Source organism: Nannobrachium achirus (genome assembly GCF_963921795.1).
Source record: "Nannobrachium achirus genome assembly, chromosome: 12".
Classification (NCBI taxonomy): domain Eukaryota; kingdom Metazoa; phylum Chordata; class Actinopteri; order Myctophiformes; family Myctophidae; genus Nannobrachium; species Nannobrachium achirus.
Genome location: NC_137832.1, coordinates 53,503,545 through 53,791,902, shown reverse-complemented (window position 1 = coordinate 53,791,902; position 288,358 = coordinate 53,503,545). Strand labels below are relative to the sequence as shown.

Below are 288,358 nucleotides of genomic sequence, written 5' to 3'. Positions count from 1 at the left end.
CAAGAGTAATTGCTTTTAAAAATAATTTAAAAAAGGTATTCAAAAGTATGATAAAAAAAACTATGTACTTTTATTTTATTTTATATAATTTGCAAATACCTTCGTACTCTCATATGCCTCTGTCTCCATAGACTTCCATGTAATTCATAGTGCACTGATAATGTCATGTCCATGCCTAGATCATGCACCACGTGCATGTGTGTACATTGCTCACAGCTTTCAAACAAAAGAATCTGAATGGAAATCCGTTCAGGCATTCATGAAATAGTAGCCATTATGTTTTCCTAAAATGTAAACAAAGATGGCTGCCATGTTTGAAAGATGGGGTTGCTATGGGGGTTAAACATGCAATTTCACGATTGCTATCATGCCTACTACATTTTTTGGAGTCCAAAAACAAAAACAAATTTTTTCAAAAAAGGGAAATTCTCTGGACTATCGGGCCTGGCGGGGAGAGACATTAGCATATTCTCGGGACTATCGGGCCTAGCAGGGAATGAGTTAAATATTATTGCTGTATTCAAATGTAGACATTTTCCAAAAAGATAGTATTTTACAGAACTTTAAAAAGTATATATAAATAATAGTGAACATAGCAGATCAAAACAAAGCTCACATTGTGTTGCGGTGCAATATGTTAGACAGAGCTTGTAGAAGTGGTATTCGCTATTTGTCACTGATTGAAAGTGCTTATGTAAAAAAAAAAAAAAATCTCAGTAAGACAGATTGTGCAAGGGAGAATTAATTATCACCATAGATCTGTGTGTTCGCGTGCGTGTTGTGTGCGTGCGTGTTGTGTGCGTGCACGTGCGTGCGCGCCTGACACACGTGCACGCTCCTCCTTGCTCTTCACAGATCACTAGCAGAGTCCTCCAGCCCCTGGCCCTCCTGTCCTGATGATGTAATTATTTCCCAGAGGCACCTGGGAGCCGGGGCCTCGGCGCGCTCTGCTCGCAAGGCATCACTCACGGCCAAGTATGCAGATGTTTCTAATTGCTTTCCATTACCAAGAATAACAGCTGTTTATATCTATCAGCAAATAATTCACAAGAGTTCCAGACTGTTAGGATAACATCTCCCACCTGGTCACCATCAATGGCTGTCCGTGACGTGCAGAGGACAGTGCAGCCCCATGTCAGCCTGGCCTCTTGTTTAGCCAGTCCCTGGGTGTAGTGAGCTCAGTGGTGTCAGTAAAGCAAAAGCTAGGGTATGGCAAAGACGGGAGTCCTCCGGGCATGCACGAAAAATCTGGTTTTGGCCGTTTTCCCCCCGGGTTTCTTGTTTTTTTTGGGCTGGATATGGCAGCCTGGAACGGTTGTTCAAGTGCAGCTAAACTTGGCATGTTAGTAAACGTGCCACAATTAACAATAATTCAGTCAAGTAACTATATTGAACAATGTTTATGTTTATTATTAATGAGTATACAAGTGTGTATGTCACATTTAATTTGAGCTGACTGATTTTATGCCCACTTCTTCCCTCTCTGGCTGTCAGAGGGGAAAAGGGGGGGAAAATGTCATAATATCGAGACATATATAAGTCCCACGAGAGGGTCTACGCCCATAGCCAATCAGATGGGCATAAACGGGCATATGTCCGAAAGTCTTTAGTATTGGTGGATTGGTGAGCCTCACGTGATATTTCAGCCAACCAGACTATAAATGGTCCAATCTCCATGATTGGTCAAGTCATCATAATATCTTACTATAAAACGGGAGGGGTGGGAAGAGCGGGCGATTTATTCATGGTTGCTAGTTCCCACATGATGTCGTGTGGGAGTTCAGACTGATCCAGAGCATACTGAGTGACTGCTAGCTTGCATAATGTCTTCAGACTAGGATTTAAGTCTAAGATGGACAGCTCATCTGATTCGGATCCTCCAAGGAGGATGACACGATCTCCCACCATGCAGCAGCAGCCATTGTACATCTTTAGCGGGTTTCCCTTGGGCTTAATCTCCTTCCAGGAGAAGGTCTCTGGGTTGAATTTCCACAGATCATTGAAGTGAGTCTGACGAAAGCCACCAAAATATGTACAGCTCTCCAATGTAGGTAAAGGATGAATGACCATAACGTCTTTCTGGAAGAAGCTGTGCAGAAGGTGTGATCAGCCAGCAGTTGTTCTCTGTGTCAAACAATCTGATGTTGTTGTCCTCTTCCGAATCGCTCCCAAATACAAACATCTGTGTCCCAATGATGGGGACAGAGTGATAACATGAAGGAGGTGGAGGTGTTCCTCTGGTGTTAATTAAAGACCAGACCATTGGGGTGGTGTCCAACTTGTAGATGCCATTTCTATATCCAGTCAGCTTGGTACATCCTCCATGGATAAACATTACCTTCCCCAAGACACAGGCTGAGTGGCCGAAGCCTCGCAACAGCCAGACTCTCCCAGGGGAGAGTCTGGGAGTTGTCCATAGACAACGCATTACGTGATGACGTAGTTACTTACTTTGACTGACAGGTCCAGTCAGTAGCCACCAGCGCATCAAAACATCATCGGCAGAACAGCAAATACGTCTTTTCCAGACAGAAATTCCAAAGGTGCAAACTGTTGTTCGTTTTTAAGTTATGAGATGCCGTTGATTTCAGATAAAACTTCGCTTAATGCGATTTTGCGATTATTTGCGATTTGTGAATTCGCAAACCTCCTTAAGAGGTTCACTAGAGCAGTGTTGTACCCGAACGCGTTCAATGAACGATCGTTCATGAACACGTTCATATTTTGGGCGAACGTGAACTGAACGTACGCTCTTCAGAAGGTGACTGGATGGTCAGAAAAAAATATTGTGAAATATCTGCGTTGCATATGCTGCCATTTGTCTGCACAGTCAAATCTGTGGTTTTATTTCTTTACTCAGAGAGTACAAATGGAACAAAATGGGCCCTTATGGGTCCATTTGGTTCCATTTGTACACTATCAGAGTTATCAAAGGTGCTATTAGACCAGTGGTTCTCAAACCTTTTCATGTCAAAGACCCCCAAATTAATAAATTAATATGTATTTGACTGCAGACCCCATCAGAAAATAAAATCTGTTGTGCCAGAGACACCTATTCAATTATATGTATTTTCACGGTCAAATACATATCATTCTAGGGGGTCCTTGACATGAAAAAGGTTTGAGAACCACTGATAAAGAGACATACGTTTTTCAGAAAACCATTAGGATTTAGGACCACTAGGACCACTCTGCGCTCTCTCTCTCTCTCTCTCTCTCTCTCTCTCTCTCTCAGGGGCAGGGGCTGAAGTTTCTAAAAGGGCCTTTTGGTGAAAATATTGAAAATAGCCGACCTCCAAGCTCACAACGCACCGCGCTGCGAGGAGAGTTTGGACATGCATGGCCATTCTCTTGAATGCTGCCTTGAGGTACGGTGTGGCATGGAAAGGGGAGCATTTACATTTCTTTCACCATAGTAAAAACTGCATTCATGGTCTGGAGAGGGCACTTTTTACAGACGGATAAAAGGGCAGGGGCTCGAGACCCCTTTGATGTCTATGTGCTGCTGTGCACGTGCCTGCTCATCAGCACCAGGTTTCTATAGCTCTTTACGTCTCCCCCCTCCTGCAGGAGAGGCCAGCCAGCTCCAGTATGGTGGATGTACGTCTGAGACACTGTGGGGCTGTTGGGACGGAGCCATGTGACGGCGGAGGGAGGGAGGGTGGGAGGGGGGGAGGGAGGGAGCGCTGCCAACAAGAGCAGAATGTCATTATGAGTGGAGGCTGCTGTGGGCCCCGCCGCCATCACAGGGAATTCATCACCGCAAGTGATGATGATAATGGACTTTGCTGCAAATGACTTTGGAAGAGCAGGCTTTTTGGCAAGCAGGCGCCGGGGCGGCTCTGACTGGAATTTCCGACCCCTTATACTTCAGAAAAGCTGGAGGAGGAGAGAAAAAAAAGTGGGTCTGGTGGGGGGAGGGGGGTGGGAGGGGGTTCTGGTGGTCCAGCTGGACCCCAAAGATGACAGACCCTGTGGTGGTCATCATGGAAGTGACAATGTGTGAGCCAGTGTAATCATCTTCCACATTATGTCCGGCATTACTGCTCTAGAGTGGTGTTAGTCAACCTTTTTATTTATTTATTTCAAGGACCCCCAGTTTGACATGCACCAGGCCCCCATTTGATTAAAAAGCCCCATTTGATTAAAAGAAAAGGGGTCTGGTACCTCAATCTGCACTGCAAAGTCCTCAGTGTTAATTTAACTCTGAGAGTGCAAAAAATACAACATTTTGTTGTTGCTAAAATGGTGGTCTAAGTTAAATATCTACTGTTTGCCCCCCCCTCTCTCATACACATTCATTGTCTACCTCTCTCCATCTTTCTCTCAGACTTCTACCATTCAAATGGCTCTCTAATCTGCAAAGTCTGATCGTTAATTCCTTGTGTCAGTTACGTTTGTCTCAGCAGTCAATCAAAGGTTGCATTTCGAATTATGAGTGTCGGGGTTTCCTCTGGTGAAAGGATGTAAGATCTGTACTGTTATTGACATTAGGTCTACACAAGTTAACAGTCAGTTGTATGTATGACTGACAAGCAGAATGAGATGTATATTTACAGTATATCTGAAAGGTGGCATGTGGCAGCATAGGAAAAAAAATCATTTAGTTTGTGTCATATTTTAGTCTTCTGAATGTCTAGTTTTAGTTAGTGTTAGTCGACTAAATTTACAGTTGAATTTGTCAACAAAAATGTATTTGGGCGTAGCCGTGATGGCAGATTTTACACTTGGTTGCTTACTGAAAATAGCCAATCTACTGTACAAGCTAACAACACGTCACAGAGTGTGAGTGTGGTCTCTAAAGGATTAGTTTTTTGGCTTTTCTGCCTTCATTGATAGTTCAAGTGAAGATTGACAGGAAAGAGGGAGAGAGAAATGGGGAGAGACACACAGCAAAGGTTGTCGGGAACTGGACTCAAACCCACGACACACTGTCATGCATTAGAGCCTATGTATGCACCTGGATCGCTAGTCCAGCGGGGGCCCCATATTGGTCTCTCAAGCGATTCACACATCACATAATCTAACATTTAACTCAGTAGGGATGTCCACGAGGGATGTCCGCATCAAATCAGTCAAAACATGTTATTATCAGCAACTCTAATTTCTAATGTTCATGTAACAAGTCAAATGGGGCCCTTATCATACTGAAACCATGCTCAAATTTGGAGTCATACGTCATAGATACGTCAGAGATTGACTGACGTCACATGCGATGCGATCAGTCACATGCTGGCCACATGCAGTCCGACATCCACAGTTTAGTTTTTTGGCCAAACAAGAACGATCGTGGCGAAGCAGACCAAAGCGGCATCACCAGAGATTCCCGGTGCTCGTCGGGAACTCGAAGAACTGGTGAGGAGGAAGCGAGAACTGACTGAGACACTGGTGAACTTGGAAAGACAGATCTATGCATTAGAGGGCAGCTACTTGGAAGACACCCAGACACACGGGAACATCATCAGAGGATGGGACAAATACCTCACCACCACCAACCGAAACAACTCCCACAGCAAGACGATGGACAGAAGAAATGGAACGGTCAAGGAAGCGGAGCGTTTGTTCAGCAACTCTTCCGTCACGTCAGCAGTTTGTGCACTTGGCAGTGTACCAGATCATATGAAGTGTGATGTGAGCCCAGTGGTGGGACAGAGCAGCGACGTCTCTCCAGACCTCCAGAACCAAGACCACCGGTCAGGAGGATCCAGTAGATGGACATGGAACCCTGCAGGACCAGAAGCCACTGACAGCTCCCTCATCCTCCTCAAGCGGCCTCCACAAGAAGAGGAAGAACAACAAATAGACTTGGCTTGAAAGTGAACAAGAAACCTATAGAGCCAGGGGGGGTACCGTCATTAATTTGGCTGTTCGGTGCTGCCAAGATTCTGTGACTACCCGAACTTGGGATAAAAGTACTTGAGTACTTTATTTTCAAAATATTTAATAAGGTGTCGGGGTGCCAACTTGCGTCTTGCCTACTTGTGCGTCAGCAGAGCACGCCATGAGGTGCGCTCAGCTTCCACCATTGGCTTTTAATGATGACATTACCAGGAATGCTCTTATATACCAAACTCCGCTGACATCACCACTGGCAACACCAGGAATGCTGGTCCCTCATTGGCTGTTAACACATGGGCGGCCAAGGTTTATAACATTTATAGCTGTTGCTGGTGCCACCATTGACTTACGTTATGTTTTGATGAGCCCCGCAAGCTTCGTGCGTGTGCACGTGCGTGTCCAGAGAAGATTGAGGAGGTACTCCATTTGTTTACAAACGCTCGCGAAACTCGCGGTAAAAAAATCGCGGTAAATTCGCGGTAAAGTGTCGCCGTGAAAACAATCAGCTCTCTGCCTCCATGGGGCTGTTTTTACCTCATTCTCAGATAAAGCCGTTCTTATGTTTCAAAGTAGAATCTAAAGCCATGTAAAATCCTTCCGTGTGGGGAGAGACAGGGGGCTTCCTGCCCTGGCTGGGTGACGTAATGGATTCAGGGCATGCAAAGGGAAGCTGCGGTCTCGAAAAGTTAACTATTTGTTGACTCGTCCCTCGACGATATAACTTCCTGTGGCAGGGTGACATCTAGTGGCCATAACTCGTCCCTGAACGAGTTTGGCTCCCCAAGTGTTAATGATGACGTTGCCATCATTAACAGCTGGGCTCAAACACAGCTACCTACATACACAACCGAACGCAGTATACTTGCTCGCTCTGCTGGCGCAAGTAATTAAAGACTATACAGATTGATCAGGCTGAAATCCTGCCCAAATCTGTAGTCATCCAGTGGTCCTCAAACATTTTCATGTCAAGGACCCCCAAACTGCATTTGGCCCCCGGATGGCCAGATGCACTTTTGAAAGGATTTTAAGTGGAGATAAGATTTTTCCAACATTAATATCAAACACATAGCCATCCCTCATCTTGCTCTGGGACCCCCTGGATCCGCCCCAAGGACACCTGGGGGTCCCCCGACCCCACTTTGAGAACCAGCGGAACGTAAAATGCCTCATTAAAAACGATAATACTTGAAAGCTTGCACTTTCTGTCATTAGATCAAATGCAGGTTGTGGTCATGAAGAGGTGGTTTAATGTGCAAATGACTTTAGACTGCAGCAGCATCGGTAGACTGTTCACCGCGTCATTAGCCATTTTACCCACTTTCTTCATAATGCAACATTCTGTCATGCATATTCAAATATGCGATCTTTATTTTTTTTACTTTTCCATGCCAAGAACGCTTAAATGGTCATACTGTAATAGCCTCTGGCTGCAGCCCACCTAAATGCAAATGGTTTAGAAAAATAAAATAATGAAATAAAGAAAAGAGCTGATCTACATTAATTAAGTTATTTTAGCAATATAAATTTGTCAAAATAGCAGGTCCATAAGCTCTTATAGATCGGCTATTCTCGAATTGACAATGTATAGATTATACATGTTTGGCAATATTAATCTAAATCCACAAATTAACATGCAAGTATTGATTAATTATAGTAGAGTAAAAAGTACAACATAACGTGCTGAACAATGGACACACTAAGAAACGCAAATGTACCTCTGTGTTGCATAGCCTACAGAGATGGAAAAGGTGTCTTACTTGAGTAAAGATATTGCAATATAGAAAAAAAGGTACTGCAATATAGAAATACTGTTACAAGTAAAAGTCCGGAAGTCTTGTAAACTCTGTTACAAGTAAAAGTCCGGAATTCAAAAGTAAAAGTAAAAAAGTATTGGCATCAAAATATACTTAAGAGTACCAAAAGTAAAAGTACAAAATGTTTGAAAATGGCAGATGTGACACGTTGTGAGCTTGTAGATCGGCTATTTTCAAATAGCCTAGGTATAAAATAGGGCTAAAGTGGATTAATTTTATTTATAATATAATCATTATATCTGCAGTAACTAGTTAATCAAGTTTTCAAATAACTGTAGTGGAGTAAAAGTACAATATTTAGATCCGAGATGAGGTGGAGAAGAAGTAAAAGTACTGAAAACTGGAAATACTCCAGTAAAGTACAAATATCTCAAATGTGTACTTAAGTACAGTAGTTCTTTGTTACTTTACACCACTGGTTGTGTACTTAAAAGTAAAAGTAAAAGTGCTTTCCACCACTGACTGTATATGTGGGGAATGTCTGAGGGTTGCTTCAGCACAGCGAGTGCTCTCTTCTCCAGCTGCTAGTAATGTGACAGTTGTGTTTGGGCTTTGCAGTTCAGTGGACAGTGTTGTTCCGGGGAGAAGGCAGGAGGATGGTACCCAACTTATCTGATTACCCATCACGTACATCAGCCATTCATCCTGCACGCCGGCCAACTTTTACAATAAGACAGCCGTCTGCCTGGGAGACTGCAGCGAAGCAAGAGAGGAGAGGAGAGGAGAGGAGAGGAGAGGATGCTGGCATGGATGCGGTTGTAAACAAAGCTTGAGTGACGTGGCTGCAGACACTTTGTGAGACCCAGCTGAAGGTTCACCACATGCATCAGCGGCTCTCTGTGATGGATGAGGTGTGCTGCTACAATGTGGAGCACCGTGCTGTCCTAAAGAAACTGCTCAGCCCCTCCCTGCCATGCTTCTTTTGTACGTTGTCTATTGGTTATCCATCTTAGTTCATGCAGAATCTTCTGAAGTTCTTGTATTCTATGACAATTGCTAGTCTGGCCAATTCAAATACTCATATCTTGAAATTATAACTGCTTTTTAGTTTGGAGATCACTTGACTAGCGTTTTGACGACTTTGTCGTTCACGACGTGGCCATTGCTACTCCTCACCCTTATTTTAATTTGATTTACAGATCTGCACTGATCTCATAAATAGCCCCTATGGAATCCTCAAGACTAAAATCAGTCCCCGGGAGTGAGAACTTTAACCCCTGTGCACCTCTAATGGCTCTGTCTAGTACACAGGGACAGACTCAAGGATCCCCCCACCACCCCCACCCAGAAGGACCACTGGGTGGGCAGTTAGTTGTAAGGCATGGACCACTGGGTGGGCAGTTAGTTGTAAGGCATGTCTGGGTCTCTTTAGTTACTCGCGCCAGCAGAGCACGCAAGTACTGCGTTCGGTGGCGAATCTGTCGCGCATCTGTTTGTGTTTACGCCCGTAGCCAATCAGGGATCAGCATTGGTGACATCACCATCAACAGCCAATGAGGGACCAGCATTCTTGATGATGTCACCAACATAAATGCAACCAAATGCGATATAAATAACACGGCGCAAGTTGGCGCCTCGGCAGAGTGCCTACTGCCCAGGGGCCCCATGCATGCAGGGACCCCTGGCTGGCAAGGGGTCCCATTGGCCTGGTCCATAATCCAGCCATGCAACTAGTATCCGTTTGACGCATATGTTCTCATCGATGCAGTTTGTCAAGCTGTAGACGTATGACATCTTGATAGTGAAACCATATGGGAATGGGGATACAACATAAGTGCCCTATATACAGCATTCAACATGCAATCACCACCGCCACCTGATGTTCAGGTAATATACTGTAGAAGCCCAACACAGACGTAAACACTTTCTGCTCGCTTGGGCTCAAATCATAATGCTGGGTGTATTCTCATATTGCCGGAGCATATGCTCACCTCTACGTTAACTCCTGCTGTAATTAAAATTCATCCCTCAGTGTCGCACCCTTAGTTTTTTGTTACGGCTAAATAATGCCACAGGGGGACACTGCGTGTGCGTGTGCGCGTGTGTGTGTGTGTGTGTGTGTGCGTGTGTGTGTGTGTGTGTGTGTGTGTGTGTGTGTGTGCGCGCGTGCGTGTGCGTGTATGTGTGTGTGTGTGTGTGTGTGTGTGTGTGTGTGTGTGCGTTGGTTGCAAGCAGCCACAATCTCAATTTGCAATGCATATGTTTGTGGAAAAAAAGCGCCCTCAGTTAATTCATGAAAAACAAAACGAGTGCTATAAGGCGACATCTCCTGTGGCGGCGGCCCATTAATATGCATGGTTTTGCTAAAAGCTCCAAAGTGACCTACATGGCAAGGTTCAGTATGCACTCCAACTGTGAGTTCTCCACTCCAGGGTCTCCAACGCCTGTTTTCCCTTAAGCTTAATTATAATCCTTTGCATAAGGGTTCCCTCTTGCCAAAAAAAAAGATACGATTCACAAGCGAACAACGTGCCGTGGTGCGACGCGTCGTTAGCTTGTAAATCTCGTCTTCTCTTTTTTTGGCAAGCGGCACCGTCGTACTAGAGTCGTCTTGCCAAGGACAGCTTTTTAGTTTTGTTTGGAGAGGCTGTTGAACTTGACCCCCACACTTCACATGCTGCGGCCATAAAAATACCCAGCCCTCAACAGCCTGGGCGCCCCTCCATTCCCCCACAAAATGGCTGCCATTAGCGTGCCGAGGAGGACCTAATAGTCCCTATTATCATGCACTTTAAACTCCCTGGTGTCGGCTGATGACACTCGAGCCCCATCCAGGTGATCCCATAAACCCCTTCACCCACAGGATGTATCAATTAACACATTTTGTTTGCCTTCCTCTCCTCCGACCTCATTTGCATATAGCAAGGGCTAAAGTTCGAGATCATGTCGTCGACGACTTGGACTGTTTTTCCCCCTCTCACAACAACTACTACCACAGTAAGTCTCTTTGAACTAGGCTACGTATGTCTTGTAAAATTTACCCTGTAGTTTGTTGTCTGATAGGGTTCATGCTTTTTACTCTGACGGCATTTAAGTCCTTCTGGATACGAGTAACCTGCGGACAAAAATAAAGAAGAAAATAAAAAAAGGAGGGAAAAAAAGAAAGAATAACATAACACTACTCATTATAACTCAGCTGCTGCAGCGAAAGTGGGTTCGGCGTGCGGAAAGTTTCAAGATGTTAAGCGACCGCTGGAAGCCAGAGTATTGTTGACACTCCATATTCCCTCTCGGTCTTTGTCAAAGAGGAAGTTAGCATTTCCAACGCTAAAGGACAGCTGTTGCTGGCAGGCGCCTTTCTCACTGGCGAAGGCAAGGCGGTTTAGGGCAGTAATCTGTCATGGCTGAGGCCCCAGCCAGTCGTTCTCTAGCTGTACCCCTAGGTAGAAGCGCAGACTTGTGGCCCTAAGGCTCCGTGCATAGCAATGAGGCCAGACAGATGTAAAAGTCTTACTGCAGATCCGTGTATGCAGAGCCGCTGCTGTGCCGTTGAGTTTTGGCTTCGCCTTCGGATCCTGCCTCGGCCCGTTGGATACGTCCGTCTCCATGATGCAACGCGGTTGCAAGAGCACAATTATGCTGTGTGAATAGAGACCTTCAATGCAGTGACCCACAGGATCCACATGTACAGTATATCCCCCTTCAAACGTCTCTAGATCATTCCTATGGAAACAACTTACGCTAAAGACAGCCTTATAATAAGTCTTAATACTAAATGCAATATAATCTACACAAATGACAGACAGCAATGACACTTGATTTTTGTATTCCGTGGCTGCTTAAAAACACATTTTCTCCATCACACGTCATGTCCTAATCATGCCTGATATAATTGTTTGAAAGATTGCCATTACAAATATTCTCTGTTTATAAAGAAAAAAACACAAATATTTAAAGGGTTTATCCTGAACCAATTTAAACAAGACCAAGGCCACCATAATATACAATTCATCACACAACAAAAACACAATGGTTCAGAGTTACCACTGACAATTCTACTCTGCGGTGTCTGCACCCATCCCCACACGTACTGTGTAGACTAATAGGCTAGCCTGGCTTTGCACGGCTCTCCCCAGTAGACCAGACAACAAGAGATAGAAGCGACCCCAACAACACTAAACATCACGTTAGTGCCTTTGTTTCATGGCGGCCACAGTAAGTCCCCCAGGCAACGAGCAGAGAATATGCGTCAGGACAGATGAACCTGCAGGCCGTGATGAAGCATGGCTTGTTGTGCTTGGATATGTTGATGCTGGCTGGCGTTACCTGTCACAGAAAAGCTGCGAGCGCGCTTCAAAACGAGGTGGCTGGTGTCACATGGCTCCGCCGCGCGGGCCAATGACGAGCATATACTGTATGCACAGCGGGGCGAGGCCGGGACAACGCTAGCGTGGATTGTCTTCGTCAGCAAAATTATTGTTTATTTGTTCAGTTTGAGTAGCTTTTGTACTTCTGCGATGGTCGACACAACATTGCTATAACCATGCAATGAGAGATTCCTTGTGAAGCGAACATTTTCAAAATGTTTCAAAATTAGGAAAAATTGTAGATCTGGCAACAACGTCATGATGCGACGGGCTAGAGCCGAATCCACAGAGCTGCAATCATAACCGTGGCGTCAAGCAACACCGCTTGGCACCACGACACCGCAACTACAGTCAGCACTCTGTAGATTTGTCTATAGTTCGGCATCCGAACTTCGGCTATTTAAAACTAGAAAGATGCGATTGGAAATTGCAAGTGTGGTTGCCGTGACTCGAGTCACACGTGCAAATATCTCCGTATCTGTCAGTCCAGTCCTTCTTGCCCTATTTGAGCGGTGCTAACTGTCGAGTAGTTTATACTTAGTTGTAATAACGGAGTGTCCACACAGTGTTGTTGTAGGTCTCGTGTCCGTTTATCAACTCACTCCCCCGGAGCCCCAGTGCCCACACACAAAAGTTCCTACCAACAGTAAGTAACCTAATACTACACTAACCATTCCATCCATGTCCCTTTTATGCCCATACAGTACATGATTTCCCTGATGTCATGAATATTGAGCCCATATCTTGGAATGCCCATATTTGGACATACTGTGTCAGTTATTAAAGTCAATGGAGAACATTAATTCACGAATACATTTATATAAATTAAACGGCGTAATCTCTTAGCAAAATGCAAGGAATCGATTACAGACGAAGCCGGTCGATTTGATATTATGGCCCAAGTGCCTGACACCAACACTGTGGGAGGAGAAGCTCGGCAAAATAACGTTAATCTAGGAAGGGAAAGATGGATGGATGGAATAAAGTCGGACAAGTACTATACCGTCGTTGTCGGTTTTTATCATTTAAAAAATTAACTAAACTATTGAAAACAGCCGATCAACAAGCACACTTTGTGTGACGACCTTGTCTGATGAGGCAGGGCTTTACTTCACGAAAAAACATATACATACATTTGAAAATACGAGGTTTCTGCCCGACAGCGACGATATGATTTGTGCTTCTTTCTGTCATTCTATTTATAGACGCTGGGCACAGATCAGAAGTATTTGATACTTTTCATACAGACTGACCAGGTGGTCGATGAGAAAAAAAACAATAATAATAATTGGTATACAAGGCTATAATGCCGTGGGATGAAATCGATGTACTTTTATCCCAGATGGTGCGTTCCGCTTTTTTAATAATGAAATCTGCTTTCGCGTTATTATTTAAAAAAAAAATGACAATAACCTTTTGTGCTAATCCCTCGATTTACAACCCTGTACACCTGGATTTATGCGCTGTATGAATGCCTAGAATCCCCCGCTCCTGATAACATATTAGGATTATATCAGGGATATGTTTTTATCTTTTTTTTTAATAAAGAGTTTAGATAAGCATATCTGTTTAATTTGATTCCTCTCCTGGAATGTGGGATTACGTTGACCGAGCTGGCTTTGTACAGCACATGTACAGACAGACCACTATAGTATGCAAATATGTACCACAATTCATTACGTGGAATTATGTATGTATGGCAGGCCAGAGGCTCCAAAGCTCTGTGTGTGTGTGTGTGTGTGTGTGTGTGTGTGTGTGTGTGTGTGTGTGTGTGTGTGTGTGTGTGTGTGTGTGTGTGTGTGTGTGTGTGTGTGTGTGTGTGTGCAATTCCGTGGAGTATTATAAAAGACTGAGATGGATAAAGAAAATAATAATAATAGATGCTAAGTTAATAGGTTTATGCTATATGAGCATGTGCTGCAGTATATTGATGGCATACTGTCAGTGTAGTATTGCACAACCGTAGGCTGGGCGCAGTATTGCACTGTGGCGTCTGCTGTTGAAACTATAGACTATTGTAGCTCAAAACCTTCTCAACCAGTCGGGATCCACAGGGGGGGGGGGGGGGGGGGGGGGGGTCCCCACATCTGGGGGGGTCCCCAGATGACGGTTAACGATAATTTAATTACTTTTAATCCCTAAAACAAATCATTTTTCCAGTTCACACCCATATCTATTTTAAGGGTCAAATGCAAATGCAATACTACAATACCAAATGATAAGAAAAGGGTTGGTTATTAGGATAGACTACATCCCACAGCTGAGCCGACAGCCATGGAACGTCATCAGGCATTTGTGTTCCTATGGGCCTGCTGTTACTCTCCAAAAGAAAAGAAAAAAATACAACTTTTCTACTGCAGACATTTCAATCAGATCATTATTGCGATTGTCAGGGCGCAGTTAGTATCGAAACTTCCACCTAATGTCCGTCAGTGAGTGAGTGAGTGAGTGCGTCACGCTAATACACTAACATTTCGTTACCTATTGACTTCAGTCCCTCCCTCCTCCCATAGTTCCTCCCTCCCATTCCATCCATGAAGGCAGGTCACAAAAAGTTGTAAGTAACACATTTCGCGTGACACTCACTCACATGGCTCTGTGGCGCGTCACTGATTGGCTCTCACATGAAATGCTACATCTGTTTGTGTGTGCGTCTGTTTGTCTGTCTACGTGCGGTGCCAGAAGCTCTGTTGTTTCAGTGCGAGCTGACAGTCGCTTCTCGCCGCTAGGGCGCGTTACTTGTATATCATTATCGTTAGAGAAACAATGCATAAAGTGTTTTAAAAACCTTTGCCGTGTTGCCGAGCAGCTGTAATGCCCATAACAATGGTTTAGTCTGGAACACTCACGTCAAAGTATATTTAACCATTTATTGCAACAAATGGAATACAGTTAAACTTGGCGTTAAAGGGCTCCACGTTCGGAGATGTTCCCTGAATATATGCCTGCTATGCAAAATCAAAACCCCCCATAGGGATACAATAGTAGTACAATAGCAATACATTTGACATATTAGCTTGAATTAGCAGACATAAAATCACAAGTATTTGAGCCTATGCCAGACTCATCAAAAGGTGGAGGCTGGGGTGGAGGAGGGAGCTAAGCAGCAGCGGATCTGAGGCTTCAGATCAAGACAAGCAGGGTCATAGTGAATGCAAGCTGTATTTAAAGGAACCTCCCTTACTGAGTATGAACTCTGATTGGATTGTGACAGTGTGATGTAATGATCGGCGGGCGAGACTCTCGTGTCCTGCATAAACTAACGCTAAGCTTCATTTAGGATAGCCTACAGTATAGGTCTTAACTCATTGACTGCCAACATTAAAAAAGGAACAAAATGTATTCAACTGCAGAATTCTCCAGGGACAGGATGTTGCCTTGAAGCTGTCATTCCTGAACTTAAGTGGGTCGCAAGATGTTTGCTTTGACATGGCTGCAGTGTGGACAAAACCTCGTTTGATACACTCTTCAAATATGCATGAAGAGTCCTACAGCAGCATGCATGCTTGACCAGACCACCAGGCGTGCATTTTTTAGGTCAAGCGGCACGTTGCAAACACCTCGCTCTCTGCGGGCTCGAACCCCCCGTCCCGGCTCAACCCGTTTTCTTGGCAGTGGTGTAAATTAAATGTTTTTTACTCAAGTACTGCAGTTTTGTAAAATTTTAGGTATTTTTTTTACTTTATTGGAGTATTTCCAATTTTCAGGACTTTACTTCTACTCCACTACATCTCAGAGGCTAATACTGTACTTTTGAAAACTTGAGTTACTAGATACTGTAGATTTTAATTATTGCTACAAAACATACATTAAACCTATATAGTACATTTTGGCCATTTGAAAATAGCCAATCTACGAGTAGATTGGCTATTTTCAAAATATTTTTAAGACACTTTATACGTTTGAAACGAGACATTCTGCATAATCAGTATACTGTACTTTCCACTTCTGATACATTTTGATGCCAATACTTTAGTACTTTTACTCAAGCACATTTTGAGTTCCGGACTTTTAATTGTAGGGCACAGTCACACCGCACTATTATACTACATATGAGGACGGATTGACGGATTCTGCCAATGCATTTCAATGGAAATAGAGCGTTTATTTTTTTTTATTTAATTTATTTTTTTCAGAAATCCGTGAATGGCAGCAAACCGCTCCATTCCCATTGAAATGCATTGGCTGAAACCGCCCTCATAGGTAGTGTTGCATTGGTCATGTCACGCGCGTTTACACGCCGTCCTGAATCTTTTCCAGCAGGAGCACACGCACGGACATGCATCGAAGTAAAACAACCCCCAAATTCACACCTCGACAACGTTTACAGGCGCTGTATAGTGTCACAGTATGGGTGATTTAACAAAGGCACGACGAGCCTGTATGCATATCAATAGACCCGTTAACTCCCTTAAGAGTAGTTGTTCAGCGACATGCGCGTGACGTCAGTAAATGACCGTCAAGTCGTCCACCCAAACATTGAATCAACGTGGAAGGTGGAATAAAAGTGCAGTGTGACTGTACCCTAACAGAGTATTTCTACATTGTAGCAATTCAGGGACGTGCAGAGAATGTTAGAGATGCAGGGGCTGACATTTCTAAAAGGGCCTTTTGGTGAAAATATTGAAAATAGCAGACCTCCAAGCTCACAACGCGTCGCAGCGCGACGCATTGTGAGCTTGGAGGTCGGCTATTTTCATACTTGATACCACACTAAACTAAGCATAAAAAGGCAATACTGGAGATGTGGCGTACGGCATGAATTTCTACACAGAGCGGGCAATTCTTTCAACATAAGATGCTGCATTCAAGTTCAGGAGAGTTTGGGCAAGGCAATTCTCTTGAATGCTGCCTTCAGGTATGGCATGGAAAGAGTGCATTTGCATTTCTTTCATAGTGTACTAATACTGCATTCATGGTCAGGAGAGGGCACTTTTTACATCCTGTTAATAGGGCAGGGGCTCAAGCCCCCTTTCATGTCTATGTGTGCACGTGCCTGCAGCAATTGATACTTTTACTCAAGTAAAACATGCGAGTGCTTTTTTTACACCACTGCTTCTTGGTTGTCCACCTTTGCGTGCTGGAGTAAATAGCTCCGCACCTGCATGTTGCACTGATTGGGTCCGACCCCGACAGATGGTCCTCTCCCTTCACTGCACACAGAGCCGGCCGCACCTGGGCCAGTGGGGAAATCCTCCCGTGCTTCTACCGCCACTCTGTTATAGCATGCATATGCACACAAACACAGATGGATTGGCATGTGTGTGCGTGCACGCGTGTACACAACAAAAAATGCGCCGCAAACGCAATAAAGACACGTTGGGGGGGAAGGGGGAGGGGCGGGGGGAGGGAGGAGCACGAGGCGACAACACGAGGTTAGGGATTTTTAATGATCTCCAGGCAAACTTGGACCAGACCGGCAGCTGACACATGAAAGGAAAAGGCCATATTTTAAATTGACCTCTAAATTACTTTTGTTCCGACATGAAACAAGTAGGCTAAAGGTTATAAAATCATGCTGTTCGTATACCTCAGATCAGGAGCTCCCCAACTTCCTCAGCTCCAGACGCCAACTTGATGCATCTCCAAGAGATTCAAGCGTACAAATAATACACGATCAATTACCCAACCTTTTCTGAAGCAGGGCCCACGTGAAAATCGTCAGCCAGTCAAATGGTTGTAGTATTCAGCATGTTTATTCTAATGATTACTTCATTGATCTTGTTCCGGTTTCAAAGAAAAAAATACCATGATTTCTTCCTGCCCATAAACTTTTGAGAAAAATGTTTTGTCAGCCAATCCCAATCACAAAATTGTGAGCTTGGAGATCTGCTATTCTTTGCCAAATGTTCGCCCCGGAATAGGGACATGACGAGGGTTAAGCCCTTGTTTGAAATATCAACAACATTGTAGATCTGCTACTTTCACACATTTCCCATAACCCACACACTGCACATCATTTTGGAGCTCATATCTTTGAACGGGTAAGGGCTAGTATATATAATTTTGGAAAATATGTTGAACACTATTAGTAGGCTACATGTTTTGCAAAAGAAATGACGCCACAATTTACTGACAGAACGTACAAAAAGGTTGTGACCCTGCGCGTGTGTTGTGGAGAAACAATGCCTCAGAGAATCATCAGCCCAGTGCGCAGAGATGTGCAGATCTGTTCTGATGAGGAGGAGCTGTTCTTTTCCTGCAGCTTGACGTCAGAATATGCCCCGTAAGCACGCACACTGTACTGCAACAACCCACCCCCACTCCCACCATGACTGTAGGCTAAACATATAGCAGAATAAAGCCCTTATGGCTACTGTTGCTTCCGCTTCCCCTGATTTAATTAAAGGAAGCCTTCTGTGCTAGCGTTGCGATGTGCGCCGCGACGACGTGCTAATGATGGAATTAATGGATTGTGTTGGAGCTAGTTGGACTTCTGTACCAGTGACATGCACAACCACTGTCGCCAGATTGTTGCGAGAGAAACAAGTGGCCGGGTCTACGAAAACAAGCCAAAAAGAAGGGACTAAAGCCATGTAATCGCACATGCGCGCAAACACATACACATGCACGCACACGCGCATGCACACACACACACAAGCGATCAACAAACTTGAGCTTGTAGACCAGCTATTTCCCCCCCAAATATTGAAAGAAATGTGAAAATATTTTGAACATTTTCCCTGGAACAAATTCTTTTTGGAAGAGGGTCGGCGTAAAAATACATAATAATTTGGGGAGTGTCCTTGACAGGAAAATGTTTGGGAATTTAAACAACATCAGGAGAAGCAAGACGACCCAAATAAGCAACTACATTGCAACCCACAGCTACGTACCAATATATTTGCAAGCAATTTTACAGGAAAAATCAAAAAGTTGCTTATAATAAGCAGACTTGGCAACACTGTGCACAACAAGTAACCCTGAACCCAGTGACTTGCTAGGATGATCCTGTTTAATGTGGACATGAGCGTCAACTATCATCTCCCATCTCTGGACTGTCAGAGCAAGGAGCAGGGAATGCCTTCTGCTTTATAGCCTTAATTAACATCACAGCTATTGCTGTGGATGGTTTTGACCATCCGAGTCGCAATGCTAAAAATGTTACTCCATAATGTTGAGAATAAATCGCTGCTGTCAAACTGGGGCCTATGTAGTGGAGGGTAGTCTTCATCGCGGTTGGAGGCTATATGCTATGCCTTATTTACCACATGCCAAGTGAAATACTGAGCCAGTCGGGAGGGAGAGGGCTGACACACAATGATGGCATCATATGTACAGTGTTTTAGTGCTCCGGTCACGCGGGTAGTCGCCGTCCCGTTTCGTTTCTGAGCAGGGTCATGCCTCTCACGTGCACGGACATGCAAACAACCACAAGATCACACTTTGAAAATATTTACAAATGCTTAGTGTCACAACTGGGTGTTTTAACAAAGGAACGAGTCCGTATGCATATGAATACCATTGTCTGACCCTTAACTCCTGTATAGTAGGTGATAAGTTAAGTGCGCGTGACGTCATTAAATTGAGCGTCTACCCAAACATTGAATCACCAATACAACACTGATCATATACTGTACTAGACGCATTCAAACATGCATGACGATGCTGTGGTTCAAATGGTCTATTCATCTGGAGTAGGGCAAGAGTATGTTAACAACAGGCGCCTTTAAAACAAACAGACACTGGGCCCGATACATCAATCACTTTACGGCCATATTACGCCCATATTTTGATTGTACCGGCAATGTTATTTTGTCTGGGATTTATGTGGGAAATACACCAGCTCCGAAGCTGACTTACCAGGGTTCAAAGCTTACATATTGGAATAATGCTTTATTCTTCATGCAAAATCAATTTCAATTGTAACAAACATCAAATAAAATAATATTTGCCCATTCTGCCCAACATTTGCCAATTCATGTATTTAAAAAATAAAATAATAAAAGAATGACATATTAGTGTGGACAAGCTGTCACTGAGTTGTCAACCAAATGGACCCTTAAAGATCTGCTTGTGCAGCCTATGCATAATATAGACATGGTGCAAATTCCACCGATTTGTATTCAGCAGAGAGCTCCAAACGTCCCTCTCCTAAGCGACATTATCCGCTTCCTCCTGGGGTATCCCCAGGCGTTCCCAGGCCAGTGTGGAGATGTAATCCCCCCAGTCATCAGAACAGTTTTAGTTTTAGTCTAGTTTTAGTCGACTAAATATCATACGATTTTAGTTGACTTAAATGTACAGTTGATTTTGGGCCTCGGTGGTGTCGTAATGGCTGATTTTATGTTTGGTTACATGCTGAAAATGGCCGATCTACAAGGCTCGCAACGCGTTGTGCTGCGACACCTTATGAACTTGTAGATCGGCTATTTTCAGAAGTTGCTAAAAAAGTTCATAGTTGTCAACACTGTGCAGAAGTTCCCAGCTTGGGTACCCTTTTTTGCTCAATGTTAGGGACTACTGAAGTTCACAAATTGTTTATTCAAGAACTTAAATGATTTACAATCGGTAAATCACACCTTCAGTGCGTATATCAGTCTCCAGGCCACAGTCAAGGGGAACTGAGTTATTCATCATCCAATAGAAAAGGTAATGTGGCCTTACCTCAAACATTAATCGTCGCGCAAAGGATCACTCTCTCTTCGCCAGCACGCTTTAAGGGCCAGACCTTCACTTTTGTGCGCCATCAATCACGTTAGGGGCGTTTTTAATTTTGTGACCGTCGATCTGGCCGGTGCTAAAGATATTGAGGGTCAAGTTATTTTTAATCTTTTTTGGGGCATTTGCATGATGCTTAGTAAAGCAGCTGTCGAAACGGGGGACTCACGAGTGCTGCAGCAGGCAGCGTTGACTGCACGGCAAATGCTGAGTGATAATGTAACCACTTTCAACATGTGTCCCTATTTTGGGCAAAATTCAGAAACGTTCAAAATTTCGCATGTCGCATCGTGATGTGTTGCAGCCAGGCTTGTAGATCTTTAAATGTTGACATTTTGAATAGAGCTTGTGGTTAACTCTGAAAGCATTGAAAAAATAACCCTTTGGGTCTATTCTTTCACCCTACCAGTCTATGTTTGCAGCTGCAAGATATTTGAATCACAATTATACAATTGACCTAAGGAATGCTGAACAGAGAAATGCCTCCTTAAGTAAAAAATTAAAGTGTGGAAAGCTCATTTCCCAATTCCCAGTCACTTTCTAGTTCCATGTGTACTCTCTCAAAGTTAAATTAACACTGAGGATTTTGCTGCAGCTCAATTGGATCACGGTGCAGTGTTGCCACATCACCATACTGTACTTGGCTTTTATTATCCACCCCTCCCCTCCCTCCACCTCTACACCCTAAAGATTACCAGCGGACCAGGACATCTGTTCTGGGGGGGGTCCCCTGGTTTCTGATGGTGCAGTTTTTTGGGGGGGTACTCACTCATGCATGGATTAAAACTGGAAGCAGTTGACCCATAACTAAAGCGACGTTTTGAGCTGATAATCTTAATCTCAGTTGGAGTGGTAACTGAGACGCGCTTTAGCGGATTTCAGCTGTCAGCAGACAATAGGTCGACATGGCTTTAACAGGACACCATGCTGAGCAGGTGGACGGGAGGGCTTTTGGATACATGACATTTGACACGATCTAAATGTCTCAATAGAAGAGCAGGGAGCCTAAATAGAACTACGCAATTATATACGTTATATTATATTGACATACTCTACCATGGACAATATTACATTTTATCAGTGGTGGAAAGTACTTAAGTACAATTTTGACTGCTTCTTAGAGGCAAATATGCTTTACTTGAATTGAGTTAGGGCACACCGACATGGGACATTCTGCAAAATTAGTTATTCTTTTGGTACTTTAAGTACATGTTGATACCAATTGTTTGTACTTTGTGAAATTTTAATTCCAGAATTTTACTTGTATCAGAGTACTTCTACATTGCAGTATTGATACTTTTACTTACCAGTACCACCAGCCTTCAAGCACCAATTGAATGTTGGTCAAGTGGTTTGTCAAGGTTGGTAGGCTATTGCAGCTGTACTGATATGGACAGACATACAGACATATTGACCAACAGACAGACATACACACGGTCAGTTGTTGGAGCGTTTATCACTTTTTACATACGGGTAAAAGGGCAGGGGCTCAAGCCCCCTGTTGATGTCTATGTGTGCACGTGTCTGATACCTAGCTACCCTGCACCTCTGCATTGTGGCCGGGCCGGGGCATGGCCACATTGTTCCAATACAGTGGGTCAGAAAGACGCACTAGGGGAGGATGCAGGAGATTTCATTACCCTGCGTCAAGCTGTTTCACTTCAGCGTCCAGACCGGGCCTCTGTGCTGCTGGCTGCCACACAGACAACATCATGTGTTCGAGGAACTTTGTCCCGTGCCGCCGCTATCCCTCCATCTGCTGTGAGCAGTGTTGCACGTCGCCATGGTTGACCACGTCCCCCAATTCTTCTGTCCCCGCCGGTGTCCCCCTCAGCTAGTGGTGGATAAAGTATGCTCACATGTTCTAAGGAAAGACGTGGTGGTGCCATAGTTTTGTACTTTTTCTATGTGTCTATGGAGTTAACGTTACGCTAATAGAGCCCCAGGTATATGCAAAATATGTCTTCCCTGTGTATTTTTGGTTACTTCCTGAAAGCTTGAAAGCCTTTGAGTCAAAAGGCCCAATTGAAATACACAGATTTAATGACATCATAAAATCATCCCCTCCCCTTGTTACCATTACTTTATGTATAAACTCGCATTAGCAGACTTTCCACCTCGGAGGAAATACTGCAAAATACAGCTCCCGCAGGATCTTTGTGCAACATTGTTTTTTTGCAGATCTCGGTTCTATAGGGTCCAAACTATCAGAACATGATTTCAGTTTTGGCCCTTTTTATACATATTTTTTTCTGTGCACTGTGTAGAAATAGCCTACTCAAGTGACTCTAGTGAAAGTCCGGATTTCATTTTTACAAAAAGTCCACCACAGGCCAGCGTGGAGATGAGTCCTGCTTTGCTGGCCTATACTGTCTGGCCGATAAATGCAACAGTAGACGAGGCAACGCTAGACCTGTACAACACTGTGTGTGGTGGCGTCTTACAGGGTCAAGTGATGGCATCTCTCAGAAGATAAGCTCATATTGAGACATATTGAGAAGGGAGCGAAGAAACGGTTTTCATCTCGCAGATTATTCTCGGAACATGTGTGTGCGTGTGCGTGTGTGTGCATGTGTGTGCGTGCGTGCGTGTGGGGGGAGGGGAGGGGTTGTGTCTTGGGTAGACAGATGTTTGTATGTTTGTAGGCCGGTGATATGTTTTTGAAATATAAATAAACAAGCAAACACATGGTGCCCCCTGCCTAACAATGGGGAGGGGGAAGGGGGACATTTCTCAAGGGCCACCACCCACCATTGCAGTTATCTCTGGGAAAAGCTGATTATGCAAAAGTAGGGAGGTTTCAACTAGACAAATTTATGTCTGTATTAATCAAGGCAGAATAATATGAGGGTCTGTGACATGCAGCCTGCTCTGTTAATAACTTGCCGTATAATCAGATAAGGTGCATGTGTCTTAGGGGGAAAGCATTATCTATGGCGGCATATGGTGACGGGTTGGAATGGGGGATGATGTCCTGGCTGCATGCGTGTGCCATTAAACACAATGATAGAAACACTGTCCTGTTTTATGATTTTACTCACTGGTGTAAAGTAACCAAGTAGATTTACTCAAGCACTGTACACATTTTGAGGAATTCTTTACTTTACTGGAGTATTTTAAATTTGCTGTACTTTACTTTACTCCACTACATCTCAGAGGCAAAATGTTTTACTTTTTAATCCCCTAAAACAATTTGAAATCTTTATTTACTAGTTACTGTGTAGATTTTGATTATTACAAAACATACATTATACCACTTTGTCCCTTTAAACCATTTGAAAATAAACAATCTACAAGCTCAAATCTGCCATTTTCAAAAGATTTAATGCATTTTGAACACTTGTGAAATGGAACATTTTGCACAATGAGTGCTTTTACTTTTGGTGCTTTAAGTACAGTTTGACGTCAGTACTTCTAAACTTTTACTTCTACTTAAGTAAAAAGTACACAACACCAGTATACTTGAGTCAAAGTACAAATACCCATGGTCAAATACAAGTTAGTGAAAGTTGCTCACTCAGATTTGTACTCTAAAGTGCTGGAGAGCTCGCTTAGATATGTATTAAAAAGTGCATGCTTAAAGAAACACTTTCAATATCATTGCAATGACATTTTTTGAAGTGGAGCAATATTTGACCAAATTGCGGAAAGTGTGGCAGTGCGAGGCGTTGTGAGCTTGTAGATCGGCTATTTTCGGCAACAAGGTTTGGTGTAGAGGGGAAAAAGAGCAGACTAACTCAGAGTGAAAGTTCAAGATTATTATGTGTTGAAGGTCCAAGTGGTAATATCTGATAACACAAAATTGACATGAATCCAAAATAAACTGATGATTGTGCAGTCAAAAAAGTTGTGGGGGTCCCTGCTTCATCTCTCTCTCAACTAAGGGGTCCTCGGCCTGAAAACGTTGAAGGCCCCTGGTGTAGAGGGAATTACTAGCAGACCTACTGTAAGACAGAGCCCTGGGTGATCCCGGTCAACTAAGTATAGGGGTTTAAGTGCATGGTCAAACTGACACTGAGGATTTTAGTGTCAGCTCAGCAGAAAGCTGCCACCATATAGCTGACCACCCCCCACCCCCACCCCACTCACTGTCGGCCAATCACCACTGGCGCTTTCCCCCGGTCAACTTTGACTCTCCTGTAGCTCACAATGTCATCGACCAATGAAGCTCATTTGTATTTTATGTTAGGAGTAAAGCGAGAGAGAGAATATGAGACAGAGAGAGAGAGGGAGAGAGAGAGAATATGAGCGACACACAGAGAGAGGGAGAGAGAGAGAGAGAGGGAGAGAGGTAATGACATAAACATCAATCTGTCTGAACCGCTGCTTAAATGACTGTGTAACCTTTACAGCACTGTTAAGGAAAGATGTATAATTTCCGCATTAACCGATTTAGGCCTAGAATTATTGAATGCTTTAACTATTGAAAAATAGCAGATATACAAGCTCACAGCGCGGCACCGAGTGCCGCGCTGCGAGCTTGTAGATCTGCTATTTTTGAAAAGTCGTGAAAATGTGTGCACATTTTTCAATATATATTTTTCAAAGCAAACTTTTGTAACTCAAATCTCTGCTTCTGGGGGGTCCCTGGAACAACATACTTTGAGATGGGTGTCTGCAGACAAAAAAATATAATTTTGGGGGTCTTTGACATGAAAAAGTTTGAGAACAGAGCTGATTTAGAGGAAGGATTTAGAAGTCGGGTCAAAGATCGGGTCAAAGATATTCAAAGACTTGCACACATTTTCACGATTTTTCAAAAATAGCAGATCTACGAGCTCGCAGCGCGGCACTCGGTGCCGCGCTGCGAGCTTGTATATCTGCTATTTTTCAATAGTTAAAGCATAAGATAATGGTTAAAGTGGTTAAAATCTAACGTGACTCGGGCGCCGGTATTTGAGGGTTAAAAAAAGAAAGGAAGACAGAAAGAGGAGCAGAGGTAATAAAAGAGTCTCCGTGAGGCTGATACACTTTCACTTTACTGGTCCTGCGGTGGGGCTTTTTATGTCCAGTCAAAAGGTGTCCCGCTTCCCCAGGAGTCACTTTGGCGAAAGACTCGCGGAGATTTCCCCCCTGCTTTTAAAAAGCACATTAAGATATTCCGTGAAATTTAACTGATTCAAAAATTGCTCGGAACAACAACAGATTGAGAGCCGTAAAAAGTGGCGTAAAAGCTTTATTAGCTGGTGACATTCCCCACATAATGGAAATATTTTACAATGCCTCCCATTTATGGACCTCTGCCTGCCATCAATTATATTACGCAAGGAACGTCGTCATCATCATCACCGCTGGCTGGCGTTAACTGTCTTATATTAAAACAGGTTCCCTGTGTAACACGGAGGCCGAATCCACTGGCTTTATATGTAGCCTGGAACTAAATTCAAGGCGCCGCCATATTTAACGTCACATTTTCTTTATTATTACCTGGCAAGCATATGTTAGAATGGCTACAGATGATGAAGCTGGCTTCTGGGCAAACTGATAACCAGACCTTTCTTTTTGCTCTTTTATTAACAGGATCCGGGCAAAAAAATACTGTTTCTTTGACCTTTGTCAAGGGCTCGTTGGAAACACATGCAGGTCCTGGCGGTGACGGTTACTATAGCCTGCAGTGTGCTGTGAATATGCAAAGCTTGCTTTGTTTTCTCTCTCCCTCTCTCTCTCTCTCTCTCTCTCTCTCTCTCTCTCTCTCTCTCTCTCTCACTCTCTCTACAAGGCTTCAACGGGGAAAATGTGAAACTGTTTGGAGACCTTTTGGCTCCCGGGGTCTTCACGGGGGTGAAAAAGCCAAGCAGAGCTGAGGTCTGCAAGAACGTTGGATGGTGCTGTGTTAGTTTGAGCATATGCCAGATTCAGAACTACATTGCATCACTGCAACGACTGCTCCGTCGACTCTGTCTGAAGCCACACACAACACAACACCCACCCAAATAATGTATCACCTTTAAAGATATAGTAGCAGCCAATGAAGGGGGACGGGCCTCCATTCCGAAACGCCACCATTCGGAATGGAGGCCCGTTCCGAAACCCCAACATTCTGAAACCCTGCCATTCAGAAATGTATTTTTCGAAATAGTGGGGTTTTTGCATGCGCGCAGGGGGTAGGGGGGGACGGGGGGGATTAACACCTCCACTTTTTTTGGGTGGGGGGGATATCCCCTCCAGTGTTCAGGACCTCTTTAAATTTTTAAAATCGCTTCATAATTGCCCGATCTATGAGGAATCAATCTGCAGTTTTGCTTTGCTTCATATAGATGCGTGATCGCTGATCGCGATGCGTCATGCCAATTTAGCCAAATAAGAAAAGAAAAAAAGCTCTCGAAGCACTATAGGCTATACATGGCATGTTGACAGCTTTTAGGTCTAAATATGTTTTTTTCGGACACACACATGTACAGTAGGCCTATGTGCTACAGTTCTGGCTACGTCTGGCTGCCATTACCTAGGCGCTGAATTAAGTAATTAAACAGCCCTATTCTTTTACATCTCTGTCATTTTTGGTCTAATTTTACAAATGTAAATTTCTAAATAATAAATGAAATGTATTTATTATTACTGTACTCAATATCAAACTAAATCAGGTGGGATATGTTTTATTTCGTTTAATTAGGCTACTGGTTCCATCAGATTCCCTTTTTTTTGGCAGGAGGCCGCCGTTCCGTAGCCTATTAATTAATAGGCCACTATGCGTCCATTGTTCACTCAACAAGGCCAGCCTATGTCACACTGACACGCTGGCATGAGATGAGAGAGACAAATAGATATGTGGACGTGACAAAAAAAAGTATTATATTAATATAGCCTTCTCTCTCTCTCTCTCTCTCTCTCTTTCTCGCCTTTTTTTCTCTATACGCAAACAATGTCGGTTCTAATAAAACAGACCTTATTGAGTGTGAGATATTTACAAGCATGATATCACTGTGATATGTGAATAAGCATTAGCCCCCCATCCTCTGGTTTTATGCCAGTTAAATGGAATGACGGACAAGCTTCTGATTGGTGAATGTACCTACAGCGGTCATGCCATCGGTTTCCTCACACGTTTCCATGAAAACACACCCATGAATAATTTTTCACGTGGTGAGCGCACAATTACGATCATCGTAAATCACATAATCAGCTGCTGAGCGTTATTCATGCGTCAAACGCGATCGTCGGCAGTCGGTATCTCCTTAGCACGGGCGTTAATTACCGCCTTCTTAATTGGGCCCTGAGTAGTTCTCATTTCAAGGCGTATTACTGCCCTCTAGAGGCACAGTCCCACCAGTGCAGTGCAGTCAGCTCAGCTCAGCTGTTCTGAATGAGTTTAATTAATGCAACGCGATAGTGACAAGCAGGCAGGCAGTGGCAGAAGGAGACCGTCATTGCAGGTGCTGGACCTGCTGCTGGTGTGTGTAGGCTAGTCTCACATCATTCTCAGTCAAAAAAACAAAAAACGATAACGTCGTTCTTTAAATCAAGCAACAATGTAAGTACCTTTGAACAGATGCATAATGGAAATGCAATTTTGTTTGTCAACACATTTTAAGTTACGTTTCCTCTTGTTACTGTGGGGGGGATACAGTAACAAGAAAAAAAATGCCTTGAAATCTGCGTAAAACAACTGTGTAATTCAGCTCAAGTGGAGGGGATATGTCCCCCCCTCCTCGGGGCAAAAGTGGGGGGGATATCACCAAAAGTGGGGGGGATACCCCAAAGATGTTCGCGCGCGCTATGCGCGCGCACATACCTCCCAGATGTGTCCCCTTCACTTTTAAAATGCCTCCTGCGCCTCTGGGTTTTTGAATGGAGGTGTGTACCCCCAATGAAGCACCTTATTGGTGAAACGAGGAGTTGCTGGGTGGGGCCAAAGATTTTTAAAATAAAAAGATATGGCATCCTGGTTGGAGCCACTAGACTAGAGTGTGACATGGTACACAAAGACTACACATAGCCTCCTAGTGGGTGCTGGTGTCTGACGGCAAATCTCGCAAACGTCCTGTTTACTGGTGCTAGATGATCCCGCGAGAGTGTGTTGCTGGGACAGAGAAATGTCGATAATAACGTAGATTTTCTCCTAAATGTGTCTCTGAAAAAAGCCATATATGAATATTTTGGCAATATTGTGTGGCTTGTTACGATCGTGTCCAGTATTTAGTTCAGTGACCATGGAGCTAAGGAATGGCTCAGTAGCTGTGTTCACATTTACTCTTCCATTAGAAATGAATACGTAGACTCCAACCCGCTTCCAGTCTCCTAAAAAGGTGTCCACCTACGTCACGCGGATACGTGAAGTAAACCGGAGATGGCACGTCTTGCTATTTCCGTCTTGGGTGGGGCTCTTTACAGAGGAAGTAACAATAAGGCAGAAAGGCAGGAGGGGACAGGGACAGGGGCAGGCGGTGTGTGTGTGTGTGTGTGTGTGTGTGTGTGTGTGTGTGCGTGCGTGCGTGCGTGCATGAGTGCGTGCGTGCGTGCATGCGTGCGTGCGTGCGTGTGTTAGAGATGGGACGATTATCGTTTATCGATAAACGATATTATCGTTTATCGCGATAAAAAACACTCACAATAATCGGATTGTGGAGATTACATTTATCATGATATCGTCCTCCTTCGTGCACTGGGATCAATTCAACTTTTATTTGCCGAGCTGCATATCCGGTACCATTTAAACCCTCTATAATTGGTAAAAAGTACTTATAATATACATACTTGATGCAGTCTTTTTTTCACAAATGTCTTTGCCAAAAAATTGCAGATCTACAAGCTCACAACGCGGCGCGTTGCGACGCGTTGTGAGCTTGTAGATCGGCTATTTTTTGGCAAATGTTCTGCCCCAGGATAATGGATTTTGATTATCGTGATAACATCGTAAATCGTGATTTCTTTTGTTTTACAATAATCGTGATATGACATTTTCATATCGTCCCATCCCTAGTGTGTGTGTGCGTTGGGGGGGGGGCTCAGTCGGTGCATGTGTACCCGCGGCGGAGGTGTATTGACGGACATATTTCCCACGGCTCGGTGTGGCATCAGGATCATGGCACATGATTACAGGGGGATCAGCATGATCGGCTGTCGCTGCTTTGGCTGACATCTGTCGGGTGAGGTGACACAAGCTGTGACACCAGGTCGCCACCAGACATGAAGTCTGGCCAACACACATTTCCAAAAGCACTCTTAAAAGACACTGAGAAAATTAAGCTACAGTATAAGGTAAGGTCCTATAGTACCTAAAAACAACAATAGTAAATGTCAATTTATACTCTGTAGCACGCCGGTGTCGCATGCCGAAAATTGCTGATCTACAAGCACACACCCCTGTGGGATCATCAGTTCTTGTTTTTTTTATATATATATAATTTTTATCCCATGATTTTGTAACCCATTTTCACCCAGTGCCAGTTGCCTATGTAATCCTGGGCTCTGCTTTCCCTCTGCCGCGCCTGGGGAGACAACGGACTGACCTCATGCTTCCTTCTATGCATGAGGACTCCAAGTTGCTTCTTTTCACCTGACAGTGGGGATTTTCCCGGTTTGGATGTAGTGCGTGGAAGGAACACGTTATTCCAAACAGTTCCTTTCCCTCCATCAGGCATGCAGGGGGAGGCATTATAGAGACCAGGATTACTGCATGTTTTTGTGAAGTGTATCTACCCTAGGAGACACGGGGAGAACATGCAAACTCCACACAGAAAGGCCCTATCGCCGACTCCACCTATAGGGTGTGGGAGCTGATGACACGGAGGAGGGAACACGCCCACAGCGTCCCCTGGCGGGAATCGAACCCAGGACCTTCTAGCTGTGGGGCGAAGCGCTAACCACTGCACCACCGTGCCCCCAGTGCTTGCTTTTAAATCGGCTTTCTTCGGCATATAACAGTGTAGGGGCATTTTAGGCGGCGACCTTTGAAATCGAGGTGTCATGGTTTTAGAAACAAGAGGTATGATTATGTGTCAACGCTGAGCGTCACCCTGAACCAACAGTCACCAAGCGATACATGACAGAGAAAGCAATTCTGACCCATAATCCACTGATCAAGCAGCATGCCCTTCACTAAAACCCATATCTGTCCATCTTCAGAAGATTATTTTCCCCCAGGAGAAAGTAATTGCGCAGTTCATAACACTGGAGATGTGGATTAAAGGAATTCATTACGGGGTTTTTCAGCAGAGCACAGCTTGTGTACCAATTACCTTTAAATCCAGCCAAGAGATATAAAAAGAAAGGAGGGGGGGGAAATCATTTCCTCAATATGGAACGCTAGTCTGCTTTGAAGTGACCCTCCCTTTGCCAAGATACAGAAAATGATCTCCCCGAGCTAAATCCGCTCTTCATTTTCATCTCTGAGATTTCGAGATGGGGGAAATACTCAAACATATGGCCTAAATTGTTGGTAATGTCAAGTCATCAGGGATGTGAGCCGTGATTAAAATGTCAGACGTTCACCGTTACATATGCTGGGAGGAAATCCTCTTCTCCTTGGAGGACTGCCTGCCGTTGTGCTGTTACCGACATGTTAACCGCTGACCGCACGATGTGGAACACACCAGCACGCTAACGCAGGGGTCTTTAACGTTTTCAGGCCAAGGACCCCTTAGTTGAGAGAGAGAGATGACCCCCACAACCTTTTCATAGATTCCATATAGTTTCATCGTTTGACAGCACAATCTTCAGTGTATTTTGGATTCATGTCAATTTGTGTTTTCAGATATTTAACCACTTGAACTGTCAATACTTAATAAACTTGACCTTTCACTCTGTACTTAGTCTGCTTTTTTCCCCCTCTAAGATCTTTGCCAAAAAATAGCCCCTTACTCTTATCTCCGGCACCGCCCCTATCCATGCCAAACTTTGCACACACTCTCCTTGGCTGGCAAACGACCACCTCCGCCCCTGATTTCTCACATGCCCCTCTTCTAGCGCCGCCATGAGGTTGCTAAGGCCAATTTGTGTATACTTGCGACCTGACGGTCTCTTATCTCCCAATTAGGGAGTCTTACTGGTCTAACTCTATTTCTGAGTATAATCTTTCAATAACTAATTCATGCACTTCCAAGTGCTCTTCTTCCCTGATCAAATCACACAAATCTCTGGATCCATGTGGGAAAGGTGTGATTGCAATGCTGATCTCAGACTAAACGTGACCAGCCTGTGATTATGTTTGACTCCAAATGTGCTGATAAACACATACTGTAGGAAACATACAGTACTGTGTGAGAGGTCAGTTGTGACAGTTAATAACTGGAAAGAACAAAATCAATAGCAATTCATATTAGCTTGAATCAGCAGACATAAAATCACAAGTGTTTGAGCCTATGCCAGAAAACGTGGAGGCTGGGGTTAGGACCGTTCACATACTAAACTGGGGACAATTTAGTATGTGAAAGGTCACAGCTTGTCCGTGTGTACAGTATCTCTGTCTATAACGCCTGACACTGTGGTTCTATATGGGTTTGACATCATGCTCTGACATCACTGTGATGTCAGGGGAATCACTCTTACCAGAATGGGTTTGCCGCTCTGACATCAAGCTCTGGCTTCACTGTGATGTCACACTAACATAATCCCTTTTATGCCCATATATGGAGTTCCCTGCATGTCATCAATATTAAGCCCATATCTAACATGACTTAATACGGGAATGCCCATATATGGAGGCCACATTGGCCACATACAACACTAACGGCTGGTTCTACAGACAGGGATCTCCATGTATGGGCATAAAATGGTATGATGTCACATGTCATAGACATCATAGGACTTTCACACGATTAACTGAGTAAGCATGTTTGGGCTCTCAGAGCATATCTCCATATACAGTACATGGATCTCCATATATGGGTACCAGGGGTCTCCATATAATGGTTAACTGTCCGATATACATCACTGGCAGATGGCCAAGAATTGGTGCCGGGGAGGTCGCACCAATTCTTCGTATGTCGCCCTGAGGCGTCTTACTGGTACTATAGTTTGTTGATTACTTTTGGTGCAGTAATGGTCTTTTCTCCTTTCCTTTCTTCTTTTTAAAAGGTATTTAAAAGGTCTTAAAATCCTTAAATTGTCACTTCACTGTCATTTGGGGAACCCCCCAAATCACGTGGGGACCCCAGGGGAGTCCCGACCCACAGGTTGAGAACCATTGACTTAAACCATCTATACCGTACTTATAGTAAACTGATACATAGTTGACCAGGGTGGGCTCTATATTCATCACGCTCTTTTCCCTTCTATACCAAATCCCTTCTTTATCTTTAAGCTGAGCTTAAAGATCAGTTATTTTTGCAGAATGTTCAATGTTGGCCCCCCAGAATAGGGAATGCTGTAGGGCAGGGTTCCCCAATTAGTTTTCCACAAGGGCCGAATTATGTCTAGGGTACCAAGCCGAGGGCCACAACATTGCAGGGGGCGACAGTGGCGTTCCCACTACTCCAGTGACAGTTCAGATATCGTCGTTGACGGGTGGAAAACTTGTATGTCCAAAACCGTTCGTTTTGCATTTATCATTTTAAAAATGATTTAAACTAGTGAAAACAGCCGATCTACAAGCACACAACGCGTGGATCTGCTGTTTTCACTACTTTTGTGTGACGGCCTTGCATGATGAAGCAGGGCTTTACTTTGCGAAAGAACGTACAAATTTGGAGATACAAGGTTTCCACCCGACAACGACGATATACTAGTGTTGTTGCTGCTCTTATACCACCATTATTACTGGGATTGGTGGGGGCCAGACAGTAGTCCCCGCGGGGCGCAAATGGCCCGCAGGCCGCCTATTGGGGAACCCTGCTGTAGAGTTACAGTATAAAAAAGTGGGCGTTGCTCCAACACCGCACATTCATCGCGGGGACATTCATTAATTGCAAAGTTAGCGCCGGTGAAACGGGGCAGGCCTGTTTGGCTGTTGTTTATGGCATATCAAGAAGACGGTCATTTACATGAGTAATGTGAGCGCGCGGGTTTTACCGCCACTGCTGTTTATGACGGATCAGGCGTCCAACTGCATTTTCATTCCAGTTATTTTTGCTTTAATGCAAAGTGTGAATCAATTAATTCTGTCATAAAAAGGGCCACCGTAAACTGTGTGCCCAAGTTAATGAGAGCTGCATTACCACATCATTACACCAGCTGGCATAATGAAGCATGTGTTGTTTGTCATAATATATGCTGCCACGCTTAACGGACATAAATTGTTTGGATTGGTTGGGTTTGTGTGGTTCGGTCGTTCCTGACAGAGAGGAGAGACTGGCACCAGTGTTATCGTCGGCTATAACACTATGACGAAAAGAAGTTTTACGACTACCTATTTTCACTGACGAAAACTAAATCTAAACTAAGCTACAGTATAATGACTAAAACTAAGACTGAATATAATGACAATTTCGTCAACAAATAAAAACTAGACCAAAATGTTAGGGAGGGACCAATGGAGAAGAGAACCAGTCATGGTTGCGCGTTGCACATTGGGGGCTTGTAAATAGCAGCTCTACAAGCTCACAATGCTGTGAGCATGGAGATCGGCTATTTTCATTAAGTGTAAAATCAGGCATTATTTATATTGTAGATCGCCCATTTTTAAATGGTCGAAATGTAAGTGGTTAATGTATGTTTTGTAATAATAATCAAAATCTACAACATAACTAAAGTTTACTTACTTAAGCAAATCAACTTAGTTACTTTGCACACTGACTGCTACTTCTCAGGATTCAAATTCAAAAGCATTAAAAGTAACAGATCGAGGCCTGCATGGGCACCGAGGCTGCTAATGAAGAATGAAGAGTGAAATAGTGGTTAGTAATTTAGTAATCTCCCAAGACAGATTCAGAGCTCAGCAGATGAATCTGTCTGCACGACAGCTCTTGTTACAACGTGTAGAGTTAGGGACGTAATGTAAACACGTGGACCGGAAGTGGAGGGCTGGGGGCGGGACCAAACAGGCCAACATCCTGTCATCCACATTCTATTGGACGGTTTCCCCCTTTCTTTTGCAGATGGGTTCCCAGATTGGCAAATTTAGTAACTAGTAACTAACATTTTTTTTAAATTACAGTGGAGTATAAGAAAATTAAACAATTACATGAGAGGGTGTGTATTACCATGGTTATCGACACGCCAGCGTTGCTGCAGGAATGAGGCGACAGCCACGTTCCGTAGGCAGGGCTGAAGTTCGATAGAAAATTGTACATTTTTAATGCGAGATTTCACTTCCAATGAAAACTGCTACAGCTAGCGTAGCCGCTTAGCTTAGTGCTGGGACAGCTCCAGCACAGCTGATGTTTACATTTGAGTAGACGCGTGTGGTAATGCTCATCATTGCGCACGGATAGATAGGTATTTGAACCAATCGGATTGCTTCGTCAGAATTACCTATTGTATAAGGTACAATATTTGTCTCCCAGATGTAGTGGAGCAGAAAAATGGTATACTCATAATACTCAAAAGTCAAAATTCATTAATTCACTCACTCACTCACTCATTCAGCTGCAGGCAGTGGGTGGGTCCTCATCCATCCATCCTGCGCTATAAGCTGTCATCAGCGCAGCAAGGTGTGTGTGTGTGTGTGTGTGTGTGTGTGTGTGTGTGCGTGTGCGTGTGCGTGTGTGTGTGTGTGTGTGTGATGTGTGTGTGCCCCATCTCAAGGTCAGCGGGCCCTTCAACCACCGTGGGATGATGGGTTGCTCTCACCCTGTGCCAGCCAGCCAGCCAGCCTGGGCCTGCCCGGCCCCTGTTACCTTGACTGAGGGGAGGGGAGGGCAGGGTGCCCTCCTGCCGCTCTGTAACTGGTACCAAATGGTGCCTCCCCTCTGGAGCCCTGACCCGCGAGCAGGCGCCGTCCCAGGGCAGCTCAGTGCCGGGGCTGGAGGATGGGCAGGCAGCTGTCTCCTGTCAGCAGGCCTGCCCATCGCAAAGATCATCCTACACGCACGCACGCACGCACGCACGCACGCGAAGCCTACGTCTTCGGCAGGACGAGGAGGTGTAGACCCTGAGGCCAATTCTACAAATGTCTTCTAAAGATCAGTAGTTCTCACTTACAAGATTATTCAAACTAATTAGAAAATTGCAGATGTACAAGCGCACAGCACGGCATTAAGTGTCGTGCTGTGAGCTTGTAGATCTGCTATTTTCGAATGACCAATACAAAAAAACGAAACAAAAAATCTTTCAAACATCTAGTGAGTGTGCTGAGGTATATAGGACCAATGTGGGTCTGATGGTCGCTCGTTACGAAAGGCCTCTGTGGAAATGACGCCAAATTAACACGAGTGCACTCTACTGCACTATAACCTCGTTAATTTTGAGAGAAATGAAAGTGAAGCCCTGCCCATGCACCACACCGCCCCCACCTGAACTCTCCCTTTCGGGTGGTGGTGGTGGTGTCGTCGCTGCGGCCGGCCTGCGGGGGCTCCTCTGAGTCGAGCCTCGTTATACGGTTCTTGATGGAGAGAAGCCGCATAATTAATTTGTATATTCTAACATGACAGATGTTTGATTTTGGCTGTAAAAGTAATTAATAAGAAGAGAGGAGGGGGGGGGGCAGAGAGGCAGATTGCCGGGAGATTATTTACGAAGACTCCTTGCCGAGCATGTGGGGGAGGGGGGGGGGGGGGGGGGGTTGAGTCAGGGTGGCAGCGTCGAGGGAGGGTTGGGGGGTGATGGGGTCTCACTCATGCCCTGGACGTCACCTGCTCCCACAAACACAGCTGTGCCAAGCCACCGTCAACGGCAAACATTTGTTTAATGTCCTTCGAATCCCCCCCTCCGGGAGTTCACGTGTGCATGTATGCACGCGACACACACACACACACGCACAAACACACAAACACACACACTCGCACACGCACACAACAACGACTGCTCCTGTGTTCTCAGCAATGAAATGGAGTTGTGGAGTCTGAAGAGTACAATCCACAGTGTTCATTTAAAGGTGATATCTGTGTACTGTAAAAAAGGAAACTTTAAGTAACAGTATATAATAGATTAGATCCGTGGGGTGTTTTTGTCACATTACAGCATGTATACGGTATATATTATACACATATACCCAATACCCAAACTAAAACTACTAGGAGCAGTGCAGCAGCCATTAGATTCTACGGCGCTCGGGGAGCAGTTAGGGGTTAAGAGTCTTGCTCAGGGACACACATCGTCACATTGCTGGCCTGGCCGGGAATCGTACCTGCGTCACAACCAGGGATTCTGGCTCCCCAGGCGGGTTCACAAATCACTCAGCTATGGCCCTATTCGTCACTGCGTCAACCACTGGATATTGTGCTTCTGCTACATACAGTACATACTGTATCGAGCAGGGACGTGCTGGGCCCCTGATTCAGCCCGGGAAAAAGAGTTGGAGAGGCCCTGGAAACCTTGTATGTCCAAAACCGTTTGTTTTGTATTTATCATTTTAAAAATGATTTAAACTAGTGAAAACAGCCGATCTACAAGCAGACGCCTCGCACCGCGAGGCGTTGTGTGCTTGTAGATCTGCTGTTTTCACTACTTTTGTGCAACAGCCTTATATGATGAAGCAGGGCTTTGCTTTGCGAAAAAAATTATAAATCTGAAACTTGGAGATACGAGGTTTCTGCCCGACAGTGACGATTTACTTTGTTGGCCGCCCAGCCCCCAAAATGGAACGAAGGCCGACATTTTATTTTTAATATTTTTTCCTAATGGCCAGCCTGGACCGGCCGGGAATGAACCGGCCGTTCGGGAGTTTTCCCGCTTTTCCCAATGGCCAGCACGTCCCTGGTATCGAGTGGATCTGCATACGTCAGTTTCAGGAGCCAGAGAGCGACTTTGGACCAAAAGGCATTCAGGAAGATGAACACAGAGGAAAAGGCTGGGGAAGGGTTGGGGGGTTGGGGGGGGGGGGGGGGGGGGGTTGCTGACAAAGAAGAAATAATCAGACGCGAGTCTGTGTTTTGCAACAGCAGGGACGAGACAATTTATGCTTCAATCTAGGGACAAACTTCTGCTTTTCTTTTTTCCTTTTTTTTCCAACCTCCCCCCTCCCCCCTCCCGGTTTTATTACCGAGCTGTACGGCTTGAGAAGATAATAATGAAGTGTAATGGATGCCAAACACTGCGGACAGCGAGTGAATGTAATTTCCTCAATGAGTCCATAAATCTCACGCCGGGGCCCTTTTTTACTGGAAAGTCTTGCCGCGTGTATTCAGATCCCTCTCACCTCTTGATTGAAGCAATCACAGCACATCGCAGAGCCTCGTAATTGGACAGAAGGTTAGCGCAGGTGACCTGCCACCGTGTCATGTTGTTTATAGAAGGAATCGGAGGCCACCGTGTTCCTCAGGGAGGGGCGGCGGGGGTTCCTATTAGTACAGCGTGATTAATCCATTTAGAACGGGTACACCTTATTGTGTATCATTATTTTATGCTTTAACTATTGAAAAATAGCAGATATACAGATCTGCTATTTTAAATCGTGAAAATTTGAATTTTGACCCGATTCTGTGTCTTTTGAATCCTTCTAAGATTTTTAGAAAAACCTATGTTTCTATGTCAGCAATCTGGCCAGCCATCGTCAAAGAAAAGGTCCTTTTCACTTAAATGGAGCTCAGTTAGTCTGTTCTTGAGAGACTACTATGTCAGTGCTTCTCAAACTTTTTCACGTGAAGGACCCCCAATTTATTTGGCCACGGACCCCCATCTCAAAATATTTAGTTCCAGGGACCCCCCCCCCCCCCCCCCCCCCAGAAGCAAAATTTGAATTACAAAAGTTTGCTTTAAAAATACATATATTCAAAGATTTGCACACATTTTCACGATTTTTTCAAAAATAGCAGATCTACAAGCTCGCAGCGCGGCACTCGGTGCCGCGCTGTGAGCTTGTATATCTGCTATTTTTCTATAGCTAAAGCATTCAATAATTCTAGGCCCCAAATGGGTTAAAAACAAAGCGTTGATATCGAGTGCGCTGAGTGGGAGTGATTTATTCTCTCCCTCTCCCGTTTTATTGTCTATATTGTTATGACAAGATCAGGGTCTTGTTTCATTTAGTCTAGGCTCACATTGATTCAGACCAATAGCTCAGGCGACTGTGACAGTAAACGGGTGACAAGTCAGGAAGGATTTGACCGTCTGTTAAGAGGTTTGACAGGACGTCCCCGCAGCGGACAGGTTGGCGAGGACGCCGAACCTCAACTGACCCTTCCCCCACCTCTAACCGTGTAACCTCGTCCGTCCCTGCCCTAAGCCATAACATGGAACCGAAAAGTAACCATCCCCTTTGTTTTAGGTGTTCTAGCGCAGTGGTTCTCAACCTGGGGGGTCCCCAAATTATTTTGGGGGGGTCCCCAGATGATCAACTTAATGTGCAACATTGTTTTCTCACTCAACAGTAAACAAACCAACATAAAGTTTAAGTGTATAGAGGGTATAGGCCTAAGCACATTTCTAAAGTGACAATGACTTTGTAATACCTCTAAAATGACAAATGAAAACCCGAACCCTAACCCGAGGCAGAAATTGTGAAAATAGCAGATCAACATGCTCACGCCTTGCAACGCGAGGTGTTGTGAGCATTTAGATCTTGACAATAGAACCGTGTTATACAAAAGGTAATGCCTCAGTTAAAATATGATTCTTTTGAGGGTTGCGGCCTGAAAAGGTTGAGAACCACTAGCGCATTGGTTCCCAAACATTTTAGCCCGAGACCCAAAGACACTGAAGACGGCCTCCGCTTTCAGCTTTCCACCTGCAAACATGGCCAACTGATGTGTTGCATGGAGACACTCGTGGAAGAATCTAAGTCTTCATTGTGGTGGGCAGGTACTCTACCCCTGCACCAACTAGATGGCCCTACCAGATATTGGTTGTTGGTCATTAGTTGACTGTGTTCTTATGCGCTTTATACTTATAAGACCATATTATTATGGGCCCAATAGCCTACTTATGTTACATACGTATTTATTAAAAAAAAATGTATTGGCCCTGCAGTTGACTGTATTCCTATGGGCTGCACTAAATCATTTTAGAAATGGCCATACAGTAGTGCGGACATTAAAAAGCCCAAAGGCTTTTCGTATCTCTTTACCTGTCTTAGATGAACTCGTCCTTGACAGTAAATGACCAAGATTACAAAATGGACACCTCCTGTTCAGAGTCACCGCTAAGCGAATTCACTTCTATGGACATAATAGAGTGGATTTGTTTGATTAATGTTTAATGCATTTGAAATTAATTACGGAGCAATAAATTACAGCCCCTTTGCACTGATGAAGGGAAGTGAGTGTGACTCTTACTTGCAGAATAAATACAAAGATGAAATATAATGAAGAAAGAGGGAACGGGCTCATAAAAGATCTACATTTGCATACTAATTAAAAATGGTGTAATAATCTTCCCAATACTCTTCAAACCAGTGTACTACATAGAAGTCGTTGGCATAACTCATTGAGTTAGTGTTCTCGTGTTTAACCACATTAACCCTGGTGTCCCTATTTTCGTCAAATAGACTCTTTTCCAAGTTTTTTTTTTTTTTTTCAATTATTTATTTTCTTTAAGTTTACAGAAATCAAGAAATATTTACAACAAAATTCCTACAAAAATAGCAGATCTACAACCTCAAAAGTTGCAGTGAGGTTGTTGATAGGCTTAGTTACTGACCCATAAGAGGTGAGTGCTAGGGGGTGAGGTGGAGTCTGAAGAGGTGAGTGCTAGGGTGTCAGGTGGAGTCTGAAGAGGTGAGTGCTAGGGGGTCAGGTGGAGTCTGAAGAGGTGAGTGCTAGGGGGTCAGGTGGAGTCTGAAGAACCAGGAAGGAGAATGAGATGTGGAGCCTTGAACCTTGAACACAGTGCCTGGTTTCCAGGCACTGACCAATAGACATTTTTATTTGGCTCTGCACAAGTATTATTATTATTATTTTCTTTTTTTTTCTTAAGTATTATTACTTATGTTTGACATAACGGTGAGATACTTATGTAGCACTGACTGGCGTTGACTGTTAAGGTCTATTATGGACTCAACAAGGCTGTCTATTGGTCCCGAGATAGAAGTGGTATCAACTGGGCGTTAGTGGCCTAATGCATATCAACCTGGGGGTGCTTGAAAAAGTTGGAGAACCACTTGACTTCAAGTCCTAAGATATCTGCACCATCATTCCATCAATTCCTGGCACTGCTTTGTTGCACCTACTGCACATTACATTGACTTCAAGTATTGTACCCAAGAATGTCCTCATGGGTTAAACAGAACTTCAGCGTCAGCCATTACTATTCCCAGCACAGCCTCAAAAGAGGCCGGGTTCGGCGTCCTTTCAATCTGTTAATTGCAGCGCTATAATAAAAACAGAAAAAGGATCCAAGGCCTGCCATAAAAATCAAATACCTTCCCACAAGGTTTTTAATGGATTCCTCCCCCGTGACATTGCAGGTAGAATTCTGGAGCTTAACAGTCGTCAAAAAGCAAAACAACAAAAATAGAAAACTAATGACAAGAATGTTGCAAAAAGCAACATAGCTCAGGGTTTATTCATACACAACGCTTGATAAAAATAACGGATTTTCAACTCAAAATTATTATTCTTTCTTAACCACTTAAACCCTGTCACCCCCACCTTTTCTCCATGTACAACAATTCTTTTTGTCGAACTACAAAATAATTTTCGCAGAATGCTATCTGATTTCCTCTGAATGTGGTTAAGAAGATATCTGAAAGTATGTTGAAAAACCTTGTCAGACTCAAGACAAACTTGTTATAGAAACTTGTCAGCATACGCACACACATTGTAAACCGCTTTGGATAAAAGCGTATATATAAATGCTATATAAATGCGCACGCACACACGCACGCGCACACACACACACACACACACACACACACACACACACACACACACACACACACACTCCGAAGTGGCGGAACACACAGGGTACTCGGGCGCTTTGTGAGCAGTATCTGAGGAGTACCGATACCGCAAAATAGGCCGGTATCGGGGCGAGTACCGATACCACAAGTACCGATACCGCATCCCTAATTATAATCAAAGGATTTACTTAGGAATGCAACATTTTTTTCCTCTCCATGGGGTGAGTAATCGATTGATAAAAAGGTTATTGTAGGGGTGATCTATCCCTTTAATGGGTTAAGTTGCCACTGAGTGTGTATAGTAATGCTGAAGCAACTGTGTGTCTGTGTGAACACAAGAGCTGTCTTAGGACATAACATTATGTGCTTGGAGGTTTGGCCCCTACACTGCTATGCTCAGTGGTGGCTGCTGATCTCCCAGAGCAGGGAAACCAATAGGCCGTCTTAATCATCTCATTTATAAACCAAAGAGGGCTTCACACACCAGCAAACATTAAACTCATCATCACCTCAAACAAGCAAGTAAATTAATGTGATTTGTGCAGTAAGACACTCATCTTCGGATGAACCTGGTGATCATCACACATACGCGGGCAAATTATATCAATGCTAACTGCTGCTGTGTCTTTAAAGGGGAGAACCACCATAGAGTATATAGAGAACGGATAGCCCCGCTTAGCGCAATGCAAGCGCTAAGTGGCGTTTTGAAGCATGCGGAAGTAGCAGAATCCAGGTGCATTGTGGGGGAAACTGGCACATGTGGATGTGCCAAAATGTGTTACGTCGAGATGTAATTACGTCACAAACGTCACTCGACATCCATTGAACCCTATTGTAGACCCCAGCAGCATTTTGCTTGTGCATGTATTTTTCACCCCGCCTGCAGTTCCAGCTTTGGAACTGCAGATTCTAACTTCATGAAGTTAGATTCTAACTTCATGTCACATGGCGCACCGCGGCCTCACTCCATCGCCAGTGCGCTAAATAAATCCTGGCAGGGCATGTGACAAAATGGCCGCCTGACCAAAGCCACGAATGCACAAAGCCGCGCTTAATTTGAAGCCTTGAAGCAGGCTCACTTCTGGTCGATTATTTCAAAACAAGTGTCCGGGAAACCATGTGCCGTGGCTAAATTATTAACTGTGTATTTCATAACGTTAGTGACAATATGTTAACGTGTTTTTTTCGCCCCCTCCCCTACCCCCCCGCTGTGAACAGATGGGTCGTTTTACTTTATTTTCCACATCAAGTATGATTATTTCTTTGTGCCAAAAGCCACCTGCCGTTCCTCGGTCTCCGTTGTAATTATTTATGTTGGTAGCGCACAGCGGGACTTGTTATCCGTTGGATGGCGTCTTAATAAAGGAAGGCACATCAACATATTGACGTCGTGTTCAAGGGGAAAATTTATCATGGCGGAAATGTGGGCAAGCACGCTGGGGGGGGGGGGGGGGGGGGGGGGGGGGGGGGGGGGGGGGGGGGGGGGGGGGGGGGGGGGGGGGGGGGCGGGGGTGGGAGCACGGCGGAGCGACGCGGGCCACATGCCAACACCCTTCCAAATCTGACCTCCTTTCTACCCCCCCCCCCCCCCCCCCAACCAGATCATGATCTTCAGAACCATGCAATGACAATTAGTCCATTAAAAAGTCAAATAAGAGTGAATATAATTATCATTGAGGCAACTGGAACCAGATGATTTCTAGTCCCATATGAGACAGAAAAGGACAAGGCAACCGTAGACCATGCAGTGGTGGCAAAAAGTACCCTCCAATGCTGCAATGTAGAAATACTCTTTTACAAGTAAAAGTTATACCACCGTAATCCTTAACTTAATTCTATACTAAAAGAAGTAAGGAGTCCGTGCTGGAGAACTGGAGATTTAACAAAAAAACATATATATTCCACAGAAATCACGTGAACAGCCAGGGTTCTATCTTCAGTATCATCCGTAAACAAAAAGTATCACTGAATTATGTGTGGCCACACTTCTCTCTACCTGAACATGAAGTCAACACCGCACCAAGCGCATTCCATAATACCCCTCTGCAGCCTGTCAACTCTTAAAGGCATACTTAAAGGCACATACCCCTGGCCCTGTGTATATAGCATAAGGTTACAAAGTCCAGAATTGAAAATGTACTTGAATAAAAGCACAAAGGTATTGGTATGAAAATGTACTTAAAGTTATACCATGTAACCTTTTTTATAAAACTGTGATGTGCAAGCGCCCTAGTCGTCATGTGGCCCCTAAAACCCCCATGCTGCCAGAAGAGCCCCAGCAGTCTTCTTCCTGTTAGTAACCGCCTCCTGACCAGCCATGAATCTATGGTGCCCCGCACAGATCGAACCGTCCCGCTCCACAAAGCCAGCAGGGCCGCAAATACAAGGCCCTGTAGAAATGCTGAAAATATATTCCTCTGCTGCCAGACTATATCTCTGCTATGCATTTCTCACTTGTGTTACAGTATGTCACTAATAACGGTTTCTAGGGATGGTATCTTTCTGTGACGGGACTGGGGTCAGAGGGCACTGAGAATATATTCTCACATGACGTGTTGGACTAAACTATATAAGATACAATCTATCTGTGTATTGTTCTGTACTGAACTATAATGCATTCTCTCTGTCTGCACATGTGCGGTGCAATGTTGATGCTGTTCAATGCATTCTGTGTGCTCATTTGTGACGTAGCTCGGAAGCTGCTGAAGACAACGCATGGCAGGCTGGGTAAAAGTCTCATATTACAGTGTGTAATATGACGCGACGGACGGCACTATATTATCTGTGGTAGCCGCCATTTCAGGTCTCTTGCGCTCTTGGACTTGGGTGCGGCCGACTCTCCTCCTCTCCCCGTGAGGAACTGCGTATTGCGCTATGAAGTTATTGTCTTTCTTTTCCTGGAGAAGCTGTTCTCTGCTTCTCTACGCTGTTTTGATAGCTAGCTGCAGCCGAGCGCGGCATTTTTTAGATAACCTCTCACTCCCTAAGTATGTAACTCATTTTGTAATAAATCCTTTTTATTGTACCACGTCGTGGTCCGTCGTCTGCCTCCCATGTCTCGTTAGCGGACAAAGGTATTTCTGTTGGTGTCTGGTAAGCTAGGCTATGTTGCGGTGAGTTGAAATAGACATATTTAGTTATCGCTAATGGCCGATAGATGTGATAAAGGGTTGTTTAGCTACAGTGCTTGGTTCACGGTCATTCATAAACATGGTGCATGTCTCTAAGTCGTTGAGCGGTTATTTATTAATCTTTTAGATTAATGTAAAGATATCTATTATATAGATTTTAAAATGCTTGGGACTTCTGACTAATTATCATAATAATTAGCGGTTGATACTTGAAACTGAGAGACACAGTTTTGCCAACAGATATGAGACAGAAGTGGTGGTGGTGGTGTGAGTAATTACCCGTAACCGGAAAGCCTGTAGCGGGGCTGAAGGGCATCGGGGGAGGTTCCCGGAGCTTTAAGAGTTAACAGGTTAGCATTTCGGGCTCCGATTCCTCTAACATCATCTGAAGGTGTGATAGAGTGACCCACAAACCTGAGACTTGGTAGCGCGAGCCTTGGGGAGTTTGGGGGAGGGAGCTGGGGGTTTTGGGGTTGACAGGTTAATCACATAACCTCCGAGACGGCGTTCCTCTTACAAAAACAAATCTTAAAATTGATACACTACCGGCCAATCACAGCGGATCTGCCGTGTCTTCAGGAAGTAGCCTCGCTCAGCTACAGTGTTTACCATGGTGAAGGATTCTTAACCTCTTAATCCCCAAATCCTGGCCAGAAAATTACGTTCTACCCATGTTTCTACCCCTCCACGGATTCGTATCGGTCGCGGTGGTTTGCGGCACCGCTCCGGTGGTCCGCGGCGGTGGTCCGCGACGACTCCGGGCGAAAAACGGCCGAAAAAAGCAATACCGCTACTGACCACTAGTTTAGCAACTTACACAGTATAGCTTTAAAGTACCGAAAGTAAAAAAGTAGCCTGCTCATTATGCAGAATGTCTCATTGCACAAGATGTCAAATGTATAAAATCTGTTTTGAAAATAGCAGATCTACAAGCTGACAATGCGTAGCTTGTAGATCGGCTATTTTCAAATGGCTAAAATGTATATGGGGCTGAAGTGGTTAGTATATGTTTTGTAGCCTAATAATCAAAATCTATAAAGTCTAGTACCTAAAGTTTTCAAATAGGCTAATTGTTGTGGAGTAAAAGTCAGAAAATTTAAAATAAAATAAAAATACAAAACAATTGTACTTAATTACAGTACTTGAGTGGCCTAAATGTAGGCTACTTGGTTACTTTACACCACTTAGACCCTGATTTATGCTCTGCTGTCCGATCGAGTGTTCGGGTGGCAAAAAAAATGCACGCCATGACTGCAGTTTCAACACTACGTACAACCAGGGAAACCAATACAAAACACGCATGGCTTCACGAGGCTGCATGCTAACATTAGGAATGAGGTGCTAACTAAACGTTTCCAAAACCTACATTGCTGTTCTTGGTGTTAACAAAGTCCTTTTGGTTGATTTTTTTTTTTCGCCCTCGACAGGGGAGTGGAAAATGGTTGCGAAACCTTGTGGGATTGTAGATCACACTGTAGTTTTCACCGCACAGCACCGACACATACAGTATATGGTTGGAGTATTAACTTTAAAGCATAAAGCAGTCATTGGTTCCAAAAAGCCACAAGCTTTGTTTTGAACCTCACCTCAGGACGATATTTCGCCGTATAGGGACAGAGACACAAAAGGGGAGGGGGAATGTTACAAATTAAAGAAGCAATTAAGTTAAGTATCCATGGCATTTGAAAGCCTTCCACTTTGGGGATAGGTCACTTTTTCTTTTTTAATCAGGACTCTAGTGTTCTAAAATGTAGAACACTTACAATTAAACATACTCAATACTTTAATCCCCTGAGAACTGGGAAAAAATGAATACGGCATAATTACATTTTCACGTGTGCGTGTGTGCCACAGGCATGCCATCACGCTGCAAGCCCTCAGGTCCGGTTTAGGTTTCCCGACGTGGGCTGGTAAAGAATGGATTCAGAAATATGTCATTAATGATGATAGATGCATTATAATTACAGCCTTTTCTAAGCTTTCTGTTCCTATCCATTCCAGACCAAATACACAAAACCCCCTGACGTATGACCCCGTGAGTGCTGTTAAGCCCTTTGTGGCACTGCCATTATAGAGGCAGATTTAAAAGAGTCAGAAAGCCCTTTATCTACCCATTTAAGAACATATACGCTGCACCGTTGAGTGCAGCGAGCGAAGAGCCATTGTCGAAGCTCAGACAATGTACTGACCATAAATCTATAATAGCCTTTAGGATTAAAGAATATGCTCTCCGAGTTTAATTACATATTGCTTCTGAGAGGTTTACCCCCCCACTCCACCCCACCCCAGCCCACCCTCCCAGGGGTGGGAAGGCACACACCACCACCACCACCACACTTGGCTCGTCTACGAGGGACAGACGGAGGGGAAATTAACAGAAGGATTTGTTTAATCTCAACTAGTGAAAGTTTGGTGTTTTTAATGCACCCGGATTCCCTGCAGTTCAGTGCAGATCGACGTCCGTTTGCCGTGCCCGTTCGAACTCAAAAGGCGTTCGTCCCCGCAGACTTTCGATGGCCGACGCCTCTCCTTGGAATTTATAATTATGAATTGAGTACCTGAGACGAATAACAGTATTTTAAAATTTTGGATAAAGATATTTTTTTGATTTACCAGACTGTAAACCACAAACTAGAAGTTTTTAATCTCTTAAAGTCTTAATGTACTCCCCTCTCATTTTGTTGAATTAGATTTTTTTTTACTTAACTCATATATATATTAGGAATTATAAGACATAATACTTATAGAAAGTGGAAAAACAGTATATCTCCAGCAGTTTGTGGAACAACAGTCTAAGTCCGTACAAGCAATATTCAGCAGACAAAGGGAGCAGATAACATTAAAACCGACAATTAAACAAAATTAGGGGGGATTGCATTAACAATTTAACAGATTAAAATTGACTAGTTTGTGGTTTACAGTCTGGTAAATCCAAAAATACATATATTCAAAAAAATTCAAATATGGACTTATACTGTTATTCGTCTCAGGTACTCAATTCATAATCCATCTTTCCATTTCCTGCGCATTTTTTGTTGTTGTTTTTTTAGCTCCTTAATTCCACAAATAAGGAGCTGAGCTGGCATGTAGGCTACTTGTCATATGTTGGTCTATATCAGTGATTTGATTTTCATACTTTTTTGGCTCACCCCTGTAACGAACCATTTCATCCATGCTACGCCCCTGAATTACATTGGGATGTTTGACACCTTTCATTTATGTCATGTTACGGATCACAGTAAATCTCCCCCCCCCCCCCCCCCAAGCCGCATACCACATAATAGGCTATGATGCCTGCTGGCGTCGCTGGTTCGATTCCCGATTCCGGACAACCTTTGCCACGTCATTCCCCATCTCTCTCCTCATTTCCTGTCAGTCTACTGTCCCATCGAATAAAGGCATAAAAAGCCCAAAAACAAATCTTAAAAAAAAAAAAAAATCTTTTCCCCCAATAATGTATGTCACGAGGAAAGAGAATATCAGTTTCTGTTAGGACATATTGAAAATAACGTTTCACAACTTGAACCCCAGTATCCCTATTTCGGAGGGAACGTTCACCAAAAATAGCAGATCTACATGCTCACACGTTGTGAGCTTTTAGATCGGCTATTTTTGGCAAAGAGATTTGGTGTAGATAAAAAAAAGAACCCAACAAGCACAGTGCAACTCAGGCCCGTGAAGAGGTTAAACTGAAGTGATAAAATCCAAATATTATCAATGTATTCTGCAGCACCCATGGGACTTGTGCCCGGCAGCCTAGGGTTTTCCCCAACGAGTTTAAGCACAACGGTGGGGTGCATCTTCTTGACTTGTGGAAAGCTAGACCACCGATTACCGATGTTTTGTCCGATATTTTGCCTTAATGTCTGACAGTAGCATGTACGGTTACATTTTTGTCAAATCAATTATTCAAACTAACCAAACAATCAATCAATCGATCAATCAATCAATCAATCAATCAATCAATCAATCAATCAATCAATCAATCGCTGTTTCAATGTGCTATAGTCTTGGGAGATGGATTGCTGATAGGGAGACCTAAAGTACTACCAGTGCAGAACTTATAATATACTGTATACTCTTTAGCTGAGTTGGAGGAGCATGGAATCCAACCCAGAACTTTTGAAAAATGCAAGGGCTCTACTGACTGAGAATCCCGGACACTGAGTCACTATCAGAATATAGAGCAATTTAACACTTGTTTTAACAAAAAGAATATCACTTACGCCACCTCCAAGTGGTTTACATGTTACTCACCTATACTAAAATGATCAGTAACTCATAATCAGGTTTCGAGCAAGCATTGCGGTTGATTGGGGCGATAATGTTCGATTGTTACCCATCACCCTAAAAAACAACCCCGCTGTCATTTTCTTGCAGCAGAACAGCACAGTCGCGTACCTTTATCAATCCAGGCCTAAAGAACTAAGAAAAATCCATAATAGTCTTAATGACAGTCCCCCGCAGACCTGTCAACGAAACGTGCAACTCTCTTTCCAATCATGTTTCAATTAAGAGGGACATGTTTCCCACAAGATGCTGAGGTATATGTCGACCGACCACTCCCCCCCACACACACACACACGCACGTCTCCTCCAAAATGGCTGCTCATGTATCCCTCGCGGGGAAACATTATTCCTAATAAAACTCTTATAAATACTTCAGCTCCTCGGAGAGCTCCCTGAACCTGAAAGGAAACACTCGCCGTGCCCGCCGCGAGGCGAAGAAGACGAGAGGGAGAGAGAGAGAGAGAGAGAGAGAGGCCATTACAGCTTCCGAGTGCAAGATTTAATAGGTGTCATAATTTATCATGTAAACCGAAAAGTGTTTCTTAATTAAGTGCGTGCGTTAATGAATTTTTTAATTTGATCCCTGTAAGTACTTTGCCATGCTAATTGCAATATTCCACACATTAGTTATCAGCTATTGCCCTTGGCTATTTGCTGTCGTATAGGGAGGCAGGGGGAGACCCCCCCACCCCCAGCTCAAGTTCATTAACTCATCCCAGCCTCTAACCTAAAATATATAGGCAGATCCGTGTGCTCGGCTTGGCTGCCATGTCCCAGGTCACCGGTGGACGATTAATATTAATTCCAACTTTGCAGATTTCTTAAACTTATTCAAACAGAAATGACAGCTGGTGACACACCGGTTGAAATAAAGTGACATAACCACGAGTAATATATTTTCATTAATCACTTTTTAAGCCCCGCTTTATACTTTACGGCATGACAGACTGCTTGGGGACGGAAGCAGGTGACCTTAAAGCTCACAACGCGACGTGGCTGGGTTTGTGTGCTCGTAGATCGCCTATTTGAAATCTTTCTGAAGATCCTTGAAATTGGTTAATGAATGTATGAGTTTTAACACCACATATAACCTATCATCTCCATTCAGCATGTCATAATAGGCAAGCAACAAACGAAAATAGCTGATTTACAATCTCAAAAAGCGATGCATTGTGAGCTATTTTGAGCAAAGCTATTTGGCATAGAGGACTGGGAAAGGAGGGGACAGTGGACAAGTGGACAAGTAGGACAGTGGTTCTCAAACTTTTCAGGCCATGACCATCCAAATTCATAATCATATTTGAACTGCCAAGCACTCGTAGGAGTTGAAGCATTGACTTGTCAGTTCAACAGATACATATTGTAAAACTAGTGGATCTTCAAGCTCGCAAAATCGAAATTTGCTGTCAAAATCACCTCTGGACTAAAGGTGACACACGTGTGCCGTGGATCAGATTGACTCGCTACACGCGGGGTCTGCATGGTGACCAAGTGAGCTATTTAAGAAATGACAGATAACCGACTCGCGCTCAGTGTCTTGATGACAGCCCTTTGTAGTCCAAGGCCTCCCTATCACTGCTGGCAGACCGGTGTTAGAGGGGGACAATTAATCTGTTTGAGAAGAATAATAATGAAGATGCCACCGCGCTGCCAGGGCTAGTGTTTTATTAATCAAACGCAATTAGGCAGCGTTTGGCTCCGTCCTTAGGATGACTTTTCATTCACTTTCACCGGGGAATTAAAGGCGTTGTGTCCTAACGAAATAGCACATTCTGAGGTATACTGTTGTTTGAGTCTTATGATTATCAAGTGGAATTCGGAGGCAGGGGTCGTCGCCATGTTGGCTTGTGGTGGAATTTTTTGTCAAAATTCCATCTTTCCAAGTCTTCAAATGGAACCAAATTGACCTACAACTCTGCGTGCAAAAAAGAAAAATGCACCCAAACGGAAACACAGGGGCGTCACAAGGGGAGGGGAAGTGGGACTGAGTTACTAGGGCCCAAGGTGGAGGGGCTTTCATAATTTTATACTTTAGCTATTGAAAAATAGCAGATATACAAGCTCACAGCGCGGCTATTTTTCAATAGTTAAAGCAAAAAATAACACATCAATCCTTGTACCCATGCAGGGCCCAGAATTTGGTGCGCCACCCCTTCCGGAAACGTGTTGGTCCGTTTGGTTGCATTTGTACACTCTCCGAGTTTAAAGGAACACTCAGGATTTTCACTGCTGTTTCATGTCATGACATTTAGAGCGTAATGGAAGCCTTTAGCCAAGGGCTTTTCCCCTTTTCCCCCTTCAGTAAACGTTTCATGAAGTAATTCCATCCATATGAAGAAAGTCAGAAAAAAATCTGTTGACATTATCCCGTTCCCGCTGACTGACGCGCACAAAGCATCTGCGGAGGAAATGTATTTAATATTCACCGACATGTCTTAAACTCTGACATTAGCAGAGGAAAATAATCCCTCAAAAGATTAAATTAAATGTAGGCCGGAGTATTTAGCCGCCGCTATTGTTTTCATTACTGCAAAAGGAATGGTCCTATAGCCTACTATGCATGCACATGATATTACATCTGACCGCCGCTGTCATCCATACCCTCTCACATGAAACATAATGTTATTCAGCCTCGTTAATCTGCAAACAGCCGGTTAGCATTATAGTTTTTTAACTACACTTAGCAGCAGTGGTTGGACAGTAACGAAAGTACATTTACTTGAGTACTACTATACTTTAGTAGATTTTTTGAGTTTTTGTATTTATTTTAGTGACCATCACTCCACTTGAATGTCACAAGGTTTTTAATATAGAAATGCATTGATATAACAATGAAATGAATGGGGGAAAAGCATGCACCTTTGAATACTTAAAACTAAAAGCAAATGCAATACTTTAACGCACAAATTTGACTGAGCAACTTTCACCTTGTAGTCAAGTAATATTTGAACAGGAGTATCTATACTGTACTCAAGTACTGGGATTGAATACCAGTGGTGGTGCTTTTTACTTAAGTAAAAGTATCAATACTGCAATGTAGAAATACTCTGTTAGTCCGGAGTTCAACATTTACTTGAGTAAGAGTACAAAAGTATTGGTATCAATTAACCCTTCTTAAAGTACCAAAAGTAGAAAGTACTCATTATGCAGAATGTCTCATTTCACAAGATACTTACTTGAGTCAATGTACTCAAGTACTGGGGTTGAATACTTGGTCCCCCACTGCTTAGCAGAAGAAAAAAGAAAAAGCATTTATGGAATTAAATCAGATCCTCTATTAGGATATGAAGCAGAAGGTGCATTAGTAGACGTGGGCTGCTTCAGAGGGGTTAGTGGGCGGGCGGTCCTGCATGCGTGATGATGACAATAGTGGCAAACGGAAGCTTTTATTATGATTTAAACAGTAAATCCTTTTGTTTCATTGCAAATTGCTTCTGGATGAAAGTCAACAGGTTGTCGGAAAAAGTAACATCTGGTAAATGTTGATTAATTATGACTTGACAGATGTTATGTCTGGATTGTGGTGCAGTGAGCATAGATAAAATGCTGGACAACCCAGCATTAGTTTCCCGACTTTTACTGTGAGCGGCCCAGACAGGTTGCTGACAGCGTTGGTTCTCAATGTGGGGTTCACGGACTCCCAGGGTTCCTTGAGGGGGTTCCAGAGGGGTCCCAGACTAAATGACTGACAGTTACATTTAGGAACCAAATGAACTTGTATGGGACTTTAAATGAACACTACACATTTATAGTTTATATTGGGGGTTCCAAGAACTTCCTTTTTTATAATTTGTATCCCACAATTTTGTAACAATTTTTTTTCACCCAGTGCCAATTGCCTAAGCTTTGATCCTGGGGTCTGCTCTCCCACTGCTGCGCCTGGGGAGACAACGGACTGACCTCATGCTTCCTCCTATGCAGTAGTCCAAGTTGAAACATTCCCCATGTATTTTGTATTTTGTTTCTGTTCCAATGTTTATGTTGACATTCATCCATTGGAGGGACATTTTTGTCAGGGGGAGCTGGCCAGAGCTCGGGTCCCAGTTCAAATATGATTATTTTGGGCGTTCCCAGTTCAAATATTATTCTTAGATTGATTTAAGAATGACAGACAGACACCTCATTTCAGAGGGTCTCAAACATCACCCCTCTCTCTCTCTCTCTCTCCCTCTCTCCCCCAGCCTGCAGAGAGGCCGATCAAGCTGTTCCAACAACTGGAAGACATCACAAGTTAAACACTCATTATTTTAATTTGATGCTAATCATGTGTTAATGAGACTAATCCTCGCAATGATTCAGGTAATTTGCTTAATGGCTGCCTAGAGTCCAGATTACAGCAATCAGTCACGTTTGATAAGACGTCTGTTGCGGAGGGTAACGGGGTGGTGGTGGTGGTGGTGAGGGGGGGGGGTCTCACAGGTACTAAAGGTGGGGAAGAGAGAGGAAGGCGGAGGGAACAGGTGAAGTCGAGAGTCAGATCAGTGACTCTCAACTCTTTTTAAATTTGAGGACCCCAAGTTAGGAGCAAACTCCTGCATCTTTCTTGAGTACATCCACGTATGTTAAAGGGATAATTCACCCCCAAAATGACTTTGTTCTATCGATTACCCCATGGAGATTTTTTTGTTTTTGCCGCATTCCTAAGACACTAATTTTTAGGAGACTCTTTGTGTCTTCATATAGGGAACCACTGCTGGTCATCACATTATTTGCTTACAGGAATGCGACAAAAACTAAATATCAAAAAAGAAATATCCATTTAGCTGCACAAGGACCCCCTGGAAAGTCCTCAAGCCAAGACCCCACATTGAGAACCCAAGTGGTCTAGATGTTAAAGCCTTGGGGTTATGTACCTAGAGCAGTGTGTGTGTGTGTGTGTGTGTGTGTGTGTGTGTGTGTGTGTGTGTGTGTGTGTGTGTGTGTGTGTGTGTGTGTGTGTGTGTGTGTGTGTGTGTGTTTACTGTATGAGCTCTCTCTCTCTCTCTCTCTCTCTCTCTCTCTCTCTCTCTCTCTCTCTAGAGATGGAGCAAAAGGGGAGATGCATGCAACGCCCTGACAAATGGCTGCAGCATAATGACCTGTGAGCGCTAACAAATACAAATCGCTTTGCCTTGCATTTTTACTGTCGTCAAAACAAATGCTCATTAGCCTTTTATGAGGGATTGTGTGAATAATAAATATATCCTAATTACCCGCCAGCGCGCATGCAAATGTGGGGGGAATTAAAGAAACAACGCATAGTAAAACAATAGAGGCATTGTCATGGTGCAATAATTATTATAATGCACAATGCAGAGTTATTAAGCATTTAATGGTTTATATTGGTTTTTACACGGCCAGTTGCTTAACCTGATATTAAGACATCGATTTGATTGATCTGTGAAAATAAAAAATTATGTTATGCCACGGTACTGATATACAATATAATTCCAATTCCAGTTTCTTTTCTCTTGAAACTGCATTTTTGTCTTTCTTTTTTTTGGAAGACAATTGACCTACAGTACCAATCATAAAATAAAACATTTGCATATTCACCATCAAAGAAACACGATCCCATTATCTAAAGTAGTCAGGAGCGAGACTACTACGACACAATCATATCATCCGTGTCAATTCATCCATTTGTAACGAGCAGTTACAAAAAAGTGGTCCACGGGTCCATGTGGTTTATACGGTACATTTCTATACTCTCCCCCTCTAGTTTAAATTAACACAGAGGATTAGGTTCGGTGTTTGACACACTAAAACAATGGCACTTAGGTAAATCACTGTCAGTACACCATCTCCAATGTAGATCTACCACCATAAAGCAGAGGATAACCTATATTTTGCCCTGGTAATCTGGAGCTAAAGCATGTCAGATGTCAATAGAGCGGCCCCAGCCTATTGTCCGGGGCTGGGTATTAAGCATGTTTCACATTGTGAGTGACAATAGACTTATAGAGCAGACCGCTGGGCTCCGGACACAGATTGTCGCCGGGCTCCAAGTGTCAATGTCCATATAGCAACGCATGCCAAAAAGAGAACAGATCTACAAGCCAACCAAGTCTCGTAGATATCTTGTTTCTTTTGTGGTATTTGACGCCTTATAAGGCAGTGGTTCTCAACCTGTGGGTTGGGACCCCCAGGGGGGTCCCCAAATTATTTTGGGGGGGTCCCCAGATTATGATTAACTTAATGTGCAACATTGTTTTCTCACTCAACAGTAAACAAACCATTTCAAGTGACAATATAAGGACTTTTTAATACATCTAAAATGACAAATTTAACATTGGCCAAATTGTCAAATATTAGAGGCAGAAATTGAATGAATTGAATTGAATGAATAGCAGATCTACATGCTCACAACGCCTTGCAAAGCGAGGCATTGTCAGCATGTAGATCTGCTATTTTCACAATAGAACCGTGTTGTACAAAATGTGTTATACAAAAAATACCTCAACTCTAAGTGCTCGTCAGGGTGGGGGGCCCCCAGTTAAAATATGATTATTCTGGGGGTCGCGGCCCGAAAAGGTTGAGAACCACTGTTATAAGGCACGATGTGGGTATAAATTAAGTTGAACAATCATGCACACGCGCGTACCCACACCACACACAAACACACACGCGCACGCTCTCTCTATCCTGACCCAGGGGTCAAGTCCCCACAGAGATGACGGGTGGTGCACTGAAACACACACACACACACACACACACACACACACACACACACACACACACACACACACACACACACACACACACACACACACACACACACACACACACACACACACACACACACACACACACACACACACACACACACACACACACACACACACACACACACACACACACACACACACACACACACACACACACACACACACACACACACACACATCATTATCCCCCAGGCCAACAAACAACACATAAAGCTCTTCCACTCACTCACTCTCTCACCCATAATGGAGATTACAAAGGTGGCTCGCCCACATCAACTTTCATTTCTATTATTGTTTGACAGGCAGCTGGACTCAGAAGACCCCCCCACCCCCCCAGTGAACTGCAGCTATGTGTGGATTATACTTGTGGAGGATCCATTAGATGGATTATTGCCGTGTCCCAATATAATTTCACTTGTCACCCACCCTTCCCCTCTCGCACAGGGCTTACATATGGGTACACGGTTTATATAATGGATCCATTGTGCAATGCTATTGATACAGTGTAGGCCGTTGTGTATGACAGTGATTCTGAAAGCTTTTTTTAATTTCGAGGACCCCCTCCCTTCCCCCTCCGCCCCCCTCCCATAGTTTGATATTATTGCAGGGCAGGAACCTCTTATCTCCATATTTTGTACTTATAATTTTTGTCAGTGTTATTTTATTTTATTTTATTTATACAAAAGCATCAAAAGTAGCAGATCTACAAGCTCGATGTGCTGCTTTTGAATTTCAATCCTGAAAATTATTATTATTATTTTTCCCACGGTTTTTGTAACCCACTTTTTCACCCAGTGTCATATAATCTTGGGTGCTACACTCCCTCTGCTAACCTGGGGAAAGCAACAGACTGACCTCGTGCTTCCTTCTATGCATGAGGAGTCCAAGTTACTTCTTATAACCTGACAGGGGGGGAGTTTCCCCGGTTGGCGTAGCGCATGGAAGGAACACGTTATTCCAACTAGTTCCTTTCCCCTCCATCAGGCGCCCCTGGCTGGCCAGGGGGGAGGCAGTATAGAGACTAGAGATGTTACCGATCAATCGGCAATGGATCGGATCGGGCCGATCAAAGTGTGATCGGCGATAATCGGTGGTTTAGATCAAAAGGTAAATTCACCGATCCGATCCGATCGGTGCATCCGATCAACCAGCCGTTCAGTATGCCCACTTGGGGCCATTTCGGGGTATTGATTTCCACAGTGCTGAAGGAATAATTAGTTACTGCTATGATAATAAATACATAGTAATGCTGGTAAATAACTATAAGGCAAATATATAAATGAATTCATGAGTGAATTAATTAAAGTTAAAACATTGACATTTAGAAAATATAATTAATATATAAATAATAACTTGATCGGATCGGTGATTGATCGGTATCGGGTGATCAAACTTTTGTGCTCGGTGATCGGTTCCAAAAAACCTGATCGGACCATCCCTAATAGAGACCAGGATTACTGCATGTTTTTTTTGTGAGGGTACTTACCCTAGGAGACACAGGAAAGGCCCTTTTTGCCAACCCCACCTAGGGTATGGGGACTGATGACGCGGAGGAGAAAACACACCCACAGCGCCCACAGCGTCCCAAGCGGGAATTGAACCCAGCATCTTCTAGCTGTGAGGCGACAGCACTACCGACTGCTCCACCGTGCCCCTGAAAAGTAACAATTTTGGACATATGAGGTTTACACCCAACAGAGACAATATGCATATACGATATAATAATATACGTTATTTTATTCAATTTTTTTTCTCTTTTTATCTCTAAGACCTCAATCTAAACTGTAAAATCCTCAGTGTTCATTTAACTCTGTGGGTGTACAAATGGAACCAGATTGACCTGTAAGGTTCTGTTTGTTATTTTAATTTAAAATGAGTTATTCCTCAGTGTTAGGTTACCAGCTACATTCCTTATAGAGTATGTTAATACAATTTAACTACATCTGTATGGATAGAGTATCAGTATCATCGCGCTGTATTCTTTGGATCGGCCATTTTCAACAGTATACAGTATATATATAGGGGTAAAGTGGTTAAACTCGTAACTGTAACTGTATTAAAACATTTTGCTGGGGACCCTCTGTTCCCCAAAGACCCCCCGGGTCCCCACTTTGAGCACCTACTGCCATCGCTGCTGCTGCTGCTCTACCCCCCCCCCCCTCCCCTCCCGATGATCACTGGCCTGATTAATAGGGCTCGGATTGGAAATTTAATTGAACGTGGTCACAATTATACAAAGGCATGCACTTCCCTGGAGCAGACACTGTGTCCTGTCGGATTGGACTGCCGACGGGGGGAAACAAGATATCAGCGGGGGAAACATGGCCTGTCACAGTGTCACACGTACCACCCCCGCATCACTCCACACAGGCGGACAGGGACGTGAGGTGTGTCGGATCAGAGCACGGCCCGGCCACCGTGCAGGCTATTAAACAGCCGTAGCGCCGTAACCTTACAGCAGCCATTGACCTCCTTGCATGCGCCATGGCCTCCGTTTTGGATACGAGCAATTTGCCATAAAAACGGCCAGTGGCCCAGGGGTGTTGGATTTCAAATGGCTTCCGTCGTGATTCCGTGATTTAAAATGCTTGTAGAGGCAGCCGATGTTACTGTAGCACGACGAAGCGCTTTCTTTAAGGATGGAGGCAAGCTGAAATAATGGCATTGGTTTATCATGATGATTTGTTCTTCTTCTCCTCACAGCCTACACACAAAATACTGTTAATTCAACTCTAAATGGTGCATTTATATAGCGCTTTTTATCCAAAAAGCTTTACATAAATTGTGCAGCACATTCACCTATTCACACACGCACATTCATACAGCGATGGCGGAGGGAACCATGCAAGGCACCAACCTGCACATCTGGAGCAATTAGGGGTTTAGCGTCTTGCTCAAGGACACTTCAACACTATCTCTGGGGGAGCCCGGGATCGAACTAGGAACCTTGTGGAACTGTGTGGTTCCCATTCCGGATGCTCTACCACTTTACCCCTGAGCCTTCACTGCTGCCCCAGTTTGTACAAATGTAACTGTAAATGTGACAACTGAATTTCCCCTCTGGGCTCAATAAAAAAGCCGGTCTGTCTGTCTATCCTGTCTATCACTACAATAAAGCAATTATAATCCGACAACAAAAACATGTTAAGAGCCAAAATAAAACTAAAACACAGAATAAATAATTAATCGAATACATCCTCATTTTAATAACTAATAATAAGAATTTAAAAAGCATTAAAAGCGGGGCCCTGAGCCAATCAGTGTGGGCTGAGTTGTTAATGAGCGAAGCGACTCACGCGAGGAAAGGGATTCGGGGGAACCTTCAATGATTTGATCGCGTTGATGGGATTAAAAGCTTGCGTTTTTGATAGATTTCTTTATCTCCACTGTTGTTTCCCCACCTACTATTGTAGAATTCTGTACTAAATCTGATCCATCAAATCTGATCCATCAACGACTTATCTTAGGTGGCTCCCTGCAGGGACCTAATCTTTTCAGATTGGAGAAAAAAAAACAACTCTGAGAGTGTACAAATGGGACCAAATGGACCCTTACATTTGGTTCCTCCATGTGTACCCTCTCTGAGTCACACACACCCATAAAGGGGCCAGCTGGAAACCCCGGCTCAAGGAACCATGAGGGTCCCTTTATCCCACTTTGAGACCCAATGGTGTATCAGAGTGTTTCCAGTGAGCCAACATGTATTGTTGGGTAACACCTTTATTTCCAATATGGCTGCCAGCCATGCTTAGACCAGTATGTGGGGGTACTTGACATGAAAGTGTTTGAGAAACCAAAACCACTACCAAAACAAAAATAGTCCTTAGTCCTGTCTATTCATGTTGTAGCCTACATGTCTATTGTTGGTGCGATTACACATGCACACATGTTCAGTATATTTACCCTTCTTAGTAAATAGTTTTTTTTTTCTGATGATATCTACTGCATAGTACTGTGTTCTATCTGTTTGTCATATGAGTTAAAGAGAAGGATCTCAATGGAAATAAGGCAAGGCTTACCTGAGTTTCCTTTTAGTTGACCTTGTACAAGTGAACTGTAGGCCTACTGTCATGTACTGTACCTTTCCCTATGCAAACTTCTAATAAATAGGCTACTTCAATCAATCAAAACGTCAATCAATTGTGTATTATTTGCGGTGAACTGCACAGAGATCATTTAGGGTGCACATTGCATGAAATACATTTGGCACAAAGAAAAAGATTTTCTTTTGTGGGGGTCTCTCTCTCTCTGGCATAAAATCCTTTGTGAAATATACATTTTCACCTCAAAGTCTCTAACTGTCTCTAGATCCCCACCTTCACTAACTTTTCAACTCTGTTTAGAATTAACAACTATTTTTTCCCATCACCCCTTTCTCTTGCTCACTGTCACTCTCTCTCAGTGACAGCTGGCTTCAACACCTTCAGAGGTTGAGGGAGCCCTCTGCTGACTGGAGTTGGTACAACACACACAGTTGAGTGCAGCTCAATCAAGTCAGCAGTATGATGCTGGCCTGGATCAGATAGCTCCACCCTGAACCGGGAACCCTTCCACCCATTTCAACACACCCAGTAGTCTGCCAGCCATACATTCATCTGCAACATACTGTATACATATAGGCTGCACTTCATTATGTATTCTCCACCCACAACACAAGCACGGAAACCTAACATAGTTTAATTTGTTGAGACATCCCCTTTTGTACAAGGTACAATCCTCTTTTTTAAGGTATCCAAGGGTCCATGTGGTTCTATTTGTGCACTCTCGGAATTCAATGAACACCAAGGATTTTACTGTGTATCTATCTACTCAGTAACTAAGGATTTAGGTGTAGGCCTATGGCGCAATTACAGTACTTCTACCCTCATTTGATAATGAAATATACTGTAGGCCTATATCCTATCTGTTGGGTATGCATATATGATCATTTAGCTGGGGACCCCCTGGAACAAGGACCTCTGGGGTCCCTGGACCTCACTCTGACCTGCTGGGAAGTCTGGGTTTGATTGATTGATTGAAGACTTTATTAGAAGTTTGCATAGGAAAAGGTACAGTTTCATGACGGTACAGTTCACTGGTACAAGGTCTACTAAAAGGAGATCCATGAAAAGACTAAGCTTATTTCCACTGGAAACCATTGAAGTATCTCATATAACATTGAATGACAGACAAATAGAACACAGTACTATGCAGTAGATATGTAAAGAAAAACAAAAAAGAAGACAGTAAGTCACCGTGCGGTGACTTACTGTCACCGTGATGCACCGTGATGATGCCCAGTACCACATTAGAATGCCAATATTCATAAACAAAAAAGACTTAAAGTGTTCACTCATTTTGTGTCAGGCTGCTACATATTTTGCTGCCAACCTTGAACATTCGGCTTTCTCACCTAATAAGCAGGGGATTGCCTGGATAACCTGGAAAGAGTCAAACAGCATCTTTTGTTCCTGTTATTTTTGTTGTGGTAGTCTTCTTTGATGTGTTTATATTTGTCACATGCGGTCAAGAATGCTCTGTCTCCACTCCTCCTCCTCCTCCCCCCCCCCCTCTCTCTCTCTCTCTCTAAGTTGATAAAGAGAGCGCTTCATTTCATGCAACATGCTTTGTGCAATGGCCGCTCTGCTTGAGCAGGCTGTCCGCTCGCTGCATGACAAGCGAGAGAGGACCTAATCTGGCTCGGCACCGCCGCGCGCACACAGCGAGACGCAAAACACAAGCAAGACAGAGAGAGAGAGAGAGAGAGAGAGAGAGAGAGAGAGAGAGAGAGAGAGAGAGAGAGAGAGAGAGAGCGAGCGAGCGAGAGAGCTGAGCACCGGCCAAACATATGCGCGCGTCACAAAGTCTTGTCCCCATTTAAGTGACTATTATTAGCGCAGGTCACCATCTGTAAGCCTCGACGAGGAATGCAGGGTGACCCAGGGAGATTGTTATTACGCTCAAAACAAGCAAAACGTATTAGCACGCGTGCTAACGCTAGCATGCTGGCGGACAGCAGGCCTTGCGCACACGTAGGCAGGCTACAGCATCGGGAATGTCTACAGCCTATGGCAGTGGTTCTCAAATGAGCACCCAAACAAAACAGATGTTAGGTGTGTCAGTAGGTCATGTAGAAGCTGCAAGGCCCTCATCAAACTGCTTCCTAATTATATCACCAGAAACAGACTTACCCATGTCCACTAGTGAGGCCTGTTCAATTCCCTCTGCTATTCACGATATTCCTGGCCATTCTATGGAGGCTGCCATTTTCCTTTTACAGAGGGCGCTGGAGCATTTTTAAACATCTTTTCACTTCCTCCCAAGTCGAAAAACAAGAGATCCCAAGGAAGTGACAGGGAATTGTCTGTTGCCAGATATTGCCAGAGACAAGCGGCCAGGTCTATGAATAATAAGCCCAATAGAATTAACTAGGTTCAGTTTTACTACTTTACATTTACATTTGAAAATAGCAGATCAGCAAGCTCACAATGTGTCTCATTGTGACACATTGTGAGCTTGTATATTTGCTATTTAAAAAATATAGAGGAAAGAAAAAACGAAAATAATTTGAATATTTTTGAAACACAAATCTGTGTGGCGGTCCCTGGCACCACATATTTTCAGATGGGGGTCTGCGACTGTGGACAAATCTGTTAATCTGGGGTCCTTGATATGAAAAGATTTGGGAACCACTGGTTTAAAAAATATTAGAAAGTAAGCCCAATAAACAACGACACCAATTGCTTATTATAAGCAGACATGGCAACACCGGTTCATTCAGAGCCAAGAGCCCAGAGCGCCTCTACTGACACTTTAATGCAAGGACACAGGAAACCAAATGATGTTTTTTATTTTCTTTCAGGATATGAACAGGAAGCCGGGGGCGGGGCCAGGAATATCGTGAATAGAGCTGGATCATGGCCAGGACGAAGGTCAACTGGACATCCTGACCTGCACATCTTCTGTTCATTAAACAGCTGAGGACAGACGATGGATGGGTCATATGGACTAGATCTAATATCACAATATTTTCTAGATCAAATACCTTGATATTGATATTGTGGCGATAATATGACATTGTGACAATAACAATTTCAAATAGAATTGTAGCATCTACAAGCTTTTTTTTTGTTTTGTTTTTGGAAAGTATAAAATAGGTGCATGTTTAAGTGATTACAAGACAACAAGTCATAGCACAATATTACGATATCTAGTCTTGTAGCATCACAATATTTATATCGTCTCGGGTGGAAACCTCATATGATCTGGTGCCTTTGATGCTTTTGTGTGTGATGCTGCAGTACGAAAAGAGAAAAAGTTAGAATAGAGGGTATGCGCATGCATAAAGTGAATGGCAAATCGAGTGGCAAAGTGAGTCGTTTAATGCAATCAGATCTCAACTTTTATGTTTGGATGTATGGGCTCATTGGGCTGTCAAGGCCAGAAATCAGTTTTTGCCACTCAGTAGGCGTTCACACATAACTTCCGGGTATGATGATGATGTCACGCACATACCCTCTATTGGGACACAGGTTTTTCTGAACCGACAGCAAAGATATAACATCCATACGTCCCAGCCCTATAGCAGGCCTACAGACGGCAATGGAGAAGATAGCCCAAAAGAGGCAGGGGGTAATAAACCCGCCCCGGGGGGCTTTCCTTTCCTTTCCAGCCAGTGGGTTTTGTCAGAGTAACAGGCACGTGCACACATAAGCCCCTTTTCGACTGCAGCTTTAGCACCACACCACACTACACCACACCACGCCACACCACATAAAAATATCTACATTTTCCATAACACAAAAGTACCCCTATTGGTAAGAAGCAAACTGACCCTTTTAACTGTGATTATAATACAATATAAATTAGTATTACAACTATCCTAAATTATAATACACTATAATGGATTATAACTGTGATTATAATACACTATAACGTATTAATGTATTACTATGATAATTATAATACACTATAATAGATTATAATAGTGGTTATAACACAATAGAATCTATTATCATGTATTACAACTATATCCTGGTGGTCTAAATGAAAAGTCAGTGAGTGATCAGTCATTATGAAGTGTTTGGCCCTGTTTGGCCTAGCTCAGACCTACTCTAGAGTGGATACTTTTTAGTACCACGTTTAGTACCAACTTCACACCACTCTACCCAGGTCCTTGTAGTGGAAAACCTGACACAAGTGGGCGGTGTGGTGTGGAGTGGTGTGGAGTTGGGCCTGTGGAAAACCGGCTATAGACATTTTATCTGTCTGTAAAAAAGTGCCCTCTCCAGACCATGAATGTAGTTTTACTGTGGTGAAAGAAATGCAAATGCCCTCTTTCCATGCCATAACTGAAGGCAGCATTCACTCTCCTGAACTTGAACGCAGCGTCTTATGTTGAAAGAATTGGCCTCTCTGTGTAGAAATCCCTGCCTTTATGCCACATATTTAGTATTGACTTGATTAAGCTTAGTTTCATTGTGGTATCAAGCACCGAAAATAGCCGACCTCCAAGCACCTTGGAGGTCTGCTATTTTTCGATATTTTCACCAAAAAGCCCTTTTAGAAATTTCTGCCCCTGCCTCTCTAACATTCTCTGCACGTCCCTGCAGAGTAAAGTCATCCATCGGCCACCAGGGAACCAACCTGTGTCAGTTTGTGTTTTCCTGGTCGGCTGTGTACCGCAACATGCTAACCCCCCACCACACCCACCCACCCACCGTCCCCCCCTCCAAACCCTATTACGCCTGGAGACATAGAGAGATAGCTACAGACGACGCTGGCCTGGTAACAGCATGCAGGTCTTGACGAGTGATTGAGTCCCTCCTAATTCCCTCAAATAAGACGTTATCGGGATGAGTAAAGGGGGGAGGGGGCATGGGGTGGGGGTGGACAGCGGTTAGGAGGTGGTGGTGATGTATAAGGGGTGGAGGAGGTGGAGGGGCGAGGAGGGGACACATAAGTAGGCCACCCTGTGTCAGGTAAAACTTTGGGTCTTGTGTGGCTAACTGGACGTGTCAGGCCCATTAAGCATTGTTGAGCTGTCAGAGCGGAACAATGGGGTTAAAGACACCGACGGAAAATGTTCCTCCTCTTGACTGTTGGTTAGAGAGAGAGAAGGAGAGAGAGAGGGAGAGAGAGAGAGAGAGAGAGACTACGACAGTTGGTTACAGAGAGAGAGACTGCTACTGTTGGTTACAGAAAGAGAGAGAGAGAGAGAGAGAGAGAAAGAGAGAGGTCTGTGACACATCATACTAATTGGCTCCATTTTCACTGTGCTGGGACTTGCATTACGTCTGGTGTCGAAGGCTTTTTTTAATATTTCATGTAACTATTCATGTCACATGACGCAAATGAATTAGTACGGACAAGTTGTTTAATATTTCAGTTAAATACAATATTTCTTAAGTGATTAATATTTGTTAATTGGTTGAAATGGTTACGTTATTTTTTTTTCATGAGGAAAATAAATCACATTTACCATGCCAGTGTGACTATACTGTACCCATCAGCAAAATGTGAATATGAGATGTGTGCAGCTACAGTCATCTCAATTAAGCAGTGCCATCTCTACTAATCGTTTACTAAATACTCATCAATTAAACTATTTATTTGCATATTAATTGTTTAGGAAAATGCGTTTTCGTTCTGTGAAAAGACTACTTTTGACCCAGGCAGTTAGCAGTCACAGCTCACCATCATCTTCTTGAAGTCTTGTTGGCTGGACTGGTACGCTGGTAGCCAAGTGGTTAGGGTGCAGGGTGCTTTACCACCTAGGCTTTGATGCCTGACAGCCTGTCCCGTGGTGGATTCCCGAGCCCAGTGGCGGATTTGCTGCCTGCATGTCATTCCCTATCGAATGAGGGCAGAAAAGCCCCAAATATATATTTCAATATATATTTAGCTGGACTCAAGCAAGCATACTTTTCATTCAACAAAGTTAACCATGGTTTTCACGAGAGTTCCTAATTGTCTGAAATGCATACATTTTGCAGAATCAACAATAGATGTCTTTGCATGCATTTTGTGTTAAGAATGATCAGGGCAGGATTAACCCTTCATGGTGCCCTGTGCTTGGACCTGGTTTAGCTTAGCTCATGTGAATATTTTGTGGTTACAGTGAGAAAACACAACAAACGCTAATAATGTAATTTCCTCTTCAAAGCACATGAAACAGTGTGTATAGGGCAATAGCATGAAACATAATGGGATAACGTTTCTCCACATATTTACCTGAAACAGGGGAGAAGTATGAACACACAGACGCCTTCTCTCATTCAAAGGTGTGTTTGTATCATAGCAGACTCAACTGGAAGGCATGAGCAATCGATCTCAGAGTAGGTCATTACAGGCATTACTAGCCGATTCTCATCACTAGAAATACTATGACACACACACACACACACACACACACACACACACACACACACACACACACACACACACACACACACACATCTTTAACTCTTGAGAGTGTAAAATGAAACCAAATGGACCCGTAATTATTGTTAAAATCTACATAACTTAATTTACAAGAAGTCTACACTACACAATTACAGAATGTAGTTTTGATCAGCGTTTGCCGGTTATCTCTCCTATCAATACAGCATGGAATTGTGTACAAAATCCTTTCCAACGACAACAACATATTCTAGGTTATGGATGTAAGAGGCTAAATCTCATCAAATGGTGGTCCATGGCTCAAATGGCCAATAAATAATGGACCTTGATGTGAAAAGGGTTGAAACCCGCTGATTTAAGAGAATAGCATGCAGTTTAACATTGAGGTACAGTATGTTTAGCTGCCCACTCTTCCTAGTGTCCCTCTCGGCCGGCCTGTGGCTGCAAGACGTGGTGTAAATGTATTGAGACAGAGCGGTGAACCCCAGGCCCTGTGCACAGAATGGCCATCTGCCTTCCTTAATCAATTTCCCCACACTTAATACGAATTGGAATAATGAGTCAATTAATGTGCTAAAACGGCAGCGAGAGATGGAGGAGGGGGGAGGGAGGAAGAGACAGAGAGCTATAGTATGTGGGGGTGGGAGAGGAGTGAGAGAGGGGGAGAAGGATATACTGTACATATTAAGGGTGCAACGGTCAAAATGTACGGTTCGGTCCGGTTCGATATTTTGGTGTCACGGTTCGATACTTTTTCGATACAAAAATAAACAGAAATGTCCTTGATTTATAAATGATTTTTTTTTTTTACTTCGAACAATATGGTACCCAACCTCTAGGGTAGTGGTTCCATACCTCTAGAGGGGGTTCCAGGGGAATGTGGATGTGGAGTGGCACTGTATTGTTCGGTACAGGGTCATTCGGTTCGGTACAGGGTCTTTCGGTTCTGTATTCGGTTCGATATGTTGCACCCCTAATATATATATATATATATATATATATATATATATATATATATATATAAGTATATAATTTAGTTCAGTTTTGTCTCCTTTCCATTTGCCCCCCACTTTGACACACACACACAGACCCTTACAAGACCATTCGGTTCCATTTGTAAACTCTCAGAGTTCGTTAACACCATTTTATTGGGGCCCCAGAGATGAAATAAATCATGTCAAATGAGGGTCCGTGGATTGAGGCCTATACTGTATCAAAGTATGGGGGTCCTTGAAAGCTGAAATGTGAAAGGTTTAGAGTCAGTATGCTAAGCTACATGGCGCAGCGGGGTGTCGTATGAATATGATGATGTTGGTCAGTGGTTGTTTGCGGTGCAGAGCAGAGCGATGTCTCTTCTCGGGGTTTAAGAACAATCACAACGGCAGGCGTGCAGGCCAGGGCCATCCATGCATGACTGATGGCCGCCCGTGACACCCGCCTCCCTCGGCCTGTCTGCTTTAAGTGAGGAGCCTGCAGGTTTAATTGCAAAGGGCACATTGTAAATGAATCACAGGGGAGAGAGAGAGAGAGAGAGAGAGAGAGAGAGAGAGAGAGAGAGAGAGAGATGAGACATAGAGAGAGAGGGGGGGTAGACAGAGAGATAGAGCAGGAACTAAATAAAGGGAGGCTGGAGTAGAGAGTGAAGAGTGTCCTTAGACTGAAGATGAATAAATATATAATGAGCCTAAACTATAGTGATTTAAGATTGTCGAACAACTCCATCTCGAACGACCCGCTATAGCGACCATGTAGAGTTACAGTAGGCCTATAGCAAATCCAACAGATGTACAGTGTTCTTTGCCTGAGTTGTACACTCACACTTGTACACTAAAGGTCCATACAATAATTTGTTTTAAACTTACAGTTTAAAGGATGCAGACGCATGCACACACACACGCACGCATGCACATATACACACACTCTCTCTCTATCTCTCTCTCTCTCTCTCTCTCTCTCTCTCTCTCTCTCTCTCTCTCTAAAAAAACAGTTACAGATAGAGTTTTGAGTAGAGAAAGACAATTGAACACCAGATAACAGGAAGGCACAGTCAAATGAAATCAATTATGCAAAGTGTGTTTGTTGTGTGTGTGTGTGTGTGTGTGTGTGTGTGTGTGTGTGTGTGTGTGTGTGTGTGTGTGTGTGTGTGTGTGTGTGTGTGTGTGTGTCCGGACCAAAGGTTGGGAAACAAATAAGAAGCAGCCCTCTGTGTACCAAAGGGAAGCAGTATTGAGATGAGCAGCCTTATCAATGTCAGGCCAGTAGCTGAACCTCCTGTCCTTGTCCTACAGTATACGTACATACTGTATCACAACACACACCTTTGAATATAAACACCAGTCATGGCCACGACAACCAGTCCCAACAACCATAATCCTACCTGGAATGGGAGTACTACAGCACAACAGGAAAAGGCCTACATAGAGCAAACTCAAACTATTTTGACTCAGTTCACCCCTGAATTACACTGTTACTTTACAGCACCTTACATGTATGCCAAATGTGTAACTCTATCCCCCTAAGATACAGTTTATGTCAGGAGGAAAATATCTATTTCCATTCACTGAAAATACCAAATCTACAACCGTCACAGACATACAAAATGACGACAATACTCATCTAGTGCTGATCCTGCGTTTGCACGCGATATATTCACAGATGTCCTGAGTGCTGATCCCGAGTATATGCGTGATGTATACTGTACATACAGTAAAGTTGGCAGGGCTTACCTTGCGGTCCGGGCTATCCATCTGGCATCGGTAATGTCCGCGATTTGTTAACAGCACATGTATGTTGGCGTGCACGCAAAGTGAAGCGATTCCATAGCAAACCATTGATCTTTAGACTTCATTTTGAGAAAAGACATTTTGATCCCAAGGCTGGCATGTTTACTTGCTAAACTAGCACTCGCATGGAGGCATCCATCTTCTTCATCGTTTACACACTGCCCCGGAACTAGTTCCGGGTGAAAGTTGAAGAAAGTAAAGTGACGAAAAATCTGAGCAATCTATTTCCGGCCCTTCAAAATAAGAGTGGCGTCCTATGGAAGAAAATGCCGGCACTCTGTGCCTATTAACCCTTTCATGTAAGTGGCACTAAATGGGTTTTAATACCAGAAACCAGATACCAAAAAGAATCACCATATCAGTCTGAATTGAAAAACTTTGCGACAGACAAGGCCAAGTCTGTGCCACGGACACATTAATCCATGTAAGGAAATATTGATGACCCCTGCTGAAATACTATACATTGCCTTTATGGGCCTTAGGCAATAATGGACACATGTTGCGTCAGCATTACAATCAAACACAGCTCAATAGAAAAACAAAATTCACTTCACGCAGCACACAACAGTGCTATATCCTGACTAGATCCTCACCAACAGTGACATTAGCAGCTAACTAGGGATGGGACGATAATCGTTATTATCGTTTATCGTGATAATAAAAACACAGCAATAATCATATCGTGGAGATTTAAATTTATCCTGAAATTATCCTCTGTCATGCACTGGGATCAATTCACCTTTTATTTGCCAAGCTGCATATCCGGTACCATTTAAACCAGGGATGTCAAAGATACGGCCCGCGGGCCGGATCCGGCCCGCAAGATGATTCAATCCGGCCCCAGCCTTGTAGAGCAGACATTTCTGAGCATTTAGAAAACAAAAGTAAGTCTCTAGCCCATTCCTGTCAAGAGTTATGATTTTTTTAAAGAATTAACCAAATAATGCTCTCTGCAGTCTAGCTTTCTCTCCCCTCAATCAGCCACCAGGTGCAGACAATCGACTTGATTGATTGGAATGTTAAGTGATCAGCATTCAGCACTCTCTCTCTGAATATGACAGCATTGCTAGGAATGGGGGAGGGTGGGTCTGGCTATGAATATATCTGAACATACCTTCAATATCCGAACTGTACTCAAAGATTACACATATTAGGCATGAAAATTAATGTTGTTACGAAAATAACGTATTTTTCAAAACTTTGAAAAATAATGATAAAAGTTTTATTATTCACTGATATTTTCTGAATATTCCATTGTTGTTCATTACTCAAAATAAAATAAAATAAAAATAATTATTGTCCTGCACCAAACAAAATCTTTTGTAGCCATTTACAAATTATAACAGGGACTGTATCAGGAATTATTCTATTATAAAAAGATTAATTTTTATTGGCAATTAAACAAATAGCATTTTTTGTAGCAAATTTCTTGTAGGCTGCAACTGTAATACCAATAATGAAAGTAGTTATTTTACTTAATAAGGAACACAATTTATAAAATGATACATGATAAAATGAGCTATACTGCTAGCTATAGCCGTGACTGAGACAACAGGAAGAAAAACAGAGCAAACATGTGTGCGTGCCATCCGATCCGCGACACCGCTGCGGCCCTCATCAAGTCACCTTTCGTCCAATGCGGCCCTCACCCCAAAATGAGTTCGACACCCCTGATTTAAACCCTCTATAATTGGTAAAAGGTACTTATAATATACATACTGGATACAGAGAGAGAGAGAGAGAGAAAATTATGTAATTTACTGTAATATGTAAACTAGACTATGCTTAACCTGTGAGGTATATTAGAAAATCACAATAGACTTCTGGGAACACATGATGTCCCAAAAGGATTACAGATCTAAAACAAATAACCAGAGGTTGGAAAGGTTTGGAACTTCCCAGGGTGGATAGATGACTGGAAAAAGTGGAAGACATGCATAGGATTATAAACAAATATTTACACAATTACTTTTGCACCGTCAGTCACTAGGTCAGAAGCTCCACCAACTTTGTACCTTGCCGTGGTACAGGCTGTATTGGGTCAGAAGAATTTGTTTTTTTCTATCCACCTCTTTCCGCGGGAATCCAATTTCTGCGCAATGCACGATGGGATGTTGGAAACTCGTGGATACTCTTCAACAATTATGTGGAATGATCTGCCTGTGCTAAGTATTATTATTAAGTCTTAGGTCCATTGGCTAAATTTAAAATAAAATCAAAAAGGGAAAATGTAAATCCTCGCTAGAGACCAGGATTAACAGCAGATTATGTTCCATGTATTTTCATATTGCTTTTTAATGTAGCTTTTTTTGTTGTTGCTGCTTTTATTCCCTCTCTCCCTCCCTTCCATGTTACACACTTACATCATCAGGAGTCAGGACCCACATTGGAAATAAGCGTTCTTGCTAAATCCCTTCTGACTTTGTGTGCCTGCAATTGTGCAATTGTTTGTACTGTATGTTGATTATATTGCCAGTAAATCAATCAACCAATCAAGCCAGAGGCCTCCTTCTCCAGAGAGACCTGGTTAACTCATTAACATACAGTAGATAGTGAAGGTTTATAAAGCTGCTGTCGCTGAGCAGAGAGCAGACAACTGAGGACACATCCTGGAGGTAAGACTTTACATTTAGTTGTGATGTTGGATATTCTTAGGGTTTCTGAAGGACCTGCTTCATAAATATAAATGTGAACATTGGTGGAAAGTAACATTTATATTAAGTAACATTTACTTAAGTACTGTACTTACTTTTACTTTTACTTGAGTATTTACAATTTAAAATACTTTTACTTTTACTCCACTGCATTTATTTGAAAACTTTAACTACTAGTTACATTGTAGATTTTGATTATTAAAAAGCTAACATTACCCACTTCAGCCCTATATGCATTTCTGCCATTAAAATAGCCGATCTAAAAGCAACCTTGTAGATATGCTATTTTCAAAAGATTTTTACATTTTAAACTTGTGAAATGGGACATTCTCCATAATGAATACTTTTACTTTTGGAACTTTTGGTACATTTTGATGCTGATACTTTTGTACTTTTACTCAAGTAAATGTTGAATTCCTGGACATTTGAGTAATCTTTCCACCACTGAATGTGAATATGTGATGATGATGATGAAGCTTGACCTCTGCTAAAGTTACAAAGATCAGAAAAGAATGACTTGTGCATATGTCTTGTAGACATGCAGAAGATCGACACAGATAAATAAAATAGGTATAGCCTATATTAATATGACTAAATATCTAGATTAATTGTATGAGAATACTTACTGTGTTTTTGAAAGTAAAATGAGATCTGAATGGGTTGAGGTTGATACCAGATGGAATTCTAAGCAGAATAGAAAGAACAAAATATGACTATTTTTTTAGTATAGTATAGTTTTACTAGTAGCCTACTACTACTAGTGCTACAAGCATTACTTGGACTAAGTATTGTTGTTGTTCCTCCTCAGCTGGTGTATTTTGCTGTCAGCTGTGTTGAGGAGAACTAAACATGAGGATTTTGACTCTGTTTTTCTGTGCTGTTGTACCTCTGATGGCATCTGCAGGTAAGTGCATGTGTGTGTGTGTGTGTGTGTGTGTGTGTGTGTGTGTGTGTGTGTGTGTGTGTGTGTGTGTGTGTGTGTGTGTGTGTGTGTGTGTGTGTGTGTGTGTGTGTGTGTGCGTGCATGCGTGTGTGCATGCGAGCGTTTACGTGTGAGAGTGAGTGGACGGGTGCGTACCGTGCATACGTACGTGTCTTTGGCCCCTCTGAAACACAGTAATTTCCATTTCATTGTAATTAAGATTTTCAATAGAAATTTGTACATTTTTAATACCACATTTAGCTACTATGTCCCTGAACTTCCCATGAAAACTGCTTAGCATAGTGCCAGGACAAGACCGGCACACCGGGCACAGCTGATTTGTTGTGTTGATTAGACCAGTGCCGTAATGCTCGTTATCATCACTGGTAGATATCTATTTCAACCAATCATATTGCTTCATCAAAACCACCGCCCTGTTGTATCATTTCTATACATCTGTAACCCCTAAACGTTACTAACTCCATATCCTGTCTCCTACAGGATGTCCCTCTGATTGGCGGCAGTTTGGACCAATGTGTTATTTGTATTCGTCCACACCAAAGACCTGGGCTCAGGCAGAGGTAAGGCTTCACTTATGCTCTGTCCTATGAAGAAGTATAAATCGGTATCAAAGGATTTTCACCCCCAAAAATATTGTATCCATGGATTGTTTCTCCCAGTACATAACTATCCAACCATTTCAATATTTTAGTTTGCCGTATTTTTTTAGTTCTATGGCTGGACCTCACTCTGTGAACGTGATATTTGCTTTGGTGAAGATAATCTGGTTAGTTTAGCATATATAGCATGGGTCTTCAACAGGGGGTCCGGGGGCGTCCTCAGAGTTACTGCAGGGGGGCCGCCATGTGTGTGAGGGGAACTTTTTATTTTATTTTTTAAAAATGACTATTAAACATCTGAATCCTATAGCATCCCTATTCTCGAGGGACCATTGCTGAAAATAACCGATCTATAAGCTCACAACAACGCATCGCGGCGCAATGCGTTGTGAGCTGGTAGATCGGCTATTTTCAGCGAAGAGGATTGGTATAATCAAAGGTCAAGTTTAACTTTACAAGTTTTAAGGGTTTAACAAGTATATGACGCTATCTGCAACACTAAGGGGGGCATAGCTCAGGGGTAGAGAAACCGTTATTAGATCACGAAGGGTTCCCGAAGGGTTCCCAGTTCGAATCCGGGCTCCCCCTGAGTTAATGTCGAAGGGTCCTTGGGCAAGACTCTGAACCCCTAATTGCTCCTGCCTTGCATGGTTTCCTCCGCCACCGGTGTATGAATGTGTGCGTGAATGGGTGAATGTAATGCACAATCTCTGTAAAGCGCTTTGGATAAAAGCGCTATATAAATGCACCATTTACCATTTATTTTACCATTCAACACAATCTTTTACAATGTTTAGTCTGGGGGGGTCCCTGCTCCATCTCCATCTCTCAGCTAAGGGTCCAGAAAAACATTGAAGACCCCTGATCTGATCTGTAGCAATTTGTGTGTGCATGTGTGTCTGTGTGTGTGTGTGTGTGTGTGTGTGTGTGTGTGTGTGTGTGTGTGTGTGTGTGTGTGTCCATGCAGACATACTGTCTGGGTCAGGGAGGCCACCTGGCATCCGTCCAGAGTTCGTCAGAATACAGCTTCCTCCAGACACTGACCAGAAGCTACACCTGGATAGGAGGCTACAACGGAGGACAGGTGAACAATAACAGAATAACTCCATACTTTTGACTTAAAGGTAGACTAAGTGATTACATTTAAGTTTAAGTTTTCATGTAGGTGACAGGCGGGGGCCTTCCTGATCAAGTGGGGGCAGGCTTTGGTGCGCATAGGGCCCGCCCCCACTCGACCATGATTGGAGGAAGGCCTCCACTCTATCCTGATTGTGATTGGAGGAAAAGTTGTCTCCTCCACCAAAACTGAAACTGCTTTTTTCTCCTCACAGGGAATAAGGCTGAAGTCCAAATATGGACCAAACAACCTATAGTAACTAGTATCAGAACATAGACCCATTTTGTTATGTGAATGCAATGAAATCACTTACCCTACCTTTAAAGTATGAAGGTCAACACTGTCTGTCTGTCTGTCTGTCTGTCTGTCTGTCTGTCTGTCTGTCTGTCTGTCTGTCTGTCTGTCTGTCTGTCTGTCTGTCTGTCTATCTAAACTCACCACAAAAAGCGGAAACTTAACTTCGGTCCATCATATCACCCCTTTAATAATACCAATTGTTATTCTGATATTCAATCATATATATCTATATTCCTCTCCAGGAGGGTGTGTGGTTCTGGAGTGATGGAACGAGGTTTGTTTATCAGAACTGGGCCGACGGAGAACCTACCGGAAACCAACACTGTTTGGCAATGAACTGGTGTGGTAAGTGAATGATACACACACGCACACATAGTTTAACAATTTATTTATGTCCAGTCCACACACAAGGAAAGCATACAGGGACACAAATAGTTTAGGTGCAGTAAAGGTTACATTCACAGACTCATGATACAACACGTCATGTCACTCAGCAGCACTCCATGGGCACAAGTATATGGCAGCAGAGATTGCACAATACTTTGCCAGCGTTTCTGCCTGGTCTTTTGGCATCCCAAGTTCTCAAGCCCTCCAACAACTAGTCCAGAGGAAACAAAGTTCTTAGTCTTGCACTGCTGCTTGGTGTTAAAGTGTTCTCTAGTGCCCGGGTAGCTCAGTCGGTAGAGCTCTCGCCTTTGGACCACAAGGTCATGGGTTCGATTCCGGGCACCGCCAACTCAGCGTATGAGTAGCACGGCTTGGCCAGCTGTGCGGCAAGTACTGGGAGCTGATGGTAGGTGTGGTGCTCCACCTCAGCAGTCCATCTCCCAGGGGTCTAGCGCATTGTAACGGGGACAGACTCCTGTGTGTTACCGGCTGATACCGACAATAAGCCACTCCCGACCTACTTTGTCAGTGCACGGACATAACGCTGGAAGGCCGCCAGGTCTATTGCCTCTCTTCAAGGTAACTGATCACAGGAGTGGCCGTCAGGTAGTGTCGGCTGCTGGTAGATTCCACCGGTGAATTGTGCCTGAATTGTATGCAAGCTTCATACTCCACAGAAGTTGCAAATGCATCCACTGCACCTTCTGTACTACATTGACGATGGTATAGTTACACTGTCAACGTAGCAGTTTATCATCATGCCCAGGACACACAAGAGTTAAAGGACAACATGCGTTTAATGCATGCTTTGTCTATTGACTATGAGTTATTTTGATTACTGAACAACAAGTCTCCAGGTTTTCCTCTGAATATGACACTGATTTCCTCCGACACTATGGCAAACAGTCTGTCTGTGTGTTCAACAGTGGACAAGCTCTGGGACGACGGCCACTGCGATGCGGAGAAACCCTTCATCTGTGCCAGGAACCTGTTGTCCCCCAAGTGACATCACAGTCACTGGCCGTGACATCATACCGGTGGAGGGAGACTCGACAGTTGCCATGGAGATTTGATAAGCACATGGGTGATGGATTCGCAACGAGTCAAAGCAATAGTGTAACTGCTATTAGGTTCTCAGTGTGGGGTTCCTAGTGGTCCTTGATACTGAGGATTTTATAGGCATCCCATACGTAAGAAATATAATTAATTAAACTGTGACTTTGCACTAATACGTATAAAACTGGTTCCTTCCTAATTTGTGTTGCTCATGGGTATAAATAAAGAGAGAGAAAATTGACAGTTTGTTTGTATTTATATACTTTTTTCATTCTTTGATGACACAAACATTATGTACAGTATGTATAATTGTTACACCTTTTGACCTCATTTCATACATTTGGTATAGCCAGCTATATTCCGCTATAAAAACAGATACCCGAAAAGGAAATCAGCAACAAATATTTACTTCAAGTGTCATGAAGATCGAGTTAGACATTCCATCTGCCAGTGGTGGAAAAGGTACTCAAAAGTACTCAAAAGTAAAAGTATCAATACTGCAATGTAGAAATAATAGCTAATCTGTAAGCTCACAATGCGTCGCAATGCGACACATTGTGATATCTATTTTCAAATTGCCGAAATGTTTGGGCTGAAGTGGTTATGTAATGTATATGTATTGCAATAATCAAAATCTACAAAGTAACCGTGATATTAAAAAAATATATAATTTCAATTTACAAAGAAGTACAGTATATAGGGCTTAAGTGATTAAGAACATGACCCCTCCCCAACTCAGTTTTTGATTTGTTTATTCATTTCACGTGACTCCACGACAAAAGCGATCCAGTCAAACAGCACGTCAAAGACTCTCCATTTAACTTGTTAATTAACCAAAAACGATTATGGTTTTCCCCCGGCAAGACATGGAGGAGCAAAGGAACAATATCACCTCATCGCGCCATCATCATCAGCATCCAGCCAGCCATGCATGCGTTGCATCAGGGAGTGGGGATGATATTACAAATTGCCTATAAGTGTAATTACCGCTGTGTGCTAATTGTCCCCGTGAAAGCATGGCGGGGCCCAGCCCATTATAATCCACACAGCCACTTCAACCTCGCCATCAATTATTCAGGGCCATTTGCCTTTGAATCAGTCAGTGACACCGTTAGCTCGGCTAATATAGGAGAGCTCGTCGTTATACTGTTGCTGGGCGGAAACCTTGTATGTCCAAAACCGTATATTCAGGAAATGGAGCGTTCCAATACATCCATTTGTAGTTATTATTTAGTCACGAGATCTAATCGTTGCTGATGATATTCTATCTTTTTTTCCCCCTGTAATTGATGTGCTACTTGATCACACTACTACAAAAAGCATCAAAAGTAGCAGATCTACAAGCTCAAAGCGTGGCGTGAAGCAGGTAAATCTGCTACCTTCGCTATTTTTGAATTTCAATCCTGAAAAGTAACAGTTTTGGACATATGAGGTTTCCACCCGACAGAGACGGCTGGTGGTTCATTAGCCTATTTCTAAAACTCACAAACTGGAAACCCGGAATTTCTCTTAACTGCAAAAAAAAAAAAGAAAAAAAAACGATCTACCAGCTCAAACGTGTCATTTCGCGCCGCGCCATGACCTTGTAGATAGGCTATTCTAGCTCATTACGCGTGACACTGTGCGATTGTACGATGAAGTATAGGTCATTCGTTTGTTGATATCCGGAGATACAAGGTTTCCTTGGTCGACGTTATAGTTGTACAGCCGCTAGGAGAGCATCACCACCAGGGGGGGGTCCTGGGCCCCAGCGGAGCGCCGGGTTTAGACACGTGTACACTTACTTTCATCCTGTCACTAGGAATCACACATGACCTTTAATGCTGTGTGTGTGTGTGTGTGTGTGTGTGTGTGTGTGTGTGTGTGTGTGTGTGTGTGTGTGTGTGTGTGTGTGTGTGTGTGTGTGTGTGTGTGTGTGTGTGTGTGTTTCTTTTTAACCGTGCGTCCTTCCTCACAGTGGAAGTACATTAGTGTGGTGTCTCTCGAGGAGAGACGTGTTACAAGCCTCAGGTCAAGTACAGCTCATCTCGCTAAATGTGTTAACGCCAAACGGAAGTTCAGTACACAGTAAAGACGATGAGTGTTAAGTTAAAAGTTGATGTAAGTGATATTTTTTGTCATTCTTAAAATTGTTAAAAGCTCTTTAACAGAAAAAAATAAACACATTTTCATTACAGTAACAATATATAGAATCAGTAAAGTGTGGATTTTGTTTGTGTGTTTTTAGATAAACTACTCCTAGCAGGCCACTTGTCCAATTTTGCACAAATCGCTAACCATTTCGTTGTTGCGGAAAAGCCACTGAGTAAAGACGAATAGGTGCGACAAGTTCTTTTCTCGCCATCCTCTCCACACACACACATCATCACAGCGCCGCACGCCGTGAGAGTCACATGGGTGGCGTGCGTGGTGGCGGTGGCCATCTTGCCGATGTCTCTGTTCCGACCAACACCCCCCCCCCCTCGCCACATGGGGCTGAGATGCACGCCGTGGCGTCTTGTCTGTGACAGATACTGGGAGACAGCGGGTTGGCGGGGGGGGGGGCTGTGACATTTCAGCATCTGTTTCCTTTATATGTCTGAGCGTCAGTCGCCACTGTGTGCATGTGCATGTGCGTGCACGTGCTTGTGTCCGTGTCCGTGTCATGGCCAGTCTGGCCTTTGCACCTCCTACTTTTTTATCTTCACTATTGTCAACAATCGTCAAATTGTTGACAACGCACATCAATTTGGGGGTCCTTGATGTGAACGTTAAGAGATGTTAAGAGAACCTCTGTTATATCTTACAGACAACACGTTTGCTTGTCCTCTGCTCTCCTCTATTCACTACACGGAGAAACTCCCCTCTGTGTTGACTCAGTAAAACAGCACGCAACAAAAGCTTCCCGGAAGCTTTTGTGAACCCAGTAGGACCCAGACAGTGCTTTACAAAACCACTGACTCCCCAAAGAAAGAAGGGCTTTGAAAACACTCCAGATGACTCCTAAATATTGGTGACATCTCAGAGACCCTGAACCAGGCTCTCCCCTTACACACACTGCTAAGTGGCCTATATGGACAACGGTCCAGTGAGGGGAATCACACAGCATGGACACACACAGCCTGTGTGCCGCAAGCTCAATGGAACAGTGGGCTGTGGGAGCAGTACTGTACTCCTTTCTTTTTCTTTTTTTTCTCTCCTTTTTACTTAAAGGACAACTTGAACCATTTTCAAGCTATCTTCAATGTGGACGGATCCAAGCTATAGGAACTGCAGGCTTTCTATTCCTGGAACGTTAGCATGCTATTAATGGAATAAATAATGGGCTTAATATAAGGATTGTAAATGCTAATCCAATAATGTGTTGAAAATTGTTTTACATCATGTGCTGATGGGAAGAATCACCTACTACAATTATGCACCATTAGAATTAGTACTCTTAGTATGGAAAAGTAAGTAAAGCTGTCAAATTGAGCTTGAAATTTAAGTACTCGGGTAAAGCAAACATCCATGAAGAAGTGTATTCAAGTAGAGTACTGCATACTTGGAAGCAAATCTACAGTACTTAGATACTCTGCACCACTGAGTAGAGTACTGTATACCAGAATGAACATACAAGACGGGCTCAGATATTAAGTTCCATTTTATTCTGAACGTTTCAGCGTGAAGCCTTCTTCAGAGCAAGTTTAAAACTTGCTCTGCTTTTTTTAAACTTGCTCTGAAGAAGGCTTCATGCCGAAACGCGTCAACGTTCAGAATTAAATGGAACTTAATATCTGAGCCCGTCTTATATGTTCATTCTGGTGTGTTGCAGTTTCCACTCATGTGGATCCTTGAACTCAGTTGTACCTAGAGCACCCACTGCCCAAATCAGTGGCAGCAATCAGAGGAAGCGCACCTGTTCTCGTCTCCTGATCCAGAGTACTGTATACTTCTAGTAAATGTACTTAGTTACTTTATACTTGCAAGTAAATGTACTTAGTTCCTCTCCACCACTGGGAGTGTCTCTCTCTAACAGACAGTGTTGAGGTGGTGCGACAGAGCTGGATCCACGGCAGCTGTTTGCTTCAATGTTTCATGCTAACAGCCACATCTGCTCTCCAAATGAGAGTTAATATTGCAGGGGGCGGGGGGTCAGGCGTTGTCACATGGTCTGAGCATCAACCCCCCCATGCAGCCCTAACAGGGTGACACTGCCTATGAAGGACACACACTGTTTGTCTCCTCGTACTGTTGATGTGTCCCTGTGTGCGTTTGTTTGTGAGTGTGTGTGTGTGATGCTGATGCTGATGCATGCCTACGTGTGTGTACGTTGTGTGTTTGTTTGCGCTTGGGTGTTTCGCTCTAAACATAATAGCAGATCTACAAGCTTGTAGATCGGCTATTTTCAGCATGCAAGTGTAAAGATCTGACATTACGACACTGTCAAGACCTGCTGAAATACATTAGTTGACAACAAATCTACTGTAGATATAGTCAACTAAAATCTTATTATATTTAAAACTAAAATATTTCAGATGACTACAACTAAATCAAGATTTGCTGTCAAAATCAACACTATACAAGCAAGGATGAATGCAGGAAAATGGTCCTCACAATTAATGTCTGTTTCTCATTACTTGTGGGCATCGTCCAAATAACGTTTTGTATTTATCACTTTAAAAACGATTTAAACTTGAAAATAGCCATTCTACAAGCACACAACAAGGCGGTGTGTGCTTGTAGATCTGCTATTTTCACTAGTTTTGTGCAACAGTCTTGTATGATGAAGCAGGGCTTCACTTTCCGAAAAAAACGTACACATTTGAAACTTGAAGATACAAGGTTTCTGCCCGACAGTGACGATACGGTCCTCACAAGTATAGTAACATGCACTCACACATACACATACACACACACACACACACGCACGCACGCACGCACGCACGCACGCACACATGCGCGCGCACAGGCAGTGGCGGCAGTGGCGATTCAGACATATAAAGGAAACAGATGCTGAAATGTCACAGTCCCCCCCACCAACCCGCTGTCTCCCAGTATCTGTCACACAGATCCGGGCCCCATGCGGCGAGGGGGGACGGAACAGAGACATCGGCAAGATGGCCACCGCCACCACGAACGCCGAACATGTGACACGCACGCCGCTTGCCGCTGTGAGCCTGTGAGGGTGTGTGGAGAGGAAGGATGGAGAAGAGAACTCATCACACCTACAGACAGTATTCGCCTTCATGCAGTGGCTTTTGTACAAAAGCAAAATGGTGGTTATCCACCTTTTGTTTGTGGTGAACCTTCTAAAACAGTGGTTCTCAACCTGTGGGCAAGGGACCGCTGGGTAATTAGTGTGGATGCCATAGGCAACGCACTATTGTATTCGGTCCGAGAATAGTTTCCCAGCAAAGTGAACCTGTGTTTCGTAAACCTTCTGAGTAATGCTATCCGGGTTGGGCGGCTGCACAACAGAAAAGTTAAGCTTTTGGTCATGCTTCACTAGACATCACAATATATAATATAAATGTTAAGACTGAATTCATTTCCCAGCGGATTGCCCACGGCAGGGACGTGCAGAGAATGTTAGAGAGGCAGGGGCTGACATTTTTAAAGGGGAATTTTGGTGACAATAGCAGACCTCCAAGCTCACAACACGTCGCAGCGCTTGGAGGTTGGCTATTTTCGGTGCTTGATACCACACTGACCTATAAGCATAATCAAGTCAGTACTGGAGATCTCAGATGTGGCGTGACGGCATGGATTTCTACACAGAGAGGGCTATTCTTTCAACATAAGATGCTGCATTTAAGTTTGGACAAGGCAATTCTCTTGAATGCTGCCTTCAGGTATGGCATGGAAAGAGGGCATTAGCATTTCTTTCACCATAGTAAAATCTGCATTCATGGTCTGGAGAGGGCACTTTTTACAGACACACACACACACACACACACACACACACACACATACACCTGTTGCTTTCTAATTCCTCAGGGAAAGTGTAGCTCGATGCTCATTCACACTCTGTCGTGTCAGCGGACAAATGATGTAAAGCTCAAGTCAAACAAGTGTCGATGAGACTCACTTAAATACACGCCTTCATGAGTCAAATGTTTTCTCCTTTGGAATAGCTACGGATCCCAGTCAAGCAGCAATGGCTGCCATCTTTGCCATTGAGGCATGGTTGAGTTTAAGCAGATGCTCTGGCACAGCGATAAGGTCACATCATGCCAGAAGACCACGTGATCTATATTCGGCCAAAGAGTTCAATGGACAAGATGTGTGACAAAAACAGTGTTGCCAGATTTGCCAGAGAAATAAGCCTGTAATACTGTAGGCCACATGAGCATTTCAAACCTATATACTGTATATTGGTTATTTGAAAATAGCTGATCTAGCTTGTAGATAGTGACCAGAAGAACACAAAGTGCCGCGCTATGAGCTTGTACATCTGCGAGCTCCGCTTCCGCGGATTTTCCGTCTGGCGATGTCAAAAAGCTATTTGCAGCAGAGCACCTAGGCTGACACTGAGGTATATCAGCAGTGACAAAAGTATATTGAACAATTATCCCTGGGATTAATGCATTATTAACCTCAAATTAAAGCTGCAATCCGGAACCTATTTGAATTCATAATGTGATTTTTTATAATAGCAATAGTATGGAATACAATATGAATAGTACAGTGCATTTGTATGGTGGAGTTTGATCAATAAGCCCGATACCTCCCCATGTCAGAGGGAGGTTTCATCTCGCAAGAGGCTGTACAAATGTGGTCTCCTACACAGGAGAGACCGGGGGGGTCTGAGTCCCAGTCAGGACAAGAAACGCACGGACTGGAGCTTTAAGTAAACATTACATCGGAATCTAGGAATGAGACGTGTGATGTGAAGGATTGTATTAATCATTTCCTCCAAAGTAATCAGAGGCAGATGAGATGGATCTCACAGAATGCTGTCATTACAATCACACTGGTCATTTCACATACATAACTCACCGTCTATATGAGCCCTTTCCCTCAGGAGAAGGGCAGACAATTAACACATTCAATGCAACAGGAGCAGTTCCACTCACCTGCAGTACTGCCTCATATCATCCACTGGTGCATTGTTAGCAGTGCTTTTATAGGGGGACCAATGCATTAATTATCTTCACCAGACCTAAAGTCCAGGAAATTACGTTTTTGTCTATATCAGTGGTTCTCAAACTTTTTCCAAGTCAAAATTTATATGTATTCGGCCACAGATCCCAGATTCTTTGCCAGGGATCCCCAGAAGAGAAGATTTATGTCAAATCTAAATCAGGGCAATTCAAACGTTTCCAAATACTTTTGATATTCTTCGGAACATTTTCAGAAATTTTCTAAAATAGCAGATGGGCAAACTCGCAACACGGCACGAAGTGGCGAGCTGTGACCTTTTTTGAATAGCCAATAGTTAACTGCTTTTACAGAGGACCCCCTGGAACCCCCCAAAGGACCCAACTTTGAGACGTTTTGGGGCTAATCTCGGAAACAGCACCAAAACAACTCTTGAACCGTATAGCTTGTACGATCAAAGTTTCCTCGAATCATTATTCACTAGTGCATGCGCGTCAGAATGGCTGTGCAATAAACCCATCTCAACACTTTGATTTGAACAGATTGAGGTTGTTTTTACCCCTTCGAAGTGGGTTAACCCCATTGCGGAATGAAGAAATGACATTGATCCGGCGTGACGTGACAGACACTTTCGCACACGTCCCTGCTAGACCACACGCACTGTATCAAATAAAAAAGTGTATTTATATTATTCACCGGTATGAATAAATCACAGCGAGCCGTCACTGTGCGGCAGCATATGTGGGGCTTAAGTTGTGTTGTGTGTACATCTCCCATTCTAAACATCTGCTCGCTCTCGCTCCGCGGTGACCGAGCGACACGTGGGGATGAAATATTCATGCAACGACAAGTGGCACGATCGAGTGCAAGGCACTGGCTGTGGACGTCGAGCTGCTCAGAGGGCATGTAGTGAAGTACATAAAGTACTGTTATGTGTTATAGACATGAAAAAAAATGAAAAAACACCTTCTAAATCCTAAAGTCTCCTGAAAAATACATTCTATTCAGTTTTTTATTTGTCTTTTTCATATACTGTATCGTTGCTGTCGGCAGGAACCTATTATCTCCATCCAACTTGATCATACAGGGTCACAAGAGTATCAAAATGCTCGAAAGATGGCGCGAAGCGATGCGTTTTGAGGTTGTCGATCTGCTACTTTTTCTATTTTGGAATTTGAATCCTGAAAAGTAACAGTTTGGGACATGATGAAGTTACCACCAGACAGGGACGATTATGTTACAGTACATGTATCCACCTCTTTCCGTGGGAATTTACTGGAGAATTTTTTGCACCACACTTCCGGTTAACAGCAGACATACAAGCTCACGTCGCGTCGCAGATGCAACCGTTGTGAGCTTGTAGATCACACTCGGCTGCGGTGCCGGAAGCTCCGTGCAACTTCTGCGCAATGCACGATGGGATGTTGGAAACTTGTGGATAGAAACAACTAATGTGACACAGATTGAAAGGTGTTACAACATAGAGGTGTAACAGATAATTGTTTTCTTCCCTGGAGAAAAAGAGAGGCCAGAGTGTAGACCCCTGACGGACCCCGGTCAGAACCAAGCGTTTAAGTGTATGACCTGCTCTGGACAGCAGCTAGCAGGTGGAGGTGAAGTGAACACACAGCTGAAGGTTGATTGATGCCTTTTAAACGAGTAACAATGTGACACCCACGCATGTCACTCTTCATCTATATTAATGACATGCTGCCTTATTAATGCGCGTGTGTAATAAGACCACCGAATATCCTTCTTGATTAACATGCCCTTACACACACGCACACGCACACACACGCACACACACACACACACACACACACACACACACACACACACACACACACACACACACACACACACACACACACACACACACACACACACACACACAGGATGAGAGGGGGACGATATATGATTGACTCAAGGTCTTTCGGTGGAGCTCATTCATTCATTTTATTATTCTTTTTTTTTTCTTTTGGTATGGCAAGGTGGGAGGCACTTAGGATTTCAAAGCCCCATGCCCAACAACATATCACTCCAGTTTTTAGTATAGAATCTGTCTTGAGAGATTAAGATGAACCCTGGCTTGCAACTCTATTCCCTATACATATACCTATTCCTTTTGGCGTAATTATCTTTCATCAAATGTAGAGGCCCTCAGTTGTGGAGCACTCTAGATTCATTAAGTCATCACTATCCTTGCCAATATTTAAGAAACATCTAAAGCAACGTCTATTTCTTCCTCACTTTAGTCCATATGATTTGTAGTTCTGATGTCTTTACAAATGTGTTTTATTTGTCCTTTTCTTCTTTTCTGCAGTTTTTGCGTTATTATTTCTTTATTGCTTTGTTGCTCCCCTTGTAAACTTGAAGTCTTTTGTTTTGTTCTTATTTAACTATTGATGTTATTTAATTACCTTTTCCTTTTAAGGAAAGGCTTCCAAATAAGCCTGCCGGCTTCTTCCTTTCCTCGCACAGTAACCTGTTTTCTTTGATATTATAACAATGTGCTAAATAAACTAAACTATATTAATTCTGTGCATGCCATGATAGGTGAAAACAGCTCATTTAGACCTGATGTAATCCGTGTCATTTCATGTTTCCATCTGCTACTGAGGCTGAGGAATAATTCCTTAGAGAGAGCATTGACAATCCTGTAAAGTTTTGTCAGGAACCTCCTGGGATTTGGGAGGCGTTTTTAGAATCGGCTTCAGGTCTAAATCTGATGGAATTCTAAACATTTGGTGGAATTAGATGTACATTTAGCACAAATATAGCAGATGTAAAGTAAAAGTCGTTTTGTGGTGCGCTGTGATCTTGTAGATCATCTCTTTTCGCTAGTCACTGAAGTAGCCTACACATATAGGGCTCTATTATGAACCAGGTCTTATGCCTTATGCCTTAACTTCTTTGCCTTTTTTTACTATATAGACATATATTTTTTAATATTTCAAATAGATGATCTGCTAGCTCACAACGTGCAGATGTAGATCAGCATTTGAAGTATTTAAAAATGTTTTTCAAAATAGTAAAAAAAAAAGGCAAAGAAGTTAAGGCATAAGGCATAAGACCTGGATCATAATAGAGCCCATAGGGTTTAACTATAAACCCCTAGCATAATACAGGGTATGCATCATATGCCACTCATCTAGACTGAGTGGCAAAACATAAAGCAGTATGAAGAATTGGAGTTTGGAAGCACTCGTTGGGAAACTCCCCCTGACTCCTCCTGACTCCTCCTGACTCCTACTGGCTCCGTTTTTTGCCACTCAGTAGGCGTTCCCACATAACATCCAAGTAAGATAATGTCACACAACATACCCTCTATCATTCGGGGGCAACCTTACGGCAAAAATAGCAGATCTACAAGCTCACAGCACATAGATCAGCTATTTCCGGTGAATATGTCTGGTGAGAGAAAAAAGGGTCAGACCACGTATAGACCCCTGGGGGTCCCTGTTCAACTATGGTTTTAGTGGTTAAGAATATTCATTAATACCAATCACCAGAAGCATTTTTGTAGCCAAAGAAGTAAGGCCCGGCAGATTAAAATGTTTTTCCATATGACCAAAACACCCGTTGCCTCTGTTGATGCTCCAGTGAGAGCTTATCTACAAGCTCAAGGATGCCTACAGCCATAAGAAACGTATACTTACATTATATGCTCTTCATCACGGTTGGGGCATAAGGCCGCAATCATACACTGCCACTGAAAGCTGTCTGGTGGTTTGGCATGTGCTTCGTCCCAGGAAAGACCTATCTCCTTCAGCTGAGTCATCACTGTCCTACGCCAGGTGTTCTTTGGTCTGCCTCTCTTTCTTTTCCCAATCAGTGTCCACCTCAAGGCAACTTTGGGTAACCTTTCATTGGGCATCCTCCATACAAGACCGAGCCATCTTAACCTGAAACATACATTACATTACATACCAGTAAGACTCCCTAATCGGGAGATAAGCGACCGTTGGTCGCTTATCTCCACAAATAGGCCAAAAGTTTGTTTTACCAATTATCAAGACATACGGGCAGTTGACAGTTTGCCATGGTTACTCATTGAAGTTGAATCTCCATATATGGAGATAACCTACGCATCACACTAAGTCTGACCTCACCAGCCCATATTTGGGCATGAGCAACTTATGTCTCCATATATGGAGATATGATGACATCACACAGTCCTCAGCCGATGATGTGGCGTGATGTCATACAATACACAAACGAGCCCTACAGTATAAAGGGGCAATTCTTGCCAGGAAAGAAGCATTTCTTCGACTCAGACCTTATCGCCAGGGTTGGCTTATAGCAGCTGTCGGTAGGACCATATATGGATTCTGTTAGTGTGGATCTCCTAACAGGGCATCATCTGGGATACAATCCCTTTTATGCCCATATATGGAGATCCCTAACAGAATCCCTTGCATGCCCATATATGGAGATCCCTAACAGAATCCCTTTTATGCCCATATATGGAGATCCCTAACAGCATCCCTTTTATGCCCATATATGGAGATCACTAACAGCTAACAGAATCCCTTTTATGCCCATACATGGAGATCCCTAACAGAATCCCTTTTATGCCCATATATGGAGATCCCTAACAGAATCCCTTTTATGCCCATATATGGAGATCCCTAACAGAATCCCTTTTATGCCCATATATGGAGATCCCTAACAGAATCCCTTTATGCCCATATATTGAGATCCCTAACAGAATCCCTTGTATGCCCATATATGGAGATCCCTAACAGAATCCCTTTTATGCCCATATATGGAGATCCCTAACAGAATCCCTTTTATGCCCATATATTATGGAGAAATCCCTGCTCTGAGTATCTGACATCAGTGTGATGTCACCTGTTTATGCCCATATATGGAGATCCCTGCTCTGCGTATCTGGTTGCTATGGTAAACAGTTGGTTGCTAGGGTAAAAAAACATGGTTGCTATGGTAAACAGTTGGTTGCTAGGGTAAACAGTTGGTTGCTAGGGTAAAACCATGGTTGCTAAGGTGGTTGCTAACGTACACTAACAGACCAGCAACAACAGACTGTTGCCACAGCAACGTACACAAAGGTTTGTGTACACATGTGGTGTGATGTCATACTGGGCAAAGGTGTGACGTGTGACGTGTGACGGACGGACGGCCGGTGGAGGTTTTCATAGTAAACTGCTCCCTAACGGTCGCAAAAAGTTATTTACAGAACTGGGTTACAAAGTGCTTTACAGAGGAAGAAGCAAAACAGCAACAGGGTTTCCTGCAGCACTTTATAGGCCAGGGGGGCCCCCTGGCCTAAAATCTGTCCCCCCTGGCCAAGAGACAAGAGTCAACCTCTCCTTTTATGTTGAGGGCAAAAATAAGAATTAGTCTAAAATAAGGGAATTAATTTAGTTGTGTTTTCTGTCATCATGGGCACATTTATGTGTTTTTATAGGGCAAAATTAAGAATTAATATTACAAATTAAGTGAATTAATTACTTGAATTAATTAATTAATTATCAAAAAATGTCGGCGCACGCGGTTTGCGCGTGTGCCATGAGATCCCCCCTGGTCAAGACTTTTTCCTGCAGGAAACCCTGAGCAAAAGACAAAAAGATAACACAAAACACACAAAAGAAAAGATTAGAAACAATGCAGAGAAATGAGAACATAACTTTCATACTGGTGAAAGACCAGTGCAAATAGATTAGAGCCTATATACACCATGAAATTTCACTTTTCCTATTTTAAAACCTTTTTTTGGGGTCCCACTAGCACCTTCTATCCTCACAAAGTCCCATTTCGGACCGTTGTGTCTTTCTCTGGTTTTGAGAAGGCGAAGGTTAAAAGTATATCCCACGGGTTCTCAAAACAGGCTGTCCAGATTTGCTGCCGATTGTGACGTCATCTGCCGATTGTGACGTCATCACAAAAAAAAAATCAAAACAAATATTTTTTTTTCGAATTTTTTTTTTTTGAAAATGCTCTGAGAGCCATTCAAAAATGAGAGAGGCTCTCTATTTAGGAGTGGTAATTTAGCCTCAAACCTTTTGGAAAACGTTTTTGGGACATAAACAATATGACATAACTACTTTTTAAATGCATGGTGTATCACCTTTAACCACTGACTAGGCCATCACAGTGCCCCACTGTTTATTAAATCTGAATGAAGCCGTTGCACCACTTCAAAAACACATTTGCCTATATTAATAACTTCTGACTTGTAAGGAAACGGAAAAACAATATTCTCAGGGAAATCTGCTTTTATCTAGTTATTATATATTTTCTACCTATACATAAGCTTATCTAGACGCATGCGTCCTAATCATAATCTGGATGTGTGATGGCTCTGCTGGGAAACCTAGGATAATCACATGAGGAGGATAATCTCATTATTAATGGGAGAGCTCAACATGGTTGGCTGATTGTTTGAACGTCACTCAAAACCGCACAGTGGACTGAAAACCCTTTACAGGTCCATTTGGTTCCATTTGTACTCTCTTCTGAGTTATCACTGGTGTTTTGAATGGGTATACAGTGTTTTAGTTATTTTCCGACATCCCATTAGTCCAACAATATACCCTAACCTTAACCTTGACCCTAACCTCAGTAAAACTATGCCTACAGTAAACCTAACCCTAAACCTAAACCTAAGCCGTAGAATGAGACATCGGACTTCCCGTTTTAAGTAGAGTAAAAGAATAAACACAAAAGTCCTGAGACAGTACAAAGGAATACAAATGAATTAGTTCATCTATTACATGTTGGTAGGTTTTCAATTACCGGTAGTCCTTTAAATGGGTCCCTAATAGAATATACTGTATATGTATATATATATATTTTGGGACAAACTGAAGTGTTTAACTCGGGTTAATGGTTGTAATTCATTTTCATGCATGTTGAAAATGTATCTGAAATCCCAAATCTGACTACTTTTTGCTAAATATATCATCATACACAGAACAGAATGTACATTACATTGCCACTACGCAGTTCCAGTGATGCTAACACCAGTGAATAGATCATGTCTCTGACCGTTGCCCAAAGTGTGGGCTGGACAGTATTTTGTCATTAACGTTTCTGGGCCCTTTTCTCAAGCAAATGAGATTTACTGTCAAAAAACCACCACGTACGTAACGTCGGTGGGTGCTAACACACCTTAATGAATATCTAGTGTGGCTGTATTTCCACCACTGCCATGCCTTGCTAATGAAGTTTTAGTTGGTGGGGAGACATTCATAAAGAAGACAATTCATGGCCCTTCTACTTCCATTTGGGGCTCTGCAGCCTATATAACTAAATTATTAGAATTGATGAAGACATTCATCAGAGTGATGGTGAGCATTCTACCAAATGAAAATGATTATCGAATTACTGTAGTCCAGCCATTAAGAGACCAAGAGCTCGTAAAAGGATAAAGTTGGGAACCCACTCAATTAAAAGGTACAGGGTAATCGCTTTACCCACTGTTGGCATGAGTTACTGTCGCAAAGCGCGGCTACTCTACTCCACTGCTACTTCAGGGGAGTTACATAGAGGTTACTGCAACGCGTAGAAACTTTTCATCATTTTGAGGAAGGTGAAAACAGTGCTTTGTACCATTATGGGGGCTGCAGTGGCTCAGGAGGTAGAGCGGCCATTTGGGAACCGGAAAGTTCCCAGGTTCGATCCCGGGCTCCCCCAGAGTTAAGTGTCAACATTTTGTGCAAAATGTTTTGGACTGTCTGCCAACAGACAGACCTTTCCACGGTAAACATTGTGACAAATGTTTCAATCGCTCATGTACCCTGAAAAGACACCATCGTATCCACACTGTAGAAAAACCTTTCCAGTGTAAACATTGTGACAAGAGTTTCCGCTATTTATTTCAACTGAAGACACAAAAGTGTTTCCACACTGGAGTGTTTCCCCACCTGTGATCTTTGGCGCCCCCTCAAGGGGAGCCCAGACCCCACAGGTTGGGTTACCACTCAACTAAATAACCTGGTAATAAATCCTTATTAAGCAACACTACCGTGTTGTTGGCAGTGTGACATACTTACATCGTCCTTAAGCCTAAAGGTTGATATTAATCCTAACCTGAAAGGGATAAACCTCTTTTAGTTGTTTATCATTTTGTTGTGTTATCCACCTTGTGCATTGTTTGTTGAGGTGTATTGTGCAACAACAAAAAAGAACACACACGCACGCACGCACGCACGCACGCACGCACGCACGCACGCACGCACGCACGCACGCACGCACGCACGCACGCACACACACACACACACACACACACACACACACACACACACACACACACACACACACACACACACACACACACACACACACACACACACACACACACACACAAAACAAGAAATGGGCATGTCAGCCAGAATTTGGATAAACTCAACAGTCACACAGCTGTGTCTGACCCATAGGCATCCCATCCATTTGTACACTCTCCAAGTTAAATTAACATTGCTTTTACTATGTGGACTGGGGGGCCTTGAAATTAAAATTGGTGGGAATGACTACTAGAGCCGTACAACTCTTCTCTTATGGGGGTCCCTGGCATATATTTTCAAATGGGGGTCTGCAGACTGATAAATTTGGGGGTCCTTGACAGTTTGAAGAGCACTGTCTGGCGAGACGGGAAGACCCCGGCTGTCACTGAAGGTTACTGAACACTGATCTAAATAGCTTTAACTTTAACAAAACCCAAAAAATCTCATAGTCCAAATGGAGGCAGTACAACTATGACATCAATATACTGTACGTACAGCAAGGACAAACTGTACCATAAAACAACCCGTGCCTGATCTGTCTTGATCTGTTATTATCAAACCCCACTTTAACTAATTCTACTGTAAGCTCTTATTTGTTTGCGTTAACATTTTGGAATTATGTCAATCCAATTAGAAATGTGTGTCTCCCATTGACAAACATGTTTTTATTTTTGTTTACAATAAGCACCTTACACTCCTGCAGAAATTACTTAATTGTTTCCCCTTTTGTTTTCATGAGAAAAGGTGCGTTAATTCCCCAAAGCTTTAGATCCCGCTGCTTTTGACTACTATACTTTGATGACATTGATGGCAAGGTGACAAACATGTTTATCTATAAGCATGAAAGGCCTTTCATAAATAAAGCCCCTGATAGATTAACCAGCAGTCCTAAACAATCAAATCTGTTGTTAATGTTAATTTAGGCAGTTGTAACTCTGAGAGGGTCACACGTGTTAAACTCATGCTGCAATTCAGAAGGTATTTGAATATATAAGGAATGTTGAACAATGTGTATATGGTAAAGTATGTTTATACCATACACCTAGTGCTAGGTAGTGATGCCTGAAGCTCTTAAGTGCAATACCTCCCCTGGGCCTGTCTGTCTGTCTTCATCTCCGTCTCTGTCTCTCAGTCTTTATCTGTCACTCTTGCCGTCTTTCTCTCTCTACCTCTCTCTTGGTGTCTGTCTTTCTATGTCTCTTTGTCTCTCTCTTTGGTCTGCCTGTCTGTCTGTCTGTCTCTCTGCCTCCTTCCCTTCATTCAGTGAGGATCAACCCTCGGTAATCCCTGGATTTTATATCCACCAAAACAGCTTGGGCCCATCAGTAAATTGCGAGGGCATATGGAACAGGTTTACCGTTCATCTGGCATAGGCATAGCAATGAGGGGCTCGTCATCCGTGGACAAACACTGGGCAAAACATCCTAGTGTTGAACAATGCCAGCCGTGGAGGAGGGGGTTTGTTGGGGTGGGGTGGGGTGGGGTGGGGTGGGGTGGGGTGGGGATGGCACACCCACAAAAAATGTTCGTCGTCTACCTTTTTTCTCTGACGAAAACTAAATAAGAACCAAAATAAAAATGTTAGGGAGGGACTAGTGAAGAATAGATCCAGTAGAAAAGACAAGTCATTTTATGTTTGGTTGCGCTCGGGTGTAGCACTCTGAAAATAGCCCTGAAAAAAAGCTCACAACGCATCTTGTAAATCGTCTATTTTCTTGTAAAATCAGTCATTATGATCACCATCAAAATAAACTTACAATACTCATTATGCAGAATGTCAAAGTCTGATTTCACCAAATTTGTTGGTGGGAAAATCTAACTTTGTTCAAATCTGACACTGAAATTGTGCAAACAAAATCCATTTCATGTTGTCAAGTATTGATATTATTATTAGGCCAATGTATTTGATTATCCAGTTTAGTTTTAGTTATCGCTATCAACAGTAAGTAATGAGTAAATAAATAACACCCGCCATGCGTTGCTAGGTGTTTATCATGCAGAAAGATCTTGGGGCATGTATATGCATATTAGTATCTTAGCACAGTTCCTTAGTATCTGCTGGGGAAGCCATGAGCTACTATTATTATGTTTCAACTGCCTGTGAGTCTATAGAAATGTGACAGTTATACATACCAACACCTCAGGCCTGCGTTAGCCTCTGTTTTTAGTCAGTGTGTATGCACACCCCTGCTGGCAAGGTCACCTGACCTAAACCTCCGCCATGACCCCCCCACCCCCAGTCCAGACAGCTCTGCTAATTGGCTTAGAGAGCTGTCAGTCAGCTGCAGGTGACAGGTGATAGGTGCAGAGGCTCATATATCCAGAGCAGAAGTGTTAAGCCCGTAGTGTACGGTGGAGACCTATCCACCGCAAATTTGAGGTGGAAAGCTTTCCACCTCAAGTCAGAAAATAAGTGCAGGCCATCATAGTACGCCACGGTGGAGTCCTATTCACCGTGACTGTCTAGTCTAGATTGACCAATCAGTGAACGGCGTGTAGAGCCTGTCTGTCTGATAGTAAAAACAGAGAGATGTGTTGGGACTCACGGTGGAAAGCTCTCCACCGTGAGGAATGATGTAACGTTGTAGTTTCATGACTCAAAAAGACTTGAAAAGACTACACCGCGGTGTAAAGCCTTCCACCGCGGACCCGACTATGATACGGGCATAACACACCCTGATTTTTACTTTCGTATGACGTTGCGCACCATAAATGTCATACTTTGGCAATTGTCCAAAGATTTTGACACATTAAAAAAAAGACCAAAAAGTACCTTTGTAATACTTAGGTAGGGTAAGTGATATTGTGTTAAAAGGTTAAATCTGATAGTAATCATAGTGTCTGTTCAGTGACAGGTGTCTCCCCATCTCTCCAGCTCTTTTGTAAAGAGCAAATAGGTTTTCAGGTGGGTGGACAAATTTCAACCAATCAGAAGAGGGTACCACTTCATCAGCTTAATTTCTATTGTGTTACAGTTCCAATGTTGTCTGCTCATTTCTCTGTGTCATCATCATTAGTATCCATTCTGTATCCTGTGTGAGGTCTCTCACCTGATTGGATAGACTTGGTATCTCAAACTGAAAATGCATTTTCTGTCTAAAGAGCTGTAGAGACAGGGAAACCCCTGTCACTGAACAAACACAGCAATGAGTACAATCACAATATAGAACTAACACATATTCTTCCCTTACTCTATATACCTTTAACACATTAAGACTGGAAACGCACGTGTCAAGTACTGTAACCACTTTAACCATAATTCTTTTGTAACTTTGGCTATTCAAAAATTGCAGATAAACAAGCTTGCAGTGCGGCACCGAGTGCCACGCAAATCTTTGAATACATTATACATATATTTTTAAGGGGAACTTTTGTAACTCAAAAGTTTGCTTCTGGGAGTCCCCGGAACAACATATTTTGAGATGGGGGACCATGGTATGGGGTTATATTTAGGACATAATTAATTCGTATTCGTACTTTGCCTTTTTTTTACTCGTAAACATTTTTACCAAAAAAACTATACGTAAACAAATTAATTGGAAAAAAATATCCGTAAAAAAAAAAAAAGTATGAATGTTTTTGGGGAAGCTGCAGTGATTATAATGCCAAAACAAAAAAACAAGACAAAATACGAATATTTTCTTACTGATTTACGAGTGGTTTTGTTGGTTACTTCATCACGAATGCTTTCGTCATCTCACGCACACGAATCTGTATCACGCGCACACGAATGCATGCCTGGAATCAAACGGCCAATAATCACGTGATCAGCAGAGAGCCAATGGAGTGCGGCCTTTCCCACTAGCCAATCATAATTCTCCATTCTTGGCAGCGGTTGCCATGTCTGGTAAAAGTGAGTAATCTCTGCTTTCTGTTGTTTGTTCCTCACATAATATGCCCTATATAAAACCTATATCCACACGATATTTGTTTTTAAACTATTGACTAAATTGACTAATCAATCATTTTTATACATTAAATAAAATAGAAATGCATATATTATTAATACACACGATAAAAGCACTGATAAAGGTCACTTACAGATGCTGCAAATCAAAACTAGACAATTAACCTTACCTCTGGCCCTGACCTTTTTACTGTAAATACAATATTTATTGTTTCTTATTTTTTTCTTATGATTGATGATACAATGTGCACAATAACCTAATGTATTTTATTATTCTGTCATTTAATGTACATAGCATCCATGAAATGTGAAATGGATGATTACAAAAACAGACCATTTGGCCAAAACAAACTAGTTACTATGATGAACAGTGTTTCATAACAGATTACAGTACAACTTTGACTGTACAACCTGGATTAACGAACATTTTGCTAATAAAGAATGCAATCAATTCCTAATGTAATTTATTTACTTACCAGCAGACCCTCTGATGTTATAACCAAGCTAAATAAGTGTTCATGTACAATAGGTTATTTCACATTGATGTTAGCAGACAGTGATGACCAAGATCAACTTTAGGCTGGAAGGAAAAAATGCTACAATAGTCAAATACAAATGCACAGAATTATATTTTATTAGACAGTGGCTCCACAGTGTGTGGCAACCAGGTTAATCAAACAGATTTTCCTGCCGAGTCCCCTTTTCAATGATGTGTTCAATTGCTGAATCTTATTTGTTAGTTTCTTTCTACATGAAAACGAATTATAATAGAACTTGCAGAATTAATTGTACAAAATTATCGATGTGATTGTTTAGAGATGTAAAGGATGTTTGGAGGAGGGTTTCAGTATTTCTAATGTAGGTGTTGTAACCAGGGCAGGAATTTCAGGGAGGCCATGAAGGCCATGGCCGTCGTTGCCCCTCAGTTTGGCCTTGTGCCCCTCCAAAATATGGCATGCCCTGAGGCCACAGTGGCCTTAATGCCCCAGCTGACTGTACCACTTTCTCCTCTGTCTCTGTCTTGCTAACATGTGACACCAGTGTCTTTCTTGTCATGTAGACAACAGTGTAGTGTTGAGTTCCCATTTATAAACCAATCCAGTATCTTTGATTTGTACAGGGCTGAGGCTGAGCATCAGATTGTAAATACCCATTTATTTATTTCACAGCAGATATTCTACATATTAAATGTAACATTTAAATTAAATTCATTATTTAAATGGACTAAAATTGTCGTTTTATTTGATGGCCTTCCTGCCCCGGCATTTGGCTTTTGGGCCCTCAAAAAATGGACTACACTAAAGGCCAAGTGGCCTTGCCCCTAAAACGATGAAATTCCAGGCCTGGTTGTAACAGTAATACAGTGCCTGGAAAGGGCATTACATAGAACTGAAAATGGAAGGACCATAGGTTAAGTGTGTGTTCAGCTCTACAACGCTCTTCAACCTACTAAGGCTAGACTCATTGGCTAAGTTGACCTCAACAATGAAGATAGATGTCCCTACTGTGGTGTCAAATTTCAACATCTCAAAAGTGCATTCTGCTGTAATTATATTAGAAATGGGCAAATAAATAAGAATACAAATAAGCAAATAAAGAAACATTGCACTGCCCTAAACTATTTTTAAACAGTAACAGAGCACACATGACACACATTAACCACTGTGTGCTGGATCAGTGCACCTGATTCGAATGATATCAACGCACTTAATGCAAAATATTCACGTGCTTTCAGAGGCTTCAATGCTGAGATATCCTGCATACTGGGATATCCATATCCCGTATCCCACAATGAATGCAGAGAAAAGCAGAGAAAAATATCCTCAGATGCAGAGATATTAGTAGTAAAATGACGACATCTAGTGGTCAACCTCAGAGGAGTGCAAAAATAAAACCTGAGGTGAAACCCAGCCTCGAACTAGAAGCCAGCCATGCTCTGTTCCCCGGTGTAACGCTCCACGCCACAGACCCCGACGGAGCGGCGCGGTATTGGGCGGCGATGACCCCCGTGAGGAGCCACCGAGGCGAGCGCTAGCGAAGCCGAGTTGCCGCGACGAGCGGTGGGAACGCCGCCCAATCCCACTCAGCCGCGTTACCGAGTTACGTGCCGTTATGGACAGAATAGTAAATATTCAGTCCCTCACTATCAACGTCTGCCCCACTGCACGTCTACCCCACTATCCACGTAATAGATAAATGCACACAAAAGGAGTAACATCATCCGTTCATTAGCTCAATCAGTAGAGCACGGATGCAATAAACCCACGGTTTGGGTTCGATTCCCCCGAGGGGAATAATATTCAAGGCGAGAGATATCGGCGCATGCGTACTTCAAAGTAGATACTCCTCCTTGGATACACTGTGGATACTATCTGCGTTCAAACGTCTGAAAAAGGGTGATAAAGTCCGGTTGAATGCGAAGATACCAGTCGAAGCGGGTGGCTGGATTCCAGGTAGTGAAGACTGTACGAGGGAGAAGGACACTTTGAGCAGAACACTTGTCGACATAACACCTGTCCAGGCAGGGAGGAACATGAACCCAGTGGGAATTAGGAACTTTGGTAACGATGCCACCCCAGAGCAAGAATATCATACAAGGTTTCATAATTTTAGATTGTAATTAGGGAAAAGCAAAGATGGGAGAGTTAAATGTTTTCATTTAGTTCTATTGTTTTAGCGATTTTAAATACTTTATTTCAGTGCATGTGTGCAAGTGCCTAAATGTGTCCTTTTAGACACAATAAGCTGGCAATTTATTTTATTACAATTTACAGTGACACTACTAGCCCCCATAAGTAACATCTGCCCATGAAAGATTGTGGTGCCTCTTTTTGAATGGACTTATTGTATCTAAAAATACATATTTAGCCAAGCACTGAAAGCAATGTAATCAAAATCGCTAAAATTATAGAAGAAAATTAACACATTTTAACACTCATCTTGTCTTTTCTCTAATTACAATCTAAATATGAAATCTTGTAAAGGTGTCCATTCAGTCAAGTTTGCGATTCTATGTGGTGATGTCAGACGGAGAGAGAGAAAAACAGAGAAACCATCACTCCTCGTGCTCATGGCGGAGGGCGTTGTAGAAGCCATGGAAATCACTGGGCAACACCTGCTTCATTTCTTGCAGATGTTTGAAGTTCATCGCTTTAATGGTGCGGCGGCAGGTGTAGAGTGGGGACACTGTGATGTTGCTCTTCTTCCTCAGTGATGGGGACTCGTAGGGCTTCCAGGCGTCTGAGTGGTCGATCTTGTACTCCATACTGCCATCAACGTTGTACCTAGGATGAATACAAGGACAGTGACAGGGGAGAAAAGTCAGGTTTTAATACTCATTAAATAATGTTTGTTTTGGTTTCCGCAGCCATGTCATTATTATGTATTCAAATACCTGATTGCTCGGAGGTCATGCACGGTGGGATCCCCAGTGACCTTTCCCGGGCGGATGGCTTTGCAGAGGTTCACCTGGCTGAAGTTTTTGAAGAAAGTGTGGTCTACATACTTCACTTGGTATGGCCTGGGATTGGTACGGGCTTCCCGGATGGCAACGACATACTCAGCTGGAACGCAGATGTCTCTGTTCCTCAGTCTTCTCTCAATCACACTGTGCACAGGATGTACTCATCATAAGAGGGATGTTCTTCGAGGAAGTGCACGATGCACGAAGCAAACTCGTTGGCAGAGAGACCAGCTTCACCCTCGTGCCATAAGTAATTTGATGCATCATGTGAAGTCATGTCATACATGGTAAAGTTATGGACACAGAGCTTGGTCTTGAAATAGAGGGATGAGGCCTGTAGCAAGGAGCAGAGCAGGAGCCCCTGAAGATCCATGCATGTCACCAAGGTCTTCTCACCTGCCTCGTCTTTGTCCTTCTGCTTCATGGCTTGTGCAGTGTCCTTTTTGTTGCAGTGCTCCTTCCATGTGGCAGCCTCAATGTTCCCAGCCTTGAACGCACAGCAGGTATCACACTGGTCTTTCTTCGGGTGAAAAAGAGAGTAATTCAAAAATTAAACATTCTGGTGAACACTTGCCTTGACAGCGCCTGGATGCCATGGTCTGCACTGGAACGGATATACTCTGCATGGAGGTGATTGATGGACTTGAACACAGGCTCCAGGTACATCTTAGTTGCCTGATCTCAGACTCAGCTCTGAGAGTGGGCGGGGTCTCTGGTCTGGAAGCAGGCTAACATCTTAGAGGACGAGGACCGGCAGTAGTGCGAGGGAACTTTTGGAAGGTCCAGAAGGAAGGTCTTCAAGAAGTCAGACTCCTCTTTCCTTACCCTCACCCGCTTCTGCTTATCTTCCTCAGTAGGGCTTTTCCCTCTTCTTCCTACCCACTTCAAAAAAGACCACTGCTTCAAGCCTAGGGTTGACAGGAACATGCGTTGGCACACTCCGAGTCTCCTGCCATCTACGACAAGGTGACAGAAAATGGATGCCGACCTCCTGGATTTCTCTGCTCCTGTCCTCCGTCGCTTTACACTGCTCACCTCTACCAATGATGCAACATAAATCTTCCTCTCCTCTCTCAGTCTAATTTCTCCCAGAAGTACTTGAAGATCTCTTCTCGCTTCGACTCTTCCACTTCTCTGCAGTGCAGTTTACTGGACCTGTGGCCGGCTGCAGACTGACATGACACACCCATTTTTCTTCCCTCCTTTAACACTGACTCTCTATTCTTCCTAGGCCAGATATGACTGGCCTATCATTCTACGCCTCTTCTGGATGTTGTTCTTCCAGCCCTCTGGATTTCTCCTCTTCCTACAGAGACCAGCATCAACACCTGAGGAGTCTTCTTCCACCTCAAGTCCTATATTGTGTCACAAAAAGAGAGAAAATTTGTCATTCAGACCATTAGTGTGCGAGTCTCTCTGTGTGTATCTGTGCAGCCCCTTGCGTGCACATCTGTGTGGGTATGTACATGTGTACTGTATGGATGTGTAGTTGAAGGAAAATAGTTAAATAGCAAACATGCACCATGCAAGATACTACATTACACACATGTGCATCAATGTGTCCATATTAATAATGACAACAACACCTTCATTTCCAGATTCCGATTCACCAGGAGAATCACCATGTTGGTCACGTTCAGGTGTCCAGTTTCGATCAAGCGGATCTGGGAAAGAAAGAGGAACAAACAGAATGCACACGTTGACATAATTCAGTGTTGCTAGGACTTTGCATTCTTTGCTCTGGCTGACTTAAGCCTGGTTGTACACAAACCTTCTTCGTCCCCACTTGTGTCGTCATCCTCAACTCCTTCAGAATCTTCATCCTCCACATTTGAGTCCGGCTCAACTCTGTCTGCACCTAAAGAACAGAAAAGAAATATGAGATGTTCTCACATTAAGTGTGAGGCGCTTTCTGGTCATGTACAGTATGATTCTGAAGGACAAAAATGAAAATGCAACATTCAGCAGTCACTATTTGTGTTTATTACAGTGATTATTAATAATAATACCTTCATATCCAGATTCAGCAGCACCAGAAGAATCACCATGTTGGTCACGTTTAGATGTTAGGGTTAGTGGTCGAGTGGATCTGGGAAAGAAAGAAACAAAATGAATGCAATGTTAACACACCTGCAATTCAGTGTCAGGCTTTGCTCTGGCCAATAGCCTCGGTTCCCTGGCACTTGTTAGTTTTACACCAACCTTCTTCTTCCCCACTTAAGTAGTCATCCTCAATTCCTTCTTCGCCTCCCTCATTTGAGTGAGGCGCAACAACTTCTGCTGCAGAAAAAGAGAAGAGACTGAATGTCAAATAGAAAACATGCAGCATTGACAATAATGCAAAGTGTCACATGTGTGCGTCATGTTTTTGTATGAAAGACTCTATACAGCTATTAATATTACCTTCATATCCAGATTCAGCAGCACCAGGATTATCCAACTCTAATTTAAGGTTCCATGATGAATCAAACCCTCTGGTAAAAACATAAGAGGAACACAATGTACAGTGAATGCAAAGTAGAAATTACATTGCCAAGATGTTGCATCCTTTGCCCTTAATCTGTTTTACCACAAACCTTACTTCTCTCTCAGTGGGTGTGTGTGCGTGCGACAAAGACAAACCTTCAATCTCCTCAATTGATGAGTCCTCCACAACTGCTTCTCCTGCTGCTTCTCCTGCTGAAAGGGGAAAAAGGTCACACAAATTAATGAAATGGCTACTTTTTAAGATTGTGATACTACAGCAGATACTGATTAACAATTTGTGTTAAGGTAATAATACTATGTTTGAAACTAGTACAGCAACAATTCAAAATGGGTACTTAGTGCATGTTTAGGGATTTGTAACTAGGACAGCAGGTACAATACAAAACCACACATATGTGTTTCTATGCACTATAATTCATAACACACCACACCACATACCTTCACTCCCAGATTGAATCAAAACAGCTGACCCAGCACTGGCAGCATCAACTTGGTCACAATCAAGTGCATCTTGGAAAGATACAGATTATCATTAGAACACTGAATACAGCAGCTAATTATTGTAATTCATGATTAAAACACTTTGATTTCCAAATTAATCACACAAGTTGCACCACAGCCAGAATCACTACACACATCATTAAACTGAGCTGACTTATTCCTATTTTTCTTTCTATTTTTTTTTATCCCACAAACCTTCTTCGCTGCTTTCACTGCTCTCTAGTACAGTCTCTGCCTCGTCATGTCTGCCCCTGACATACTTGACGCTAACCAAAGCACACAGCTCCTCCATAGAATACATCATCCTGAAATGTTATACTGAAAATAAAAGGAGAATACAGGGTTAAAATCAAGGGTAACACAATGGTGTAAAGAAATTAAGTACATTTTCTTAAGTACTGTACTTGAGTACAATATTGAGGTATTTGTACTTGACTAGAGTATTATCAATTTCCAATACTTTTAATCCACTATATCTCAGATCCAAATATTTTACTTTTACTCCACTACAAGCTGAATTATTTCCAATTTCCAATACTTGTACTCCTCTATATCACAGATCAAAATTATTGTACTTTAATACACAACAAGCTGAGTGCCTTTGGAGTACTTTTACTCCAATGCAAGCTCACAGTGCGACTCATTGTGAGCATGTAGATCTGCCATTTTCAAAATATTTGAAATGGGACATTCTGCATAGAGTACTTTTACTTTTGGCACTTTAAGTACATTTTGATGCCAACACTTTAGCCATTTTATCAAGTACATTTTGAATTCCAGACTTTTACTTGTAAAAGAGTATTTCTACATTACATTATTGATATTTGTACTTAAAGTAAAAACATTTGAGTACTTTTACCACACGTAATGGTACGTTTTTGTCCAGATGGAACCAAATGGACCCTTTATGGACCCGTTAAGGGTCCATTTGGTTCCATTGACACTCTATAGAAGTTGTTGTGCTGGCAGCTTAATGTAATGGTACGTTTGTGTCCAGATGGAACCAAATGGACCCTTTATGGACCCGTAATGATGTAGTAGCCTATTATAGACGGAGCTAAGATGCTAATGAGGCTAGCGTTAATATTAAACTTTCTTTACATCAAATAAAGACCCCGGACTAAACCCTAAACGACACTACTGCTAAGCACATTTAACAAACGTTTTAATAGATAGATTGCTGTATTTTATGATAATAATAGCGACGTTATCTTACCTTTCTCTGTCTGTCGGCTCTGCTGTGAAGACTGTAGCATAGTTACATACGTTTCCCTTTTATAAATAAAAACCGATGACAACACTAACAAAAAAAATGAACGGTAAAAAGATGAAGCATCCAAATAAAACGTATTTTGACAAGTGATAAAAGTAGAAAAAAGTGAAAAGAAAGCATTTTTATCTAACGAAGACGACAACAACACAACACTGTCTGTGGACGAACCGGAAGTACACAAAACGCCTCTGCGCGCCCGCCCTTCCCCCTTCCCCCCTTCTGCTTGAATACTATACTAAAAGTATTAAAAAGAAAAGTACAAGACAGCTACAGTTCAGTGATACAAGGTCAACTAAAAAGAGAAATAAAAAAGATGTTGGGGTGTTTTTTTACACTGGGGTAGCCTATCTATCAATTCCTACAACATTAAATGACAGAATAATAAAATACATAGGCTATTGTGCACATTGTATCATCAATCATAAGAAAAAAAATAAGAAACAATAAATATTGTATTTACAGTAAAAAGGTCAGGGCCGGAGGTAAGGTTAATTGTCTAGTTTTGATTTGCAGCATCTGTAAGTGACCTTTATCAGTGCTTTTATCGTGTGTATTAATAATATATGCATTTCTATTTTATTTAATGTATAAAAATGATTGATTAGTCAATTTAGTCAATAGTTTAAAAACAAATATCGTGTGGATATAGGTTTTATATAGGGCATATTATGTGAGGAACAAACAACAGAAAGCAGAGATTACTCACTTTTACCAGACATGGCAACCGCTGCCAAGAATGGAGAATTATGATTGGCTAGTGGGAAAGGCCGCACTCCATTGGCTCTCTGCTGATCACGTGATTATTGGCCGTTTGATTCCAGGCATGCATTCGTGTGCGTGTGATACAGATTCGTGTGCGTGAGATGACGAAAGCATTCGTGATGAAGTAACCAACAAAACCACTCGTAAATCAGTAAGAAAATATTCGTATTTTGTCTTGTTTTTTTGTTTTGGCATTATAATCACTGCAGCTTCCCCAAAAACATTCATACTTTTTTTTTTTTTACGGATATTTTTTTCCAATTAATTTGTTTACGTATAGTTTTTTTGGTAAAAATGTTTACGAGTAAAAAAAAAAGGCAAAGTACGAATACGAATTTGTATTGGCCTAATAATAACCCCATAACCATGGCCAAATACATGTAATTCTGGGGGTCCTTGACATGAAAAGGTTTGAGAACCACTGATGATAGAAACATACGTTTTTCAGAAAACCTTAGAAGGATTTAGAAGACATTTGCACAATCGGACTCAACACTTAACCTCATGGGTTAAGTGCAACATATTGTACTGTCATAGATGCAGCGTGTTGTGAGCGTGCGTGGCGACTGTTCTCGCCGCGCGTGACACCGCCATACAACAACATAGTCAAGTAAAAATAAAGCTGAGGTTGGAAATGAGGTTGTCATGATGCTGAATCCATTGCAAACATTTGTTTTGCACAACATTCATTGGCCCCAGAAAACGCCCACAAAACTGATGAAAAGTGATGACTCATCACTTTTCATCACTAAACCATCATTTTCTGGGGCCATTTTTAGCCCAAGGAATGTTTTTTGTGCAAAACAAATGCTTGCAATGGATTCAGCATCATGACAAACCCCTAGTTAGACCCCTCACATCCTACTTAAAGCAGATTTTTTTCTGGGTATTTTCCTCCTGTATAGAAAGTCGATGGGAGCCCAACTTGATTTGGCCACTGTGGGTATTTGCAGTGAGCAGATTATGGTAGATTTTTTATCCTGGCTAGTAGACCTAATTTCCTGTCAGAATCAGTTGAAAAACGAAATAACACAATTTTCTCCAACCTCAGCTTTATTTTTACTTATGTGTGAATCTACAGCTGGCCAGGACGCGGCCCGCTGCGAGCTGACAGTCGTATGTTTATCATTAACGGGCCCTTGACCCCTCCAGCGGAGAAAACAAAACAAAGGTGATCTCGTTCATGGGCCTGACTCAACACGTGCAAACAACACTCCCCACCACCCCCACCATGGAATTTCACTGCACATTGTGTCATCATTATTTAATAGCTAGCAGGGGAAGGTTGGAGCACAGCACCCAGATTTACATGTAGGTGCCCACAGAAACAAGCAGAGTGTTGGTGAAAGAAAATATGTTTGAGCTGATGGGTGAGAGAGAGGCATTGGAGCCAAGAAAAAAGAGGAAGTGTAAAACATGGTTTGAATATAGAACAGGGGTGGGCAACTTTGTTGATGGAGAAATTCACTACACTCACTCCAGAGGGCCATATTGCATGTACTGTCAAGCAGAAATCTCTTACTGTATCTCTGTATTTTATCATTTGTTTAGTAAATTAATGTTCCACTTTGTCGTTCTGTCACACAAAAGTAGCAAAAAAATAGCCAATCTACCATCGAATTTGTACGCTTTTTCGTGAAGTAAAGCCCTGCCTCATCATGCAAGACTGTCTCACAAAACTTGAGAAAATAGCGCATCCTTGCCTTTGCGATGCGAGGTGTTGTGTGCGTTGTGTAGAAAACTATTGTGGCATGGTCCACAAAAAATAAGCTCACAACACGTCACTTTGGAATGCATCGTGAGCTTATAAATTGGCTATTTGGTGTAGAGTACAGATCCCTGGGGGACACCGGTCAACTAAGTACACTACAGTATATAGTATTTACAGTGGTTAAAGCACAGGAAATCCCAAACCCCTGGGAGCTTTCCCGAACACCCCCCCTCCCCTCCCCTCCCCTCCCCACCTGCATTCCCCAACATCCAGCCCGCTGAATAGTGTGGCCTTCTCTCCATGACTCCGAGATGGGGATTTGCTTTTAATACTCTTTGAAATACAATGCATAAAATCGAGTGTCAACTCTAACAAGCGGTTTCCCAGGACGGATAACAGGCCCCGGACCGTGGCGTCCGACAGCAGGGCCACATGGCAGCGCGTTGAAAGGTCTCCGAGCCGTGGGGCTACGGTATTTGATCCCGCGGTTACCCAAAATGTCAGGGGCGACCAGGGGCGTCACAAGGGGTAGGAAAGTGGGACTGAGTTACTAGGGCCCAAGGTGGTGGAGGGGCCTTAATTATTTTATACTTTAGCTATTGAAAAATAGCAGATATACATGCTCGTAGTTCTGCTATTTTTGAAAAGTTGTGAAAATGTGTGCAAATCTTTGAATATATGTATTTTCTTAAGCGAACATTTGTAACTCAAATTTTGCTTCTGGGGGGTCCCTGGAACTAAATATTTTGAGATGGGGGTCCGTGGCCAAATACATATCATTTTGGGGGTCCTTCACATGAAAAGGTTTGAGCTCCACTGACATCGAAACATAGATTTTTCCAAAAACCTTAGAAGGATTTGAAATATTCAAAGATTTTCATGATTTTTTTCAAAAATAGCAGATCTACAAGCTCGCAGCGCGGCACTCGGTGCCGCGCTGTGAGCTTGTATATCTGCTATTTTTCAATAGTTAAAGCACAGGGGCCCCACAGTGAATCCTTGTACCCGGGGCCCAGAATTTGGTGCGACACCCCTGGGGGCGACTGTGCAAATCGGGATAACCTGGGATTCCAGGAAAGCCAGGCAGGCTTACAGAGAGAGAAAGGGGAGGGGGGGAGAAAACAGCTGCAAGAGAAACTTTAGCGGAATCCTCTGTGACGATTTGTAACTCTGAGGGCGTACAGATGGAACCAATTGGACCCTCACGGGGTCCATTTGGTTCCATTTGTATACCCTCAAGAGTTATACAATTGGGTGAATTAAGTACGGAGGATTTGACCTTCGCGCCATGGGGAAGTGGGGGTTTGAGATTTAATGGCGAGTTAAGCCTTCCGCCGTTAAAATACAAAAACAGTATCCGATGTTGAAACGGATTGATTTATGGCTTTACTTTGGACATAAATGTCACAAAACAAGTGATACCGTCTGTGCCTTGTTGGGGTCAAGATGACATTTGGTCAGAGAGTCATTGAGAGATAAATGGTCATGAGCCTGATAGTGGAGGTTTTTTAAGCTAACCATGCTTCACAACACATGGACATCTCTGAGACCCCAATTATTTTGTAAAATCAATGTTGATTTAACTCAGAGTGTACAAACGGAACCAAATGGACCGATCAGGGTTCATTTGGTTCCATTTGTACAGTCTCTGAGTTACAGACCCATAAGGGTCCAGCTGGTTCCTAACAATCATTTAGCTGGGGAACCCCTGGAACTCCCTCAAAGACCCCTGGCGGTCCCCGGACCCCACTTTGAGAACCAATGCTTTATACTGTAGAGAGTAGACTGTACTGATTACTATCAGAATATTAGAGCTATTTAACACTTATTACAACAATACTAATTAGAAAGATGATGTAATTCTGGGAAATTGCAAGTGTGGTTGCCGTTTTTGCATCAACGAGGGAAATTAATTAGATAATCTCAACAACAACAAAGTGTCTCTTAGCAAAATGCAAGCTCACGATTCCCGACGAAGCCTGCAAAAACTGAGGGAGGAGTAGTCCAGCAAACTTCTGGGGTTAAAAATAAAGTTGGATTGTGGGGTTACTATATAAATTAAGTTGGACAAGTAGGCTACTATATTGTGTTGCCTATGGCAACCACACTAATACATCCCTTCTCTTTTTTTTATTGAACCAACATTATGATATTACAGTTTAAGCCATCTAGTTATTGGACAGGGAAAATCCTCTTCCACTCAGTCAGAACATGATGTGGTGTGTTGGTGGAGTGTGTGTGTGTGTGTATCGCAAGACCTCATTTTTGAGGCGTTGAGAACCTTCAAGGGATGTGTGTGTGTGCATGCATGAGCTTGTGTGTGTGTGTGTGTGTGTGTGTGTGTGTGTGTGTGTGTGTGTGTGTGTGTGTGTGTGTGTGTGTGTGTGTGCGTGCGTGCGTGCGTGCGTGCGTGTGCGTGTGCGTGCCTCCAGTGCTGCTCCTCACAGAGGGAGAGCGGCTGCCCACTGTCCAGACCGGCTCGGACCACATCCTCCATGCAGCCAATCACAGTCCCTGTCGGGCCTTATGAATCTGTATGGACCAATTAGACGTAGCCTTTAAGCCCTACTCAACATGCACAATGTGTCGAATAAATATAGATACTGTATATCCTCGCTGTCGGGCTATCCTTTTTTCATTATTTTGAGACATTTTAAAACAGTGAAAGCACATTATATGTACGAACTAGTATGGCAAATTAGGGCATTAATTTACAAAAACAATGAATAAACAAATGGAGATACAATTTTTCGACAGCAATGATATGGTATACACATGCACGCACGCACGCACATACTGTATACGCACGCACGCACGCACGCACGCACGCACGCACGCACGCACGCACGCACGCACGCACGCACGCACGCACACACACACACACACACACACACACACACACACACACACACACACACACACACACACACACACACACACACACACACACACACACACACACACACACACACACACACACACACACACACACACACACACACACACACACACACCCCCCCCCCAAAAAACTCATTTCACTTTCAATTTAAAATATATATTTATATTTGACACAAAATGCAAGTGCAATAACAGGGACATCATCGGAATAAAAACAAACAAGCACAGTGTAAAAAGTAGGGCCGGGCCATTATGGACAAAATACAAATATCACAATATTCTTTTCACCAAATACCTCGACGTCGATCACCATTGGGATGATAAAATAATCACAACATCATTATTATTTTTGGTTAAATATATACACAATGTAGCCTATTGCCTATAATAACTAAGTGGGTCAAGGCAAACATCAATCATAAAATGACATAATTTACGCTGATGCAGCCATTAACCATGTTTACCCTGCAGTCACTTTTTTCAAATAATTATTTTACCTTTCTGCAGGTATAAAATACTTATCAAAAACAGGAAATGATGACACTTTTGTGCCATAAATCACAGACAATATCTAGTCTCATACCGGGATATTAATACATGATCCATATAATGCCCAGCCCTAAGAGACATGGAGGGACATAAAGAAGTTCATGTCCTGTTGACTCACAGTGACTTACATAAATCATTATAGAACTATGCAGTATTCAGGACGACTAGTGTACACAATCATATGGCACTGAACAGGTCAATGGCGAATACTGTACTTTGTGCTTTAAAGCTGAGAACAATGAGAGACATTCAAATGCAAAACATATATATATAAAAAAAACAGACACAAGGACCTGCTATTTTTGTGTTGCAGGTCAGGAGCCAATAAACAAGTTTAAAAAGTTCAAAAATGCGGGCACAAACCCACAAAATAATTTGAAAGGTAGTCACGTTCTAAATGGACCTCAGTGGTGCCATTTTGGGATTTTTTTTTAAGCTGAGAACATTGAGAGACATTCAAATGCAACAATTATATAAAAAAACACAAACCCACAAAATAATTTGAAATGTAGCCATTTTGGGAGTTGATATAAAAAAAGGACTATTCCATGCATGTATTAAGTGCAAAAAAACACCTATAAAAAGATCTCATTCAAAACATTAATATACAAAGGACACTTAAGGCGATGCAAACATACAGTAGGACTATTACGCACATTTCTATTTACAAAATCTGTCTGTAAAAAACAACAATACCATGCTGTTTACCAACGTCTATCGGCATAGGGCCACAGAGAGAACCTTGAGTTGTGATGCTACACATGTAGCTGTGTTCTGCTATAAAAACATCTCACTAGTCCTGCATGGTTTCATAGCAGTGCTGTGCCCTCGTTTCTAACAGAAGAAAACAACAACAATAACCAGATATCGGTGTGCTTTCATGTTGCGTTCTATTGGCCGTCCACAAAGAAGCCATTGAAAATGTCTTCCTGCTAATTTACGCCAGAGGCAAAACGCCTAAACGACCTATTCCAAAAGTCTTTTTTTTTACAGTTGGATTGGAAACATTTATAAAATATATATATATATGTAATTTAACGCATTGCATTTTTTGAGCTTGTAGATTGGCTATTTCCTAACGAATTTGGGTACATTTATTTCTGACCATAATGAAAGTGTTTTAAAGGAGTAGTTCATCAGCAAAATGTAATAGTACATTTACCCCCATTGATTCCGGATGGGGACCCGTATGCTTTTGGGTCCCCATCCGGAATCAATGTGAATGCGACAAATAAAACAAAAAATAATTATTGAACACAAGTCTCCATGGTGTGAGTAATCAATAGAAAAAGTCATTTTGGGGATGAACTACTGCTTTAAGTCGAAAAAACTGACATCACGACCCCCGTCCCGAGAGCGCTAGCAGCTTGCCGCCGGGCCCTCACCATCATGACGGAAGCAAACAAAGGAATAATTAGACTGACCGTTGATGTGGCGTGCCCGCCTGCCCGCCCCGCCCCCAAACGCCAGACCCACCCGACCCACCCGCCCCCAAACGCCAGACCCACCCGCCCCCACGCCCCCCCCCCCCCACCCGCCCCCACGCCCCTTCAAAACTTGACGGTGGTTGAACTTATTTTTAGTGTCATTTGATAAGCTTCCCTGCTCGCACGGAGACACGCCACTGACCCCGCCACTGGTCATATTGTCCATACCGCTTCCCGTCAAAGCCCCGGCGCACTTTGGCAGGTTTCCACTCCAATCTCCATTCTGCCGTCTGAAGTAAGCAGCATCCGAAGTGACTGGAGTGGAGATCGTTGGAGACCCTTTTTCCTTGCCCCCCCCCCCCCCCCCCCACACCCCACCAGTGTCCCTGCTCGCCACTAACATCATTTAGGGATTGGCGTCATGACAGCGCGCTTGACAAATCTCCAGTGTACTGTACATACAATATACTACTGTATCATCGCTGGTGGTGGCGAAACCTTGTATCTCCATATTTATTATTTTGATGTCTAAAAATGATGATAATAATAATTCCCTATTTTATACTTTGTTGTATGACCACTGTTGTGAAAAAGTAGCAAAAACAAAGTACATCCGCAAGCTTGTAGATCTGTTATTTTTTTGGGCAATTTTTTAAAATATTTGAAAAAACTTTTGTACGTATTGAAAAGTACAGTATGTACTGTATGCAGGTTCTATATTGAACCGATGAAAAGTATTACAAGTTTGTAACTGCACCGCGTCCATTGGAACACGGGTTCTTTTTGTTGACATTTCCTAACAAACAAAGAGAGCTTTTGGACATACGAGGTTTCCATTAGACAGCGACGGGACACAAATACTGTATCATCTCCCCTTGTTTGGCTTGGCTGAGGGGCCCGCATTGGCCAGGAACATAATTTCTGGAAATGAACAATACTTATCCGTCCATCGAATCCGTTGCTTTGAGTTTGCGTTTTCCGCAGGATAACCGGGATGCCAGACACCGTGTCCTCCTTTCCCCCCACTGTACCGCGCACTATACTATACTAGGTCATTCAATGTCAAAATACATGGAGAAGGGGGGAGAAAAACACAGGCAAGCCTTCACAGGCGGCTGCTTGCTGTTGCCTTTAATTATTTTAATTAAACTTTGATATTGGGGTTCGGAAAAGAAGCGACGGGTCGTGACGGGTCGTGCTATCCTTAAGAGGATACTGGAGGGGCATTGAGGGCGGCATCCCGACCGGTGCTATCTATTTAAACCAGGAGAAAAAGAAGATGAGAGAAAAAGAAAACCACACACACACACACACATAAAAAAACATGTGTGGTCCTGCAGTGTGCACTGAGCCACCTAAATGTGTAAGTTATTCGGAAAATAGCTGATCTACAAGCTCAAGCTTTTTTCCGATACATTTATATTTTTTTTTAATTTAAATTTTTGTCTATAATGACAACAGACATGCCCAAAATTGGGATACCAGGGTTTATATGCCCACAGAAAATGGTGTGTGTGTGTGTGTGTGTGGGGGGGGGGGGGGGCCTGCAGAGCGCCATGTCAGCGACTGCAGGCGTCGGGCGCTTTTCAAACAGAGAGCTTGGGCTTCTCGACGTGGTCGCAGGGCTTTATCCCCGAGTAGAATAACGCTCTATTAATTTCTCCTGTCCCGAGTGCATATAATGAAAGGAAGGTGTCTTCGAAAGAAAAAAAGAGGACAAATCCCTGTCCAATAATCCCTGAGGGCCGTCCTGTCTATAATTTGTCATGCATCATGTGCACTTCTCTCCTCAGCGTTGAAATGACAAGATCGCCAGTCAGAGGGGTCTCCCGACGGGCGTTTGGACAACGCTACGGACTCGGATGGGGCTTTTTTTGCGTGTCGAGATCATTGCCAAGAGGCGATGGACTTCTGCACTCTTAATGCCCACTGGGACTGTTCCCACTTCCATGCCAAAGGCAAACACCTCCCCCCACCACCACCCCCACTCCCCCAAACTCCACGCTGTCTCTCTCTCTTTCTCTCCTTTTTTCTTTTTAGATAGCTTCCGTCTGTGTCCATGAAATTCGTTTTTTTTTTTTTTTTTTTTTACAGAAGGCACAATATGGTCAGAATATGTTAAGCCTTTTGATACGCACGGGGGAAGAGCCGACCAAAATGGGGAACGGTGCGCACTTTGTGTGCCGAGCTTTTTTCAACTCGAGTTGTAAATAAAAATAAAAACAGCCGGTTGAAATAAAAGGACATGTATTTTTTTTGTCTAATGCTCCTGCAAACATACAACTTTTTAGGGAAAGCAGTATAAAAAAAGTGGCTTTAAGATGCCTTAAAAAAAGACATCTTCAAAAAACCTGAAATTCTTTGGTTGTCAACAGCATGGTACTGTAGGCACAGCTCTGGTGGGTGTTGAGACAGTAGTCTTTATCTTCTTAATGATGTGGTACACGGCTGAAATTCATACATCGGCCCTGGAGAACAGGAGAGAGAGAAACACAATGTTCATATTAGTGTTGATTTCGACAGCAAATTCTGATTTAGTTTTAGTCTTTAGTTAGAATCTTCATTAGGTTTTAGTCATATTTTAGTCATCTGAAATCTTTTAGTTTTAGTCTAGCTTTAGTCGACTAGCCTAAACACCATACGATTTCAGTCAATTAAATCTACAGTTTGATCTACAGTGGATTTTGTCGACAAAAAATTATTTTGGCGAGCCTTTGATGGCCGACATTACATGCATGCTGAAAATAGCCGATGTACAAGCTCACAATGCGCCGCGCTGCGACGTGTTGTGAGCTTGTAGATCTGCTATTTCCGTAGAGCAACACCCAAACATAAAATGACTTGTCTATTAGTTCTACTGGATCTCTTCCTCACTCGTCCCTCCCTAACATTTTAGTGTAGTTTTTATTTGTTGACAGAATTGTCTTAGTTTTAGTCATCATAGCTTAGTTTTTATTTAGTTTTTCTCACTGAAAAAAAGGTAGTCGACAATCATTTTTCATCATACAGTAATTTTTATCTAAATTAACACAGGTTCATATGCAATATCATATACAGCGGACCATTATTACATGTCTAATCGTGTTGCACCTCACAATAGCATGTTGCAATTTATCAGGTGGTCAATCTATTATTTTGGTTTCCAAGTACCCAGTAATGTGCTGTATACTAATACTAATATAATTAACACACGCCTTATTCAGAAATATTGATATTTTGCTGTTATTACTTATTAAACGGTACTTCTGTTTCGCCAAAATAAAAACAAATCATTTGGAGAATAAAAATAGTATACATATATATTTCAACAATATACTACAATAATTTTGTTATAACCAAATTGGCAAGTGCCAATTATTATTCAATATAGAAAATCATCTATAGCGAAACCAGATGTTCTATGCAGGTATCACGTATATAATTATTTTTATTAAAAAAAAATCAAGTTCATGAATCGTATTCATTTTCAATTGGGTGTCCAAAGGAGAAAAAAAAGAAACAAAGCATTCTTCGGCTCCCTTTAAAATTAATGTCCCTCCCGGGGGGAATCAACCGGTGAAAAACTGAATGGCTCCTCCGCGTGTCGCCCTGTACTGCACTTAACACACCACAACCACATCTCAATCTAGCCCCCCAACACACACACACGCACACACACACACACACACACGCACACGCACACGCACACGCACACGCACACGCACACACACACACACACACACACACGTACGTGTGCGCACACACACAGGCTCGTCCCACAATAGGGGGGTGGTGGTGGTGGTGTGGATGGGGGTCCCTCCATCCAGCCAGCTGTCTCAGCCACTCTCAGAGCTACAGGAGGAGGAGGAGAGAGGCCTGTTCTCCAACAACGCACCAAGAGGGAGCTCTAGCACAGCTAATATACACCAGCCACAGAGAACCTCCACCCTGCCTCCAGCCCTCTGTCTGTCTCTGTGTGTGAGTGTGCGTGCGTGCGTGCGTGCGTGCGTGCGTGTGTGTTTCTCTCTTTGATTAAACTCTGAGAGTGCACAAATAGAACCATTTGAACACTCTCAGAGTGGATAATGTGTAATTGTTGAATCCTGCATCAAATCAAATTTCGGGAATTCTCCCCTGTGTTGGAAAACACACCTAAATAGGTTTTACTCTTTAAGTAACTGTGGCTGTACACAAGATGTAACAATAAAGACCGTGAACCTTGAACCTGCAAAAGACTCCAGGAACAAAGGTTCTCCCCACATATGAAAATGTGCAAATTAAGCAGCTTCATGCACCGTTTTGTGTGCACAGTAAACTCCTGCAGTGTTATAGGACAGTGGTTCCCAACCTTTTCAGGCCGCGGCCCCCAAAAGAATCATATTTTAACTGGGGACCCCCCCACCCCGGCGAGCACTAAGAGTTGAGGCATTACATTGTGTATAACGCGCAAAACTACATGCCCACAACGCCTTGCGTTGTGAGGCGTTGTATGAGCATGTAGATCGTCTATTTTCACAATTTCTGCCTCTAATATTTGACAATTTGACCATTAAATTGTCATTTTAGAGCAGTGATATTCAACTGGCGGCCCATGGGCCAAATCCGGCCCCAGCGGAGCCTTCTTGTGGCCCCTGGAACAGTATCAAAAGGTATTAAAGATATTTGCGTGGAGCGCCCACTGGCCTACTGGTCCAGTTGCATACCACTTTGGCATTGCCACATAGGCATGGATGCCTGGCGGCGTTGCCAGTTCGATTCCTGATCCGGATGACCTTTGTCTCTGCCCCCATTTCCTGTCAGTCTACTGTCCTATCCAATAAAGGCATAAAAGCCCAAAAACAAAAGATATGTGCATGGTACAAAGAAACAGTTGTTTGTTGTTTTTCATTTGTAGCTACGTATTTCTGAGTTCGAGTGGCTGCTGTGTCCTTCTCTATTCATTTGTTTTGAGTGGATTCTGCCCATTTTCCATCTTCTCCAGCAACTTGTAGGTTTTATGATTCACTCGTCCTGGGCTGAATGAAGGTCTGTCTAGAATAGTACTCTTATCAGCCGGACGCTCAAAAACGAAAAAGAAAAAAAATAATTACGAACAAACACTTCACCTTGCCAGCCCACCTCCTATATTCTCCTATATTCTTCTTCTCACAAAGACACTTCCATGCCAGGGACCCGTGGACAGAACACACTGAAATATACTTCCAAATCAATTCATTATATCTATCTATCTATCCATCCATCCATACATTATAAAGGACTGGCACAGAAATTATCCTATCAAACATTAAAAGGCATGAATGCATGTACCGGTATGAATCAGGTCATAATAATTTACCATAATGGACATAATATGTCCATCGATTTTTTCGGAAGCTATATGATAATGCAGACATGCGTGTGGTTGTGGTTATGCTTGCGTGTTTTCAATGGATGGAGAGGGATACGTTTTTTTTATTTTATTCTAGGCTAAAGCGTAACACGGTAGAACACACCACTGATTGTTGTGTCCTATATAGGCCAATAGCACATACAACAAACGGTTAACCACCAACACTGTGTCGCCCCCGACTTCAAGTAATGTTACAATTGTGGCCCCCTGCCTTATCTAGTTGAATACACCTGTTTTAGAGGTTAGAAATGTGCAGATACCCTCTATACACTTAAATGTTGTGTTGGTTTGCTTACTGTTGAGAGAGAAAACAATGTTGCACATTAAGTTAATCATCTGGGGACCCCCCAAATAATTTGGGGACCCCCCTGGGGGTCCTGCGCCACAGGTTGAGAACCTCTGTTATAGTGTAGCTCTTAAGAGCATTCAAAAAAATAATAAACTATTAATATTTATCCACTTCAAATGTAACCTATTTTATACTATCTACTGTACAAACTTGCAATACAACAGCGATATACACTGTGTAGCATGAGGCTACGCATGCGTGCGAGCATGACCGACCGACCGACCGACCGCGTTTGGCAAGCACATGATGGAGGAGCCAGGGCACTTTCTGCTGCCGTCTATAAGCCCCCTCGACGCATGCCCTCTGCGACTAATCTCCCACTGTCAACAAATAAGGCACATCAGATGCTGTTTTGGCCGCAGCCTCCGGAGTGGCTAAGTTCAGTGGATTTCCGCGGGTTTAAGTCGCGCAGACTTTGTGCAGAAAAAAAGAAAGACAGAAAAGCTGCCGCCGCCGCGTGTGCCTCCCTGCCGCAGCAGAGCGGCTGGTGGCAGGCGGGCAGCAGAGTGGGTTATGGCGTAGCGGGGCTGAAGCAGGTGCACCGCAATACGGTCAAACCCCATTCCAAGCCTCCCCCCCCCTCCCCTCCGCCTCCCGGTCCCGGATGAGTGAGCCCCGAACTTGGCACGGGTAACGGGGGGCGTTGTAACTGGGCCACGTTTGTGTGCTCGGGGAGGAGGGGACAGAGCGACGGTGGCAAGGCGTGCGGGTGGCGTGCGGTACAGGCGGGGGTGAGGGGTGGGGGTAGGGCGGCTACTGCCCCACCTGTGCCACCCAGAGTGGCATGACAATACAGTCGGTCAGCAGAACGTCAGTGACATTCCATCAGGCGAGGGATGGCAGCTGCAGACGTGCAGACAGACAGACAGACAGACAGACAGACAGGTACACAGACAGTGTGAGTGAGGTAGGGAGATGGACGGGTGACAACACAGACACACAGACAGGAGATCGGGTTTTTTTTTTTCTCTCTCTCTCTTGGTCAAAGTCTTTCCAAGGGAAGATTGAGATTAATAAGGTCCATCACACTCCATTGACTCTTTATTGAAACGAATGGAGGACATACACTGACTGGTGATGTCGTTTAAAGCTGCAGTCCGATCTGATCTTGCCCAAACAGAGATGCATTGATTGGACCACATTAGTAATCGAGTGTAAATGCTAAACAGGGGTTCTCAATGTTTTGGCTCAGGTACCCCTGAATTACATTACAGACTACACTGATTAGCCGCAAATGTATTGTGCGTATTTATTGGCAAGTACGTTTCCGAAAATACAAAATGTATTCAAGTTTAGTTTATATTTTGTTTGAGAATTCACAATTTCAGATCCACTGTCCCGCTGCCACCCCTCCATATTTGGGGCCAGAGTGACCACATCAGGTCACACGTCACTGGAGATTCTCTGGTATGCGATACGCCTGTTAAATAATAGACCATTGTTTCAGGAGTGCATTATACTAAAATGAAAAGGGCTATTGCAGTTCCAAAAAAAAAAAAAAAAAAAGACTCATAGAATAATCCAGGTTCCCAGCGGTTGGGGGGTGACGTCACACAAGCTCTGTCACAAAATTAACAGCATCTGTTGACCGTTCCAAAACACGACCGAATGTGTTCGTGTTCCTGAACTCATGGTGTTGACAGGAAGCTATGCAGAGGTTGGAGTTTGCCTGTTCCTCATATGAATATGAATATGTTTGTTGGCCAGGCCCTCGGTACACATTAAGTAGGTGCAGCAGTGGTTCAGGAGGTAGAGCGGCAGCTTGGGAATTGGAAGGTTCCCAGTGTTGAAGTGTCTTTGAGCAAGACACTTAAAAAAATAACTAGCTTATCCCAAGGGGGAACTTCTGTTTTCAGCTTCACCCAGCTGAGTGCTTCCCACAGAGGAGTGCTGAGGGGGGAGCAGTTAGGGGTTAGGTGTCTTGCTCAGAGATACTTCGACACATTGCTGAAGCTGGAATCGTACCTGGGACAACCAGGGGCTCTGGTTCCCCAGGCGAGCTCACTAACCACTCAGCTATGGCCGCCCCACACTGCAGGTTGGGTGCCTTGCGCGGGTTTCTCTGCTGTCGGTGTGTGAATGTGTGTGTGTGTGAATGTAATGCACAATGTCTAGTGCTTTGGATAAAGGTTTCTATATAAATGCACCATTTAACAATGTAGTATGTTCCAGTTCTCTGGTCCTCATAGTAGAACATGGTTGTTGGCAGTACAGAAGTGGGAGCATTATGTGATTTCTGCATCTCATATTGCACTTTCTGTGTGATTGTTTAAGCTATAGGTTAGCCAAGTTGTGGTGAAGTTGTGGCACACACATACTTTGAAAAGTGAAAGAATTAACATTATGGGGCGCTGCTGGCCTAGCGGTCCAGGCACATATCACACAAGCTCTGATACCAGACAGCGCGTCGCGGGTTCAAGTCCCGATCCCGAAGTCACTCCCCATCTCTCTCCCTGTTTCTACTGTACTACTGTATCAATAAAGGCAAAAATCCCCCAAAAATATCTTAAAAAACTTTCACTAGCCTATGAGAACTTCCCACACCTGACGCCTGTTGCACGATGGTGTCAACAAGAGCAGATGTTCAAGCTAACAACGTGTCTGTTTAGCTAGCTTTTTCTTAGAACTGAATCCTTTTGGTTTTTGTTTTCCTTGTATTTTTGTATGTACTTTTTTTTACATAGTATAATATTACTGTTTTGGTAGAGTTATCCCTTACACTACTTGTTACTAGGTAAAGTAATAATATTAAAGTAATAAGTTACTGCCCAACGCTGGTCCTCATGCAACACAGCATTGGCTCGGAGATCTGCTCTGTCGGCAAGCGACACTATAGCGTGAGGAGTGTAGAGTACAGTAGGCTTAAGTTCCGTTGCCAAAGGAACCAACAGAGAACATTGATTAGATGCATTTTGTTTTCTTGTGTTGGATCATTTTAGCTGTAAAAATCCAGCACATTCTTTACATCAAAATAAAACTTAAAGGCTTATTTTGTTATGCTAAATAGTATTATTTCATGATTATTCCAACATCCAACCGAAGACTTCTGGAGACTGTTAATGCAGCTCGTCATTCTCTTTCTGAAATGTTTGTATTGGCTCTGATTAATATTATAGAGTCACATTCATCATATCAGGACAAATACAAAAAGTTGCACAATATTTCATCCATCTAGGTTGCAGGATGAATCTCCCATCTGGAGTGTAGCGTGAGAACACACGCAAGCATGAGAGACGTAATCCAGTTGCAAGATGCTTATTTTGCAATGATAAGCTGTGGGATTTGAAAGATTTTTATTCACACAATGGAGAATGTTTTTCTTCTTTAAGGCTTTGGGCTGCGTGTTTTATCCAATAGGCTGATTCCAGCACTCTGCAACTGATTAGCTGTGTTGAGCAGTTTGATCATTTTTGAGCGCGGTGCTAGCCGCTCCTACATCTGTCTTTGTCTGTGTGTACGTATGTCCCTTGTCTGTATGTACGTCCCGCCTCATCCCTCATTGGCCAAGCTCCGCGGGACACACACAACAAAACTACAAGTGCAGTTCCTAGAGAAACTGCTTGGGCTCGTTGAAAACACACACAAAGTATATTATGGGCAGTACAAAATGTACACGTCCTAATTCTGTGACAACATGCACAGGTGTAGAATATAGTGTAGAAAACGAGAAAAATACAAGCAGCGAGTTGAAGTTTGAACAAAATTTGTAGTTCAAAGAATGCGGATGGCAGTAATATAAATATATATAAATAAGACAAAATGTATTTCCCATAGGAATTCACTGGGAAACTGTGTAATAATTAGTAAAAAGAAAAATATAATTCTGTGTAAAGATGAACAAGTTGAAACGAAATTTGTAGCTCAAAAGTTGTGGACTAGTTTTAAGTGCCAAATAATGTGCATGGCAGTAATATAAATGGTCAGACAAAATTCATTTCCCATAGGAATTCACTGGGAAACAGTTTTTCCAAAATCTCAAAATGTATAAAAATTGGTAACAAAATAAATACAAGGAATAATAACGTTAAGTTTGAACAAAATTTGTAGCTCAAAAACAAGGATCCCTTAGGGACGGGTGAGGAGAGAGGAAAAATTAAATAAAAAAATACCATAACTGCATCAAACTACACTATAAAAACTGGTGAAAGATTAGCCAAATTTTCAAATAATATCAGAAAGAGGCGAACATTTTTAAAATAGCTTATCTACAAGCTCACAACGCCTCTTATAGCCTAGATCAGTGGTTCATCTTTTTTTTTTTAAGTACCTCCATGATGACTGATACAGTAGCGTACACCTGCCCCATCCTAATCATATAGTGAACACTATAGTACCTACTGTAAAAAGGAATCTCACCTTGTGGTTTACATTTTTATCAAAATCACAGAGAATCGCAAAACAAGTAATATTACCAGAAACACAAAGAGCTAGCCATAACTAGATAGCTAGACAATAACAGGTATGTCGCTCGAACCAAATGGACCCTTCCATTTGTACCCTCTCAGAGTTAAAGGGGGTCCTTGCAAATTGAATATTTGAGAACCACTAGTACTAGTTGGACTCTTAATGTGCCACAGCGTCACAGTAAATCAGTGTCATACATATTCTGAAGAAAACCTGGAGACTTGCCATTCAGTAATTGTGGGCTCGCCTGGAAGGCGAGCACACGTATGTTATCTTCATTATTTATTTCTATATTTATATACTAGTCAGTATCTCCTCAAAACTTTGGCGCGCTTCATCTCTTAAACGCTTACACCTTTCAACACCATTCAAATTTTTATGTGTTCAGCTTACTGAGGACACGTGTGCTTGTATTTTTGGTTTTGAAATGTTTTGTAGTATAAATATAAAAAAATAAAATGTTTAACTTTAAGCACCCAATGCATTTCCAATGGGTTTAGTGAGTGGGGACAGAGTGGAGAGAAGGATAATAGACCCATGTTTATGTTAAGGCGCTGTGGCTGCAGTGTTCACACTTCAGATATGCTATCTATATCATTGCGTTCACACAGGTCTGCTCTCTGATTTGATCCAAATATCTAAGCTTTGTGATGTATATATTCTGAGTTAAAACTACAAATATCTATAAATGTCCCTCTCCACTCTACTGATTGAGACAGCTGTGATTAAAGGCCTGTCTGTCATTGGCTGTTCTGTGGTGCTGCAAAGTAACTAAGTACATTTACTCAAGTATATACAAGTACTTGTACCTACAGTACAATTTTGAGGTACTTTTACTCTACTTTCCATTTTTGTTACATATACTCTACTATAAATACAGCATTTGACAGCCTCAGTTACTTGTTACTTTGAAGATTTTATTATTAATAAAAAACATAGATGGACCACTTAATACTGCTATGAAGTTGATCTACAATGTGCACACGCACGCACGCACGCACGCACGCGCGCGCACACACACACACACACACACACACACACACACACACACACACACACACACACACACACACACACACACACACACACACACACACACACACACACAAATAACTGTTACTGTGTTACTGTGAAGACGTTTGCTTGTATTTGTCTTTGAGACATGTTTTGTAGTGTTTTAGAAATTGTTCTTAAAAAGAATAAGGTTTTAGGATCCCGGGCAATGGGATTTACAGTATATATCCTAGAACCCGCAGGGACAATCAGCCGTATTAGTGGTTGTTGTTGGTTTTCAGGGAGATATCACAACCGATGCATTTTCAAATCAGATCCACAAACACAATAAAAGTCATGCTCCACTCCTCAGTCTGGAGTGGCCACATAGAAGAACGCCTTGGTTATAGACATAGTGGAGGACAGATGTGATCTGGGATTGTTAACCTACAGTATATGCACTCAATATACACCTCTAGAACACATAGAATATGTACAGTAAGGTTCAGTAGAGTACAGTAAAAGTACAGTTAGGTTCAGTAGAGTACAGTAAAGTACAGTAAGGTACAGTAAAGTACAATAAAGTACAGTAAAGTACAATAAAGTACAGTAAGGTACAGTGGAGTACAGTAAAGTACAGTAGAGTAACGTAAATTACAGTAGAGTACAGTAAAGTACAGTATAGTAAGGTACAGTAGAGTACAGTACAGTAAGGTAAAGTACGGTACAGTAGAGTACAGTATAGTATAGTACAGTAAGGTACACTACAGTAAGGTACAGTAGAGTACAGTAAAGTACAGTACAGTAAGGTACAGTACAGTAGGGTACAGTAGAGTACAGTAAAGTACAGTAAGGTACAGTACAGTAGAGTACAGTAAAGTACAGTAAGTTACAGTAGAGTACAGTAAAGTACAGTAAGGTACAGTAAAGTACAAAACAATACAGTAAGGTACAGTAGAGTACAGTAGAGTACAGTAAAGTACAATAAAGTACAGTAAAGTAGAATAAAGTACAGTAAGGTACAGTGGAGTACAGTAAAGTACAGTAGAGTAACGTAAATTACAGTAGAGTACAGTAAAGTACAGTATAGTAAGGTACAGTAGAGTACAGTACAGTAAGGTACAGTACGGTACAGTAGAGTACAGTATAGTATAGTACAGTAAGGTACACTACAGTAAGGTACAGTAGAGTACAGTAAAGTACAGTACAGTAAGGTACAGTACAGTAGGGTACAGTAGAGTACAGTAAAGTACAGTAAGGTACAGTACAGTAGAGTACAGTAAAGTACAGTAAGTTACAGTAGAGTACAGTAAAGTACAGTAAGGTACAGTAAAGTACAAAACAATACAGTAAGGTACAGTAGAGTACAGTAAAGTACAGTAGAGTACAGTAAAGTACAGTATAGTAAGGTACAGTAGAGTACAGTACAGTAAGGTACAGTACGGTACAGTAGAGTACAGTATAGTATAGTACAGTAAGGTAGAGTACAGTACAGTAAGGTACAGTAAAGTACAGTAAGGTACAGTACAGTAGAGTACAGTACAGTACAGTACAGTAAGGTACAGTACAATACTGTAAGGTACAGTACCCTTACAGTACCTTAAAGTATCCTATTTGTTGGGTTGGAATCGAGCCCACACTGTTTCGAAGGAACAGTATTTCTAGTTGGGTCTTAAGATCAAAATAACATTATAATGGTGTGTAAAAAATACAATCTAAAATTGGCCACGGACAAGGCCAAGTCGTACGAACATATTGGTGACCACTGGTACGCGACGCGTCATTAACAAACCATCCTATCGACGGCTCAATGTGTTGCAACGAGAGGAAGAGGGCAGACTGAGCTGGAGTCACTGGATTCCTGTGCCGGGTGTTGTGCTTCACCCAGGGCCCACATATTGAACACATTAAAAGTTCAACACAGAGTCGCACAGGCACAGCTGCAAGGGAGGGACAGTGAGGAGAGAGAGAGAGAGAGAGAGAGAGAGAGAGAGAGAGAGAGAGAGAGAGAGAGAGAGAGAGAGAGGGGGGGAGAGAGAGAGAGAGAGAGAGCTAGGGAGAGCCAGAGAGTGAGCAATCCATCCTTGGCCGAGGCAGCCAGGGCCCTTCTGCAACGTTGCCATGTCCACTTATTATATTGCTACTTTGGGCTTGTTTTTTTCTTTTTCTTGTTTTTTTATGTAAGGTCGCTAGTTGCTTATTAGTTGGGCGGGAGGGGTAGGACGAAGGCTCTACGTCCTCCCGGTGGGGGCTCCTCACTGGCTGGTGAGTCAGTAGGATGCATACTGCATACAGTGACAATTTATGTGTGCGGGGAAGAATCAATTTGGAACAACGACTACATTCGGGAGAAAAAGAAAGAAAGAAAGAAAAAAAGAAAATAGCAGATCTACAAGCTTTCAGATAGGATATTTTCAAACAGCCGATGGACATAGACAGTAGCGTCAGTTCAGTACAAGCTAAGGTATGGCAACATGACTGGTGTCATGTTGCCAGAGGGTTTTTAGCCAATTATTTTTACCCCTTTTTCGCCCCAATTTAGTCGTTATACCAATTGATTCCTCCCCACACATTTCTGTGTTGTCACTGCTGTTGTGTCCTACTGACTCACCTGCCAGTGAGGAGCCCCCACCGGGAGGACGTACTGTTGTATCCTACTGACTCACCTGCCAGTGAGGAGCCCCCACCGGGAGGACGTACTGTTGTATCCTACTGACTCACCTGCCAGTGAGGAGCCCCCACCGGGAGGACGTACTGTTGTATCCTACTGACTCACCTGCCAGTGAGGATCCCCCACCAGGAGGACGTAGAGCCTTCGTCCTACTCCTCCCGCTCAACACTCCCTGCTGACAGGTGCCGCCCCAGCCCGTAGGAATACATGCAATGACCAGTATCACCCTCCCTGTCCGGCTTCCCTCCCCCGAACACGGACCAATTGTGTTCGCACAGACGCCCGACATAGCCGGTTGCACCACAGGGGATTCGAACCCACAACCTTCCGTGGTGGTGGGCAGGGACTTTACCACTGCGCCACCCGAGCGCCTCTGGTCGCCTCTTTTAATCTTGTTGTCATAGAGGTGCTTGCTTGTTTATCTCGATCCAGATCGGGCAACCGTGTCCTTCTCTATTCTCACAAAACCACCCTGTCCGTCAGTCCATCAGTCTGTCGGTCCAACAGTCAGTCCATCCACACCACGCTGCCCACACAGCAGCGCCATCTGGCCTGCTGGGAACTGTGAGCCACCTGAGCCGCGGCCAAGACGCGTGATGATGTCTGCTGACAACTCGGGCATTTTCTCCCTCGTCGTTAAAGCCATGAATAAACATTATGGAGGCACGCGGGTTCCGACGCAGGTTCCGACACGGGACGAAAGCGGGCGACCGCGCCGTGCGGTCGGTCGCTACCACGCCGGAGGTTTTGCTGGAGAAAAGACTGCGATCATTTCTCTGTAAATATACTTTATGAGGCTATACTGAGTTTTATTCCAATATGCTTTGTAGTGTGTTCGTATTGTAATTTACATAGCTTGCGGAATGGACGGGGCACCACTTCTCCATTGAACTCAATGGACACGGACGCCCATGTTCTTTTCTGTTTTGAATGGTGTCCCAATTTGTTGAGGCTCGGCTTCTTAAAGCTGCAATTCCGGAACTCACTTTACAGAATAAAACGTTATTTTTTAAGTAACCTGCGTGTAAATGCAATATAATTAGTACATCTGCAGTGGTTGAAGGGGGTCTCCCTACTCTTTAATTGAGACATTTGGACCCTGCAAGCTTGTACATCTGCTATATATATATTTTTTTTTATATATTTGGAAAACATATTCTCTTCTGCGGGTCCCTGACACACACACACACACACACACACACACACGCTTTTCAGATGGTGGTCTGCAGCCAGATACATATAAATGCGGTGGTCCTTGACATGAAAAGGTTTGAGAACCACAGCCCCTCTGCTGTGCAGAGTTAAACACTGCTAGATGTTTATTGTTGATTCAGACACGGCACGGATCCCGTCGTTCAGACCGGCTGCAATAAAGAGGAGACGTTCATAAGGAGCTGGGCTGTTATAATTTACAGGGGACATAAAACAACCATGCAGCCTCTGACACTGTATTTACAGCACCGTAACAGTGGCTCACACTGAAGCGTCTCCAGGAGTGTAAAATAAATCAGACAGCCATACGAGGGCCAGCGAGAAGACCAGTCCAGTAACTGCTCGATTGACCCAGGAGACGGAGAATCGAACGCTTATTGTCCCGTTAGCAGGCACCTCGGCACGCAATCATTCACAGTCGAATCCCGACTCTGAGAGTGTACACACATGGTACCCAATGGACTGAAAGGGGTCCATTGGGTACCATTGTGTAGCATCCTCACAGGGTTAAATTAACACATCTGGTGCCAACCCCGAGTTTCCCGAGTTTGAAAAGGTACTACCGCTGTGCCAACCCCGAGTTTCCCTAGTTTGGGCCGTTTTTGAAAAAAAATAAATAAATACATTTTTCAAAAAAAAAATTTTCCATTTTTTTTTTTTCATTTTTTTTTTTAGACCTCCAGAAATGTATTAGGCATGATCGCGATCGCGAAATTGCATGTTTAACCCCCATACCAACCCATTCTTTCAAACATGGCAGCCATGTTTGATTACATCTGAAGAAAACATAATGGCTGATAAATCATGAATGCCTGAACGGATTTCCAAGCAGATTTTTTTGTTTGAAAGCTGTGAACAGTCTGCACACACGTGGTGCATCATCTAGGCATGGGCGTGCACTTTTTACGCAATTGCGCAATTACATGGAAGTCTATGGTAACCATGGCAATGTGGGACATTGAAGAGAAAAAATCATAGCAACATAAGTGTTAACATCCGGGTTTACGCACAAAAATAAGAGAGCCCGAGGTCTCTCGATTGAGGTCAACATTAGGTCTCTCGCCTCGGTCATTATTACTTGCGTCAGCAGAGTGCAGTGTTTCTGTCGCGTATCTGTCTGTGTTTACGCTCGTGGCCAATCGGGGACCAAAATTCCCGGTGACGTCACCATCGACAGCCAATTAGGGACCAGCATTCTTGGTGACGTCACCATCAACAAGTGTGACCTCGTGCGTGTATGGCGCACGAGTAGGCCATACGTGGCCACGGGTGAACAGGGTGCAAGTTGGCACCTCAACAGAGTGCAGTCTAGTTATTATTGTGTCATATTACAGTAAAGAGAACGCTATTTGCTGTACTATGAAACGACACACACGCCTTTTAACCCATTCAGAACGTGTACACTATATAGTGTATCATTATTTTATGCTTTAACTATTGAAAAATAGCAGATATACAAGCTCACAGCGCGGCACCGAGTGCCGCGCTGCGAGCTTGTAGATCTGCTATTTTTGAAAAATCTTGAAAATTAGAGATTTTGACCCGATTCTATAAGTGTCTTTTGAATCCTTCTAAGATTTTTTGAAAAACCTATGTTTCTATGTCAGCAATCTGGCCAGCCATCGTCAAAGAAAAGGTCCTTTTCACTTAACTGGAGCTCAGTTAGTCTGTTCTTGAGAGACTCTACTATGTCAGTGGTTCTCAAACCTTTTCATGTGAAGGACCCCCAAACTGATATGTATTTGGCCACGGACCCGCATCTCAAAATATCTAGTTCCAGGGACCACCCCCAGAAGCAAAATTTGAGTTACAAACGTTCGCTTTGAAAATACATACATTCAAAGATTTGCACACAGTTTCACGACTTTAAAAAAAATAGCAGATCTACAAGCTCGCAGCGCGGCACTCGGTGCCGCGCTGTGAGCTTATATATCTGCTATTTTTCACTGGTTAAAGCATTCAATAATTCTAGGCCTAAATGGGTTTAAAAAAAGAGAGAAACAACAGTGAGTGCATTGGCTGTGAGGTACAGCTGTTTCCTGCCCAGGCAGCCCTCCCTCCCTCTATCTCTTTCTCTCTCTCCCTCCCTCAGAGCATAGTGCACATCATTGGCAGCTATGCTCAGCTCTGGGCATCGTCCCCCTGGTTGTTCCAGAGAAATGCCAACGGCTTTGGCGTCAACAGGGCCTCCTCACAGACGGCGCAGGGAGGCACAGATGGCACTAATGGACGAGCAGAATCCAACCGAGGGTCCGCGGAGCCGGAGCCACGCCGTGCCGCCGTCCAAATAACTGCGGTGTGAATGTACTGCGTGGCGCGGGCCAATGTGCCACTCTGCCCGCGCCGCTTCTGTGCGTGTGTGTGTGTGGCAGCGTGCATGTGTGGCAGCAAAGCAGCCTAAAGAATTAAAGATTGATAAAATAATCATTCTCATCAGGGCGGGGGATTGAGCTGGACGTACTGTTAGGCCTATGTTGCTGTCGTCGGGCAGATACCTCCTATCTCCATGCTCTAACCATTTGTGTTTTTATGTAAATTAACACCCTATACTTGATCACACGACAGAATCGTCAAAAGCAGCAGATCCGCAAGCTCGGAACGTGGCGGGAACAGGCGCGTTTTGAGCTTGTAGATCTGCTACATTTGCCGTTTTTGAATTTGAATCCTGAAAAGTTACAGTTCGAGATATGAGGTTTCCACTCGACAGAGACGATAATGTGCAACGCAGAATTGAGTGATTTATGATGCTACGCTAACAGTACAGGCTATACAAGATGGAGCCACAGAATGCTGATTCCATAGTGTGTTTAAGACATTAAGACCAGGAAACGCATCTGTCACGTATAACCACTTTAACTATTATTGTTTTAATACATTGGCTATTCAAAATGAGCAGATATACAAGCTCATAGCGCGGCACTGACTTTTCAGATCAAATGGCTGGCATCTCCCCTTTGGGATCAGTGAGAGACCGCTGCTCCTTTACGTAGAAAGGACAATGCAACTTTGTGACACATTGTGAGTTTGTACTAGATCCGCAAATTTAGCCAAATTTAGAAAAATAGGGCATGCCAGGTTTAAATTGGTTAAGCGACTGCTGATGCTGTTCTCACTCACTGCTCAGACCTAGGGTATACACTACCTACAGTATACAAAAACAATAACTGCACTGCAATTCGTATCTATCCAATATAAATCTGGCGTGCGTTTGTGTGTGTGTGTTTGTGTGTGTGTCCCTGCACCTGCATCACTCGCGCTGTGATAAGGCCATTCTGGACAGGGGGTCACATGATCTGAGCTGAGATATGGCCCCAAATGACAGAGAAGGCCAGTAATTGGAGTGAGCTGTCAGGAATGTGTGTGCGTGTGCGTGTGTGCGTGTGCCAGAGCGCTGTCCCTCCTACGGGGCGAAACATATTAAAGTCTCTGATGAGTGTAATGCAGGAGGAAATGGCCCGGGCGTCGTTCCAACAAGACCTCCATGACCCAAATCTACACCCCTACCGGTCCTGGTAAACCATAGGACAGACAGCACCCTGACACCAGTAAACCATAGGACAGACAGCACCCTGACACCAGTAAACCATAGGACAGACAGCACCCTGACACCAGTAAACCATAGGACACCAGTAAACCATAGGACACCAGTAAACCATAGGACAGACAGCACCCTGACACCAGTCAACCATAGGACAGACAGCACCCTGACACCAGTAAACCATAGGACAGACAGCACCCTGACACCAGTAAACCATAGGACAGACAGCACCCTGACACCAGTAAACCATAGGACAGCACCCTGACACCAGTAAACCATAGGACAGATAGCACCCTGACACCAGTAAACCATAGAACAGACAGCACCCTGCCACCAGTAAACCATAGAACAGACAGCACCCTGCCACCAGTAAACCATGACAGACAGCACCCTGCCACCAGTAAACCATAGGACAGACAGCACCCTGACACCAGTAAACCAGTGGGACAGACAGCACCCCGACACCAGTAAACCATAGGACAGACAGCACCCCGACACCAGTAAACCATAGGACAGACAGCACCCTAACACCAGTAAACCAGTGGGACAGCACCCCGCCACCAGCGGTCACTTTGATTCCTACAAAGAATAATGTTAATAATAGTATGTTATTGACCCGTCCCTGTGACTATTTGGAAACATTAATTTTGTTTTTGAGCGGTGGTCACAACGCTCCTATACGTGGCCGTGTGTGTGGGTCTGTCTGTCTGTCTGTTTGTCTGTTTGTCTGTCTGTATGTCTGTCTGTCTGTCTCCGGGTATGTAGCCTGGCCCTGCAGTAACCTTTTCTGACCACACATGTTAAGGGAGGGGCGCTGTTGTTCAGGATAGGCCAGGCATAGGCCAGGCACACTCACACACAAACACACACAGGGGCCACACACACACACACACACACACACACACACACACACACACACAGGGGGCACACACACACACACACACACACACACACACACACACACACACACACACACACACACACACACACACACACACACACACACACACACACACACACACACACACCACCGCTCAGTTCACACGAGTGTGATTTTTAATATGTGAAAAACTTTGAATATAAGAAAAGGACATGCACACCGTCTGTCAACCTTGCACAATGAGGACAACTTAATTCATAGGCTAGAGTTTGGTCTAGAATTAGGCTAGAATTGGTAAAGAAAACGTTAAACTTCCCTGGCTTTTTTTTTTTAGATTTTGTCTGCAGACAAATACGATATCAATTTGGGGGTCCTTGACGTGAAAAAAGCTTTGAGAACCACTGTCGTAGTACATTGGCAGTCGCCTTCCACCGTATTTCTAGACACACACGGACACACGCACGCACGCACGCACGCACGCACGCACGCACGCACGCACACAGATTTACATAGTCGCTGTAAATATCACGACCACATAGGGTGTGGTTTCAAATAAAACTGCTCAAGCCACAAGTGGAATCATGGACAAAACACTTCCGTTTGCAGAATTCCACAGCAATAAATCACGCACATAAGCCCTCGTACATTCGAGACGTAGGTTTCGCCATTCGACTCATTTAGCGAAGACCTTATTAGATTCACGTTAAAGTCACCTGGGGCTTAATTTACATTCTGTTCCGAGCGAATTTCCGATTTTACAGCAAAAAGTAAATAAAAATCTGCCTTAAATTTGTCGCGGAGAAAGGTTGTTGTTTATGTGGCTGTAAACTTAACGGGGTGTAAATATGAAACGTTTTTTAGTGGAAAAGACCCAGTGATAAAACATCTTGTTATATTAGGTCTACTGAGGAAAATATGCTTATCAAGCCGCATGTTAATATTGAGCAGTAAATAATGCGATGGTCGTCTCGCAGCTGGCTGGCAGTATGAACCTCATGAGGCGGCCATGCACCTTCTCCAGGTAGAATAATACACACTAGCACTGGGAGGAGTTGGTTAAGCCCAGTGGCGTACAGTATAGGTACATACACTATGCCAGTGTACATTTTTACAGCTTAACCACTTAAACCCCATATGGTTGACGGGAGTCCATCAGGGCTCTATACTAGTGTCCTTTCTGTTTTCTGTTATTGTGGGGAAGGCTTTTGCAGAAAATATCCGATCAACAAAGTGCCACGATGCGAGCGTGAGCTTGTTGATCTGCTATTTTTAGCAAACGCCATCCACACAAAAAGGATTCTGGGGTTTTAAGTGGTTAATATTCTACAAGTTTCCAGCATTTCTGACATACAAAGGCTTGTAGGGGAAATAATTTACCAATAAACCACAATACAAAATCAATAAAAAAGGCTGTTATGATGACCCGACTCCGCTTGAACCCGACCGCTGTTGTTTCACAGTGTGACGTGAACCAAACACGCTCCCAAAGAGCGCTCCCCGCTGCCACGGAGTCCCATTAACAGCATGAACGGGGCCAACAAGGGCTTATTGGATCTGTGCATTTGTGTCTCGCCGAACGGACAGAAACCTCATCGGGGTGGGGTCGGTTTGTTTGGTTTGACATGAGTGTGAATGATGTTAAAAGGAGGGTCTCTCGCACAGCACAGCACAGCAGAGCAGAGCAGAGCAGAGCAGAGCAGAGCAGAGCGAGGGGCCAAGCTTTGCCTTTTGGCCCCCGGTGACTCTGGGATCTTGGCGTTGATCTTATTGGGTGAGGGGTTGTGTTGAGTCAGAGAGCTGGAGTCCAGGCCAACACTCATAAATGCTGTTGGCTGAAAAACTCTAGTCATGAGGACACCCAGGGCTCCATTTATAAAAAAAAAAAAAAAAAAAAGATATGTATACTGTATGTATAAAATAAAATAAAAGTCTACAAGCTCACATCTTGTATATGAGCTTGAATATCTGCTATTTTTGAATAGATAAAGCATAACACAATGGTTAAAGTGGTGACACGGATGCATTTCGGGTCATATAGTGTTAATTGGTTAAATCTGTTCAGTGGGTTGCCTGCAAATGGAAGCAGGGATTGAGGGATGGGATCTTTCACATGGATTATTGGCCAGAAATTGTCACTCTGCCTAATGTATGTCTGTAACACAGCTTTATCAAGAATAACCCATTCCAGAAACATTCATATCATCCCCAAGGAGAAAAAAATAGCAATGCCAGGTTTAAGGTGCTTAGTGCATTTTGCATTGAAAAAACAAAAACAACCATTGCTTTGGATCTCCACTGGTGTGGACTGGCCTTGCTGCCCTGATGACACAGTTAGGGCTGTGTTAGTGTTATGCTAATTCAATCCCATATGTTGGGGAAGTCGAGATCGAAGCCACGCCCCAAGCCTTGTCTCAAACCCTCAGCATTAACTGTAATATATGCGACAAAATAGAGACACACGGTTTCCCCTCTCCTGCCGTTAAAAATACTAATAGCGCTATCCTAACGGCAAGGTTGGTGGCAATGAAATTAATTACTATGTGTATACTGCATGTCTCAAAAGATAGTTCACCAAATATGGCCTGTGTGATATTATTAACTCATTCTGTGCCAATGACGTCTCTTTGACGGTTTTTTCATAAAGCGTTCTGTGCCAATGACGTCTTTGACGTCTTTTTTGTATAGATTTTTTTTTTTTTTTTTTTTTATTATTATTATTTTTTTTAAAGATGTCAAAATGACCTGAGATCAGAGAGATGGTTTTCTCTGTTTGTGTGTTGGCTCCCTCGTTTAGCTGATTGAGAAAATGTGTGTCCATTCTAGTGGATGGACACTTTTTTTCATTCAAACAGCTCTATCTCTGGAACCATTTGTCTGATTGACAAAATTCTTTTTGCCACTGAATCACAACAACTGTGTCTGTTTCTTTTTTCTTCAAAAAATTATTTAAAAAAAACATTTTTTTTCATTGCATAGCAAAGAAAAACATACAAAATCAGGGCACAGCTACCTTGGAGCCATTTGGGCATTTGGCACAGAATGAGTGCGTGCTTACAACTTGTGTATAAGTTTCATCTAATTTGCCTAATCTGTAATTTGTTACGCACTCTGTGTCATGCTCCTAAAATAACCGATCTACCACTACTAGATCGTCTTTTTCGATGTTTTCCATTCGCGTGCAGCAAAGTATAAATTAAGCATTAGGGCAATGTGCATGCTAATGACTCTGCCTCTCCCCATACTCTTTTATTTGCTTTTCAACACAACGTGTCAACATTGCTTTCCTTTGAAGGAAAACACACTGTCTGTCATGTTTTATGCATGCACGCTTCAGTTTAATTCCTCTATCACGCCGCACTCGCAAAATGTGGCTTGACTGCTGCTTCGGCTTTCATATTTTACACCGTGCAGGTTTTGGTACATTCACTACAGATGCTTAGGTCGTGTTTAGATGCCAGCGAACGTACAGGCCACGATGCCCTAATGAAATATGACACCAGTCTGGTCTGGAATATACTGTAGGCACGTGTTTGGCTATGGCTTCATTTCAACTTCATATAAGGACGACAAAATGGTAATGTTTTACTCCCAAAATGGGTTAAAGAACTTTTTTTTGTTTTTTTTAAAACAAGGGTTCGTATTTTAGATTGTAAATAGAGAAAAGAAAAGATGACTGTTCAAATGTTTCCATTTATTCTATGGTTTTAGCGATTTCAGCGATTTTGATTTCAGTGAGTGGGGGCATGCGTACAAGGTGCTAAATATGTATTTTTTAGATACAATAAGCCGGCGATTTCTTTATTACTATTTACAGTAAGGGTCTTTGGATACTGCTGCGTTTTTTCGGTCGAATATCGGAGCGAATTTCGGAGCACTTAAAAAAAAATCAACCTCACATTATGTCTATCACGTTTGAACACAGCCGCCCGTTTCGTATTTATTTTCGGACCAGGGTAGCTTTTTCTCTGGTTTTCGCAACTGTCACCACTGGGTCTCTGTTTTTCTTTTTTTTTTTTTTGCAGATTTCAGATTTCCAAAACGCAACGAAAAAACAAAGTGTGCAACCACCTTAAAGGACCACTTCACCTCTGGGACATCTTATTTTATTGTTATTTGGGACACGATCAACACAATCCTGAGTTAGTTTTTGTGTGCAATCTGTGTTTTTTGATATTTTACTATTTCAGCATGCTACAACTGGTCATAATCCAAAATGCATCATATGACCAGTTGTAGCATGACCAGTTCTAGACATGAAAGGTACGGATTGCAAACTGGGGCGGAACATTTGCCAAAAAATAAACGATCTACAAGCTTATAGATCGGCTATTTTTTGGCCATGACATTAGGTAGAGAGTGATTAGAGTGCATTACGGAGGATAATTTCACGATAAATTTAAATATCCACAATACGATTATTGTGAGTGTTTTGTAATCACAATAAACGATAATGATTATTGTCCCAACCCTAGCTACTATACTTGTGAGGACCTTTGGCCCTCAGTTCACAGTAAGTATACACAAATACACATACTGTACAGCAGTCTCTCTCACACACACACACACACACACACACACACACACACACACACACACACACACACACACACACACACACACACACACACACACACACACACACACACACACACACACACACACACACACACACACACACAGAGAGAGAGAGAGAGAGAGAGAAGCCCCCTAGTCTGCCTCCCTGGTGGGGGCTTCATTAGCAGTGGTTTGCATCACTCAGGGGTGGAACCTTCACATGTGATCAGCGGCTCCATTCTTTATCACTTCCTGCGCTACAGACAGCGTAACCTTCACAAACCTGCTGCCCACACTTCTACGTCTTCATTAGGGGCCGTGTCACTGTCTGTCTGCCTGCGCTGTGTGCCTGTCCGCCGTGCCGCGATGCGAACGGACAGCGCGACAAGAGACCCACACAGCGACACGACACCGCGCACGGACACGACAGTGTGAAAGACACGGGAAGGGGGACAAAGTCACGCACGCACACACACACACAAGCACGCGCGGACACGCGCACTCACACACACTGTCATACAGTGGAGAGAGAGAGAGGGGGGCAAAAGAAAGACGAAAGAAAGAAAGAAAGAAAGAAAGAAAGAAAGAAAGAAAGAAAGAAAGAAAGAAAGAAAGTTAAAAAAAACAGACCCCAATTTAAACAAGTCCCAAAGCTTTCTTGTGGTGTTTATCCTTTATTTGACCATGTATCAGTGAACTGTACTGTCCTGTAAGTACCTTTCTCCTATGCAAACTTCTAAGAAAGTATTCATTCAATCAATCAAAAAAAGAAAAAAAGATGAACACGTGATATATAAATAGGGTATTCTTGCTATGACACATACTGCAGATCTGCTATTTGCAGTGTGCACAAGCAAGTAGAAATCAGCCATGGCAGTACAAAAACAACGGGGGAGCGTGAACTTTCAGTCGGTCACCGGAGCTTAGCGTGCTGAAAAAACGTAATTTTGTGTCCTGTGTTTGGGGACATCTGACAAGGGGTTAACACTATTAACTGACTACATACCATCTGTAACATTGGTTCCTGACTCTCATTTAGCTGGGGACCCGCTGGAACTCCCTCAAAGACCCCTGGGGGTCCCCGGACCCCAGTTTGAGAAGCAATGCCATAGACAATGTTTTAAATATGTCAGTTAAAGAGTTAAAGCAGGAGTCTTCAACAGGGGGTCCGGGACCCCTAGGGGGTCCTCAGAGTTGCTACAGGGTGTCCTCCAAATCTTTGTCTGATAGAAACTTGTTTCTCCTTTTCTAACCACTTGAGCCTAACGTCCATATTCTGAGAACTTTAGCCAAAACTAGCAGATCTACAAGCTCACAACGCCTTGCGCTGCGAGGCATTGTGAGCTTGTAGATCGTCTATTTTCGGCAAAGACGTTTGGTGTAGAGGGGGGAAAAAAGATCAGACTAAGTACAGAGTGAAAGGTCAAGCTTATTGACGGTTCAAGTGGTTAAATATCTGAAAACACAAATTGACATGAATCCAAAATACACTGATGATTGTGCTGTCAAACGATGACATTATATGGAATCTATGAACAGGTTGTGGGGGTCCCTGCTTCATCTCTCAGTACAGAACACGAGCCTGCATGTACACAGTACATCTGTGCTCCCACACACCAGGATTCAACCAACACTCGTAGATACACAGACAGACGGGCCGCGCACAGAAACAAAGCCTTATTTAACGACGACGAACACAGGGTGGATTTTCTTTTTTGCTTCTTGGTTTGTTTGTTTGTTTGTTTGTTCAGAGTGACTCGAGTCCCACAACAGCCTATATCTACTCCCGGTGTAAAGGCCCGGGGGTTTTGCAACTATCCAGTGTTGATTTTGACGGCAGAATTTTATTTAGTTTTAGTCATAGTCTTTTGAATACAATTCTATTTATTTTTAGTCGTATTTTAGTCATCTGAAATGTTTTAGTGTTAGTCTAGTTTTAGTTGACTAAATATCAAACAATTTTAGTCGACTAAATCTACAGTTAATTAGTCGCCTAAAATGTATTTTGGCGGGTCTTGATGGCGTCGTAATGACACTTGGTTGCATGCTGAAAATAGCTTATCTACACGCTCAAAACGTGTCGCAGCGCGACATCAGGGAACTCCAAATATGGGCATAAAAGGGATTCGGTTAGTGTGACATCACAGTGAAGACAGAGCGTGATGTCAGCGCAGCAAACCCACTCTGTTAAGAGTGGTTCGCCTGACATCACAGTGACATCAGAGCCTGATGTCAGAGCGGCAAACCCATAGACCGTATAAATGTGTACACGTCCAGACTGCGACCTTCGGTTGCAATTAATGATGCCCTGTTAGAGAGATCCCTGTGATGCCAGTGGGAACAATTCCTTGTATGCCCATATATGGAGATATAGAGATCCCTGTGATGCCAGGGGAACAAATCCCTTGTATGCCCATACATGGAGATAAATGGAGATGATCCCTGTGATGCCAGGGGAACAAATCCCTTTTATGCTTATATATGAAGAACCCTGATGTCCACATCCCTGATGTCCACATCACTGTGGCACGACTTTGCACTTTGGGGCGAGGTCGCTTGTCGCCCTGAGGCGTCTTACTAGTTTAGTTTTTTATCAGTGGTGTAAAGTAAATAAGTACTGTTCCTTTACTTAAGTACTGTACTTAAGTACAACTTTTAGGCATTTGTACTTACCTTGAGTATTTCCAATTTCCTTTTACTTCACTACATCTCAGAGGCAAATATTTACTTTTTAGATTTGGATTATTATTACAAAATATACATTACCCACTTCAGCCCTATATACATTTCGGACATTTATTTTCAAATATTTTTAAACATTTGAAAACTTGTGAAATGGGACATTCTGCATAATGAGTACTTTCTACTAAGTACATTTTGATCCCAATATTTTTGTACTTTTACTCAAGTAAATTGTGAGTACTTTTTCCAACACTGGTTTTTATTTCGCTTTGGTCAGTGAAAAAAGCTAGTCGACGGACATTTTTCGCCATAGTTTTAGTCGACGAAATCAACACGGCACCCGGTGAAAAGGCCCCGGGTTTTTGGAACTATCTTAGCTAGCGTGGGGTTGCCGAGGAAGTGCTGAGGGGAAACTATTTAAAAGCCATTAGAATGGCTTGGTGCATTCATTACACGTCTCAACATTAATCAGTACAAATGGAGGTGAGACAACCTATCAATTGTAAAAGATCACACTGTCATTAGGGTTAATAAGCGGATTCATAAACTATGGCCATTAGCATCAGAAACATCTATTGTATGATGATGAATGATGTTTTGATCACATGGATGAGCTCTCGTCGCTACGGCTTTCCCCGACCTTTCGTGAGCATACTTCAGATAATCCTCGAGGACCACCCCTCCTCCCCACAACTATATCAATATTGTGGTTTTTTTTTAAATAAAAAAATAGATGAGAATATAAACAAAAGTATATAAAGAAACAGGCTATATAGTAAATTAAATGTAAAGACTTATGAAATATTATGTTATCATTATTGTATTTTTTTACTAGCGTACAATATAATCATTTCCTTTAAAGGAAAACTTTTTTTTTTTTACAACAAGGGTTCATATTTTAGATAGTCATTAGAGAAACTAAAAGATGAGTGTTCAAATGTTTTCATTTACTTCTTTCTATCGTTTTAGTGATTTTAACTTTGATTTGCATGCATGCCCCATGCATGCAAGTGGCTAAATATGCCTTTTTTAGACACAATAAGCCCATTCCCAAGATGCACTGACTGCAATCTTTCATGGGCAGATGTGACTTACGGGGGCTGGTGTAAATGGTAACAAAGAAATTGCCGGCTTATTGTGTCTAAAAATACATATTTAGCCACTTGTACGCATGCCCCCACCTACTGAAATAAAAATAAATATATAAAAAAATATATTGTTGTAAAAAAACAAAGTAGTCCTTTAACATTTTACAACCTGCAATTATGCCATGGACCAGTGGTTGAGAAATAGGGATCTAATGAAAGAGAGAAACGAGAGAGAGAGAGAGAAATTCTCCCGTGAATGAAAGTTATTCCAGTTAAACAACTTGACGGCCTGTTTTTTCTAAGTACGAGGTGAACTTCAGTTCGTTGTTGTCAGCATGTTCGTCGCAACCCGAACAACTTTCAATTTTCCAGCTATTGTCACGTAAGCACACACACACACACACACACACACACACACACACACACACACACACACACACACACACACACACACACACACACACACACACACACACACACACACACACACACACACTTAATTATGAAAGAGTGTCTGTAATTTATTCATGGAATATTCAAGCTTCACCGGTGAAAAAAGAAAAAAGTATGGAGAATTCAACCCATGGATCTCCGAGGTGGAGGCCTTCACGGATGCCCCTCTTAAAGAAGACATGTGTTTACATCACACAGCGCGCGGGGGGACGAGCTTAAAACGAACGAACTCCGGACGGGATCCGAGCAGCGGGAAACACAACCTTGTTCTGTCAACATGTCCAACTGACAGAGACCCCCGGGACAGACGTCCATCTGCTGAGACACATGCAGGTTGGTGGTCCACGGTTCCTCTATGGTTGCATCTTTTGTATGATTAAAGGGATACTTCATCCAGAAAAGAATATTCTTTTCTATCGATTACTCACTCCATGGGCACTTGAATCCATGGATATTTTTTAGTTTTTGGTCAATAATTTGATGACCAGCAGTGATTCCCTATGGAGACACAAAGAGCGTGCTTTGTTCCCTATGGAGACACAAATAGTCTCCTCAAATTGTTGGCTTAGGAATGTAAAAAAATAACCATGAATTCAAGTCTCTCCATGGGGTGAGGAGTGGATAGAAAAAAGTCGTTTTGGGGGTGAGCTATCCCTAAAAGGATATTTCTGTTCAATGTTTATCGATATATCAGTGATTCTCAACAGTATTTTGATTTCAAGGACCCTGTAGTTTGATGTGTATTTTTTAGGACACAGAACCCAATTTTCGATGCATGTATATTTTTAATCTCCGGCACCCCGATCTACACTGCGTTGATTTAACTCTGAGAGTGTACAAAGGGAACAAAATGGACCCGTGAGTGAGGGTCCATAAGATTCCCTTTGTACATAGACTCTTGGAGTTACAGACCCTAAAGGTCAATTTGTTTTCTTAATATCAGTAATTTAGCTGTGGACCCCCTGGAGCCCCCTCCAAGGACCGCTGGAGGCCCCACGGAACGCACGCTGACAACCGTCGCTCTAGATCACTCTTGCGTGAGCGGCAACCGCCGCGATTTAACAGGTACAATCAATTATCGTCTAATGTAAATAAAAACTCTTTTAATAGGCGTCGAGCCTATACAGTTCACCGTGAAATAGCTTGGTGCACCCCCCCCCCCCCCCCCCCCTGCCCCTTGTGCGGGTATAACGTTCATTTGCATAATTAAGCTAATTAAAAGGACGAGGGGCGGCGGTGAAGGAGTTAACGAGGTGGAGACGCTAATTGGACGAGGAGCGACCCTTTAGCAGCCAGTGACGGCTACGTCGCTAATTAACTTAAATGGTCATCGGAGCCCGATCGAAATCCACCCACCCCTCCAATCCCCACCCCCAACCCCCAGTACACCAGCCCTGCTCCCCTGGGTGGCCTGGGAGAGTTACATAAACTACCAGTGGAGAGAGAGAGAGAGAGAGAGAGAGAGAGAGAGCGAGAGAGAGAGAGAGAGAGAGAGAGAGGTTAAGGAAGGAGAAGGAAGGAAAGAAAGAAGATAACAAAAAGGCAAGAAAAAAAAGAAAGAAAGAAAGACCAGGGTTTAACTGATGCATTTACATCAAAATATTTAACATTTGTTTGGGTTCTATTTGTTTCAGAAAATATGTACAAAAAAAATCTCTTTATGACCAGTTTGGAGTAGTAGCCGCCTGTAAGTGAAAACTTACACATCAACCAATGCACAGCTCATTCAACTGTGAGGGAGTGCAAAATGGAACCTAAACGGAGCCCCGATACAGTTTACATAATTCAATGACAAATCATCAGCAATGCTAAATTAACAAACATCAATTGAAAAAACAAACAAAACAAAACTTCCATCAGCGCTTATAGGTTTCTGACACGGTTACAACAGTTCAAAGCGGAACACAACAAGTTCTCAAATCACATCGTTTAAGTCTCGGGGGAGGGGAGAGGTGGGGGGGGGGGGTCGCTTTACACGGCGCTATCTGTCCGTGGGCACTTCAAAACATATTAGCCAGGGATCATCCTCATCGGCACGCCGTCGTTAAGACTCAGCGTACAAACACGCACACACACGCGCGCGCGCACACACGCGCACATACCCACACAGACACACACAGCACACACGTGTGCACATGCGCACACACACACACACACACACAAAAAGAAAAAAGAACAGAAGCAAGACTAATTGGATATTCAGCGTGAACATATTCCGTGCGTAGACAAACCAGTGGCCCCCCGCTGTCCATCCACTTAAAGATTCAGGAAGTAGGGAGAGTGAGGGAGGCTAGGGCAAGGGGGGGGGGGGGGGTTAAACATTGGAATACATTACTCCATGTATGTGTGACACCCCATCCTCTACCACCATGAGAGAGGTGGACAGGGGACGGGGGGGACGGGGGGGTCTAGCACGCGACAGAGCCGGCGTCCCCAGCAAACGCTGACATTAACAATAATGTAATTTAATTAAAGCCCAGATCACCCCTGTCACCGGCGCTCAACCCGCCCAAAACCAGGGGCCCTATTCTTTTGGGCAAGGGGGGGGGGCTGACACGGGGGGACGGGGGAGGTTGATTTTAATAGGTGATGAAGAAAAAGGCCCTGGCAAAACGGTGTGTCACTCACACACACACACACACACACACACACACACACACACACACACACACACACACACACACACACACACACACACACACACACACACACACACACACACACACACACACACACACACACACACACACACACACACACACACACGGCGGCCATTCCCGACCGGTCCGAAGGGGGGCTTTTTGGGCAGTAAAACCTAATGGTACCGGCAGGACATCAGTACAGATTCAATCACCGGCCTGAAGAGAAGGAGAGGGGGGAGAGAGGAGGGAGGGAGGGGGGCACGGAGACCACCACACCGTCACATCACCCGTGTCCATTTGAACCTGGTGTAGTGTAAATCATATTTTAACTGGGGACCCCCCCCCCCACCCTGAAGAGCACTAAGAGTTGAGGCATTACATTTTGTACAACACGGTTTGGTTGAAAATAGCCGATCTACATGCTCACAACGCCTCGCAACGCGAGGCGTTGTGAGCATTTAGTTCCGCTATGTTCACAATTTCTGCCTCTAATATTTGACAATTTGGCCAATGTTCAATTTGTAATTTTAGAGGCATTAAAAAGTCCTAAAATTGTCACTTTAGAAATGTGCAATGTGGTTTGCAGTTTATACCAGCTCAGGCTAATGATGGCTATCGTAGCGGTCGGGCAAGTCTCACGTAGCCAGGTAACTATTCCACAATCTCCCAAAATGTATGCTGTGTTTACTAAAAGAGCTGGAGAGTTACTGAACAGACACTCGTTATCAATGCACCAACCACCTTTAGAAACTGAGTGTAGACTGTACAGACATAACCACTTGGTTTCATGTGTACACTCTCTGACTTACAAATGAATGAATGAACACTGAGGATTGGATTCTGCGCTGTAGAAAAGAGAAAAGCTAAGAAAACACTAAAAACAGCCACAACAAAGAAATAATGCACTGTATGAAATGTGAACTTGACATCTGAAATCTTAAAAACGCAGATAAACAAATTTGCCTCGAGTCAAAATTGGATGAAAAGCTTATTGTGTTTGATTTGATGGTATTATTTTGTGGTACGTTGAATCCGTTTTTATTTTTTATAAACGTCTGAAAAACAAGCTCTGATACAAATCCCATACGTATACACACATATGACACACTGTCCATTCACTGGAGCTAAACATAGAAGGTGGATATGTGTTATGTGTAAACTAGGGTTCAGTGGAAATCTCATCTTAAAATAATAGCCGTACTGTTGGGGGTGAATGCATTGTTTGGCTTTATTTTATTTATTTTACGTCATTTTACAAGGCCAAGTATACAAGGTTGAATATCTCAACTCTCATTTCTGTCTCTAGGTCACATTCTTATACATTGTGTTTCCCACGCACACGCACACGCACACACACACACACATTGACAATCCTGATACCAGCCGTGTCCTCTGCCCACAGGCTTGGAGCGCGTGTGTACGCGTGTGCGTGCATGCATGTGTGGAGAGGGGGGTAGGGGTGTGGAGAGGGGGGTAGGGGTGGGGTGGGGTGGGGGGGTTGCCCCGACAGATTAACGCAGGAACCATTATAATATGTCCAACCAGTTGCATGGACATCTGCCCTACTTTTCCCCTCTTCATGTAGAAAGAAGTAATCTGGTTAAGAGAGGGAGGGGGCTCCACTCGTAAAATTAAAGTTCCAGATGAAGCTTTAAATTACTTTAAAGGGGCCCCACCATGCTTTTCAGAATATATATTTGATATAAATATTGGTCCATAATACGGTTTTATACAGGTTTTAGCTTAAACAACCACTCGGATATTTAAATTTCCTGTTCTGTCAGTACAGTACTTAAGTAAAGGAACAGTACTTATTTACTTTACACCACTGATAAAAAACTAAACTAGTAAGACGCCTCAGGGCGACAAGCGACCTCGCCCCAAAGTGCAAAGTCGTGCCACAGTGATGTGGACATCAGGGATGTGGACATCAGGGTTCTTCATATATAAGCATAAAAGGGATTTGTTCCCCTGGCATCACAGGGATCATCTCCATTTATCTCCATGTATGGGCATACAAGGGATTTGTTCCCCTGGCATCACAGGGATCTCTATATCTCCATATATGGGCATACAAGGAATTGTTCCCACTGGCATCACAGGGATCTCTCTAACAGGGCATCATTAATTGCAACCGAAGGTCGCAGTCTGGACAGAACTAATGATGGACCTTAACCACTTCACCCCCGGCGTCCGTCCCTTTCCGGGACATGTTCCAACAGGCTAACATGTGCCGAAAGTGGTCCAACATTAGACATTTGAGTCTATATACCACTGCGGACACAATTTTAGGGGTCGCGAGTGAGAAATACCCGCTTTATTTTTGGTTTCCTACATTTTGTCTTTGTCCTTTTTCAAAAGATTAAAACGTTTAAAACATTTTTTTTTCTTCAAAAGAATGTCATTAACTCAAACTCTGCCCTCAAAATACCCCTTTGTACCCCTTCTCTGCCATGCCCGTAGAACCCGTAAATGTAATAAAAATTAATTAAAAACATTTTTTTTATCGAAGCCGAACTAAAATAGGCCGGAACTAATGCTCCGTGATCGGTTTCTACACGGACACATTATTGAGCGGACAACTTAACATTGGAGTCCCTGAACCGGAAGCGGAAGTCCGTCCTCTATTTTGGCCCGTAAGCTTTCTGTCTGAACTCCGCGGCTTACAGATGGAGAACTTATTGATCAATTGAAAAAGTTTCAACGGATTTGAGAAGCTGATGGAATACGCGAACACACGATGCATAGCCGTGTCCGATCACGCACGATGGGAACTGGACGAGCGCCCACGTTAACCGGTAGGAGAAGCCGGCAGTGAAAGACATAGAGAAATTAACGGGCTTTACGGCCGTAAACTACGAATGAGTTAAAATAAGAAACTTCTGATCTCAAGTTCACCCCCCCCACCACCACCACTGTCTTCACCCAAATCAGACGATCTAAGTGTAGATCTGCTACTTTCCAAAGAACGTCCACCCCATAATACTGTAGCTCAGTGGTCCTCGACCTGTGGGGGGTCCCCGGATGATTAGCTTAATGTGCAACACTGCTTTCTCACTCAACAGTAAACAAACCAACATAGAGTTTAAGTGTATAGAGGGTATCTCTGCACATTTCTAAGGTGACAATTTAATACCTCTAAAATTAAACATTGGCCAAATTGTCAAATATTAGAGGCAGAAATTGTGAAAATAGCCAATCTTTTCACTATGGGGCTGTTAAGTATGACATCATTTTGTAGGCAGAGGAGAATTTCTGCCCCCAGTTTCCGTGAATCTTTTTACTATTTTTACTATTTACAAATTTTTCTTCTCTTTTTTGTTGAAAGGAAAGTGTTAGAATTATACTTCGTTATTTTTGTCTCGGATCTGTTGAAATAGCGAGGGACAGAAAATGCTCTGGGGGCAGAGTTCTCCTCTGCCTACAAAATGATGTCACAGCTTAAAAGCCCCATAGAACAGTGATTTCTGCCCAGAGATTGGGGCATTGAAACAAGACAACAGGGGTTGAACACCAAGCAGGGATAATAATGGCTCTGCTCTAACTTTGTGGGCTTTGTTTCCCGGCCCTCTGCAACGCCAGCTCTCCCCCTGTCGCGTCCACGACGCTTCATTATTTCTGGCGCTTTGGTTTAATTCCAATTACCCTCCGTTAATTAGGCAAATCTCATGCTCTTTGATCCACTGGCTTGTTTCAACTTCGCGTCATTTTCCACGTTGTTTACTTTTGATGGAGGCAGGCCCTTTAATTGCCAAATTAAGTGTTGCATTTTTTTCCCGTTTTCTTTTTAATGGGATGGTTTATTTGCGTGAGATGGTAAATCAGCTAAAATGATTTACACTCTTTAACTATTAGTTAACTTCTGGGTTGCATTCATTACATGGCGGTGTGAACAGTATTAGATCTCACGACACATTTTGACTGCTTTGTAGCCACTTTCAACCTGGGCCTACAGTAACAATGTAGGCGAACATTTTCAAAAAAGAAAAAAAAATCGAAATAATATTTAGCTTGAGGAACAGTTCAATTACAATATCGGTGGTTCTAAAACCTTTTTACTATTTCAAGGACAACCATAACTCTGAGAGTATACACTCTCAGAGTTACAGACCTGTAAGGTTCCAAGTGTACACTCTCAGAGTTACAGACCTGTAAGGTTCCAAGTGCACACTCTCAGAGTTACAGACATGTAAGGTTCCAAGTGCACACTCTCAGAGTTACAGACATGTAAGGTTCCATGTGTACACTCTCAGAGTTACAGACCTGTAAGGTAACCTGTAGAGTCGCCGGAAAGAAAGGTACATTTGGAACCCCATATAGGATACTGTATACTGTTGTGTGAATTGTTAAGGAACCGGAATCGCTAAGGATCGCAAACGTACGCGATTATGGTGTCCGTAGGAGATCCCTTGTTGACCGCAGCTTGTGATTGGCTGAACCGGAGTAGGCTCAAGCAAACTTCGCAACGCTCGATGCGGCGACTCACTCGCTTTAGCTTGCTCAGTGGTGTCTCACATGGCACATCTCACAAGTCCGCTTTAGACGGCACACCTCCATTGTCTCGACCGAAAACAAGTGCTCCTTTACAAGGCATCTTCTATGGATACAATAATAGCCAACTGTAAATAGACAATGCTACATTACCAAACAATGGTAGCATAGCATAGCATAGCATAAAACTCTCTCCTCTATCCTGCAGTTATAACGTACCAATCCTTCCAAGCCTTTTTAGTTATACCCCTTCTCTCTCTTTCGCACTCTCTCGGTCTCCCTCCCTCTCTCTCGCTGTCTGTCTTTCTGTCTCTGTCTTCCTCTATCTCCGTCTCCCTCTCTCTCTCTGTCTCCTCCTCTCCCGCTCTGTCTCCCTCCCCCTCTCTCTCTCTCTCCCCCTCATTGTGATGGAATCCGTCCAGAGCCGGGCCGTGTAGTTCCAGTGCTCGCAGTGACTTAATTAAATGCTCTCACGGCGGTGTTTACAACGTGACCGATGGCTGTTAAATTAAGATGCTGTCACTGAAAGGGGCCAGGGGACCCACTGCGCCGGGCGAGAGAGAGAGAGAGAGAGAGAGAGAGAGAGAGAGAGAGAGAGAGAGAGAGAGAAAGAGAGAGAAAGAGAAAGAGAGAACCCTCCAGGACTATAGGGTGACAGCGTGACATGTTTTCTTTGTCTGCGGTCGGCAACATTTCCCGGCCATTTAAAAATACACGGGTCGTCTCATTACGAGGGGAAGGCCTGGAGGTGGCGTGGCCGTCTGTGGCTGCCTCGCTAATCAGCTACGTGTTGTTACCACCGAGCCTGAGTCTAACCGGCTCTAATGTATGCAGGCCAGGGCGGGGGAGGGAGGTGACCACTACCACCACCATCACCACCCCTCTAGAAGTGACATTATATGTCCTGAACGCGCTCTACAACACTACTGGGGGAGGGAGGGGGTCCTCTGCGGACTCTCTGCACAGTCAAATCTGGAACATTAACTAGAAATACAGTTCCTACGAAACAGTGTGGGCTCGCTTGTGACTATATTCTGCAGCGTGCTAACTGTCATGTGAAGCTCAACCAATACTCCAGCTAACACCACTCCCAGATGTTTTTCCGCACCTCAATTGCACCTCAAGGGCCCTGCCTTTGTACCGTCGTGGCGGAACTTGGTAAATAAATAATGAAGATAACATAGTGTTCTCGACTTTCAGGCGAGCCCACAATTAGTGTGGTTGCCTATAATATAGGGTAACACACTACTGTCATTGTTCAGAGTGCATGGAGGAACTTTTAGCCAATGAGGGAGCAGCATTCCTGTGACGTCGCCTTTGTGCATCTTCCTCATTGGCTAAAAGCAGTTTTTGCTGCTTCCTCATTGGCTAAAAGTTACTCTTTGAAGAAACCCTTTGACTGGGAAAATGCGAAAACGGCAAGCAACGACACTTGCAATTTCCCAGAATTGCATCTTTCCAGTTTCACTCAGATTTAAAGTTTCCCTCAACGTGGGGGGGGGGGGGGGCTTCAACGGAACCCTTACGGGTCTGTAGCCTCTGAGAGTATACATGGGTTAAATCTACACCGTTTAAAATGTGCAGTGTTCATTTAACTATGAGAGTGTAGAAATGGGGTTCCATTTTGTGCTGTACCATTTTAATTAATTTCAAATCATTTGGTCAAAGCCAGGAGGAACATTCTAAAGTGCATTTGCTGCACAAGAAAATAACTAACCAACTAGCTAACTAAATAATACAAATAAAGGTCCATCTCAAAAGGAGCGACTGTTCAGAAGGAAGCACACATTGCTGCAAAAAATAATCAAACCCAGGTGGGAAGAGAAGCAAAATATGCTAGAGCCATAATGTGAAGACACATCAGAGAATATCATTACGCCCCACACACAACCAACGCACACATGCACGCACGCACACGCACACACACACACACACACACACACACACACACACACACACACACACACACACACAGTGTTGCTCTGGCCAGGAGCAGCGTAACAGCAGAGGAACAAATGGAACATCCAAGTACAAACCCACACACACACGCACACAGCGAGGTTTGTTTTTATGATGCACGGCAACGCCTCGCTCATCACTCACCTTGTTGGGACGAGAGAGAGAGAGAGAGAGAGAGAGAAAGAGAGAGAGCGAGAGAGAGAGCGAGAGAGAGAGAGAGTTCTGTGAAGCAGGCATGCTGGCCTCTTCAAAGAGAGCCCTTAAGGCCAATGTGTCTCTCTTTCTCCCTCTCTCTCCCACCTCTGTCTGTCTGTCTGTCTGTCTGTACTGTAAAATTGGAAGTACTTCTACTTGATTTGCTAGTTACTATGCAGATTTCGATTACTATTGATACAAATGCCTTAGCTGATAAAAGATGATGTATCATTAGACGTCAATCTACCCAGCAGCACACAACGTCGTTAAAATCAGCCCCATTTTTACCAGCTGCAACATTAAGTACATTACTAATTACAATGCAATAGCATGATGGTGAAACGGACCATTCTGCATAATGAGTAATACTTACTATGCATTTAGCACGGCAGGGTTATTTAAAACTTTGTCTACTTTAGCTCCAGTAAAATTGTGAACACACGACTTTGACTCGCAAATCGAGTATTTCGTCTCTGTCGCCGTGGGAACCTCACATGTCTATAACTGCAGCTTCCTGAGTCTACAAAGTAACTAGTAGCTTAAAGTTATACTATGTAACTTTTTTTATAAAACAAATCTTAGTTGTCCTAACTATTAAATCGCTAAAGTTTTAGAACACCTACTCCGTTAATTTCAGCTTCTAAAGCCTTCTCTTTATATGTTTTCTATGAGCCGTGAGGGGGGGGGAGAATTTCGCGGCAAAATTACGTCATCTGCATCATCTGTATACGTTGTGTATACGTTGGCCAATCACATCGCGGATCATACACACATGATACACTACCGGCCAATCACAGCGCGTCTGGCCGTCTCTTCAGGAAGTAGCCACCCTCAGCTACAGTGTTTATGATGGTGAAGGATTCTTGCCTCTTACTCCCCAAATCCTGGCCAGAAAATTATGTTCTACCCCTCTGCGGATTTGTATCGGTCGCGGTGGTTTGCGGCGGTGGTTTGCGGCCCCGCTCCGGTGGTCCACGGCGACACCGGGTGAAAAACGGCCGAAAAAAAGCAATACCGCTACTGACCACTAGTTTAGCAACTTACACAGTATAGCTTTAAGTTGTCAAATAAATGTAGTGGAGCAAAAGCACCATATTTGGAATCCGAGATGTATTGGAGTAGAAGTAAAAGTATTGGAAATTGGAGTAAAGTTCAAATACAGTACTTGAGTAAATGTACTAAATGTACTAAGTTTTCATGTCAGCGTTTTCATGTCAGTAGAGGATTTCTGCAAAAAAAACGCTCCATTCTCATTTAAATGCATTGGCGGAATGGGGATTCCACCCTCATAGGTACTTTGGTGAGGCTTCAGACTTACTGCAACCTTTACTCAAGTAAGAAAATCTGCATCTTCCTCCACCACTGCTCTCTCTCTCTCTCTCTCTCTCTCTCTCTCTCTCTCTCTCTCTCTCTCTCTCTCTCTCTCTCTCTCTCTCTCTCTCTCTCTCTCTCTCTCTCTCTCTCTCTCTCTCTCTCTCTCTCTCTCTCTCTCTCTCTCTCTCTTGCCATCGTCCTCCTATACCTGCTGTCTCCAGCCGCTCGGCGGCAGGAACTTGGCGGCAGATGTTTGCCGCGCTAACTTGGCTCTGAAGTGGCTCCCCGCGCTCCCAGCGCTCTCCCCGACAACACAGTCAGACCGCATTAGATCTCTTTATGTGTTGCCCGGGGCCAGTTGGTGCTCTGCAGCTGTGTCCACCCCCACACCCCCCACCCCACCCCCCCTCCATACCTTTGGTGTTGGTGGAAGGCCCTCGGGCTGCCGAACGGGAGGAAAACCCCGAAAGGGGAGGAATAAAAAAAGAAAGGGGGTAAAAAAAAAAAAAGAAGGTTTGGTGAGCTATCGCTCATGCCTGATTTATTAGCATACTTGGGTTTGGCACGACACGGCACTCGTGCAACCCGGGAAATAGCAGATCAACAAGCTCACGACGTGTCCCGGCCGCGGCGCTATTTCCGGCGCATAATTAAGTATAAATCGAGGTTCACGCTCTCTCTCTCTGTCTGGCTTTTTTTTTGCCCCCCCAATCCAGCGTCCTCGCTCGGGGGTGGGTGTGGGTTGGGGGGCAGTGGTGGTGTGGCGGGGGGGTGGGGGCGGGGTCGGGAAGAGAGGCATGCTGGGAGAAGATGGGATGAGCGGATGGTGCGCCGCTGAACAGCTGTCTGTGACAAGCCGCTTCCTTACACCTGTACGAGTCCTTGTATTCTCTGGGGGTGGGGGGAGGACGGGGGAGGACGGGGGAGGACGGGGGAGGACGGGGGAGGCACGGGCAGCACTGAAAAATTCATGACCCTGTACCCCCCACCCCAGAGGATTGCGTTTCCGCCATCAAAGGCCGCTAGCCTTCCCTGTACCTTCCCTGCACCGATCCACACTTCCTCTCGCCTCCTCGCCTTTATCGCTGGCACGTCGTTACGCTCAAGGGAAGCTGCCACCGCTGCTCGTCTGACGCACGCCAACGAGTCTACGGGACGGGCGGCAGTTCGTTTTTAGGGCATCCCCGCTCCGAGTTCAGGCGCCAAAGACAGCACAGCAACTAAGTATTATAGGCTCAACTCCAACCCTACACACGTCTACCACCTAAAAACCCCAACCTAAATCTATTTCTAATTGTAAGCATAACTTCTGAAATCATTCTTAACTAGCCCTTACCTGTTCAAAGATATGAGCTCCGAAATGATGTGCAGTGTGTGGGTTATGGGATGTGCACTGTGCACACAGTATATGAGGGATGGAAAGTAACTTTAACTGGTGCTTAAATGATAATATGTAGGAGCATCAATGTAAGAAATACCCGTTTCGTTTAATGGCTACAGAGATACTGTGTTCCCGCCCGCCCGCCCGCCCGCCCGCCCGCCCGCCCGCCCACACACACACACACACACACACACACACACACACACACACACACACACACACACACACACACACACACACACACACACACACACACACACACACACACACACACACACACACACACACACACACAGAGAGCTGGTTAAACATGTTGCCTCATGCTAGATGCAGAATAGATATGCCTCATGCTAGATGCAGAATAGATAGTAGATCCACCATAAAAATGCTAAAATACAGCATATGATTTGTGAAAGTGACAAACGGGCTTCACAGTTATGTCAGGTGTGTTCATATGCTAATTGTGATGCGATTTCAGATCAATTGCTCCAGCCACTGAGGAGAAATGCTGTTTCAGACAGACAGACACTCACTCACTCACTCAGACATTCCGAAAATTATATGTTTGATGGCCCATTCCCACTGGGCCAGATAAACAGATAAAACATATGTCTCCATTCAAGTGGATGGTAAGATACAGATTTTTGTATCTGTATCTTACCATCCACTTGAATGGAGACAGATATTTCTTATCTCATCCACTTGAATGGAGACAGATATTTCTTATCTGTTTATCTGGCCCAGTGGGAATGGGCCTTTAACCATGAAACAAGCTTTTCTCTTGTGAGGACCAGAAGTGTCCTCAGTCACAATGTCTTATTTCTCAAGTGCTACTATTGTAAGGACACACGCACGTACGCACACGGACACTCGCGCACACACTTGTGTGTGCACACACACATACACTCTCGCGCACGCACGCACGCGCACACACACGCGCACACACACACACACGTACACGCACACTCCACGAGGGCCTTAAGTTAAGGGCTGGCGTCTGAATGGAAGTGTTCCAGGAACAGTGGTGTCTTCCTGGCCTGGTGGCCTCTCTTCTCTCTCCTCTGTCCTGTTGCTGTTTTCAGAGGCTCTAAATAAACCGTTTACACAGCAAACTGGGCTGACTACGACATTCTTTTCCACTTCAAGTGTGTTTTCGGAGAGAGCGCCTGGGATGACCTAATGTATTCAAACTATAGCTCATAACAGCCCCAGTCCAATGTTTGACATTAATTAGAACGGGTACACATTATAGTGTATTATTTTATGCTTTAACTATTGAAAAATAGCAGATATACAAGCTCACAGCACGGCACCGAGTGCCACGCTGCGAGCTTGTAGATCTGCTATTTTTGAAAAATTGTGAAAATTTGAATTTTGACCCGATTCTATAAGTGTCTTTTGAATCCTTCTAAGGTTTTTTGAAAAACCTATGTTTCTATGTCAGCAATCTGGCTAGCCATCGTCAAAGAAAATGTCCATTTCACTTAGCTGGAGCTCAGTTAGTCTGTTCTTGAGAGACTACTATGTCAGTGGTTCTCAAACCTTTTCATGTGAAGGACCCCCAAAATGATATGTATCTGGCTACGGACCCCCATCTCAAAATATTTTGTTCCAGGGACCCCCCAGAAGCAAAATTTGAGTTACAAACGTTCGCTTTGAAAATACATACATTCAAAGATTTGCACACATTTTCACGACTTTTTCAAAAATAGCAGATCTACAAGCTTGCAGTGCGGCACTCGGTGCCGCGCTGTGAGCTTGTATATCTGCTATTTTTCACTGGTTAAAGCATTCAATAATTCTAGGCCTAAATGGGTTTTAAAAGCCCCAATCAGAGAGCTGAAAAAACTGTTATTTATGATCATGTGACTAGGGTTGGGTACGGTAACAGCTGTACCGCCGTACCGCGGTATACCGTGGCCTACCGCAGTGTCAGGGTCCTTACCGCGGTCAAAAAAGACAAAAAAGAGGCTATTTTTTTATGAGAACGAGCGAGTTTTAAAACGGGGGAGAAGCCAGGACCGCAAGCGCTCCATGCCGCTCTGTTCTGGGCTACGTACCACATGTTTGGAAGCTCTGGCCGTCAAAGGAAGAGTGCGCTTCCAAATCGCGTCGGAGACAAATCCTTACTGGAGGCTGGAGCAGTAGCCTCGTAGCCTAGCAGCAGCGTTAAACTTTCTCCATAATCCACATGACAAGTATGTTTATACATTCCTTGTGGCAGTTTCTTTTTCATTCATACGGGCGGAGTGCGAGGACTAAAACCGAAAACGAAACTAATGCTGGGCTGCTGGTTAGACGCTAGGGATTGTCACTTACTACTTTTGACTGCAATTGCAGCAGCGCGCGGGCTCCGTCGTTGTTCTTACAACCTTTTCTGTCAAGTCTGGTAACTAAACCTGCCTACTTGTTATATCACCACTCAATCAATGTGAATTGCGACGTGAGTTTACAGAATCACACGATCTACCCGTCTCATCGTTTGATTGTTCACACACAGCATGTAGTGTCTGAGAAGCCACAGTGCGTTACTATAGAAACCCGACACTGCACAGATCTACAAGCTCAGAACGCGTCGTGGACGCGACTCGTTGTAAGCTTGTAGATCTGCTACTTTCAAAGCCAGAGCCGCTGTGCTGTGCTGTACGGGGAAGTATAACTCGGGCTTATAGGACTGTGGAGCGGTGAATTTTGGGCAAATGATAGGACTATTTTGGCTTATCGCCGAACCTTAATTAATAGATCGGGGTGCGGTAATTACCGCAATACCGTCGGTAAATGGGAGGACGATAACCGTGATAACAAAATGTCGATACCGCCCCAGGCCTACATGTGACTCTGGTGTCCAATGAATACCCGGAGACATGCATGTCAGACGACGCACCTCTTCCTCACATAAAGGCGTCCTCTGTCATTAGCAGACCACTGACCGACTGCCTTTACTGGTCAATGTTCTGTATTGCACATGCATATCCAATTATCTCGTTACTTCTTGGTGTCAGTTCATGCAGTGCAAGACACAGAAGACCATTTACGCTGCTGGTCAGAGCGACTCTGGCGAAACCACAACGAGACACAGTGCTGACTGGACGCTGGCAGACACCCACCACAGCTGATCACAGTTTTCCGTGTGTGTGTGGACCAAATGTCCCCAAAGGCATAGTAGAATTTGAGAAGTATTTTAAGAAGTTAGTTATGTCCTCAAACATAGAGTAATACATTACAAACCTTTGTGCGTGCGTGCGAATGTGTGTGTGTGTGTGTGTGTGTGTGTGTGTGTGTGCATGTGCACGCAAATGTGTGTGTGAGAGAGAGACAGAGAGAGAGAGAGACACACAGAAAGACAGAGAGAGAGAGAGAAAGAAACAGAGACATAGAGACAGAGAGACACAGAGGGGTGGTACTCTATTCAACATGTTTACAGTATGACATCATCCTGTGGCCCATTAATGCACTCTGTACGGTTGCCAGTTTCAGGGCCACGCCCATCCAACCTCATCCAACCCATCCATCCTCATCCAGCCGATCCAACCTCATCCAACTTCATCCAACCTCATCGGAGGCAGATGTCCAGGAGTGTCTGTTATGATGGACGGTCAACTTTCACGGTCAACTTTCACAGCTTTGTGACCATTTCTAAAACACGAAGATCTGTGAAATCTGTTGCCAACGAGGAGTACACTGTACAATTATGATATCCTCCTGTAGCCAGACAATATCACTGCGAGGATACTAGTCTGCTTATTTATTTTCGAAAGTGTTCACGGCCCACCCATCTGACCACTTAAGGCAGCAGCAGGGAATAGAAGGAGGCCAAGTATAGAACCCTATAGTCAATAAAGTATATACATTAAGTGCTTAATTAGTCACACATACAAAATAACATCAGAGTAGGGAGGTAAAGGTCAATGTCACATCAATTATGAATGTCCCATTAAAAATGAAGTAAAAATGACTCGATATACTGTAAGAAAACTACAGTATGCAATATGATGCACTATCCTGGTTTTGTGGTATACCATATGTTGCAGGACATAATCATGACCCTGATCTGACAGAATCTGGGGCGATTTCAACAGAAATAGACAAGTCATGATATCTCGAACATCCAGAGAGCAATATTTGCCCTCTGACGCAACTTCCCCTCTCGGACGTTCTGTGAAAATAGCCGACATACAAGCTCACAGAACGCCACGCTTTGACCTCGTAGATCGGCTATTTTCGGCCACGAGATTTGGCGTAGAGTGGGAAAAAAATACCCTGGGGGTCTAATACTAGGCTATAGGATTTTAAGTGGTTAATTAATACAGTATATCCATCTGCAAATTGGTGCTAATCTATTGGTTTTTGGATTAGGTGTATAGCTCGGTCTCCACAGCAGATGGTGTGGGTTTTATGGATTAATTACTGCCTTAAAGAGGAGACAGTCAAACATCTGGCGCTCGCTCTGATGCCGCAGTGTTTATTCTGTGCGGTCCCCCGCTGACCGCCAAGTGTGCGTGTGTGTGTTTGTGTGGGCAGCGCAGAGCCGTTGGCCGCGAGCTCAGCCCGCCTCGCTTCTATCCAGAGGAAAGGCAGAGAAAACCATATTAGGCCGCAGCCTGTCACGTCCTCCTGTGAGCGAGTGCAGCTGCGTGTGGCTCACAAAAAAAGCCTTTTTTTTTTTTGGACACAACAACAATGCCTCTCCCACCTTGCGCCGACTTCCTCTGACCTCAGCGACAACACAGAGCTCTGAAGGGTGCTGAGTGGGAGTTTCGGTACAAACCTGTTTCCATTGTTGCGGTTGTTTTATCATTATTTCTGTTGCACACTTGTGACTGACTGTACCGCAGGTGGAAACAAAGTATTATTTTTTTTGTGCTTTACTCGAGTATAATGTAGTATAATGTTAGGTTTTTAACTTCTGCCGACTGCATTTAAGCCTCAAAAATCATAACAGGTGTTCGCTCGTGAAGATTATCTCGCAGGACAAAAACGTAGTATAACTTGGTAAAAGTATCACAAACTTTTATTTGCGACATTGCTCGTTTTTCCGTCAATAATCAAAGATCAAATGCAAAACATCCCTTTTACTTTAGTCAAGGGAACCAGGAAGTTTGTTCCGACTATAGCAATACATCCCTGGACGACTCTCAGTTTCAGCTGTCCAGGGCTGATTGGGTGTTGGTTTCTGCGGTTCTTACCTGGTCTGCAGAAGTTGGCCTCATGAGAGACACTCTGTCGTACTGCCGTCGCAGCAAAGCCCACAGCGCGTCCAGACGGCCCTGATCAAACATAAACCAGTCAGAGTCAGGTTGGTCATACGCATGCCTATATACAGTACAGTACAGTATACAGTACAGGTGTTTTACCTCAATGGGAGAGTACCGTGTATTTGAACTTAATGGGAGATTACTAGCAGGTATGTTACCTTGATGGGAGAGTACCAGGTGGTTTCTCTGCGCAGGGTGGGTGCCGGTTTGGGAGGGGGTCTTTTCATCATGGGCTCTTCCTCCTCCTCTGGGATGGTCACCGTGGCGTTCTTGGCCATCTCCAGCCTGGCGCCCTCCTCCGTGGAGCCCTTCTCTCCCCAGCGCACCTACGGGAGACCCAAGAACCACAGAACAGCCCGCTTACTGGGGATGGGACGATAATCACCATACCAGGTGTTGTGAGCTTGTAGATCTGCTATTTTTTTGGCAAATGTTCTGCCCCAGGATAATGGATGTTGGGGATATTTTGATTATCGCGGTACTATCATAAATCGCAATTTCTTTGGTCACAATAATTGCGACATGAAATGTTCATATCGTCCCATTCCTACTGCTTACTACCAAATACAAGTTCCTATATGCAGTTTGCAGGACCTGTAAACTGTTCAGGAACTTGTATTTGCTTTTGACTACAGAAATATGTCACGATAACTAAATAGAATAATAAATAGAAATATGTTGTGAGTGATTCACCGTCAAATGAATGTACTTACAGTACACTACTATTGAAGGAGAAGAAAAAAAGCTTCTATGCAGGTTGATACAGGACTGAATTAGAGTGTGTGCGCTGAGCGTGTGTGTGTGTGTGTGTGTGTGTGTGTGTGTGTATTTGTGCATGCGTGCGTGTTAAGCTGTCCTGCTTTTTAATTGAATTCATCACATCTGTTGCGATGAGAGAGAGAGAGAAAAAAAAAGAAAATGAATTCACCCGCAACACGAACGGGAAAAGGTGAGGTAATTAGTGACACATTCTTCATGCTGTAGGTTAAGCCTCGACAATACAGCAACAGATTTTCACAATCATCTGAGAGATGCATCAACACCACCACCCCCCCCCCCCCCCCCCCCTCCCTCCCCGCACCCCCCCCCCCCCCCCCCCCCCACCCCCCAACGGTCCGTCCGCTCCGTCAGAAAAGAAGAAAGGTGCCACGCAAAAGACGCCGATGAATAAAAGATGGGTTGTTTGCCATCTCAGGTTGTGTGTGCCTTTGAAAGACAGCGGGGGACGCGCTGGCAGGGGTCGGTTGTGCCAGCAGGATGCCTTGAAGGAGAGAGATAGAGAGGGGGGGTATCTTAGCGAACACCTCTACCCAGTGATCTACCAGAGGAGAGCCTTAGAAGTGGAGATGGGATGTCTGGGAGAATCAAGCCGCCGCTGCCAGAGGAGACGCACCTCGGAGAGCAGAGAGGTGCGCTGGGAAACGTAGGCCTACGAGCGCTGGAAGGAGCACTCAGGTTGATTTACTCTGATCGAACACCACCTTATACAAATATTTAATTCAAACTAGTCCTGTGCCCGGGGGGTGTGCACATGTGCACAGTATCTAAAGGATTGAATGTAGAAGTCTCAGAAGTAATGTTGGAGGGCAGATCTTTATGCCCATACATGGTGTTCCGTGTCCAGGCCAGACTGTGATGTCAGTACTATGACGTCAGAGTAACATGCAGACAGACGGTTACCATGGCAGCGAAACTGTGTAGTATCAGTGATGTCAGCATGGAGATGGTCAGACGGACGGACGGACGGACAGACAGACATTCGCTAAATTAATAGTTAGATGGTAAAAGGCCTTTTCACCATTAAACATTGAAGCTTTTTTTTTCTTTAAATAGCAGATTTACAAGCTCACCATGTGTTACACTGCAACCAGTTGGAAGCTTGTAGATCGGCTATTTTAAGCCCATCTAAAAAAAGGAACTTGTTGTAACTGAAGTTTTCAAATAATTGTATCGGCGTGAAAAAAAGAACGAATTTGCCCACTGAAGATGGAGAGGAGTAGAAGTACAAGTGTCGAACCGATCCAGTTTCCAACTTGAAACAGGAAGTAGGCATGATCAACACGAATCTCCAGTGGCTCCATGTTAATATTTTGCAGAAGACGCCCATATCTCTGTTTCCTGTTCCTGCGGAAGTGACGCAACGTAAACAACGCTGACACACTTCCTGACATCTCTGGAACCGCTCAACGGATTAACGTGCAGTCTTTTTTTACTGGATTTACTTGGTGGATATGCTGTGACTACTTTTAAAAAAGGTAGGAAAAAGAAACGTGTGGCAGGGAACGTCCAAAGTCGAAAGAGCATGTTGGCAGTAAATGACAGTACTATGTGTACTTGGTTATTTTCCATACAGTGGATGTCAGCAAACAGCCAATGATCCACAGACCCTCAGAGGAGGTGGGGCTGTCTGAAAGAATCAACCCAACGCTGTGAGAAGACAGGGACCTGTGAGACCTGGGAAACGTAACCGACTGAAACCATGCACGCTAAAACGCTCATGTGAAGAAGGGCGGGGGGGAGACAGGATAGGCACTCTCGGGGGGGGAAAACCCTTGCCTCACCGCGCCTCTTCCCTTTAAAACCCGATTCCCTTGGGCGGAGCGGGATAAGGCAGTGATGGATGACATCGGCACTGCTGTAGTTTGGGAATCTCGTGGGGATTGGGGGGCGGGTGGAGAAAGATGCGAGCTCGTCAAGTTGACAGCTAGCGCTCAATCTTTCATGGAGGGCTAGGCCGCGACTTGATCCAATCAGGCCCCGACGGCCGGGCGTGACATGGCAGGGCCTGTCACGTCAGAGCCGTCAAGGCCCCCCCCCCCCCCCCCACGCTGCCCATTCAACCTCCGTACGGTCAGGTAGGTACTGTACTGCTTCAGAAAGCCCTGCGTCAGCAGCTCTCTGATCTGAATTGGACTCGCTTAGATAGTCACTGGTGATGAGTGTGAACTGGAACTAGTTTGGTTTGACCTGGAGAAACTGCTATACGAGGCGTTTCAGTGTTTGATTCATGATTGATTTGATTCTGTTCTGACCTCCATGCGTTTGATTCCTCCGGCTCCTCGTCCACCGTAATAGGAGGCGTCCACTGTGGGCCACTTCTTCTTGGCGTCGGGTTCGGGTTCCTGAGGAGAAGAGAGGAGTGCTGAGAGACAGACAGACAGACAGACACCCCAGCCCGTAGTAATACTTGCAGTGACATGCTCCCCCACCTGACCTCCCTCTCCTGAACATGAGTATCCATTAGTTAAGGCGCGTATCGCAATCGCATACTGTAGGCTCTGACGCCTGACAACGAGTCCCCGGGCCGGGTCGAACGTTTAGTTTTTTGGGGGAAATGAATGCCCTACATCAGGGGTCTTCAACCTTTTCAGGCCAAGGACCCCTTAGTTGAGAGAGAGATGGAGCAGGGACCCCCACTACACATTGTATAAAATTGTGTTGCAGATTTTCATAGATACTGTAGATTCATAGACTTGTTTGACAGCACTGTCATCAGTCTATGTTGGATTCGTGTTAATGTGTGTTTTTTTTTTTCAGACATTTAACTACTTAAATCGTTTTTTAACCTCTACACCAAACCTATTTGCCAAAAATAGCCGATCTACGAGCTCTCAACGCCTCGCAGATCGGCTATTGGCTAAAGTTCTCCTCAGAATAGGGATGTGAGGATTAAAGTTGTTCATTTAAGATAATGATCCTATCACAAAGATTTGGCGGACCGCCTATAGTAACTCTGGGGTCCTGGACCCCCTGTTGAAGACCCCTGCCCTACTTGATCATACTACAGCGTCACACAAAAAGCATCAAAAGCAGCAGATCTGCAAGCTCAAAACACGGAGGAAGCGACACGATTTGAGCTTGTCGATCTGCTACTTCTTATGCTACTTTTGAATTAGAATCCTGAAATGTGAGGTTTCCACCGAAAGAGACGATTTGTAACTCTGAACATGTACCGATCATGTTACACCAAAAGAACACCTCACAGGTCATGGAACCAAACCGACACACTCACATGTTAGAGACTGTGCGTTGCACACAGTAATTTGAGGGACAAGGTGACAGCTCTACTCACCGGTGGTGGTGGGCGGGAAGGCGGGGGTGGCGGCGGTGGGTCCTTTATGACCTGGGATAGAAAGAGAGAGGAAAAGACCACCGGTCAGCGAAAAGCCCCACGGCCATGTAGCGTCTCACATGCACACGCACACGCACACACACACACACACACACACACACACACACACACACACTTTGTCAGAAACTGTGTCAAGACCAACGCGACATGATGGAGGCGATGCATGACAGGTGTGAGTCAAAGACAGCTGGCTGTGTGTGTGTGTGTGTGTGTGTGTGTGTGTGTGTGTGTGTGTGTGTGTGTGTGTGTGTGTGTGTGTGTGTGTGTGTGTGTGTGTCTTGTGTGCGCGTGTGTGTGTCCTTCGCCCTGGGTGTTGACTGATTACGAGGATCCCAGCTTGTGAAACAACATCGGGGGGACCCCCGCGGAGCAAAAATAAATAGAGGCTTGAAAACCAACTTGTTGACGGTGGGGGGGTTCGATGGGGGGGGGGGGGGGGGGGGGCGAGCAAGGCCGTCCCGTTTAGCTCTTAATTAATTGGACGGGGTTCAGTGCTCCCAAGCAATCCCCCCCAATCATAAAGTCCTAAGGAGTTAATTAGCTCCAATGAGATTCAGAGGAGAGCGCGTGGCTCAGCTCCAAGCACGCACGCATGCACGCACACACACACACACACACACACACACACACACACACAATGATAGAGAGTGCATTTACACAGTTACAAGTTGCTTTGCAGATTTGGATTATTAATCTAAAACGTACCTTCGGTGATAAGTGATGTGTTATTATACTGTAGGTGAATCTACCCAGAGTACCCTTTCACACTATAAGATTTAAAAAAAGGTTTTTCAAAGATTTCAGTCTTTAGATGTGAGATGCCTCCATTCAGACACGCCTGCCCAACTTGTTTGATATTCTCGGAACAGAATCTGAGTCTCGTGTCGGGGAAAAAATCGGGTCAAACTACCACCTCATACCCAACGATCGAGTAGCCTAATGACTGAATGACGCATTGTGAGCTTTTAGATCAAATGGCCGAAATATATATATGTTACAGTCAGTTTGGGTAACTCAGTGAGATTGGGGTAAGAGCGCTCGTTTGTAGTTCACCACACACCCCTAACACCACCTGGATCAATTCACTTTGATAGTCTCTTATCAGCGCACCTGTGTAATTCTGCGTAGTCACCATGAGATGGCGACAACAGCCATTCACTTGTGTAGTCGCTGACGTCACTCGTTTGCGACCACTCTTTCGTTGTTTATCTACTAGCCCAGCTCAGATGTGTTTAGCCATTAGCTTACTATGCCTAACTCTAACCTTAACCCTAACCTTAACCTCAGTAAAACTATGCCTAACCCTAACCCTAACCATAACCTCCATGGGGTGAGGCGCTATCATTCCTGCCGACGCTACGTTGTCGTTGTCGTGGATCAAAGCGACTGCTTGTTCCGCCCCGCGCCGTACGACGAGCGCTCCTGTTCTCGATTTCACTGATTCTCAAAAAAAAACGTGACATATATACTGCTGAAGTGGTTTTGTTCTAATAATCAAAATCTACAAAGTAACAGTACTTTAAGTAAATGTACTTGGTCACCACTTTACACCACTGCCAGCGCAGCAGCAACAAAGTGGCTGACAGGCAGCCCTGTGTGCGTGACAGACAGACAGACAGACAGGCTCCTGACTAGCAGGTTGTTGTGTTTGAGTGACAGACAGACAGACAGGCTCCTGACTAGCAGGTTGTTGTGTGTGAGTGACTAGCAGGTTGTCCCCAATGTGATCCCGCTCAGGGACAAGCTTGCCCCCGACCAGTGCTCGTCCCCATGTGCACAGCGAAGCACTTCGTGAGCAACACTGACATTTGTCCCTCGTCACTCAGAGGCTTGACATCCGGTCACTGCTGATGAGAGGATTACCAGAGCCCCGCCCATACCGTACCGTACTGTATTGTCCGTCTGGCCGGTGGACAGTCTGGCCGATACTAGCATCTGTTAAGGCGGTGTTTCCATGACTGACAGTGTACAAATGGAACCAAATGAATCACTTAGACCCACTGCAATTAATGCAGTGGTTTTCAACCCTTTTTACATCACGGTCCATTATTTATTCTGCATTTGAGCCACGGACCACCATTTGATGAGACTTAGCCTCTCAGACCCAAAACATGTCGACAATTCCATGCCGTATCGATGTTAATACCATAGGAGAGATGACAGGCAAACGTTGGTCAAAATCTTATCCCAAGGGGGAACTTCAGTGTTCAGCTTCATCCAGCTGAATGCAGCCCACAGAGCAGCGCGGAGGGGGGAGCAGTTAGGGTTTAGGTGTCTTTCTTGCTCAGGGACACTTCGACACATTGCTGGCCTGGAATCCTACAAGGGACCTCAGGAGTCCTCACTAGCTATGGCCGCCCCAAAAACCTTGTCTTACACAAAAGAGCAAGCCACACTCCAACCTATGACTTACACAAAAGCCGACTTTAACAATCTGCACATAAAAGACCATTAATACTCCAGACTCCAGTATCTCAGCCTGGGGGGGGTGGGGTGGGTGGAGACCCCTTCGTCCATTAAGTCCCGCAAGATGGACACAGTGCTGACGCGGCAGGTTATGCATTTGCTAAATTGGTTTTTACAGGGTAAAAAAAAAGAAAAAGAGCAATGTACTGTAATTATGGCATATCATGGGTCCCTAGCAGCTGTTTTATTCACACTTAAGAGCAGGGATAACCGTTACGCTCTCCGACACACTGTTGTCATTAGAATAATTAAAAACAATCAATTAGGGTTAATTCATCGCTCTCTGACACACAACTGCATGTAAGCAAATCCTAGCGCTCAGTCTGGCCCGGCGCAGAAGCCCCCGCTCTCCATACGCTGATTAACGTCGTTCCAGGCACACCTTACGCTCGCGGGATTAGCTCTTTTTATTAAGTAATTACGCAGCAGCTTTCCCGGACATATTGTCGGATAAATAAAGCATTATACAAATGACGGGCCTGCGTCGTCGTCTTTTTTTTCCTTTTCCTAAACTACCTGATTCGACAGATGTGGGTAAGGGAGGAGGGAAGCGCTCACCGATGCGGCGACGGCCGTAAACGTGGGATAATTAAAAGCTAAAACCAAGGGATACTTAGCCATCTGACGTTAGCTCCCCGCGGCGTGGCACGGCACGGCACGGCAACGACCCGGCCCAGGGGGGAAATGTGACCAATCAGAGGCGAGCGAGCCGTGCGGGTGCCACATATGGCAGCTCTCCGTAATTGTCCAACTGGAGTTGATAATCCATCCACATCCAACTCCACACCATGTTGACTCAAGCTGTTTTCACCCGGCTTTATGGTTGCATAGGGTCCGCATGACAGCCAGAAACCTCCTAACTCTATGAAAATCCCTAAACGCCATACTTGATCATATTACAGCGTCATGTGAAAGCATCTAAAGTAGCAGATCCACAAGCCCGAATGGCGCGAAAGTGCCGCGTATATCGAGCTTGTCGATCTGCAATTTTTTGGTACTTTCGCATTTGAATCCTGAAAAGTAACAGTTTTGGTCATATGGGGTGCTTCTAATTTCCGACGACTGAATGCATTGGTGAGAACATGCGGTGATTGAGCCTGGTAATTGAACAGGTGAGATTTAGGTACGAAAACACCCGATCCACAAGCTCATAACGTTGTGAGCTTGTATCGGCTATCTTCTTTGTACGATTAACTAGAAATCAGGGCTACCTTTGCCTCAAACGCGCGGACTTGTAAATCTGCTATTTTGTGTCGCTTGTTCGCCTATTTTTGCCAAATATTCACCTATTATGACACGGTCCTACCATCCCCGAATAGGGACACTATAGGCTTCTGTCATTATAGGCCAACATGGAGACTTTGTTTTTGTTGCATTCCTAAGCCAATCATTTGATGACCAGCAGAGGTTCCCTAATTAGAGTCTCCTCAAATTATTGTCTTAAGAATGAATTCAAGTCCCCATGGGGTGAGTAATCGATAGAAGTCAATCCCTTTAAGTTTAAACACGCTCTAAAAGTGGAAACAATCCCAAGGAGGAATTCTCAGAGTGTTCAGCCAAGTGACAACAAGTTCAGCAAGGGGGTGGTGGTGGTGCAACAAGATAAAAAGCAGGAAACGGCCTTGCTGCTGCCTCTCGCGCATCCTCTCACACGCATCTGGTGTGAACTTCATAATGTAGGCCAACGCATGCTGCTCTGATTCCACTCTCCAAAAAAATAACAAATCATAAACAAAGAAAATCACCGCAGAGCAGCAGCAGCAGCACAGCACATACTGTGTGACCTCTCTCCTGGCAGCATTCCATGAGGGAGAGCGTGTGTGTGTGTGTGTGTGTGTGTGTGTGTGTGTGTGTGTGTGTGTGTGTGTGTGTGTGTGTGTGTGTGTGTGTGTGTGTGTGTGTGTGTGTGTGTGCACGGCCTCATCCCGACTGTTGAAACCTGGCAGACTGGATGCTTTAAATATTAACAAGCCACACATGTCCATGTGCTCTAGTGTTTGTGCCCCCCCAGCACAGGGGAGGAGGGGAGGGGTACCATCTCTCTCTCCCTCTCCCTCTCTCTCTCTCTCTCCCTGCACCAATACAAACATGCAGCGTCCCGCCAGACATGCTGCAGGGGGTTTACATTTTAATGCCTTTGTTGGTTTTCCAAAATATGCTTCCATCTCATCCCGGAACGACAAGGGCTCCCTTCAGCAGGCCCTCAAAGCAAGGTGACATCTATCATTTAGCGGGAGTGTGTGTGTGTGTGTGTGTGTGTGTGTGTGTGTGTGTGTGTGTGTGTGTGTGTGTGTGTGTGTGGGGGGGGGGGGGGGGGGGGGGGGGGGGGGGTGTAATTGGGGGTGGGGGGGGGAGAGAGGGGGGGTACAGTTTTCCCTTCATCGAAGGGCTCCAGATAAGCGGGGATAGAGACACACAGGGGGACCAGGGGGGCACCATCTGTAGCCCTGCTCATATAATAGCCCCCCCTCCCCCCTTTCCCCCAAAAAACAAATATCTAATCTGCAATGTTTTGGTTTATTATAATTTTTTGGTCAGCTGTGTGAATGGAATAGTTTAGACTAGAGCGTTGAGCCTGTTCAAAACAAAACTAAACCAAAAAAGCATGCATACTGTATGTGCACGTTGAGAGTGAAATAAATATCCCTTTAAGATAATAAAAAAAAAGAAACATCAAATGGAGATATCGAAATGACACCAAGATGAGAGTCACACGCGGGGGAACGCCTGTCAACTTCCTGTGCAGTTTGGTGTTTCAACAGTCACGTACAGGATGAACACTTCCTGTTTGAACTTCTTCTGCAGTGTTGTGCTGTGGCGTTGCTAGGATGCTGTGGTGTTGCTGTAGGCCAGGGTGGGTGAACATGGTGAACCCGAGGCGAGGACCGCCGCCACAAGGCTTCACCCCACTTCCTCTAACGCTCACCAACGAGCACGTATATAGCTTGTAGATTCTCACTACTGACAAACTATAAAGTCTATATCAATAAAGCAATAGAGGGTATGCGCGTGACATCATCATCATACCCGGAAGTTATGTGGGAACGCCTACTGAGTGGCAAACAAAGTGGTTTCTCAAACAGTAGGGTTGAGAACCAATATGTGTTTCCAATTTTTTTTTTCTTTTTTCTTCTCTTTTTTTTTTTAATAAAAAAACATTTTTCAAGAGAATTTCATGTAATTTCAGGTTGAAAAAAAAAATACTAATTCATAATGTAAGTAGTGAAAAAAACGGATCTACATTCTCAATGTGTCACGTTGCAATACGTTGTGAGCTTGTTGGCAGGTGGTCAGTGAGCTGACACTGTGGGAGTCTACCCTAACCCAAGGCACAGCTAATAAACGACCGAATGTCTGTCTGTCCGATGTCTGTCTGATATACAAGCATGCTGACATCACTGATACTAAACAGTGCCCAACTTTGGAGATAACTGACATCACTAATACCGCCACCTGTACTGTGCATGCGTTGCCACCATGGTAAGAGCTGCATGCTGAAACAGTGTCCAAATATGGAGATGACTGACATCACTGATACGTTCTCCAACATTACTTCTGAGACTCCTACATTCAATGCCTCATATACTGTGCACACCCCATAATCCGGAGCACATAGCTAGTTTCAATATACTGTTACATGACAAGGTAAGAAGGGGGCCGGACAAAATAAGCTTTTGCTTCTCCCTGCCCCTTCTTGAAAAAAATAAAATATGGAGGAGTATGGAGTTTTCTGTGCCATGTTTTTATTTGTTCAGGATAAATAAAGATCAAATCAAATGAAGGAGCATTGGGTACTACTCACCACGGTGCAGCACAGAGGGAAGAACCACCACATGAGGGCTATGGCCAGCAGGATGAACAGCACCAGGAACACTATGGCCACCACCCAGCCGCTAGTCTGGACACACACACCACACCAACACAATATGTCAAAGAGTCAAAGTGTGTGTGTAAGCACGGAGAGAAGATTAGGGGCCCTATTTACGTCCATGCCTTACCCCTTATCCCTAAACTCCCACAGCATTTCAAAGACAAACATTGCACTTTTGACGACACCATAGGAAGGAAGGAAGGAAGGAAGGAAGGAAGTATCCAAACTTACACAAATATAGTATGAGTAGGAGATGTTTACAATCTACTGTCAATTGTTATCCAAGACACAACATTTTGGGAGGAACACAAATTGGGATGGATTCGAGCAGTGCACACTGTACAGTGCACACTACAGCCAGCCTTGCTGGAACCGACGGTTAGTCTGCAAATAGCGCAAAGGCCCCGCCTCCCCCTCATGTCAAATGTTAGTTGTTAGTTTCATGAGCTCTGGCACCTAATCATTTACAAATAAAGCAAGGAAGAAGGAAATCATCTGTCATCAGAACCCTAGAAGACCAAAAGAACTCCAGCATTCCCACCAGCAGATGATTGTGACACTCACGCATGTGGACGCGCTGATGGTAAGGGAGGTGGAGATGTACGACTTCCCATGGTTCAAGCTGATCAGCACTTCAATGGTCCTAGGAATACATGAAAAAATCACATTAAACACCGTTCCCCCCTGTAAATAGCAGATCTACCAGCTCACAACAAAGTGTTAAATACTTTTATAACAGTAAAGAGAAAATATATCTTCAGATCGGGATACGAACCCTATCCAATCAGGGGAGAGAACTCATACAGGATGCAGAAGTGACATTGCAGGTGACGAAACAAAAACAATCTAAGCCAGTGGTTCTCAAAGTGGGGTCCAGGGGGTCTGTGGTAGAAAGATTTATAGTGTAACAAATAAGTGTACTGTATGTGTCTAAAGAATCTCACAAGGCTACTTACTCTTTTAGATGTACCTGCAGCTGTCAACACATGTCTAACAGCTGAGTTCTCTCCCCCACCTATGCTTGCTCTCTCACTCTGTCAGCAAATCTGTACCCTGTGTATCTATTTGTATGTTGCTTTATCTGTAGTACACAATCCTTATAAGAACATGTTTAGAATAGCATCTGTGTCAGAATGGACTATAAGAACTGTAGGATAATGGTACAGGGGAGGCTTGTGCCCAGAGGGGCTGAGAGGAGAGGCCAGGATGCCTGCTCCTCAAAGGATCTGTAATGCTGATACTCTGTTCAACTTCTTGCCTCTTTGAATAAACCTTTGTCAACTCTTCAAATCCTTCATCCTTGTGGAACATTAATATTAATTTCTATAATATTTGGCACCCCAGATGGGACCAATATTTCATCTTTACCATAGATGGATACTTGGTCAAAAGAACCTTGGGATGAAGGAATTTTTCGGAAAGGAGATTTTTGAAAGCAGACCTAAAGCAGGTCCACCACCATGGAGAACAAAGAGGAGACCGCTACAGAAGCAACTTGCAAGCTATGCAAAACCAGCAAGAACTGACTTTCAAGCAGATCTACAAGGTCGAGACCTCACAGATTAACACTAATCTTGTGATGACTGCAGCCTGTGGTGACAAGGAGGGCAGATTGCTATTCACCAACATGGAGAGCAAGTCGGCACCAAGAAACAACACAGACTGACAGCGGAGGTGACGAAATCGACACCACGTCGAACACCAACAGACTTTTGCCACAGTAGGAGGGGACCGAGCCAAGGAAACACATGCTGGCACGTCAGAGAGCCACTGAACTGGGCCCCACCAGCCCAGTGGAGATCGCTGAAGCAAAGACATTAACCGCCACATGCCATAAGCCAAATGAAGATGGGAGGAACGGAGAGACGCCATGAAGACTACAACAACTATGTGTTTGATATTAAGCTGAGTAATTTATATAGGAATAATATTAGCTAAAAGTTGATATCTAAAATATGAGTCAACAAGGCATTTGCCACTAATGTGAGAATATTTGTTTCTATGGTCTACATTCTGATATTCCAACATAAGAGTTGTCGCAGCTCTGCATGGTAACTAAGGGTCAAGGAATGACTGAGTCAGATGAGAGTGGACATGCGGGCTCTTGATTTTGGAAAACAGAATTTCAAAGTACAAACAAATATGGATTCACATTTACTAAATTCTAGTGTAAACAAGCAAGCATGAAAAAGTCGTAAAGTGATTATTGCGTAGCCAGACGATCTTAATCCACGTAAAAGTAATGCACAAGTATTAACTATTAACGAAGTCGGGAATAGTGAATTAATTAATTAATTATTTAAATTGCTATATCAACATGTAATTGTCTGAAAGGTCTATTGCACTCTATAAATCTCCTGTCATATGTAAATGAATAGACTATTCATTCACAAAAAAAAAAAAGTGTGGAATGTGGTAGAAAGATTTATAGTGTAACAAATAAGTGTACTGTATGTGTCTAAAGAATCTCACAAGGCTACTTACTCTTTTAGATGTACCTGCAGCTGTCAACACATGTCTAACAGCTGAGTTCTCTCCCCCACCTATGCTTGCTCTCTCACTCTGTCAGCAAATCTGTACCCTGTGTATCTATTTGTATGTTGCTTTATCTGTAGTACACAATCCTTATAAGAACATGTTTAGAATAGCATCTGTGTCAGAATGGACTATAAGAACTGTAGGATAATGGTACAGGGGAGGCTTGTGCCCAGAGGGGCTGAGAGGAGAGGCCAGGATGCCTGCTCCTCAAAGGATCTGTAATGCTGATACTCTGTTCAACTTCTTGCCTCTTTGAATAAACCTTTGTCAACTCTTCAAATCCTTCATCCTTGTGGAACATTAATATTAATTTCTATAATAGGTCCCCCACCATAATTAACCACTTCATCCATTTATGTGTTGGCTATTCAAAAATAGCAGATCTACAATCTCGCAGACTGGCACGAAGTGACACGCTGTGAGCTTGTAGCTCTGTTATTTATTTTTATTTTTACTTTAAATAATAATAACCCAAATCTTCTTTTCTGGGGGTCCCTGGTGAAAAACTATTTTCAGATGGGGGTCCGTGGTCAAATTAAATATAAATGTGGGTGTCCTTTTGAGAATCACTGATCTAAACAAAGAAAATACTCAATGCAATCGGTGGTCTGGATTATTTCATCACGTTAACACGCTGAGAATGTAAAGGAATGTCCCGTGCTGACCGGGCTCAGAGGCAGAGTGTGTGAACCACTATGACTTATTTAGAAAGGAGCGGCGGAGGCCGGAATGGGTGCAATTAAAGACCCTAATGATGAACGGCACCGCAATCTCCATATGTCTATTAACGCCCGATCCAATTACCGCCGCCTTAATGAGAATCCAGGAAATGGAACGACGAGCGAAACGCCTGAAATCTTTCCTCACCTTCCGACAATGAGGTGGAGGAACGAGAGTCAAACTCAAAGTGAGCCTTCTATTGTCTGAGCGAGGCCAGCAGTGGTGGTGTGGCGGGCCGGGGGGGCACTACTCTGACTTAAAAGTAGCAATACCACAATGTGGAAATACTATTATACTATTAAAGATGAGATGGGGTGGAGTTATAAAATATAAAAATGGACATACTCCAAAAAAGGCAACTCAAATATTTCACATAGCCCATAAAAAATAAAAACAAATGTTAATGTTCGGTATAAAGAAATCGTGAACATATCTGCAAATCATTGATTATAAAGTGAACATTTGTGAATCAAATCTTTGCTTCTGGGGGGGGGGGGGTCCCTGGCCAAATACATAATAGATTTTGGGTGATCCTTTTTTTTTAATCGTCCTCAGGTCTTAAAACGACTTTACCACTTTTCAACCAATGTTCTTATAACTGGTCCTCACTAATGTATTCTATTGAAGATACATGTGTAAAAAAAAGAAATCTACTCAGTTTGTGTCTCTTAGGAGAGCTATGGGCAGTTCAAAAACCCATCTGTCAGTGACATCATCATTTTTACAAATTAAATTGCATTTCCATTTTCATTATCACAAGAACAATGTTCAGGAATAGAAAGCCTGAAGTTCCTATTAGCTCAGATTCCCCATCGCTGATGTCACTGGTAGACGGGTTACTGAACTACCCACAGAGTAGATTTTGTTTTTTTGCTTTTTTATCATGATCATTGGTGAGGACCAATTATATGAAGTATAGTTTGAAAAGTGGTGAAGTCGCACTGGGTGAAAAGAGAGATTATCGGACCGGTATACTACATTCTATGACAGGTATATTCAGTAAATAAACCGGCATAAACATGAGATATTCAGCCAGATAATCAGGAGTATTCAGTTCGGTATATAGCCGTTTTGTACCACTACTTAAGTATTCGTGAACCCCTGCTGTGGCTGCTGTCAGAAATCACACCTCAGAAGTCCCAGGATTTCTCACTGGTGGGAGGGAATTTTTCCCCCTCCCTATACCTGGATTTTCACTGAGCATGTGCACTAAGCCAGCTGTGATTGGCTGTCATCTGTGGGTGGTGTGGGGGGGCTTTTATTCGTGGGGGCACCCTCCCCCCTCTACTTTGGGGGGGGGGGGGGGGGGGGGGGGGGAGGGGACTGCTTTTATTGGGGGGGGGGGCACCCCCCACTTCCACATTGTGGGGGGGGGGTCCATTATATATTATATATATTGTATATTATTGTATACTTATATTGTATACTATTGTAGGCCTATAAAAAAATAGCAGATCTACAAGCTCAAAATGTGTTGCACTGTGTGACATAGAATTAGAAGAAATAAGCAACAATCTCAGGTAAATTGTGTTTATTGATCCAAAAAACTGCAGCACAACTAAAACAGAACAGTACTGTATATGAACATTTTAACTCATTTAAACCAGGAATGCATAAATATGAGCCACTGCACAACTCCACTCCACTCCCAACATCCTCTTCTTCTGAAGGAGGATCAGTTCCCATGCAGGATGCATCTGTCTCCAGATATACGCTGGTCATCAACTGTAAAATATAGAAAAACAATTAATTGATAAGTATTTAATTACCATTATTACATTGATACAACATGTAAAACAAAACAACATTTTACTTTTTACAAACAGTTCCAAACTTACCCTGAGCTTTCTCTGTCTGAGCCTCATTGAGGACGATGGCTTCTTTTCACAGACTCAAAATAAGTCCTGCAAGCAGCTAAAATACAAGGAAAATGCCATTAGGATTTATTTAGTTGTTTGTCTAAACAAACACAATTTATTTAAACCCGTTCAAAGGTCTTATCACGAAAATGATGAATTGAAAACACAGGACATTAATGGGGGAAATGTATGTGCAGCTCACTTCCAGACAGCAACTCACACCTCCCCCACAGTTGACACCTTTTCTTCCCTTTCCCCCCTTATTCAAATATCCTGTCTACCTATAGTCTTAGCTGATGTCTTTTTACTACAAAGAAAAGCACAATATGTGACATTATTTAACTTGGTTAAATTACACATTGATACATCAAAGAACAAACAATTGATACAATTACCTTTCTTGTGGTTCTCATTGTTTTCGAGCCTCCTAAACAGAATGATTCACAAAGTTAATTAGTTAAAAGCATAGGCCTTCTCACCTTGGGTGGACACATGCATCCCCATATACCGGTATGCAGACATAATTTCATTAACTGCAAGTTGAGAATTGCGTGTGTTTCTGTGTGTGTGTGTGTGTGTGTGTGTGTGTGTGTGTGTGTGTGTGTGTGTGTGTGTGTGTGTGTGTGTGTGTGTGTGTGTGTGTGTGTGTGTGTGTGTGTTGTTTAAGAGCTCAGAGTTCCTTGTCTGCTAACTAACATAATGTATGACTGTATAGGCTTACCTGTTAAAACTTCTACATTTGAAACCACCAAGATTATGTGAAGAAAAGACTGTTGAAGAGAAGAAGCATAATAGTTTATTTCTAGAAGGGCTTAACTAAACAGGCTTAAGTAAACTTAATACATGTACAGAGGATTTAGTTTTCTTTAAAAAAAAAAAAACTAATAATGAGGGTTACACAGATATGTATTGTCATAAAAACAAACAAAACTAGCAATACCCTACTAACAATTTAGAAATACATAGGCTGGAAGCTTACCTTTGAAGTAGTTCAGTCAGTCAGTCAGTCTGAGTCAACTGATTTTGGCTGGCAGTTAAAATTTCAAAGTCAAACGTGTGATAACCTGATTGGCCAAACTGAGAAGGAAAGTCATTGGCTGTGCCTGAGCTGGGCTGGGCTGAGAGACACTGCAACTTGTGTCAAAGCTGCAACAGACAGCCTGAATGGAAAATATTCTTATACTTTATAAGAGGCAACTATTGCATTTTTACCATTACAATCATCAATCATTAAAATAAACAATAGAAAACAGTAAATGAAAACATTTTAACCCATCTTTTCTCTAATTAGGCCTACAGTCTAAAATATGAATCCTTGTAAAAAAGAAAACTGTACTGTAGGCTACTTCAATACAATTTGGAGCCATTTGTGCTTTACTTGATTATTTCCAATTTACTTCTACTCCACTACATCTTGGATGCTAATATTGTACATTTACTCCACAACATTTACTGTATTTGAAAACGTATAGGTTCCGAACGGAACCATGTTTATTTAATACCGGAGGACAAGGTCCCCCATTGGGATAACAGCGCCATCTGGCGCTGCAACAGAGTAAAACTCATAAGCTCCCGTACGAGAAATATCATTTGTCGGGAGGGCTGTCAATCACAAACGAGGGCACCGCCCCCGAGTGTATATAAGCCCTGCGGGCTATCATAACTTCCTCTAAAGCCGCACCTCTGCGCCCGCAACTAGCGAACCGAGGGGCTTTATTCGGGGGACCTTGTCCTCCGGTATTAAATAAACATGGTTCCGTTCGGAACCTATACGTTTATTGTCATACCTCCAGACAAGGTCCCCCATTGGGACTCATACACTCCCCGAGAAGCCATGATCCGACAAGACTGTCGTTCACACCGACCACACCCGGAAGGAGGTCCCGTCAACCGACGTGACCCCTTTCAGGACTGATCCGACCCAGGCCCACAGGGCCTGGGCGTGTTTAGACAGAAAAGAGACCCTGACAGACCGAGGCCTGCCATATGCACTAAGGGCAGACACAGGTCCGCCTTATAATACTACAGTAATATAAGGGAAAGACTCAGGGTCCCCCCCCAGGTATCCTAGAGACAGTAGCAAGCTGTCCCAGGAAGGGGAGAGAGCCGCCCCACTACATAGTAGGCGGGGCAGCAGCACCTAGAACCGTATGCGCCATAGCAGAAGGCGCAACGTCCAGGTGACAGTAGGTCGCAAAGGTGGACGGCGAAGACCAATTCGCCGCCGCACAAATCTCCTCAATGGAGACACCTTTGGACAAAACCCTAGAGGTAGACACACCCCTAGTACTGTGGGCCTTAAGTGCCTCCGGCACTTCAGACCCAGCCCGGGTGTAAGCCAACCTAACAGCATCCACAATCCATCTCGACAGAGTGGGTTTGGACACCGCTTTTCGCTGACGGGCATTCATGACCACGAACAGCTGAGAAGTAGACCTGCTGTCCACCGTCTTGTCACAGTAGGCCTTCAGGGCCCTAACTGGACAAAGACAATGAAGACGCCTATCCTCCTCCGATGCAAACGGAGGAGGATGGAAAGCCGTCAAAACAACAGGTTCCTTCGGGACCACTCGGTTCTTAGGAATAAAACTCAATTGAGGTTTAAGAAGAACCTTGGAGTCATTATTGAGAAACCTCATACAATCAGGGCTCACAGAGAGCGCATGAAGGTCGCTCACACGCTTAGCCGTAGACAAGGCAAGCAAAAGAGCTGTCTTGAAACTTAAATGTTTCAAAGAGGTCCTCCCAATCGGTTCAAAGGGTGCCTTGCAAAGGCCCTCAAGAACCACTTGTAGATCCCAAGCAGGGAACAAAAATCTAGTCACAGGTCTTAAACGGTCGACACCGTGTATGAACTTGACCACCTCAGGGAATTTAGAAAGGCCCATGCCTGACACCCCCAGGTGACAGGCATCAAAAGCCGCTAAATAACCCCTAAGCGTAGAGAACGCCAGACCAAGGTCCAGGCGGTCCCGCAAGAAAACTAACGCCTTCTGGGCTGGAGCCAAGTGAGCCACCACAGGTGGCTCCTGTAGCTCACACCAGTCCAAGAAAACATTCCACCTTCCATCATATACCACCCTAGTGGAGGGGGCTTTAGGCGTCGTGGCTGCAGGCGGGAACCGGAGCCGCCGCTAGCCGCCCCCGGCGTGGAAGCGGCCGGGCGGGGTCCCTCAAAGTTGCAGACACCAGCCGTAGGGCACCAGCGGCGCGCTGGAGCCCCCAATAGGCGTCGTGGCTGCAGGCGGGAACCGGAGCCGCCGCTAGTCGCCCCCGGCGTGGGAGCGGCCGGGCGGACTAGCAGGCTCTCCTCCCTGGAACGGCGGAGCCGAACCGGCGGGAGAGAGGGCGAGGGCCGGCGTGTGGTCCCGTGAAGTTGCAGAACGCCAGCCGTAGGGCCCCAGCGGCGCGCTGGAGCCCCCGATAGGCGTAGTGGCTGCAGGTTGCAGCCCGGGGCAGGAAGCAGCGCTGTGGCGTACAGCGCCGTGAGCCCCGGAGGCAGAAACAACGTGGCGTCGTGGCTGCAGGCGGGAAAAAACCACGCCGCTAGCCGCCCCCGGCGTGGGAGCGGCCGGGCGGGCTAGCAGGTTCTCCTCCCTGGGACGGCGGCCAGCCGAACCGGCGGGAGAGAGGGCGAGAACCAGCAAGTAGTCCCGTGACGTTGCAGCCGTCCGCCGTAGGGCACCAGCGGCGCGCTGGAGCCCCCTATAGGCGTAGTGGCTGCAGGCTGCGGCCCGGGGCGAGAAGCAGCGCTGTGGCGTACAGCGCCGCGAGCCCCGGAGGCAGCAGAGTCCGGTGGAGGGAAAAACCAGGCAGGCCACAAGGCTAGTGGAGGCTAAGTGAAGGAAGCACAAACAGCGGGCACCGCTGCGTGCCCACAAAACCTGCCAGGAGAGGCCCGTAGCCCTGGTCGGCGAGACCAGGGCGGCGGGGACAACACGAGAAACCACCGGACAAACATTGGAAAGTCCTAGCCAGCTAGAAGTAAAGAAAATAGCGACACCCAGCTAGGGCGCGCTAGCAATCAGTGCCCTGGTGAGGGCCTTCTAGCATGAGGCTATCAAACAAAGGAACGAGCAAGCAAGGCACTTGCTAACACTCTAAAGACTCACCACATGAAGCAGCCTGCGGGATCATCGAAGGAAATTCCGAGGGTGGGTGTCCTCACCAGCGATAAGTCTCCAGCATCGAGCACACTTCCAGGGGAACAAGGATAGCAGCATGCTAGCCGAGGGCCGTGGAACATCGATAGCTTGAAGCTAGGCTAAGCTACAAGAGGCTATCGGGCAATAACAAGCTCAGAGAAGAAGCTGGAAACTTACAGCGAGGAAACAGGTGAGAACGCCGAAACTGTTGGAACTGAAGAATAAAGACGTACAGGAGATATTCTATAAAGGCCAGTGGCCGACTTCCTAGCCAACGCTTAGGCTAAACTTTACAGAAAATTATATTTATATGGCTGAGTTCGCGACACTCTAGTTGCAGGTAAGCAGAGGTGCGGAAGAGGAAGTTATGATAGCCCGCAGGGCTTATATACACTCGGGGGCGGTGCCCTCGTTTGTGATTGACAGCCCTCCCGACAAATGATATTTCTCGTACGGGAGCTTATGAGTTTTACTCTGTTGCAGCGCCAGATGGCGCTGTTATCCCAATGGGGGACCTTGTCTGGAGGTATGACAATAAACTTAAGTTACTAGTTACTTTGCAGATATAAATTATAATATTATAAAACATGCATAAACCACTTTAGCCCTATTTTATACCTTGGCTATTTGAAAATAGATGATCTACAAGCTGCTATTTTCAAAGATTGTGTAGGCCTACTTTTACTTTTGGTACTTTAAGTATATTTTGATGACAATACTTTTGAATGTAAAAATCATAAGGTTTGAATTGTAGTTTGTATTTTCAAATAGCCAGCTAGCCAGCCAGGTACTTACTTAGATTAACAAATTAAGCCCTATACTTTATACTTAGGATATCAGTAGATACATTCAAAACGAACAAAAACTAAAATGTGCCTTTGGAGAAGTAGAGAGACAGTGTGTGTGTGTGTGTGTGTGTGTGTGTGTGTGTGTGTGTGTGTGTGTGTGTGCGTGCGTGCGTGCGTGCGTGCGTGCGTGCGTGCGTGCGTGCGTGCGTGCGTGTGTGTGTGTGTGAGTGAGTGAGTGTGAGAAGGCATTTATAGGCACGAGAACGTTGAAGACCCCTGACTTAGACTAAATGAGGTTCCAGTCAATTTGCATGCCATTCCTGTACTATACAATACTGTACAATACTCTACTGTATCTCTTATGATGTTCAAAAATAAAGACGTATTGTATCATGCAACTGTTTCTAATTAGTCATCATTGAATGTCATAGTACATGAGATTGCAAGTTTCTACTTTTTACAACAGTGTAATTAATTGAAAATGTGAGATAAGGCAAATTAAGCCCTACTTTATACTTGGGATATACAAGGCAAACTAAACATTTTCTTTTTGGGAGGGGGGCTGTTTGCCCTCCTCCCCTTTCTTTAAACAAATAGTCAATTTGTAGGTCAAAGGAATGAACCAGACCCCCTGGTGTGCCTTTGTCTAGCTGGGGGCAGTATATCACCTATTATCACTGAATACAGAGGAATATGCCAGAATATCTCTCAAAAAGTATATACCCAATAATGTGGGTATATGCCCAGTATACCTGTAAATAAACTGTCATATACTCTACCAGTATATGTCAGATAATCTCTCTTTTCACCCAGTGTCGTCCTTTAACGTTTACAGTATACTTGAGTAAACGTGCACAGATCCTCTCCCAGCTGTGCTGTGCTGTGCGCGTGTGTGTGTGTGTGTGTGTGTGTGTGTGTGTGTGTGTGTGTGTGTGTGTGTGTGTGTGTGTGTGTGTGTGTGTGTGTGTGTGTGTGTGTGTGTGTGTGTGTGTGTGTGTGTGTGTGTGTGCAGAGGGTTTAGCCAGGGGCAGAGCCAGAGGCCTGGGCTCTCCTGTGGCTCTGAGCAGATGATGCCACCAGACCTTCAGGTCCATCATCCACCCTGCCGTGGATCCTCACACCAGGGGCTTCTCAAAGAGAGCGCCGTGTGGCAGCGCCTCGGGGCGCCGCCATGACGTCAGTACCAGGGGGGGTGCCATGGGATCACTTTTAATATCGAGAATTTACTAATAGCATACCTGTTATACCGTTACGCCAATATGTGGAACGCCCCGACACTATCCATTAAAGCAGTGGTTATAGTACTGTGTTCTATTCGTCTGTCATTCAATGTTATATGAGAAATGGTTTCCTGTGGACATAAGCTTAAGTCTTTTCTAGGATCTCCTTTTAGTAGACCTTGTACCAGTGAACTGTACCGTCATGAAACTGTACCTTTTCCTATGCAAACTTCTAATAAAGTCTTCAATCAATCAAAGCAGTGGTTATCAACCTTATTTTTCAGGCTGTGACCCCCAAAATACCGGTAATCATATTTTAACAGGGGACCCCCCACCCTGACGAGCACTAAGAGTTGAGGCATCATTTTGTATAACACAGTTCTATTGTGAAAATAGCAGATCTACATGCTCACAACGCCTCGCGTTGCAAGGTGTTGTGAGCATGTAGATTGTCTATTTTCACAATTTCTGCCTCTAATATTTGACAATTTGGCCAATGTTTAATTTGTCATTTTAGAAGTATTAAAAAGTCCTTAAATTGTCACTTTAGAAATGTGCAGTTACTCTTTCTTTATACACTTACACTTACACATCTCCTTATCACCTCTCCTCATGCCCCACACCTAAATATTTGATCACTAATTACTTTGATCTTACGCCACTCAAATAGACAGATTTCATAGACGTAGGCATAATTCTCAAGTATTTTTATCTTTTTCTTTTTTTTACGGTATACTCAACTATTTTGGCAGAACATCCATATATGTTTGACTAATGTTCATCCATTATGACCATGATCTAAATAGGATTCATGCAAGGCATTAAAAAAAGATAATAATAATTATTATAATAGAGCCAATTTATATATCGCTTTTCTCTGTACTCTCTGTACATTAAAAATGTAAACTTTATTAAGAGAATAACTAACTAAAAGGCTAAAAAAGAAGCAAAGAAAACATTAAAGTTAAAAAGCAGGAAAGATGAAGATTCCTTCATGTGTGGGGGTGGTGGTCCAGGTTCATTCCTACATGTCTGTGCTTATTATGGGATGGACAGATAGAGGAACAGAGGCATGGTGCGGAGGTTCTTGCATGTTAATGAAGCAGCCATGCTGAATGGGTGAGGGGAGAGGCTAATTTAGCTGACATCCTCAATCCACGCTAATGGGGAGGCAGCTTGCTAATCAAGCTGGAGCTGAAGAGCCAAGCATATCGTCTGTGTGGGCTGTGGTCGGAGCAGAAAGCTTGTATCTCCAACGGTCCAATTTTTACGTTTTTGTTTTCGTAAATCAATGCCATTACTTCATCGTACAAGAGCGGCGCACAGAAAGTCGTGAAAATAGTCAATCGCACAATGATTATAGATTGGTTATTTCCACTATGTCAAATCGATTAAAATATATACAGTACATATTTAATAAAAAAGGTTTAGTCGATTAACCACTTAATTATTTTTTTCTTTTTTACAAAGAGCGAAAATAGCTGGTCTACAAGCTTATCATAACGTTGCAGTCATGCACAAACGACAGCAACGTTATAATAAATGTATAAATGATTCTATAAATGTCTTCTAAATCCTTCTTCTAAATTAGTAGTTCTCAAACATTTTCATGTCAAGGACCCCCAAAATTACATGTTTGGCTGCGGACCCCCAATATTTGAGTTACAAATGTCCGCTATTAAAAAGACATGCAAAAAAATTCAATCACGATAAAAAAAAAATAGCAGATCTACAAGCTAGCACTGCGGCACTCGGTGCCGCACTTTGAGCTTATTATCTGCTATTTTTCAATAGCTAAAGTATAAATGCTGTCACACAAAAGCATCAAAAGCAGCAGATCCACAAGGCGTCCCAAGCAAGTATACAGTATATACTGTATCTGTTACTTTTGCCATTTTTTAAAATTTGAAACGCTGAAAGGTTTTGGACATAATATGAGGTTTCTCTTGCAAAATCTGGCCAAACTGATCGCAACCCAGCCAGAGTCAGTGAGGGCTTCAATTTCCTTCAGACTTAACGGTTAATTCTCAAGAGTGTACTGTTGAGCAAGCAGAATCTGCGCCGGAAATATGTGCAAATCATATTTCATGTTCTTTCAAGAAAAAACATGCTTAAGTAATTCAGTCGTGAGGCAATTGTTTTAACGACATTGTCCTGGAAGGTGGTATAAATTAACTTGTAAGAGTTTAGCCAGCGAGTTTAGCCAGTTCCGGATAGAAGCATGGGCGTTAGTTTTTGTAGAAGAAACTTTAAATATAAACTGTACTAAATCTAGGCTGAAATATGAAACTTAAAGGCCTAATAGTTAGTTGCACTCACCCATGTCACGGAACAAAAAATAATAGCTGATTTACAACCTCACGACATGAACATAATGCAGAATATACTGTGCATGTGTGCAACATAAGGAAATATACAGTATATTATGTTTTTAGATACAGTATAAAACCATACAGAAGTGGTGTCAAGCATCTAGTCAAGATCTGACCACAGCATCCCCTAGTTAAAATATGGAGATAAGAGGTTTTATTAGAGAACCTCTTGCATTATACTCGTGTATCGTCTTGCATGTACACATGATAAAAAGGGGGGGGGGGGAGAATAGACACTCTGCAAGATGTCACTATAAGCAACTTCCCTCAAATCTGAGGTCTAATTTTGTGTTGTGGTTGCATGTCGGGTACACTGGAAGACAGGTCTTTCTTTTAAAATAGATGTGTGAAGTAGTTTATGAAATCATCTTGACAACTCCAAAATAACTGACTGAAATGAATTGACATCATCGGTGCAATTACCTGGAAATGTTCGTGACACTGTGCAGTACTATAGAAAACCGGCTTCATTTAGAAACTGACGCGTAGGTCTATGTATTGGCGGTGGTTGTCAAAATGTTTTTTGTTTTTTTTTTGCTTCAGAGCGGCTGCAACATTTTGCTTAGAAGAGAAAACCACAAGCTATGGCATATGATATGAATGAACGATAACCCAAAATACTATATCGTCACTGTCCAGTTTTATTTTATTTATTTTTTATTATTTTTTTCATAAATCGGTGCTATTGAACATCCTTTAGCCTGTGTGTTGGTTAAAAAATGTAATCAATGAAATTGTCAGCTTTTCTTATCAATGCATGATTTCCTGAAAATGTAACATTTTGGAGTTAGCCAACTTCTGCCAGACAGCAAAAATATATAAAGACAGATGACTTGACTAATGAAATATCTTGCTGACACCAAAAACAAAACATCCTGAACACGACAATAATCAGTCAAAAAGAATGCATTCCGCCCAGAGCCTTTGTGTTGCTGGGCCGTGTGATTGGAAGGAGCTGCATTCTAGTAAAACATGAAATGCTTTGCATGTGTTCTCTGTCTGAGAGCAACCATACGTTCCTTTGTTTGATGAGAAAGCAGAACGACGATGAAAGGGTGTTTGTCACTTACGTAGGTTATAATAATTGGTTTAATCAGTTACGAAACACTAATGAAATAATCAATGTAGTTTTACTTTCAAAAACAATAAGGCTGCAACAGTTAACCATCTTAAATCATAGCGCTGCTTCATGCAAATCATCTGGTGGCCCACCACGTTGTGAGCTTGTACATCGGCTCTTTTAAAATAGATGTGTGAAGTAGTTTATGAAATCATCTTGACAACTCCAAAATAACTGACTGAAATGAATTGACATCATCGGTGCAATTACCTGGAAATGTTCGTGACACTGTGCAGTACTATAGAAAACCGGCTTCATTTAGAAACTGACGCGTAGGTCTATGTATTGGCGGTGGTTGTCAAAATGTTTTTTTTTTTTTTTTTTTTGCTTCAGAGCGGCTGCAACATTTTGCTTAGAAGAGAAAACCACAAGCTATGGCATATGATATGAATGAACGATAACCCAAAATACTATATCGTCACTGTCCAGTTTTATTTTATTTATTTTTTATTATTTTTTTCATAAATCGGTGCTATTGAACATCCTTTAGCCTGTGTGTTGGTAAAAAAATGTAATCAATGAAATTGTCAGCTATTCTTATCAATGCATGATTTCCTGAAAATGTAACATTTTGGAGTTAGCCAACTTCTGCCAGACAGCAAAAATATATAAAGACAGATGACTTGACTAATGAAATATCTTGCTGACACCAAAAACAAAACATCCTGAACACGACAATAATCAGTGAAAAAGAATGCATTCCGCCCAGAGCCTTTGTGTTGCTGGGCCGTGTGATTGGAAGGAGCTGCATTCTAGTAAAACATGAAATGCTTTGCATGTGTTCTCTGTCTGAGAGCAACCATACGTTCCTTTGTTTGATGAGAAAGCAGAACGACGATGAAAGGGTGTTTGTCACTTACGTAGGTTATAATAATTGGTTTAATCAGTTACGAAACACTAATGAAATAATCAATGTAGTTTTACTTTACTTTACTAAAAACAATAAGGCTGCAACTATTTTAAATCATAACGCTGCTTTATACAAATCATCTGGTGACCCCCCCCCAAAAAAGTAAAATAATTAGGGAACCCCCCTGAGGGGTCCTGTCCCCGAGTTGGGGAACTACTGGTCTACACAAAAAAAAGGTCGCTATGCACCACATCACCACAACGTTGTGAGCTTGTATATCTGCTATTTTCTAAGATTGTTTACAAATCTCTTTCTCATCTTCTCAAACGAGGCTGTGTGGCCAAAAATGCATATCAATCGGGGGGAACCTTGACATGAAAATGTTTGACTAGGAGTCCCACGTTGGTGCCCGTCCGCTAGTCTGCCACCCTCGCATCTCATCGCATCATCGCTCACTGCCACTTAACTTTTCCCATGATGAGAAGGAAAGCACGGAGAAGAAAACACGGCCAGTTATGCATGTAAACATGGGAGATGAGAGGGGCAGACTGTCAAGGGATCAGTCAAACTTCGGTACTAAGTGACATTGGGACATCCCAGGGACTTCCCGGGTTGTCACCAGAAGGAGGAAAGCAGACTTCTTCCACTCCTCATAGGAGGTGGGTTCGCTGCCACTCGGTCCCAGCGCTTGGCACCGGCGTGTCACAAAGTTTGCCCCCGCCGTTGAGGCTAAGCCTGTCTGATGCCATGCAGCTGGACCGGGCTGACACCGGCGCCACTAATGGCTTCCAAATTCGGCTTGAAGACGTGAACGTTGGGGGAAGGCTGAATAATTGAGGGTGGAGCATATGTGAGGCCTGTCACTCTGCTTCCCCCAGACTCGTCGGCCTGCAGTGGGATGTGTGGCGGGCCAGGCACAAAGTAAACTAAGTACCGGTAACTACAGTGTACGCAGTGGTGTAAAGTAACTAAGTACATTTACTTAAAGGGGAAGACCACCCATTTTCAATATTGAACTATGTCATTAATATAGCTTAGAGGAATTGTGTGGAAATAGAAAAAAAGTTCCCCCCCTTTTGTGTTGCCTAGAACTGGAGGATTGATTTTGGGGTTTGTATTGTAAAGTACAACTTGATGACATCACACCATTGTACTTTACAATACAAACCCCAAAATCAATCTTCCAGTTCTAGGCAACACAGAAGGGGGGGAACTTTTTTTTTATTTCCACACCACTCCTCTAAGTTATATTAATGACATAGTTCAATATTGAAAATGGGTGGTCTTCCCAAGTACTGTACTTAAGTACACTTTTGAGTTATTTGTACTTTACTTGAGTAATTCCAATTTCCAATACTTTTACTTCTACTCCACTACATCTGGGATCCAAATATTGTACTTTTACTCCACTACATTTATTTCAAAACTTTAGTTACTACTTACTTTGTAGATTTTTATTATTATTACAAAACATACATTAACCATTTCAGCCGTACATTTTGGCCATTTGAAAATAGCCGATCTACAAGCTGACAATGCGTCGCGAAGGGACATTCTACACAATGAGTACTTTTACTTTTGGTACTTTTAGTACATTTTGATACCAATACTTTTGTACTTTTACTCAAGTAAATGTTGAATACCGGACTTCTACTTGTAACAAAGTACATCTACATTGCAGTATTGATACTTTTACTTAAGTAAAGAATGTACAGTAGGTACTTTTTACACCACTGAGTGTACATACATTCACTCAAGTATTGTCCTTGAGTGAATGTCTGGAGAATTTGTATCACCTTAATCTGATGGTATCGTATCCCAGAACGAGTGGCAGTGTAGTTTTTATTAGTGTGGTTGCCCCTGCATGGCATCCAGACTATAGTATTTGTTTGACTTTATTCTTTCCATCCATGCCAGATACATTTTATTTTGCCTACAGTTTTGGTGGTACATAATTATGTCAAATCGACCGGCTTCATCGGGACACCCAGGGGTGCATTTTGCTAAGTGATACGTTATTTTAATTTGTATAAATGTATTTGTGAATACATTTTCTCCATTGACTATAATAGGGAAAATGCAAAAAAGAAAAAAAAAAAGACATCTGACATCCTAGATGTCCACATAAGACTGACACAAATTATGTTCATAATATACAGTATGGGAGTTCCCAGATAAGGGCTTCCTTAATATTGATGACATCAGGGATCTCCATATTATGGGCATAAAAAGGACAAGGACTGGCCCAGATATCTCCATATATGGGCATTAATGTATAAATGAATAATTTTCCCCATTGAGTTGAATGGGGAAAATTCAAAATTACAGAATTCATATGCAAGTGTGACTCACGTAACGGCAACCCACTTTTTTTTTTTTTTTTTTTATCCCACGATTTTTGTAACCCATTTTTTCACCCGGTGCCAATTGCCTAAGCTGTGATCCTGGGCTCTACTCTCCCTCTGCCAACCTGGGGAGGGCCCCGAACTGAGCTCATGCTTCCTTCAATGCATGAGGAGTGAGCAGGCCGCTTCTTATCACCTGACAGGGGGAGCTTCCCCGGTTGGACGTAGCGCGTGGAAGGAACACGTTATTCCAACCAGTTCCATTCCCCTCCATCAGGCGCCCCGGCTGGCCAGGGGGAGGCTTTATAGAGACCAGGATTACTGCATGTTTTTGTGAGGGTATCTACCCTAGGAGACACGGGGAGAACATGCAAACTCCACACAGAAAGGCCCTTTTGCCAACCCCACCTAGGGTGTGGGCACTGGTGACGCGGAGGAGGGAACACGCCCCCAGCACCCACAGTGTCCCCCGGCGGGAATCGAACCCAGGACCTTCTAGCTGTGAGGCGACAGCACTACTGACTGCGCCACCGTGCCCCCCTCGCAACCCACTTTTTATAGTTTAGTTTTCATCCAGTCCACAGCAGACCGTGAGCGGTGGGTAATGCAATTACAGTACATATACCAATACTGTTCACGTTGCTTGTGTCCTAACTGATCAAAGGGGACTTTGGATGACATCACAGTAATATGTCACTGTGAACAACACAATTCTTTTTTTTTTTTTTTCTTTTTTTTCGAGCAATACAAATAAGCGATCTAGCATTGTCCCCCGCCTCGGTGGACTCAAGATGAAAAAAAAAAACCTCTACCACTTGTTCTCTACCTTTCTCACCCCCCCTCCCTCCCCAGAGTCAGTGTCAAAGTGTCCTTGAGCAAGACGCTGAACCTCTAATTGTTCCTGGTGAGCAATTTGGTGCCTTGCATGGTTTCCTCCGCCATTGGTGTATGTATGAATGTGTGTGTGAATGGGTGAATGTAATGCACTATCATTGTAAAGCGCTTTGGATAAATGCACCATTTACCAGTAAGACATGAGACCGATTCTACAAAATGTATGGCTTCTAAATCAGAGGCTCTCAAACCTTTTCGTGGCAAAGGACGTCCAATATGATACGTATTTGGGCGCGGATGACCCCCCCCCCATCTGAGGAAAATAGCAGATGTACGAGCTCGCAGCGCGGCACAATAATTGCAATATTGATAATTTCTACTTAAGTAAAACAAGTGAGCACTTTTCCCACCTCTGAATGACAGGCTGTGTGGACCGACCGGCGGCGGAGCTGCGTGCCTGCCCGCCATTTGGAGAGAAAAAAATGCACCGCTTAATTAACTCTTGGCTGCCGACGGTGACCCATTAAGTAGTTAGCTGGTACTGGAGGGGAGTGGGGGGGGGGATGAGTAAACACATCTGGTGGAGGGGCTTTAAGAGGATGCGCGACAGATGCGGCTATTCCCTTTTCCACGCTCTCCCCATTTAAATAATTCACCGTGTGCTCCGGCAATCCCTGCCACCCCGGACCACCTGCGCGTGCCACCGGAGGACCCCCCCCCTCACCCCCACCCCCCCGGTATGGCTGAGTCTCCTCCACCCATCTGTCGGCCTCTGCTCCCGCAATCCTGCCGACGCTACTGAGCGTGTGTGCTCCGTTAACGCCGCCTCTACTTGGGCTACAAAACACGCCTTTTGTTTTTTGTTTTCTCCTTCTTGCATCGAGCTGATCTTTCTGAAACATCATGTAAATCATTGTCGTTGTCGGGTGGAAACCTCGTATATCCAAGTTTCAAATTTGTACGTTCTTTCGCAAAGTAAAGCCCTGCTTCATCGTACAAGGCCGTCGCACAAAAGTAGTGAAAAGAGCAGATCTACAAGCACACAACGCCTCGTGGTTCGGTTGTTTTCAGTAGTTTAAATAATTTTTAAAATAGAAAATGCAAAACAAAAGTTTTTGCACAAGGTTTTCACCCGACAACGACGTCATATTAATAGATGTCTGTTGCGGTTTTAATTTATAGAATTACAAAGTCTGTACTGTGTACTGTTAGGTATAGGGAGGCAAGAGAGTAGACAGAGTGAAACCTATGATCTCATTCTAAATAGTTATTTTTAAAATGTTCCATCATTGGGTTTAACTTCTAACTGTTCCTCATTTTAGCTGAAATGAGGAACCCACTCAATAAGGACCCCTGCTGATGTACAGTATGTTGCGTCTCCTCCCGTCCCTGAGACCGCCGTTTTTGTATGGAGGTGCTCCGGCTAGCAGCTCCTCGAGGCGATCTCTACAGCAGGGGTCTTCAGCATTTTCTCATGCCGAGGACCCCCTTAGCTGAGAGAGAGATGGAGCAGCCCCCCCCCCCCCCCCTCACTAAATATTGTGGTATACAATTTTGTTGCAGATTAAACCGCTTCATTGATTTCATTTCCTCAGTGTTCTGTAAATGTTTTGTGCATTTCAGACATTTAACCCCTCTATACTTAGTAAACTGGACCTTTTGGCTCTGCACATGGTCTGGTCCCTTTTCCCTCTACACCAGCCCTCTTGCCGAAAATAGCCGATCTGCAAGCTCACAGCGCCTCGCAGCGCGGATCTGCTATTTTTGGCTAATGTTCCTCAGAATAGGGATTCAAGGTTCAACAGGAAACTGCAATCACACAAATATTTTGTGACGCCCCACTGAGTAGTAACTGTTGAAGACCCTTCCGCTACACCAGGGGTCTTCAACAGAGGGTCCGGTACCGCTAGGGGGTCCTCCAAATGTTTGTTTGATAGAAACTTTTTTTCTTTTCTCTTTATGGTAGCGTCCATAATATATTCCGAGAACTTTAGCCAAAAATAGCAGATCTACAAACTCATGACCGAGGCGTTGTGAGCTTGTAGATCGGCTATTTTCAGCAAAGAGGTTTGGTGTAGAGGGGAAAAAGAGCAGACTAAGTATAGAGTGAAAGGTCAAGTTAATTAAGTATTGACGGTTTAAGTGGTTAAATATCTGAAATTCACATGAATCCAAAATATACTGAGGATAGTGCTGTCAAACAATGAAACTATATGGAATCTCTGAACAGGTTGTGGGGGTCCCTGCTTCATCTCTCTCTCTCGACTAAGGGGTCCTTGGCCTGAAAACGTTGAAGACACCTGCTATACACAGTATATTTGCATCTGACAGCATCTAAAAAGCATACATCGCGGCTTTCATAAAACGTCCATCCGCTGCCTGCTTCCCCTATCGTCGTTGGTTGAGTGACGGCGGGGTAGAAGCAGGCTCGTCCGTGGCGTGGCGCGGCCGCGGGCATCATCTGTGGTGACAGCTGTGGCGTCGGGGTATACGTGGAAACACTGGCATCTGTTGATGATGCCTCCTCCTCCTCCTCCTCCCCCCGTAAACCCCCATTAAGAGCCCCCCACCCCCACCCCCCCCTCCACCGCCCTGGCAGGGCCCACTGGGGCCGTCGGCAGGGGGAGGTTAAGTGGCGGTGGTCTTGCACCGACATGTCCTCACCTGGTGTTTTCACAACAACGGGCGGGGGGCAAAAGATAACTACAGGAGCTAAGGGGGGGACGGGAGGTCGACACCTGCTTTATCGCATTAAGACCAGGATCGCATCAGTGTCCCACTTTAACCATTATTTTGTATAATTTGGCTATTTTTGAAAAAAGGTGACATTTTTTGCAAATCTTTGAATATATATTCTTTTAAATCAGAAATGTTTAACTCAAATCTTTGCTTCTGGCGGATGTCCCTGGAACAAAATATTTAGAAATGGGGGGCCGCGGTCAAAAATTACATATAATTCTAGGTGTCCTTGATATGAAAAAAATTGAGCACCACACACCATACCTTTTTCAGAAAACCATTAGGATTTAGAAGACATTATTTAGGTATTTTTCAGGTCTTGATGGGTTATTTACCCTGAGCAGGTAGAGTGGGAGGGAGGGGGGGGGGGGGGTGAGCTAATGCAAGCGGCGCCTCATGAATAATTCAACAGGGTTTGTTTTTTTCCGTAGCAGCGATAAATCCATCTGCTCCATAGGGGGGAGGAGGAGGAGGGGGGGGGGGGGTTCAGGGATGTACGCTAGAGTTGGCTTCGCTGTTTGATTGTGCTACGTGTTCCGTGTCCATCGACGCGAAGGATCGCGTGCCGTTGGAGAAGTGTAGTTAGCAGTGGTGGTGGAAGTTCTCGCAAGGTTTACTTGTTTACGCCTATTCCAGGGGGGACCATTCGCTAGATCTACAAGCTCACGACTGAGCTCAAGTAGATTGGCAATTTGGCAAAAAGAGATTTGGTGTGTAGACGGAAAAACGAAGTACAGTTGCAACTTGTGTCCGTTTTACCAATATTAGAGAATTTAAGTGGTTAAGTTGAAGTACAGTAGAAACACCATAATACCACACCGTAGAACCATAGACGGTAAAAATGAATGGGCAGCGTTATAGCGCCCATTGACTCTACAGGCCATAAATGAAGCCTGTTTTGGAGCAATTTTTTAAATCTGCCATCTTTCTACATCCTGTCCTGAAATGTGGCACGGAAATAAATGCTATTGTTTTGAACAGAGCGGGGAGGGTGGGTCAATAAATACTATTGGTTGGGAGCTTGTCAATCAAAATCATCGCAAGCTAGCCACGCCCCTCCTACAGCATACCCTACTTTATCATACATTTTAAAATCAATGTGACCATAATTTAACAAAACCTATCATGGCGATTGAAAGAGGCCTTAAACTAGCAACTGGAAGTATTTATGACCAGTAAGACATCTAAGGGCGAAAAGCGACCACGCCCTTATGGATTCTGTTAGTGTGGTTCTCCTAACAGGGCATCATCTGGGATACAATCTCTCTCTCTTTTATGCGTATATATGGAGATCCCTGCTCTGAGTATCTGACATTACTGTGATGTCACCAGGTAATAAAATCAAGTGTAAAGTTGAGCAAAAACCCATCCACTTGAATAGAGAGTTAATGATTCTGACACCAGCTGTGGTGAAACAGCGGAACTAGAGGCCATTCCCATGAACTGTCACTTCCTATATGGCCTCAAGCCAGATGCCCCTTGCATAGAACACAGCTTCTTTCCAAACCTTTCTGAAAAGCAACCATTTTGGACATGCAAGGTTTCTACCCAAAACAACAGCGATGATGAAATCCAACCTTCTTGCCAGAGTTTGGTGAAACAGACATTTTCACCATCAGGAGATTACCGGCCAGCAAGGTTGACTTTGAATAAACGCCATTGTTCTTTCTACATAATCTCATTGTGAGGCGGCCTTCAGGAGAACACCTCCGTATACTTTTATGATGGGATTGTAGCCGGGCAAGAACATTAAAATCTGTTCCATCCCAAGGTCTTAGCAATCATCTGCTCCGTTTAGAGATTAAAACAGATGAGAGCACAATTGCAGAATAGCTATCCAATCAAGATTATATCAACTTAATTTTTTATGGTTTATGGTTATGGTTTTAGAACAATATTTTTCTATGGCTGCAACTATTGTTTATTTTCTTGGTGATTATTCTATCCATGTTTTTTTACGATTAGTTTTATTATGGTGTGTGTCTCCACTGTTCAAACGTGGCTGTTTCCTGTCATCGTTAGTTACACAACGTAATCCATTTCACAGAAATCACAGGCCAACAACATATTATTACTCGGCTCACTTCAGGAACAATGAGATTTAAATTGTAGTGATTGAATGGAAATAACGCACATCATCGAAATGTACACACACAGCTGGAAACCCAAGGCATGTTTACAAAGATTGTATACGTTGATAAAAATAAAGATTCTAATAATCCTCTTTTAGAGGCGTAAACCTCATTAACTTGCATCAATCTTCACACGTGTTTGTGTTATTGACAGCTCAACATCGGGCAGGATAGTGAAATCCCAGTGTAGACTAGTAATATGTTTTTATACAAGGATAATGTACTCTACAGCAGGGGTTTTCAAAGTGGGGTCCGGGGACCCCCCAGGGGTCCTTGGGGGGGCATTGAGAATTTCTATAAGCCAAGGGTCTTTAACAGGGGGTCCAGGACCCCTAGGGGGTCCTCAGAGTTACTACAGGGGTTCCTCCAAATCTTTGTGTGATAGATACTTTTTTTTCCTGAGAACTTTAGCGAAAAATAGACGATCTACAAGCGAGCTTGTAGATCAGCTATTTTAGGCAAAAGGGTTTAGTGTAGATGGGAAAAAGAGCAGACTAAGTACAGAGTGTGAAACTAAGGCAAGTTTATTAAGTATTGACAGTTGGTTAAATATCTGAATGCACAAATTGACATGAATCCAGAATACACTGATGATTAAACAGTGAAACTATATGGAATCTATGAACAGGTTGTGGGGGTCCCTGCTTCATCTCTCTCTCAACTAAGGGGTCCCTGGCCTGAAAATGTTGAAGACCCCTGCTATAGGCATTAAAAAGGTCTTAGAAGTCCTTAGATTTGCCCCCCCGTGTTGATGAGGTACTTACTGTCCGGCTTCGTACAGCACGGGCGCGGGACACAGCAGATAATCATTCCTCACCACACTGGGTTTATGATCTGGAAAACATTACAGAGAAAAAACTATAAGAAAGTAAGCTTCCTGCACACACACACACACACACACACACGTGCGCCACGACACACGCACCACACCATATGAATTAAAGACACCACTTGTTTCCAGATGTACAAGAGGGCAGCCGTTCGTCACGGAGCAACGAACAGGAGGGAGCAGCATGAAGTGCACAGTGGAAGTGTTCCCTCTAAAGCTGCGATACAGCACTTTTATAAGTGAATGAACAAAGCCTTATGTTCTAAACCCGGTGGTTTTCAAGCCTTTTCACATCAAGGACCATTATTTTATTGGGCATTTAAGCCACAGACCACCATCTGACGAGGTTTAGCCTCTCAGACCCAAAACGTGGATACGATTTTGTCCACAATTTCATGCATGTATTGATGTTGGTACCAATAGGAGAGATAACAGGCAAACGTTGATCAAAATAACAATTCTTCTACATTCTCTAATTATGTAGACTTCTTGTAAATTAAGTATGCAGGTGTTTAACAATTGAACTCTTGAGAGTGTAAAATGAAACCAAATGGACCCGTAAGATGTGATGCGTTGTGAGCTTGCAGATCAAGTTATTTTGGCAGTGGATATACCAGCTCAGTGGCCTTGTGGTTAGAGTGTCCGCCCTGAGACTGGGAGGTCGGGGTTCGATCCGGTCGGGTCATACCAAATGCGACCCAGTGACTCCCTGCTTGGCACTCAAGGGTTGGATTGGGGGCCCTTGTACTAGTATCATGTCCAGGGGGTGTTCTTGTACATCAAGCTGTAAAGTCCGGGAAAAATGGGGGTGAACGTGGATTCGCCTGTAAAAGTTTTTTTCTCAACTGATTCTTGTAGCTTGGGGTCACCTCTTAAGGATTCAAGAGGATGACCAGTGATATCCATTGAGCATTTTTTATTATTAACCCCTTAATGCCTGAAACATGGGCTCCCATTGACTTTCTATACAGGAGGAAAATACCCAGAAAAATATTATTTTTCGGGGTATTTAAGGAGGATCTGAGGGGTCTAACTAGGGGTTTGTCATGATGCTGAATCCATTGCAGGCATTTGTTTTGCACAAAAAAACATTCCGTGGGCTAGAAATAGCCTCAGAAAACAATACACGTATGGGTGAGTATTCATGTTAGTCGGAGGCCTTAAGGTTTTTTTTCTCGTGCTAATCAGTCTAAAAGTGCAAAATTTTGCACAGATGTAGCTCAGGGCATGCTCTAATGATTTAGCTAGGTCGGCGACCTTCGGGGTCACCACAACACCCACAAAACTCTGAAAAGTGATGACTCATCACTTTTCATCACTAAAGTCGATGGGAGCCCAACTTGATTTGGCCGCTGTGGCGACCCCGAATGTCGCAGACTCGGGCGCCCTAGCTAAATCATTAGAGCATGCCCTGAGCTACATCTGTGCAAAATTTTGCACTTTTAGACTGATTAGCACGAGAAAAAAAACCTTAAGGCCTCCGACTAACATGAATACTCACCCATACGTGTATTGTTTTCTGAGGCTATTTCTAGCCCACGGAATGTTTTTTTGTGCAAAACAAATGCCTGCAATGGATTCAGCATCATGACAAACCCCTAGTTAGACCCCTCAGATCCTCCTTAAATACCCCGAAAAATAATATTTTTCTGGGTATTTTCCTCCTGTATAGAAAGTCAATGGGAGCCCATGTTTCAGGCATTAAGGGGTTAATAATAAAAAATGCTCAATGGATATCACTGGTCATCCTCTTGAATCCTTAAGAGGTGACCCCAAGCTACAAGAATCAGTTGAGAAAAAAACTTTTACCGACGAAACCACGTTCAGCCAAAAATCACTGTTTTTTTCCCGGACTGCCTCACGATACAGAAACAGGAGATAGGCTCACAGCTCGGCAAGGCTTATAAGTAAGCCTTGTAAACTAAGTAAGTTTACTTAGTACTGTCCGAAGCTCATCAGCACAAAACTCCCCCAAGGACAAACTATCAATGAAGGCATTCCATCTTGAGGTGATCGGTTAGTGATTTGGTCTCTCACCTGAGAGACTTGGGTTCGACTCCCGTGCCGGCACGATAAATAAAACGCAAGGATCGTAGCTTTAACTCTGAGTGAGTGTGTGTGCTGTGCACGGCACGCGCAAGCCAATGCACACTTGCGTTTGCGAGCACAACAAATTACTTCAGAGCACGGACTCACTCACACACGCACAAGTGCACGTGTCCTTTAGCCCCGCCGGTCATTCAAGATTAACCGGGAGACGGGTGGGTTGTGTCTCCCGGCTGCCGCGCTGAGAGAGAGAGAGAGAGAGAGAGAGAGAGAGAGAGAGAGAGAGAGAGAGAGAGAGAGAGAGAGAGAGAGAGAGAGAGAGAGAGAGTAGCATCTGCTCCCCATATGTGCTGCATGTCCTGCCATCGCAATAACGCCCGTCCATAATTATAAGGTGCCCCTCCTGTTAAAAGGGTCTGGGCAGAACACATTGACGAGAGCCAGTGAGGGAATAAATAGCGCCCGGCGTTGTGTGGGCCAATGAGAAGAGAGCGCCTCGACTAGGAGCGGATTAGCAGGAAGACATCTGTTAACCACAAACCCCGAGCGTCCCTTTAACTCTCGGGCGAACTTTCTGCGAAAAATAGCCGCTCCAGAAGCTCCCAGCGCGACGCGCCGCGAACTTGTAGAGCGGCTATTTTCAACGGAAGATGTTTAGTGCAAAGGAGGGGGGAAGAGAGTTGGGGACTAGTATAAATCCCTGGGCGACTCCGGTCAACGGAGCACATAGGGTTTTTTAGAGTGGTTAATGTAACCCTTCCTGAATCGGATGACAGCGGCGGCTTCTTTCTTCCAATATAAAAAACATATCAACTGGAAAATCATTGGTGTCAGATAAAGTGTGGAGGACGTCAGAAATAACTTTAGTGGGAGGAGAGAGCCTGTCAACTGGCTCGGCGACAGATCCACAGATCTCACAGCCAAGAAAGAAAAGCCTTCAAGAGGAGGACTTGGCTCGCGGTGTCAAAACGCACTTTCCTTCCGCCAGAGATAAAAACGTCACTCTGCTCCATGGAACAGACTGCGGGATCAAAAAAACAAGGAGGCAGGGGTGACACGCAGCATAGCCTCGTTTGCTTTTGTTTTATTTAGATTTATGAGAGATATAGAGTGGCCGTGCGTTGTTGATGCACTCTCTGTTAATGGTAAATGGTCTCGCAATATTTTAACTTTTCTGAAATGAATGTCCCCTTGATCATACTACAATACTACAGTGTCACACAAAAGCACCCTGGCTTCACCCTGGGTGAAGCCAAAGCAGATCCACATGCACGCTTGAAATGTGGCTCGAAATGCGGTACAAAGCAACACGTGTTTTGAGCTTACTTTTCTTGGAGGCTGCTGCAGATGTTGGAGAGTTAATTGTATGGAGAAGAATTGCACACACTTTTTTCCAACATTCGGTCAATATTGAAAATGTCCCGATTATGTGTCAACATCTTGATGTTGCAATTGTATGCATCGTTAATTCATCTTATATCTGTTATATCGTCTCTGTCGGGGGGGAAAGGTCAGATGTCCAAAGCCGTTACTTTTCAGGATTCAAAAAGCATAACTCGGTTTGTAGCTTGTGGATCTGCTACTTTTGATGCTTTTGTGTGACGCTGTAGTATGACAGGGGTAGGGGCAAAAACCCACAAAAAGTTAAAATACAGAGATAAGAGGTATCTGCCCGACAGCAACGATATTGTAGCACAGGGGTTTTCAAAGTGGGTGACGGGGCACCCTGGGGTGCCGTGATGCCAGTCCAGGGGTACCGCGAGATCATTTGATAATATTTGGAATTTATTTGGACTATTTGGAATTCATTTGGAATATTTGAAAAATATTTAGTATCATTTTAAACTTGAAGTACAAAGTTATTTTCAGTCAGTTCTAACCAAAATGGCTATTATCGCAATGTTTTCCTCGCAATACTATCACTAAAATATCGTCACTGTCATGCAGAAACCTTTTGGTAAAGCAAAGCCCTGCTCCATCATACAAGACTGTCGCGCAAAGCTAGTGAAAACAGCCGATCTACAAGCACACAGTTGCAGACCCCTCCTCCTCCCCCCCCCCCCCCCCCTCGTTGGTGAAAATAAGACCCTTACCAATCTGTTGCTGGTTGACCAGGAAGGTGCAGACCACCCCCTCGTTGGTGCGTCCCTGCATGAAGCCGTTCCCTCGGAGGACCACGTCGTACGACTCTGTGGAAAGAGGAGGAGAACGGGTCAACATGCAGCACACTTTGCGGGAAAAATATCAGAAAAATGTTTGGAAGATTTGGAAACATTGTGGGCTCGCCTGAAAGGCGAGAACACTATGTTATTCACACACACACACACGCACACACATATATCATATATTATATCATTATTTATTTATCTATCAAGTTCCGCCCGACCTACAGTACTAGCCCTTACCCGTTCAAAGATATGAGCTCCAAAATGATGTGCAGTGTGTGGGTTATGGGATGTGCACTGTGCACACAGTATATGAGGGATGGAAAGTAACTTTAACTGGTGCTTGCATGATGTACTGTAGGAGCATCAATGTAAGAAACCCGTTACGTTTAATGGCTACAGAGATACTGTCCCCCCCCCCCCCCCCCCAGCCCGCCCGCCCACCCGCCTGCACACACACCCGCCTGCCTGCACACACACACACACACACACACACACACACACACACACACACACACACACACACACAGAGAGCTGGTTAAACATTTTGCCTCAAGCTAGATGCAGAATATTTGTGCCTCATGCTAGATGCAGAATAGATAGTAGATACACCATAAAAATGCTAATATACAGCATACGATTTGTGAAAGTGACAAACGGGCTTCACAGTTATGTCAGGTGTGTTCATATGCTTATGGTGATGCGATTTCAGATCAATTGCTCCAGCCACTGAGGAGAAACGCTGTGACAGACACTCACTCAGACACTCACTCAGACATTCGCAAAATTATAGTATAGATAAAGGCAGGGCCCTTAGCCAATGAGGTGCAATTGGAAATTGGTGGAAAAACATCTGGGAGAGGTGTCAGCTGGAGTATTGGTTGAGCTTCACATGACAGTTAGCACGCTGCAGAATATAGTCAAGTTAGGGGACATCAAGGACTCATATTTCTTTACGAGCGAGCCCACACTGTTTTGTAGGAACAGTATTTCTAGTTGTTATTATTACATAAGTCTTCTCTTCTGGGGGTCCCTGGCACATAACGTTTTCAGGTGGGGGTCCGCGGCCAAATAATTTGGGGGTCCTTGGCATGAAAACGTTTGAGAACCACTGGCTTAGTAGGTAGAGAGGCTGTCTGGTAATCAGAAGGTCTCTGGTTCACCTCCAAAACCCCAGTCGAAGTGTCGAAGTGTCCCAGAGCAAGGCACTTGACCCCTAACCGTTTCGCCTGAGCACTCATCATGAACATCTGAGCGCCCATCAGCTGGGTGAAGCTGAAGGCTGAATTTATGGGACCATTAAGGTAATACAAGCTCTGAAACTACAGGTTTAGTTCTGTAAAATAACTTTTAGAGCGTCTCCCTTCTGATGGCTGCTCGGATGGCTTTGATAATCCAACCAAGATTGAAACGTGAACGCAACATAAAAACAAAAAAACAAAACAACTTGACCACCACCTCGCCAGACCTCCTTCAATTATTCCAAGCGCCAATAAACAGATTCAGTTGTCAACATCGTGATTGTGAAATAATCCAAATAAATGATGATTCATCGTTTGACAAACAGCACAACGGCCCACATATTTGAATTTGGATTCAAACAGAATGCAACGCACAAAAACACCCACGATCGAATGTCAAACAAATAAATGTCACCCATTGGACATAAAACAGAATTCATTTGTTTTCTTCTTTCCACTTGGGTTGGGACACTTGGCATCGGGCTGAGCTTCCTCAACGATGCGTTGTAGTTTGTGTTGGCTCGGGTTCGAGGACACATTTGTGGACTTTTTACAGAGCTGACCCAGTCTAAATGTTTGAGATGGCTGTTCATCTCTAGCTGGTAGGTTCTCCATGTTGGTCAGTGTTCTGTTCTCGCTACATCAATAAGGCAGTTTGTCCATCAAAGGTTTTTTTTTTGGAGCGGTGAAAGCGCTCCCAATGAACAGGTATGTCCGTGGGTATGTGGGTGGGTGGCTGACTGGCTGGCTGGCTGGCCGTGTCCGTAGCCTGGCAATACCTTGAGTGGCCACACACAAAACGCTAGTTAAAGGAGGGGCGCTGTTTTGTGCAGGCCAGGCACACTCACCACTCACTCACAGGCACAGTTTACACTCACTCACTCACTCACTCACATAGGGTACAGCTGCTCAAATTCACCGCTCCACTTCGAACCGAGGTTTGATTTTTTTTTTAGTTTTGTCTCCCAAAAAACACTTCCAAGCGGCTGGCGTTTTCAGCATAGGTGTTAATATGTAGGCTGCTATGTAGGGCTGGTAAAATTAATATTCAAATCTCGAATATAGTGGGAAAATGTATATTTTAATATAAAATGAATATTCTATTTTCTTATATGTTTATTTGACAGGGACAATACAAAAAGGGCCAATTTTTAAGACCAATATTCGAATTTAATTTCGGAAGAATATTAACAGCCCTACTGCTATGACTACTAGACTGGCTGCAACACGCTGTGAGCTCTGCTATGTACAGTATATAGGTATAAAGCGTAGCCTATAGACGCTTCTTTTGGTCTCCTTATTGTAGACCTGGTTGTTCTCATCTCTCTCACAAAATCTGACAAACACTGATTGCAGGCCCTCCACACCAACATCTTCTCAGAAACCACTGGCCTCAACGATACCGCCTCTCCGGTCGCTTCGCTTATCACCAGCTCGCCTGTGTGTCCGTGCGTGTGTGCGTGCGTGTGCGTGTGCGTGTGCGTGTGCGTGCGTGCGTGCGTGCACGCGGCGTGCGTGCGTGCGGTCATCTACTTACGGTTTACACACACACTGGAGGGTTCCACGCTCAGGATCTCGGTGCATGATTGCTTCAATATCTGAGAAAGAGAAGAGAGGAGGGGGGAGGGAGGGAGGGGGAGGAAATGGAGACATTATTACACGAGCGGCTAGAATAATAAATACATCAAGGACCAGCAGTTATCGTCTCTGTCAAGTTTAGAGAACAGATTAGGATGCAACACCTGAGAGATGTCTGCCGCTGTGATCAGGCTCCTCCGCGAGGCTGCCGGCAGAGAGAAGCACAGCGTATATCAGCTGCCGCGCAGCGCAGAGAGAGCGGCCATGTCAGCCTTTATGGGGAAATTATGCAAGACTATTACATTCCTCCATTCTATTAAAAAAACCTCGGAGGATCCTCTACATTATCATATAAACAGGCCCACTCTGCGTGTGCGTGTGTGCGTGTGTGTGTGTGTGTGTGTGTGTGTGTGTGTGTGTGTGTGTGTGTGTGTGTGTGTGTGTGTGCGTGTGTGTGCGAGGCGAGCCCACACACTGTCACGGCGCCCCCTACTTATCTCCCATGATTCAATAAATCAACAAAGGACAAACTATGCAAATCCCCGGTACACAATCAGTAAAAAAGGGAGCATATTAACCGCAATATATGACACTTGAACCTTTCATCCGGCGTTGGGCGAAACTTCAATCTGGAGTGTGGAGAGTGTGTGTGTGGTGTGTGTGTGTTCGTGCGTGTGTCTGTGGTGGTGGTGGGGGGGGCACTTATGGCAGCCTTATTAAATATGATACTTTGATATGGAACTCGTTAACAAAGCAGAGAGGACTGAAGACAGCAGCGTGCACTGTGTAAAATCCTCAGTGTTCATTTAACTCCTGAGAGGGAGGGGCACAAATGGAACCCGGGCCCATTTGGTTCTAATAGTTTTGGTTCTATTTGTACACTCTCAGAGTTACAGACCCTTAACACAACGGAAGCCAAGGTTTCTAACATTTCTAGCTGTTGCTGGTGCCGCCGCTTACTTACGCTTTATTTTGAAGAGCCTCGGAAGCTTCGTGCGTGTGCATGTGAGTGTCCGCTGACGATTGAGGAAGATAATCCATTTGTTTACAAACGCTCGCGAAACTAAAATCCAAACCGGGGACGACCATCGCGGTAAAGTGTCGCCGTGAAAACAATCAGATCTCTGCTTCCCTGGCGTTCTTTGCACCTTATTCAGAGATAAAGCATTTTATGTTTCAGCATAGAATGGAAGTGTATGCAGCCTAGATCCTCCATTTTGTTTCTGTGCGAGCCACGTTATGACGTATGGACCAGGGTCTTTCACAGGGAACACAACATGCGCGCAGCTGCACGCTGCACAGTTAACCCTTTGTCTCGTTCCTCAACGAGACAACGGATTTTTGGCACAGCGACCTCCAGTGGCCGCATCTCGTTACTGAACGAGTTTGGCTCCATGGGTGTTAAAGGGACTACACCATGAATTTCACATTTTTCCAGTTTTTCAATTTTTTTGGGTCTTCCCAGTGTCTCTTCAAGCTAAAAAAAAAACAAAACAATTCATTAACTCTAAGCCTAGCCTTTCATTTCAGTGATTTTCTGAATGGGTGTCTGAACGGTACTCTTTTGAAATCGGCCCTATTCTATGTCACAGGGGGCTCATTTCCATAGTACCGCCCCTCCACTTCAAGTTTCCTGGAAACTGAAGAGAAGGGGGCGGTACTTTTGGGGTGGATTCTATTGAGACTATGGGGTGGGCGGGGCAAAGTGGTGCAAAAAATTGGAACGATACAGGGAAGATTAGCATGGTGCCATGCTAAAATTGGAACGATACAGAGAAGATTCTCTGTATCGCTCCAATTTTAGCCCCGTTGCCAACAAAGGGCATTTTGGTATTGCATCTGAAACGGCTTGGAATTAAAGACAGACAGAACATGAAATTTCAATATCCGAGTGGTTGATTAGGCTAAAACCTGTATAAAACCGTATTATGGACCAATATTTACATAAAATTATATTTTTTTTAAAGTATGGTGTGGCCACTTTAACACTTTCTAAGCTTTATATATTTCATTATTTAGATACTTTCTGCCAGGGTTTTTGAGCGGTGGTAAACCGCTCCATAGAGTTCTGTGCGTGTGTCTGTAGCCTTTTTCCTCAGCGTTTTGCCATAGTAAAACATGCGTGTGTAGCATAGCCTGTACATCCTAGACTCAAATTCTAGTCTGAAGACGTTATGCAAGCACGACCACTGCTCACTTCACATTGGGTGTGATTTTTCCATTGATTGTACCTTATTCTGAACACCCACGGAAGCAACGATCATTTCCATGTTGTGGAAATTCACTATGTTGTCATATGGATCAACATGTTTTCTTTAACACGGAAAAGAAACATTGTTGCTGCAGCTGTCCGTCGCTTAGATGCGGGCCGGGGGGGAAAAGCGTGTCTTGACGATGGACACAAGATTCCAAGATAAAGCCATTTTTCTGCAGAGCAATGCACTGAAGCCAACGGAGATTATTCACTGATGACATCATCCCCAAATGATCACGGGAGATTGAATATTCTTTCACCAGTGGGTCCCAATAACCCAGCGCTAGTGTTATCTATCTATAAATGCGAGAAGTCTCTGCGTGTGTGTGTGTGTGTGTTTGTAATCCGCGTATCTCGAGAACCGTTCGTCCCACCGGCTTCAGATTCGGCACGCGCGTTCCCCGCCGCGGCACGGAGTGCAGTGCCGGGTCTCGACCCGACCCGACGCGCGGTTTTCCCAAACCGGCGCGAAACGTTCGGAATCTCCTTATGCGGGGTTGATTGTTGACATCAGGCTGTTTCTGAGGAAATCGGCGAAAGCTCTGACTCATTGTGACATCACTTCATAAAAGGCTCTGACATCACGTACGCCACATGAGTCAACAAAAAATCTCTGTGAGTGTGTATGTATGTAGGTAATCCACGTATCTCGAGAACCGTTCGTCCCACGGGCACGCGCGTTCTCCATATGGGCATAAAATGAATGCCCCCATATGAGAACCGTTCGTCCCACGGGCACGCGCGTTCCGTCCCACGGGCACGCGCGTTCTCCATATATGGGCATAAAATGAATGCCCCCATATATGGGCATAAAATGGATAAAGGGACACAGACAGACAGATTCAGAGATCTCCGAGAACCGTTCGTCCCACGGGCACGCGCGTTCCGTCCCACGGGCACGCGCGTTCTCCATATATGGGCATAAAATGACGAAAGCTCTGACTCATTGTGACATCACTTCATAAAAGGCTCTGACATCACGTACGCCACATGAGTCAACAAAAAATCTCTGTGAGTGTGTATGTATGTAGGTAATCCACGTATCTCGAGAACCGTTCGTCCCACGGGCACGCGCGTTCTCCATATGGGCATAAAATGAATGCCCCCATATGAGAACCGTTCGTCCCACGGGCACGCGCGTTCCGTCCCACGGGCACGCGCGTTCTCCATATATGGGCATAAAATGAATGCCCCCATATATGGGCATAAAATGGATAAAGGGACACAGACAGACAGATTCAGAGATCTCCGAGAACCGTTCGTCCCACGGGCACGCGCGTTCTGTCCCACGGGCACGCGCGTTCTCCATATATGGGCATAAAATGAATGCCCCCATATATGGCCACGGCACGGAGTGCAGTGCCGGGTCTCGACCCGACCCGACGCGCGGTTTTCCCAAACCGGCGCGAAACGTTCGGATTGTTGACATCAGGCTGTTTCTGAGGAAATCGGCGAAAGCTCTGACTCATTGTGACATCACTTCATAAAAGGCTCTGACATCACGTACGCCACATGAGTCAACAAAAAATCTCTGTGAGTGTGTATGTATGTAGGTAATCCACGTATCTCGAGAACCGTTCGTCCCACGGGCACGCGCGTTCTCCATATGGGCATAAAATGAATGCCCCCATATGAGAACCGTTCGTCCCACGGGCACGCGCGTTCCGTCCCACGGGCACGCGCGTTCTCCATATATGGGCATAAAATGAATGCCCCCATATATGGGCATAAAATGGATAAAGGGACACAGACAGACAGATTCAGAGATCTCCGAGAACCGTTCGTCCCACGGGCACGCGCGTTCCGTCCCACGGGCACGCGCGTTCTCCATATATGGGCATAAAATGGATAAAGGGACACAGACAGACAGATTCAGAGATCTCCATATATGGGCGTGAAATGGACGCAAATAGACAGATATCTCCATATATGGGCATATATGGGCAGACGTACGCCACATGAGTCAACAAAAAATCTCTGTGAGTGTGTATGTATGTAGGTAATCCGCGTATCTCGAGAACCGTTCGTCCCACGGGCACGCGCGTTCTCCATATATGGGCATAAAATGAATGCCCCCATATGAGAACCGTTCGTCCCACGGGCACGCGCGTTCTCCATATATGGGCATAAAATGAATGCCCCCATATATGGGCATAAAATGGATAAAGGGACACAGACAGACAGATTCAGAGATCTCATACGGCATAAAGGGACACAGACAGACGGATACAGAGATCTCCATAAATGGGCATAAAATGGACGCAAATGGCATATATGGGCATAAAATTTACGCAGAATCACAAAGATCTCCATATACGGGCATAAAGGGACACAGACAGACAGATTCAGAGATCTCCATATATGGGCGTGAAATGGACGCAAATAGACAGATATCTCCATATATGGGCATATATGGGCATAAAATGGACCCAGAACTATATCTGCAGTGATCTCCATATATGGACATAAAATGGACGCTGACAGACAGACAGATAACAGATATCTCCATATATGGGCATAAATGGACACAGGCAAACAGATGGTCAAAACGGGTCCTATGACAACAGGTATAATGGGGTTTGCATTAAAGGGCGGGGCATTCATTCCCTATTTACGTTGTTCCGAGTTGGCCAGGTCGCCGACTAGACGCTGGGCCGCCCGAAGGGCGGCCCAGCTTCTAGTTTAATATAAAGCAATATCCCGACTTTTATCGGGAAAAGCACTCCTAACGTTAATAGGTTCCGTTTGTGCTCTCCCGAGTTAAACTAACACTAAGGATTTGATTTGTGTGAGGATATGCAGAGGTGCCAGTGTGGCCTGGCTCACTGGGAGCCATGTCCTTCCATGGTGGAGTTTGTGCTAGATATGATTTGTGTTTAGGGGGGAAGCCATTGTTCACATTATCTCAGCCAGCGCTGGGGATGTGTGGGTCTGTTTCCTAGAATAGAGTGCTTACAAAGATGACATATTTATGTGGTCGGAAGAAGGACGTTTGCCACTTCCTGGTTCTCTCGACTTAAGTTAAAGTTATACCATTAGGGCTACAAGCGAACGTTCGGAGGTTCGAACGTTCGTTCGTTACGTTGGCAATCGAAGTTCGAAAATAATGGGTTCAGGTTTTTTTTTTTTTTTTACGAAAAAAAATATATATATATATTTCTTTTTCACGTAAAATATAGCCTTTTATCAGAATGTGATATGTAGTCCTATTCAGAATATCGCTGTAGCATGCCTACCTGCCTATACTATGTTCTTTGTCTTAACAAAAACATTGGAAAGTCACGCACTGAACAGACAGACACACTCCACACAATCAACGAGTCAGGTGAAGAGGGACTGATGGGTGAGGGGTCATAAATGAATCAATCATGGCAGCTGCCACTAAGAAATCGCCAGTGTGGAAACACTTTAAACTATCTGAAGATAAAAGTAAAGCTTTGTGCCAAGTCTGCGACAAATCCTTGGCATTCCACGGTGGCACAACAAATCTGAGTGCTCATTTAACCAATGTAAGTATGAACGCTATATTATTTAGAACTATCCCATGTGCAGGGCAGGCTGCTGCGCACATATTAAGCAGTTGGCAAATAAACGTAATAAAAGTTAAATTATATTTGCTAATAGATTATCACATTGATTACTTTAGGTACACAAAATGGATCTGGACGTCGGGCCCACAGCAACAACAACGCAGACCAAGCTGCCATTCAACGTGCCATTAACTGAAACAAGAAAGAAAGCGATTCTGAACAGCATTGTTGAATTTATAGCTATGGACATGAGACCCATTAGTGTGGTAGAGGGCCAGGGGTTTAAGAAGATGGTTGAGCTGATGGTGCCAGGTTACACCGTGCCATGTCGACAGACCATCACCGATGCCATAGCTATAAAGCACAGTGAAGTGCGGGAGAAGATTGTGGTTCAAATTGACAGCGCTACGGCTGTAGCATTCACAACCGACGCTTGGACGTCCATAGTGATGGAGGCGTACATGGCGGTCACCCTTCACTTTATTTCCATCGATTGGGAACTAAAGGGATTCGTCTTGGAAACCAAATAATTGGATGTCGTGCACACTGGAGCAAACATAGCACAGCGCCTCAGTGAAGTGGCTGACGCTTACAACATACCCAACTACAAGAGAATCGCTGTTGTACACGACAACGCCAGTAACATGAAGCTCTGCACTGCAACACTGAAACAGGACCCAGAACATTGGGGCAAGGTTCAGGGGGTCTACTGTTCCGGACACACACTGCAGCTCTGTATTAATGCATCCCTAAAACATCCCACAGTGACCAAAATGGTTGGAGCGGCCAGGAATCTGGTATCGCATTTCAGAAAAAGCCAAAAAGCTACAACTGCTCTGAAAAGCAAACAAGATGCACAACGTGTCGTAGACCACAAACTAATTCCAGACGTATCCACTCGCTGGAACTCGACACTAAACATGCTGCAACGCTTGGTGGAGCAGCGATGGCCAGTAGCTGCGGTGCTGTCCGACTCCACTGTCACCAAAAAGTCCGATCGTTCACTGGACCTCACTTCGGATCAGTGGATTCTGGCAGCCGATGTTGCAGATGTGCTCCACCCTTTAGAGACACTGACAGAACTGTTTTCTAAAGAAGACAACGTGTCACTGTCAGCAACCGTGCCGATGTTAACCAACCTGAAGAAAAGTTTGTCACCAGACGAGGCTGACAGCCCTGCGATAAGAGAACTGAAAAAGACCCTCGTCACCGAAATTGACAACAGATGGGAGCTACAAAAGCTTGAGCCTACCAGTATCTGCTTTCTGCTGCCCTGGATCCCCGCTATAAACATCTCAAATTCCTCGATGATGACGAGATGAGGGACAACGTATACACCGAGGTAAGAGTTATACTAATATATATTAAATCTAATAACTAACTATACAACTCTTAATATGACATATGTACTGTGTAGCCTGATCAACATTTTCTCCGATTTTATTTATTACTAAAATATTACATTATTTTCAGATTGTTCACCTCGCTGACCACTTACACGAGCGTGATACACACACAACCGAGGAAGACGGTGCACGCGAGGAAGAGGAGGGACTGGGAGAGGAGGGAGAGGAGACGGAGGACCGGGGACCACCGCCAAAAAAAAAGAAAGAGCGTGACCTAGAAATGTTGCTACAGGGGGATGAAGATGAGGAGGAAGGTGACGGCGGTGCCCAAAAAGAGATGGAGAATTACCTTCGAGACAAGTCCAAAGTGCCAAGATCCCAGCCACAAGAGCAATCCGGCGGCGACAAGTCAAAGTCTAAGGAGAAATCCGGCCCACTGGGCCCACTAGGATGGTGGAAGATGCATTGTGACCGCTACCCAAAACTTGCATTGGCAGCCAAACAGTGTCTCTGTATCCCAGCAACTTCCACGCCATCGGAACGTATCTTTTCCAAGGCAGGGAATATTGTTAACAAGACGAGGAGCTGCCTCCTCCCTGAGAATGTGGACAAACTGATTTTCTTGGCACACAATATGAAGAGAGTTTAGGCCGCAAGAGGTGAGCTTCGTTACAAGCCTGGCTTGGTTGCACTAAAGTCGTTGTTACTTTGTCTATTTGGTTACATGCATACTTATATTGAAGCTGTTTGTTTGCAATGTTGTAGCCCTGTGCAGAGGTCTGTCTATTGGACATAGAGTGCGCTTTGTCTGACTATTTTATTGTGTCCGTTTTTTATTTAATCGTTTATTTTATTGTTTTACAGTTTAAAAAGAAAAAAAAAAGACACAGTGGCCTGGCCTAGAAAATACTGTGCTGTGATATTAGCATGTTCTGCTCCCACAACGTGTTGTATACTTCCGGTATGTTAACGAGGTTAAACAGACAGCCAAACTCGGTTTTCACGAGCCAGGAAGCGAGCGCCTTGCTCCTTTTAATAATTGCAATCTTCAGAGTTACAGGTGAAAATCGTGTAAAACTGTAGCAAACAAAAAAACAAAGACAAAGAAATGTCTTAGCTATCATCAAAATATCACTATGAATTTAAGCTGGCTAATACATGCTAATATGAAATATAAACACAGCTACATGTAATGAAATGCTAGTCTCTGAAAAGTAGCCGATCTACAAGTTTCCATTAACATCATATTTCTTAACAAACATGAATTATTTATATGAATTCGCTCATAAACAAATCAAAACAGTGTACAGAAAGTGAATCATGTCCAAACTTACAGCCATTGCTTTCGAAGGTTCATAAAGATTCAAGATACAGAAAACACTGCCAACATGTGCTTGTCAGCTTGTTGTATAATGGAGTCTACTGGGTTACTGAGCTTCTTCTTCCCAGCATGCACTGCTAAACCACTACTGACATGTCAGAATAAGAGTCTGCTAACCTTAGCATTTCAAAATAAAAGCTCCTCATTGGATTACTACAAAATAAACACACAAGCAATGTAAACATAAGTTTCTAACATGAACATAAACATGAACTCAAACTGAGGGCAGAATACTCCCCGCCTGGCATTACTGATGCCACTACAATGTCTTATCTCAGTCCTTTTCTAGGAGGATGATGACATCAGAGATGGGCCTCAGGTAAGTCTTTGAGGTGCCCTGGGATGATGTCCTCACTTCAACTTTGCGGACCCTTCCATCGGTCCCTGGAAAGGTTGATGTGACCAAAGCCATTGGCCATTCATTCCTTGGTGCTTGACTTTGTTTAAGCAGCACAACGTCTCCGGTTTGCAGGTTGCGTTGTGCCTTGTGCCACTTGCGTCTTGAATGCAGAGTGCTGATGTACTCATTTCTCCATCGGCTCCAGAATTCGTTTGCAAGTGCTTGCACTTGTCTCCACTGGTATTTCAGGAGATCTTTTCCAGTGAAGTCTCCTGGTGGAGCAGCCAAGCTTGGCTTTTGGGTCAAGAGCATGGCAGGAGAAAGCAGGATAGGTGCTGCGGGATCTGATGAGACGGGAACCAGTGGTCTTGCGTTGACTATCGCAGATACCTCTGCCATCAGCGTAGAAAGTACTTCATGTGTCAGGCGAGTATGCTTGTCTTGCAAGAGCATGGAGTCTAAGATCCTTCGTGTTACACCAATCATGCGTTCCCACACTCCTCCCATGTGGGACGCATGTGGGGGATTAAACTTCCACGTGCAGCCATTGCTATGGAGATACCTCAAGATGCTGGTCTGTTCATCATCAGGACGTGCCATGCCGAGTTCTGAACTGGCAGCAACAAAGTTGGTCCCCCTGTCTGACCAGAGTTGCTTTGCTGGGCCTCTGACTGCAAAGAATCTTCGCAAGGCGTTGATGCAGCTGCTTGTGTCCATTGACTCTATTAGCTCAATGTGTACTCCTCTGGTACTCATGCATGTGAACAGAATGGCCCACCTTTTATTGTGAGTTGCACCTCCGCGGGTGCGTCGAGTGACCACTGTCCATGGTCCGAACACGTCTAGACCGACGTAAGTGAAAGGTGGAGATGTGTCAAGCCGCTCTGGGGGGAGGTCAGCCATCTTCTGTACTTCTAGCTTCCCCCTGAGCTTGCGGCATATCACACAGTGATGGAGGATAGAACCAATCAGTCTCTTGCCGGCCACAATCCACAGACCAGCCGCCCTGATGGCTCCTTCTGTGAATAGTCGTCCCTGATGCTTCACTTCCATGTGATGGTGCTTCACAAGCAGTTTGGTCACATGGTTTTGCTTTGAGAGGATGATTGGGTTCTTTACGTCTGGTTCAATGGAAGCGTGTCTGAGACGTCCTCCGACTCTCAGTAGATCATCGCTGATGTAGGGATCAAGGTTCAAGATCGAACTTGAACTAGAGACTTCTTTATTTGCTTGAAGAGCAGCATACTCGTCTGGATAGGTGTCTCTTTGAACAATCTCAAGGATGAGTCTCTTTGCAGCTGCAAGTTCCTCTGGAGTGCGCGGTTTGCTGCATTGATGCCATCCCTTACATGTGTGTTGTGATGCATCTGTAGAATCCGCCTTGTAGGAACGTGCCTGGTGAATCAGGTAGGAGACAGCTCTTAACAAGGATTCCCAAGTTGAAAAGCGCTGGAAACGTTCAGATTTGAGCCCTCTGGCTCCAACATGGGTAGAGAGAGCGGTTACTTGTGGTTTGATTTCCACGTCGACTTCAGGGTCTATCAGTTCAAAAGGCTTGTGCACTTCAGGCTCTGTAGGCTTGCGAAGGAAGTCAGGTCCCTTGAACCACATAGTATCCATGAGCTGCGATGCAGGTACAGACCTGGTAGCCAGATCAGCTGGGTTTTGTTCCGAAGGAATATAGTGCCACTGATCAGGTGATGTCGTCTGGCGTATACGCTGCACACGATTATGCACGTACACGAAGAAGCGTTTTGTGTCATTGCAGATGTATCCTAGGACCACCTTGCTGTCACAATAGAACTTCACAGCATCTGGCTTGTGGTCCAGTTCATCCAGGATTACGTCCGCCATCTCGACCGCCAGGACAGCTCCACATAGCTCGAGACGGGGTATTGTAGGCTCTGGCTGTGGTGATAGCTTTGCTTTTCCAAGCACAAATCCAACTTCACAATGACCCTCTTCAGTGACAGATCGTAAATAAGCTACTGCCCCTATGGCTCAGCTTGAGGCATCGCAAAAGAGACACAGCTCTGTGTATGTAGATCTTGAGAGGGACATTGGTAGATAGCAGCGGGGTACTTGGAGGCTGCTCAACTCTTGCAGTGATGATTTCCATGCTTCCCATGAGGGCATTTTATCATCCGGAAGAAGGGCATCCCAATCCTGAACTCCACTGGAGAGCTCTCGCAACAACAATCTGCCTCTGATTGTCACTGGTGCTGCGAATCCCAAGGGGTCAAAGATGCTATTGACGACAGATAGCACTCCCCGGCGGGTGTAAGGCTTGTCAGTCACAGCTACTTTGAAGGTGAAGGTATCTGTGCTTATGTCCCAGCACAAACCCAGACTCCTTTGAGCAGGCAGAGTCTTATCGTCAAGACCCAAGTCTTTGATGTTTGAGGCCAGTTCTTCTGGTTCGAAGGCTTGCATGACGGTAATGCTGTTTGAGGCGATTTTGTGCAGTTTCAGGTTCGACTCTGCAAGTGATGCACAAGTACGCTTCATGAGGTCTATAGCTGCGGACTCTGTTGGAAGCGATATGAGACCATCATCCACGTAGAAATGCCTCTCAACGAAGTGCTGTGTGTCGGCACCGTACTTAGGCTCGCCTTTCTGTGCAGCTCTCCGCAGACCATAAATAGCTACCGCCGGAGACGGGCTGTTGCCGAAAACATGCACCCGCATGCGGTACTCTTCTACCTCCTTGGAGAGGTCGTTATCCTTATGCCATAGGAATCTCAAGTAGTCCCTGTGGTCGTCTCTCACCAGGAATCCGTAAAACATTTGACGAATGTCAGCTGTGACTGCGATGGGTTCCTTCCTGAACCGCACTAAGACCCCTAGCAGTGTGTTATTTAGGTCGGGTCCTGTCAGCAACACTGAATTGAGGGAGACACCATGTTGTTGGGCACTTGAGTCAAACACAACGCGTATCTGCCCCGGCTTCTGGGGATGGTAGACCCCGAAAATGGGCAGGTACCAGCACTCGTTCTCTTCTTGGACAGGTGGTGCCTTCTCTGCATGCTTGTTCTCAAACAACTTGTCCATGAAGGCTGCAAACTGCTCTTTCATCACAGAGTTTTTGTTCAGAGTGCGTCTTAGGGAACTGAGGCGGGACAACGCTTGCTCTCTGTTGATTGGGAGCAGGGGACGAGGTGACTTGAATGGCAGTGGAGCCACCCAATTGTTCAGTTCGTCCTGATGAACCTCTTGATCCATAATCTCCAAGAAGGTTTCATCCTCGAATGACATGGCGTACTTGTTATCGTGAGCTGTACGTTCAAATACTGCATGCCCTAGCTCGTCTCCAGCTGGCATGGGCTTTGAAGGGCGCTTGGGAAGGTCATGCTTGTGCTCCCCGCCGTAGCTTGGTTTCTCCTTAACACTGATGTTGTTTGGACAAGGAGTGAGGAGAGATGGACGTCCATTCTGCAGGACTTGGGTTCTGAAGACACTTAGAGTCGGCTTGTGAGCATTGTCGATGCACACCTCACCAACAATTACCCAGCTCAAGTCGAGGCGCTGAGCAAAGGGTGAATCATGGGGTCCATTGACTTGTTCTCTCACCTTGTGCACCCGTATCATGTCTCTCCCCAGCAGGATCATCATCTGAGCTTCAGGGTCTAACTTGGGGATGCACGGAGCAAGATGCTTTAAGTGGGCATGTGCAAGCGCCACGTCTGGTGTCGGTATTTCTGATTTATTGGTCATGATTTCATTGCACTCAATGAGAGGTGGGAGATCCAGGCATTCGCCTCCGTTGACTGCTTGGATCTGAAAGCCTACAGCTTTCCTTCCAGTCATCTCTGTTGTGCCTGCACATGTCCTCATCAGATATGGTGACAGGCTGCCTTCAATCCTGAATAGTTGGAAAAACTCAGAGCGGGCCAATGAGCGGTTGCTCTGATCGTCAAGTATGACGTATACCTTGACGGAGCGGTCTGGTTGGCCTCTAGGGAAGACCCGAGCTAAGCACACCTTAGCACAGGACCGAGCAGGGCTGCCTTTACCACAGACTTTGGTGCACCGTGCCGTCACCTCGAGTTGGTTGCCGTCTTGTGGTTCTGCATCTGCTTCTGGTGTGGGTGATGCGGAATTAGGCTGAGGCTGGGAGGTGCTTGGATGCATAGCAGAGCAGTGTCTGTCACTCTGGCATTCATCACATTTCAACGTTACCTGACAGTTCTTAGCCAGGTGGTTTGGAGAGCAGCACTTATAGCAGCGCTTGTTTTCTTTCAGGATATCCTTCCGTTCTTGCAATGGTTTCAATTTAAAGGCTCTACATTTAGCCAGAGGATGTGGCTTGTTGTGCACAGGGCAGTATCGAGCAGGATCACTGTCTTTCTTCTCAGTCTCTGCTGCACCTGTGTGATCTGCGTCGGCAGTTGCAGAAACATCCGTCTTATGCACAGACACAGCAGACTTGAATCCACCTTGTCTTGGTGGCGTTCTCTCGATTTTGTTGTAAGGCTGGCTGCTGGTTGACAGGACGAAGCTTGGGTCATTTCTGGCCTTAGCCTGGCCATAGATAAAGTCAACAAAGAATGAGAAGGGCGGAAAGATTACTTCTTGTTCTTCCTTGTAGCGAGAACCGGTGCTGAGCCATTTTTCCTGTAGGCCTGGAGGCAACTTCTCTACTACTGGCTTTATCCCGCGAGGCGTGTCAAGATAGCTGAGGCCGGGAAGATGTCCTTCGTTCTTAGCTGCCAGCACCTCCAAGAGAAGATCACTGAGTTCTCTCAGTTTGACATTGTCTCTAGCAGACAGACGTGGGAAGTTATCCAGTCTTTTAAACAGAGCATTTTCTACTATTTCAGGTGTAGCATAGCATTCTTGAAGTCTCTGCCAAGACAGCTGGAGGGCAGCTTTGGGATTGGTGACATATACAGAACGGATCCTTTTAACATGCTCTGATGACTCTTTACCGAGCCACTTTACTAGGAGGTCCAATTCTTCGCTATAAGTGAGGTCTAAGCCCCGTGTTGCATTGAGGAATGAGGACTCCCATGCTCTATAACTTTCTGGTGTATCATCAAATTTTGAGAGACCAGTAGTCACTAGCTCTCTACGTGCGAGGAATTTTGCAAAATCTTCCATTTGAAAGGGGTTGGATTCTTGCGAAGAACGCTCAATGTGATCAAAGTACTGTCGAGGAGTATAATATTTTTTAGAAGGAGACCGATCATATTTTCGAGGGCTAGGGTCATCATATTGTTTGTGTGGGTTAACTGATGGCCCTGGGATAAACGTGCGATCCAATGCCTTAGCACGCTCATAAATTGAGGGTTTGAAAATGTGTGTGGGGCTTTTCTTCATGTCCCCGGCTGGAATCTGTGGGGTGGGATTTTTATCATGAGGATTTAACATTTCCTTGTGCAGTGGCAAAGCAAAATCTTGAGCACGGAGCTGTGTTTGATGTTGCACATAGTCCGCTGTTCTTTGTTTGACCACTTGTGAAGGGACTTTACTTTTTGCACTTGGTGCATCTTCATCCACCCAACCTGCCGCTTCCTCTAACACCTCAGCTTTTGTTTTAGCAGCTGCTGCCTCCCCTTCAATTTCCAAAACCTCCAAATCTGCCTCGAGTGTAGCTTTATTTGCATCTAGTGTAGCTTTTTCCAGGTCTAGTTGAGCCTGTTGCTTTTTTATCTTCTGCTGTTCTTTAACATAGGCAACCTTGGTATGCATTGCTTCAGCTGAGGCTCTGGCTATGGCAGCCTTCTCAATGACGGAAGCCTTTGTAGAAGACGAGGATTTGTTAGAGGCTGCCTTTGACCTTGTCTTGAGTGAAAACTTTGATCCTGATTCAGCCTTGTCATCTTTAGCATTGTTTTTAGATTTGAAACTCATGGCTGTGTCCTTGTATTTTCTTTACACCCACTGATGGTCTGGCTTTTTACTGTTCTGCCCCCACAACGTGTTGTATACTTCCGGTATGTTAACGAGGTTAAACAGACAGCCAAACTCGGTTTTCACGAGCCAGGAAGCGAGCGCCTTGCTCCTTTTAATAATTGCAATCTTCAGAGTTACAGGTGAAAATCGTGTAAAACTGTAGCAAACAAAAAAAACAAAGACAAAGAAATGTCTTAGCTATCATCAAAATATCACTATGAATTTAAGCTGGCTAATACATGCTAATATGAAATATAAACACAGCTACATGTAATGAAATGCTAGTCTCTGAAAAGTAGCCGATCTACAAGTTTCCATTAACATCATATTTCTTAACAAACATGAATTATTTATATGCATTCGCTCATAAACAAATCAAAACAGTGTACAGAAAGTGAATCATGTCCAAACTTACAGCCATTGCTTTCGAAGGTTCATAAAGATTCAAGATACAGAAAACACTGCCAACATGTGCTTGTCAGCTTGTTGTATAATGGAGTCTACTGGGTTACTGAGCTTCTTCTTCCCAGCATGCACTGCTAAACCACTACTGACATGTCAGAATAAGAGTCTGCTAACCTTAGCATTTCAAAATAAAAGCTCCTCATTGGATTACTACAAAATAAACACACAAGCAATGTAAACATAAGTTTCTAACATGAACATAAACATGAACTCAAACTGAGGGCAGAATAGCTATTGTTGATCTGATCTGCATTGCTTGCTTCAGTTGCTTGTAGGCCTATTTAAGAACGACTTTGCTCCTGTCAGACTGTGCAATAAATCCTGTGCAAACGTGTATTTTGTGTAATTGATCCTTATGAAACTAATCGTTTTTACCGATAAGACTATGCAATGTCGCCCCCCGTAGGATTCTATAATGAATTGCAGCTGGTTATAATGAATGCAGGTGGTTTATGTTCAGAACCATCGGAGGTTCGAAGGTTCGAACGTTCGGTTTTTAATCAATTGAACGAACCATCGAAGGTTCGATGGTTCGTTCGGAAAATCCCCCCGAAGTTCGAATCCCTAAAACAGGGCTAGATTACAGCCCTATATACCATGTAACGTTTTTTATAAAACAAATCTTAAAATTGTCCTAACTGTAAAATCGCTAAAGTTTTAGAACCCCCACTCCGTTAATTTCAGCTTCTAAAGCCTTCTCTTTATATGTTTTCTATGAGCCGTGAGGGGGGGGCGAATTTCGGGGCAAAATGACGTCATCTGCATCATGTGTATACGTTGGCCAATCATATCGCCGATCATAAACACATGGTACACTACCGGCCAATCACAGGCGCATCTTGCTGACTTCTCAGGAAGTAGCTTGCCTCAACATAACAACAACATACTCGGGTGAAGGAGTCCTCTCCGGAATGCCTGAACGCACAGGAACCAGGGACCCCTCTAAAGATAGATCTCGGCGAGGTGGAGGCAGACGCGGGGGTGTGAGGCCCGGTCCGCGGCGAAAAACGGCCGAAAGACACGGACGCGACCGCGGTTTGCTATACGACTCTGACCACTAGTTGAGCAACTTACACAGTATAGCTTTAATGTTTTTTTTTTTTTAACAGGATTTGTTTTTTTATTACTTTGTGGCAAATAAACGTTCACAATGCTTACAGTACATGTTTTGTTCCACAAGATTATCTTCACAAAGAACACCCGTTTTGTGATTTTCAAGGCTTATAAAGCTACACACTATGTGACTTCTCTGTTCCAGGACTAATGTGGAAGGGATGACATGTTTACCACTAAGTCTGCTTCTCAAGGAAGGAATAGAATCTTGACCTTCAGGTCACAAGTCCTGGTGTCAGACCAGAAACAAGATTGCGTCACTGCCCAAGGCTGTGTCAAACTAGACACAGGATTTAAATGTCTCAATATGTATATTATGACTAGTGATTTAGAAAGACTGTAACTTTTTATGGCAGTCAAGAGTCAACACAAATAAATGAATCACAAGAATCACGATAAGATCATGAATCATCTACCTGGGAACTCCCAACCCAGATACAGTACCTCCGAGCAAAGGCTTAAGGCGAGGCCAGATTATTTGTATAGCACATTTAACCACTTGAACCATAAATAGTCTCTCCGAAACCAAAGGTTTTTGTCGGAAAGGTCCGGTTCGACTACAAAATGACGTCACTCACGACATCTGAAAAGCATTACACCGAATTAGAGTTCGTAAATCTGCACGTCGGAAATTCGTAACTCACCGAAGAAAAGTTTGGTTTCGGAGAGACTATGGACAGGCCTTAAGCCAAAAATAGCAGATCTACAAGCTCACAACAACACATCGCAGGGCCTATTTTCGGCAAAGACGTTTGGTGTAGAGGAGAAAAAAGGTCAAAAGTCAATGCTTGCAAAGTAGTGAAGGTTTAAGAAGTGGTTAAATAGGCAATTCAATGGGATTTACATAAAATATTAAGCAAAAGAAACGCATTAAAGGATATTTGAATTCAAAGAAGAAATAATGAGTTAAAGGGATAGTTCAACCCCAGAATGACTTTCTATCAATTACTCAGCCCATAGAGACTAGCATTCATGGATATGTTTAGTTTTTGTTTTTGTCCCATTCCTATTCCTAATAGGGAACAAAAAAGGCTCTTTGTGTCTCCATAGCGAACCACTGCTGGTCATCAAATTATTGTCTTAGGGATGCGACAAAACTAAAAAATATCTATGTCTCCATGGGGCGAGTAATCGATAGAAAACAAGTTATTTTTGGGTGAAACTATCCCTTTGAAATAAAACTAAAAAAAGTGCATAATAAATAATAATCACTTCCGTGACCACGAGAGCGAAGGTCCGTTTCTCAATGGATTTGTCATCTAGGAGGTTTATTAAACAAATTTGGCCAGGGTGTATTTTTTTAAATTGGCGGGAAAAATGTTTGACAAAGGAAAAAATTACTCCCAAAAAATCTGCTTTAAGTGGGATGTGAGGGGTCAAACTAGGGGTTTTTAATTATTCTGAATCCATTGCAAGCATTTGCTTTGCACAAAAAACATTCCTTGGGCTAAAAACGGCCAACAAAACTATGGTTTAGTGATGAGTCATCAATTTTCACAGTCTTTTATGGTCCGTTTTTAGCCCAAGGAATGTTTTTCATGCAAAACAAATGCTTGCAATGGATTCAGAATAATTAAAAACCCCATTTAAAGTGGATTTTTTGGGAGTCATTTTTTTCCTTTATTGTGTAGTGTATAGTAAGTGAATGAGAAATTACCCTAGCTGTCAAACATTTTTCCCGCCATTTTAAAAAATACACCCCGGCCAAATTTGTTTAATAAACCTCCTAGATGACAAATCCATTGAGAAACGGACCTTCGCTCTCGTGGTCACGGAAGCATCGGATTCGCCCCAACTAGACACCAGTAGCTAAAGGAAGTCGGCCATTATGTGCTGATTAGGCAGCAATTTTGACTTTTTCCCAAAAGGCTGCTGCTAAAACAACAAAGGGGCTGTTTGTTGCAATTTAACACATTCAACAATCACAAGCTTGATGCAACATATTGAATCATGACTTGGCTGTCACATTTGCCTTCCAACCTCACTATTATACATTACTAGTTCTCAAAGTGGGGTCCAGGATGCTATTTTGTGTGACCAGTATGATCAGGTCATTAATTCAGTCAAAAAGTTAGAATATGAGAGATATGAGGTTTCTGCGACAGCAACAATACATATCAGTATTAGTTGATGAGCTTGTAGATCTGCTACTTTTGAATTTGAATCCTGCAAAGTAAGAGACATGAGGTGAGGGGTTTCTACCCGATGAAATCAGAAAAATCTTCACATAAACACATCATCGAAATCCTTCGTCCTGCTCTCAAACAGGGTTACATCAGTGCGTCTCCCATGCCAAAGGAAAAGGCCGCGTGCACGGCCCATCTCAACTCCTCACGAGGAGAAGAACATCCAGGATTACTAATCACTGGAGAATGCTCTCCATTCCATTTAGACCCTGCAACAGAAACTCACTCTGTTCAGGGCCGCTGTTGTTGTGCTTGGACACTCTGCCACACGGCGCAATCCTTTGGGTTTCATTTTTAAACGCAGAGCAGTGTTGTATTGGTGATTTAATGTTTGGGGGTGGAACGCTATTTTAATGACATCACACCCACGTTGCGTTATACCTACAGTACACTAACTGGAGTTAGCAGACCATATGCATGCAGGCTCGTTCCTATGTTAACTCATTGACTGCCAAGGCCCGAGTTTCCCGAGTTATTACAGTAGTAACAGGGTGCCACAGCCCGAGTTTCCCGAGTTGGAAGCCATTTTGAAAAAAAAAAAAAACATTTTTTTTTTTTTTTTTTCAACATTTATTTTTATAAAAAAAAATCTAAAAATGCCTCAAATGTATTAGGCATGACCGCAATCGCGAAATTGCATGTTTAGCCCCATAACAAACACATCTTTCAAAATGTCAAAAATGAATGCCCCTGTTTTGTCTGACTTTGAAGGCTTGTATCTCATGAATGCCTGAACGGATTTCCAAGCGGATTTTTTGTTTGAAAGCTGTTAAAAAGTACTACACATATGGTGCATGATCTAGGCATGGGCGTGCACGATCCGTGCACTAAAAATTGATCCGTGCACTAGAAATTTAGGAAGGTGGCAGTGTTTGTTTTGTCTGACTTTGAAGGCTTCTATCTCATGAATGCCTGAACGGATTTCCAAGCGGATTTTTTTGTTTGAAAGCTGTTAAAAAGTACTACACATATGGTGCATGGGCGTGCACGATCCGTGCACAAAAAATTGATCCGTGCACTAGAAATTTAGGAACGTGGCATCCTGGTACTTGGCGGCCATCTTGAAAAGGGCATTCAATGAGTTAATGCCGCTGGTGTGACACTATAGCTTCTGTAAACGTCATTGAGGTGTGTTAAGGGTTGTTTTAAACTGGATGCATGTCTGTGCCGTGCTCCTGCTCAAAAAGATTCAGGACGCTGTGTACCCGTGTGACATGACCAATAAACCACTGATGCAGAGTGTGTACATATGAAGTCCTGTTAGATAAGGGCTTAATATTGAGGACATCAGGGAACTCCATATATGGGCAGAAAAGGGATTCTGTTAGTGTGGTTCCCCTGACATCACGGTGAAGTCAGAGTGTGATGTCAGAGCGGAAAACCCATAGACCTTACAAAAGTGTACACGTCCGGATGGATGGACGGACGGATACGGACAAGCTGTGGCGGTTCTGATAGTAAACTGCGACCTACGGTCACAACTAATCATTCCATGGTGCACACTCACATCTCCCCATTTACCGTCAGTCTACTGTCCTAGTAATAAAGGCATACAAACAAAAAGTAGGCCCCAAAAGCAAATTAAACAAAAAAAAACAAGCTGTTTACAAGACCTGGCGATGTTGTTACTAACAGCATGATTTTTACAGTGTCATCCAGAGAAGTGTTTGAAGGCCAAGGCCAGGATCATGAATCATACTTTTTGGAACAAAACATCCTCTCTGGCATGAAGTGCTAAACAAGACCAGACTCGACAGATACTACTGTGTTATGGTCGTTTCAAGTGGCCTGTGGCTAAAGCTTAGCTTAGTGTGTATGTCTTGGGTTTCAAGGCCTGCGATAATCTGAAGGCCCGATCTGTGGATCTGTGGAACCACAAATACACACACCAAACCACCCCCATGTTTTTAAATCCCATCGGAAAGCTCATTTGTACTCTTTGGCTTTTAACCCACATTGAGAGTTATGTTTTTTGAGAGTCAATGTTTCTCTGAACTGTGTGGTTTTGGTGCCTTTTTATTTATTAATTATTTTTTAATTCAATTTCTACGGCTTGTACATCTCTTTGATTCAACCCGTTGTTTTTTAAACCAGCTGTATAAATACCAGTGGATTGGATTGAAATCATTACTGTGCAAAATCTCTTTCCTAAAATGTGGTCACGTTAAAATGCTCCGGCAAAGGGAAACTATCAGCAATCACCCTGGCGTACGACACATAAAGGCACTGTTGAATAGACAGCCAAGTAGAGACAGTTTAATTTGACAATTTGGTATTAAAAAGGTCTTAAAAGTAATTCAATTGTGCAGATACCCAGTATACACTTATACTGCATGGTGATATGTTTACTGTTGAGGGAGAAAACAATGTTGCACATTAAGCTAATCATCTGGGCCTGGGGACCCCCCAAAATCATTTGGGGACCACCCTGGGGGGGCCGACCCTCAGTTTGGGAACCACTGAGTGTAGCTAATGAGGATGCTACTGTAAGCAAACTAACTGAATAAACAAACAGTGTAGTTATGAAGCTTTATGAATGCATAATAATGCACTATGAATGACCTCATAATAATGCATTATAAATGTGGGCTTCATAGAAAGTGTTACCACAAATTGTTCTTCAGAGTTGACCAATGGCGACATTAGGTGACACTACGCCACGGAAACTAGGGCTGTCACAATATGACATTTTACATGACGATTAATTGTCACTCAAATAATTGGCGATTAACGATTTAATTGTGTTTTTGTCATTGACAATTACATTTCTGTTTGGCTTTCAGGCTTTGAAGTTGCACATGGCAGATATGACACAAAACCTAAATACACGAAGAAATTACTGACATATTCGACAACTTACTACTTAAAAAATAACATTGATAGTGGAAATAGCCGATCTACAAGCTCACAACGAGCTTGTAGATGCGACGCGTTGTGAGCTTGTAGATCTGCTATTTCCACTATTTCGGAAAGTTTTCAACATTTACGATTATGACGATTATGACAAAATAATTGCGATAATAATATGTAATAATTGTGACAGCCCTAACGGAAACAGAAAAAAATTAGACAAACTCACCGAGTTGACGATGCCTTTGAGTGCATGGAAGCCATCCTTGACCGGGAACACTTGGTTCTGAGTGTCTGCAATGTCACCCAGCTGTTATCATAAAGGAAGAAACAACCCATGAGTGAAAAATATGTGTGTTAATTGCTGGCTGTCTGTCTGTCTATCTCTGGCACTGTTGCCCCTATCCATGCCAAACTTTGCACACACACTCCTTGGCTGGCAAATCACAAACTCTGCCACTGATTTCTCACATGCCCCTGTTTTAGCGCCACCATCAGGCTGCTTTTTGCTGACAACATTAATGGACACTGCTCCTACAGATCTTGCCTAAAAATTCCTTTTCATTCCGTCGCAGTCAGGCAGAAACCTCCCATCTCCATATTCTAGCTTTTTGTGTTTTTTGGTAAATTAATACCCTACTAGTACCTACCGTATCCTACTAAAGCATCAAAAGTAGCATATCAACACGTTTTGACCCGAGAGAAACTGTTTGTTTCCCTGGTCCTTAAGACTGGATACTTTGTGTCCATTCCAAAGATTCAGTAAATCTTAATTAATTTAGAAGAGGTAACACATACTGTAGCATTAGTCTGGAGGTTATTATAGTTAAAGGAGGGTGAAACTCCAGGCTGGTTAAATAGTTTGTTTTGGGGGTTCAGGCTAAAGAACTACAGCAAAGCATAGACCATATTCACACCGTGGCCATCTTGGATCACATGACTTCCTGGAGTAGCAGCCTGCATTAAAAACCATTGTGAACAATGGAGCCATGGTCCCAAAATATGAGTTCTATTCAACCAATTTCTTTTTACCAAATTGACAAATGGGCAGATGACAACATCAACATCCCCAAAAGGATTAAATAGAAGGGTACATCCACAATATTCATGGTAGTTAGGTTGCAACCTTACTGTGTAAAAAGACTTGCTATCTGTGCAGTGCTTTCTCCACTATCATATTAACTATTTGTTGTTAGATTGTTTCTGATTAATATGCAAAAATCATGATACAGTAATATTAACTATATGATGGCAGAGCAAGCACTAGTCTGCATACTGTAGCAAGTCTTTGTACAGAGTAACACTGCACCCTAACTACCATGAATATTGTGGATATACCCTTCTATTTAATCATTTTGGGGATGTTGATGTTATCATCTGCCTATTTGACAATTTGGTAAAAAGAAATTGGTTGAATAGAACTCATATTTTGGGACCATCGCTCCATTGTTCACAATGGTTTGTAATGCTGGTTGCTACCCCAGGAAGTCATGTGATCCAAGATGGCCGCGGTGTGAATATGGTCTATGGCAGGCTGCATAAGACTGACATTAGAGTACGCCATGATGTAAGCAACACAGCTGCAGCTAATCAATAATGGGTGTGTCAGTGTGCCAGTGGGTCAGTGTGCCAGTGACACACCCATGGCTCTGGGTATACAACTAACTCCAACAGACCATTAGCTGCAGCTGGGTTGCTTACTAGCTTATAAAAATAGAATACAGTAGAAATGTTTTCCAAACATGGTTACTCAGTTATTCGTTATGTGAAAGTCCTATGACGTCTATGACATCTGACATCATACATACAATCCATTTTATGCCCATATATGGAGATCCCTGTCTGTAGAGGAAGAAATAACCACATGAGTGAAAAACATGTGACCGTCAGGTCGCATCGCATCGGATGTCAGTCTGTCCGCCACGTCACGTAACACTTTTGGCCCTACTCTTATATCCGGCACCGTTGCTCCTATCCATGCCAAACTTTGCACACACACTCCTTGGCTGGCAAATCACATTTATTCGTTATGTGAAAGTCTTATGACGTCTATGACATCTGGGCGTAAATTTACGAAAAAACACAAAAGGTTAAAATATGGAGAGGTTTCTTCCCCAACAGCAACGATATGTCATAGACGACTGATGTCAAATAATGTCCACCTTAAATCCCAGATCCACATTGGAGCCACGCTGTTCTCAATGGATCCACATGATTATTATTACTTTTTGCTCACTACTGTATGTTGTTCTATTTCACTGTACATACAACAAGTGACACAATGTTGTAAATGGCTTAAACATGCGATTAGAACAACGTGGCAGGCATCATCTTCCTACCTGCTTTTCGTCAAATTCCTTGATTCCCACGCAGTAAACCCGAGCGCCGTACTGCCTGGCTTTGTCGGCCTGCAATTCATTTCAGAGTGTAAGCAGCTTAACGTACAGTTGATACAACATTAAACACAACTAATATACTGTACAGTTTAATGAAGAAATGTGATTCTTAATCTTATTCAAAAAAGTAATAGTTTTTGTTCAGAAAATAACTGATATTTGCAGCCCTATCATGTTAGCATTTCTACAGTTCAACAAACCTGTGTTGTGTGGTGTGTGTGTGTGTGTGTGTGTGTGTGTGTGTGTGTGTGTGTGTGTGTGTGTGTGTGTGTGTGTGTGTGTGTGTGTGTGTGTGTGTGTGTGTGTGTGTGTGTGTGTGTGTGTGTGTGTGTGCGCGCGCGTGCGTGCGTGTGTTTAGCCTCACCTCCTTCACAGTCAGTTCATGAATGTACACGTCCAGCTTTCCGTCAGTCAGCGCCAGGATGATGCTGGACGACTTGGTGGTCTGAGCCTGGATCTGAACTGAGGCCTGCAGCAGGGTTCCCACACATTTTAACCAATGAATTTCCAATACTCTTCCAGAATATTTACCCGTATTTTCCGGACTATAAGGCGCACCGGACTATAAGGCGCACTGTCAATGAATGGTCTATTTTCGAACTGTTTTCATATATAAGGCGCACCAGACTATAAGGCGCACATAATAGACGCTACCGTTGCGTTATGCATCCAACAGATGGAGCTGTGCTAAAGGGAATGTCAATGTCAATGAATGATCCATATATAAGGCGCACTGGACTATAAGGCGCACTGTAGTTTTTTGAGAAAATTAAAGGCTTTTAAGTGCGCCTTATAGTCCGGAAAATACGGTAACCCAATTTCCAGGCCTACAGTATAACAACCATTCAGCGCAATAATGAGTCTCTTACTCCTATGCGCGATGCCCAAAGAAGGGCAGTGTAGCAAAAAATAAAGCATAGAATGGTGATAGAATGAGCTAGTAGATCTGTTTTTGTCACATACATTTAGGCTGAATTCATGCCCGTTCTGCGAAAAACTACTTATGTTAGGACAACAGAACAACACACACATTGTCACAACCAGGCCTGACATTGTCATTTTAGGGGCGTGGCCACTTGGTGTTGTCCACACCAAGTGAGAAATGTAAAATGCCAGGGCAGGATGGCCATCAAATAAAACAAGATTTTAGTCCATTGAAAAAAGAAAAAAAATGTAAGGTTTAAGGACGAAGACTGTCTGCAGTGAAATAAATAAATTATGGTATTTACGACCTGATCAATGCTCAGCCCTGCACCAATCAAAGTTACTGCACTGGTTTAAAGATGGGGACTTCAGAATTCAGAATCTCAACTAAAGACACTGGTGTCTACATGACAAGAAAGAGACACTTGTGGCTACATATTGACCAGGAAGAAAAAGAGGAGAAAGTGGAACAGTTAGCTGAGGCAATAAGGCCACTGGCCTCAGGGCCATTTCTTTGAGGGGCACAAGGACAAACTGAGGGGTAACGTGACGTCCCTGAAATTCCTGCCTCTTTCATGTAGAGCCCAACCGAAACACAGCAGAAGCTTGGCTGATAAATCTGTCATCATTTGACTTATCAGCAATTACGCAGCAACTGTCTACAGTATGTGGAATCCCTGTTTTAGGATATCATTATATTGTAGGTGGAGAATGTTTTAAAAAAAATCAGAAATATCTAGTAGCTCAGAGCTTGTACATTGGATTGCGGCCTGTTGTGGTCTTGTAGATTGGTCATTTTGGGCGCGTGGCACACATGCAACTAAGCGTGAATGAAAGGTCAAGAGTAATAACAGGTTAATCTCACTGTACCTCTTTAAGGCCCTCATGCATGTAAGTTTCACCTGCTGGTCGCACGTCGTGGAGACGCTTCAGTCCTTCCTCTATCTTCTGTCTGGAAATGGACACACAGTTTAAACTCTTTTTATGAATAAAATGTCATTTTGTCCAATCTGTATGGTAGAGTGTGTTAATGCTATATAACTTATACAATTGAGGTGGTTGTATTTTGTATCATTGCTCTTCTATTGAGACATTTAGATCGCGTCAAAGGTAATGTCCACTTGCCCACTTGGGCCAGTAAAATTATTGCCATAAAAAAAAAAAGAGCCTTAAGTTCACATTCCTGTGGTACTGGTGTTTTGTAATGATTTTGTGAAATTGTCTGGTTAATTAAAACATAGCAATTCTTGACGTCACTGTCCCAGAGGACCAGTGGTACATTTCCTACCCCTGTAATCACATGCGATTATATGGACACATTAACTAATAATGATGACTCTTAGACTCAACAAGGAAATCCAGTACACTTCCCCCTTCTTGAGATTCTAACTCCCTTTTCTGTGGAATTTTTGGCCTCCGACTTTCCCAGTAACTGATAACATTGACAGGTTCATCGCGTGTGTATGTGTTTGTGTGTGCGCGTGCATGCGTTGTGTGTGACCGCACGTACTCGTCTCCGGTCAGAGGCAGGAGGACTTCAGCTCGGGCAGAGAACACGATGAAGGACACCCTCATGCTGGGGCTGCAGAGACACAGGGAAGAAAAAACAAAGATAATCCACATTGTTAATTTGATTTAACCTTGATGGTGTTCTAATATACACCCATGATCTACCTGTAATGGAACACATTTTGCTGTTTGGGAGGGGCTTACAGTACATGTACAGTATGTAGCAACATATTTGTTTTGTAGGCTAATTTCTGATTTAGCCCTATTCTATAGGTTAGGCCTAAATGGGTTAAACATTATTCCGATTCGAATATTGTTTGTTAGGGACAAAACCAACAACATAAATGTTAAATGTGTGAATAATAGAACGCTTGCATTTTGAGTAGAAACCCATTATTTGAGTCACTTAAAGGGGGCGTGACACGGCCAAAACAGCTAATTATGGCTATCAAATTAGCAATTTTTTTTAATGATGTCATGTACCCCCATGTTAAATTATCCAATCAAATGATGCAGTACAATCAACAGCCTATCACTGGGGGCTCTGTGTTGCTGCCGACAGGCCCATACAGCTACTGTTGATGGGCCTGTCGGCAGCAACAGCCGGCTCCACCCCCTTTCCAAACCGCTTCAACAAAGACCACGTGACCTACTGTACCATAATGTTACATTTCGGGCCGGTGTCACCTCTCCTTTAATGAAATGACATGACCCCCCCCCCCCTCCCCATCCAATCCCATCCCAACACACACAGGAAGTGATTCATTTGTAACACGCAACAGGAAGAAGTAGGTTGTCATGACGAGTCACTGATAAACACACACACACACACATGCACACGCGCACACACACACACACACACACACACACACACACACACACACACACACACACACACACACACACACAACAATAGTACTTTGTACCTGTGACTTTTTCGAGGTGTGAGCAGACCTCCAGACATGTGTCACTCCCGCGCAGGGCATCTTTTTTTTTTTTTTTTTTTAAGATTTGTTTTTGGGCTTTTATTGCGACCGTAAGGTCGCAGTTTAGTATGAAAACCTCCACCGGCCGTCCGTCGGTCACACGTGCGGTCGACCGCACGTCACACGTGCGGTCGACGTGTGATGAGGTCACGATGAGTCATCTATGCCCAAATATAGATTTCTAGGTCAGATGGCCCATAGAGTTTGTGATGTCAAACCTAGCAACCCAATATAAACAAACCTGATGTCAGACCTGAAGTATCCTTTTATACCCATATATGGAGATACAGAGATCTCCATATATGGGCATATTAGAAAGCCCATATATGGGCATATACGGATGACATCAGGGATATCCATATATGGGCATAAAAGGGACAAGGGCTTACAGTTAAGAGATCTCCATATATGGGCATATCAGAAAGCCCATATATGTTCATATACTGATGACATCAGGAATATCCATATATGGGCATAAAAGGGACAAGGACTTACAGTTAAGAGATCTCCATATATGGGCATAAAGGGACAAGGACTGTTACAGTAGATATAGAGATGTCCATATATGGGCATAAATGAACAAGGACTGACAAACACTGAGATCTCCATATAACCTATGGGAATATAAGGGACGAGGACTGTCAGCTTGTTACTGGAGTAAGAGAGGAAACAACCGTTTCCGCTACCCAGGACGGATGTGCGAGAGACTTGGAAAGTCCTTTGTGCCGGTCGCTCTCAAGCAATACAACGAGACTCATGATGGTCGCTTGCCAAGGCCTAATAGCATTACCCCTCGGACAACTGTTATCTTACACTACTACTGGAACAAAAGTTGTACTGACTCTGACCTCTAACGTACTTTTCCCTGAGAGGGTTGCTGTGGCGTCTTGCTGTGGCTCCCTCTATTGCATAAAAAGGAAAAAAAAATATATATATATATATCTTGACTTATTTGCACTGACGTTGGTCACTTATTTTCTGGCCCTGCACTATTGGGTTGTGTTGGTTGTACTGTATGCTATTGCTGTGTTGATATGGCGGTGTGATACTTGTGTTGCATTGACTAGCATTGACTGTTATGTGCACTCTTTTTGTTTGGCACTGTTTGTTAAGTTATGCTTTGAGTATTGCTTTTTTGTGTTTGTGACGTGTCACTTATGAGCGTTGAATGTTTCGTGGTCACTTTATTGCGACCGTCAGGTCGCAGTTTAGTATGAAAACCTCCACCGGCCGTCCGTCAGTCCGTCCCTGAGTCCGTCCCTGAGTCACACGTGTGACGTGACACGTGTGACGTCAGAGTCCACAGCTGATATCACTCTGACATCACAGAGTCCACAGCTGATGATGTGGCGTGATGTCATACAATGTCATACAATACACAAACAAGCCCTATATAAAGGGGCAATTCTCACCAGGGAAGAGAGCATTCCTCGACTCAGACCTTATCGCCAGGATCAACTAAGCTTATAGCTTATCATCACATCCAAGATGTGATAAGATACTCAGCTAGTGGGGAATGCTCTCTTCCCTGCTGAGAATTGCCCCTTTATATAGGGCTTGTTTGTGTATTGTATGACATCACGCCACATCATCAGCTGTGGACTCTGTGATGTCATCGTATCTCCATATATGGCCATCTCCGTATATGGAGATATAAGTCGTCCATGCCCAAGTATGGGCTGGTGAGGTCAGACTTTGTGTGATGCGTAGGTTATCTCCATATATGGAGATTCAACATTCCAGGTGTAACTATGGCTGCCCGTATGACGTGAGAGGTGGAGGCTGTGATATAAGACCGGCATTATCTACCGACAGATTAGTAACAAGATGTCAAAATCGTTGAAGGTTGAATCTCCAGATATGGAGATAACCAACACATCCCTCCATATATGGAGATAACCGATGCAGTGGTGTCCGGTAAGAACTTAACCGAGATGCCTTGAATCGTCACACTCCATATATAGTGTTATCCACATTTCGTGTAGCCGCCCTGTACAGGAAGTGATGTCACAACTCGCTGACATCACCGTCAGGTCCACAGCGTGACCGTCAGGTCACGCTGTGACCTGACGGTCGCTTATCTCCCGATTCGGGAGTCTTACTGGTTGATAGGACAGTAGACTGACAGGAAATGGGGGGAGAGATTGGGAGTGACACGCGGCAAAGTTCGTCCGGATGGGGAATCGAACCTGCGACACCGCCAAGCATCCATGTCTATGTGGCAATATGTTCGAGCAGGGCGTGCTGAAAATAGCAAATCTACAAGCTCACAATGTGTCGCATTGTGAGCTTGTAGATCTGCTATTTTTGGCGCGCGACACCGCCAGCGCGCCACAAAGTATGTGTGGATCAGGCTGGGCTGTTTATTGTGCGGTCGCAGTCATTTCTCAAGCCGTGTGTCAGAGCACAGACTCCATGCCTTGCAAAGCCGGGAGCCGCTTTCTGCAAACACAGCTGTTTATGGGAGTAAATATCCGTCCTCAAATGATCAACGTATATATCACAAACACGCTAAGGAAGCAGAGAATCTGCAAAAACTCCTAATTAGGAAAATGTCATCTCAGCAAGCCCAGCCAAACCAGGGTCATTACTGAAAAAGGAAAGGATTGTTTTGTTAACACAAACTAAAATAAAAACTAAAAGCTTTAAAAAAGTGGGAAAAATGCATTTGTAATGCATTTTTTTAGCTTTCAGCTTCTATAAATCAAGGTTTTCTTATTGATTCCTGAAAAACTAAAACTAAAGGCTGTTGCACACTACTGCATTTATTCGGCTGAATATAGGAGCGAATCTCTCTCTCCTTGTCCTGAAAAACGCATTTCACAACGAAAATACGCAGTAGTGTGCAACCAGCTTAAGACTGAAACAAAAAAATAAATAGTCAATTCTTAAAACTAAGACTTCTTCTGCACTCAAAACACTGACTAAACTATAAACCAAACAGCAAACTGAAAGAAAACGAAATACAAAATACAACCAATGAACGTTTCACTACTATACTAACAGAAAACGCCATTCTCAGGTTCCAACGGTTCGTTCTAAGTTCAACACGTTGCGGTTGAGAATATTGCATCACCAAAGAATATTGCATCACCAAAGAATATCGCATTGTGCGAACGAACGACTCAAAAAGTTCCCACGTAAGCCAACGCTTGGTCTGTGTGTCGGCGGAGTGGAGTGGAGGAAGGAGCGTGTCTTGGAGCATAAGGAGAGGTGCTGATTCTCTGGTCACCCACATGACACATGGCCCTGCAGTCAGGGGCGTCACACCAAATTCTGGGCCCTGGGTACAAGGATTCACTGCGGGCCCCCCATGAATGCTAACTATTGAAAAATAGCAGATATACAAGCTCACAGCGCGGCACCGAGTGCTGCGCTGCGAGCTTGTAGATCTGCTATTTTTGAAAAATCGTGAAAATGTCAGTGATGCGCAAACTTTTTCATGTGAAGGTTCCAGGGAACCCCCAGAAGCAAAATTTGAGTTACAAATGTTCACTTAAAAAATACATATATTCAAAGATTTGCGCACATTTTCACGACTTTTCAAAAATAGCAGATCTACAAGCTCAGAGCGCGGCACTCGGTGCCGCGCTGTGAGCTTGTATATCTGCTATTTTTCAATAGCTAAAGTTACTAGGGCCCCTCCACCTTGGGCCCTGGTAACTCAGTCCCACTTTCCCACCCCTTGTGACGCCCCTGCCTGCAGTCACCGGCATCCTCCTCCCCCTCAGTCACAGCACCATCTTTGAGCCACACGGACACACTTGGCGCGGGATCACAGCACGCCGCCGCAGATTGCAATCATCGCACGCTTCCTTCCTGCGAGTTAACCACTTAAAACCCATGAGGTCTTCAACACGGGGGTCCGGGACCCCTCGGGGGGGCGGCGACAGGGGGGCCGCCAAATAGTTGTGTATAGGGTTTATTTTTTATTTCTTTGCATTATCTACAAGGAACCCTATAGCCTCCCATGTCTGGGGAGAACTTTAGACAAAATTGCCATTCTAGCTGACAAGGCCTCAGACGGAAAAGAGCATAGCAAGTACAGAGTGAAAGCTCAAGTTTACAGAGTTATTATTTTCCAGTGGTCCAGTAGGCCAGCGGGAGCCCCAAGTTTACTGAGTATTTCTATTGAAAATGGGCACCTTCCTTACTTCCTTCACAGGTGTTACCAATGATACTGATTCAGTTCCATTCTGGTCAAACAGAGTCAGAGTGCTGATATTGTGCATGTTGGCTCACTGGAAACACTCTGCCACACCAGTGGGTCTCAAAGTGTCCTTGAGGGGGTACCAAATGGCTCCTTATGGGTCTGCAACTCTGAGTGTGCACACATGGAACCAAATGGACCCGTACACTCTCAGAGTTATGGTGGTCCTTGAAGTCTAAAAGTTTAAGAACTACTGTGCAACACTAAATGGAACCTTGGAAAAGAGCCTTCATCAGAATCATTGATAACACATGTGAAGGAAGTGAAGGAAGAGGCACAATGTCTTTCCATTATGGCTGCTGTGCATAGAGCCTATTCTTGATTAGAATCATCAGGGAATAAACCTAAAGAACGGCAAATTTCACAACACGTCGCACTGTGAGCTCGTACATTGCCTACTAGTGTCATTGTGAGCTCGTACTAGTGCAGCACAATATATCGCTATCGTATCGCTATCGAGGTATGACCATGCGCAATACCAGTATCGCGAAAGGCAACGATATCGCGATATATCGCCCTGGGCAATATATCGTCCATATCGTTGCCCATATCGCCCGTATCGTTGTCCATATTGTTGCCTTTAGCTTTTTGCTACACTTAGAATATCTAAATAACAAGTGTGTGAAGGGAACCCAATAGTACTTAAAATCAAGAGTGATGTTGACTTATGCGTTTGTTTTTTTGTTTCTCTTTTTTTTTTTGAATAATGCTTTTCACTGTTGCAACACTTATTATTAAATGTGAAATTTGTATGGTAATATTGTATCGATATCGAAATATTTGGCATAAACACGAGATATGGAATTGTGTCTATATCGTGCAGCCCTAGCTCGTACATTGGCTACTAGTGTCATTGTGAGCCCTTACTAGTGAAGGGGGGGGGGCTGGAGAAGGGGAACTAGTACAGATCCCCTGGGGGGTTACACGCCAGTCAACGACCAATGCAGGGCCTGAGCAGTTAATTAGGCTTTAGACGTAAAAGACTTTAATTAATTCCGTGTGGTGATATTATTGAATTAAGAGGGTGACAGAGCCAGGGACAGGCACGGCACCAGGAGGTGGTGGTGTACTTGTGGTAGAGAATAGTGGTCTGGCTGCCTCGCCACATGGCAGAACAGAAGTGCTCCTTTTGTTAGGCTTTTGTTTAGCAGACGGTCCTCGCCGCCTTATGAGCGCGCTCTCTTTCTCTCTCTCTCTCTCTCTCTCTCTTCTTAAAGTAGCGTGGTGGATCTGGAGCCCCCCCCCCTCCACCCGCCGGTTGCAAATGGCCATTCTCACAGCCCAGAAGATGGCTCCTCTCTGCCTCCCACTCCCAACCTGTCGCCTTTTGCTATTTTCTTCAACCAACCACTCCGTTCTGGCTGGGTCCCTGCACCGTCTGTACCCAAACTGGCAACGCACCCATTTGACTCAAAGCGTTACGCAAGAAGAACCCGAACACATCTACGCGGTTGACTTAATCTTACTTTAAATGTATTTAAAGTATTATTATTATTATTATTATTATCAGGGCCGGTGCATTGCACCAGTGCGCATTCCTGTTTGTAATTATTATTCTACGCACAAATAAAGTATTGCAGTATTGAGGTTGTAAATGTGCTGAAAAAGTTGTGCACATCCATCATCGCAAGTGACTAAAATGTATGCACGTTTTTATTTTTATGTTTTATTGATTGAATACTTCATCAGTCAGAAGTATAAACAACACATGGTAGAATAAGACATTATGGCTAAAAAAAGGATAAAACTAAAACGTTGTGGGGAATTGTTCCCATTGAATTGTTTCCCATGTATTCAATTCATTCAAGTCTAATTATGTAAAGCCCTTCACGGTGTCTTGAGTGCAGCAGACAGTTTTACTCACCTGACAAATCTCTCCGTGAGATTCTTCACAAAGTAGTAAATCTCGCCCCAGTCATTCGCAACACTTCCGGACCTGCAGCAACACAGGAAATAATGTTCAGTGACATCAGTGCAAAGAACGGATACTGTAGTGACGAGAAAGAACATGTTATCAAAGTGGGGTCGGGCCGTCCGGGGACCCCCCAACCACAGCGGTTCCAGGGAGGGGGGGGATCAGTTATACCACCCCAATCGGTTTAACCACTTTAAAGGAGAATTCCGCGGTAAATCGCTTTCTTACCTCGTTTTCTTGTTATTTAGCATCCAAAAAATAGGTCCAGGTGTTTGTTTTTGTTTTTTTCAAAAAAAGCATTATTGTCCATTTCGGCCGAGTCGTGGCAACCTTATAGAGCCCACAACAGCATCAGTTGGCATTACGTAATGCCAACTGCTGCCGCTGTGGGCTGTATATGGTTGCCACAACTCGGCCGAAATGGACAATAAGGCTTTTTTGGATTAAAAAAAATACCTGGACCTATTTTTTTGGATTCTAAATAACGAGCTTGTGGGTCGGCCATTTTTTAAACAACACCACAAATTGGGGTCCCAGGCACATAATCATCTCAGATGGGGGTCTGAGGCCAAATACATAATCAGTTTAAAAGTCCTTGACATGAAAAGGTATGAGAACCACTGATTCGTGGTGTGAGGTCCTTCCTTCCGCAATATGCTGCTGTTGTTCATCAGGTTTGAACTGTATTCCTTGCGTAAGAGTAGACGTTTGCAAAATTGTCGCTGTCGTGTAGAAACCTTGTATCTCCATGTTTCATAATTTAATGTGTGTTTTTCATGAATCCATGCCCTTCAGTTTAACTCCATGTATGAGAGTGTTACGCAATAGCAGCGAGAAATATCTACAAGCCACACAATGTGTTGCAATGCAAAGTGTTTCTGTGGGTCTTTATAAACATTTATATTAAAAAGTATTTGAAACATAAAGAAAGAGCTTGAAACACATGGACATGGACATGGTTTTCTGCCGGACAACCATGAAATACAACTCAAACTGTTGCACCATCCGAGAGTTTTATGGCGAGGGGTTGTTCTGCTGTTGTTGTCATTATTGTGGCTAGTTGTTAACCAGCAATGTTAGCGCTAAAGCCGCTGCAAACCACAGAAAAGAAGAGATGAGAGAGATGATGATATATAACAACATAAGGGTCGTGTTGAAGTGGAAAGAAATCCCACGGCCAGCCAGCCGGCCACACATTAAAGCTAATTAAAGGGCGACGTTACGATTTCGTAATCATGAAAACTAACGGATACATAAATTTCTGCGAACAATCAAGGGCACGGCAATGTTACCCGGGGGGTGGCGAGAGGGGGGGTCGACTTTGTAGCCCTTGGTCCCGATATAAGTCAACTTGACCCGGTGTGAACACAAAGAGAGAGTAAAATGTGCCCTTGATGAAGCGGACGAAGCGGGGTAATTAAACCAATAATTACAATTCAATGTATGTGGAGCACATAAAACAGAAGAGTTTGACCATTAGGAAGCTCATCTTTCATACGGTGTCTCTCTCCTCCTCCCCTGCGCGCCGAACGACAAGGACAAAAGAGAGGATGAGGAGAGAGGAGGATGGGGAGGCGAGGAGAAGGAAAGTTCCACCGTATCAAGGTTATCATGTTGAAACTGTGCTCTTCTACCCCCGGATTTTAACCCGGTTTAATGCGAGAGTGCTAACAAAAAAAAACAAAAAAAAACGAGAAATGACATTTTAGTTAAATGAGATTTCTTTTTTTAATCGCACCTGTGCGAAATGAGCGGTGCTCACTTTGCAGGTCAGTTATCTCCATGCATGGAGATCTGTGCTCATACACACAAACCCGTGATCATACACGCAAAGCCAGATGTCGGGGCGGTTAGCACCGCTCAAAAATAAACACAAGACTTAACACTAAAAAGTTGAACTAACTAAAATAACTTTCCAAAGTGTGTGAATGTGTGTTTCGTTCTGTATACAGTATGTGTCCACTGTATACTGTTTTGCTTACAGATTTGATTGTGCTTTTTGGAAGAGGGATACTGTGATGCCACTAGTGGCGTTTCCATAAACGTATTCGAATTAGGGAAGCGAATTATCAGAAATACGCATTAAGACAAAGCGAATTTAGCATGTTTCCATTTGCGGGTGTCATTCGAATTAGCGACGGTCGCAAGAGTTGATCGGGCTGACTTTTTTCAGACCGAACCTGAGCACTGCATCGTCTGCACGTCTGACTGCTGTGACTCGGTCGCTGTCTAGTAGTGGGAAGAAGGGATTATCAGTCATCATCATGGCCCCAAAAAACTTTTTAAATATATTACAAAATTTGGCGACGAGTCTCTTACGAAATTGGCAAGAGTTCCTCTCAATACATAAAGCTACCGGTTCACCGGGAAAACCGCGGTCGCGTCGCTGCACAGTGCAAGTTTCAGCGTCCTCTGGAAGGTCAGGTGGCCGATCTGCAAGCTCACAACGCGGCGCGGAGACGTGGATGCGAGCTGCTGTGCCTGTGAGCTTGTAGATTGGCACTTCAGGCACGCAACACTGTGGGATGAGGAAGGGTTTGCTGTTCGCTCGGCTCGCCACCGATGGCTTGAGGTGAAAACGGGAGGAATTTACACATGGTCCGTGTCACTCCGTGTGTAACAAACAACAGGTTTGTTTTGTGGGCTAACGCTATATACCATGGACAAAGCGGCAGGGGAAATGGACCTAGAACGTCATAATCTATTCGCATTTATTGTCTGACCCGTTTCCATTCACTTAAGCGCATTTAGTTTATTCGACAAAGGCTCAAAATCCTCCTCCTCCAAGCGGATAACTTTTTTTGCGGATAATGAAAGTTTATTCGCATTTTGAAGTGTTTCCATAAAAACATTTTGCGATTAAGCCGTTAATGCGCAAAAAGTGGCTTTATGGAAACGCCACTAGTGTGACTTTGTATTTGTATTTTTGCACGGATAACAGGTCGAAGTGCCTTGAGATTGTTATGACTTGCCCTTTCATGCAGTGGTTCTCAAAAGGTGGGGTCCACCTGGTTCCATGTGTACCTCTCTTGAGTTATGGCCTAAAGCAGTGGTCTTCAGCAGGGGGTCCGGAGCTACTATATCAGAGCTATAGGGGGCCTGTCAAATATTTGTTTGATAGAATTTTCTTTTTATTCATTTATTTTATTTAATATTTTTACATGAGGGGAACATTAGATAAAAAAAATATTCTGCAAAGAGTTCTGGTGTAGACAGAAAAAAGAGCAGACCAAGTACAGAGCCAAAGCTCCATTAAGTTTGACAATCTAAGTGGTTAAATCTCTGAAAATCCAACCTAGAATTTTGCCTGATGAAAACGTAAAGTCGAAACGTTGCAGTGCAGTTGCCTAAAATAAAAGTGAGTTTCTCTTTGGAGCAGATAAACAGTGTGCGGGCGTTCCTCTCCTTCCATTGAAAATCCAACCTAAACATTGATGACAAAGCTGTCAAACACGGCTACATGATGTATCTATGAAATCTATGAAAACGTTTAATTCGCAACAAAATGTCATACAATATGTAGTGGGGGTCCCTACTTCATCTCTCTCTCTCTCTCGGCTAGGGGGGTCCTTGGGCTGAAAAGGATACCAAACTTGGGGTCCCTGAAATTAAGAAAGTTTGAGAACCGCTGCTTTTTGGCGTGGCTTCCCTGGACACAAAAGGGTTGAAAACCCACGGGGCCAAAGTCTGGCCCGAGGCACTTCAGACGGAGAGGATGAGTTCTTAATTGACACTTCCTGTGTGATCCTGTGATAAGAAAATGCTGCATTTGGATGCTTTGGACAAGGACTGGAGACTGCTGTACCGTAGGTCCAGCTGTGTAACTACAGCGGCAAACAAAAGTATCAAATGTAAACACATCTGCAAGCTCGAAACGCGGCAAGAAGTGGCACGTTTTGAGCTTGTAGATCTGCTATCTTTGGAGTCTTCTATAAAATCTAGAGGTGTTTTACTGGGTGTTTTACAGATCCCACAAGCGTGTGTGTGTGTCGCCTCCCCTCCCTGATGATGATGCAGGGGTTGAGTGTACTCTGTGTAGGCACGCTGCCAATGAGCAAGGCACCGGCATTTCCTTTGTTCCTTCTCATCAAGACCAACAACTTCCACAATAACATTACACATGCACACATCATCAACACAACGCCATCGGGGCTCATCTTCACACACAGTAAATAATCCTCTCTGTAAATGTAATGTAATGTATCCCCTTTGTAAACTCTGAGAAAGTGAGATGTAGCCTAAGTTCCAACCAAATGGACACTGATTTTGGCAACATTTTTTACTTGTTTTTTGATCATCGGCAGCAATGTTGATTGATTAATTGAAGAATTTATTAGAAGTTTGCAAAGGAAAAAGTACAGTTTCATGACAGTACAAATTACTGGTACAAGGTCAACTAAAAGGAAAGGAGATCCTTTAAAGCTTTTCGGCGTAGGCTATTTACACAGGAACCACTGTTGCCATTGCGGAGTCCAGTTTCAACAACTCTCTTACTACTATACAACAGTGATTCTCAAACTGTTACACTTCAAGGTCTCCCCCTTTAACTCTGACAGCCTACCAAATGGAACCAAATGTGTTCCATTTGGTTCACTAGTCAGAGTTAGACTATATGGGTCAATTTAGAACCCCCTCAAGGATTGGTTGAGGTATTCATTAGAAGTATTGCATAGGAAAGGGTACAGTTTCATCAGTACAGTTCACTGATACAAGGTCAACTAAAAGGAAACTAAAAGACAAAAGCTTATTTCCGTTGAGATCCTTCTCTTTAACTCATAACATTGAAAAACAGACGGATAGAACTGTATAGCAAAAAAAGGGGGAAACACTTGTAATCAGAAGAACAAAAGAAAACACAGTGCAGAAGGAACCCAGAGAGTCCCTGTGGGAAACGGAATCCACTTTGAGAACCACTGGACTATGACTTAAAATCAAAACGTTTTGTTTTGTTCCCTTTTACTTACCGATCCAGGACGAAGTACAGGTCATATGCTCCATGACACGCCGCCTGCTCAGCGGCAGCACCGGAGGAAGAGACCAGCAGCAGCCCGAGCAACAGGCTGACCAGAGCTGTGGTCACTGCTGTTGTTGTTGTGTAGGATCTGCTGGTACCCACGGTGGGACAGATGTCCTCCTTCATCACGGTACAAAAAAAACTAAACAAAAACCTCTGGGGTGACAACAAAACTCAGGTCCCAACTTCGTTTTGTTTTTTGTTCTTTTTGCAAACTGGAGAAAATGAGTATCAAGTAGCAACAAGTAATCCTCCTGGGCTGGGTCAGCCAACTTTTCTTTACAGTCTAAACTTCGTGCACGCTATTTATCATCCCGTCCTGTCCTGTCCTTGCTCGACCCGCACAGCAGCGAAGTAGAAGCAACATGTCAAAAAGTTTGCTTTGAACTTATTGTTACCGTTAAGTTAGCCACGCTGTTGCAATAGAGGAATAAACCACTCCACTGACGTCACCGACGCATTTTCGCCATCGTTAATTTACTCATCCTCTATAAAACGCCTCGCACAGACACAGAGTCTATAGGCTATAGAATATAGATGATCGATTTGTTGGAAAAGTTATCCTCATGGCTGGGGGAACTTCCCCTGTGTGGCTGTGTCCCACTCACACACACACTCACGCACACACGCTCCAGCTGCAGCGCATGCGCAGTGTTGGTTGAACCCAGCTGTGGATCGACCGTTGGTAGTGGGGTCACGGTCGGTCCCCGCGTGCCCCCTCATCAATATGATGCATATGGGTCTTTGATTGATTGAAGACTTTATTAGAAGTTTGCATAGGAAAAGGTACAGTTTCTTGACGGTACAGTTCACTGGTACAAGGTCTACTAAAAGGAGATCCTAGAAAAGACTAAGCTTATTTCCACAGGAAACCATGTAAGTATCTCATATAACATTGTGGGCGGGGGGGGGGGGGGGGGGTTGGTTCAGGCCCTCTTACAGATGTTGTCCAAAATCATGCAGATCGGTACACAGTATCTCTGTAGCCGTTAAATGGAACGGGTATTTCTTACATTGATGCTCCTACATATTAGCATGCAAGCACCAGTTAAAGTTACTTTCCATCCCTCATATACTGTGTGCACAGTGCACATCCCATAATCCACACACTGCACATCATTTCGGAGCTCACGGGGGGGTGGGGTGGGGTGGTTGGGGGGTTCTGGCCCTGTTACAGATGTTGTCCAAAAATCATGCAGATCGGTACACAGTATCTCTGTAGCTGTTAAATGGAACGGGTATTTCTTACATTGATGCTCCTACATATTAGCATGCAAGCACCAGTTAAAGTTACTTTCCATCCCTCATATACTGTGTGCACAGTGCACATCCCATAACCCACACACTGCACATCATTTCGGAGCTCATATCTTTGAACGGGTAAGGGCTAGTAACATTGAATATAGGTCTATAGGTCTGGTGTGGCGTTGTCCCTGTCTGTCTGTCTGTCTGTCTGTCTGTCTGTCTGTCAGATACCCACACACACGGCCACACCCATGCGCGCAGGGGGTAGGGGGGGACGGGGGGGATTAACACCTCCACTTTTTTTGGGTGGGGGGGATATCCCCTCCAGTGTTCAGGTCCAAGAAAAAGCCGCAAATATGATCGATTATACTGTACACATTGGCGGCCTTAACTATGTTTCATTGGTTTCAATTGAAACAGGCCTCGGCCGTCAGGGGGGCCTCCGACTGCCCGTCAGTCTAAGTCCAAATGATGGTCAATGCAAATGATCGTCCATCGAAAACCCCCTCTCACATTTGGGCCCCCTTTAACGTGCTAGTTCTGCCTATGTCCTGTTGCCAGGGGGGACTCCGACTGCCGGTAAATCTCAGTCCAAATAAATGACGCTCAATGCGAATGACCCTCCATCGGAAGCCCCCCTCAATGGGCCCCCCTTTATCACGCTGTCGCTGTGCCTGTGACGCTGCAGTGCACACCGATCGGCTTGACTTTGTAATACGAGCTAGGCGCGCGGTTTAGTTGTTGGATGGACTATCAAAACAAGTTGTTATTAGTTAGAATACATCACAGAGCCTTTCAAACGAGAGGGCACTTGTGAGTAAAGTTGGCAAGATTGTTCAACCACTAATTAACAACAATGCACGCTCATTTTAAGATGGCAACAACAAACATGGACGTAACACTGGTCTGTCTGTCGCATCCTATGGTCGTATCCAGTCAGATGAAACACGGTGTTAATCATGTCATGTGGACAGCTGGACACGTTAAAACGTTACCTTGAATGGAATATATATCTGAGGAGCAATTATGTTGTCAACTTCCCCAAAAGGCTGTCCTGTCCTATTAAACCAGACGCTGGGACAGCATCCACTGCTTGTATCCACAATATAACTTGTGAGTATCCTAATTTATTACTTAACATGTCACGCCAATGCGCAAATGGTAATGTGTTGTACAGTAATTAATGTACAGTATTTGTGCAAGTTGGCCCTACAATTGTGGATAGCCTATGCATTATGTTCAAACAGTTCAATCCAAAACATAATGCTTATGGTTGTGTTAGGCTGCTTTTATACAGACCTGGTTGTCATTAATGCATACAGATATCTATGAAAGGTCTTTTTATTAGATGTCTGGTAGATTTTAATCGTGCCATGTCACGCTGACCGGCAGTTTAAAATACTAGTGTGATCTCTGGTAATACAGTATATTTTTTGGGAAAAAAAAGATATACTGTGTATAAAAATAAAGTGCTGCAGCTGTTGGCCTGTTACTCCTTCAATAAAAAGATCTAATATAGACTTAATGAATTCATGTGTATTTCATTTTAAAAATGCCTTGAAATCTGCGTAAAACAACTGTGTAATTCAGCTCAAGTGGAGGGGATATGTCCCCCCCTCCTCGGGGCAAAAGTGGGGGGGATATCACCAAAAGTGGGGGGGAAACCCCAAAATTTTTCACCTCCCAGATATGTCCCCTTCACTTTTAAAATGCCTCCTGCGCCCCTGGCCACACCCAAATGATAGCCTTAGCTTATCTATGAAGGAAGTTAACCATATTAAACCAGACTATTTTATGTGGGTTAATGAACTTTGGGGGGTGTATAGCAATAGCATAGCCTAATACGTATAGGCCATTAGGCCTTATATATATATATATATATATATATATATATATATATACCTTTGAATCGATACGCTACCTTTTTCGATACTACCTGGGAATCGATACGATACCCTTTTCGATACCATTTTCGATACTTTTTATTTAAGTTTAACTTCAACACGGAAAGAGTGGTGACTCGCTGCTGCGGTAGAGCTGCTGCGGTAGAGGTGATGATGATGATCACACAGTGTGGCGGAACGGAGAGTATAGACGTTGGATAATCACCATAATAATAAATATTATAGGCTATTGTCTGCTATTTTCCACAGTAACGAGTGTAGCCTACTAAAGCAGTCATTAAACTCTCAGTAGCCCAACTGTTACAGATGTGACCGGCCAGGGGTGCGTTCCAGAGTATCGAAACGAGGTATCGTTCATTTTTACGTGAACCGATACCCGATAGTATCGATGTCATGCGATCGATACCATTAAAAGTATCGCAGACGATACCCATCCCTAATTATATATAAGACATTAAAAACACAAAAGGGCAGAAATTCACCATAAAATAAAAACATATGTGACCTGGGTCACATTATATGACCTGGGTCGTGGCCATATTTGGATAACCCTGTTCTCTACTACAAGTCTCACTGTGAGATGACTGAGATCCCATCCCCTTGGCCTGCGCTGCAGACACACTCCATTCAATACGTGGCATGAAAGATTATTCCTAATCCAATAGTCTGTAAACGAAGGAAATGGAAACGTCTCTTTGCTAGGACAGGAAGGAGACCACAGATGTTCAGCAGCACATGTGTGTAAAAAAAGAAGGAAAAAAAACATGTCAAATAAGGACATCACAACACAGAAGGAATACAATGTAAAATCCCATCGGTTCGATTAATTCTGAGAGAGTACAGATGTGACCAAAATCTATTTTGTTCCATCATCCATTTGGATAACACTGTTATACTGTGTGTTGTTGTTTTAATCAATTGCTATTCTCATCAATGAAAGAATAAGCAAGCAGGTCAGGGCAGCTTAATATCGGAACAGGCCAGGAACAAGGTTGTCTATCCCCTTTTCAATGGAGATGGAGTGCTGAGGTGGAGTGCATTCAGTGCAACGCCTACAGTACCATCAGCTCCCATGCAGTATACTTACAACAACACCTACCATCAGCTCACACCTGCTCCCAGTACTTACAACCAGTAAGACTCCCTAATCGGGAGATAAGCGACCATCAGCTCGGCAACCTCATGGTGGAACTAGAAGCATATGTGAGAAAATCAGGGGGGCAGAGGTTGTGGTTTGCCAGCCAAGGAGTGTTTGTGAAAAGTTTGGCATGGATAGGGGCAACGGTGCCGGAGATAAGAGTAGGGTTAAAAGTGTGATGTGACGTGTGACGCAAATTATGCCAGGACATATCAGTGATGAAAATAATGAAACCGATCTCACTCACACAGTATACGTAGTCTATTGACTCAGGATGAGCAATGAGATTTCACAACAGCCGTGCGACCGTAGAGTACACAATTTCACATGGCCCTCGGGCGACAAATAATGCGCCTTTCCTCACTTGGATTTTTTCCCTGACAACAAAGGAATTCCATATAGCCTGCAGCAGTGGCTGCATGTCTAAACAACGTTTAGACACTATACTGTAGATTCCAACTCTCTAAGCTATGGATTTACCTCAAGAGATGCTATGTATAATCTTATTATAAATTATTATATTATTACACACACTTTATGGAAACTGAAGCCTCAACGGCCACAGACAGGCTGGGAGAGATGATATTAGTAATTTAGTACCACAGGATACATTCCTGAGGAAATCTGACCCTCTACTGAACAGCTTCACAGCGAGGCTCTGGCCCATTGAACTCAGACCACTCCTAGAAGTTCAACAGGAAACGGTGCCTAACAGTGAGTGACCCCTAACCCTTGCACCCTTCCTCACCAACCACAAGATAACTATAAAGAAGGTAGAGTCACCAAAACGGCTGGGCATCCGCCATTGACGCTCATGGGAGCCAAAACTGGGACCGGAAGTTGTGTGAACTGCCATGGCAGAAGGATAACTAACAGCCAGCTGGACCATGCTTGTGAATAAATTATTTCTGAACGTTTGTCTCCTTTGTCAGTTAATCGGTCCAGGAATATAAAAGAATGCATATCACAGGTTGTTTTCCAATCAATTGTTTTTTTATGTGCACACTGTATAATTTTATTGAGGCATCTAAACAGCGTCATCCTCCGTCATGTATTGTTTCTGGTAGTGTTGCCAGGTTCTGAGAAATAAGCAACCAGGCCTAGGAAAACAAGACCAAAATAACCAACTAGGGCCAGGAAGGTACTAGACTTTTATGAGCACTTACTGCTGTATTGAAAATAACCATCAACAAGCTATAGATCTGCTAAGATTTTGATAACTTGTCAAATGCGACATTCTGCAACTTGTTCACTTTAGAACAGGGGTCTTCAATCAGGCCAGGGACCTTCAAAATGATGCAGAGATGGAGCAATCCCCTTAATACCACCTCGTAGAGGCTACAACATTTGTAGGCTATATATTCATGTGTAACATTATTCATACTTTTATTTTAAACATGAATACATAGGCATATCTTAACTGAGAACCATGTCAATAATACTATCAACAATATGTCAATTGCAGTAAGCTTGTTTTATTTTTAACATAAATGTGGAAAATGTTTTAAAATAATTAAGATAAATGGACATTTGGGGGGAAAAGAGTAAAATAAATGTATTTATTTGTTCATCAATCAAGCAATAATTTCGCGGACCCCCTGCAGTACCTCCGCGGACCCCCTGCCCCCCCCCCCCCCACACACACACACACACACACACACACACACACAAGACGCCACCTGCAACAACCAATATTTACAAGCAACTTCACAGACATTAAGCCCAAAGTCGCTTATAATAAGTGAACATGGCAACACTAAATCCTTGGCACGTTCAGAACGTACTTTGTACTCTTTAGATACCTCTATGAAATTGCACAGTGTGCACATTGAAAAGTAACATAGCAGAAAAAAAAGTTTTATATGATGTCTTTTATTTTCCAGAAGTGATTATTTGACAAAGGTCTAAGACAGTCAGAATAATTGTTTGTTGGTGGTTTGTTCATGAGCTTCTCCACGGACTTCCATGGAATCCAATGCAGCCACCAAACTTCCGGCTGCAGGGCTGGCTCCCATGGTGAGACGAATCTGCCGTCTGGAATTGCATGATAGCGAAAATGACGTATATGTCCCTACCTTTGTTTTTAATTTCCTTGACCAACCAGCCCACACTTAAACACACACACACACACACACACACACACACACACACACACACACACACACACACACACACACACACACACACACACACACACACACACACACCTAACTCTGTGCATACCCAACACACATGAATAGTACATATGTGCAAGTATGTATGAAACCACCACTGGTCAGCACCATGTAACAGCAATACAGAGACTGACTTGTACTTTTGACAATAATGATAATACTGAAGAGTTGGGATGTCTGTGTATGTTGACCACATTATTGTACATTTAACCCTGGTCATTTTGGGCATTTCTTGGGCTCACAACATGTTGATGAATGGAACCCTATGGCCTGTGTTGATTATTCATTGATAAACCTGTAGCCCTCTTTACTTTTGGTTCCACATTTCTTCATGATTACAGCATGGCTCTGTAGGAGGCCAGACAGTTAGGGGTTCTGTGTAGATAGGCTATCTTCACAATATATATCTGTGGAACCGAGTCAAACTAAATGTAAATGTCTAAACTCTTACAATTCCAAGTAGGCCTGCTTATCAGGATGGGGGGCTCCTCCCAGTTCAAATCCAGTTTGGAAATAAATGGTTGTGCGTACAAGTAACACCGTATAATAAAATCTATCATGCTATCATGATAGTAGAATGCAATTTCATCGATTGTCTTTTGTTTTGTCACCACATCAGCAGCAAGGTGATTAACACACCTCGTCAAATCTGAGATATCATTCCAGAGAACAGGAACAGTGTAATTACCTGGCTAATCAAAGTCCAATTAGATCATAATTGGAATGTTTAATTATGTTTGCGCACTGTTTGGTTTCAGTATATATGCTAGCTAACTCACAGGTTGACTTGCAACTTGTTAGTATCCTCAGTGGAAATTAATACATTTGCAGCTCTCAGAGTCTAGTGTAGGCTAAGTGATATTCTTTTGCTGAAAAGGTTAACAGTGTTCTATAACAGGGGCTCAAGGTACGAGGAGACCCTCTATAACAGTTAGTGTTAGATTTACATTTAACAGTTATTTCATGAAGAAAAAAATGCACCAACTTTAATTTAACACTCTGGATTTGACAGTGTATTAAACACTGAAGTACTATTTACTTGCTGTGCTTCCGAAATAATATATAGGAGGATCATCAAGTGAAAAGAATGGTGATTTGTCACAGAGCTTTTAGGCTTTTAAGAACAAATCACGTGTGACAGACATAACAATGCTAATTGGTGGATGCAGTGAGGCGTTGAAACAGACAGGAGAAACCGCGACCATCCAAGTACAAATAAACAGTTGCCGTAGTCGAGAGGGAAGTCTCAGAAACGCTCGATTGACAGCAGAACATCAATAGGCCTAGATGAAATCGGTAAAATAATAGTAAGGGATTATCGTGTATTCTTTGGAAAACTGGATACTGCAATCCGCAGCAGTTTAGGGGTCCTTGACATGAAAAAGTTTGAGAACCACTTTTACTTTTTACTTTACTTATTTTTGTTTATTTGGACGGTACACTGCGTATTATTGAACATCACATTGCAACGTAAATACACCGGATTTAGCAAAGATGCTAGTTTATACCTGCCGTCCCCACAGAAAACAAAAAACTAAACTGTCAGACACTGGAGTACATTACATTATCCAACTGAACATTTTTTGGGCTATTAGATGTCTTCTAAAGGGCTAGGCTAAGAATACTTCTAAAGTATGCCTAAAATACTTCTAATTGGCTTTGCGTTTTGAGCTTGTAGATCTGCTACTTTTGCTACTTTTGTATGACGCTGTAGTATGGCAATGTAGGGCATTAATCTACAAAAAAAAGTTAAATAGGCCTATAGAAATATGAGTTTTCTAAGCAACATGTTGTAGTCGGCAAGTCGGGTAAAGGGGATACTTTGATCCAGAAATCAGGAAAATGGTGTACTGAATTAGCCAAACAAGTTTGAGAACCACTGGTCCACACAGTATGTGTTGAAATGACGTCGTTTGAATGTCTAAGTTAAGCTAAAAACGTTCACTTTTAGACCAGTTATAAGCCAGATTTAGTCGGATGTCTAATAGACGACTGTGGCCCACTGGGACATTACACATGGGAAAACATGGTATAAAACGTAAATAGGCTACCAAACCAAAGGGTACAAAGGTGCAAAGAGGTCCCGTTGTTTCGAGGTCCCAGTAGTCCGAAACTAACTGGTGAATGCTAACCTGCCGACACTGGTGAATGCTAACCTGCCAACACTGGTGAATGCTAACCTGCCGACACTGGTGAATGCTAACCTGCTGATGCTGGTGAATACTAACCTGCCGACGCTGGTGAATGCTAACCTGCCGATGCTGGTGAATGCTAACCTGCCGATGCTGGTGAATGCTAACCTGGTGAATGCTAACCTTAAAGGAGCTATAGTCAACTTTTTCTTGAAAAATGGACACTAAAATAAAAATAATGTTTCGAAATCTCATCAAACGGTACGGTCTGTGGCTCAAATGAATAAATAATGGACCTTGATGTGAAACGGGTTGAAAGCCACGTGTTAGAACAGTGTCGCCTATTATTTTGTCCCTCAGTGGGACTATGATACCTGCTCCATCTTCACATCCTCTCTGAAGGACACTGAGGTGCAGGTTTATTTACCACACAACTGTTTAAAAAAAAAGGGGGGGAGAGGCTCATTATTGATAATTGCCGAGACGTCGGAAGATCCGAGCGCCTCAAGAAAGCCAACCAAAGGAAAAATTAGACCGCAATAACAATGATTCATCTGCCTCTAATAGCATCTATAACTCATAATTACCTTAATAACTGTTATTTTAGCTTGTTTTTCCTTCTTTGAGAAAGCATTGTTTGTCACCAGTGGCATCTTAAGTTGAAATTGAGCGTCTTGTCCACAAGTAAACAGCATCTATCAATCACTACGTGAGGCATCCGCGCGTGTGTGTGTGTGTGTGTGTGTGTGTGTGTGTGTGTGTGTGTGTAGGTGTGCGCGCTCATGTGTGTGTGCGACGTGCGTGTGTGCGTGCATGCCTGTCTGTTTGTATAGCACACTACTGTACAGTGTGTGTGTGTGTGTGTGTGTGTGTGTGTGTGTGTGTGTGTGTGTGTGTGTGTGTGTGTGTGTGTGTGCGTGTGCGTGTGCGTGTGCGTGCGGGTGTTCGTGTGTGCGTGTGTGTTTTGCAGTAATGTTTGCTCTGTCTATGAGAGCTGCCAGCAGTCTTGTTAACTGACTTAAATAGAGTTAACTTAGTCATGTATCATTAGCATTACTTGTGTTGAAAACTTTTCATGTAATATTGCTGATGTAGGTCTTGCTTTGATATAGTCGACATATGCGCATCCTCACTGAACCAATGCAAAGATTTTAGGGCAGTAGTCCTTCATATGGGGACTCCCTCTTTCTTTGGTCTTTCGCAGAGTTGGGCATGGTTACATGCCTAATCCCTAACCTTAACCTCACAAACAATATGCCTAAACCAACTTAACATTAGACCTAACCTTAACCTCACAAACACTATGCCTAAATCTAGCCCTGAACATGGCGGTCGTATCCCACATCGTCCCACAGCGGGAATCGAACCCAGGACCTTCTAGCTGTGAGGCGACAGCTCTACCGTGCCCCCATTGTCTCCCTGCTCTTCTATTGAGACATTTAAATGGTGTCAAAGGTCATGTCTCACACAAATTTTTGAGCGGTGGTCACAACGCTCCTATACGTGGCCGTGTGTGTGGGTCTGTCTGTCTGTCTGTCTGTTTGTCTGTTTGTCTGTCTGTCTGTATGTCTGTCTGTCTCCGGGTATGTAGCCTGGCCCTGCAGTAACCTTTTCTGACCACACACGTTAAGGGAGGGGCGCTGTTGTTCAGGATAGGCCAGGCATAGGCCAGGTACAAACACACACAGGGGGCACACACACACACACACACACACACACACACACACACACACACACACACACACACACACACACACACACACACACACACACACACACACCACCGCTCAGTTCACACGAGTGTGATTTTTATCTGATGGTCGAGTTGAAATTATCTTATCAATCATCGTATCGGTGATAAAAAACATCAGCACTTGCACAGGAAACCGGGTTCGAATCCAGGGTAGAAGAGAAATAAAGGGGTAAACAAGAGCTTCTCTAAATGTAGAAAGAAAAGAGAGAGAGAGAGAGAGAGAGAGAGAGAGAGAGAGAGAGAGAGAGAGAGAATGGATACACATTATGTTACAGAAATTAAATCCTATATAAAACACGTTGTCTTTAAGTGGCAAGGAGCATGACAGAAAAGCTAATCAATTACAATAATGAGAGTGCTTGTGATCGGTTAGGTTTCCACCCCCCTGTCCATGCCAACCGGGCCGAGCCACCAGTGTTTGCCCTGGAGCCAAATGTATTTCATCTTAGAGCTGACGCACACATTTATTCCACTATGGGTACACTGAGTGCACCGAGCGCATGCAGACATCACCATCCCCACAGTGACACTGACTGAGGTGTCTCCAGATATTATGAAGAGGAGCCATGACCGGCCACCGCTCTGCTCTCCTCCCCAGCCCCGCCTCCCCGTAATTGTTCCTGATTCCGCCTTTGTGTTTCGCGGATGACTGCATATTACCTCTTATCTATCAGCAGCAGCGCTGGGGAATGTAACTTGGTACATTTACTCACGTATACTGTATGTACTTGAAGCAGTTGGTTCTCAAACTTTCCATGGACAGTTAAGAAACCTGACAATCAATGCCCATGCGGGAGCGTGTCGATATTGCGATGTAACATTTGTTCGATGTCCCATTATTTCTATGCTGGACATTGCTGGTGAATGCTAACCTGGTGAATGTTGACCTGGTGAATGCTACTATGCCTAAACCTAAACCCTAACACTAACATCAGTAAAACTACCGGTATATGCCTAAACCTAACCCTAACCCTATCCCTTAGTCGAACTAATGGGACTTAGAAATATAGAGATTTTACCTGCCCATGCATTGTCAGATATGGTCATTTTGAACACGATTTCAAACTTTTTTTTTTACATTTACGCAAGTAGCCTACAAGGGCTTCTATTTCAGTATGCAGACTGTCCAGTAACAGTTTCTATCACCTTGGAATCCCCATTGTCACTGTCATTATGGGCAGGTTTCTGAAACTGTCCACAGCCCACCAAAGAGACACAGAGAAAGTAGACAGAGACAGATATGATCCGTCTTATCTGACGGCATCTTACTATTAACTTTTGATTTGATTGTTATTACAACAGAGAGATGTTTGAAATCAATGGTAGATATCAAAGGAAGAGGTCCCACACACTGTCTGGTACAACCAAGAAAAACCCTCTTTATTCAGTTTTTTCATTAGACCATGTTTGTACAGGTGAATTTTGAATACAGGACTTTTACACACAACAGAGTAGCTATTTCTACATTGTGGTATTGCTGCTTTTACTTAAGTAAAAAAGAAAAGTAAATCCTTCCACCACCACTGCCGGCTATACTGCTCCCCTCTCCTCCCCGTCCTGCCGTAATTGTTCCTGATTCTGCCTGGGTGTTTCGCGGATGACTGCGTGCACCTCCTATCTATCATCAGCGCCTGTGTGTATGAAGACATGTTCACTCGCCCTATCGCTGACAGCGGAGCCGCAGTGATTAACAAATTAAGGATCTCCCGCGCCTTAATCTGTCTGGAGGCCTTTCTTTTGGTCTGGCCGAGCAGAAACATGTTTGGCAGTGACAGCACCTCTGCTCCCATGTTTAATTGGATTAAAAGGGGGAAGTCTGGATTAATACACTCCGGAGTTGGTGCTGAGGCGAGGAGGGCGGGGGGGAGCGGGAATTGCAGAGTAGAGCAGGCGATAGTCAATTCAAAATACACTACTTAACTCTATGTAAAGTTGTTTATGGGGCCTTTTTTTCTTCCTTTCCTTTTTTTTTTTTTTTATGTTTTGCTTTATTTTGATTGTGACCTTGAGTAGACGGAGGAGGAAGACAGAAGAGAGAGAAAAAGAGAGAGAGAGAGAGAGAGAGAGAGAGAGAGGATGACATGAACATGGCCAGAGTCTGGCATGCACCAGGATGCATGTGAGCTTGTAGATCTGCTATATTCACTCACACCCACCCTGCAATCAAGTATAAAACGGGCTTTAGGCTGTGGTAGAAATATGTATTGACTGTCAATACAGGTATATGTATTATTGTGTATTTGTCAATCTCATTCAGTGCTAGTCAGCCACTTTTCACATCAATGTAACTAATTCTAATTTGACGGATACTTACTCCTACCCTGTGTCAGCATAATCTGTCTAGTGCATGCCATATACGGAAGACTTCTGTAACTATACTACCTTTATCTTTAGCACATCCTCGTAAAAGACCGTTCAGAATAGCATTTCTGTTAGAGTGGACACTATAAGAACGGTCTGAAATGGGTGCTCAGGAGGTCTTCTGTCTCACAGGGACCAAGGTCTGGCCATGGAGGCCAGAGCTCTTCTGTCGCTGAATCTTCTTCAATAAATTGTCAGCCTTCACCCTGACTGGTTATTAATATTTTCAGGTGAGCTGCCACTGCCAGGGTGCCAGGCTTCTCTTCTCTTTAAGGATGGAAACGTCGGTCCATCAAACAAGGTATCCTGACATGTATATTGGTTGGATTTACCATGTTATGGGCTGTGCTTCCTTCCTTCCTGCTCCCTAGCACTTGCATGACTGAGCAGGTCATTTTGACCGATTTCGAGATTTAGAAATGGAACAAGTCTGCTCAGGAAACACTTGTAAATCATATTTACAAAACGTCTCAGATGGTGAGCAAACCCATTCCACCTCTAAATCTCAAAATCAGGCTTAGGCATGAGAGTGCTAAATCTTGTGAAATAAAATGACGTCAACCAATCATCAAGGACGATGATACACGAAAGAAGAAGCTAGAGCAGGGGTCTTCAACGTTTTCAGGCCGGGGACCCCCAAACTGATGGGGAGATGGAGCAGGGACCCCCTACCACCTCGTAGGGCGGGGGGGTCGGGGCTACGACATATTTTTTATTTTAAACATGTACAAGTTACAGCGAGCAGGGTGGGCCGTACCACTACCATTTCTAAACATACTACTTATTAACTGAGAACCAATGTCAATAATATCAACAATCTGTCAATTGCATAGTAATCATGTATTCAAGCTATTCAAAATGGATAGAATCATGATTTATTTTTTAACAAAAAAAGAGAAAAACTTTTTTTTTTTTAGCAATAATTTCGCGGACCCCCTGCAGTACCTCCGCGGACCCCCTAGGGGTCGCAGACCCCCTGTTGAAGACCCCTGAGCTAGAGGATGACTTCTACTATTTCTGTATTTTTATTATTATTTTTTTTATTGATTGAATACTTTATTAGTCAGACATGTAAACGAGGTACCAGTCAGACATTCAGGCCAAAAAAGATAACACAAAAAAGTCCATTGTGGTCCTATGCATTCATTTCATCAACACAGCATAAAACACTAACACAAATAATACTTGTCAGCAACAAATACAAACACTATTATAATGTACAAAAGAGATGGGAAAATTACATTTTACCTCCCCTTGTGGTCTCCTGATAGATGTTTTTGCTGACCCCCATGACCTATCTTCTATCCCTATACCGCAACATATACCTAGGTCAATGTTCACACTCAATTAATATCCTATCATGGTCTATATGGCATGCATGAGAATTCCTACAAGCCCGGTTAACCTCGATTTTGGGTCAAGATGGCACGAGAAAGAGATCTGATTGACTGAAAGAGATGGTTCGTTGTTGAGGCACGGATGGCAGGAGCTTCAGTCACAACTGGCTATAGTGTTTTATTAGGAACAGTAACTGAAGTGACATGTGGGAAAGACATAGTAGTGAGGTCAGAAGTCGTGATAAGAAGTAAGTACACATTCAATGATCTTGAGGCTCACGGTTCAGACCTAAATTATAATAGCCAGATTAAAAACCCAGTTTGTAGAAAAAATAGGAAATTGTATCGATGGCATTGGTCCGAAGGTTCATTAGTCCGAAGGTTCATTAGTCCGAATTTGTTAAGAATACTATGCCAAACTCTAACCCTAACCCTAACCTTAACCTCAGTAACCCTAACAAAATTCGGACTAATGAACCTTCAGACTAATGAACCTTCGGATTTATGGGCAGTCCCCATTGTATCAAGTTAATGAAAAGTTCTAACAATATATGGGCTATCTTATATGTCCAAAACTGTTGCTTTTCAGGATTCAAATTCTAAAGTAGCAACGTAGCAGATCTACAAGCTCAAAAGGCGTCGCCTCTTGCCACTTTTCGAGCTGGTAGATGCTTTTGTGTGACACTGTAGTAGCCTACGATCAAGTAGGGCACATTACGGAAAAGAAAAACACACAAAAAGTTACAATATGGAGATAAAAGGTTTCTGCTTCCGACAGATTCGATAAGATTTCGACTTGCCCTTTGGTTGGTGTGCCTCGGGCAGGCAGGCACAACAAAGTTTGAAAAGCACTGATGTAACCCAGTTACATGACAAGAACCTAGCGTGTGTTTGTGCATGCGTTCAAATGCAAATATAAGTGAGCACACACACACACACACACACACACACACACATCATGCGTGTGTGACCGCATGGATGTACCGGGCGCTCCATAAAGAACGAGAGAGAGACGGAGGGAGGGAGGGAGGGAGGGAGTCGGTGCATGGCAGCCTCAGCACTGATGGAGACATGGGAGCGGAAGGAGAAGGAAGGCCCTTCAAATGGGCTGTTGCTTCACATCTCCAGGCCTGGACGCTGACAGGGGCTGATTGGTGAGGCCCATTCCTCTACAGCTTAATGACTGTCCCACAGCCCGCTGTCCCCCCAGGGGGACACACACTTTTAAGCCATTTAAACCCGGAATTATTACTTTAACGATTATTTTATGCTTTAACTGTTGAAAAATAGCAGATCTACAAGCTCACAGTGCGGCACTCGGTGCTTGTAGATCTGCTTTTTTTGAAGAAGAAAAAAACAAGTCTTTTTTTGACCCGATTCTATAAATGTCTTCTAAATCCTTCTAGGGTTTTTGCATGTTTCTATGTCAGTGGTTCTCAAACTTTTTCAAGTCAAGGACCCCTAGAATTATATGTATTTGGCCGCCGACCCCCATCTCAAAATATCATGTATCAGGGACCCCCAGAAGCAAATATTTGAGTTACAAATGTTCAAAATATATATATTCAAAGATTTGCACAAATTCTTAATGGGTTAAAGATGGAACTCTGCACACTGTATACAAGCCTAGCTGTTCTTTAACTCCGGAAACAAATAACCCCCCCTCCCCTCCTTCCCCCACCCGACCCTATCTAATAGTATCCTCTGATACGACACACAGCCCCCTCTCCCATCGTCCGTGCTTTGTACCAGCACCAGCTCAAACTGCCCTGGGGCAACCAACCCGGGCAACAGAGTTGATGGTTAAAGAGTTCATCTTGCAAAATGCTTATTCTTTTTTTCCCCCCAGCCTGTCATGTCATGGTCTCTAAAAGTGCTTTCAACCTGGTGTTCCCAATTTAAGCATATCACTGTTGCAGACAATTTTCCCAAATTCCCAAGGCCGTTTAAGCCCTATACTGAGACCTGTAATAAGCACTTAAGACTTATAATTACAGTATGTATAATATATGACAAATAGCTAAATAATGTGGTATGTTCTACATGCTTTTTATTTGCATTTTCACATTTGTGAATTTTCTTTTATGATGATGATGATGATGATTGTTATTACAATAATTACTGTCATTATATTTTCACCTATAATGGGACACCAGGATGAAAGTGTTCAACAGATCAAAGTTCTAGTGTGTTGTCCCTGTGATTTGAGCTGGCTATCGACTGTGACTGTGTACGGCATATGAGTGCTGCCATTAAACATATATGGTAGCAGGCCGTGTGGAATGTAAACAACATGCATGTGTGAAGCAGAGATCTACACCTGACCTTTTCATAGCTGTGCACATTTGGTTCCCGGCTTCTTATAAACCTCTTGGACTCCAGGTAGAATGGGACTGAGAATGAGAATACAACTGACTTGATTATTTGGGGGGGAGAATATTCCGGGCTCTCAGACACAAAGCAATAAATAAAACCATAAGGAAATATTGTATGCCGACAACGAATGCATTTAACATTTTGCATGAATGGATGGATTGCATTTTTATAGCGCTTTTCTAAGCAAGTTGCAAACTCAAAGCGCTTTACAATGGTCCATTAATTCATACATTGGGAAGTGAAGCGGCGAACATTCGACACCAGCGTCCTCACTTCCTACATTCACACACCTATGGTGGCAAGCTTGCGCCGACCAATCATTGGAGGCAATGTGGGGTTCAGTGTCTTTCCCAAGGACACTTCGACATGTGGACGGGAGGAGCCGGGATTTGAACCGCCGATCATTGGCCAACCCGCTCTACCTCCTGAGCCATTTTGCCCAATCTATACTACTTCAGATCAAATATTATTAACGATTAATGCTCTAGGTCTGAGGACTAATGTAACAGGTCTATCTTGGCGATGTGATGTAAATAATTATATTATTGCTCTCAATTTAATTTTCAATTCAAAAGAGCTTTATTGACAAAATGAGATGACAAAATATAACAAAAACTGTTGAAAATGGGGAACGTATACAGTTGGAGGTGGTCCAGCATTGTGTCAACAGAGCTATGTCACATTTCGTTGTTATGTACATGTTGTATATACAGAGTATAAAACTTTTTTGAAACAAAGAGAGACAGCCGCTGGCCGCCGCGTCCACGTCCATGGACGCGGCCGTGGACGCGTCCATGGACGCGGACGCGAAAAAAACGTCCGTGGACGCGAGGCCGCGTCCACGGACGCAAACGGCCGGCCGTCCCGGCCGTGGACGCGGCCGTGGACGCGGCCGTGGACGCAGACGGCCGGGGACGCGGCCGTGGACGAGGCCGCGGACGTGGACGCAAACGGCCGGCCGTGGACGAGTCCATGGACGAGGCCGCGAAAAAAAGGCAGCGAAAAAAGAAAAAAAAGGTGTCTATTGTATGTATTTTTTGATGGAGAATTCAAATATGACCTTCTTTTTTGCATAGGACAACTCTAACCTGCATCAATTGGTATTTTATAATTGCCAATTGTACCCTATCCATCTGAAAAACAAATTGGATGTCTATTGTATGTATTTTTTGATGGAGAATTCAAATATTACCTTCTTTTTGGAATAGGACAACTCTAACCTGCATCAATTGGTATTTTATAATTGCCAATTGTACCCTATCCATCTCAAAAACAAATTGGATGTCTATTGTATGTTTTTTTTGATGGAGAATTCAAATATTACCTTCTTTTTGGAATAGGACAACTCTAACCTGCATCAATTGGTATTTTATAATTGCCAATTGTACCCTATCCATCTCAAAAACAAATTGGATGTCTATTGTATGTTTTTTTTGATGGAGAATTCAAATATTACCTTCTTTTTGGAATAGGACAACTCTAACCTGCATCGATTGGTATTTTATAATTGCCAATTGTACCCTATCCATCTCAAAAACAAATTGGATGTCTATTGTATGTTTTTTTTGATGGAGAATTCAAATATTACCTTCTTTTTGGAATAGGACAACTCTAACCTGCATCAATTGGTATTTTATAATTGCCAATTGTACCCTATCCATCTCAAAAACAAATTGGATGTCTATTGTATGTATTTTTTGATGGGGAATTCAAACGTTACCTTCTTTTCTAGATAGGACAACTCTAACCTGCATCAATTGGTGCATCAACCTACTATCTATCTATCTATCTATCTATCTATCTATCTATCTATCTATCCATCTATCCATCTATCTATCCATCTATTTATTTATACTTCACCTTTAGTCCAGAAGAGAGTTCAGCATCAGGAACTTGCACACATGGAACTGTGTCATGACTGTGTCATGGAGCTAAAACAGGGCTATGTTAAATACTCAAAATGACTCTGATGGACCAATCAGGGTGGTGGTGGGGGGAGGGATCAACAATAGACAGAAACTGGATAATGCTTTGTTAACTGTCCCACCTAAGTCCCTGCTAGTCTGAACAAACATCACCTTCCCTCTCATAACACTACTACTACTACATTTATATAAAGCTGCTCTTGCATTTGAATTCAAGTCTGACACAAGTTAAGGTTAACTTAGGTAGTATTTCATTTTGCTGGCTTTTAGGGTCTGTGTGTGAGTGTGTAGGCTCACAAATTATTATAATTGTCATTAAGTGACTCTATCTATCTATCTATCTATCTATCTATCTATCTATCTATCCATCTATCCATCTATCCATCTATTTATTTATACTTACTGTTTACATTTTCTATAAATATTTATTTCTATATAAAACTCAGTTGTGTGGAGTTATTGTGTGCCTTTTCTTGTAGCTAAAGAGTCCATTTGTTCACTAGACATTAAGTCAAGGTTACTATTTTGAGTTGAAGCTAAGTGTTTTATTGCTTTGTGGTTTAACATGATTTAAAAGGCAAATTCATTGTTATGGTTACTTTAGAAGACTGCTTTTGCATTCATGAGTTAAAAAGAGAGCCAAGCTAATTTAAAGAGTTAAGTTAAAGGAACACAAAACATGACCTAACTCGCTGCCATTGGACAGACAGTTACAACATAGGCCTACTCTTATCTTTCACAGAACAGACAATTATCATTTGTTTTATCTATTTGAGACTATGTAGCTGCTCTATGGGAAATAGAGCATTATATCAGCCTATTCAATTGATAATGACCAATGGGTGCCAGTTTCTAAGTAGTTAACCATATTAACATAACAATATATGTGGCCTAGACATGGATATTGCCCAATCAACTCGTAATCTACAGAAATGTCCACCACATCACACAGTATAAAACTTAGTAGGCTCAGTGGATTCACCTATGTTAAATCATGTCAGGTTAGTTTGGTTCAAGGTTCAAGTATAATAATTTATGAGACAAAAATGTAAACAGCACAAATGTACAATCACATCTAGGCTAGAATGATAACATAAAGTCCTGACTACTCCTTGTTATTGTGGTCCTAAATACTACAATGATTAGTTTGGATGCATTGCTTCTATCATGTCCAATTAAAAATAAATACATTACATACATACAGAAATCTGCCTTCTCCTGTATTGTATTAGTGACATTCATTATAAATAGTAAAATAACAGGACAGAGCAAAAAAGGCCTCTGTTGTGTCTTTATCTGATCACATGCAATCAGACACTCACACTGCACAGCAATATATAAACTTTATTACAGGCTCAAGGCCCACAGGGTAAGAAGACAATACATTACAAAGATAATAATTTAAAAAAACAACAACAGAGAGTACATTCACAAAGCCCCACCGGAGCTAAAGAGGCACTCATGCCACTCATGCCAGTGTCCACTAATGGTAGACGTGTACCTGACAGAGCTACATCCAGGGTCTGTTATCAGTCTCTGGAACAATCTGAAACAATGTATCTTTCCTGTGGCTGTTATAATGAACACAAACAGATCAGAAAGTAATTTAACATACAACAATGTAAGGGATTCCTTTCTATTAAAAGCAAAATCATAACTGGGTCAAAGTTGCTTGGTTCTCCCCATATAAAGGCATGTAGGTAACAGTAACATGATATTATGTCATGAATGATAAAAGTAATGTTTAAACACTTTGATGTGTGTGAGTTTATCTGGAGACTTACTCAGTCTGTGACTTACAGAGATCTTGATGGTCTTTGGGTTCCACCCGTTCATCAGAATTGCCGCTGGTGCCGTCTAGAGATTTCATCTTCACTTGAAGTCTGGAGTCTATTATGTACAGTGTATTCTGGACAGTTGTGGACACTCTGCAACTAACCTAACCTAACACACACTATGTGTTAATGTTGATCAATATAATAATGTAAAAATACAAAGTTAAGTAGACCTAAGTAAGAAATAGTAAATACATTGTAATAATACATTGAAGGGGAAAATGTAGGAAAACAAATGCAACTCAGCATTGAATTTATGGCAAACATTTTGCTAACCCTTTCCAAATAATATACAATTAAGAAGTGGGATGTTACACTTAGTAAGAGAAAGAATTAATGAAATATTACATTTTTAAAAAGCTAGAAGACTCACCTATTATAGTAACCATGTGAATTGCTAATAATGTTATGGGTCAGATGTGTAAAGATCTATCACATTGTATTGTTCTTTTCAGACTCAACAATAATAATGATGATGTTACTTAAATGCTGATCAATGTGTGAATCTGGCTCTTATCAGGTGTGTGTTTTCTCTCCCTGTCCTGTGCTGTCCTCAGTTAAACCAAGACAGTGCTGTTGTGACCAATGTGGAAAAAGCCTTCAGCTCAATTTATTATCTCAAAGTAGACCAGAGAATTCATACCGGAGTGAAGCCATTCAGCTGTGAACAATGTGGGAAGTATTTTGCTCGGTCTGGACAATTAAAAGATCATAAGCGTTCACATACTGGAGAGAAACCTTATTGTTGTGACCCGTGTGGGAAAAGATTTGTTCAAAAGGGGATTTTAAAAGAACACCAGAGAATTCACACTAGAGAGAAGCCCTATTGCTGTGACCAGTGTGGGAAAAGCTTTACTCGATTGTCTTATCTCAAAATACATGAACGAAATCACACAGGAGAGAAACCATACAGCTGTGTCCAATGTGGGGAAAAGTTCAGTTTAATGGCTGCTCTGAAAGTACACCAGAGATTTCACACCGAAGAAAAGCCTTACTGCTGTGAACACTGTGGCAAACGTTTCACTGTAAAATCTAGCCTCGTACAACACAAGAAGATTCACACTTGAGAGAGACCTTACTGCTGTCACCAATGTGGGAAAAGGTTCAATCTGAAGACGGCTCTGAAAAGACACCTGAAAATCCACACTGGTGAGAAGCCATATACTGCTGTGTCCAGTGTGAGAAAAGGTTCAGTGATATGCATCATCTCAAAGCACACCAGAAAAATCACACTGGAAAGAAACCTTATTGCTGTAACCAGTGTGGAAAGAGCTTTCCTAGACTGGAACATATCAAAATACACCAACAAATTCACACCGGAGAGAAACCTTATATCTGTAACCAATGTGGGGAAAGCTCTGTCAGGTACACGTCTACCGTTAGAGGACACTGGCATGAGTGCCTCTTTAGCTCCGGTGGGGCTTTGTGAATGTACTCTCTGTTGTTGTTTTTTTTAATTATTATCTTTGTAATGTATTGTCTTCTTACCCTGTGGGCCTTGAGCCTGTAATAAAGTTTATATATTGCTGTGCAGTGTGAGTGTCTGATTGCATGTGATCAGATAAAGACACAACAGAGGCCTTTTTTGCTCTGTCCTGTTATTTTACTATTTATAATGAATGTCACTAATACAATACAGGAGAAGGCAGATTTCTGTATGTATGTAATGTATTTATTTTTAATTGGACATGATAGAAGCAATGCATCCAAACTAATCATTGTAGTATTTAGGACCACAATAACAAGGAGTAGTCAGGACTTTATGTTATCATTCTAGCCGAGATGTGATTGTACATTTGTGCTGTTTACATTTTTGTCTCATAAATTATTATACTTGAACCTTGAACCAAACTAACCTGACATGATTTAACATAGGTGAATCCACTGAGCCTACTAAGTTTTATACTGTGTGATGTGGTGGACATTTCTGTAGATTACGAGTTGATTGGGCAATATCCATGTCTAGGCCACATATATTGTTATGTTAATATGGTTAACTACTTAGAAACTGGCACCCATTGGTCATTATCAATTGAATAGGCTGATATAATGCTCTATTTCCCATAGAGCAGCTACATAGTCTCAAATAGATAAAACAAATGATAATTGTCTGTTCTGTGAAAGATAAGAGTAGGCCTATGTTGTAACTGTCTGTCCAATGGCAGCGAGTTAGGTCATGTTTTGTGTTCCTTTAACTTAACTCTTTGAATTAGCTTGGCTCTCTTTTTAACTCATGAATGCAAAAGCAGTCTTCTAAAGTAACCATAACAATGAATTTGCCTTTTAAATCATGTTAAACCACAAAGCAATAAAACACTTAGCTTCAACTCAAAATAGTAACCTTGACTTAATGTCTAGTGAACAAATGGACTCTTTAGCTACAAGAAAAGGCACACAATAACTCCACACAACTGAGTTTTATATAGAAATAAATATTTATAGAAAATGTAAACAGTAAGTATAAATAAATAGATGGATAGATGGATAGATGGATAGATAGATAGATAGATAGATAGATAGATAGATAGATAGATAGAGTCACTTAATGACAATTATAATAATTACACACAGACCCTAAAAGCCAGCAAAATGAAATACTACCTAAGTTAACCTTAACTTGTGTCAGACTTGAATTCAAATGCAAGAGCAGCTTTATATAAATGTAGTAGTAGTAGTGTTATGAGAGGGAAGGTGATGTTTGTTCAGACTAGCAGGGACTTAGGTGGGACAGTTAACAAAGCATTATCCAGTTTCTGTCTATTGTTGATCCCTCCCCCCACCACCACCCTGATTGGTCCATCAGAGTCATTTTGAGTATTTAACATAGCCCTGTTTTAGCTCCATGACACAGTCATGACACAGTTACATGTGTGCAAGTTCCTGATGCTGAACTCTCTTCTGGACTAAAGGTGAAGTATAAATAAATAGATGGATAGATAGATGGATAGATGGATAGATGGATAGATAGATAGATAGATAGATAGTAGGTTGATGCACCAATTGATGCAGGTTAGAGTTGTCCTATCTAAAAAAGAAGGTAACATTTGAATTCCCCATCAAAAAATACATACAATAGACATCCAATTTGTTTTTGAGATGGATAGGGTACAATTGGCAATTATAAAATACCAATTGATGCAGGTTAGAGTTGTCCTATCCCAAAAAGAAGGTAATATTTGAATTCTCCATCAAAAAATACATACAATAGACATCCAATTTGTTTTTCAGATGGATAGGGTACAATTGGCAATTATAAAATACCAATTGATGCAGGTTAGAGTTGTCCTATGCAAAAAAGAAGGTCATATTTGAATTCTCCATCAAAAAATACATACAATAGACACTTTTTCTTTTTTTTTCGCTGCCTTTTTTTCGCGGCCTCGTCCATGGACTCGTCCACGGCCGGCCGTTTGCGTCCACGTCCGCGGCCTCGTCCACGGCCGCGTCCCCGGCCGTCTGCGTCCACGGCCTCGTCCACGGCCGCGTCCACGGCCGGGACGGCCGGCCGTTTGCGTCCGTGGACGCGGCCTCGCGTCCACGGACGTTTTTTTCGCGTCCGCGTCCATGGACGCGTCCACGGCCGCGTCCATGGACGTGGACGCGGCGGCCAACGGCTCTTGCTGCAAATAGCAGCAAACTTTTGCAGTCACTTTGGGACAAATAGCAGCATTTTCTTTTCTCAAAACGATTGAAATATTATACAAAAAAGCCTAAGATTTAAAATGTTTAAAGGTAGCAGCCCTGTTTATATGTGCAGTAGGTCTAGAAGTCTAGATAGTGCGGGACACTCAAAGGTTTGTAGTCCTCAGGGTGGTTGTATTCTTGGCTAGCCTGGCCTTCTTTTATCATAACAGTTCACAAATCTTGCTGCTGCGTTGGCACATTGTTGTATTTCTCCCAGTTGCTATGGGATTTTTTTGTCGTTGCTCATGTTTTCAAACTCACTTTGACTGTGTGTAATCTGTGCTCTCTCGCTCTCCCTGCTAATAACGACTTCACCTAAACAGCGGCGCGTCATGAGTTCATCATCACGCACGGACCATCCGACCTCCATCTCACTCTAACGTGACTGACAGGCTTGCCGGCCCGCATTTTCCCTGACGACCTGCGATATGTAGAGCATGTGACAAAGTCACTGCAACAGAGCGTTGGGGGGAAGGAGCGTCACATCTCTTGACAGCTGCCATTTTCTGTAGCGTGAGCTGAGCGCGGGCCCTTCTTCCATCTACCCGACCGGCCGACCCCCAAGTCCTCATCAACTTTGTTCTCCCCGCCCAGGTCTTCCCGAGCGCTTAGACTCGGGACAGCGAGGGGGGGGTTACGGTAGTGTGTCACCAGACATTAGCGACGAGGGCTTGAGGGCGAGCAGGCTTTAACCCTGCCCGAGGTGAACGCACGCACAGCGGAGGATGACATTATTAAAAAAGATACAAGCCTGTTATACTTTTGACGGACAGGTTCAGAAACTGTGGACTGTTCAGAAGACTACCAATGAAATACATCAGGTGGGCATCATTATTACAAGGCTAAGCTACAGCCTTTCTCTTCTTGGAAGGTTAGCTGGCTAAAATAGAAGAAGCTCTTGTTTGAATTTAGCACCAATGATGTCGTTACGCGTTAGAGTAAAGTTTCTGAAGCGTCACAGCCCACATCTGAGACACAGAGCAAGTTGACAGAAAGTTTACAGAAGACAATGTCTCCCAAGCCATTTCCAACCTGGCTTTCACGTTGGAAAATCCCCGACTTAGTATGAGAAGCAGTAGACAGTTTGGATGAAGTAATCACAATATGAAAGTACCAAGTAATAGGCCTGTATTCAACATTTATAGTTAAAGTACTCACATTTGTTTAAATGTGTCAAATGTTTTCGAAAAAAAAAAAAAAAAGCTATGAGCTAAGTCCAAGGCCTGTGGAACAGGGGGGCAAGAGGAGGGCGGGCGCCCTCACATGGACCACCTTGCCCCTCCCCCGCGCATGGTTTTACCGAGTTACAAATACTGAAAAACAAATGCAACCTTCACTTAAGCTCACGGCCCCCTAAGCCATTGAGACCTGGTGCCGGGCCTGGAGCTAACAATACACCGCGACATGTTGTGAGCTCTAAGATCTGCTATTTTCGAATAACCAAAGTATAGAGCTCATGTGGTTAATGAATGTTTTGTATCAATAATAATCTAAATATGCAAAGTAACTAGTGTTACATATAATTAATTGTAGTGGAACAAAAAGGTACAACATTTGGCTCTGAAATATACTGTAGAAGCATAAAAACACTAGGCTACTTCAGTATATTTAGCCTACTTAGTTATTTTTCACCACTGCCCATTGTTTAGATTTCATATCTGATCTTGAATAATCAAATGTTGGCTACCAAACTCTCTGAAAATCTTGGACAGTTCTCACATTTAAGTTATAATTTATTTGTACATTCCCAGCCAAGACCAAGAGGGACTAAACACATGGTTGTGTTTTTTTCTTTTCTTTTTCTTCTTTTTTTTTTTTTTTTTTTTGACGGTATCAGAACATTTCTGAATATTCAGTCCAACTTAAATGATTTCAGCTGTTGTTTATTTCAACTCCCCATGAAAGGAGAACTCGGGGAATTGCTTGTAACCTAGAAAGCAGCAAAACAAACAAAAAGACTCAAAAAGAGCCTCATGACTGATTGCTGAAAGCACTCAGTCACAATGAGGAGAGCGGTATGGAATGCTTCTGTATATGTCTACAACCTGATGTAAGCTGACACGTCCACCAGACAAGACTGAAGGTTTCTCTTTTAGTTCCACAGTGCTGAGGTGTTGAAACGAGAGCCTGACCGATATATAGTCACTTGGCCGATATATATTGGTTTGGCCAATATTATTTGCCATTGCTTGAATATTTTGATGACATCGATATCGGCAAAAATATACCAGCTGCAGGAGTGTCCCGATTTTTAAACACTTTCAACCTGGCGTCCCTATTTCGGGCATGTCATTATAGTTTTTTCAACCCGTTTTGAAAGTCTTTAAAGGTTTAAAAAAGTAGATCCAAAGGTTCACAATACGATGCGTTTGTGAGCTTGTAGATTGGCTATTTTTGAAAATGTCTGAATATTTTTTTTTTTTTTTTTTTAATTGATTTGAAATAGTTGCACTTTTTTTCCAAGAATATCGGTCACAACAATATCAATTCGAAACATCTATAAAACTCTCCAAAATCGATACTGGTGCCGGAACCCAGCAATTAGAGCTCTCTAAGTTAAAGCCTCACTTTGTTTTAATGAATACATTTTTACTTTGTACAATCTGATAGAGAATGTTAATACAATATACCCCAATTGGGGTGGTTGTATTTTGTCTAACTGCTCTTCTATTGGGACATTTAGACCGTGCCAAAGGTTATGTCTCACCTCACAGAATCTGACATGATTTTTTACCTGATGGTCAAGATTCAATTCATCCCCCAGCAGGTTGGCTCTATTTAGCTCAATGTTAAAGAAATTAAGAATTCAGCACTTAAGCAGGAAACCAAGTTCAAATCCGGGGTGGAAGATGAAAGTTATACATAGTGCAGCTTTAAAACAACTTTTTTGAAAGGGGGGAAGTGGAACTCGGGTTCGCCTTGAAGGAAGGCAGCCAGTTAAAACAATCTTTTCTGCTGAGCGCGGTCCTCGTTGCTACCCCGTGATGATGGGCATCTTAGGATATCTAGAATCCATTCCACGTCTTCGTTTGGCAGGGCCATCAGCCGACACGAGTCTCAATCCACCCCGAGGCCCTCGCGTCTCCGTAATGCACATCGCAGCGTCGCATCTCCACTGCGTCTCTCTCTGGCGTGGGGGTTTCCACTCCTCTTAGGACAGCCAGGGCTGCAGTGGAGCACACTCTCTTGTCATCTGTGCCCGCCGTGTGAACTTTTAATGGGATTATTGGTGGCAGAGGAGGGACGGTGACACGAGCGGCGGTGGAAACAAAGTAACGGAGTATGCGGTTTGTCACTGTCGGGGGAGAACCCTCTTATCTATATTTTAACTTTTCGTGTTCTTTTTTTTCTTTTTTTTTTCATAAATTAACGCCCTTACTTGATCGTTCCACAGCGCCACGCGAAAGCATCAAAAGTAGCAGATCCGTAAGCTCGAAGCGCGGTGAAAATTGGCGAGTTTTGAGCTTGTAGATCTGCTATCTTGAGGTACTTTAAAAAAAAACTAAAGATGGAATTACTCCACCGCATCTCAGAGGCAAATATACTTTTTACTCCACTACAAGCATTTGTTATTATTACAAACCACTTAAGCCATATTTTTTCTATTTTCAATGCATTTTTGATACAGTTGGAAACCTATGAAATGGGACATTTTGCATAATAAGTTACTTTTACTTTCAGTAGCTACTTAAGTATATTTTAATGCAGATGCATTTCTACTTTTATTCAGGTACATTTTGAATACCGACACACTTGTATTTTCACTGTGGCATTGGTAGGCTACTTTTACTCGAGTACAGAATGCGATACGAGTAGCCTACCGGTACTCGTTCCACCACTGGACATAAGAGCCTTGGATGGGACGCGGGCCGATGGGCGGCCTTTTGCAGATATATCAGATCGCCTCCCGGCGATCCGTCCTCGTCCCCCATCCTTCTGTGACCGTTCGCTAACTTCCAGAGGGTGTCCTAATGTGACAGTAATGAGGGCTGTGTGTGTGTGTGTGTGTGTGTGTGTGTGTGTGTGTGTGTGTGTGTGTGTGTGTGTGTGTGTGTGTGTGTGTGTGTGTGTGTGTGTGTGTGTGTGTGTGTGTGTGTGTGTGTGTGTGTGTGTGTGTGTGTGTGTGTGGCGTGTCGTGTCGTGGTTGGAGAGCTAGAGCTGCATTAAATGGGCACACTTAACAATACCAGTAAAACTCTGGGCAATCTCTGCAATATTTAGGTGGACATTGAGCCCTCACTGAGCCCCGGCCTAGAGTCACATTCACTTAGCGTGAACCCCACCCTCTCGAGCAGAGGCAACATTTTAGGAAGAAAAGAAATAGAGGGTGGCAAAAAAGTGTTTATTTTTCTTAAAGCCATATTCTTTTTTCTTATTTTATTTTATTTTGATTTACATTTACACCACAACGGTGGGGTGTAAAGATGATTGCAGTTTGATATGTTTCTGTCATACAAGCTCCCATCATTCTCAGTTTTGAGGGAAAAGGGGGAATATTAACTCCATTACAAGTGTCAAATATCCGTAGAGTGATGCAAGGTGCATGGTTAAAGAAAGCAGCAGTTAACTGATGTATTCTCTAGAGAATCTCGACATGGGTCAAAACGGGGGGGTTTGTTATTAGGTCAATCGGCTGTGCAGAGTGACCTCCACCCCCCACCACACACGATATATAGCGCAGTCCGCAAAGCCCTGATGTGACAATAACAAGGTCGATATACTCCGGACCGGGGGGTTGGAGGGGGGGGGGGCTATGACCCCCAAACAGACCCCGGGAATAAAACACGCCTGAGGCAACTCCTGTGCTTGGTTAAAGCTATAGGGGTTCAGGCGTGGGGGGTTGGAGGGAGGGAGGGGTGGGGGGGGAGTTGGAGGGACAGTGTCACCTCCTTAAATGTTGCAAACGAGAGTGACTTCACGGCGACAACAGGCTCCTCTGCGGGTTATCGATGTCGTGCGGGGGTCAGAAGCTAAACGAAGCCCTGGTGACCGCTGGGACTTCCCCATTATGGTGGTGGGGTTGGGGGCCGTGCAGCCTCCCCCCCACCCACCCAGCAGTCCCCATTAAGGATCCATGGAGATACACTCAGTGACGGACTTAACAAACAGGGGGCTCCAAGCAAAGTAGGGTTTTGTGCCCCCCTGCATCTTAAGGAGTTCCGTAGGCAGGGCTGAAGTGCCGATAATCATGATAAAGCACGACCCTCAAGTGTAATATTAGGCTATTTAAAGACAGGGTGAAATCAAAAACATGTCTTTCACACTTTTAGAGCATATCTGTTGTGATAATATGGCCATACCTAACACTAGATGCCAAAAAAATAGAAAATAAACAATTTGTGTGTATATTTATATCAAAGGTCCCTAAATAGGCCATTCTTAATTACTTCCTGTGAACAGAAATTCAAAAGGTGATGACATAGACAGGTCTGCTTGCCTATAAATGAACCTTTGATTACATTCACCTGTTTGTTTCCCATTGCTGGCTCCCATTACTCCCATTACTCCCATTACTCAGATTTTAAATCCCATCGCCTGAAGGGCTGGTCCCCTCGGATTGGTTCAGAAACACACAGGCTTCCTTTTCAAACTGAAACTTCAAAATAAAATACCCAAAATAGTCATTCATTGGGTCTTTAAGCTTTGCACTGCAACGGCAGATGACAACGGCAACCGGAAATGATCAGCGCTCGATAGATCAACCTGCCGCCGTCGCGGCCGTCTCTACTACGGCAGAGTCTACCTTTCCACGTAGTGGCTATACGCCTGCTACGTGGTCGCGTCGCCATGGGAACCAAAGCGTTCAGCGAAAGGGGTGGGACCCCGTCGCGGACGGCTGGTTGCTTAACACTTTTGACCGCTACGGCGATTACGTCATAACAGCCGTAGTCCCGCCTCACGTCGCTGTAGTAAAAATGCACCCCTTAAAAGTTACCCTTAAAGGGACTACACCATGAATTTACATTTTTCCAATTTTTATGTATTTTCTTGGTGTCCCACCAGCAACTTCTATCCTCACAAAGTCCTATTTCTGACCATTGTGTCTTTCTCAGTTTATGGGCAGATCTATGTTAGCATGTCTCAGAACGGTCCTGATTGTGAAAGGTCAGATTTGTGATGTCACAAGGCCTGAGAAGGAGGCAGGAGGAGCTGGGAGAGGGTTGGGGAGGGGTGGGCAGGCCTGAGAAGGAGGCAGGAAGAGCTGGGAGAGGGTTGGGGAGGGGTGGGCAGGCCTGCTGAGCAGGAGGTGGGGAGGAGTGTGGGGCCAAAACTGGCTCAATAGCGCAGTCCTCCCACTCAGGACAAGGTGGTACTGCAGCTGAAAATGCTCTGAAAGCCAGGCAGAAATGACAGGGGCTCTGTATTCAGGAGTGGTAATTTAGCCTCAAACCTTTTCAAAAACGTTTTTGGGACACAAACAGTGTTATATAAATTATTTTTAAATGCATGGTGTAGGACCTTTAAAAAAAACATGTCAACCTCATTTCATTGTAATTAAGATATTCGAACTTCGAAGATAATCGAACTGAACTTAACATGAAAACTGCTAGCGTAGCCGCTTACAAGGCATTGCCTACGGAATAAAAGCGAGACGGCAGCTATTTTGCGACCGGCACAGCTGATTGCGACCGTGAGGTCGCAAGTTACTATGAAAAACTCCTCCGTCTGTCTGTCTGTCTGTCTGTCCATCACTTCAGACTTTTTCCTATACTCTTATTTCCGGCACCGTTGCCTCTATCGATGCCAAAATTTGTACCATCACTCCTTGGATGGCAACTCACAACCTCCACCCCTCATTTCTCACATGGCCCTCTTCCAGTGCCAACATGAGTTCGATTTTAGCAAAACATATTTTTGGACACTGCTCCTACAGATTTTGGCCTAAAATAACGCAAAGCCGTACACAGTATCCCTAAAGTCATGTCATCAACATGGATCTGTCCCATTTCCCATATTCCCTCCTGATTGGCTACAATTGCCTTATAAAGTTGGGGTATGCGACCTGACGGTCGCTTATCTCCTGATTAGGGAGTCTTACTGGTTTCTTTGTTTGATGAGACCCAATCCATAATGCTCATTATCATCACGGGTAGATAGATATTTCAACCAATCAGATTGCTTCGTCGGACCTGTTGTATTTATTGTTGATATTGTAGGACCCCGCAGATGTACCCGTATCTATCTTCGGTATTGTTAAAATCAGGCCACACCCGCCAACCGATAGGGTCGCGTAGTTGTTGAAAGCATATGCGAAATCTGAGAAAATGGCCACCCATCAGATTAATAAAATGCTTTTTATTGAACAATATGGAAGACGCGAATGCATCCCATTTTGGGGGTCCTTGACATGAAAAAGAACCACTGGGTTGTAGAGGAAAGAAGAATCTGTGTGCAGCCAACAGAGCCAATTGTAGAGCCCCAATACCCCCCCCCCCCTCTCTCTCTCTCTCTCTCTCTCTCTCTCCCTCCACGCGGGCCTTGCTGTGTTGTTGGCAGGATCCTACTGACCATAGTGAGCCTCGATGCCAGTTTTTTGTGAAAACTGGCACATATGGCAGCTGAAGTGCCATATGCCGTACAGAATATTTTTTGGCCGTTTCCCCCATTTGTGTAATCGCTGGATCCTAGTATAAAAGTGGCTCATTATTAATTCATTCCTTCCCAGTTATTATTATAATTTTTTCCCCTTCTGGTTCCTTTCTTCTCTTTCCCCTTTTGCATGTATTTCTTTTTTTCTTTCTCTCTCTCTCTCTCTCGTTTTCATCTGGGTCGTTGGCTCCTCCGTGTGCGTTTGATGTCCGCGTGAGCAGGAGCGAGGAGTTAATTTAAAGAGCGCCGCGGGGATTAAAGTGGCAGGTTAACTCAAAGTGCTCCGCGGGGAGGGGGACAGAACAAAGTGTGACACACACTGGGGTTCGGGGGAGGGGGACAGAACAAAGTGTGACACAAGCTGGGGTTCGGCGGCTACACCAGTGGTTTGGGACTTTTTTCATGTCAAGGACCCCCAAATTGATGTGTAGCTGGCCGCGGACCTCCCCCATCTGAAAAGGTTTATTTGAAATTATTCACATTTCAATATTTAAAAGAAAAAAATAGCAGATGTAAAGGTTGGCTTGTAGATCTGCTATTATTTTATTGGTTACATACAAATACATATAAATGGTTTAATGGTTAAAAGGATTGTGATGCTATGTTAACTATAGGCCTACTTTTGCTGGGTCTCACTTTCTCTTCTTGGCTGTATCTCTCCTCTGCTCTCCTCTTCTGCCCTCCTTTGGACAGAAGCTGGTAAGTCTCACTCATGCTCAGTGTGCTGTGTGGTTCAGGCAGTTCATTCATCATTCTTTCTTTTCTCCTTTTCTTTCTTTTACTTTAAGCCACGCTCCATTGTAACTGGACGGAAAAAATAAAGAAATAGAAAAAGTAACAGTAACACTTGGGTCATCTTTTTATCTCGACGCCAGCACTCGATGTCTCGGTAAATGATATTTAAGCAAGCGCCGAAATGCACAGCGCACAGCGCTCACAGTAAAGCACATCCTTGAGTGTAATATTGCGATTATACAACAGTTACCCTTAAAAGGCTTCATTGTAATTAAAAAATTAAAAAATCTTTTAATGCTAGATCCCTGAACAACCCATGAAAACTGCTAGCGTTGGCATAGTGCTAGGAAGAATGTTATGTTTTGATTTCGATTTTTCTTTTTGTCTTCTTTTTTGTAGTGCGTCGTTATCCGCACAGATAGCTATTTCAACCAATCAGATTGCTTCGTCGGAACTACCTGTTGTATAATAGCTTGAGTCATCATACTTAGTGTTGTTGCGTGACATTTTGCATGCCACAAAATAGCAGATCTACAAGCTCACAACATGTCGCAGGGTCATGCGTTGTGAGCTTGTAGATCAGCTATGATCGGCATGAGACCCCAGCGTCAGAGATGGTCTCCCCAAGCTCTCTCAAGCTGTGAAAGAAAAACTAACATTAGGTGAATATATTTAGCATTTTCTAATATAATTTCTAAAGTTCATCTAATATCTATGAAATATTAACTTCATTTATTCATGGTACTGTGTTCTTGCGTTGATAAAGGAAGATTTACTGTACTCACAGCGCAACGCATTGTGAGATTGTAGACCCGCTGCTTTCGGTGCGCAACACCATGCCGAAGTGAAGTATATCAAGGCCTTAAGGCTCTGAAATGTACTTGACCTTACAATGTGAGTGCTGGATGTGTGAGATAAGGTTGGTAGGCAGAGAGTTGTAAAACTATAATATACTATCACCATTTCATAACAGTTCCTCATGCAATGCGAGACATAGAGTCTACTTTGTGTCTCCATAGGGAACTGCTATTGGCCATCAAATTATTGGCTTAGGAATGCGACAAAAACTAAAAATAATCTCCATGAATTCAAGTCTACGCGAGGTGAGTAGTCCATCAAGAGTAAGTTATTTTTGGGTTAACTATCCCTTTAAGGCTGATAACAGCCTACCAGAGGCTACTAGGGACTTGTTGGACCATAGATGAGATGATAACGGTGATAACAGCCCCATTCAATGGGATGATAACATGAAGATCTGCATTTTTGTATTACTACATGTCTCTAGTTAATATTTTGGCATGATACATCTGCCAATCTAGTAGCTTGGAGAGTTATCACCATGAGTCTAAAACAAACCTATACCCTTATCTGAAACTGTTGTGTGTGAATCATTTATATGACTATAAAACGCTTTTTGAGGGGGCGCGGTGGCGCTGTCGCCACACAGATAGAAGGCCCTGGGTTTGATTCCTGCAAGGGACGCTAGGGACGCTGTGGGTGCTGGGAGTGTGTTCTCTCCTCCGCGTCGTCAGTGCCCAATGCCCATAGGGGTTAGCAAAAGTGTGTGGAGTTTGCATGTTCTCCCCGTGTTCCCTAGGTTAGGTACCCTCACAAAAATATGCAGTAATCCTGGTCTCTATAATGCCTCCCCTGGCCAGCAGGGGCACCTGGTGGAGGGGAAAGGAACTGGTTGGAGTAAAGTGTTCCTTCCACGTCTCTCTCTCTCTCTCTCTCTCTCTCTCTCTCTCTCTCTCTCTCTCTCTCTCTCTCTCTCTCTCTCTCTCTCTCCCAACTCTGTCTCTCACGCAGCCAAGTGCACACACCTACCAGGGAAACTCCCTGGCTTGCTCACTCCTCATGTACTGAAGGAAGCATGAGCTCAGTTCGGGGCTCTCCCCAGGTTGGCAGAGGGAACGTAGCGCCATTACAGCTTAGGCTTTGGCACTGGATGAAAAATGGGTTACAAAATCGTGGGATAAAACAAAACAAAAAAGGCTTAGTTTTTGGACATCAATGGTCTTATGAATAGTTGACTGCTGAGGACATTTTTGTATTGTGCATATTTAATGAGACAATTTGCATATTTGAACACATTTGTGGAAATAATTACATGATAAACAGGTGTAAAATTAGATATTTCAAAAAGTGTCAAACATCTGGGGAGAAATAGTGGAGATACGTCTGTGAGCTACCGGTATGTGCAATTTGGTGCTGATGAGATTAGCTACTGGACAAACGGCTACAAGCTGTAGTTGTATGGAATATGCCGAAAATCATAAAGATTGTACACTTAGTGGCAAGTAATAGTACTTGCGTGCTCTGCTGGCGCAAGTAAATAGAAAGATGCTGGGAAATTGCAAGTGTGGTTGCTGTGACACGAGTCACGAGGAATCTGCATTTGTATTAATATATAGTGATGTCAAGTGAAGCATGACCAAAAGCTTCACTTTTCTATTGTGCAGTCGTCCAACCTGGATAACATTACTTACATTACATTACTTAGTTTACAAACACAGGTTCAATTTGCTGGGAAAAAAGTATTGGACCGAATACAATAGTGTGTTGCAACTACACTAACTAGAAAGGTGCAATTCGCAATTCTGGGAAATTGCACCTTTCCTCGCGACGTGAATCGCTGATGAATTACGTCTTACCATTTATAGTAGCCTACATGTTGTGATGTCATGGGAAGCTTGACCAATCCTGTCTGATTGGACATATTGTCCATTCAGAAGAAAATGTCCATTGAACTCAATGGTATTTTGGGGTTACAGAAAAGATTGTGAAATAAAAATCGACAAAAACAATAGTGTGGTTGGTGGTTGCCTACACCAACCACATTAAATGAACATGTTGGGATTCTAAATTATGTAATACAAAAGGTGTGTTTTTGTTATTTTTGCTAAAGCAGGTATTTGTTTATCATTATTCATAGCCTGTTTGAGGCCCATGTTGGGTGTTTGTAAAGGCATGGTGTTTAGCACTTGACCTCAAAATCAATCAGGCCTGATGAGTCTGTTGATGGGATTTTCTACACTGAGCTTGGGGGCTGTGAAAAACAATAAATACATAATATGCTCGCAAGCATGAAAGTATTATTGTCCTGTTGATCTGTGTTCAGTGCGTCCAAACGTGAATGTCCAAATCAGTGCACTGTGTGCATGTGTGTGGCCAGATATCACAACAATTCAATAATCGATTGTATAATTATAATATTTAACCACTTCTCAAAATCCACGATTGCAATAATCACTGCATTACAAATCAATCTCAAACTCAGTTAAGAAGACTAGTGGGAAAACACTGAATCTGTTGGCAGTTGACAGATTCTATCACATCGGTTAACAACACAGTGCAACATATCCCCCCTCAACGAACAAACACAGAACATACACTTCCAGTTTGGTCGGCCGCATGATTCAACTAAGCATCTCTCTGTTGTTGTCTGCTTGGCCATCATAGCCTGAATGCGCTGGGCATTTCTATAAATGACACCATTCATTCACTGACATGATTTAGAGTAGACTATATGGGAGGCAGACACAAAAAGAAAAAGTGAATGTCACATGAATAGGATGGATCACAATACAGCTGTCACGTCGTGTCATCCGAGGGACCTGACCCCACGCGGCGCCTGTCTGCGATTTGTGCGATGACGTATCAGTCGGACCTGGATCTGAAGCAAAGATAACTCAGTGGTTCTCAACCTTCACTAAACAGGGGGGGTGTCTCCTCCTTCTCTCGAAGCTCAGCTCACTAGGCCAGTAGTTCCTTAAGTTTTTCATGTCAAGGAAGGACCCCCAAATTATAATATGGATTTGGCCACAGTCCGCATGCAGTCTGACAATATTTTGTGCCGGGGACCCCCATACACAGTTTGTAATGATTATTTTATTTTTTGTTTTACTTTTTTAAACAGCTGTTTAAGGTTAAAGTGGTTGAACTGAGTTTGATGCTAAATTAAGGGAGGCCCCTGAAACCCCCTTCAGCAAGCGGACCCCACTTTGAGAACCACTGCATTAGAATCATAGACCCACATACAGTAAGAGCGTAGGTCTACACATGGAATGTGGCACATCACTTCGTGCTGCTCTGTGTGAGCTTGTACATCTGAGATTTTTGAAATGTTCTAAAAATCTCAGACTTTCTTGGCCGGTTGGCCATTTTTGAAAAATCGAGTTTTGCTTTTTTGTTTTTTAACAAATCTCTCTTCTGAGGGTCCCTGGCACAACACACTGCCGTTATATTTTCAACATGTTCATATGGGGATCCACAGTCAAATATAGGTCTACATACCCACTAAACAATTTGTACTAGAAGTCTAAGTTTATACGTATAAAAAATGGTCTACCAGAGGTATAGATATGCAAGTTTTTTAGACGTCTAAACTTAGACGAGACGTCTAATATACGTCTAATAGACGTCTAAGTTTATACCTGGGTCTAAATTTAGACGTCTAATAGACGTCTTGACGACATGAAAAGGTTTGAGAACCACACTGTCTCTGCCAAACTGGGGTTCCACGTTGAACTGATAAGGTTTGTGAATTACTATATGGTAGACATATAGAGGCACAACAAGCTGCTCTACAGCTGAGGAGAAAGGGAGCCTCAATTCACTTCTATGTGAAATCAATCCACCAAAGAGAAGGACAAAAATGCTAATCATGCGACACTGGCGCCCCCTAAATGAACCGTCTGAACACACAGCTAAACGGGACCCCCTAAATGAACCTGAACACACAGTTACACAGGACAGCATGCACTCCCTGGTAGCACGGTGTTGCTTCAAGAGCAGTTCTTTTCCCCAAGCGACACACCACAGTACGACAGAGTGTACATTTAGGCATCTATGGGACATAGGGACCCCCTATGGAACGGGTACATTTATAGCGTCATTTTTTGTAAGGAATGCCATTATTATTATTATTATTTTTAAAACCTCCTTTCATACCAAATATAAACTGATATTTCAATAATAATAATAATAAGTTTCCCTGCTGAATATAAATGTTTTTGAAACATCTATTTTTACTATGTATAAAATACCTTGAGACACACAGAAATCTATCTATCCGCAGAGAGAAATTGATTATGTATAGTCTTGTATGTATATAGCCTAGGCAACAACCACACACTGTTATGCTAATAAAAAAAAAAAAAAAAAACAATCTAGTGTCTCTCTCTCTATCTCTCTCTCTCTCTCTCTCTCTCTCTCTCTCTCTCTCTCTCTCTCTCTCTCTCACCGGCCAGTGAAGAGTTAAAGGGAGGAGACGGCAGAGTGACACGCCTCATTGGGCAGATTATGTGCCGCAAACAAAAAAGAGAGAGAGTGTGTGTGTGTGTGTGTGTGTGTGTGTGTGTGTGTGTGTGTGTGTGTGTGTGTGCGTGCCAGTCAGCCAGCCAGTGTGCATCGCAAAGCCCCATCTGCACGCTCCCCCCTCCCCTCTCTCTCTCTCTCTCTCTCTCTCTCTCTCTCTCTCTCTCTCTCTCTCTCTCTCTCTCTCTCTCTCCCTCTCCATCTATGTCTCTCTCTCCTCCGCTAGCCTACACAGGGCTCTTATAACGGCGGTGTGTTGGGCGGCAGCGACACTAGTGTTGTCACTCTGACTGAAACAAGGGACAATGCACTGACACACAGCGGAGGACCGCAAGGAGCCGGGGGAGAGCGAGGCACACCGCCGAACATTACTGCCTATAGTCCGCTTGTTGGCGACCGTTTTCTCCATCCCTATATAGACCTAAATATAGGCTATACATACATACAATATATAGCATCACTTTGACGCTACTGTGGATTATTGTTTGGAATCAACCGGGGAAAAAAGGTAAGGGTGTGCTTTTATTTTATTTTTTGTTTTATATTTTGTTAAGGATAAACTTGACCATCTCTGGGTTGGTGTGAACGATTGGATCAAGACTGTCATAGTATCGAGTCAGACTCGATAAAAATGCATCTGATCGTCTTGATCCAAGGCTATCGCTATCATTTTGGTCCACATTTGGTTTGGTTCGTTTCGGTTTGGTGTGGGTTGTGTGTGTGTGTGTGTGCGTGTGCGGGCGTGTGTGTGTGTGTGTGAAGTCGGACTGCATGTGCACGATGACAGACAGACGCGCAGTGTGTTGTTGGCTTTTGCAGAAGGCGCATGAAAGGGGCGCAGTGTTGTGTTGTGCGTTGTGTAGTGTGGGTCTCTGACTGGGAGGGGGTCCGCAGATGTTCGGGGGGGACCGGGGACTAGCGCATGCATACACATGCATGCGTACACAAAACGCCTCAGTCAAAAAGAGAGAAAAGCCCGTAATTTAACCACTGACTGACTGACCAAACCCTCTATAGTCTGAGAAGGACTTGAGTTACAGCCAGCACTGTTCTCTGCTTGGATTATTTCAGTTCAGTTCAGTTCAGAGGAGCTTTATTGGCATGAAGAAAAAATGTACCTTTACATTGCCAAAGCAGGTGTCAAAATATAATAACAGAAATGGGGGAGCATATAGCCTATACAGTTGGAGGTGGTACAAGCGTACAGCATTGTGTAAACAGAGCTGTATGTCACATTGTAGGCAGATGAGGGTATATAAAGCTTTTCTCCACCAGATATCGTCAACCCCCTCCCTCCCAAAAATAAAAAAGAATAATAAATAAATAAATAAATGGCCTATAGCCTAAACTCACCGTGCGTTTTATTTTTTTATTTTTTTTTGCAAATGTAACCCCTTTAATATGGATGATGGGTTTCAATTGTTTTTTCTTTTTTCTTTCTTTTTTTTTCTTTTTTTTCAGAAAACAAGTAAATGCACAGAATGAACGTCTCCTGGTGTGAATTTTGTACAGAGGCTTAATTTGAGAAAGAAACGGGGGGTGGCAAAAAATAAGTTACCAGCCCCATTTCTAAAATAGCGAAAATTGTGGATCTACAAGCTCTCAACACGTACGTGCTTGCAGATCAACAATTTTCACTATTATTTTTGCTTGAGGGGGCAAAAATAGAAAACGTTTGAAAATGTTCGCCTGTGTAATGACATTCTCAAAATGCCTCGTTGAAAGTGGTTAATAAATTAGTGATCATAAACGGTCTAAACGTAGAATGTAGACAGGCGTTGTTTGCGATGAAATCATGCAGATTAATCTACAGAAATCAGAGTGTGCAGTGCACAATAGTCCAAACATAACAAATCATATGTGAACACTGCCCCAAACGACGCCCCTGATGTCCCCCTTTCTCCCCCGTTTAGTCCGCGCACAGATGCGCTTTTATCGCATCTTTTGTGTGGTGACAGAGCGAGCGTTTTAAAGCCTCCTTTATACAGCTTATACTCTGGTGATGTTTATACGACGGTGTCGCTTGCCATAAAAAATAAATAAATAGGCTACATTCAAAAAAAGGCCCTGCCTTGTCCGCTTGTAGATCAAGCCCAGCTATTTTTGGCAAGATAGTACAATTTAAGCCTCAACCAACAGGGGTTTGAAAAGATGTTTAGATGGGCGTATATCATCACGCATGGACGTTTTGATTATGATTGCATTTGTCCACCTGTTTTGTGAGTTTCGTGTTTTTGTTCATGTTTCATTTTCCACAAATAAAACCTTTGTTAATAATCAGCAAATATTATTTTGAGAGCCGTACGCATGCTGTCATTACGCACATTGGCACCAAATTGGGCAGCTTGCTTTTTGGGTGACATTGGGTGTTTGTGTCACTCTAATAATCATGATCTACGCCCATTAAATTCGAATTAAACCACAGGCTAGCATAATTGTGCAATTCCGAATTGATATCAATATTTTTAAGGCCTGTCAGAGCGCGCTGTGAGGCCTAACAGATGATTTATCATTTCTGCGCGTTTATTATCATTATCAAAATATGATTGAGTGGAGACAGGAGCACTGCATCTACAAGTCCAACTGTAGCTTATGAGTGCTGTTCCCTTTTATCTATTCAGTTTAGCCCATAACTGCATTCAAGCTATCGATTTTATCAACACAAATTTGATTGAAATGAACGTAGTAAATCCAATTCAAGGACTTTTAATGTATTTGTAATTGTTTGTTTGTTTGTGTGACCTTAACTTAACGGAGGGCCGAAAGGTGCATAGGGTCACATATTTCATGATGCGCGAGCACGCACACGCGCGCGCGTACACACACACACACACACACACACACACACACACACACACACACACACACACACACACACACACACACGCACGCACGCACGCACGCACGCACGCACGCACACACACACACACACACACACACACACACACACACACACACACACACACACACACACACATATTGAGAGACAAATACATAAATAAATAAATAATAATAATAATAATAACATAAAATAAAGACATAATAATATATAAAGCGTGCCTGACGTGCTGAGTCTACTGACTAAACGCATTATATTTTCTGCAAGCGGCGCCAACGCGCCGTACGGTTGCACAATTTGCACAGACACAGCTGAACGAGTGAGTCCATAAATTAGTCTTTAAATTAGGCTTAATTGCAGTCTCGGAGGAAAAGCGGTGGATTATGTTAATGAGCAGTTTGTAGAAGGGAGTTAAAAGGTTAGATCACAGCAAAACAGTCCACTTCAAATCCATTAGATATGCTCTGGGAGGAGCGCAGAAGGGAACGGGCCGTGCACAGCCAGCACAGCATAGGCCTCTATCTACACATGGATAAAATAAGGAGGATTTGACTGGATGCTCATATCGTCACTGTCGGGCAGAAACCTCGTATCTCCAAGTTTCAAATGTGTAATTTATTTCGTAAAGTAAAGCCCTACTTCATCACAGAAGACTGTGCACAAGACTAGTGAAATAGCAGATCTAAAAGCACAAAAGTAGTGAAAACAGTTTTTTTCACTAGTTTAGATCATTTTTAAAATGATAAATACAAAACGAACGGTTTTGGACATAATTATGGTTTTCACTCGACGACGACAATATCTTTGATGTTGGCTTTGTATGTCCAAAGCCTTGCTTTTTTAAATTATTTTAAAAACAATTTAAAATAGTGAAATAAATGTAGACCTATATCCTAAATATTTTCACTTCTTTTGTGCAACACTCTTGTATGATGAATAGGGCTTTAATTTACAAAGAAAATGGGTTATGTTTTTGGGGTTTGTTTGATTTTTCCCCCATCAGGAGTGTAATGGATATAGGCTATAGGACATCAAACCAAACCTTTGAATACAGGACGGGGGTGACTCGACTCGAGCCTTTTACACAATAATCACATAATAATATTATTATTATTAATAATAATATCAACAATATAGCAAGTTCCGTTGAAATATCTGTTCAATTAAAAAGCCACTGTTCCCTACATGGCTTTATATGTTAAAATAGAAGTCACATAATTATGAACATATCTGGCAAGGCAACATAAGAATAGCAGCTACACTGTGCATTATTATTTGAGCTTAACTCTAAAGTGTAATTATGTTGTTATTATTATGTCATTGGTGTGTGTGTGTGTGTGTGTGTGTGTGTGTGTGTGTGTGTGTGTGTGTGTGTGTGTGTGTGTGTGTGTGTGCGCATGCGTGCGTGGCGTGCGTGCGTGCGTGCGTGTGTGTGCCTGCGTGCGTGTAGCGGAAGGAAGGTGAAGCCATCATAATGAACTTATTATGAGCCTTGAATTAATGTGAACCCCCGGCCAGACCCCGCCCCCTGACAGCTGTTTGGGCCAATCTGTCCTGGGAGTCACATTTACATGACATTTATATAGACCCAGAATAGCAGATATACATAAGCTCACCAATGCCTGTTGAAAATAGCAGATATACAAGCTCACCATGCCTGGTAGATTCGGCTATTTTCGGTGTGACACCTTTCAGCCTTTCAATATAACAATGAATGAGGCTTCTCTCTCTCTCTCTCTCTCTCTCTCTCTCTCTCTCTCTCTCTCTCTGGCATGATAAAATATGTCTTACATTGCCAATTGCATAAACAGGGACACAATCTCTCTCTCTCTCTCTCTCAATTCAATTTCAATTCAAAGGGGTTAATTGGCATGAGAAAACATAGGCTATGTACATTTACATTGGAACAAAACAGTCTGTGTGTGTGTGTGTGTGTGTGTGTGTGTGTGTGTGTGTGCGTGTGCGTGCGTGCGTGCGTGCGTGCGTGCGTGCTTGCGTGCGTGCGCGCGTGTGTGTTTGTGCATTCTTCTAATTCTAATTCTCAGTCAGTCTACATGTGTTTTAATTCAGTGGTTCTCAAAGTGGGGTCTGGGGACCCCCAGGGGTCCTTGAGGGAGTTCCAGGGGGTCCCCAGCTAAATCATAGATAGGAACCAAATGGACCCATCTGTAAATCTGAGAGTGTACGGTCCATTTGTTTCCATTTGTACACTCTCAGAGTATAAAAGTATAAACAAGAAATATATACCGTATATACAATATAAAGAGATGCCATTAAATGGGGGTTCGTAGCCTAATGCATGTCAAACTGGGGGTCCTAAAATGGTTGAGAATCACTGCCAGAGCCGTAAAAAATCTTCTCTTATGGGGTATCTTTTTTAAATGGGGGACCGTGGGGCTAATAAGTGTCAATTTGGGGGTCCTTGACGTGAAAAAGTGTGTGTTCTCGTCTCTTTCCATGGTGTCTTTGCAGTATAATGATGGAGGATTCCAGGGACTCTGTTTGTTCCTTTAGGGGGGGTCTAAATTGAGCCATACACGTCTGTAACTCTGACAGCGTACAAATGGCACCAAATGGACCCTATAACAGGTCCATTTGGCTCCATTTGTACACTGTCAGAGTCAACCCATTTAGATCGGGTACACATTATTGTGTATCATTATGTTATGCTTTAACTATTGAAAAATAGCAGATATACAAGCTCACAGCGCGGCACTGTAGATCTGCTATTTTTGAAAAATCGTGAAAATTAGAATTTTGACCCGATTCTATAAGTGTCTTTTGAATCCTTCTAAGGTTTTTTGAAAAACCTATGTTTCTATGTCAGCAATCTGGCCAGCCAATCGTCAAAGAAAAGGTCCTTTTCACTTAAATGGAACTCAGTTAGTCTGTTCTTGAGAGACTTCCATGTCAGTGGTTCTCAAACTTTTTCATGTGAAGGACCCCCAAAATGATATTTATTTGGCCACGGACCCGCATCTCAACATATTTAGTTCCAGGGACCACCCAGAAGCAAAATTTGAGTTACAAACGTTCGCTTTGAAAATACATAATATTCAAAGATTTGCACACATTTTCACGACTTTTTCAAAAATAGCAGATCTACAAGCTCGCAGGCGCGGCACTCGGTGCCGCGCTGTGAGCTTGTATATCTGCTATTTTTCACTGGTTAAAGCATTCAATAATTCTAGGCCTAGGGGAGACAGTTTGAGAAACAGTGTTCTAATTCTCTGTCTGTGTCTTCTCTTCTCTCTCCGTGCAGTGTAATGATGGAGGAGTCCAGCAACAGCTCTTCTCAGGGCATTAATAAGAGTGTGTGGGAGCACGGGGACGCCAGGGCGGTGCAGCAGTGTCTGACGGACATCTTCACCAGCGTCTACACGGTGTGCGACATCCCGGAGAACGCCATCTTCGGCCCGTGCGTGCTGAGCCACACGTCCCTGTACGACAGCATCGCCTTCATCGCCCTGAAGGCCACGGACAAGCGGACAGCACCATATATATTCAGGGTGGGTAGTAGGAGCCAGACCCCCCCTTCCCCAACCACCATATCGTCACTGTCAGACAGAAACCTCGTATCTCCAAGTTTCAAATTTGTATGTTTTTTTGGTAAAGTAAAGCCCTGCTTCATCACACAAGACTGTTGCACAAGACTATAGTGAAAATAGTTTGTGTAGTTCTTTCTTTGGTTTTTCATCTAAAATTGTCCAAAAACCACCAAAAGCCAATTAGGCCCAAACATCTTTGCATTCTTCAGTTGTGCCTGCAGTTTAAGCTGATGCCCACTTTGGTCCACTATAGTAGGCTACATTTTAGAGGTTTGCTTTTGATAGAAAGCTATAGTGTCGCCTATAATTTATATAGAAAACTCTTGAGTGGATCACTGATATAGCCGACAATATAGGCATGATGTTGCTGCTGCTGCTGCTGTGTGTGTGTGTGTGTGTGTGTGTGTGTGTGTGTGTGTGTGTGTGCGCGCGCGCGCGTGCTTGTACTTGTGCCAAGTGGAGTATTATAGAAGGTAAGAAGTGTCTAGCAAGAGAAATGGTTGTTTTAGTTTTAAAACTTTTTTTTCTTCTTATTTTGTGCTGTGGAATAGCCTGATAGAAAAATATTCAGGTTGGGGTCAGGAGGTCAGAGGTTATAAGGTTAGAGTTATGCACCATTTGTAGTTGCAAGCCAGTGAATAGAAAATAACCGATCTACAAGCATGCAACACTTATAACCTGATAAGTCCAAAACAGTTGCAAGAAAGAAAAGAAAAGAAGAAACAGCAAAGTAGCAGATCTACAAACTCAAAACGAGCTTGTTTCAAGCTTGTAGATCAGCTACTTTTGATGCTTTTGTGTGACATCTACTATGATCAAGTTGATAGGAAAAGGTTAAAATATGGATTTTTCAGCGACAATATTTTGATGTCATGCCATAATATGGAGGAGGCGATGCTTCTTCTAAACCCAGGATCTGTGTCCAAATATACTTGAGTTTAGTGCATCTGCTAGTGGTTTCAACCTTTTTCATATCAAAGTCCATTATTTATTCTGTATTTGAGCCGTGGACCACCATTTGATGAGATTTAGCCTCTCAGACCCAAAACTATTTTGTGATCTTTGGATAAGATTTTGTCCAGAATTCCATGCCGTATTTATGTTGGAGACACAACAGATAAATCAAAAAAACTATTCTTCTACATTCTGTAATTGGGTAGATTCTGTAATTGGGTAGACTTTGTAAATTAAGAAGTGCAGATGTTTAACAATAACTTTACTCTTGAGAGCGTAAAATGAAACCAAATGGACAAGAGTTAAAGATCTGTAAGATCTGTCCCATTTGGTTACCAACTCTCCATCATTTAGCTTTGGACCACCTGGAACAAAAAAAAAAAGTGGTCGAAAACCACTTTGCTAATAATTGTTTGTGTTCAAGAATTTCTTGTTAAATGTGAACGCAAATAAAGGTGCTAAATTTGTGTATGTGTGTGTGTGCAGGTGGATACCTCGGCCACCAACGCCACCTCGGAGGGGCTGATGTGGCTGCGTCTGGTGCAGTCGTCGCGGGACAGGGAGGAGCAGAACCTGGAGGCCTACGTGAAGAGCGGCCAGCTCTTCTACCGCTCGCTGCGGAGGATCGAGAAGGATGAGGAGCTGCTGGTCTGGTACGGCAAGGACCTGGTCGAGCTGCTGCTGCTCACCTCCACCAGGGCAGCGACAGCCAAGAGCAAGGGTGAGCATCCTACTTTAGTCACCCTATGAAGCCAAAGTAGAGTGACTACTTTTTTTGTTTTTTTTTTGTTTTTTGAGACACTGACTTGCGTCTCCCAAATGTCAAATAAGCCTTCGTGATCTTGGGGGATAAACAATTACCTCAAGAAAGTATATTATCACTTATATGACCCATCTTCCAGTTAAATCTTTGTTGTCAGTTACTGCACTTTGGTTTTGTAGGGCAGTATAGTTCTCAAAACTTTTCATGCCAAGGACCCCCAAATCGATATGTATTTGGCCGCGGATTCCCCCCAAAAGTTATATCTCACCTAGACGCAGGATCTGACAAGAATTTTGACCTGATGGTCAAGATTCTTTTATTATTTAGAATATTTCACAGTGTAGTGAAGACTTTGTTTGTGCCTGAACTCATTGGCTCACATGTCTCCATCTCCAGGTTCGTCCCCTCACTCATGCCCAGACTGCAGCCAGCGCTTCCAGTTCGAGTTCCCCTTCCTGGCCCACCTGCGCTTCCGCTGCCCCAAGAGACTCCAGAGCCTGGCGGGAGGCGAGGAGGAGCCGGCCGGCAAGGACGTCAGCGAGGAGCGCTCCTCCAGCAGCAGCACGCCGACCAGGAGCAGCCCTAAGCTGGGCCGCTCCGAGGCCTTCCCGGTCTCCCAGGACTCCAACAAGCCTTCCATGGACTTCCACAACCTGGCCAGGGACCTGGAGAACAACAACAGCCCTCCCAGCGACAAGGAGGCCGAGATCCGGAGCGAGAGCCTGGGAAAGAGGAAGTTCTCCGAGACGGAGGACAGGGAGCCCCGTGTCCCCAGCCTGGCCGCGGTGACCAAGTCTAAGGACGAACTGGCCAGCTCGGCACAGAACTACCGAGGAGCCTACGGTCTGGAGGAGAACCGGCGAGCCTTCTCCCCGCCGCCACGCCCCAGTGAGCCGGGCGAGGCCAAGCGCAGCAGTGCCTTCACGGAGGTCAAGAAGTCGGCTCTGCAGAGCGCCGGCAAGCAGCACGGCGCCGCCAAGGCCCTCCAGAGCTCCAACTCGGAGAACAAGGAGGCTGGCCGGCCCAGCGGTGGCCCCCAGGAGAAGCACCTCAACATCAGGCAGGTCCTGTCGGAGACGCAGCCGCCCCAGACGTCACCGGTGGGCAGCGCCTTCACCTCGGTGGGCCAGGGCGGCGAGCCCAGGAAGAGCGCCTTCAGCCAGCCGTCGCGCTCCTCCTTCTCCCAGATCTCGCCACTGGTGATGCCCAACGCCAAGCTGCTGGACTGCCACCCGGCGGTGGGCAACACCATCTCCTCCAGCAGACTCTACCAGGCGGACCACCTGGCCGCCAAGCTGCACGGGGCCGAGCTGGGCGCCAATTGCCCCGTGCCGGGCGGCATGGCCAAGCAGAGCCCGTTCGTGTACGCTGCCGCCACGGCCTTCTGGCCCAAGAGCTCGGCCCCCGCCGCCATCCAGCTGCAGATGCCGTCGGCGCTCACGCTGCTGCCGCCCTCCTTCACCTCGCTGTGCCTGCCGGCGCAGAACTGGTGCGCCAAGTGCAACGCCTCCTTCCGCATGACCTCGGACCTGGTGTACCACATGCGCTCGCACCACAAGAAGGAGTTCAACGCCATGGAGCCGCTGGTCAAGCGGCGGCGCGAGGAGAAGCTCAAGTGCCCCATCTGCAACGAGTCGTTCCGCGAGCGCCACCACCTGTCGCGCCACATGACCTCCCATAACTGACTTTGGTTAGCGCAGTGTTTCTCAAACTTTCAAAGTTCAAGGTCTCCCCTTAACTCTGACAGTGTATACTGTTACAGTTACAGACTTGTATGGGTCAATTTAGACCCCCATAAAGGAACCCACAAAGTCCCTGGAATCCACTTTGAGAACCACTGGGTTAGCGGACGGACACCTGGGGGGGAGGGGGTGGGGGATGCAGGGGGGTTTTGTGGGGGGAGGGGGGGGGGGGGGGGCATTGATGCTGCCTGGCTCAGACGTGGATTTATAAGCCTGATTTATATTTCGTCTTATCGGACTGAAAATAGCCAATCTATGACCTCCTGACAATGAGACATTGTGAGCTTGTAGATCGGCTATTTTTAGTCGTGTCACCGGTGTAGGCATTATCCCCCCCGGAGAGACAACAACAATGGAAAAAGTAAAAAGAAAAAAAGCCTGTGCACTTTGTTGTCACTTTCACTTTCACGGACGATGCTCTCGTATTCCTTTCTTTTATTTATTTTTAATTTTTTTCCACAGTCTGTTGATTTTTTCCTATTTCGAGTGTCACGATTTTTGGGGGTTGTATGCAAATGACATTTTGACTTTTGGAAAAAGGATCTATTTATGAAGCACTTAACGTTTGAAAAACAAAAAATGAGGGACGGTTATAAATAATGTGTAATAAAATGTACAGGAAGTTGTATTTTATATCATAGAAATGCAAATATACTAGAGAAAGAGATACAGACACTTCACGGTTTACAAGGCCAAACATGTTTCTTTTGTTTTAATGTTTACAATGAATATCGACACAAATCGGAATATTATGTCGGACTATATATTTCAGAGTGCATGTAATATTAAACGATATTGATTTAATATTATTAACTTAAATAATATTGACGCAGTGGACACACACACTCACACACACTGCAATGTAAATATTTGTTTTAATTGAAATACAAAGTGTAATATTTTGTGTCAGTGATGGGGAATAGTTTGTGTTTTTCCTTTTGTCTTTCTTTGCTGACGATTACAACTGGAAACACAGTAAAATCCTGAGTGTTCATTTCAGGGTCCATTTGGTTCCGTTTGTACCCTGTCAGAGCTGAACTGGCACTCAGGATGTTACAGTGCTGTTTATCTAATCATGTTGAATGCATTGACAATAAAATAGCTTTATTTTCAACTGGCTCTCCTCCCTGATTTATTGTGTTTATACTGTTTATACTGACCAATGATATAATGAGGAAAACACCATACCTTTGGCTGGCAGGCAGAAACCATGTGTGTGTGTGTGTGTGTGTGTGTGTGTGTGTGTGTGTGTGTGTGTGTGTGTGTGTGTGTGTGTGTGTGTGTGTGTGTGTGTGTGTGTGTGTGTGTGTGTGTGTGTGTGTGTGTGAGACTTAATTAATGCCTTACTCAGAGTCATAATACTAGTGTTGCACAAAATAGAGAAACATTGCAGATCTGTGTGCATGCCATGTTGATCTATAGTCTGCTATTGTACTATTACTAATAATAGGCCTAATAATAATAATTGGATAATAATAGGGGTAATAATAATATAATGGAAGGATTTTGGAGGTGCAGGCAGCCTACACCTGACAGCAATAATATTTAAATGCATATGTTTGTATAAATGTTGGCAAACTAGTACATTATGCTCCTCTACTGCATTATATTTAATATGGCCACTTTCCTTCAGTATTAATTATCCAGACGTATTTTATTTTAAGCTTAAAAAATAAGCACTGCATGTGGACTAAACGTCAAAACGTTCTTTATTGCTTTTGTACAATTTAACCTACCTATAGAAAACAGTTAAAAGAAGACATCAAATAATTAAATAAGACATAATCCTTCAATAGCTTCTCTATTATTAAGTTTTACATAGGCCTAAATACAGGCCGTCGCCTGCCTTACATCCAAACAAAACGAATAAAAAAACACAATCATAATCACATATTATTATTAGGCTACTATTATTATTACCCTTATTATAATTATTATTATATATTAATATTATTAATAATAATAGGCTTACGCATAGAACCATTGCTTGCCTCATCTTCAGAGATGTAGTTGTAGTATAGGCCTAGGTCTACTCTATAATCTACAGTAGGCCTTTAGGCCGGGCCCGTATGATCAAAGAACAGCCGCATAGCATGCCGTTTCTAGTCCAGAAAGCGTGACATTAAACAGAATAATTATATCTCGTTACTTCACCCAAAGCAGAAATTAACAATTGCGATAAACTAATGGATATCCTATATGTGTGTGTCTTAAACTCGTTCACCTCCATAGCTTCACCATAAAGGACGTCGTTAATTCCCCTCCTGACATCAGCAGAAATGCTGATATCATTTTCTAATGGCGATAAAATGAGAGACGGAGCCGTGTAGTAAATATAACAGGCCTTCACTAAAGCCCAGAGGATGGTGGTCGTCTCCGTTTCAAGGCTACATTCTTTGGTAAGGCATAGGCTACACTATTAGAATTCCGAATATGAATCTAACTTTTAGAGTATAGCAGGCCTAATAGGCTACAAAAGGAACAAAATGGACCCCTGACCTTTTCCTTTTGTGCACCCAGTTACCGGCTACAAGATATTTCAGAGACAATTAGCCTATTCACTAACATTAACCACGTTTTTGGTTAATGTTTGTGAAATCATGCTCACTGGACGTCGACAACGTAAAGGCAAGGTTCAACGAATATGGACCAGCGGTCATCATTATTCAACCCAAAATTATTATTATTTAGGGTTTTGAAAGAAACAAATCCACTGGAAAGATAAATCACCCCTACACGAGAAACCGATCTAAGATGCACACAAAATAGTTCAACAGTGACATCAAGTGGTCAATCTATGAAGTGCAGACAGAAAATGGTTGTTTACTGAGAGCTGCAAATACACATAATGTCACCTAGATGATGCTCTTCAACTTGTATGAACTTTTGAATGACCTCTTACTTGTACGACTGCCCTTTTATTCAATGTCATAGTTTTAGTTCTGCAGTATTACACTCTTAAAATTGTTGGGTCAAAAACAACCCAAGTTGGTTATTTATGTAACCCAACACGTAACACTGTTTTGGACCAGCCCAACATGGGTTATTGCAGACCAACAGGGTTGGGTTAAGGCTGTGACCCAGCATGTTGGGTTGGGATTGTACAACCAAGTAATGGGTTAAAAGTGACTTTGCTGTTGGGTTAATGTGATACTGCTGATGGGTTGGAATCTAACATCCAAAAATGGCTTAAAAGTGACCTTGTTGTTTAGATTGTATGCTCATTCACATTAAATCTATTCTTTTTTTTTTTTTTACAACATTTTCTTCATTGACATCTTTCATGCTTAATCTACTCAAGGAAGAATGCATGTGGAGTAAATTATGCATTTAGTCATAGCAATGTATCACAACTTTGAACACAACAGATTATGTGGTGCTTCACAGTAAAAGAACAGCAAACCTGTTTGTATGTGTCAGTCTGGACCATCTTAGTCATGGTTTCTGTTTCTGTAAGCAACTATGTTTTTTATATATTTTTTAATTAGGGATTATGACTGGGCTACATCCACTGCGATCGTCTACAATACAATGTTGTTTTCTCTATCTAAAACCTTAAAATAATGGAAAAGTTTGTAAAAAATATCTGTATGGGAGCACAGTTGCATGCTGGGTAACTGCCCACCCACTTAGTTTAACCCAATAGTGGTGCAATTCACAAACCAATGTGTTGATAGACAGAGAGGGCGGGTCTATTTTAACCCAAGTTGGTGCAATGCAGTGAACCATGTGTTGGGTAAACTCGAATTCAAAAGCCTATACCAACACTTGGGTTATGAACTCAATGCATTTTATCTTATGATTTGGGCGGGCCATCCATAGCCCAACAGATGGTTTACTAATTTTAAGTATTTTTAATCCAATGTTTGGTCAAACTGACCCAACCTTTGACCCAACAGTGTCAACCCAGCAAAAGGGTTGAACATTTGACCCAACATTTTTAAGAGTGTAGTATTAGTTCTGCGTATGAATCCGGCTTGTGACCGGTGGTGCAAAGTAAAATCAGTCTGCTCCATATATGAGCAGAAAAGGCGGCATGCCCATATATGGGCATATACTGATGACATCAGGGATCTCGATAAAGGGACAAGGACTGATAGATACAGAGATCTCCATATATGAGCATATAAGTCGGATTGGCGGTGTGAAAAATCTAGTAGAATCAGTGCAATGCCACACATCAGAAAAAAGCAACTACGGCCCGGAAGGCTAGGGTAGCTGGTTCGGGCTCCTAAGCTGACACAACCTCACAACCTACGCCGCGTGTCACTCCCCATCTCTCTCTCTCCCCATTTCCTGTCAGTCTACTGTGATCGATCAATAAAGGCAGAGGATAAATAAATAAATAAGGGCTGTGACTTTAATTAATTTAGATTCATTAATTACAGAAAATTAACGCATTTTAATCACGCTTAGTGTTTTCACCATAGAACCTTTCTCACTGGACAAGTTTCAGGCGTACTGATCATAATGCATTAGATAATGTTTTTACTCGAGTCGCAGCCCCCCAAAAAAAGAAAAGAAAAATCAGCTACACTTTGAGGTTGACCCGGTCGTGGTACTTGGAGTACGGGTCGTCCAGGTACCAGTTCCTCCTCTTCCAGAAGCTGGTGGTCATCTTGTCCAGCAGCTTGCTCTGGGTCTTGTTACAGAACACGTGCTCCCTCAGCCGGCTCCTCCGCGCGGGCAGCTTCCTCCACAGCTTCTTCTTGTATCCGGCCTGGCGTCTGAGCCAGAGGCCGCAGTGCAGCCTCAGGAACCTGTCCTTCACCGACTCCACCGACTTCCTCTTCCCCTTCCTCACGCTGAAGTATATGAGGCTTCGGACTGTCTGCCGGAACAGACCCGGAGTAGCGAGCGGCGGGCCGCGTCGCAAGAGCACAGCGGGGCCCGGGGATCCCCAGGGGTCCCTGAGGGGGTTCCATTGATAGTTAGGAACCGAATGGACCCGTCGTACCAGACAGTAACTCAGAGAGTTATGAGGGTCTGTGGGACAAAACTGGGGGTTCTTGAAGTTATAGAGTTTCAGAGCCGTTGACCTAGCAGACATAGAGGCCCAGGCAGGAGCAGCTGGTTTCTGCAGCAGCGTTGGAGGTTGAATGATGGGAGAGAACAGGCAGAGCTTTGGTGCTCCGGAACAGACAGTGAGCGACCTCAGCAGACCAGGGACTTTCCTTGTCAAGGCGGCCGCCATGTTGTTACCATT

General features: G+C 43.6%; 5 protein-coding genes and 1 pseudogene across 6 annotated transcripts; 3 read left to right on the top strand and 3 right to left on the bottom strand.

The window, feature by feature from the left end:
- The first annotated feature begins 2,058 nt into the window (after positions 1–2,058).
- LOC308295708 (chromatin modification-related protein MEAF6-like) lies at positions 2,059–8,964 on the top strand (annotated as a pseudogene). Its single transcript has 5 exons — positions 2,059–2,100; positions 3,571–3,600; positions 5,302–5,846; positions 8,441–8,576; positions 8,897–8,964. The product of its transcript is annotated as a chromatin modification-related protein MEAF6-like (transcript).
- A 62,312-nt stretch (positions 8,965–71,276) lies between these two features.
- LOC308296230 (ladderlectin-like) lies at positions 71,277–75,996 on the top strand. Its single transcript, XM_080739413.1, has 6 exons — positions 71,277–71,338; positions 72,186–72,281; positions 72,801–72,880; positions 73,887–74,003; positions 74,576–74,678; positions 75,647–75,996. Exons 2-6 carry the CDS (start codon positions 72,227–72,229, stop codon positions 75,724–75,726), a joined length of 435 nt encoding a protein of 144 aa, XP_080595539.1. The 5' UTR covers positions 71,277–71,338; positions 72,186–72,226; the 3' UTR covers positions 75,727–75,996.
- A 20,987-nt stretch (positions 75,997–96,983) lies between these two features.
- LOC308295888 (uncharacterized protein) lies at positions 96,984–102,058 on the bottom strand. Its single transcript, XM_080738962.1, has 10 exons — positions 101,641–102,058; positions 101,383–101,454; positions 101,080–101,136; positions 100,861–100,931; positions 100,660–100,737; positions 100,467–100,546; positions 100,229–100,315; positions 100,044–100,121; positions 98,389–99,812; positions 96,984–98,278 (listed from the first exon to the last, which is right to left on the bottom strand). Exons 6-9 carry the CDS (start codon positions 100,503–100,505, stop codon positions 99,708–99,710), a joined length of 309 nt encoding a protein of 102 aa, XP_080595088.1. The 5' UTR covers positions 100,506–100,546; positions 100,660–100,737; positions 100,861–100,931; positions 101,080–101,136; positions 101,383–101,454; positions 101,641–102,058; the 3' UTR covers positions 96,984–98,278; positions 98,389–99,707.
- A 10,151-nt stretch (positions 102,059–112,209) lies between these two features.
- antxr2a (ANTXR cell adhesion molecule 2a) lies at positions 112,210–235,924 on the bottom strand (the record flags this gene model as incomplete). The annotated part of the gene is made up of 17 exons (XM_080738755.1): positions 112,210–112,533; positions 155,426–155,506; positions 155,653–155,820; positions 158,527–158,616; positions 159,567–159,617; positions 165,895–165,990; positions 166,528–166,606; positions 190,390–190,459; positions 194,594–194,689; positions 197,444–197,504; positions 219,074–219,154; positions 221,184–221,252; positions 221,605–221,709; positions 223,035–223,116; positions 223,675–223,746; positions 230,734–230,805; positions 235,749–235,924. 17 exons carry the CDS (start codon positions 235,922–235,924, stop codon positions 112,495–112,497), a joined length of 1,488 nt encoding a protein of 495 aa, XP_080594881.1. The 3' UTR covers positions 112,210–112,494.
- Positions 235,925–272,463: 36,539 nt separating this feature from the next.
- On the top strand, positions 272,464–283,095 carry prdm8b (PR domain containing 8b; the record flags this gene model as incomplete). Its single annotated transcript, XM_080738754.1, has 4 exons — positions 272,464–272,525; positions 279,408–279,654; positions 281,134–281,368; positions 281,807–283,095. 4 exons carry the CDS (start codon positions 272,464–272,466, stop codon positions 283,093–283,095), a joined length of 1,833 nt encoding a protein of 610 aa, XP_080594880.1.
- Positions 283,096–287,683: 4,588 nt separating this feature from the next.
- mrpl35 (mitochondrial ribosomal protein L35) lies at positions 287,684–288,346 on the bottom strand (the record flags this gene model as incomplete). The annotated part of the gene is made up of 2 exons (XM_080738753.1): positions 287,684–288,062; positions 288,201–288,346. The coding sequence occupies 2 exons, from the start codon at positions 288,344–288,346 to the stop codon at positions 287,684–287,686; spliced, it is 525 nt and encodes a 174-aa protein (XP_080594879.1).
- Between the last annotated feature and the right edge of the window lie 12 nt (positions 288,347–288,358).

What these genes read in the sequence shown, in the direction of transcription:
- LOC308296230 (XM_080739413.1), top strand. Translation starts at nt 72,227, where the DNA reads ATGAGGATTTTGACTCTGTTTTTCTGTGCTGTTGTACCTCTGATGGCA. An exon ending in ACCTCTGATGGCATCTGCAG is followed by an intron (nt 72,282 to 72,800) that starts GTAAGTGCATGT and finishes TGTCTCCTACAG; the next exon opens with GATGTCCCTCTGATTGGCGG. An exon ending in AGACCTGGGCTCAGGCAGAG is followed by an intron (nt 72,881 to 73,886) that starts GTAAGGCTTCAC and finishes GTGTCCATGCAG; the next exon opens with ACATACTGTCTGGGTCAGGG.
- LOC308295888 (XM_080738962.1), bottom strand. Translation starts at nt 100,505, where the DNA reads ATGGTGATTCTTCTGGTGCTGCTGAATCTGGATATGAAG. An exon ending in CACAAGTGGGGACGAAGAAG is followed by an intron (nt 100,122 to 100,228) that starts GTTTGTGTACAA and finishes TTTCTTTCCCAG; the next exon opens with ATCCGCTTGATCGAAACTGG. An exon ending in ATCGGAATCTGGAAATGAAG is followed by an intron (nt 99,813 to 100,043) that starts GTGTTGTTGTCA and finishes GACACAATATAG; the next exon opens with GACTTGAGGTGGAAGAAGAC.